This window comes from Canis aureus, chromosome 3 (assembly GCF_053574225.1).
Source record: "Canis aureus isolate CA01 chromosome 3, VMU_Caureus_v.1.0, whole genome shotgun sequence".
Lineage (NCBI taxonomy): Eukaryota > Metazoa > Chordata > Mammalia > Carnivora > Canidae > Canis > Canis aureus.
In genome coordinates this window covers 48104843-48379487 of record NC_135613.1, presented here as the reverse complement: position 1 = coordinate 48379487, position 274645 = coordinate 48104843, and the positions used below count along the sequence as shown (strand labels likewise).

Genomic DNA, 274645 nt, shown 5'->3' with positions numbered 1-274645 from the left:
TTTCTTTTATGAGGACATCAGCCAGTGGATTTATGGCCCACTTTAAATCTAGGATAATCTTGGGATGCCTGGGTGGCTCAGTGGTTGAGCATCTACCTTCAGCTCAGGGCATGATCCCAGAGTTCCAGGATTGAGTTCTATATCAGGCTGTCTGCATGGAGCCTGCTTCTCCTCCCTCTGCCTATGTCTCTGTCTCTCTCTCTATGTCTCTCGTGAATAAATAAAATCCTTTTAAAAAAACAAATAAATCTAGGATAATCTCATGTTAAGATCCTTAACTTGATTACATTTGCAAAGATCCTATTATTTCCAAATAAGGTCACATCTGAGATTCCTGGTCGCCATAACTTTTTGGATGACACTGTTCAACCCAATACAGACCTATCTTTTGCTTGCCAAAGTGCTGGCTCACTGATTGCCATTGTGTGCAGACTAAGATTTTGACTTTGGGCATATCCCATAGCCTTCCTTATCTTTAGTTTCCTCACTCATTAAGGGAGGTATAATCTTTGGTCTGCTTTTATTCAGTATGTGTGTGGTTTTTCTTTATTTAATGATTTATTTTTTAAAAGATTTATTTATTTATGAGAGAGAGAAAGAGAGGCAGAGACATGGGCAGAGGGAGAAGCAGGCTTCTCACAGGGAGCCTGATGTGGGACTCGATCCCAGTCACGACCTGAGCCAAAGGCAGGCACCCAACCACTAAGCCACCCAGGCATCCCTTTTTTTAATGATTTAAAAGAAGATGTTATTTATTTGACAGAGAGGAGCACAAGCAGGGGGACCAGCAGAGGGAGAGGGAGAAGTAGACCCTCTTCTCAGCAGGGAGCCCTACATGGGTCTCGATCCCAGGCCCATGGGATCATGACCTGAGCCGAAGGCAGATGCTCAACCGACCAAGCTACCTGGGCACCCTATTCAGTAGGTTTATGTTTAGCATATTCAGTTTTATACAGTTGGGAACCTCATGTGATCTCTTAAGGTAAATAATGGAGGAGTCGGGGTGATGCCAGATGGAATAGGAAGTCCCAGTCCTCATTCCCCAACAGAGATACCAGTTAACAACATGGTATGGACCAAAATACCTTTGGGGGAACTCCAGAAACTGGTAAAGAAGTTAAAGTACCCCAGGCAAATGTAAAGCAAAGTGCATCCAAAAGCTTAGAAAAGCCATTTACTTAATCCATGATCACCACTCCCCTACACTGGCACAGCTTCCTGCTGGGGTGGAGTGGTGAGGAAAGTAGAGAAGCATGGAATGTGCATCCATCATTTCAGCTTTCAGAGAGCCACCCAAGAGACTGGTTTCTGTTTCTCCTGACTTAGAGGGCTAACAACATAGTTTGGATGACTGGGGGCTACCCAAAGAAAGGAAGAGTGGGAATATCTTTTTGGAATGCCAGAGGGCCTGTAGTGCTGCAGTCAGAGGCTAGGGCAACTCAGTGTAATCAAGAGAAGGCACACAATTGAGTAATTTCTCCTTTGGAAGGAAGATGAGAGTAGAACATGAGACGAGTCTGGTGTTCTGACTGCAGGGATAGTCTGCTTGACCGATTGGCATCTGCCTCAGTTGATTTGGGGAGCCAACAGTGAGTTGGCATAATTTGGGTGCCTGGGGACTGGAGAGAGCAGAGAACAGAGAACAGAGGAGAGCTGAGGTGGCTTGCTGCTATAGCACCAAAGAAACTGCGACACTACAGACAGACCCCAGAGGAAACAAGAGATTATGAGCTCCTGAAAAAGAAACCAGCAAACCTCTCCAATTGGGAAATTACATGTACAAGACCAAAAACGTTGCATCCCCAAAAAAGGTTTCAGAGGCCCCCAGAATCTCTAGTCAGGCTAATTGGTGAAGGTCTTCCCCTGTATGAAGTCAATCCATAAAGACTGGAAGAGGTGGCAGGTTTTTTCAAATGCATAAAATTCAGCAAATAATCACAAGTCATAGAACAAACAGGGAAACATGTCTCAAAGGAACAAAATAAATCTTGAGAGGCCAAACCAAAAGAAATGAAGATCTATGAACTACCAAATACTTCAAAATAGTTGTGTTAAAGAAACACAGTGACCTACAAGTGAACTCCAGCAACTAAACAAAATCAGAGAAATGATGCATAAACAAAATGAAGGTATCAACAAAGAGATGGGAACTATAAAAAAGAACCAAACAGAAAAAGGAATCCTCTTACACTGTTGATGGGAATGCAAACTGTGTGGCCACTGTGGAAAACAGTATGGAGGTTCTTCAGAAAGTTAAAAGTATAACTACCCTATGATCCAACAATCCTACTCCTGTGTATTTACCCAAAGGATACAAAAATACAACTTGAAAGATACATGCACCCTCATGTTTATTAGCAGCATTAGTAATAATAGCCAAATTATGGAAAGGACCCATACATTCATTGACTGATGAATGGATAAAGAAGATGTGGGACTCCTGGGTGGCTCAGCAGTTAAGCGTCTGTCTTCCTCTCAAGGCGTGATCCCCGGATCCAGATTGAGTCCCACATCAGGCTCCTTGCAGGGAGCCTGCTTCTCCCTCTGCCTGTGTCTCTGCTTTCTCTCTCTTTGTCTGTCATGAATAAATAAATAAAATCTTAAAAAAAAAAGAGATGTGGTATGTATGTGTACACAATGGAATATTACTCGACCATAAAAAATGAAATCTTGCCATTTGCAATGGCATGGATTAAGCTAGAGGGTATTATGCTGAGTGAAGTAAATCGGTCAGAGAAAGACAAGTATCATATGATTTCACTCATATATGTGGAATTTAAGAAACAAAACAAATGATCATAGTGGGAAAAAAAGAGGCAAACCAAGAAACAGACTCTTAACTATAGAGAATAAACTGATGGTTACCAGAGGGGAGCCCAGTGGGGGGGCGATGGGTTAAACGGGTGATGGGGATTAAGGAGGAACTTGTTGTGACAAGCACCAGGTGTTGTATGTAAGTATTGAATCACTAAATTGTACACCTGAAACTAATATTACACTGTATGTTAACTAATTGGAATTGAAATAAAATTTTTTTAAAAAGTAAAGGCACCCAAATTAATAAGGAAGAAGTAAGACTGCTAAAATAAACTGCTAAAACTGATAAATGAATTCAGTAAAGTTGCAGACACACACACAAAAATCAAGGTACAGAAATCCATTGCATTTCTACATTATACACCAATAATGAAGCAGCAGAAAAAGAAATTAAGAAAACAATCTCATTTACAATTGCATCCAAAATAATAGGATATCTAAGAATAAAACTAACCAGAGGTGAAATGCCTGTACTCTGAAAATTATAAAACACTGATAAAAGAAATTGCATGTGACCCAAAGAAAAGGGAAGACATTCCATGCTCATGGATTGGAAGAACAAATATTGTTAAAATGTTGATACTTTCCAAAGCAATCTACACATTTAATGCAATCCCTGTCAAAATACCGACAGCATTTTTCACAAAACTAGAACAGGGGATCCCTGGGTGGCTCAGCGGTTTAGCACCTGCCTTTGGCCCAGGGCATGATCCTGGAGTCCCAGGATTGAGTCCCACGTTGGGCTCCCTGCATGGAGTCTGCTTCTCCCTCTGCCTGCCTCTCTCTCTCTCTGTGTCTCTCATGAATAAATAAATAAAATCTTAAAAAAAAAAACCTAGAAAAAAACAATTCTAAAACATGTATGGAACCACAAAAGACCCCGAATAGCCAAAGCAATCTCGAAAAGAAAAGAAAGGCTGGAGGCATCACAATTCTGGACTTCAAGCTATATTACAAAGCTGTAGTGATTAAAACAGTATGGTGTTGGCACAAAAATAGACACATAGATGAATAGAGCAGAAGAGATGACCCATAAATAAGCCCACAATTAAATGTTTAATGAATCTTTGACAAAGGGTAAAAGGATTATCCAGTAGGAAAAAGACAGTCCCTTCAACAAATGGTATTAGAAAAACTAGACAGCAACATGCAAAAGAATGAAACTAGGCCACTTTCTTATAACATTCACAAAAATAAAGTCAAAATGGATTAAATGCCTAAGTGTGAGACCCGAAACCATAAAAATCCTAGAAGAGAAAACAGGCAGTAATCTCTTTGACATCAGCTGCCACAACTTTTTTCTAGATATGTTTCCTGAGTCAAGGAAAACAAAAGCAAAAACAAAACAAAACAAAACTTGGAAACCATCAATAACATTAAAAAGTAACCTATAGGACGGGAGAAGATATTTGCAAATGACATATCCACTAAAGGGTTAGTGTGCAAAACATAGAAAGAACTTATAAAACTCAACGCACGAAACCCAAATAATCCAACTGAACTCCATGCCTTTTAAAGAAGCTGAGAGAAGAAAGGAGAGCAAAAATATATTTATCACTTTTGTCATAATGAACTTCTATTTATCTTTTCTGCTTATCTTCATTTGTTCTTGTAAATTCAAGTTACCATCTGTAGTCATTTCCTTTTGCCACTCACATCTGTTAGAATCAAAAACAAATGGTGACCAGCCTTGAAAATCCCCTGAGCAGACAAAACCACTTCAGTCATACAAACAAAGCTTAATTTAGCTTATTATGCAAGACTAACTTGACCAGGGTCACTTCTTGCTAATGCCTCTGGAAATCATAAGCAAAACGTCAACAGTTTCCCAAGATTGATATGAGGTAACCACACTGACCAATTCCCTATCATTTAAGAAAATTCTAATTTTAAGGGCACCTAGGTTGGCTCAATGGTTGAGCGTCTATGTTTGGCTGAGGTCATGATCCCAGAGTCCTGGGATCGAGTCCCACATCGGTCTCCCTGCAGGGAGCCTGCTTCTCCCTCTGCCTGTGTCTCTGCCTCTCTCTGTGTCTCCCACGAACAAATAAATAAAATCTTTTTTTAAAAATTCTAATTTTATAACCAATCATTCATTGGAAGAACAAAGCACTCCTTTCTCACTATATAAGCTGCTTTATCACCTGAGCCTCATTCCATCTTTTGGTCTGTGTGCACCTGGCTTACAAACTGTCTTTTGGTGTGTGCACAATAAACATTTGCTCATTACTACTCCGGTGATTCATGGTTTTACTTCTGATGTTTCTGAACTTTTGACGCATTTTGCCAATAACTGATGGCAAACATATCACATTTTTATATGTTATATGCCCAAGAGTATATTATATACATATATACAACTGCTTTATACAGTTGCTCTCTAAATAAGCTAAGACGTGAAAGGAGAAAAATGTGCGTTTATACTAATATAACTACATAATCACCTTTACTTTTGCTCTTTGCTTTTTCATGTGGATCTGAATTTACTATTTGGGATCACTTGCTTTCAACCTAAAGAATTTCCTTTAGAATTTCTTGTAAGTTTAGTCTGCTAATAACAAATTCTTAGTTTTTGTTTATATAGTAATGTCTTATTTCAGTCTCACTTTTGTAAGAAGCTTTTATATATATAGGGTTCATGGTTGACAGTTGTTTTCTTACACACTTTGAATGTTATCCCACTGCTTTCTAGTATTGTTTCCCCGGAAGAAGTTAGCTGCTAATCTTCTTGAGGTTCTCCTATATGTGATGTGTCTTTTTTCTCTTGCTGCTTTCAAGATTTTCTCTGTCTTTTGCTTTCAACATTTTTACAATAATATGTCTGTTTGCAGACCTCTTTTCATTTATCCTACTTTGAGTTTGTTGAGTCTACTGAATGTGGTTCCCTCCCCTCTCCCAAGAAATTTGGGGAGTTTTAGCCATTATTTCTCAAACAAGTTTTTAAAAATCCTCTTTCTCTTTCTCCTCTCTTCTGGTATTCCCATTATGTGTATGCTGATGTACTTAACAGTGTCCCACAGTTTTCTGAGGGTCTGTTTATTTTTCTTCTTTCTCTTCTCTTCTTCCTCCTCCTTCTTCTTTAAGATTTATTTATTTTATTAGGGGTGGTAGTGGAAGGGGAAGGGCAGAGAGAGAGGGAGAAACTCAGACTCTGCTGAGTGTGGAGCCTTGGCGCAGGGTCTATCCTAAAACCCTGAGATCATGACCCTGAGATCAGCTGAAACCAAGAGTTGGCACTGAATTGACTCAGCCACCCAGGCACCCCTCTTCTTTCTTTTTTCCCCTCTCTGTTCTTTGGAATGCACAATCTCTATGGACCTACATTCAAGTTCACAAATCTGCCAGTTCAAATATACTGTTGAGCAACCCTAGTGAATTTTTAATTTCAGTTATCGTCCTTTAAATGCTAGGGTATCCGTTTGATCCCTTTTTTAAAAACAATTTCTATCTCTTTGTTTATGTTCTCTATTTGATAAAGTACTGTTATTGTGCCTTCCTTTACTTCTTGAACATATGTATAATGACTTACTTGAAGGCTTTATCTGTTAAAACCAACATCTGGTCTTATCCACTGGCAGTTTCTGTGCCTGCTTTTTTTATTCTCCTGGTATATGGGTCACACTTTCCAGTTTCTTTGCATGTCTCATATTTTTTTTTACCCTGAACATTTTGGATAATATATTGTAGCAACTCTGGGTGCTGGTCCTTTTGCTGGGCATGTTATTGTTATTTGCTTGTTTTTTCGTTTAGTGGCTGGCTGGATCATTTTTGTAGACTCTATTTCCATCCCTGCAGTGTTAAGCTTGTGATGTTGCTTCTCAAGGGGCACAGTCTTGGACATTCTTGCTCCCAGACACCTTGGAATGACACTGGTTTGGGCAGGGCTCTCTTTGTCTCTTTTCCTAACTACATCCAGCTGTTAAAGTGCACTAATTGAGTGCTGATTCTTCTATTGTTTCAATAATAACCTGAGGTCATAAATTGCTCCACAGACCAAACCCATCAAATTCCCACTCCTTCAATGCATATTTGTGGAAGTCAGTGTTGGAGATCTGTCTGACCCCAGGTGGACTCCTCCCAGCTCTCTCATTCCTTGGTTCTCTTGGACAAACCTTCCAGCTTACAGTTTAGCTTATATATCCAGTGATTTTACCCATCTCCTTCCAATTGCCTTTCACCACTTCATCCACTGCTGGGAGCCCCCTCAGCCTTGCACTTCACATTCTATTGCAGTGAAGTCAATTATTCTGGGAAGAGCTTAGAATTTTTCTGCTTTATGGCCTGATTCTCCCCGTAGGCAAAAATCTCTGAGCCCGGGTCTGGAGCTTAGAGTGAAGGCAATAACTCACATATGTCTAAGTGACATCCCCACAGGATGCACTGAGCATTCAGTGAAAGGCCAGGGGCAGGATGAGGGTTAGGGTAGGGAGTAGACTTGGGTCTTCTTGGCTTGCCTCTCCAAATGTGGAAGCACCACCTTACAAACTCAGATAATGATAATCAGGACCTGATATTCTTGGTGGCACTGAGCCCAAGGTAGAGCTTCTGTCCCATCAGTGGGGCGGAAGGAAGAAACGAGCCCCCATCTCTTGGCCACACTTGCATAGAATGCAGTTTCAAAGCAGGTAGCTGGGGATAAGAGGAGAAAGTCTGGGTCTTGCCTTTTGGAAACATAGCCTTCTGATTGGAAGCTGGGGTTAGAAGGAGCCCTGTGTTGTTGGCTGACCCAATCTAGAGTGGGTTTTCCATTTTACTGAGCTGGGACAGCATAGGAAGTGAGGGAGTCCTGATTCAAACACCACTAACACTTAGCATTCTTACTGAACTCTAGCAGATTTTCTTGAACCATTTTTTTTTCATTATCTCTATATCCCTAGACCATTTCTAAAGACTTCAAATGGCTGTGCTTTTACAATTTTCACTAGCTTCACTAGAAAGTGGGTTCACAGAGTTCCTCACACTATCATGTCTGTTACTTCACTCTTCACATACCTTTTCTCCTTTTTGTTCTGAGAAATGCTTTATGCTGCTTTCTTATGGAACCAAACCACACACCTCTTGCTCTCATACCCCTTCAACTGGTGGGTTATCTGTGACTGTCACCCATACACTAGCCAGTGTGTCCTGGCCCGAGTTCATCAAATGACTGTTCCCTACAGTGGGGACAACCCAAACCCTATGATCCTGGAAAATACACAGGGATCCATATGAATTTTACAGTCTGCCTTTCCATTTTTGCAAAGAAGACCAATGAAATTTTGAAAGAAATTGCATTGGATCAACATCCTATTAGGGAGTAAGGTCATCTTAACATTAAGTGTTCCACTCCATGATTCCACTCCATTTATTAGGTCTTCTTTAATTTCTTTCAGAAACATTTAATACTTTTTAGTGTATGAGTTTTGCACCTCCCTGGTTAAATTTATTCCTTTTTAAAAATTTATTCCTATATATTTCATTCTTTCTAATATTATTGCAAGTGCAGTTGTTTTCTTAACTAATTTCTTTTGAGGATTATTTCTTGTTAGCGTATAGAAATACAACTGACTTTTCTTTGTTGACCTTGTACTTGTATTATACATCTTTGTTATATTTATTAGATTTAATAGTCTTTCTGTGAATTCACTAAGTTTTTCTATAAATAAGTTCATGTTATCTGCAAGTAGCAATAATTTTACCTATTACTTTCCTATATGGATAGTTATAATTTATTGAACTTACCTGATTGCTCTGTCTAGAACCTCCCAATAGAACATTGAAAGGAGTGGCAAAAATAAGTATACTTGTCTTGTTCCTGATCTTAGAGGAAAAGCTTTCTTTCTTTCAGCTTGATTATGTTAGTTCTGGGTTTTTCATTAATGCCTGTATCAGGTTGAGGGTATTCCTTTCTATTATAGTTTGTGGCATGTTTTTATCATGAAAGTGTGTTGGAGTTTATCAAATGTGTTTTTGCATCAATTGAAATGACCATATTTTTAAAACCTTCATTCTATTAATATGGTGTATTACATGGATTAATTTTCATATGTGAACCACCCTTGCATTTCTGGGATAAATATCACTGGTCACAATATATAGTTCTATTAATGTGCTGCTGGATTTGGTTTGCTAGTTTTTTTGGTGAGTACTTTTTGCATCTATATTCATAAGGGATATTTGCTTGCAGTTTTATTTTCTTATGATGCCTTTGTATCAGATTATCATAAAATGAGGATGTGTTTCCTAATACCCTATGTTATTCAAAGAATTTGAGAAAAATTGGTGTCAATTCCCCTATAATTTTTTGGTTTTATTCAACAAAGCAGCCACTGGATCTTGGACTCCTCTGTCCATTAACATAGATTTATTTTTTTAAAGATTTTATTTATTTATTCATGAGAGACACACACACACAGAGAGAGAGAGAGAGAGAGAGAAGAGAGAGAGGCAGTGACACAGGCAGAGGGAGAAGCAAGCTCCCCGTGGAGAGCCTTATGTGGGACTCGATCCCAGATCCCGAGATCATGCCCTGGGCCAAAGGCAGATGCTCAACCGCTGAGCCACCCAGGCGTCCCAACATAGATTTCTTAAAAAAAAAAAAAAAATTAAATTAAATTTGCCAACATGCAGTATATCACATTAATATAAATTTCTAACTGTTGTTTTATACATCTGTCTCTTAAATCATCCAGGAAAAAAAAAGATAAACCAAAATACAATCATTGCTTTTTATTTTACCCCTTTTTTTTAACCTTCCCCAGTGTTATTTTTTTCTTCAAATGACTTTGAGTTAGTCTAATTTCCTTTTTTTTCTTCAGACTGAAGGACTCATAGCATTTCTTGTGGGGCATGTCTACTAGTGACAAACTCCTTCACGTTCTGTTTATCTGAGAATGCCTTAATTTCTCCTTTTTGAAGGATATTTTTTACCAGATGTGGAATTCTTGGTTGACACATTTTACTTTCAGCACTTTAAATGTCTTTCCACTGCCCTTTGGTTTCTGTGGTCTCTGATGAGAAATTAAACGTCAATATTATTGAGGATCTTTCTCACGTGATGGATGAGTCACTTTCTCTTGCTGCTCTACAGATTTACTCTTTGGCTTTGGCTTTTGACAGTTTGATTATAATATATCTTAGTGTGGATTTCTTTGAGTTTATCCTTCTCAGAATTTGTTAAGATTCTAAGATGTGTAGATTTATGGGGTTTACTAAATTTGTGAGTTTGGCCACTGTTTCTTCACATATTTTCTCTGCTCCTTTCTCCCTTTCTTCTTCTGGGAATCCCATTGTTTGTACATTGGTGCTTGCGAGTCTCTTAGGGCTCTGTTCATTTCTCTTCATTCTTTTTCTTTCTGCACCTCAAACTGGATAATTTCAATTGAACTATCAAGTTCACTGATTCTTTCTCCTGCCTGAAAGGAGAAACTTGATATTGAAATTATATCAATAATTGATAATTGAAATATTAAACTTGATATTGAAATACTATACTAAATTTTTAAAAAATATTTTATCTATTTATTTAGTTATTTGAGAGAGAGAGAGAGATAGCAAGAGAGAGCACAAGCAGTGGGGAGAGGGAGAAGCAGGCTCCCCACTGAGCAGGGAACCTGACTCAGGGCTCAATTCCAGGACCCTGAAATCATGACCTGGGACCCAGGTGTCCCAGTAAATCTTTTTTAAAGTAGGCTCCACACCCCTCATGAAGCCCAGTGCAGGACTTGAAGTCATGACATTGAAATCAAGATCTGAGATGGGATCAAGAGTCAGATACTTAACCAGCTGACCCAACCAGCTGCCCCTGTATTGAATTTTTAGATTTAAATTATTGTACTTTCATGTCCAAAATTTCTAGTCCTTTTTAAAATGTTTATTCATTTATTGATATTCTCTATTTATTATTTCTTTTATATTTTTTGTCCTTGATTTCATTTAGCCCTTTGAACATATTTAAGACAATCTAAAATCTTTGTCTAGTAAGTCCAATGTTTGTGCTTCCTCAAAGACAATTTCTGTTAAAAAAAAATTTCTTGGGGAATCCCTGGGTGGCTCAGTGATTTGGTGCCTGCCTTTGGCCCAGGGCGTGATCCTGGAGTCCCGGGGTCGAGTCCTGCGTTGGGCTCCTGGCATGGAGCCTGCTTCTCCTTCTGCTTGTGTCTCTGAGGCAGAAAGAGAAGCAGGCTTCCTGTGGGGAGCCCGATGTAGGACTCAATCCCAGGATCCTGGGATCACACCCTGAGCCCAAGGTGGGCGCCCAGCCACTGAGCCACCCAGGCATCCTTGTTATATGCAGTTTTTGACATGTCTATTCCTTTAGCTTTGTGGTCAGTTAGTTGGTTGACAGGGATTTCCTTAAACATATGGAGAGAAATGAGGAGAAAGAAAACACTTTCCCTGTGTTTAACAGATTGGCTCTGTGTTGAGGCACTCTTTCAAAGCTTAGCCAGGCTGTCTACAATTCTGACTTAGTCTTTACTTCTTAACGGTAAGCCTAAAGATCAACTAGAAGTGATATGGTTTTCTCAGATCTTTCCTGAGTCACTCAAAGCCATCATTACCCCAAATATCTGACTGCCCATCTTTTCCTCCCACCCTTCTGGTATTAAGTATTATCCTGTGCTGTAGGCAGCAGCAATTTGTTCACTTGTATTTCAATGTTTTTGAGGGATACCCTTCTGTATAATCACTTGCATACCTTTAGAGAGTTCTAAGTTAGGGATATAAAGGCAAGCCTCTTCAGACATGTCAAAATTTATTTAGAAGACAAGCACAATTTATTTAGAAGATTTTTGTGGACTGAATTTCAGGCCCCTAAAATACATATATTAAATTCTTAGACACATGATGTGATGAGCACTGGATGTTATACACAACTGATAAATTATTGAAAATTACACCTGAAGTTAATGATGTTATATGTTAGCAAATTGAATTTAAATTTAAAAATAATAAATAAATAAACAAATAAATAAATACATTCTTAGCCCCTAGTGCCTCAGAATATGACTGTAATTGGAGATAGAGTCTTTAAAGGATAAGACTAAATGAGGTGTGGAGGCAGAGGCAGCTAACCCAATATGATTGGTATCCATATAGTAAGAGGAGATTAGGAAGGTAAAATACCATAAAACTGTCTTACCATATTTCAGGAAACTTCTCCTATTTAAGCCATTGTTTTGTTGTGCTAGGCCTTTGACTATTTTCCACAGTCCAGCAAAGTTGGTTTTGACTACTTCTGCCCACTTGTTGTTTGTTGGTAGGTTGGGTTGGTATGTCTATAGAGGGATCAGCCCCTGGAGGCTCTTAAACTGTCATTTTCTTTCCTGGTTCTGCTAATTTTCCTCATTGTTTTTCTTTTCTCTTCATCAGAGTGGATAATTTCAAGTGACCGGTCTTCAAGTCTGCTGGTTCTTTTATACTCAAACTGGAGTTGAATTCACTCTGGTGAATTTTTAATTTCAGTTATTGTACTATTTAGCTCCAAAATTTCTATGTGAATCTTGTGTGTGTGTGTGAATCTTTTTTTAAAGAAAAAATTTTAGGGATCCCTGGGTGGCGCAGCGGTTTGGCGCCTGCCTTTGGCCCAGGGCGCGATCCTGGAGACCCGGGATCGAATCCCACATCGGGCTCCCGGTGCATGGAGCCTGCTTCTCCCTCTGCCTGTGTCTCTGCCTCTCTCTCTCTCTCTGTGACTATCATAAATAAATTTTAAAAAAATTAAAAAAATAAAAAAATAAAAAAATAAATAAAAAATTTTATTTAAATTCCAGTTAGTTAACATACAGTGTAATATTAGTTTCATATGTACGATATGGTGATTCAACACTTCCATACATCACCCCAAATCATCACCACAAATGCCCTCCTTAATCCTCATCACCTATTTATCCCTTCCCACCACCCACCTCCCCTCTGGTAACCACCAGTTGATTGTCCATAGTTAAGAGCCTGTTTCTTGATTTGCCTCTCTCCTTCTCCCCTCTGCTCATTTGTTTCTTAAATTACATGTATGAGTGAAATCATATAGTATTTGTCTTTTTCTCTATTTTGCTGAACATAATACTAACTCCATCCACATCATTATAAATGGCAAGATTTCATTCTTTTTTATGACTGAGTAATATTACATTACATATATATACATCTTCTTCATCCATTCATCAGTAGGTGGATACTTGGGATGTTTCCATAATTTGGCTATTGTAAATAATGCTGCTATAAACATCTGAGTGCATGTATCTCTTTGAATTAATATTTTTGTATTCTTTAAGTAGATACCCAGTTGTTTAATTGCTGACTTGTAAGGTAATCTTTGAGAAAGCAGGACAAAATATCCAATGGGAAAAGGAATGTCTCTTCAATAAATAGTGTTGGGGAAACTGGACAGCTACAAGTAAAAGAATGAAACCAGACCACTTTCTTACTCTAAAATAAATTCAAGGGGATCCCTGGGTGGCTCAGCGGTTTAGCGCCTTTAATAATTTCTACCTCTTTATTGATATTTTCTACTTCTTGAGACATTACTTTCCTGGTTTCCTTTTATTCTTTTTCAATGGTTTCTTTTAGCTCTTTGAGCATATTTAAGACAATTTATTTGAAGGCTTTTTATAGTTAGGTCCAATATCTGTGTTTCTTCAATAATAATTTATTTTTTCCTATAAAACCATCATACTTTCTTAGATCTTTGTAATTTTTTGCTGATCATTAGACATTTGACTATTACAGTAGGTAACTCTGGAAATCAGATTTTCCCCATCCTCAGGATTTGTTCTTGCTGTTGTTACATGTTATAGTTGATTGTTTTGTTTAATAACTTTTCAAATTATTTTTGTAAACATTGTATTTTTTTGTCACATGTGGTCAATGAAATCTCTTTCCTTTAGCTCAGTTAATTGTCAGCTAGTGATTTGACAGATATTTCCTCTAATCTCTGCATCCAACACAAGCCTTAACACTGTGTTTGTTATCACTGTGTGATGTATTTATTCCCTGCCTTGTGACGTGCAGTTGGGACCATATAGAAGAGCAAGCTGAAGGGAAGTCACCTATGGGGAAGTCACTGTGAACACTGCTCAGCGTCGTGTGGTGTAAGACTGTTGTTTGTGACATATGTTGAAACACTTTACAGAAACCAGGGGCATGATTGACTCAGTAGTGATGACTTTGTGAAAACTTTTCTTTGGCAGTGTATGCTGTGTGTACACCATTTTTAGTGATGTATGTTGAAGCTGCATTCGACAAGAAGCGAGTGCTCTTTTTCTGTGCAGTGACATCTTTTTGAAACACTTTACTTAGCACTGTATCATGCATGTATACTTTCTTTAGTGACATATGTTGAAACATTATGTTTTATGGAGCATACTATGCCTCATGTGAAAACGTTTAGCCTTGTGTGTTGTATGTTATCTTGTCTATAGTGACATATGTTTAAAATCTAAGTTTAGCAGACCTAGAGATGTATGGTTTGATGAGTATTAGGATGTCTGTGTTTAGCACTGTGTGATGCACCAATTTTTTCTTTTTGACACCTGTTGAAACCTTGTGTTTAACAGGCCTACTTATGTAATTAATTGAATAACACGTTAAGTGTGTGACCAAATGAATATAATGATATCACTTTTTAACACTGTGCCTAGTGCTGTGTTATGCATGTACTAGTTTCTTTATTGATGTATATTGGAATATCTAACAGAGCTAGGTGAACAACTGATTTAATGTAGAGACCTCTCTGTGAAAACTTTGTTAGCACTGTGTAAAGAATGTACTCATTTCTTTTGTGTCATATATTGAGCCTCTGTGTTACCAGAAGTAGGTGTATGTGTGATTCAGTTTAGTGACATCTCTGACAACCTCTGTGTTTAGGTTTGTATGTGTAACACACTCCTGTTTTGTGACATGCATTAAGAATTTGTGATTAACAGAGTTAGGTGCATGACTGATTCACCATAATGATTTGTCTATGAAGTATTGTCTAGCCCTTGTGGTATATGCATGCATTTCTTCATTGACAAACTTCATTTAAACAAAATAGGTGGGGGTGATTGATTTAGTGTCGTGAGACCTCTGGATGATTTTTGTCTAGCACTTGTGTCATGCACATATTTTTTATTTGGTAACCTATTTCTAAACTCTGGGTTTTACAGGACTAATTTCATGGTTGATCCAGTAATGTGATGTCTGTGAAAAATCATGTTTGGCAATATGTGGCACATGCATTTCTTTCTTTTATGACATATTTCTGACCTCTGGTTTCAAAGCTCTGTGTGCATGATTGAGCGATGTCTGAAGCACTGTGGTTAGCAATCAATGGTGTATCTGTTTCTTTAGTGACATGTTGAAATGAGGTTTATTAGTTGTAGGTGCATGATAGATTATGTTCAGCAATGCCTTTGTTTCACACAGAATTTCAACATATGTCACTAAAGAAAGGGGTGCTTGCACATTACAGTACTATACACACTCTTTCAAAGAGACCTCACTCTACTGACTCAATCATGCTCTTGGTAGAGTTAAATCAGAGTTTAAAAATATGTGATGGGGCACCCGGGGTTGGGGGTGGGGTGGTTCAGTTGGTGAAGTGTCTGCCTTCGGCTCAAGTCATAATCTCAGGGTCCTGGGATAAAGCCCTGCGTTTGGCTCCCTGCTCAGTGGGGAGTCTGCTTCTTCCTCTGCTCCTCCCCCCCACCCACCCCTGGCTCATGTTCTTTCTTTCTCAAATAAATAAATAAAATGGTTTAAAAAAATAAAACATTTGTCACTAAAATCAGGGTATGTGGACCACAAAATGCTAAAGAGTATTACAAACACACATTTCTATACGGACTCAAGCAACCTCAGTTAAATTGCTGCTTCAAGGGGTACCTGGGTGGCTCAGTCAGTTAAGCATCTGCCTTCAACTCAGGTCATGATTCCAGAGACCTGAGATCGAGCCCTGCATAGACCCCCACATCAATCCCCACATTGGGCTCCCTGCTTGGCAGGGAGTTTGCTTCTCCTTCTACCCCTCCCCCGGTCATGTTCTCACTTGCTCTCTGAAATAAATAAATAAATAAAATCTTTTTTTAAAATGCACCTTCAGGGGATCCCTGGGTGGATCGGTGGTTTGGCGCCTGCCTTTGGCCCAGGACATGGTCCTGGGGTCCCGGGATCAGGTCCCACATCGGGCTCCCTGCATGGAGCCTGATTCTCCCTCTCCTCTCTCTCTCTCTCTCTCATGAATAAATAAATGAAATCTTAAAAAAAAAATGCACCTTCAGGGATTCCTGGGTGGCTTAGCAGTTGAGAGTTTACCTTTGGCTCAGGGAGTGATCCCGGGTCCTGTATTGGACTCCTTGCAGGAGCCTGCTTTTCCCTCTGCCTATGTCTCTGCCTTCTCTCTGTGTGTCTGTCATGAATAAATAAAATCTTTTTTAAAAAATGCACCTTTAACATAGGTCATTAAAAAGTAGTACTTGCGTCACCTATTCCTAAACAGTGTTTCATACAGACACAGATCATCCATGGAGAGCTGTGAAATGTGAGTTTCAATATATGACACTAAAGAAAGAATTCTTTGCAACCACTCAGTACTAAACACTATGTGTCACAGAGCACCATACTGAATCAATCATGTATCAAGGTAGACTAAACACAGTGTTTCAACTTATGTCACTAAAGATAAAATTATATGCACCACATAGTGTCGGCACCATATGGACTCAATATGGTGATTCCATATTGATTCTATATCAGTATCAGTGCTAATATATGCACTGAGCTCTTTTAACACAGAGTTTCATTATGTCGCCCTAAAGAAAGAAGCCCACATACCACAAAAGGCTAAACTCAGAGATATCATATGTTAAGTAAATAATAACACAGAGCTATGTTAATACAACACACAACAACTGTTTATAAAGAAAGGACTTCAAGCCCCACAGTCTTAAGCATAAAGTTATTCACAAAGATGCTGCTGTACGGTGGAAAACATGTACTTGATGTGTAAAAGCAGAGTTTTATTATATGTTATCAAAGAAAGGAACACATGCACCATATAATCCTACACACAGTGTGACATAAGTATATCACTGTACTGAACCAATCACATTCCCAGTTCTAATAACACAGAATTTCAACATTTTTCAATAAAGAATGAGCACAGTTCTACACAGCAAAGGAAATCATCAGTGAAATGAAGAAGCAACCTGACAAATAGGAGAAAGTATTTGCAAACCACTCTTATCTGATAAGGGGTTAAAATCCAATATATGTAAGGAATTTGTACAACTCAACAGAAAAAAAAAATCAAATCAATTTTTAAAAAATGGGCAAAGGATCAGAATAGACATTTTCCCAAAGAAGATATACAGATGGCCAATAGGTACATGAAAACGTGCTCAACATCACTAATCATCAGGGAAATGCAAATCAAACCCCAATGAGATACCACTTCATACCTGTTAGAATGGCTAGAATCAAAAAGACAAGATATAAGTGTTGATGAAGATGTAGAGAAAAGGGAAACCTTGTACACTGTTGGTAGGAATGTTGATTGGTGCAGCTGCTATGGAAAACAGTATGGAGGCTCCTCAAAAAATTAAAAATAGAAAATACCATATGATCCAGCAATTCTACTTCTGGATATTTATTTGAAGGAAACAAACCACTAACTCAAAAAGATATCTGTGTACTCATGTTCATTGAGACATTATTTATAATAGCCAAGATATGGAAACAACCTAAGTGTCCACTGATGGATGAATGGATAAAGAAAATGTCACACACACACACACACACACACACACACACACACACACACTGGAGTATTATTAAGCAATAACAAAGGAAATCTTGCCATTTCCAACAACATAGATGGACCTTGAGGGCATTATTATTCTTTTGCTTTTTAAAACTTTATTTCAACATAACTATGCTTACAGAAATATACTCATATTGGTTAATAGAATGCAATTTAAGTTTAACTTATCCTACAAAATTTGGCCCAGAAACTTGGTACTTGGTTTAAGCTTAAAAAAAAAAAAAAAAAAGGATTTGCAATCTGGTTTCTTTTTCATATATTACAAATATATATATAAAATATTCTCCCATCAAATACTGCTAAAGCAGGCAGCAAGAAGCTTGAGAAGTTAACCATTGGTTTCTCTGAAAAATAACATGATTGCACTGTAAAAGTTTATAAAATTGAGGGCATTATTCTAAGTGGTGTAGATCAGAGAAAGCCAAATACTGTGTGATCTCACTTATATGCGGAATCCTAAAATACACATACAAACACACACAACAAAAAAACAAAACCTGAGCCTGTAGACACAGAGAACAGATTGATAATTGCCATGGTAGGAAATGGGTGGTAGGAAATGGACAAAATGGGGGAAGGTGGTCATCTGTACAGTTCCCTATTAAAAACAAATAAGCCTTGGAGATGTCATGTGCAGCATGGTAACTATAGTTAATGTACTGTGCTGTATATTTGGAAGTTGCTAAGAGAATAGATCTTAAAAGTTCTCATCACAAGAAAAACATCGTAACTGTGAGGTATTGGATGTTAACTAGATTCATTGTGGTGGTAATTTCACAATATATATAAATATAGAATCATTATGTTTCAGGTATAATGTCACATGTTAATTATATCTCAATTTTTATTTTTTTAAAAAAGATTTTATTTATTTGAGAGAGAGAGAGAGAGAGAGAGCAAAAGAGAGAGCATGGGGCGGGGGGTAGGGGGGCAGAGGGAGAAGTAAACTTCTTGCTGAGCAGGGAGCCTGATGTGGGGCTTGATCCTGAGACTCCGGATCATGACCTGAACGAATTGGAGGCAGGTGCTTAACCGACTGAGCCACCCAGGCACCCCTATATCTCAATTTTTAAAAAGACTTTATTTATTCATTCATGAGAGACACATAGAGAGAGACAGAGATGCAGGCAGAGGGAGAAGCAGGGTCCCCGCAGGGAGCCCGATGCGGAACTCGATCCCAAGACCCTGGGAAGACAACGTGAGCTGAAGGCAGACGCTCAACCACTGAGCCACCTAGGGGCCCCTATATTTCAATTTTTAAAAAAGAACCAAAAACAAGAGAATAAGCAGAGGCAGCACACAGTGCTAAATACAGTGCTTTACCAAAACTGTACTGATTCAATCATGCACCCTGTTCTGTTAGATGCAGAGTTGTTTTTTTTTAAAGATTTTATTTATTTATGAGAGACACAAAGAGAGAGAGAGAGAGAGAGAGAGAGAAGCAGGCTCCATGCAGGGAGCCCGATGTGGGACTCGATCCCGGGACTCCAGGGGAGTCCTGGGCTGAAGGCAGGCGCTAAACCACTGAGCCACCCAGGCTGCCCTAGGTGCAGAGTTTTATTGCTTATGTAGTCTCATACTACATACTAAGTAAGAGTATTTAGTTAGATGTTACTAAAAACAGAGTAACCCACCACTCTCTGCAAAATACAGTGTTTTACACATCTACCTCTCCTGAAACAATCATGGGAATAGGTAAACAGTGTGTCAACATACATCACTAAAGAAAGTTGGACCTGCATGATACAGTATCAAACAGGGTTTGTAAGAGACATCATTAGGCTGAATTTATTACAAAGGTAGCTTGTTGAACACAGGTTTCAACACATGGCCTGAAGCAAAAGAGTACATATGCTAAACGTTTTGCGTGACATCACTGTTCTGAGTCGACCATGCACCTAGCTCCCATGAGTATAGTTTCCACACACATTGGTAAGAGAGGAAGGAGCACCCGCACCACCCAGGGCTAACCAGAACCTCACAGAGATATCACGACCCTAAGTCAATCTCTCACAAAGCTCTTTCAAACACTGAGGGCCAACATGTATCACAAGTGACAAAATACATGAATCACACCATGTTAAACACCGTGGATATCACTATATTTTAATCATTTATGCACATAGTCCTTCAAACACAGGGCATCGGAATTTATTACAAAAAATGGAGTGCATGCACAACTACATGCTAATGTCACTAAAGAGGAGTAAATGATGCAGAAATTCTTTTTTAAAAAATATTTTGTTTGTTTCTTTATTTGAGAGAGAGAGCAAGAGAGTGCAAGCAGAGGGAGGACCAGAGGAGGAAGGAGAGGGAGGGGGAGAGAGGGGGAAAGAATCTCAGGCAGATTCTGTGCTCAGGGTAGAGCCCCATGTGGGCTCAGTCTCATGACGCTGAGATCATGACCCCAGCCAAAACCAAGAGTTGGACTCTCAACCAACTGAACCACCCAGGCAGCCCTGATGCATAAATTCTTAATCACAATGGTTCAAAGAGATGTCACCATGACAAAGAAAACATGCACCTCATTCTGGCAAGGCAGAGTTTCTACAGATGGCACCCAATAAAGAGGGCATGTATGGCAGAGAACTGTGTCATAGTCTTCTCTGTACTGAATCAAGTCACACATAGAGCTCTGATACAGAGTTTCGATAAATGGCAATAAAGATGTGAGTACACACACTAGGTCACACACATTGTTTTCCACAGACATCTATGTACGGAATCAGTCACCACCTACCATAGTTATATGAAGAGTTTCAACACATGTCACTAGATCGAGCAAATCAATCTACACAGGGCTCAACAGAATGCACCACTGGAGGGGCAGCTGGGTGGTTCAATGGTTGAGTATCTGCCTTTGGCTTAGGGCGTGATCCTGGGGTCCTGGGATCGAGTCCTATATCAGACTCCCCAGAGGGAGCCTGCTTCTCCCTCTGCCTTTGTCTCTGCCTCTCTCTGTGTCTCTCTGTCTCTCATATCATGAATAAATAAATAAATAAAAATCTAAAATAATGCAGCATGCAGACATTATACACGGAATCATTCAGGCACCCAGCTCTGTTATAAAAAGTTTCCACTTAGGTCACTAAAGAAAGGAGTATTTGCACCATACAGTGCAAAACACACTTTCCACAGAGATGTCACTCTAAGGTATAAATCACATACTTTGGGCTGTTATTCCAGTGTCAACATCTGTCACTTGGTGACATGCCCCACCTACTGCTGAGCAGTTTCTCACAGAGACTTCACTTTCCAGAATCAATCATGTATCAAAGCTATTTTTAAAACACTTTAAGCACATGCTGCAAAGGTACACATCCAACATACAATGCTAAACACAGCAGGTGTGTCCATGATTCAGTACAGAGCCATCTCTGTGACACACTGTGATTAGTGCTATGTGGCACGTGAGCTTTTCTTTAGTGACATATGTTGAAACTCTGTATGTACAAGACAGAGGCATGAATCATTCAGTTTGGTGATGCCTCTGTGAAATACTGCATTTAGAACAGCATGGTGCATCTGCTCCTTTCCCGTGACTTGCTGAAACTCTCTTTTTAGCAAAAATAGGTGTGTGATGAATTTAGCATACTGAGGTCACTATAAAACTGTGTGTTTAGCACTGCGTGGTGCATATATTCCTATTTTAGTGACCTATGGTGAAAGTCTGTGTTCAGTAAAACTTGGTACATGATTGAATCCTTATCAAAATGTCTCTGAAATTGTGTCATTAGTACAGTGTGGTGTGTGTTCTGTTTTCTTTAGTGATATATGTTGAAAAATTGTACTTATCCAAGCTAGGTGTGTGACAGATTGAGTGGAGTGATTTCTCTCTGAAACAGTGTTTGGCACTGAGTGCTGCTTGTACATCTTTGAGATGTTTTAAAACTCTGAATTTAAATGGTAGTCGCATAATGGATTCGTTTCATGGTTTCTCCATGAAATACGTTTTAATCAATGTTTGGTGAATGTATTCTTTTCTTTAATAACATATGTGAAAACTGTGCTTATTATAACTAGGTTTTTTTTATTTTTTTATTTTTTTATATAACTAGGTTTTTTATTCACTATCATGATATGTCTCTGAAACTGTTTAGCAATGTGTAGTGCATGATATTTGTATGAACTGTGTTTGACAGAGTAAGGGGCATGATTGATTCATTGTAACGATGATATCTCTGTGAAGCAATGCCATTATCACTGTATAGTGCATATACTTTTTTTAGTGATATATGTTGAAACTATTTTACTGAGCTATTTGCATAAGTGAATAATCATAATGCTATATCTGTGAAACACCGTATTTAGAAGTACAGGGATCGTGAAATTCATTCTTCTGTGATACATCTATAAACACGGAGTTAAGGGCCACCTGGGTGGCTCAGTCGGTTGAGTGTCTGCTTTTAGCTCAGGTCATGATCCTGAAGTCCTGGGATCGAGCCCTATGTTGAGCTCCCTGTTTAGGCAGAGTCTGCTTCTCCCTCTCCCTCTGACCCCCCCCCATTCATGTTCTTGGGTGTTCTCTCTCTCAAATGAAAAAATGTAAAAATCTTTTTAAAAAAACCCCAAATACTGCATTGAGCAGAGTTAAGTGCAAAAAAGAAGCTCAGTGTTATCTCGGAGAAATATTGTCTTCAGAAGTGCACAGTTCAGGGGATTTCTGGGTGGTACAGTTGGTTAAATATCCAACTCATGGTTTTGGCTCAGGGTCGTGATCTCAGGGTCATGAGATTGAGCCCTGCGTGGGGCTCTGCACTCAGCTTAGAATCTGCTTGGATTTCTCCCTCCCTGTCCCTCTGCCTCTCCCCACCTGAGTACTTTCTCTCTCTCTCTCTCTCTCAAGTAAATGAGTACAGGGACGCCTGGGTGGCTCAGCGGTTGAGCACCTGCCCCTGGCTCAGGGTATGCTCTGCGGTCTCAGGATCAAGTCCCACATTGGGCTCCCTGCCTGGAGCCTGCTTCTCCCTCTGCCTACGTCTCTGCCTTTCTCTCTCTGTGTCTTTCATGAATAAATAAACAAAATCTTAAAAAAAATGAGTACTTTTTTTTACAGTATAGAATTACTGTAATTCATTCATTGGTTACCCATGTTTTAAAACTTTGTAAAGTCGAGCTAGGTGTGTGAGTGAATAAGTTTCTTGCTATCTCTGTGAAGCACTGTGTATAAAAGGGTGCAGTCCATGTATTTCACCCTCTAGTGTTAAATGTTTGAACTCTGTGTTTAACTGATCTAGGTGTGTGTGTGAACGAGCATAGTGTTATCTATGTGAAACACATCATTTAGAAATATGTGAATATGTACCTTATCCTTCTGTGACATGATTAAAGTCTGTTTACAGGATTAATTTGTGAGTAACTTGGGGTTGAGATGTGTGTGGTGATTACAATATGTTCTTTGGCTATAGTTTCACACTGTGTCTAACAGTGCTGAGCATGTGTGTGAAGGCACATAGTATCATCTCTGTGAAAAACTGTGTTTAAAAGCATGTGGTATGGTAACTCATTCTTCTATGGAAATGTTTAAACACAGTGTCTAGATTGTCAAATGCAAATCTGTTTAACTGAGCTGGTTGCATGAGTTCATGAGTATTGTTTTCTATATTAAAAACTAGGTTCGGGGATCCCTGGGTGGCTCAGTGGTTTAGCACCTGCCTTTGGCCCAGGGCGCAATCCTGGAGTCCCGGGATTGAGTCCCGCGTCAGGCTCCTGGCATGGAGCCTGCTTCTCCCTCCTCCTGTGTCTCTGCCTCTCTCTCTCTCTATGTCTATCATAAATAATAAATATTAAAAAAAAAACTAGGTTCAAAAGGACACAATTCATGTATTTTATGGTTCAGTTTCACCTGTCTAGGTGCATGAATGAATGAACACAGTGTTATGTCTGTGAAATGGTAGGTTTAGAACATTGTGATTCATGGAATTCCATTCTTCTGTGATCTATCACTCCACTCTGTGTTTTACAAAACTAAGTATGAGGGTGAATGTGTTCAGTGTAATCTCCCTGAGACACTGTGTTTGGAAGCTTATAGATCATGTACTTCATTCTCTAATACATGATTAAACACTACTTAAGGGAACTATGGGAATATGTGAATATGCATAGTATTATCTCAGTGAAAAGCTGTATGGAGAAGTGTGCAGTTCAGGTAATCTGTTATTTTATGATATGTACTTGAACACAGGGTTTAACGAAGTAATTGGCAAGTATATGACAACACTTGTATGGTTCCAGTACTTTATTTTTATGGGACACAAGTTTCAACTATAAATTTAACTGAGACAAGTGGATGAGTAGATGAGTATGGTGTTATATGTGAAACACTGTCTTGAGAGTATAGTGCATGTACTCCATTCTTCAGTGATACATATTAATCACTGTTTTTAACAGAGATAGACACATGATGAATGAATATAGTGATACATCTTTGAAAAATCTATGTTTAGGAGTATGTGATTTATGTACTTCATTCATCCACAATACATGCTTAGATGCCTTTTAAACTGAACTAAGTACATTAGCAAACAAGCATAGCATCTCGTGAAACACCATAAAAGGGTGTTGTTCATTATGTCATTTAAAAAAAGATTTTAATTATTTATTTTAGAGAAAGAGAACACATAAGCAGGGGAGGGGAAGAGGGGGAAAGAGAGGGACAAACAGACTTGGCACTGAGCACAGAGCCTGACCCAAGGCTTGATCTCACAACCCTGAGATCATGACCTCAGCCAAAACCAAGAGTCTGATGTTCAACCAACTGAGCCACCCAGGGATCTCTTACTTCATTTTAAGAAATACATGTTAAAATATTGTGTTTAAAAAGTCTATGTAGGTGAGAAAAATAGCAAATTAGGAAGCTGTAAGCTCTAGTGATCCTAAGTATGATTATCAGTCAATTTCTCACTGTAATCATGGGAGTCAGGACAGTTGGTGTATTTTAGGTACTAGAGGGGAAATTTTGTCATCTGAGAATTCTGTGCCCAGCAAAATCATCCTTCAAAAATAGAGGAGAGTGATTAGGACTAGCTAGTTGTACACTTAAAATGGTCAAGATGGTAGGGCTGCCTGGGTAGCTCAGTCAGTTGAGTGACTGACTCTTGGTTTTGGCTCAGGTCATGAACTCATGCCCCATACAAGGCTCCACACTCAGCAGGGAGTCTGCTGGAGATTCTCTCCATCTCCCCTTCTCCCCACTCATGCTCTCTCTCTCTCTAAAAATAAATAAAATCTTTAAAAATGGTTAAGATGGTAAATTTTGTTACATGTATTTTATTGCAGTTTAAATTTTTTTAATTAAAAATTTTTAAATGAAGGAGAAATTATAACATTCCCAGATAAACAAAAGCTGAGGAACTTCATTAGAATGAGCCCTTCACTGCAAGAAATGTTAAAAGGAGTCCTTCTAGCTGAAATGAAAAAACACTAGACAGTAACTTGAAATTATATAAAGATATAAAGATCTCTGGTAAAGGCAAATACCTGGGCAAATATAAAAACCAATATTATAGGATGTCTGGGTGGCTCAGTCAGTTAGTCATCTGCCTTTGGCTCAGGTCATGATCTCAGGGTCTTGGAATTGGGCCCTGTGTCAGGCTCCCTAATTAGTGAGGAGTCTGCTTCTCCCTCTGCCTCTGCCCGTCCTGACCACTAGTGCTGTCTCTCTCAAATGAGTAAATCATTTTTAAGTATTATTTTTAAAACTCCATATTATAATAACTTTTTTCTTTTCTATGCAATTGAAAGACAAATACATAAAAATAGTTATAAATCTCTGTTAATGAGTACACAGTATATAAGTTGTAAGATGTGTAAGTATATTAGATGTAAGTTGTGATATCAATAACATAAAGAGCAGGGGTGGAGATTTCCTTATAATATCCTTAATGAAATTTTTGTATGCAATTGAATTTAAGTTGGTGTCACATTAAAATAGATTGTTATAACTTTATAAGTAATCCCCTTGGCAAAAACAAAGAAAATAGCTATAGAATATACACCAAAAAATGAAAAGGAAATTTAAATGTGTCACTAAAAAAAACTAAACACAAAATAAGGCAGAAATATAAGAAATGAGGAACAAAACATACTATAACACATTGAGAGAAAAAAATAACAAAATGAAAAAAGTAAATCTTTCCCTATCAGTAATTACTTTAAACGTAAATGGACTAAACTCACCAATAAAAAAGTAGAGATTGGCAGAATGGATTTTTTAAAAGATCCAATTATATACTGTTCCTAAAATACTCATTTTATTTTCAAGTTTTAAGTTCCAGTTAGTTAACATATACACAGTGTAGTATTAGTTTCAGGTGTAGTATTAAATAATTTGTCACTTACACACTTTATATCCCAAGTCAAAAACTGGAAATATGAGGACAGAAAAGATATTCCATGTAAATACTGACCAAAAGAAACTGAGTTGGCTATGCTAATATCAGACAAAACAGGCTTTAAATAAAAAAACTGTTCCTAGAGACAAATAAGGACATAATATGTTGATATATGAATCAATTTATCAAGAAGATATAACAATAATAAACATAAGTGCACCAAACATCAGAAAACCAAAACATATGAAGCAAATATTGACAGAATCAAAGGGAGAAACAAACAGTTCTATAATAGTTTGAGATCTTAATATACTACTTTCAACAATGGATATAACAACCATTAAAGAGATCAAGTAGGAAATATGGATTTGAAAAGCAATTATAAACCAATAAGACCTAACAGACATATCCAGAACACTCTACCCAACAATAGCAGAGCACACATTTTTCTCAAGTGCACAGGAAACATTTTTCAAGAAAGATCATATGTTAAGCTACAAAACAAGTCATAATAAATTTTAAAAGATTGAAATTATACAATGTATATTTTTGATTACATGGAATGAAAATATAAACAAACAATAGAAGGAAAATGAAGTTTTACAAACATAGAAATTAAACAACATGCTCTTAAGAGATTATTTTTAAGAAAAAAAGATTTTACTTATCCATTCATGAAAGACACACAGATTGAGGCAGATACACAAGACAGAGAAGCAGTCTCCATGCAGGGAGCCCGATGCGGGACTTGATCCCAGGACTCCAGGATCTCACCCAGGACCAAAGACAAGCCCTCAACCACTGAGCCACTCAGGTGTCCCAAACAACATGCTCTTAAACAATCAATGAATCAAAGAGGAAACCATAAAAGAATTTAGAAATATCTTGAAACAAATGAACATGAAAACAGTACATACCAGAACTTATAAAATGCAGCAAAAGCACTGGAAATAGGGAAATTTATAGATGTAAATGCTTACATTAAAAAAGAAAACAATTTTCAAATAAGTAATCTAAATTCTTACTTTAAGGAGTAAGGAAAAAAGAACAAATTAAGCCAAATGCTAGCAAAAGGAAGGAAATAGTAAAAATTAAACACAAATACAATAAAGGATTAAAAAAAAGAAACAGCGGATCCCTGGGTGGTGCAGCGGTTTGGCGCCTGCCTTTGGCCCAGGGCGCAATCCTGGAGACCCGGGATCGAGTCCCACGTCGGGCTCCCGGTGCATGGAGCCTGCTTCTCCCTCTGCCTATGTCTCTACCTCTCTCTCTCTCTCTGTGACTATCATAAATAAATAAAAATTAAAAAAAAAACAGATAACATCAATGGGACCAAAGTTGGCTCTTTGAGAAGATCAACAAAATTAACAAATATTTAACTATGTTCAGGAAAAAATACAAATATTAAAAACATTTCCTTCAGGAAATGAAAGTGGGAACACCACTACCAATTTTGCATAAATTAAAAGGATCATAAGAAAGTACTATGGACAATTCTACAACAACAAATTAGACAATCTCTAAGAAATGAACATATCCATAGAAATGCATAACCTTTATATTTCATAAAGAAATAGAAAATCTGAAGAGATCTATAACTAGTAAAAAGACTGATTCAATAATCAAAAGCCTCCCAAAAACAACAACAACAAAAAAAAAGCCCAGGACCAGATAGTTCACTGGTGAATTCTGCCAAACATTTAAACAAGAATTAATACCAATCATCGAACTCTTCCAAAAACTGAAGAGGTGGGAATACTCCCTAACTCATTTATGAGGCAAATATTATTCTGATACTGATGACAGTGGAAAAAACTACAAGAAAATGAAACTACACACCAATATCTTTGATGAATATTGATGTAAAAATCCTCAACAAAATACCAGTGAATGGACCAACAGCATATTACAAGGATGGTATATCACGACCAAATGGGATTTATTTCTGGAATGCAAGATAGGTTCAACATATAAAAATCAATCAATGTGACACATCACAGTAATAGAATGGAGGAAAAAACACATGTCCATCACAATTAAGGCAGAAAATGTATTTGACAAGATTCAGCACCCATTCATGATAAAAATACTCAACATACTAGGAATAGAAGCATAATTTCTCAAATAATAAAAATCATATGCCAATGGTGAAAAATTGAAAGCTTTTTACCTAAGGTCAGGAAAAAGACAAGGATGCCTAATTTTATCACTTCTATTTGACATAGTATCAGAAGTGCTAGTCAGAGTTATTAGGTAATAAATAAATGAAAAGCATCTAAATTGGAAAGGAAGAAATATAATGATTTCTGTTCTCAGATGACATGGTCTTATATGTTAAAAACCTCTCTAATTTAAAAAAAGATACTGTTAGAATTAATATGGCAAAGTCAACAAAATCAAGGACACAAAATAACACATAAAATCAGTAGCATTTCTGCACACTAACAACGAACAATCTGAAATGGTAATTAAGAAAGCAATTCCATTTACAATAGTATCAAGAAGAATAAAATACTTAGAAATAAACTTAACAAAAGTAGTAAAAGAGTTGTACACTGAAAACTACAAAAAACTGTTAAAGATATAAAAAAAGACAATAATAAATGGAAAGACATTCTATGTTCATGGATTGGAAGAGTTACTATAAAGATGTGAATACCATCCAAAGCAATCCAAAGATTCAATGCAATCCCTATCAAAATCTGAATGACATTTTTTTGTGAAAATATAAAAAGCCATCCTAAAGTTTATATCAGAATCTCAAGGAACCCCAAATAAACTAATACTGAAAGAAAAGAACAAAGTCGGAAGTTCACACTTCTTGATTTCCAAACTCGCTTCAAAGCTACAGGAACTAAATAGCATGGCACTGGTATAAAGACATATGGACAAATAGAATAGAAAGACCAGAAACAAAGTTTCATAGGTACAGTCAAACTGATTTTAAACAAGGGTGCCAGGATGATTCAATGGGAAATGGACAATCTTTTCAACAAATGGTGCTGGGACAACTGCATATCCACATGCAAAAAAAGGTGGTTGAATTTTTAAACTATATACAAAAATTAGCTCAAAATGGGTAAAAACCTAGATATAATAACAAAACTATAAAACTCTTAGAAGAAAACAGAAAGAAAAAGCTTCACAACATTGGATTTGGCAATAATTTATTGGCTTTAATACCCAAAGTACAAGCAATAAAAGAAAAAACATAAGTTTGACTTCATAAAAATGTAAAGCTTTTGTGCATCAAAGGATATCATCAACAGTGTGAAAAAGCAACCTACAGAAGCTCTCTCTCAAATGAATAAATAAAAATTCTTCAAAAAATAAAAAGGAACAAAATTCTCCTACATGCTATAATATAAATGAATATTGAAAACATTATGCTAGGTGAAATAACCCAGGTGCAAAGGATCAATTTCGTGTGATTCGACAAATTCACACAAACTGAAAACGCAATTATTTTTACCAGGGACCAGGGAAGGGGGGGACAGGAAGTTATTATCTACAGAATACAGAGTTTTAGTTTGGGATGATGAAACATTCTGGAGATGGGTGGTGATGATGGTTGTACAACAATGTGAATGTACTTAATGCCATTGCAATGTATACTAAACAATAATTAAAAGGACAAATTTGATGTTATGTATATACAATAAAAAAAAATCCGGGGGGTCCTTGGGTGGCTCAGTGGTTTGGCGCCTGCCTTTGGCCCAGGGCAAGATCCTGGAGTCCCGAGATTGAGTCCCGCATGGGGCTCCAGGCATGGAGCCTGTTTCTCCCTCTGCCTGTGTCTCTGCCTCTCTCTCTCTCTATCATAAATAAATAAATAAATAAATAAAATAAATCTTAAAGAAAAAAGGGAGAGAAAAGAAAATCCCCTAGAATTCAGAAAGAACAGCATTTGAGCCACAGATGGTTTCTTCTCCTTCCCCTTTCATATCTCACCTTGATAAAAATTCCACTCCAGGTATGTAGCCAAGAATACAGGGTTTCCTCTCTCCTCAGCTCCCAATCAAGGGTTACCTTATCTCATAAGGAGGGTTGGGTCACAAGCATTGCTCCTCTCTCTAACTTCAAGTTGAAGTGGCTAAATTCCTAATGAGTATGAATGAAAAGTCAGGACCTCTTTTCTTCCACGCAGTCCTCACCAACAGGATAAAGGCTCTAACCTTGGCTCTAACCTAGACATGCAAGCCAAGAGAGCAAGGGTCCTGATCACCTCTGTCCAGCTTGCTTGTAAGGCAAAGGCTCCATAATGAGAGAGGCATGCAGAGAACACCCTCATCTACCACCTACCCAAAACCCAGTAGTACTTCGGAGACCTTGCCCAAGGGAAAAAGCAGATCATAAGAAAAGAGTTCCAAAGCTATCCATAAAGTAATTGACTTTATTTGAAATAGTGGGAAAGATCAATCATAAAACACTCTCAAAAACAATAGCTCCTCTTAATTTAGGGCAACAAACTAAACCATAGGCCAGCCAGCTTATTAGCCAGAGAGAACTATGCAAAGAAACAACTAGGAAGAGCCCTCCTGGGGTCAGAACAAGCCACAGAGACCAACCTCAGAAATTAACCCACCAAAATTTTATTAGATTAGACTGCTGAGTGATTTGTGCCCCAGGACATTGTCAAAAACAATACAGCAATCACCTGATAATTAGTAGAGCCCTAAGGGCTGGGTATAATACAATATGAGTCACAGAGCTAAACAGAGAGATCAAGGGCATAGATAATGAACATGAGCACTGCCACTCCAGGGTGACTGCACACCCCCTCAATACTGAGCCCTCAGAGGAGTGACACCAAATGCTATGCACTGCAGCAGGCAGGATGGAGGGAATAGACTTCACTAAAATAGACTAGCCAAGTCACAAAACAAATAAACAAGCAAAAAAATTAAAATAAGCCACAGAGAAGAGGGAGAGAATCCTCATGCAGAATTAATGCAATGTATTACCTTAAATGTGCAAATTTCATTAAATTTCTTTATTAACAAGATATACAAGCAAGTAAGAAAGTGACCTCCTTACACAGAAAAAAAGACAGGCAACAGAAATTGTCTGTGAAAGACACCAGATATCATATTTAGCAAACAAGACCTCAAAGTAGCCATTACAAATATTTTTAATAGAAACCATGCTTAAAGAAGTTAAAGTATCAACTTCTAGCATGACAGAATGAGAAGCCCTACTGACCCACTCCCCAGTGAAATTGGTGAACATTACTTAACAATAAAAAAATCAACAATTCAAAGCCTATGAAAATGATTCTAAGGGCAAACAGCAAATGAAGAAATATATATTCAAGAAAACCTATGAACATATGGCAAGAAATGCGAGTCTACGGTGTTTGAACCAAGACCACACTCTCTTTCCCTCCCAACTCAGAGACTCTATTCCAGATGCAGCCAAGAATACAGGGCTTTCTTGCCATGGACCAAGAACAGAGTCCTTCTACCCCTAAATCCCAGCTAGAGGGCTCTCTTCCCAAGAGGTGTAAGACCAGTTTTTCTCATCCTGCCTCCAGCTAGCTACCTATTCCTGAGGTTAAGTTGCATATGAATGTAGTCAAGAGTTGGGGGCTGCCTTCTTCTGTCCAGATTCTACCCATGGAATGAGGGTTCTACCTTGGGCATAGTATACTGAAAATAATGGAGCACCAAACACCCTTTTCTCAGCTCATGAAGCAGTGGTTCCATGTCGAGGGAGGGAAACTGAAAAGGACAAGTCTCTTGTCCTCCCAAACAGCTCCTTGAGTGGAAGTGTCACTCAGAGATTAAAGGACCATTGTGCCTACCCTTAACTTCCAGACCTCTGGTCAATAGATTTGGGAGGGCAGATCATAAAACTGGCAGCTCCTGTTCTCCTCTCAAATAAACTTGAGGCAGAGAAGTTAAAGGGATCTCATGAAAGATTACTCCCCACCCCCACCCCCCGGCCACGCCACTTTTCCTGCTTCTATTCTTGCTAGGACCTACACCCCTGCCTTATAGAACAGATAGTGTATGTTCTCCTTGCAAAAGTCAAGGAGTTAATTATTTTTTTGAAGTTTTCCACGATAAGTGGGTTCATCATGAATGTTTTCTAAGACCACTGATTCACCAAGACCCCTGGTTCCAGGATATGAGTGACTGATGAAGGATACCTAAACACTTGTCTTTGTTCCTAAATGCCTGAGAAGACATGTGCACTGGACCACAATCCTCAAAAACAACAAAACAAAACAAAGAAACAAAACCCATACCCCAAGCAAAGACAAGACTCATCCTTTTTTCCTTTCCAAGTCTCCTAGACATTCTGTCTGTATCTCACTCTATGTCTTCAATAAACTCTGCTCTCAGGGATCCCTGGGTGGTGCAGCAGTTTGGCGCCTGCCTTTGGCCCAGGGCGTGATCCTGGAGACCCGGGATCGAATCCCACATCGGGCTCCCGGTGCATGGAGCCTGCTTCTCCCTCTGCCTGTGTCTCTGCCTCTGCCTCTCTCTCTCTCTCTCTCTCTGTGACTATCATAAATAAATTAAAAAAAATTTTAAAAAAAACCTCTGCTCTCACTTCTCAGCTCACATTTGATTTCTATCCTGTGTGAAGCCAAGGATCCTCTTGACTAGTCCTGTGGGACCCCCTTTGGGTCCTTGAGTCAAACTGACTTGCAACAAAGCATGGAGAAGTTCAAACCTCACCATGCTCTCAGGAACAGTGGAAATTGTGTGGGAAGACAATTAGGTGGAGGTTAATGAATTTAATGGAGATTTAGGCTAAACTATAGGCTGGCTAGTTTGGAAGCAAGAACTGGGGAACATGTAGGAGGAGCCCTCCCAAGGTCAGAATAAATGTCAAACACTGGAAACTATTCTTTCAGTGGAGCCCAAATTTGATTGGATCAGTTTGTAGAACAATGTATGCCCTAAAGATATTGTTGAAAACAATAGAGCAATCAGCCAAAATTTAGTAAATTTAACAGCTAGATGGGGTTAGGAAAAAGGGGAAGAAATTCCTACCTACACAACTGTCATGCCAGGGTGATTGTGGGTCTATCCAAAGCTGCATATTTCTGAGGAGCAAGAGAAGAGGCTTAATGCTGTGTGTGTGGTGAGGAGGACACAATACACTATAAAAAAAAAAATCCAGCTAGTAACTAAAAAATAAACAAGCAAATGATGATAAAAAGCCTCAGAGGAGGGAAGAGTAGTACCTGGTATTGTTCCAATAGATTATCTAAAATTTTTAGCTTCCAACAAAAATATCATGAGCCAAGAAAACAAGAAAGTATGACCCATACAGCAAAAAAAGGAGGCAAGAAAAACTGCCTGTGAGAGTGACAAGATGTTGGATTTAATAGAAAAGGACTTCAAAGTAATAATTATAAATATGTTCATTGTGCTGTGGTGGCCACAGTTCAGTCACCAAAAGGCAGCTCTTGGCCTGTGCCACACCCTCAAGGTGACCAGCCAGGAGACAGTGGCCCAGATCAAGGCTCATGTAGCCTCACTGAAGGGCATCACTCCAGAAGATCAAATTGTGCTCCTGGCAGTCACAGCCCTAGAGACAAGGCTACACTAGGTGGGTGTGGAGTGGAGGCTCTGACCACCCTGGAATTAGCCAGCTGTGTGCTTGGTGCTATGGTTCCCTGGCTTATGCTGGGAAGGTAAGAGGGCAGATTCCCAAGATAGCCAAACAGGAAAAAATGAAGAAGACAGGCTGAGCCATGTGGTCGATGCAGTACAAGTGGTGCTTTGTCAATGTTGTGTCTACCTTTGGCAAGAGGAAGGGCTCCGATGCCAACTCTTAAGTCCATTGTAATTCTGGCTTTCCCCAATAAGGCCACTTAGTTCAGTTAAAAGAAAAAGTTCTTGTAGCTAAAAAGTTAATGATTAAAGAAGTAAAGGAAGTATGATGACAATGTTGCATCAAATAAAAAATATCAGTGAAGTGAGAATTTTTTTAAAGATTTATTTATTTATTTTTATTTATGATAGACACAGAGAGAGAGAGAAAGAGGCAGAGACACAGGAGGAGGAGAAGCAGGCTCCATGCCGGGAGCCTGACGCGGGACTCAATCCCAGGACTCCAGGATCGTGCCCTGGGCCAAGGGCAGGCGCCAAACCGATGAGCCACCCAGGGATCCCCGAAGTGAGAAATTTTTTAAAAATCTTGCTGTCAATAATTTATTTTTTTGTGATTTTTCCAGGGTTTTTTTTTTTAGTTATAATTGATACAATTGATACACAGCACCATATAAGTTTAGTGTGTATAGCAGAATGACTTGCCTTAACATATATTGTGAAACAATTAAGATAGAAATTATTTTCAAAAAAACTGAAGAGAGGGACACCTGGGTGGCTCAGGGGTTGAGCAACTGCCTTCGGCTCAGGTCATGATCCCAGGATCCAGGATCAAGTCCCAAATCAGGCTCTCCACAGGGAGTCTGCTTCTCCTTCTGCCTATGTCTCTGCCTCTCTCTCTGTGTCTTTCATGAATAAATAAATAAAATCTAAAACAAACAAACAAAAAACCCCAAAAAAACTGAAGAAAGATTCTAAGGTTGGAAATCCAACAAGTGAGATTAAGGGTCACCTGGGTGGCTTGGTCAGTTAAGCATCTGACTCTTGATTTCAGCTCAGATCATGATCTCAGGGTTGTGAGATAGAGCCCAGTGTTGTCTCCACACTGGGCATGGAACCTGCTTAAATTCTCTCTCCCTCCTCTTCTGTCCCTCCCCACTGCTCATATTCACTCTCTTTCTCTAAGGAAAAAAAATTTCATTACATGGACTCAATAGTATATTTGAACTGGTAGGAGAGTTAATGATCTGAAAGATAGATTGAGAGAAATTTTTTTTTAAAGATTTATTTATTTATTCATTCAGAGACAGCGAGAGAGAGGCAGAGACACAGGCAGGGGGAGAAGCAGGCTCCATGCAGGAAGCCCGATGTGGGACTCGATCCTGGGTCTCCAGGATCACACCCTGGGCTGCAGTCGGTGCTAAACTGCTGCACCACTGGGGCTGCCCAGATTGAGAGAAATTATGGAAGCTGAAGAAAAGGGAGAAAACAAGAATGAAAAAAATGAACAAAATCTCAAAGAACTTTGGAACAACATGAAATGCAGAGTTGAGAAAGGAGCAAAAAGATATTTGAAAAAATATAGGCTGAAAACTTCCAAAATTTATTTTCAATAAACTAACTTCCAGGAAGCTCAAAGAAGTAAAGAAAGGTTTGGAGAAACGGCTCACCAAATAGGGAATAAGAGCAAAGAAACAGAAAAAAAAAAAAAATATATATATATATATGAATCAAATGGGAAATTATGGAGTTAAAAATACAATGAGCAGGGGGCCTGGGCGGTCCAATCAGGTGAGCAGCTGATTCTTGGTTTTGGCTCAGGTCATAATCTTGAGGTCTTGAGATTGATCCCTGCATCCAGCTCTGTGCTCATTGTGGAGTCTGCTTCAGGATTTTCTCTCTCCCTCTGCCCCTCCCTCCATGAGCTTATGTGCATGCACGCATGCATGCATGTTCTCTCTCTCTCTCTCTCTCTCAAATAAATAAATCTTAAAAAAAAAAGTACAATGAACAAAATGAAAATTTGATTAGAGGGGCTCAACAGCTAATATGATATGAACTAGCAGAATAAAGAACCAGCAAACTTGAAGATAGAGCAATAGAGATTATGCAACTGAAGAACAAAGAGGAAGATAGAACGGATAGAAATAAACAATAGAAATAAACAGACCCTTCAAGAAGTATGGGATATGCTTAAGTACACCAACATACATATAATGGGAGTGCCTGAAGAAAGGAGAAAGGAACAAAAAAATAATGACTTAAAAAAAAAAAAGTCCCTAATTTGCCAGAAAGCATTAATCTTCATATCCAAGAAGCTCAATGAACTCCAAATAAGATAAATACAAAGAGATCCACAGTCAGACAAACCAGTAAAAATGCTTAAGGACCAAGGGGAAACCTTGAGAACAGTCAGAGAATGACTCATCACATACAAGGAACTCTGATATAACTTCTCATCAGAAATAATGGAGGCCAGAAGGCAGTGAGATAACATACTCGAAGTGCTGAAAGAAAAAAAAAAATTGTCAACCAAGATTCTTATATCCAGCAAAACTAAAAACTACCTTTTTTTTTAGTTTACTTATTTATTTTAGAGAGAAGAGAGAGTGCACATTAGTCAGGGGAGGGGTAGAGGGAGAGAGAGAACCTTAAGCAGGCTCCATGGCTAGCTCAGAGCCCAATGCAAGGCTCAATCTCATGACCCTGAGATCATGAGCTGAACTGAAATCACCAGTTGGACACTAAACCAACTGAGCCACCCAGGTATCCCTAAAAACTATCTTTCAAGAAGGAAGACAAAGTAAAGATACTCCCAGAAAATTTAAAAAATGAAAGAATCATTGCTAACAGATCCATCTCAAAGACATACAAAGAGTGTTCTTCAGGCTGAAAGCAACTAAACTCAGATGAAAATTTGTACACACAGGGAGAAAGAGAGAGAACTGATAAAGGAATTTGTAATCATAAAAAATTACATAAATGCATATTTAATCTTCTCTTTTCCCTTAACTGATTCACAAATTAAGATTTAAGTTGATGATCAAAATTTAAGAGCTAAAACTATAAAATGTTTAGGAGAAAACAGACGTAAATTTTCATGAATTTGGATTTAGCAATGGATTCCCATATGTAATGCCAAAAGCACAAGCAACAAAAGAAAAACGGATAAATTGGACTCCATTAAAATTACAAATGTCTGTGCATCAAAGGACACCATTTCGAAAGTGAAATGGACAGGGGTGCCTGGGGGGCCCAGTAGGTTAGGCGTCTAACTCTTGATTTTGGATCAGGTCATGATCACTTTTATTTTTTTTTAAGATTTTATTTATTTTTTCAAGAGAGACAGAAAGAGAGGGGCAGAGACACACACAGAGGGAGAAACAGGTTCCCTGCAGGGAGCCCAATGCGGGACTCCATTCTGGAACTCCAGGATCACACCCTGAGCCAAAGGCAGATGCTCAACTACTGAGCCACCCAGGCATCCCTCAGGTCATGATCTTAAGGTTGTCAGATCAAGCCCCGCCTTGAGCTCTGTGCTGAGCATGAAGCCTCCTTGGGATTCTCCCTCTCCCTCTCCCTTTGCCCCTTCCCATGGCTCTCTCTCCCTCTCTTTAAAAAAAAAGTGAAAGAACAACCTATAGTATAAGAAAAAATATTTGAAAATCATGTATTTGATAAAAGTCTAGTATCCATAATATACAAAGAACTCCTAAAATTCAACAAAAAATGCAAATGATCTGATTAAAAAAAAAAAACAAAGAATTTGAATAGAGACTTCTCCAAAGAAGATATGGAAATGGCTAATAAACCTATGTAAAGATTCTCAACATCATTAATCATTAGGGGAATGCAAATCAAGACCACAATGAGGGGCACCTGGGTGGCTCACAGTTTAAGCATCTGCCTTTGGCTCAGGTCATGATCGCATAGTCTCGGAATTGAGCCTCGTATCAGGCTCCCTGCTCAGCCAGGAGTCTGCTTCTCCCTCTGCACCCTCAACCTGCATGTGCTCTCTCTGTCTCACTCTCTCAAATAAATAAATAACGTCTTAAAAAAAGAAAAGACCACAATGAAACATCATTTCACATCCATTAGAATGACCATTATTAAACAAAACAACAGTGTTGCCAAGGATGTGGAATGTGGCACTGTAACCCTTGTGCCCTGCTGGTGGGAATGGAGAGTACTGTAGCTACTATGGAAGACAGTATGGTGGTTCAGAATATTAAATATAAAATTGAGGTATGATCCAGAAACTCTGCTTTTGATTATATAACCAAAAGAAATGAAGGCAGGCACTTAAAGACGTAACTATACACCATGTTCATAGCAGCATTATGCCAGCAGCCAAAAGGTGGAGAAACAAATAGGGTATATACATACAATGGAATATTATTAGGCCATAACAGGATTTAAATTTTGATACATGCTACAACATGGATGAACCTTGAGAAAAGTATACTAAATAAAATAAGCCAGACACAAAAGAGCCAATACTGTTTGATTCCCCTTATATGAGTCACTAGAATAGTCAAATTCATAAAGACAGACAGTAAGATAGTGGTTACCAGGGGCAGTGAGGAGAGAGAGATGAGAAGATGATTTAATGGGTCTGAAGTTTCAGTTTGAGATAGTGAAGAAAGTTCTGGGGACAGATGGTGGTGAGGGCTGCACAACAATATGAACGTACCTCATGCCACAGAATCTGTACACTGAAAAATAATTAAAATGGTAAATTTTTTTAATTTATTTTTTATTGGTGTTCAATTTACTAACATACAGAATAACCCCCAGTGCCCGTCACCCATTCACTCCCACCCCCCGCCCTCCTCCTCTTCTACCACCCCTAGTTCGTTTCCCAGAGTTAGCAGTCTTTACGTTCTGTCTCCCTTTCTGATATTTCCCACACATTTCTTCTCCCTTCCCTTATATTCCCTTTCACTATTATTTATATTCCCCAAATGAATGAGAACATAATGTTTGTCCTTCTCCGACTGACTTACTTCACTCAGCTAAAATGGTAAATTTTATGTATATCTTACCACAGGAAAAATAAATAAAAAAATTTTTAACTGAAAAAAGTGTTAAAGGGTGCTGGGTGAATTGTGACTTGCATTTCATCACTGGGTCACAAGTAAAGGATAACGGGGCTGGGAAAGGAGGAAGCCTCTGGTGTGACTCTCTCTCTTCTGCTGAGGGAAGATGGGTTACAGACAGGGTTTAGCCCCTGGAAGAAGGTGGGGTCTGCCCACCTGTTCCTTTAAAAAAAAAAAAAGTTGCGTCCTTGTGTAATTAGTGGATAATCTGTAGATTCCAGAAGGAGTTGATCATATAGACATTAAAGCTAATGGCAATACTTTCATCCACAGTAGGTGTGAGAGGAAGGGTGGGGAGGCTGGCTGAGTTCCACAAGAGATGGAAGGGGAACAGGTCTGTGAGCTCCTCTCCCACATCTGGCGGCTGAGTCTGTCCTGGGCTAGCCTGGCCCATTTAGGTGGCCAAAGGAGCCACGGTGGTGGCTGTGGCACATGGGGCCCGGCCTGGCAAGTAGCCGTTGGTAAACCCTTAAGACTTGTGGCCAGCACAGCCTGCCCTACCTCCACTGCCTGGAACGAGCTGCCAGCTGACCCACTCTACCCAGCTCACGCCAAGGAAGAAGTAGCAGGGACCAGGGGCAGTGGGCAGGGCTGAGGGCAGACAGTGGGGCTCCTGGCCCACCACAGTCCTCTTACAGGGCCTGAATTAATTTGGTCCCCTGGGAAGATTCGCATTTCTGAAGCCCAAATCTTGAGTTGTGGTTGGAATCATTTATGAGAGTAAGGAGTAAAAATGGTAACATTTGTTATCTTTTGTTAGGTTTTGGCCTCTTTTTATGATTCCTCACACCAGCCCCCTTTGAAATAGAATGCTTCTATTTGAATATGGGGAAACTGAGTCTGGGGAGAAATAGTGTGCAGAACAAGGGTACACAGCAGGTAAGGAGCACAGCCAGAACCCTGGCCAAGCCCACTCCACAGCGCTTGTGCTCTTGGCTATATTCAATTTCTCAATGTCCTTCAGCCCTTCAGGAACATGGAACATACATGTAGTTGACCAAGTTGGGTTTTTTACTGGCTGGTAGGAAGGAGAATGTACACCATGGCAACCTATTACAGGATTTGGGCAGTAGGTGGATGATTTGAAGGGTCCAAGGAAGCCAGGGATTTGTTCCAGATCAAATGCTATTAGAAAGCAAGGACCAGTCTTACCACTGGGCACTTTGTGGATGGCACAGTGACCTTATTTGCATCTGTTCTTAGACCAAATTATGAAGCGCCTTTGTTTTGTTTCATTTTACCCTGGTCTCAGAGTAACCTCTGAGGCTGATAGTCTTTGAAGTTTCATATGTCCAACAGAACAAAATGGCCTGGCTGTGAGCCTCAGACATGCTCATGATCACATTGAGATGTAGCTATGAATATTAGATCAATTCCAGATGTCAGGCACTGCTTTTTTCCCTCTCAGTTTCTCTTTTGGCCAAGGACAGATGACGTCAGGCTGCAGGACATTAATTCATGATGTCTAGATTCTTACTTTTGTCAAGATGTTGATTAAGAACAGAAGCATGTGCATTACACATACTCTGTAGCTGACCCAAGGTTAATCTCTGTTTTTCTTTCTGTTGTAGGATGAGTTGTCGGATCACCTGAGGTGACAATGACTGCTCAGTAGTCCATTTAAAACTCTGGATGGGATATATACATCAACTGTAAAATAGGCAAGGAACACAAAATGACTATCAATGCTTGAAAGGGGTCTCAAATTGAATAGGTCCCACAATTTGATGGATCTGTTTCAGAGTCGGGTCCATTTTTTTTTTTTTTAGCTTTAATCACAGACCATTCCATATGCCCCATAACACTTATGTATGTGTGACAAGATGTGCTATAGCATTAGCACCCCCCTGGCTGGCTAAGAGTGAGTCAAAGGCTATATGATTGCCATGACTACTTCAGCTAATGCATTTAGATTCATTTGTTAAGTATTTAGAACAGAAGTGTCATCTTTGATGACTTCTGTGAAGGTTAGAGAAGTTTGCACACCTTTTCTAGTTATTTGATTCCCTTTGTGGGAGTTGTATTTTGTGGACTATCCAGGGAAAGGGCACCAATAATCCCTTCTGGAAGTTTTTAAGAATAATCTGTGTTTCTTTTGTTTTACGAGCTTCTGGATGACCTTTTTTTTTTTTTGAAAAAAAAAAAGGATTTTATTTATTTTTAAAGAGAGAATGTGCGCAAAAGAAGGAGCAGAGCAGGAAGGAGAGGGAGAAGAAAGAATCTCAAGCTCTTGTGCAGAGCTCCACATGCAGCTTGATCTCATGACCCTGAGATCATGACCTGAGCTGAAACCAAGAGTTGAATGCTTAACTAACTGAGCCACCCAGCCACCCCTGGATGTCCTTTTGAGGACACATGATTGACTGGAGTGGTGGTAGTTTTAAATATTTGGATAAATCTAACAATTACTCAGGTTGTACAGGATGTTAGAATACTGTAGAATAAAACCTGATGTCTATATGAGGAATAAATATCTTAGTAGAGTCTACATTATGTTGGGAGCATAAATATAATTTATTATAATAGAAATGAGTGAATTAGACTGTGTTTCTAGATTCATGGTCCCTTGAGTCTTCACTGATACCAATACAGTATTTTGAATTGGCCTTTTACTTAGTGCACCTAAGCAGGTTTTGTGGAGGTTTTTTTTTTTTTCCCCAGAAATCTGATTTGGAATTTGTAGACTGAATAATTACTGGCACTCATGCAGGGCTGGGAAGAGATCCAGCATGGAAAGGGCTTGTAATACATGGGACTAGATATTGTCTTCCTTGAAAGGCTGTTGTACTTTGTTCTGGAACACAGCTAAGCTACTAGGGATCCATTTGGTCCTTTCAAGCTGTTTGTTAGCAGAAAATCCCACAGTTTATGAAGGAATTCAATGACATTTGGGACCTGACAATGTAAAAGTCACAATGTCCAGTATTCAATTAAAAATCAGTAGGCCATGGATGCCTGGGTGGCTCAGTTGGTTAAACACCTAACTTCAGCTTTTGGGCTGTGATCTCAGGGTCCTAGGATCAGGATCAGGCTCCATGCTCAACAGGGAGTCTATTTGTCCCTCTCTGTTTGCCCCTCCCCCCATGCTCTCATAAATAAATAAATAAATAAATAGATAGATGATAGATAGATAGATAGATAGATAGATAGATAGATAGATAAATATCTTTAAAAATAAATTAGTAGTCCTTACTCAAAAAGGGGAAAAATCCTGTCATGGGCTATAACTTGGATGAACCTTAAGGATGTTATGCTAAATAGAATAAGCATGTCAGAAGAGGACAAATATATGATTCCCCTCATATGAGGTCCCCAGAGTAGTCAAATTCATAGAGACAGAAAAGTAGAGTGGTGGTTTCATGGGCTGGGGAGAGTTATTTTTTAAGGGGGACAGAGTTTCAGCTTTAGAGTTTGAATGGTGGTGATAGTGACACAATAATGTGAATGTACACAATGCCACTGAACTGCACACTTAGAAAATGGTTACAATGGTAAATTTTGTGTTAACTATATAGGCATGGAGAGAAGCAGGAAGCAGAAAGACATTACCCATAATCAAGGGAAAATCTATCAGTAGAATCAGATCTCTAAGTGACAGAGATGATGGAATTAATAGAAAAAGACATAGAAAAAAGTTATCATAAATATGCTCTGTGTGCTCAAGAATGCAGAGGATCAGGAGTTAAACAGAAGACATTTTAAAAACAAAGACTAGATGTAATTTCCAGCAGAGTAGATATTATAAAGATCAGAGAGGAAAATATCGAGGCAGAATGAAAAGAGGGGGTAGAAAAGAACATCAGGGGCTTGTGGGACAATATCAAATGGTCTACTGTATATGTCACTGAGGTCTTAGAATGAGAAGAGGCAGAAAAAAACTTTAAATAATAACGTCCTGAAATTTTCCAAACTTGACGGAAACCAACAGATTCAGACTCAATAAACCCTAAGCAAAGGAAACAAAGACAACCACACAAAAGTACATCCTATTAATTGTTAAGTCTTTTTAGTAACTAGATGGAAATGAGACCACCAAGGCAAGCGAGGGTCCAAGAACAGATTTTATTGCAGGCACCCTCGGGCGAGGTTCCACGACTCACGGGGGAAAGAGAGCGAGTCGAGGAAGTCGCGCCAAGACAAGGTGGTAGGGGTTTACATAACGTTGTAAGGCAGAACGGTTTCCTATTGGTTGGCAAAGGAAGGATTGCAATTCGACCAGTCAAAGGTGACTTCCTCCTCTGGGGTTTGAAGGGCATTGGGTTCGGTTGGGGAAGTCCAAAGGAGAGGTGTAAGGGTCTGCTCAAGCTGTCGTCCCAAGTGGAGGTGGTGACAGGAACCTCAGCCATTTTGGCGTATCCGCCATCTTGAGGAGTTTCCCTTCCCGCCTGGCCCCAACATTAATAATTATTTTATTTTTTTAAGAGTTTATTTATTTCAGAAAGAGAGTGTGTGTGTGTGCGAGCAGGGGGAGGGGCAGGGGCAAAGCAACTCAAGTGGACTGTGCTGAGCATGGAGGCTGGCTTCAGGCTCAGACTCTCCACCCTTGATCATGATCTGAGCCAAAACCAAGAGCTGGAAGCCCAACCAAGTAAGCCACCCAGATGCCCCATGGTAATAATTACTTTAAATGTAAATGGCTTAAATAATGCAAACAAAAGGCAGATATTATCAGACTGGGTAGAAAAGCAAGACCCAAAATATCCTCTCTATAAGAAACACAGTTTAAATATAAAGACACAGCTGGTTGAAAGTGAAAGAATGAAAAAGACATACCAGGCAAGCACTAAATAAAACACACCTGGAGTAGCTGTATCAGTATCAGACAAAGCAGATCACAAAAGGACTTTAGCCAGGATGCTAGAGAAACATTCATAATCCTGCATTCAAAGAAGATATGACATTCCTGAATATGCATACACCTAAATAACAGGACTTCAAAATACATGCAGCAAAAATTGATAGAATTGCCTGGAGAAATAGACCACCATTTATATATAGTATATTGATATTTATAAATAATCCACCATTATAGTTAAAGACTTTAACATTCTTCTCTCAGTAGTTGATAACTGAGTAGATAAAATCAGTATGACATAGAAGGTTTAGTAATGCTGTAAACCATGTTGACCTAATTACCATTTTTTAAAAGACTCCACCCAATAACAAAAGAGTTCTTTTCCACTGTTCCTCTTTTTCTGTGGTCCCTCCCTGACTGAGGAACAGGCGTTCTTACTTTTTTTTCCCAATTCCCCTGTAAACCCACAGGGGAAATGCCCGCTGTGCATGTGGAAGCCTACCATATTCTGTGCTCCGATGCAGTGTTTGTGGAGCTCCCCAGACAAAAGGCTGACTCGGTTACCCTGTGCCTTTTAAAAGAGAAGGTGAGTGACAAAGTGGCACTCTCACACCATGCAGGAAAAGCACCTGGGCTGAAACAGATCCATGCACTACTTTGGGGCCTTGGGAATTAGGATACTGGTCTAATTGGAGATGTATAACTGATAAAAATAGCTTACCAAAAGGATGTGCCTTGGCCATGTGTAAAACAATATCCTTTTTCAAGGGCTCAATCAGACGAAATCAAACCAGATATTTAAAAAATTAGAAAATAAGCCATCATTTTTAAAAGGGACACTCACCCTGTCATATGCCCACACTTCCAGCAGGCAAGGAAGGTGAACTTGAGATAAAGGGTTGACCCCTGTAGGGATTTGTACCAGATCTTAGAGAGGTGAATGAGTTTGTCCTTTCATTAAGCCCTGTGGTCCCTGACCCTGCAACTTTTCTGACTTTGATTCTGTCGCCTGCAAAGGTTTTCTCTACATTCTGCTCTTTTCTTTCTTTTTTTCCCATGTCCCTCTAACTAATGAGCTCAAATTCCCATTTGCTTTTACCTTTGAAGGAGTCCAATGTGTTTATAGCAAAGGATTCCTCAGGAGTTTCAGGACTCCTACTTGTCTAGCCGTGTTAGGGAAATCTGTCTCGCTGAGTGATCTATAATTATCTATATGTGGATGATCTGCTGGTAGCTTCAGAAACTAAAGGGTAATGCAAAACTGATACTTTGGCCTCTTACAATTCCTCACCTCACAGGAACATAAGGCCTCACTAGGCGAACTGCAATATTGCCAGACTGGGGTCAAATATTTACAGCATTTGTCCACAAAGTGTTACAATGTAGGAGCTGGCCAATTTTGCAGATGAAATAGCCTACAACAACAACAATAACAACAACAACTTAGACAATCTGGAGGAGTAGTAGGATATTTTCCACAGTGGATTCCAGCTTTTGCAGAGTGGGCAAATCCTCTGATAGACCAACTGATTGATAATACTCTGGACCTTGGTGTTTGATCCTTAGAATCTGGAGGACACTTTTGAGCAACTGAAATTGGCTGTGGTCCCCCTGTAAGCGGTGAGGATTCCAAATTTTGAAAAACCCTTCCACATGACTTACCATGGAAAAAAAGGCACTGGCTGCTAGCAGAATTTAACTAAAAAACTGGCATTTGACTCTAGACCAATAGCATTATTTCTCAGTTCTTCTGGATGCCTCCAAGCTGTGGTGGAAGCAGCCACCCTTATTGAAAGGGCTCAAGCCTTTCTCTGGGTCATCTGACTTTTTAGCATGTCTCATGCCATCTTTCAAATGTGGAAGACTCAGCATTGCAGGTGTGTCATCAGATTAGCTCTGAGCAAGTGACACAACCCAACTCCCATGTTGTGCTTGCGGGACATGACTTCGGAAACCCTGCTACTCTCTTACCTGATCAAACAGACAGCCTGTACTGTACAATGGCAAGAGTTGGACATTAGGCCCTGATATAATTTATCGGTCGTTCCATTTCAAAATTCAGATTTGATCATGTTTCCTGTTGGGTCACTTTCAGAGACAAAAATGGCCAAGACAAGACTTCCTGTACTGTGATGGCTGCTCGTCAAACCTCAGAAGTTTAGGCTTTGCCTGAAATTAAATCTACATGAGTTGAGTTAGCTGCTAGCAGTTACTAGGACCATGATTCTCAGTTGAGCACTTAAGCAAACCTACATGCTAATAGTAGATATCTGTTTAGGGTCTGTCAAGCAACAGAGAAAACTTGGAAAAATAGGGGATCCTTGAGTAAGCTGGGAACTAAAATATCTCATGGAAAATTAGAGTGGAGTTGTCAGAGACTTTGCAACTCATATATCAGCAATCAGTTGTCAGCTTCTAAAGGAGATGATTTTGCTCAGAGAGCTGCTGAAGCCCCTGTTAAAATGTCGACCCCAACCTTAGATGTCCCATTTTTTAAAAGATTTTATTTATTTATTCATGGGAGAGAAAGAGAGAGAGAGAGAGGCAGAGAGAGAAGAAGGCTCCATGCAGGGAGCCCAACGTGGGACTCGATCCTGGGTCTCCAGGATCAGGCCCTGGACTGAAGGTGGCACTAAACCACTGAGCCACCCAGGCTGCCCAGATATCCCATTTTTAATGCAAATAATTTCTACTCATTTTCAAAGACATGCTTCATGAAAGGAAATGGACAGGTATGTTGAGAAAAGGGCTAAAAATCATTCAATTGGTCTCTGGGATTCCACTAAAAAATAATCCCTGTACCATACTTCCCTTCTGCTTGGTTAGTAATGTGCCATCAACAAAATCATCCAAGTCAATCATCTGAGAGGGATTTTAAAGGCACTAGACTCTTACCATGACTACGAAACAGATGACATTATCCAAAATATATCGGAGATGCTCTGGGCTGTCAGGAGAATTCTTTCTGGGCCACTGCCAACATAAGCATAGGAGGCACTGGGGACAGCTCAATCCCATAGAATTGACTCCTGTGGAAAGTAAGAGATTTTTGTCTCATTATGGTGTATGGGGATGTGCGGGTGGCCTGATGCCCACTGTCATTCAGGAGTTATGCAAATCATGCTAGAATACATCCTGTTCCCTCCGCACTTTGGACAATTAGAGTGGATGGTGAATCCAATTCTGAAAACTTCATTCAGGAGTCTACCAGGTGGAAATGGCTAGGGTTTACCACCACCCTTGTTAAAAAAGAGAGTGACCCTTCCGGAAAGCACAGTGTCTCTCCCTTTGAACTTAGGAACTTAGGTCTGACAGGCCTATGCATTGGGGTCTGAGACCATATTCTGTGCCCAGTTTAGTTGAATCGTCTCATAAACATGTTCAATACTTAAAAGGGCTTCTCTCCCTAGAAAGTGTGAGACATCACAGGACCTGGAAGGACCCATTGGAGGAGGTCTACCACCCCTCTCTGCTGGAGGATTTCATGTACATAAAGGTGTTCCAGAGGACAGATGCCTCTCGCCACACTGGGAGGAACCCTTTCAAGAGTTTAGATGTGGCTATCAAAGTGAAAGAAAAATCCAGTTTGATTTATGCTTCTAATGTTAAGTCAGCATTTCAGAAAGAAAGGACTGAGGTTCCCACAAGGACTTGAAACAAGTTTTCTAAAATCACTGATATTGGTACTGAGCTCCATAAAAAAGAGCTTTTTTTTTTTTAAAGAAAAGAGCTTTTCTAGTGAAATTATTATTATGATCATAAACAGCCCTGCTGTCTTATTCACAGTAGTGATTATCTCAATTACTTTAATACTCACAATTTATTAGAAACAGGGACACCTGGGTACTCAGTGGTTAACTCTCTGTCTTCGGCTCAGGTTGTGATCCTGAGATCCGGGATCGAGTCCCACACCGGGCTCCATGTGGGGAGCCTACTTCTCCCTCTGTCTGTGTCTCTGCCTCTCCCTCTGTCTCTCATGAATAAGTAAATAAATCTTAAAAAAAAAATTTACTAGAAACAAACATGTTATTTGGAACATGGCTATTTCTTTTGAAATGGTTTCCACGATTACATGTTTCTGATCAGCTCCATATTGTATTCCCAGGAGAGACACGGTCTGGACATACAAGTCCAACAACCTATTATCAGCAAAATGAGGTTGGGACCATTGTCATGAATAATTGTTGATAATGCTAAAGTAAAAGGAACTAATAATATTAATCTTGATACTATTCAAGAAAAAAATTGTTCATGACACTTAGAGAACCATAAGGGACCATAAGGAACCATAAGACTTTATTCAAGATCATGCTGATAGGTGTTAGAGACCTCTTCAAAGGCGGTCTTGCAGTGGGGGAAGAGATTGGGCTCAGCTCCAAACACAACAAGGAATGATGGAAATTGGTAACCAAGGAGTGGGGTGGGGTGGGGGAGGTCATGGGATGGAAAATTGCCAAGAGGAAGCATCAGGGGTCAGGGCAGGGTGGGGGGGTTCTGACTATACTGACCTAATAGGAGTCTTGCTGAAGGCAAGCCAGGGTGATCAAACATTGCCTGGAAGTGATGGTGAGGAACACCATCAGATATCCAAGCCAATCAGATACCAAGGGTGGGGAGTTCTGGCTAAACTGACTTAGCAGGCTGCTTGCTAAAAGTGGGCAACACAGAGAAACATGGAAGCCAGAGAGTCAGGGCCTAGGTGATAAGTGAGTCCAGAAGATCTGGTGTAGAGTTTGGTCAAGTTGGTCCTTAAGACTTAGAACAACTATCTCCATGGACACTGCAAATGATCTGTACTATTCCAAGGGTCCCTCACAAGAAGCTTTTGCTACTAGATTATGGCCATGTCTTGGATCTGGGAAATATTGTTTAGGATGATAGAAAAATGACTAAAGGACCTAAATTATCATGTAAGTGTAAGTTTACTCATGCAATTGATGGTAACTCAGGACAAATGTATTGGCCTTATGAGAAAAACTCTTAAAATGTTAGATTATCAGTCTCTGGAGTTATGCTGTTCCTTACACTAAGAGGGATTAAGACTTTATGAGCAGCTACAAAATAATACTCAAATAGTTAATTCTGTGAGAGGGTAAACAATAAAATCAACACATAGTTTGTAAAATCAATGTATGCTGGAGGAGAATTTTTACACAATGCTTATCAACAGGATTTGAGACACAAAACCCACTCCCACAAATGGCATCTTGGCATATAGAGCATTTGAATCTGAAGGAATTTGAGAAATGAGAGGTTCAGGAAGGGCTTTCTGACCTTCTCCCTGAAATAGGTCATGAAACTCTCATGTGAGAGGTGCCCTCCTTATACCCAGAGGAAAGGAACAACCTTATCTCTGAAGATGAAAGGGGGGGAGGAATCAGAATGAACAGGCCTTGCTTAGTTTCCCCTTCTATCACACTTTTCCACAACTTTCCACTCGTCATCAAACCTGGCATAAAAACACTCAGGCATAACCACTTCCTCAGGTCTTCATTTCCTTGTGAAGACTCTCATGCTACACAAAACTTATATTAAATAAATTTTTATGCCTTTTCTTATTAATCTGTTTTTTTGCTATAAGTGCCCTAGCCAAGAATTTAAAAGGGTATGTTTAAAAAAGAATTCAACTGAGTAAATTTTTAAGATCTTATTGGGTTTATTCAATGATTCATAAATTGAGCAGCATCCAATCTAGCAGATAAAAAGGAGTCCAAGGAGCTGTATGCAACACATGACATTTATAGGCAGAAGGGAGCAGGAACAAGGGTGTTATACAGGCAGAAAAGCAGGTTGCTTATTGCAAGGTCCTTTTCTTCTAGGGGATTGCCAAGGGTCTATCAGCCAGATGGCCTAACTAGTACTGATCAAGTAATTCCTGATCCGCTTGAAGTTCAATTTCTGGAAAAGCTGAAACTCTAATTAAGTCTCAGCTTGGACATGGACTTAGCATAAGCAACTCCATTTTGCACCTGTTGTCTTGTTTTTAATGCTTTTTTATTTTATTTTGTTTTTAGAGAGATGAAGAGAGAGAGCATGTATGAGCAGGGGGCAGGGCGCAGACAGAAGGAGAGAGAGAATCTTAAGCAGACTTCAAGTTCACAGTGGAGCCCAATGCAGGGCTCAATCTCATGACCCTGAGATCATGACCTAAGCCAATATCAAGAGTCAGAAGCTTAATCAACTGAGCCACCCAGGTGACCCTGCTGTCTTGTTTTTAACAAGTAAAAGGAAAGGATATTTTTTCCTCCTTTACATAATCAAGAATTTGCTTTAAATAAATGTCTATTGTTGGTATACATATTTGAAGATTTTTCCTCAAGTCCATATTGTACTGAACTTTCTAACTCATCCCAAGGTGACTCTGATAGTTACTTTGCCTTTGCATTTTACCATAGAAGTGCTGAATATTTCAATGGCTGCAAAATGCTGACAGAAAGGTAGAAAGAGCAACAGAAATTGTTAGAAATTATAGTGTTATGTTAAAATAGTGACAAGAGGGAAAAATTGCAAGGGTAAATAGAAATAAGATTGAATTTCCTTTCTAAAAGGAAAAAGGTCTTTTCTCCCCCTCCTTTTCTTAGAACATTCCTAGAGAAAACTTGCATTTGTAAAGAATCCCTCTGTCTTTTTGATATGCATGCAAACTTATTAAAGGCTAAATAAGCTTCTTGGCAGAATTAAAACCCAGGAAAATTTTTTAGCAGCGCGTGGGAGCCATGTATTTTCAATGTCAACATCAAGATAGTGCCCTATCTCCCTGTCACTGTGGGAATCCAGACGAGGCACCTCAAGTCCCTTCTCATCATGGAGGTATGAGAATTCTCCTTTTTCCTTCAGAAAGAGGCCGTTAATGAGCACAGATGGCCACCCCAGTGATCAGGTCAATGCAGAGTAAACTTTGAAAGTACATACAGCGAATGGGACGGTTAGGTCCTTGCACCTGAAAAGTGCTCATACCTGAGAACAGCGTTGTATCTGCTTGGCTACATGAAAGTGGTGGGATTTCTTTTCTGTCTTAATAATTTTATTTAATAATTTTACTTAAAGTAGCAGATAACTTGTGACACAGCCCAGTAGGGGTTAATACTCGGTAATACAACTATTCCTTTTTCGGCATTCATAGGGAGAGTTTCCTAGGTGGGCAGATTTTTATTTTTATTTTTAAGATTTTATTTATTTATTCATGAGAGACATAGACAGAGAGTCAGAGACATAGGCAGGGGGAGAAGCAGGCTCCTCACTGGGAGCCCAATACGGGACTCGATCGCAGGACCAGGATTACAACCTGGGCCACAGGCAGACGCTCAACCACTGAGCCATCCAGGCATCCTCAGATTTTTATTTTTAAAAATGTTTTCCTCAACAGGGCAAGAATCTGCCTTCCATGTTACTGTGGGGGACTGTTTTACCAAATGTTTTTTTGTGACATAAAATGGATCCAGCAGTATGTTTCCATACTGCCCACCACCTAGCCAGTGATGTTTCCAGTTTTCACGTCCATCTCAAGGAGCAAATTTTTGTGTTAGAGTAGGATAGATTATGATGTAGTGATAAGTAAACCTAAATATCTCATTGACTTAATGCAATTTTAAAAAAGATTTTATTTATTTGAGAGTGAGCAATTGAACAAGCAGGAGTGGGGGAGGGGCAGAGAGAGAGGGAGAAGCAAACTCCCTGCTGAGCAGGGAGCCCAATGCAAGGGCTCTATCCCAGGACCCCGGGATCATGATCTGAGCTGAAAGCAAATGTTTGGCTGACTGAGCCACCTGGGGGGGCCCTGCAAGTTAAGTTTCTTCCTTGCTCAGGGTATTGGTTTAGTGCAGGTCAGGGGAGTTAAGGGGGCTCTGCTCCATGCAGTCAAGAGGCTGTTGTTACAACAGACTTAGGTAGCTTACAAACAACAAATATTTATTTCTCACTGTTCTGGAGATTCAGAAGTTCAACATCATGATGGCGGCAGATTTGATGTGGTGCCTGGTGAGAGTCTCCTTCCTGCTTCATAGATGGCTGTATACTCACATGGTGCCAAGGGACCAGCGATCTCTCTGGGACTCTTTTATAAGAGCACTGATCCCCTTCCTGAGGACTCCACCCTTATGACTGATCATCTCCCAAATGTCCCACCTCCTAGCACCATCACATGGTGGATTAGGATTGTAACATATGAATAAGGTGGGGGGTGGGGTGCAGGCTACAACAGGAGGTAGGAATGCAGGTTCTTTCACATGGTACTCTCCAACAGGACCACTGGTCTCAGAAGCAAGAACTGCAAGCCGAATTGCCAGATCTCTAACCCAGAAACTTGTCACCTGAGAATCTTGGAGTCTGTGACCTTCGACAAGTCATAGAAGAGAAATCAGCCACAGGCTTCAGCCCCTGCTAGAACCTTGAGGACAGAGTCATGTGGGCTCTTGTGAATTCCAGAACTGATGTTGGAAGCCCAGGAAGATCCTTAATTGGGTTTGGGACCCAGCAGCCCAGTCATGGAGTCTGGAGAGACTTGTGGGATGAGGGCTCACCTAAGCAAGGAATCTGACATCAGAAACCTTAGGTTCAAGGCTTGGCTTACATCTGACTAGTCATGTCCCTGAGTGTCCATAGAAATGGGTACCCTACAGGAACACCTGGGTGGCTCAGTTGGTTAAGCGGCTGCCTTCAGCTCATGTCATGGTCCCAGAGTCCTGGGATCGAGTCCCGCATCGGGCTCCCTGCTCAGCAAGGAGTCCACCTCTCTCTCTCCCTCTGCCCTTCCCCCGATCATGTTCTCTTGTGCTCGCTCTCTCTCAAGTAAATAAATAAAATCTTAAAAGAAAAAAAAAAGGAAATGGGTACCCTACAGGCTGCATGAGATGGTTTCAAGACTTTAAGGAAGGTGATACTTGGGAAGATGCTTTGAAAGTACAAAGCACAAGACAAATACTACTTAATATGACTCATCCTGCTTCTGCAGAGCACATCCTCCACTTGGCCAACAGCTCAATTCCATTCAAAGATCAGGGTGGAGTAGCTCACTGCAGTTCCTTCCAGCACTGTAAGGTGGGATTCTAGCTAGACAAAATCCTCCCTCAGGGACTCCTTGGAGGCCCCCTCCAAGGTTCTAAGGCTGCCAGTCCCAAAATCTGGGAGGTTTTGTAGCTCATGGATCCACCACGTGATGATGGAAGGACCCAAAAAATGCTTCCAGGAAGCTTTTCTCGGCAAACACGGGACAAAGTCTGGACCCTATGCCCCACCTCTGGCCCAGCTCCAAAAGTTAGAATCCTCCTTAGCCCTCTGTCTTCACCCCACCTGTCCTCAGCCCTGACTTTGGGATTTCTCTGCATCATTATTTTATCCCTTACTTGCTAACTGAAGCTCCTACTGTGGGGCCATGTGTCCCAGACTATGGCCTTCAGCCTCAGTACCCCAACACTGGACGAGAGGGGGAGAAACCACCAAAGAGAAGCATCTTGGTTTCAGCACATCTGACCTTAAAAAAAAAAATTGTCTTCTAATGTCTGTGGGGGAACACCAGCTGGGGTAATCAGGAGTCTGGAGCGTCCCTGCTTCTGCCATAGGCCAGCTGGGGAGCATTAGCTGAGATTTCCCCTCTCTGGATTTGCATCTATAAAAGGCAGGTCTGGACACAGTGGCCACTGCTGTAATTCTGAGATAGGGAGCTGAGGGGCAGGAGAAGCAGCAGGTGAATGTCCAGCTGGCTGACTCCCATGGGGATGGGCCTGGGCTCCTCCTTCCTCCGAGGCTTTAGCAAGGACTCCCCATCTATGCCTCCACTCTCTCCTTCTGCCAGGACAGACACCTGGTGACAATCTGTTCGCAGGGTCATCCATCTGAGGCAGGAGAGACTAGGGGAGCAGGACCCCAAGCCCTAGTGGAAGGTGGCTGTGCCTTTGGCCATTAGCCTGAGCCCTCCTGCAACCCCTACGTGGGGCTTGGACTCTCAGCTCCCAGATCCCTTGAATATCAGCCTCCCTCTTCTTGTCCACAGGTCACCACGATGGAGTGCCTTGGTTCACCTCCCCCACCCCTCTGCTCCAAAGCCCTCTGGGAGTTGAATTCAAGTACTATTTGAATAATTTACTGGGAAGCTGACACTCAAGCACACATATTTTATTTTCATAGAATGCACCCATGAATACTTTACAGTGTAATAGCCTAGAAGTCTTCCAGCAGGACTTTCCTGTCCCATGGAAGGGCGCTGGGCCCTCTGGGCTCCTTGGGGTCGGGAGGGGCGCTGCACCCAGGTCTCAGGCAGACACATGTTCAGGAAAGAGGGCGTGTTCGTGTTCGGGATGGAAGGTGTCCCTTGTGGGACTTTCACCAACTTACAAGCGCCATCTGGTTTAGCTCAGAGTGCAATTACTGGTGATTTCTTTGGCATCTAACCCATTGCTGGGACAGCATTCCAGAAACAACGTGGGCACTCTGCTGTCTGAGCAGGCTCGACAAAGAACACAACTGTGAGGGAACATCTACAGAGGCCCCATCCAAAGTGTACACATGGAGTCCTGGGGCTGCAGAGGGTGGGGGAGGCCACCATTATCCTCCTGGGGCAGCTTCGGGGAGAGTCATTAGAGCAGGCGGCTCCCCTCTGGGGTTCAGGCCACTGTCCACCATACCTGGACTCTTTGGTTTTGCCTGGCGGCTCCTCCTTCCCTCTCTCCCCCCAGCCCCTCATTTGTGCTCCCTGACTCTGAGCACCGAGGTCACTCAACCTGGGACTTCTCCCATCTGTGAAGGGACAGATCCTCTCTACCCACGGGAGACTTCCAGAATGGTGCCTGCTCAGCCTTCCTACAATCCAGGGTCATCAGGGGAAATAAGCCAGGGTGGGGAGGGTGGAGACTCGCTGTTGGTGGGAGACTCCGGGGTCAGGCTGATCTGGGGACCATGGCAGGTTAGCAGTGGTGTGCAACCAGAAACAGGCCCTACACTCTATCCACTGCCCCCAGACGCTGCCTCCTGGACCGGGCGGCCCCCCTCCATCCAGGAGCCACCTGGATAGTCCAGCCCAGCCAGCCACCCAGACACCGGCGTTCAACCAGGGCAGTGGGGCGCTCCACACCACCCCCAAGCCCTCCCCTCCCACACCTCCTTCCCTCCCACCTGGCATCTCTCCTCCCTTCGGTCTGGTCTCCTGGGCGCCGTTACTCCTCCTGCAGCAGGGGCTCCCGGTCCCCCTCCTGCACCCTGTCGTCCTCCTCCTTCTCCATGCAGCCCACGGTGGCCGCCAGCCCAGCGCCCACGCCGCCCCCGACCACGGCGGCCCCCGTGGCCCCCACCGCGGCCCCCGCCGCCACCATCCCGGCCTCGGCGGCCAGCGCGGCCGCTGCCATGCCCGCGCCCACCACGCCGCCCGCCAGGCCCATGAGCCCCGCGCCCACGGCGCCGCCCACGGCAGCCAGGTGGCCGCAGAAGCGCATGGTGTAGGAGTCCATGAAGACCTTGGCCTCGGCCTGCAGCTCGGCCTCCAGCGCCTCCAGGGTCTGCTCCCTGCCCTGGCACAGCAGGGCCGCCCCGTGGCGGGCCAGGATGGCGTCCTTCTGCGTGGACAGCAGGTTGCGCATGGTGTCGGGCAGCACCCGGAGCGCAGAGAAGATGCGCTTGGTGGCCACGTCCTGCGGCGGGAGAACGCGCGGCGCTCAGCGCCCGCCCAGCCCGCAGCCCCCGCCCTACCCCGCCGGCGCCCTCACCTGCTGCCGCACGTACTCCTCGAACTCCTTCTTGGCGGCCTCCACCGTCCTCAGGTCGTGCAGCTGGGCGGCCATCTGTCCACGGCAAAGCCAGGCTGCCTCCCTCCGCCCGCCCCCGCCCTCGTGGGCCACCCAGGGCCCACGCACCCGGCCCCCCAGGCCCTCCACGGGCGCCCCCTGTACCTCATCCGCGGAGGCGAACCCAGGCCCCGTCCTCCCCATCCAGCCCGACAGGTTCTGCGGAGACAGCAGGGGAGGGGTCAGGGTGGGGGGCGCCGGGGGTGGGGAGGGATGGGGGTGCAGGTGGGGGGCGCACCTTGATTTCCTGAGCTAACTGCTGCCCCGTGAGCAGGCGTCTGTCCCCCCTGGCCACGGGGCGGCCCTCGCTCCAGTACCCCTGGCAGCGGCTCTTGGCGTGCTGGGGGGCGGCGCTCAGCACATCGGCCACGTAGGCGGAGAGGTGCCCCAAATCGTCATCTGTGTCTGAGGAAGAGATTCCTCATGCTGAGGAGACCGGGGGCTGAGCAGGATCGGGCTTTGGGAGGAGAAAGGGTGTCAGAGGCAGGGCGCAGCTCGCTAGGGCAGGGGGGGCCGAGGAGGGCAAGCTGTGGAGGCCTTGCTCCGGGGGACACTCACCGCCTGGGCTGCCCTGGCCTCTGGTGGCCCACTGCCGCGCCGGGGTGGGCAGGAGGTAACAGCGGGCTCGCCTCCCTTGGAGCAGCTCCTGAACCTTGGGGTACTTGCCAGAGGATTTCTGGGTGATGGAAGGGGGGACCTCTGAGTTAGGGACCAGACTCCTGTTCCTGGCTCGCCTGCAGGCCCCCTCCCGCCCCCTCTCACCTTCTGCCCAGTTCCCCCCACCTGTCCCTTCTGCCCCTCTGTCTGTACCCCTCACCTGGATCATGTCACCCACGCGGCCCAGCCCTGCCTTGCTGGAGTAGGATGAGTCCCGAACTAAGAGATCCAGGTGCTGGAAGAGAAGGGGTCCTGACACCAGCAGCCGTGGGGGTGTGAAGGTCTGGAGTGACAGGTCCAGAAACGGGTGTCTCACCTGGATTGGCACCATCCCATAATGCCTGCCCATCACCTCGGCCACATGGACGAACATCTGGGGATGAGGCACCAAGGGTCATGGCTGGGTCACTCCAAGGACTCTGGCTCTCTCCCTTCTGGGCTGGCTAGGGGGCCCCCCTTCCTGCCCCTCCCTACCCTCCCCACCCTCCCCATCCCCCACACTCCCAGCTCTAGGACTCCCCTGCCTCCCCCAACCAGGCCCTCAAACCCACCAGCCCAGCTCCAGGTCATGAACTCCTAGGCCAGAACCAGAAGGCACCCAATTAGGGCTGGTCCAGTCCCTTGGCCTTATGGTCACGGCAGGGATAAGGTGGCACCCCAAGACCAAATTTTCTCCTCACCTCCAGATATTCCAGGTCTGTATCCTTCAGCTCCGGGGAGGTATTGAGGATCTGGAACCAAGGAGAACAAGATGGAAGAGGGTCTGCAAAGGCAAAGAGATACTGGGAAGACCCCGGTGAGGAAGGAGCTCACAGGCTGACTGTGGAGCTGGGACCTGGGAGACACCTGCCTGGGGGCCTCCGCAGCCTGCAGGGCCTGGGCTGCCCATGAGGGACAGCAGGCAGCCCGGGAGTGGGCCTGCTGACCTTCAGCTGCTCCTGGGGACCTTAGACTTCCCTTTGGAACAAACTGTGTTCCCACCTTCACTGACTGGGGGCATCCCTCCCCTGCAGGGGCAACCCCAGAACCTGTGGGGACCCCAGACACACAAGTCTGTGAGATCAGGGTCACCGTCCCAAGCACTCCCAGGGCCAGCCCAGGCTGACATGTGCCCTTCTGGAGAAAGCTAAGCTGGAGCGGGGCCCATGGGGTGGGGCACCAGGTCACAGCGCCCTCACCTGGTAGGAGCTCAGCATGGTGGTGAGGGCACAGAGCTTAGTCCGCGTTTCTCTGCTCAGCTCAGGGCTCATGGCATCCCCTGTGTCCACCAGGAACACGGCCACCTGTATGGGGGGAGGGGCAGGAGGGAGATGAACCACGGGGTCAGGCCTGCCTCACTCCTCCACGTGCTCCCCCCAGCCCTGCCTTTGCCCACCCCCGTCTTCCAGTCCTGCCCCCAAAGCTTTCTTTCTCCATTCCCTTCCCCTTCATCTCTGCTCTCTGCATGTCCCAGCCTCTCCACCCCCCACCCCTGCCGCAATCTTCACCTCCTCTGCCTTTTATGTCCCTCACCTTCCTCCCCTCCTTCCCCAGCAGGAAAGGGTGGCTCCACATCCATATGCCCCTGGTAAGGCTATTGGCACCCCACCTGAACCCCTGCAGGGACCCTCCTCTCGGCCAGCCGCCCTCCCCTGACTCCTGCAAGGCAGAAAAGAGAGCATCAGTTGGTCCATCCGGCCCCCATTCCCCTCCCAAAGCCAGGCTGAGGCCCCTGACCTGCCCCTCCCCAGCCCCCTGCCCCAGCCCTGCCCTCACCAGGCTTGGCAGGCCCCGGAGCAAGTGGTTGAGAAGGAAGGTCTTCCCTGAGTGCTGCTCCCCCAGGACAGCAAGGAGGCAGACAGGGGTGTCCCTGGCCAGGGGGTGCTTCAGGCAGCGGTTGATGGCTCCCATCCTCAAGATGAGGCCTCCAGAGGCATTGATTCGCACCAGCAGCAGTGGCTCTGCTCTCACAGCACAGGTCTCCTGCGTCAGGAGAAAGAAGGTTCCCTGAGCATCCAGGTCATGCAAGTGGGTCCCCAAGTGTGGTGTGCATCTGACACCATCCCATAATAAGACTGTGTTCCCCCAAACTGTGTGCCCCACCCTGACATCCTAGAATAGAGCCAAAGCCACCGGTCCCATCTTGGATCAGACCTGGGTTGCTCCACGCCCCACACCCCACACCGAGGCCTGGTCCCTGGACCTGCAGCACGGCGGGCAGAGGCCTCTGCGGCAGGAGCTTCATCTTCTCCCCCAGACTCCGGAGGCCCCTCTTCTGCTTGCATATCTTCCGGCACTCTGGACAGCAGGGCGGCTCACAGCCCGGGACGCGGTGTGTGCTGAAGCACCGCGTACAGAAGTCATGGCCACAGTCCAGCGAGATGGGTTCCCGCAGCCTTTCCAGGCAGATGGAGCAGGCGGGGAGCTCCCGGGGCACCGCGGGCCGGGACCCCAGGCCCAGCTCCAGCTTGGGGAATGGCGTGTGGGACCTGGGAGGCAGAGCGGGCTGTTGGGAGCAGCATGTGGGGTGCAGGAATACGGGCTAGGAGTGTGGGGGGCAGGGTGCTCCCGGAGAGGGCATGCTCTGCCCATCCCTCACTTGCACCCCAGAGCCTGGGGCCCGGGGGTGGGGGCAGCAGAGCAGTGGTGACAGGGCTCCCGACAGGCAGAAGCTGCCACACAGCCGCCGTGCATCCGTGGGCAAGCTCCTGCACTGACTGATCTGGGCCCCCGTTTCCGAACGGCCCAGAGGAGAGGCAGCAGCCGTGCTCCCGGGCCGTGTGGGGCGCTCCCTGCCCGGTGCCAGGCGCGAATGCTCATGAAAGCCCTCTCCCACAGCCTTCCACTGCCAGGGCTCCCACAGGGGGCCGGAGCCCCAGGGGTGGTACCTGCACACACACCGTGGGGCCGGGAGGAGAGGGCGGGAGCCTGCCCGTGTGGGGCAGTGGGCTCTGCTTCTCCCAAGATGCCTTCCGCTCTCCCTCCTGGAGCTGGATTTGGTCTCAGGCAGTGCCCACCGGATTCTCCCCGGCCCCCCCCAGCCCGGCACCCAGCTTCGGGCCTCCCCTGGGGCAGCCTGCGGGAGGCTGGTGGCCGCGGCGCCTTGGAGCAGTCCTGCGGGCAGGCCCTGCCACTTACCAACTGTTGCGACTGCTTCCCATGAAGCTCCGTTTTCTCTCCTTGGAGACAAAATTGAGGGGGGGGATAAAACATTATCTAGAAGAGAATCCAGATTTCTGTCTTCCTCCTGGGTTTCAGTGGCCCCCATCCCCTCTCCGCAGACCCATCCCTCGTCCCCAGATGGCCCCTTCCCCTCCCCGCCCTCCCCCCAAATCTCAGGACCCAAGACTTGCCTGCTTGCCAAGCCGGTGACAAAAGGAGATGATTGACAAGGCGGACCTCGGCATGGGGGGCTGGGAGTGAGGAGAGGTCTGCAGGCAGAGACAGGAGGAGGCCCGAGCAGGGACACTGGGCTGCAGCAAGGATGGCTTTCCTCCTGGAAGGGCTGGCTGAGCTGTGGCAGGTGGAGGGGGTGGGGGATGGTCTCCCCAGAGGAGCCGACCCAGACTCGTCAGCGCTGGAAAATAGATGTGACAGTCGGGAAAGAGGAGGCTGCCTCTGGACTCACCCCAGGGGGAGGAGACAGGACTGCGGGAACCAGGGCTCCGGAGGAGGGAGGGACCGAGCCAGGCCCAGAATCCCTGGCAGAGGCTGGGATGCAGGCAGCCGAGATGGTGAGTCGCCATGGAGACGGAAGGGAAAGATAAGGACAGGGAGGGGGAGGAGGGATGGAGAGAGAGGAGCCGTATGGGTGCCGGGCAGAGACGGAACCATGGGCAGGCACTGTCCCTACTGGCCCAGCCAGGGTCCTCCCAGGGCCACCGGCACGGTGTGCAGGAGAGGTGTGGGAGACGGAGGACGGCACCGCCGGAGCTGACCTGGAGAGGGGCGGGGAGCCTCCCTCCCTTCCCTGGAGGAACATTCTGCTGCACGCCCGCCGCGAGTGGGGCTCCAGGATGCCAGCATATCGCACGTGGCCCTGCGCATCCCCTCCACCCAGCTTTTCCCAGCCCCCCTGACTTCTCTGACATTGGCTGTGTGTCCCTGGGTCTCTTCCCCTTCCACTGGCTTTCACCCTGCTTCGAGCTTGTGACTGTCACCTCTGGACCTTCTAACCGCTTCTTAACTGGGCTCCTCCCATCTGCTCCCCAGTGCACAGTCAGCATAATCCCCCACCCCACCCCACCCCCCACACCGGCCATGGCTCCCTCCTATCATCAGATCAAAATTCCAAGCCACCTGGCCTGCGTCTGTGGGCCTGAAACTTCCTCTCCAGGCTTGGCCCTCCTTCACCCTTCTCTGCTTTCTGCACCTTGACTCCATGTTCCCCCTGCCTGCAGCGGGGCGCCCCCTCCTTCCTCCTGAGAGACCCTTGCAGGCCCAGCTCAGATGCCATCCCCTTCCGGAGCCTCCTTGCCTCCCCTTCCCTTCCCGACTGGAGGTGATCTTGCCCTCAGGTGGCTCATGGTCAGAACACCTGATTCTGATTGGTTCCGAGAGGCCGAGGCTCTGGAGCCAGACTGCTCCGGGCTTGATTCCCAGCTGCCCTATATGAGCCAGGGCCCCTGGGTGCTTCCCTTTGCTCTTTTGAGCTCTGAGGGGTCAAGTACATTCAGAAAGCCACTTGCCCAAGGGAAGTTCTTCTTAAGCCTTAGGTGCTAGGATGCAGAGGAGTGGGGGGGGGGGGATGGATTCACCTGGAGGGGTCCAGTAGAGGCCTCCGCCCGCAGCAGGCAGGGCTGGATATCACTCACTGCTCAATCTGGTCTTTCCCACCTGGAAACATGAGAACACTGGCCAGCTCTGGTCACTCTGGCTTGCAGTGTGGATGACGGATTAGAAGGACAGGGCTGGAGGTGGGTGGGGAAGGCCGGCTACAAAGCCTGGGGCCCCCACCCAGCACTGTGAGCTACCCGCCCCGCAGAGGGCAAGGCTGAGGGAAAACCATTGCATCCTCAGCTTGAGAGCCTCCTGCTCCTGGAGAAAGGCCCGGAGCCCGTCCCTTTGCTCTTACAATCCCTCACTGTTATCTGGGGCTTGGAGGGGAGCCCCCTGCCCAGGGAGGCCGGCTGTGGGGGTGAGGTGTGGATGGCCCCATTCTATCCACGAGGCTCGTAGGCCTGTGAATGTGTCTACAGTCTCTGAGAAGGATTGAAACCTGATGGGAGCCTGAGAATCTCTGAACTACAAGAAGAAAAACATCAAATCAAACGTAATACCTTCTGAGTTTGCACCTGCTCCCCTCTACATGGTGTTGACTGGTAAACTCAGGTTGAAGTTCATCATCTGGGAAGCCAGATTCAAATCATGAGTGCCACTGGTCAACAAGTGTTTACTGACCATCCGCTACGTGCTGAGCACCAAGCTGGAGCCTGGGATAGTCTCTATGTGTTTCTGAACAATAACAAGTGATTTGTTCTTACCAAATTCAACATTGGAAAGATTATACAAATCCTCTTTAAAAAATTCAGGGCAGGGGGACCTGGGTGGCTCAGCGGTTGAGCATCTGCCTGTGGCTCAGGTCATGACCCTGGGGTCCTGGGATCGAGTCCCACCTCAGGCTCCTACTTCAGGGAGCCTACTTCTCTTTCCCCTTCTGCCTGCCACTTCCCCTGCTTGTGCTCTCTCTCTCTCTCTCTGTCAAATAAATAAATAAAACCTAAAAAGAAAATTTTCTTTTCAGGGCAAAAAATTTCAATTCCATGTGGGTTATGGGCAACATTTGTTTTGGCCTATCTGCTCTGACTGGGAGGGAGATTTCCCCAAGGTCAAAGTTCCAGAGCCTGACAGGTAAGCCCAGGAGGGGATACTAACAGGTGGGCCCAGTGCCCCTGCCACGGACCACTGTGTCTGGAAAGGAAAGGAGGAAACTCTGCTCTGCTCAGCTCCTTGTTTCCTAGCGGGTGAGGATACCATGTGGGTCCCCCACAGTACCCTCAACCCACCCTAGGGACTTATAGGGTCAGGAGAGGTCACACTGAGCCAGGCCTGGCCCCACAAGGTAGACAGGCCTCTGGGGAGGGCTCCTGGGAGCTGAGCCCACAGGAAGGGGCTGGGGCAGGAGGGTGGTTCTGGGTTTCAGGAGCTGGAGATGTAGAGAGGGAGTGAGTTTGTTCCTTCATTCACCCAACAAACATTGTGGTTCCTCCCTCTCTGCGGGGCCTGCTCCCGGTGGCCCTGCTTAGGCTGCTGACCTCCTGACTTCTGGCTCCAGCTTCTGGCCTCAGAAGAGGTGAGAGGTAGAGAGTCACTTCCAGAAAAACCAGGAGTCAACAATACAGTCTCCCAGACTACGATGCTATTTGGGAAGGCTTCTGGGTCCCCTGATGTAGGCAGTAGCTTCTTCACACACACACACACACACACACACACACACACACACACACACACACATATATATAAACACACACACACTTGCTTGCCTGTGCGCCAGGGCCTCGCACTGGTGCACACTTACATATGAGCTCAGACTTACTTGTATGTACACACAGGCAAGCCACACGATCCTACCCACACGCATTGTTCACTCACCCCACGTGCATAAACTTCCCCTCAATAACACAACCTGTGTGAGAGGTACTATATTACTCTCATTTTACAGATGAGGAAACGGGCCAGGGAGGCTAAGTCACTTACACAAGGTCACACAGCCATTGGTGGCAGAGCTGGAATCCAAACTCAGTCAGGCTCCTGCATTCAAGCTCTTAACCACTATGTTCTATGGTTTTCTGAGGCAGAAATCATGCAATTATAATAAGCCTGGAAAGCACTTTGTGGTCTTGCTGCGTCTTGGTGTGCAGTCATTTACTTCAAAGAAGGAAAGAAAATTGGCCTAGGCCTGGTCTAGGTGGAGATTGGAATTAGGAATGTGGCAACTGGTTCTGACCCCAGCTTGCTAATTGTCTCTGGGCCTCAGTTTCTTGATGTGTAAGTGGAAGAGGGCTCAATGAGACCAGAGGTCCCTTCTTTTGGAGAGTTCTGCTTCCTCTCCTGCCTCCCTGGCCTGAAACTTCCAGAAGGCGTGGGGCAGGCTGGCACTCACCAGGAAGCCTGGCACAATAGGCAGCAGTGAGCACTGGATCTCTCCCCTTCTGGACTCCCTCCTCTGTGCTCCTAGGAACCACCTGGATTCCCCGAGCACTGTCAGCGAGGTGCAGGCCACGTGGGGGATCACCACACTACCCTCCCCATTGCTGTGGTGCTGGTGGAGGGGCTGGGGATGGGCCTTTTCTGGGAAGATCCAGCCCTTTCTACCCCCTGGCCTCTGCCCAGCTGCCCCACAGCACTTCCTACTGGGTGACTGGCTGAGAGAAAGTGAAGAAAACAAGCCCACGACTGGGGCTGAGGTGACATCCTTCCATCTGTCTCCACTCTGAACCCAGGTACACTGTTCTCCACCCCCACCCCCAAGCCGCTCCTGGCCCCCTTCCCTCTCCACCCACCCACAGCCTGAGCCTCAGCTTACCTCACCAGCCCCACATCCCTGCCCTCTGTCTCCATGCAAAGAGCTCTCTCTGGTTGCCAAGGCAAGAATCTGTCACTCCTTGTCTTCCACTTCTCCTACAGCTTCTTCCTCCTCCACAGTCTCTCCAGCAGACTTGTGTGCCACTCCTGGACTGGGAAGTCCATGAAGGTCTCTACTGCAGGTGTTCCCAGGAGAGCCCAGAGACCCTGATCATTGAGTACTATGTGTGTACTGACTCCACCCAATGTGTCCCAGAGGCCTGCCAGGTGAGTGAGGAGTCCAGTCACCCATCCATCCATCCATCCATCCATCCATCCATCCATCCATCCTCCATTCCTCCAACCTTCCATTAGGCATGCACTGATTATCTACCCATTCATTATCCACTTATTTACTCATCTACCCAGTCAGCCACACACTCATGCATTATCCATCATTAATTCTTTCACATATGCACAATTCATTTCCTATATTCTTTCACCCACCCATTCCCCAGATACTCATCCATACATCTTCCCATTCATGCACATATGCATGATTTCCTCCATTTACCCACTCATCCACTCCTGTACCCACCTGCCCCTCCATCTATCTATCCCCCCACCCATTTGCCCCATCCATCCACCCACCTGCTCCCCAACCACCCACCTACCCACTCATCCATCTTTTGGCCAACACTCAACCTTGTGTCTATCCATCCAATCATCCATTCTTCATCCAGTCTATCCATCCATATTGCAAAAATATATTAAGCACTCTATGCCAGGCATCATGCTGGCCCTGAGAGTACACTGATGGACCTCATGGTGCATCTAGTATAGTGGGTGAGGCAGAGAAATCATTAGACAAGTCCTGGGTGATAAGCTCTTTGACAAGGGTGAGCAAGAGGTGAGCCAGGAGGACCAAACAAAAGCAGATCACGTAGATCTGTACATCTAGGAAGGCATCTTCCATGAGGCAATGCCCAAGCTAAGTCTGAAGGATGAACACAAGTTGGCCTGCAAAGCTATGAGAGTGAGATGACAACATTTCTGGCAGGGACGCCAGCACCTGCAAGGATCCAGAAGTGCAACATAAAGAGCCTAGCTTATGTAGCTTGTGAAGCAAGGAGAGGCAAGGGGAACAGGGGCCAAGGCACACAGGGGCATGCTACACGCCACCCCCCCATCTTTTGGCATCATTCCTCATGCCCTGCCCCACAGGGCTCTCTTGCAGGACTCAGGAACCCATTATCCTGTCAAGCCAATAGCCCCTGGGTGCTGTTGGGTATGATGAGCCAGGGAGGGCAGGTGCTACAGAATCCCCAACTGCTCTGGTGCACATGCCAGCACGGCTGCCTCCATGCCCTTGCTCTCACCCTGTGTGAGCCTGGCCCCCTGTGTGAGCATCACAGACCTGGCCCATGCAGCTGGGCTCAGGGGTCAGGCCTCCTTTAGCTGAAGGACAGCAGTGGGACAAGAGCCAGACCAGAGACAGTGGGGTTGAAAGGACGTGCCAGCTCCCCCAGCACCTGTCATACTTGGCTGGCATCTGCTAGTTTTGAATAAGGATCAAGATAAGGCCAAGCATGGTGGAGAGAAAACAAGGTATCCGCTACATGGACAGCCCCTCCCAGGATCCGTCAGTCCCCTTTTGGCACAGGTGGCCCCAGCCCTGCCCTGAGACACACCCTTGGATTGCAAGGTCCATTGCAGGCCACAGCCCAGATGCCCAAAACCCTGATGACATGGGGGAGGCTGCCGCCAGCTCAGGCAGGAGGCCACATGTTCCCCATCCAACTGATGGCCATGCTTACAAGTGGCTTCTGGCTTCGACCTCTGTGTTCAGAGCTGGAAGGAGCAACAGTCAGCAGGAAAGGACACCAAGGCCAGTCCCTGAACTCTACAGCTGGGCAGGAGACCGTCCTGATGCTTGAGAGGCCAGGCCCACGTGTAGCTGTTCATGATCCTGACCCTTAAGTCTGGCCGCACCCCTCTTCTGCTTGCCAGCTTCTGGAACCTCATGTCAGCAGCTAGAGGAAAGTCTGGGCTCCCCAACCTCCTCAAAGCTCCCATCATCAATTTGATCCTAGGCTTCCTGAAATAATTTTCAGATTTAAAAAAAAATCCAACATTTGCTTAAGCAGTTTAGGATCTACAACATGTTGCCACATGAGATGCCTCAATTGACTCCCCACCGCAACACAGTGATTATTAGCCCCATTTTTGGGATGGAAAACAGGTTCAGAAGGCTGAGGAGACCTTCAGTGCCAGCCCTGGCAGGAGGAAGCAGGCTCCCCAATCCCCAGGCCTGTGGTACCCCTTCAACTGGCCCACCAGGTCCTGTGTCCTGTACTGTGTCCAGAGGGTCTCTCCACGTCCCACCTCCACACCTTTGCCTCTGCCTCTCCCCAGCCTGGGACACCCTCGCCATTCTCACCCAGGTTCTCACTGGCTCAGGCTTCCTGCAGGGAACCTTCCCTACCCTTTTCTCTCCTTCCCTTTGTTCCTCAAAGTTAGAAAATGCCTCCTATGTGCCAAACAAGCATGAAGCTGGACACAGGAGCTACAAGTGGCCAATAGGGTCCCTGCCCCCAAGGAGCTCAGAGGCCAGGCTCAAACAAGCAGACAGGCAGCTGCCCGTCACTGTGGTCAGTGCTGATACAGAAGCCCTGGGAACGGTGTGAGACTGTTCTCTCCCAGACGTGGGGGCCACTGAGACTCATTGTTGCAGGATGGGTGGGAGGTAACCCCTGAAAGATACTGGGGAAGGAAGGGGATTCAGGCCATGTGCAAAGGCCAGGATGGGTGGCATAGCATGGGCTCTGGAGTCCGAGCAGATGCAGGGTGAGGGCATCCAGAGTGCAGTCAGCAGAGCTCAGGTTGTAGAGCACCGTGTAGACCCTCCACTTCCGTGGCCATGGGAAGCATATATGACTTTAAGCAGGTGGCATGTGATCAGATCTGCGTCCCTGACCCATTACTTTGCCTGAATGGACTGGAGGAGACTGCTTACGGTTCTGGATAGCGACTTCTCTAAAGCACAGTATGTAACTAGTCCTCCAGCCAGCCCTCTAGTGACAGACCTCAGGGGCATATCACGAACGTCTTGCTGTCACATGCAGTGCTGTAATGATTGTTCCTGTTCTGACACCACTTCCCGCCTGGAAGATCTGATCTGAGGATGTCCTTACCAACGCAGCGCTTCATCACACATTCTGGTCTTTGCCAACTGCAGCTGCACATGTTGAAAGACGCTTCTTGTAGTCCACTCGGCATTTCTAGTTTGCTTCAGAGTTTTGAGGCTAGCCATCTGTCTTGTTGACACAAACAGGCGTTTTTTTTTTCTTTTAAAGGGGAAGATTTAAAGCATCCTAAATATCCAGTTAAAAATAAATAGTTGATGATTATATAACTAAACTTAACCCAGGGTTACTTAAGTGAAGCTATTGTTGATTGCTGGGCACCCAAAGGCCTGTCCCTTGGACTGAGTTCATTCCTAATTAGAATCCAAGCTGTAACTGGGGTGCTGGGGTGGCTCAGTGGATTAAGCGTCTGAATTCTGATTTCGGCTCAGGTCACGATCTTAGGGTGCTGAGATTGAACCCCATGTCCGTCTCTGGGCTGGGCATGGAGCCTGCTTGAGTTCCTCTCTGGTTCTCTCTCTCCCCCTCAGCCCCTCACACCACCCCCCTGCACGTTTGCACTTTATCTCTCTCAAAAAAAAAAAAAAGAAAAAAGATAAGAAAAGAAAAAAGAAAGAAAAGAAGAAAAGAAAAGAAAAGAAAAGAAAAGAAAAGAAAAGAAAAGAAAAGAAAAGAAAAGAAAAGAAAGAAAAAGAGGGGCACCTGAGTGGCTCAGTGGTTGAGCATCTGCCTTTGGCTCAGGTTGTGATCCCGGGGTCCTGGGGTTGAGTTCGTCATTGGGCTCCCCACAAGGAGCCTGCTTCTCCCTCTGCCTGTGTCTCTGCCTGTCTCATGAATAAATAAAATCTTTAAAAATAAATAAAAAGAAACAACAAAATACAAAGAAGTAAAAAGAACTGAAGCTGTTACTGACTTTCTTGTAGGAGACATAGGAGGGTATGTGGCACCTGCTGGATGCCAGCCATGGGCCCTTGCTTGCAGCAGACTGAGCCTGGCCTCAGGGGCTCACCCTGAGGCCCACCTGGCATAGCTGGCAGCAACACCCGAGGCCTCTGCTGTGTGGGCGATGGGCAGAGAAGGTCCCACAAGGAGCAACGCACTTCAAGCGGACCTTTGGAAAAGAGAAAACGAAGTGAGAAGGGACAACGGGGACTGTAGGCAGAGGAATCCTTGCAGGATTCCTGTCACTCTCTAGTTTGAGAGGTTAGTAACATATTAACTAATGAAGTGATGCCAAAACAGGAAGTTGATGCATATTTTTAAAATTTAGAGTGGATGCTTTGAGCAACAAAAAATTTATTCGGTCTAAATGTGAGGCTCTCAGGAACTGGCCTGTGATAGGTCCTGTATGACTCTCTTGGGGCAGCCATAAAGCACCACAGAAAAGTGGTGGAGAGTAAGACACAGAAATTAATTTTCTGACAACTCTGCAGGCTGGAAGGCCAAGATCAAGGTATCAGCAGGGTTGTTTTTTTCTGAGGCCTCTCTCCTTGACCTGTAGACGGCCGCCTTCTCCTTGGGTCCTCATATGGCTTCTCCTTGTGAGTGTCTGTGTCTCAATTTCCTTTTCTTGTAAGGACACCAGTCATTGGATGATGGGTTACCCCAGTGACTTCATTTTACCTTAATTATCTATTTAAAGGCTCCATCTCTGGGGCACCTGGGTGGCTCAGTCAGAAAAGCATGCAACTCTTAGTCTCAGGGTGGTGAGTTCAAACCCCATGTTGGGTGTAGAGATAATTTAAATAAATAAACTTTAAAAAAATAAATAATGAAAAAAAAATAAAAAAATAAAAAAATAAAAAAATAAATAAAAAGGTCTATCGCCATTCAAAAAAGATAGAAAATTACATATATTTTTTAAACCCAGAAAAAATGAAAAAAAACCTCCACCTCCAAATGTCACATTCTGAGACACTGGAGATTAATACCCAACATATAAATTTTGAGGGAACACAGTTCAGCTCATAACAGGCCTCCAAGTGGATAACTAGCATGTGAAGGTGGAGAGGGTGAGGAAAGAAGCCTGGAGGGGCTGGCAAGAGCCAGAAAGGCCCTGGCTGCTATCAGGCTAAGGAAACTAGACTCTGTCCCCTAAAAATAAAACTGGGAACCAGAAGAGCGGAGTTTTCAGTAGAGCATTTGGAGCCTCATTCTGGCAGCTGGTGTGGAAAATCAGAAGGAGAGAGAAGCAGGGAGCCAGTCTGTGGGGGTTGGCAGGAGGGGCAGGAGGCACCTAGAGACTAGAGCCACCTCTTGTTACTCCTCACAACCCCCTGACCATGAGGATTAACCCTTCCCCCATTTTACAGATGAAGAAACTGAGGCTTGGAGGGGTTAAATAACTTCCTCAACATTCATGTCAGTTCCTTCACTGAAGTTTCAGCAGCTGAAACAGACAGGACTGGGGTGGCCCAACAGACATTTACTGAGTGTAATGAAAAAGTAGAGAAGCCAAAATTAAAATAGTAAGAAATAGAAAGGTGTGCTGCAAAGGCGGGGTCAAGCGGGATATAGTTGGGGAGCACTAATTGATGTGGGGGACAGCGGGAGAGGAAGAGGGAGGTGACAGTGGTGATGCCAGGAGCCCCACAAGCGCCTTTCTGGAGGTTTGCACTGGCTGGCAGGAGTCCTTGGTTGCTGGCAGCCAACCCACCCTCCTGCATCATCCCCCCAAAATCAGATTCTAGACTTGGCTCCAGACCCCTCCGCTCCCCTGCACCACCCCCTTTCCGACTCCCATGCCGCCTACCCAGGTCTGGAGCATCCAGGCGGTCAGCCAAGAAGCCGAGAGTTGTAGCCAGCTGGCCCCTGAGAAGCAAACTTCCCATCACAGACTCTGCCCAGCTGGCCCCAGATCCCCCAGCGCCTTGCAGCTGGACTTAGGCAGACAGCCAGGCTGGATAGAGCCGGGGGCCAGCTGTGGTCCAGACCTCTGTGTATAGACCTCACTGGCCAGCTGGCCTAAACCTTTCTTCAGCTGGACCAGACCAGCAGAGTTGTGGGGGACTCTGGGTAGCACCCAGGTTTTGGCATCAAACAGGCCTCAGTTCAGATCACGGTTCCACCCAGCATCCTGGGCCAAATCACTCCCCTCACTCAAGCTCAGTTTCCCAGCAGTAAAACTGAAGATAATAACTGCTCCTGTGCAGGGTTATTGCAGAGAGTGCAACATGCAGTTGGTGCTCAGTAAATGCTAGCTATTAATTAGCCTTGGAAGCAAGCCTGTTGGCTGACCTCACTGTGCCCACATCTCCCCCCACTAACTTGCTTTCTGACAATGAGTCTGGGGGCAAACGAGCAGGAGTTCCGCCTCTGCCTGCCTTCAAACCCTGATCAGACAACCTGGGCTTCTCCACCCGACCCGAGGTCCCAGTGCTAGAGAGGAGAAATGCTGTCAGTTGAGAGGCCTGAACAGACTTGGGAGTGATCCACAGAGCCCAGGCCACAGGCCACCCCCCAACCCATCCACTCACAGTGGCCACGGGGAGCAGAGGACTGTCCTGAGAAGCCCACTCCCTCCCTACCTCTCACCAATCCACCCTCCGCCCCAGTCAGCCCAGGGTTTTTAAGGAATGTAAGTAAAAATGAGCCCTTCCAGAGACCAGGGAGCCTGCGGAGCTGCTAGAAATGTTTCATCTAGGTGGTGGTGAGCGGGTGTACATGTCTGTGAAGATAGGTCTGCTGCACTGCATGGAAGTCACACCTCATTGTAATTTGTTTAAGGGACTTCTACTTGCAGGAAGATGGGTTAGATACCTGTCTTCTTATTCCTGTGCAAAATACAAGAAACTGTGGACATTAGCTACTGTTCAAGAACAAAAATTCAACTATGTAGATTGAAATATCTAAATGGCTCTATTCAACAATTTGCCCATAACCAATAGAAGGGTACTCCAAGTTGTTGCACAAAATGGAAGGCGGTAATGGATGGGACAGGCTGTTACTAGCAAAGGAAAAGATTGTTTCAGGCAAAATCACCTTCTCTTAAGGGAAGGCAGGGGGTCTTCTCAGGCAGATTACCTCCCTAGTGCTGACCAGAAAGTTCCAAACTGATTGGTTTAAAATTCTACTCCTGGGAGAGGCTGCAACTGCAATTAGGTTAGGTATTCTTGGTGGGGCTTAACATAGTGACTCCATTTTGGCTCTGTGGTTTCTTTTTAACAATACACAAAAGAGACTCTGAAAGGTAGAGAAAAGAAAGTAGACAGGCTGGGCACCTGAAAACCCAAGGAACAACACAAAGGTGCATGCCCTGGGTTTTCTTTTTGTCTTACTGTCACAGACTGGGAGTTGAGGAACAAGCAATCTGGAAATGGCAGTGGGTGCAAACAAACAAAAAAAGCCTCCCCAAACCCTGTCTCTCTAGCCAAAGCCCCAGGAAAGGGACAACTTGGCGAGACAGGAAACTTTTAGACAATAAATACTCCAGCCAGACAACACAGAAAAGATGGAGCCCCACCCCCACTCACACCAGCAACAGTTGGGTGGAGGGCCCAGACATCCTACCTCACCTGGTTAGTGTCAGAGAAGGCCAAGTAGGGAGGCTTGACTTTCCTCTCAGCCAGTAACAAGTGCGCTCCCCCACCACCACGAAGTGTTAGTAGAGACCACATGGGGAGCCGAAGCTCTGAACCACCCAGCAGTCACAGGGAGCCCCTGCTGGGGTATCAACGAGGCAGAAAGAGAAACCTGGACTTCTCCCTTTATGTGGCATACTGAGGCAGTGTCCCTCTTTCCCTGCCAGAGGGGTGTCTGAGAAAGCCAGCTGAGATAGGTTTAAATAGGACCCAGTGTTTCATAGCATAATCAGAAAATTTCCAGCTTTCATTTGAAAATCACTCCTCATACTGATGCAGGCTGGCTGGGTCCAAGGACCCAGAGGGGGTCTGCAGGACCAGCCAAGAGGGTCCTTGGCTTTGCACAGGCTAGAAATCAAACATGAACCAAGAGAAAATGAGAACAGAGTCTATTAAAGTTGTAAAGAGAGTGCAGATACAGACATAGCGTCTGGGAGACTCAGAAAGGAAAAAAGAGTGAGTCTTTTTATTGAGGATGGTGGTCTGGGGCACATGTCCTCTCAGTAATCCAGGAACAAAGATAAATGTTTAGGTGTTCTCCATAAGTCACTTCTAGATGAGTCAGTTGTCTTGGAAAACCATCATGACAACTTTGCCCGTCACTCCGTTGATGTTGTTTATTGTGTTGGAAGACTCCAAAGAAATCACTAACTCCTTGACCTTTACAAGGAGGATATACATTTTCTATTCTGTAAGGCCTGTATAAGGCAGGGGTGCAGATCCTAGTAAGAATAGGAGCTGGAAAAGGAGCAAAATAAAAATAAGCTTTTTTTTTTTTTTTTTTTTTAATGAGGTCCTTTCAATTTCTCTGTCTCAATACCAAACACCAGGAAAACCTCACAGTGAATGAAAAGACCAATCAATCGAGGCCAGAGGCCAACAGCAAGTTGATAGAGATGTTAGAACAACCCAACAAAGATTTTAAAGCAGGCATGACAAAATGCTTCAACAAGCAATTACAAACACACTTGAAACAATGAAAACATAGAAAACCTCACCAGAGTAAATAAATAAGTAAGTAAGTAAATAAATGCTATAAAGAAGAATCAGGGGGACCTGGGTGGCTCAGTCAGTTAAGTGGTTGCCTTTGGCTCAAGTCATGATATCAGGGGATTCAGTTCTGCATCTGGCTTCATGCTCAGTGGGGAGCCTGCTTCTGCCTCTCCCTCTGCCCCTCCTCCACCCACCACTTACGTTCCCTGTCAAATAAATAAATAAAAATCTTAAGAAAAAAAAAGAATCAGATGGAAATCTTAGAACTGAAAAGTGCAGGATGCCTGGGTGGCTCAGCAATTGAGCATCTGCCTTCAGCTCAGGACGTGATCCCGGGATCCAGAATCTGGGATGGAGTCCCAAATCAGGTTCCCGGCAGGGAGCCTGCTTCTCCCTCTGCCTGTGTCTCTGCCTCTCTCTCTCTCTCTCTGTGTTTGTGTGTGTCTCTCTCATGAATAAATAAATAACTCTTTTTTAAAAACTGAAAAATACAACTGAAATATAAAGCTCAGTAGATGGTCTCCACAGCAGAATGGAGTGGACAGAGAGGAGAGAACCAGTGAACTGGAAGATAAAACAACAGAAATTACCCAAACTGACAACTTAAAGAAAAGAAGATGGGAAAAAAATGAACAGAGTCAGGGATCTGTGTAACTATAACCAAAGATCTAACATTTGTGTCACAAGAGTCCTAGGAGAGGAGAAGGAAGGAGTGGCAGCAGATACTCAAAGAAATAATGGCTAAAATCTTCCCAAATTGGGAAGACATAAGACAAGAGACATAAACCTACAGATTAAAGAAGAGGAGTGGGATCCCTGGGTGGTGCAGCGGTTTAGCACCTGCCTTTGGCCCAGGGCGCGGTCCTGGAGATCTGGGATCGAATCCCACGTCAGGATCCCGGTGCATGGAGCCTGCTTCTCCCTCTGCCTATGTCTCTGCCTCTCTCTCTCTCTCTCTCTGTGTGACTATCATAAGTAAGTAAAAATTAAAAAAAAAAAAAAAAGAAGAAGAGGAGCAAACCCCAAACAAGGTAAACCCCCAAAATTCAGGGCAAGACACTTCATCATTAAACCTCTGAAAACTGAAGACAGAAAAATATTTAAAGCAGAGAAAAGCAACACACATACCTATAAGGGAAAAGAATTAATAGGACAGCAAATTTCTCTTCAAAACCCATGCAGACAGAAGGAAGTGGTACAATATTTTTTTCAGGAAGGAAAAGATCTCTAGGACCATGTGGTCTTACTAGAGAATTCTACCAAACTTTTAAAGGAGGATTAACATGAATTTTATACATCTCTCAGAAAAGTGGAAGGAGGAGGAACCATTTCTCAGTTTGTTTATAAAGCTAGTATTGCCCCATACCAAAACCAAAGACAGTTCTAAGAAAACAAATATCCAGGCCCATATACCTCATGAACAGATGCAAAGTTGTTAACAAAATATTAGCAAATAGAATTCAACAATATATAAAAAGAATTATTGACCATAACAAAGTAGAATTTATTCTAGGGATGAAAGATCAGTTCAATATTTGAAAATCAATCAGTACAATCCATCATACAAACAGACTAAAAATCATATTAATTGGTGCAGAAAAAGCATCTGACAAAATTCAACACCTGGTGAAACTCTGAGTTAAAAAGAAAAAAAAAGCTCATGGTCCCTGGGTGGCAACCAAAGTAGTTGCTTTTGGTTCAGGTCGTGACCCTGGGGTCCTGGCATCAAGTCGCCCAGCTGGCTCCCAGCAGAGAGCCTGCTTCTCCCTCTGCCTATGTTTCTGCCTCTCTCTGTGTGTCTCTTGAATAAATAAATAAAATATTTAAAAAAGAAGAAAAAAGGTCTCAGAAAAATAGGCATGCAGGGAAAAAAATCCCTCCACTTCATAAAGAGTATCTATGAAAACCATACAGATAAAATTAAACATAATGGTGAAAGACTGAATGATTCCTTCCTAAGATCAAGAACTAGGCAAGAATGTCTGCTCTTACTACTCTCACTCAACATAGTGCTGGAAGTTCTAGCCAGTGCAATAAGGCAAGAAAAGGAAATTTAAAGGTGTATAGGTAGGAAAGGACAAAATGACAAAATAAACCTGTCCCTATTTGCAGATGATAGATGATATGACTGTATATGTAGAAAATCCCAAGGGGTCTATCAAAAAGAAAAAAAAAAAAAGCCAAAAACCTAGAAGGAATAAATGAGTTCAGCAAGGTCAAAGGATATAAGAAAAACATACAAAAATCAATTATATTTCTGTATATTAGCAATGAACATGTGGAAATTAAAAGTACAATATTTTTTAGAATATTAGAGTACTTACAATCACTTTAAAAAGTACTTAAGCGTGACTTCAACAAACCCCTGCAGGATTTGTATGCTGAAACCTATATAACTCCAGTAAAAGAAATCAAAGGTCTAAATAAATGGAGAGACACATCATGTTTGCTGATTGGAAGACTCACCATAGTAAAGCTGTTGATCAGTTCTCCCCAGATTAACATCTAATTTTAGTGCAATTGCTATAAAAATCCCAGCAAGACATTTTTGTACACACAAATAAGGTTATTTGAAAACGTATATGGAAAGGCAGAGGGATTAGAATAGTGAAAAGAATTTTTGAAAATATAAAAATAAAGTTAGTTTATCCAATTTCAAGACTTACTGTATGGCCCCAGTAATCAAGACTGTGTGGCAGAGGAACAGACATATAGATAAATAGGACACAAAAGATAGGACACTAGAAAGTCCAGAAAAAGACTCATACAAATATACCCAACTGATTTTTCATAAAGGTATAAAAACAATACAATGGAGGAAAGATAGACTTTTCAATAAATGATGCTGGTGTGACTGGATATCTATAGACAAAAAAGAAAAAAAAAAGGGCAACAAAACCCCTTTAACTTAAACATCACATCTTATACAAAAAGTAGCTCAAAATGTATCATCAACCTAAATGTAAAATTATAAAACTTCTAGGAAAAAAATAGGAAAAATCTTCAGGACCCAGAAGTAGGCAAAAGGTTACGAAACATGAAGACACCAAAAGCATTATCCATAAAAGGAAAATTTGATAAATTCAATTTAATCACAATGTAAAGTGTTCGTTCTATGAAAGACTGACTCTGTTAAGAGGATGAAAAGACCAATGACTGAGTGGGAGAAGATATTTGCAAGTCATTTATCTGACAAAGGAATATTATCTAGAATAGATGAGGATTTCTCCAAACTTGGCAGTGAAAAGGAGAACCACCCAATTATAACAAGGGCAAAAGGCATGAACAGACATTTCACTGGAAAGGACAGACAGGTGGCAAATAAGCACATGAAAAGATAAACATTACTAACCATCAGGGAAATTCAAATTCAAATCCCAATGAGATATTGTTACAGGGACACCGGGGTGGCTCAGTGGTTGAGCACTCTGGCTCGGGTTGTGATCCCGGGGTCCTGGGATCAAGTCCCACATCGGGCTCTCTACAGGGAGCCTGCTTCTCCCTCTGCCTGTGTCTCTGCCTCTCTCTGTGTCTCTCATGAATAAATAAATAAAATCTTTTATTTTTTTTTAAGATTTATTTATTTATTTATTCAGAGAGAGTGAGAGAGAGGCAGAGACACAGGCAGAGGGACAAGCAGGCTCCACGCAGGAAGCCTGAAGTGGGACTTGATCCTGAATCTCCAGGATCACACCCTGGGCTTCAGGTGGCATTAAACCACTGCGCCACCAGGGCTGTCCAATGAAATCTTTTTTAAAAGAGAGAGAGATCGTTACATATCTATCAGAATGGTTAAAATAAAAGATAATAGCGATACAAAATGCCGGCAAGGATGTGGAGAAACTGGATCACTCACATGTTGCTGTGCTATAGGAATGTAAACTGATACAGCCCTTCTGGAAACCAGTTTGGGTTTCTTAAAAAACTAAACATGTAACTCCCATATGACCCCAGCAACTGTGCTCCTGAGCATTTCTCCCAAAGAGATAAAGAATTATGTTCTGGGTGCTTGGCTGGCTCAGTCAGTTAGGCCTCCGACTCTTGATTTTGGTTCAAGTCATGATCTTGGGGTCGTGAGATTGAGCCCCGTGGTGGGCTCCACGCTCCTTGGGTGGGGAGGGGGGTCTTCTGGAGATTCTCTCTCTCCCTCTTCTCTCACTCTCCTCCTGCTTGTGCTGTCATTCTCTCTCTCTCAAATAAATAAATCTTAAAAAATAAAAAAGAATTATCTTCACACAAATACCTGTACACATATAGCAACTCTATTCATAATAGTCCCAAACTGGAAACAATTAAAATGGCCTTCAACAGGTAAATGATGACACAAAGTGGTGGACCCATGTCACAGAATACTACTAATCACTAAAAAAGAATGAAATATGGATACGGGGACGCCTGGGTGGCTTAGCAGTTGAGCGTCTGCCTTTGGCTCAGAGCTTGATCCTGGAGTCCCGGGATCAAGTCCCTCATCGGGCTTCCTACATGGAACCTGCTTCTCCCTCTGCCTGTGTCTCTGCCTCTCTCTGTGTCTCTCATGAATAAATAAATAAAATCTTAAAAAAAAAAAAAAAAAAAGAGGGATCCCTGGGTGGCGCAGCGGTTTGGCGCCTGCCTTTGGCCCAGGGCGCGATCCTGGAGACCCAGGATCGAATCCCACATCAGGCTCCCGGTGCATGGAGCCTGCTTCTCCCTCTGCCTATGCCTCTGCCTCTCTCTCTCTCTGTGACTATCATAAATAAATAAAAATTAAAAAAAAAAAAAAAAAGAAATATTGTTACATGAAATGACCTGGATGAGTCTCTGAAGAATTACGTTGGATGAAAAAAGTCAATTCCAACAGGTGATATGATTCCATTTGATTGGAATTATTCCATTTATATGACATCCTTGAAGTGACAAAATTACAGAAACAGAACAATTGGTGGTTGCCCTGGGGGGTTAAGGAGGTAGTGGGGTTCTGAGGAAGGAAGTCAGTGTCATTTTCAGAAGGCAGTGGGAGAGATCCTGCAGTGGTGGATATGCTGTACATCTTGACTGCATCGCTCTCAATATCCTGGTTGTGATATTGAACTATAATTTTACAAGACGTTACCATGGTGGGGTGGGGGGAACTGGGTTCAAGATGCACAGGATTTCTCTGTAGTATTTCATATAACTGCATGTGAATCTACAATTATCTCAAAATAAAAAATCTAACTTAAAAATAAAAGTAAGTAAAGATTTTTAAAAATATTATATTTATTTATTCATGATAGACATAGAAAGAGAGAGAGAGAGAGAGAGAGAGAGAGAGACACAGGCAGAGGGAGAAGCAGGCTCCATGTGGGGAGCCAGACAGGGGACTCCATCCCGGGTCTCCAGGATTGGGCCCTGGGCCAAAGGCAGGCGCCAAACCGCTGAGCCACCCAGGAATCCCAGTAAAAAAATTTTTTTTTAAAGATGTGCCTTCCTGCTTAAAATTCTCCAACAGCTTTATGCTGCCCTGGATGGTCTGAACTTCTTGCTGTCTGTGGCCGCCGCAGCCCTGCGGGGCCTGCCACCACCTCCTCCTCTCGCTCACTCTGTCCCAGGCCCCCAGGTATCCTCCGCGCTTCTCACTCGAGAGGCTCCCTGGCCTGGAACAGGCTCCCCTCCTCGGTCTTGGCCACCTTTACTCATTCTTCAAGTCTCTGCACAGATTTCCCTTTACCCTCCCCAACTCTCCAGAAGGAGCAGGTCCCCCGTTTCTGTCCCAGCATGCAGTCCCTCTGAGGCCACAGGCCGGACTTCACCCCCTCCCCTCATGTCACTTGTGATGACTCGGAGCCCGCGTGTAAGGCCGGCCACGGCACGCGTGTTGGGGGGACACCAGGACAACGGCTCGGAGACAACCACTGCGAGTTGCGGTGCCATCATTCCGGCCAGAACACCTGCCGAGTTAGCAGCAGCGCTCAAGACTGCCATCGGCTGCCTCTCCTGCGTCACCACGGGGGTGTGAGCTGTGCGACCATCGTGTGGCAGCCCCTCCCAAAGCTAAACACCCACCCCCCGTGGTCTAGCTTCCACACCTGGGCAAATACCCGAGGAGCAGGAGGGCTTATGTCCACGGAAGGCAGAAGCACAAAAATTCACAGCAGCATTATTCGTGGTAACCCTAACTGCAAACAACCCAAATGCCCACCGACGGGTAAATGGGTGAATCATGACATATTCATGCAGTGAAATACCGTAAAGCAGCAGATTCTCAAACATGTTGACCCCATGGCACTCAGTAATTATGGAGGACCACACAGAGCTTTCATATCTGTGGGCTATAGCCACTGACATTCACCAGGTTAGGAATTAACTCTAAAGTTTAAGAAATAGATGTTTCCACTGGTTGAAAATAACAATTACATATACATTATGTATTTATGTCAATAACCTATTTTTATAAAAATAACCGTATTTACCAACACACACATACATATACACACACTAATTAGTGACAAGAATGGCATTGGTTTTACATTTTTGCAAATCTGTTTGTTATCTGGCATAATCAAGAGCAGCTCGTTCTCTTGTCCACTTCTTCATTCAGTCCACTGAGATATATTGAGCAGCCTCTGGAAAACTCTAGCGTACACTCGTGAGAAAACCAGAGTGGAAAGGCAAATGGCATTTTAAGACTTATTTATTTGAGAGAGAGAGAGAAACAGAGAGAGAGAGAGAAAGACAGGCAGGAGGGGCAGGAGGATGGAGGGGGCGATCCACACTGAGTGTGGAGACTGACGCAGGGCCCCATCTCAAGACCCTGAGGTCACCACCTGAGCTGAAACCAAGAGTTGCACACTTAACCAATTGAGCCACCCAGGTGCCCCACAAATGACATTTTAGTATTATTGTGAAAATCCTTTTGATCTCTCAGACACCCTTAAAGGGTGTTGGAGTCCCTCAGGGGCCCCCAGATGACACTTTGAGAACCACTACACAGAGCTGCAACAACAAATAGCTCCTGTGTTGGGGGCACTTGGGGGGGCTCAGTTGGCGAAGCTTCTGCCCTCGGCTCGGGTCATCGCGGGGTCCTGGGATAGAGCTCCGAGTCGGGCTCCCTGCCCAGCGGGGAGCCTGCTTTCCCCTCTCCCTGTCCCCCCTCCATCTGCCGCTTGTGCTCTCTCTCTTTCAAATAAATAAGTGAATAAAATCTTTTTTAAAAAAGCTTCTGTATTTAGCAAAAGAACCTAGACATCAAAAAATATATGCTGAATAATTCCCTCCAGAGGAAGTTGAAGAATGAGCAAATTAGTGTAAGATGAGAGCAGGTAGGACAGTGGCTACCTAGGTGGGCGTGTAGACTTGGAGGCAAGTGGGAACTTCCGGGGGGCCGGGAATATTCTCTCTCCGGACCTTGGGGTGCTGATCCAGCTGTTTTCCCGTGTAAGGCTTCCTCAAGCTGCACGCTTAAATTGGCACGTGCTGCCCCCTTTCCTGTACGATTGTTACACGTCAATAAGAAAGAAAAATGATGATCAGACTCTTACTCCCTGAACTTGGCTTCAGCTGTATTAGAAATGTCAGCGTGTGATGCCCTTGAGCCTGTAAGAGCCCAGATCACCCTCATCCAGCCAGGGCAAACCTGGGAGGTCTCAAGACCCCCACCTGGCAATGACACCACTGGATCAAGGAGACCCAGTCCCTGGGGGACGCACAGGTGGCCTGGATGACACACACCCCTTTGCCCAATGCCTGGCCCCAGGCAGGGGTGCCTGCGTGTCTGGAGGGCCGGAGAGGGCATTTGGTTTTATTCACCCTCGTGAGTCTCTTGGGGCCTAGGCCATGACCAAGTCTCTGCTGGAAAGAGAAGAACGTCTTCTTAGTCCTAACTCAGGCAGGAACTAGACATTTAGTCTTGGTGTATTCAGATGAAGACAGTTATGCACCGGCCCTGGAATCCTCTACAGCCCCTCCTTCCCACAGTTTGTAATTACATGGGCCAAAGTTCCTTCGTGGACGAGGCCCTGGAGAATCTGCCCATCCTCTCTTGAATCTTTCTACTACGTTCCCACTTTTGTCCTCCCTGCTCCAGCCAGTCCAGCAGACTCAGTGTCCCTCAAACATGCTGGTGCACTCCCACCTCAGGGCCTTTGCACATGCTGCTGCCTTTGCTCTGACCTTTACTCAAATATCCTCATGGCTCCCTCCCTCGCCTCCTTTCTGTCATTATTCCAGGGCTTGGCACACTTTGGCCCAAATCAGCCCAATGCCATTGTTTGTCAATGAAGCTCTACTGGAACATGGTCTTACTCCTGAGTTTGTGGATTGTCTTTGGCTGCTTTTGTGCCACAATGGCAAAATTAAAGAGTTGTGACAGAGGCTGTATGGCTCACAAAGCTCAAAATATTTAGTATCTGACGCTTTACAAAAAAAGTTTGCTGAGCCTGGCTTTAATCCCATCTTACCTTCTCAATGAGCCCTCCCCAGTCCCACTTAAATCTAAAATTTTAGTCCCTTCGATCAATTCCACATTGATCAAAAACTGTTTGTTTCCTCTCTCTTATACTCCCCAGCACCTGTATATATAAGCCACCTATGTGTCATATTTGTTGTCTGTTCCCCCACTGGAGGTCAGGTGAGTCATCTGTTTTGTTCCTTGGTGTACCCCCATTGCTACAAGAGTGGCATTTTGGTCAGGGCTCCATCGAGTGAATGAAGGAAATTGTTGATGTGCAGAACCGTTTATTTCATTTCTGTCTCCCTAAACTTTCAGCATTGTAAGCACCAGGGTGGGGCCCACATCTTTCACTGCTATAAGGGCTGTCCAGCATGGTGACTGCCACTCAACCCATGCTCCATAAAGACCCAAGCATGGAAGGATCGAAGGGATGATCGTGCAAGAGGTTGTGTGTGTATGACAGGATGCTAACGAGAAAACTTGTTAGAAATAGAATTCAGTGGGGTACTTTTTAGATTTTATGTATTTTTTTTTTAATTTTTATTTATTTATGATAGTCACAGAGAGAGAGAGAGAGGCGCAGAGACACAGGCAGAGGGAGAAGCAGGCTCCATGCACCGGGAGCCCGACGTGGGATTCGATCCCGGGTCTCCAGGATCGCGCCCTGGGCCAAAGGCAGGCGCCAAACCGCTGCGCCACCCAGGGATCCCCAGATTTTATGTATTTATTCATGAGAGACACAGAAAGAGAGGCAGAGACACAGGCAGACGGAGAAGCAGGCTCCCGTGGGCAACCCTGTGTGGGACTCGATCCCAGGACCTCAGGATCATGACCTGAGCCAAAGGCAGACGCTCAACCGCTGAGCCACCCAGGTGTCCCATAGAATTCAGTGTTTGTCAGTCCTTTACATCAGTAGGAATGACACTTGGGACTTGAGTCCAGGATTCTCAAACCCATGCTCTTCCATTCTATTGTTTTTACAAAGAGATTTCCAGGAAGAGGCTCTCCAATGTGTAGGGCACTTCGGTTTACAAAGCAACATCACTTTGTCCCAGCCTTACAGCCTTCCTGTGCTATGAGCTGACCCCCAGCATCGACTCTCCTTCTTTCACCCTCCCTCTTCCAGGCCCCTAGACTCCCCATCCCCTCCCTGTTACCCCCTCCATGGCTCTGCTCCTTCCTTCTCCTGGGGAATCCCGGAACCTAGGCTTCTTTCCTTCATCAGATGCTGGCATCTGAACAGAGAGCAGCTTGCACCCCAGCCATCAGCACCTCAAGGTAGCTCACTGGTGTTTGCCAGGTACCAAGTGTCAGGGGATAGGCTTGGGCCAGCTCCTGTCTTTGAGGAGCTGACGGGCAGGCAGGTACAGGAAGCAAGGCAATAGAAGCCAGGTATCAGGGAGGGGCACCATAGGGCAGGACCTCAGAAAAATGATGTGTTGTGCCAGCCACTTGTACCCTAAAAAGCCTCCCTGATCCTCCATGGGCTGAGACCTTGTCCTCTCCCTACCTGGATCTTCCTCTGACCATGTCGCATGTGGCCTGCCCTGCTCCCACATGTGCCCCAAGAACCTGATGTTCTCCTGTCCTGTGGGGCCACAAGTCCCTTGGAGCTCCCAGGAACATGGGAAAATAATGAGCTTCAGGTTCTAACCCTGGTCCTGCCATCTCTCTGAGCCTCAATTTCTTCATTTATAAAAGGTAGAAAATTGGGCCTACAATAAGAAATTAAAATAAGATGAAGTGTGTAAGTAATCCAGGATGAAGTGTGTAAGTAATCCAGGAGGTTAAATCTTGTGGATTTATGTCTCACATTTGTGGAGGCCGAGAAAAATTAAGGCCATCCCACCTAAAGTTTAGCATTAGCACAAGTACAGCCATCTTAGGCCCCTGTGAATAAGAGCTGAACTTTACGGGAAAAACTGCAGAATGTCCCCAATGTCCTTGGCAGAGAATCCCATATCAGAAAGACAACAGAGCCCAGCTCGTAGTAGAAAGTCCCATATTAGAATGAGAACAGAGCTCAATGCCCTTAAGCCCCATATCAGAATGTAAACAGAACTTGAGAAATTCCTCCACCCCTTCTGAAAATCTCCTAGACCAGCCTATAAAAAACCCAGCTGTAACCCACTTCGGGGCCCAAGTCCCTGCTCCGCTGTTTCGGGTACACTTGGACCCAAGCTCGAGCTTGCTAATAAACCCTCGTGCGCTTGCCTCGGTGTCAGCTCCTTGGTGGTTTCTTGGATTCACAATCTTGGGCACAACAACATTTATTTTCTCTTCCTTCAAAACCTGCTGAAAATACAGTAAGGAAATGAAAAAATTTACAATACTCAAGTAGCCCTGCTCTGCCCATTTTTGTATCTTGTTTGTTTGTTGTGTTAAAACAAACACAAATTATCTCCAACAAGTTGTGCCACTATAGTCGGGTTTTCTGTTCTGTGGAGCAGAGCACACTTCTGACCCATTGGCCACAGGCCCACCTGGTCCACAAAGCTCCGAAACAAGTTTCAGAGCCTTCTTCCAAATTGGAATAAATTAGTAGCAGGTGTTTGAAGAAAGCCTCAAACTCATGAGACAGTAACAAAAACAAATAAACAAACAAATGGAGAAAATAGAGATAATGCAGGAAACAGAAGAAAACATCACAATTCTAATCTGAGGCCTCAAAGAACTAAGAGAAGATATGCATTCACAAAGCAAAACAAAATGAAAACAGAAATACTGCGTGCTAGGGCGCCTGGGTCACTCAGTTGGTTAAGCATCTGCCTTTAGCTCAGGTCATGATCCCAGGGTCTTGGGATCAAGTCCTGTATTGGGCTCCCTGATCAGTGGGAAGTCTGCTTCTCCCTCTGCTTCTCCCTCTCCTTCTATCCCCCAAACCACAGCTCATGTTCTCTCTCTCGCTCAAATAAATAAATAAATCTTAAAAAAATACTGCATGCTATTAAAAAGGAACAATTGACTCAACAATAAGAAAACAATAAGAAATAAGAAACAATAAGAAAACAACCTGATTTAAAAATGGGCAAAAGATCTGAACAGACACTTCACCAAAGAAGGCGTGCAGACAGCAAATAAGCATATGAATATTCTTATTGAATATGCTCCTTGTCATATGTCATTTGGGAATTGCAAAAAATTTTTTGGGGGGGATTGTAAATTAAAACAACAAAAGCTACACACCTATTAAAGAGCAAAAATCCAAAACAGTGACACTACCAAATGCTGGCAAGGATGTGAAGCAACAGGAATTCTCATTCATTGCTGGTGGGAGTGCAAGATGATACAACTACTTGGGAGGACAGCTCAGCAATTTCTTACATAACTAAACATACTCTTATCACGTGACCCAGCAATCACACTCCTTGGTATTTGCCCAAATATAGCAGCTTCATTCACAATTGCCCAAACCTGGAAGCCGCCAAGATGTCCTTCCAGAAGTGAATGGATAAACTGTGGTATATCCAGACAATGGGATCTTACCAATGCTAAAAAGCAATGAGCGACCAAGCCATGAAAGACACGGAGGAACACTTAAATGCATATCGCTTAGTGGAAGAAGTTCCTCTGAGAAGATTACATCCTATATGATATCATGGAGAGGAAAAATTATGGAGACAATAGAAAGATCTGAGGTTGCCGGGGGTGGGGGGATGAATCAGTGGAGTGCAGAGGATTCTTAGGGCAGTAAACTATTCTATATGATATTTTAATGGTGGGATGCCATTATACATCCATCCAAACCCACAGAATGCACAACACCAATAGGGTGCCTGGGTGGCTCAGGAGGTTGGGCGGCCAACTCTTGGTTTCAGCTGATCTCAGGGTCCTGTGATCAAGCCTGGTGTTGGGCTCCATGCTCAGCGGGCAGTCTGCTTGACGGTTCTCTCTCCCTCTGCCCCTCCCTCCACTTCTCTAATTTTTCTATCGCTCTGTTGAGTGCTCTTTCTCAAATAAATAAAGTTTATTTATTTTATTTTTTAAAATACTTTTATGTATTTATTCATGAGAGATACAGCGAGAGAGAGAGGCAGAGACCTAGGCTGAAGGAGAAGCAGGCTCCCCACAAGAAGCCTGATGTGGACTCCATCCCAGATCCTGGGATCATGCCTTGGGCCAAAGGTAGATCCAGGCGTCCCACAAATAAACAAATTTTAAACGAAAAAAATGTGCAACACCGAGAATGAACCCTAATATAAACTATGGACTTTTGGTGATGATGATAAGTCAATGTAGGCCCATCCATTGTCATAAATGTCCCACTCTGCTAGGGGATGATTGTGAGGGCAGGGGGTATAGGGGAAACCTCTGTACCTTCCTCTCAGTTTTGCTGTGAACTTAAAAGTCCTCTAAAAAATACGGACTATTTTTTTTAAAGGAGCAATTTTTGAACTGTACACTTATGATGGGTAGATTTTACTATATGTAAATTATGCTTCCCAATAAACCCTTAAAACAAGAAGGAACTGGAAAATAAAAATAACGTGAAAGCTAATTCTTTAGTCAATAAGAATGGTGGACCGGAAGGGTGTGTTCCAGAAATCAGAATTAAAAACACAGAGATAGAAAATGTCAGGCAAAAGATAAGAACAAACAAGGATCAATCTGGGAGGTCCAGGGATACCTGGGTGGGTCAGCGGTTGAGTATCTGCCTTCAGCTCAGGGTGTGATCCCACGGTCCTGGGATTGAGTACCACATCAGGCTCCCTGCAAGGAGCCTGCTTCTCCCTCTGCCTGTGTCTCTGCCTGCCTCTCTCCCTGTGTCTCTCATGAATAAATAAATAAAATCCTAAAAAAAAAATTGGGGAGGTCCAGCATCCAACTAATAAAATTCTCAAAAAGAGAACAGAGGGTCACCTGGCTAGCTCAGTTGGTGGAGCATGAGACTCTTGATCTTGAGGCCGTAAGTTTGCGTCCCATGTTGGATGCAGAGATTACTTAAAAATAAGTAACCAGGCGCCCTAGCACGCAGTATTTCTGTTTTTTAAAGATTAAAAAAGGGAGAGCAAGAACAAAGAACATGGAGAAGAAGAAAGCAGTTAAAGAAGAGGTAATAGAGCAACACATTCTCAGAATGAGGACACAGCCTCCAGTGTGGAAGGGCCCCCAAGTGGCCACATAATGAAATGGAAAAGACCCACCCCCAGGACTCAAACACCAGGGTGGGGACTGCTGTTTTGCAATAAAGGGCTTTTCAGCCTTTTTTCCCCCCAACTATGTGCATGCATTCATTTATTTAAAAAAACAAAAACCAACCTTTTATCTGTGTGCTTCTTGCCTGGGATCCTGCATGCACGCCTCTCACACATCAAAATAAAATCAAGCACCCAAAGTTACACAAATCCCAGGCGGTAAACAAAAAATGGAAGAGAAGATTGTATCTGAACATATCCTGACTCCAAAGACCTCAGGGTCTCAAGGTCAGCTTCAAATGTCTTAGCCTGGCATTCAATACCCTCCTTTCATCTCCAACCTGCTGTTTCTCTTGGCCATGCTCTGAGCTCCATCCACTGAACTTGCCCTAAACTACCAAAAAAAGTGGGGACAGGCACAAATCCCTCTTAATTTTGCCCTTTACAAGGAAGGAAAATATGGGGAGGGAAGTGAGAGCTCATGATGGACCGTGGACCCCAAGCCAGCCATCACCCCTTCTCACTATGGCCTCCTTGCCCACCCCAGCCCCTGCCCCCACCCTTGCTTTCTTTCTTACTACTTGTCATCATTTCACTTATTGTCTTCCCTCTCTAGCTCCAAGAGGGCTGCGTCTGCTCCCTGCTGCCCATATAGGGATTAAACGGTGCCCGACGTATCCTACTAGGTGCTCAAGGGACACATCGTCCCTGGGCCAATGGCCCCACACACCCTGCCCTCTTCCCAACAGCCTCTCCCCCAGCACCTGCAGAGACTGTATGGGGGCCTTGTCTTTAGCTGTTGCCTCAGATACCCCACTGGCTGCTGGGCTTATAGAGCAAAACCAGATGAGTCCTTGGAGAAACCAGGGTCCTGGCAAGAAACAAAGGCAGACTCGGCTGTTTTGTCTCATTTTTAAGGGAATTTAATGAAGGGACTACTTACGTGGGTGTGGGCATTTAGGAAGCCAGCATGGGGTGCTGGAGCACCCTGGGACTAGTGATGGGTGGGTGGGGGGCTTACCATCCCAGGCTGCAGGGGTAAGGGGAGGAAACGGAGGTATTGGGCCAGTGAAGTGGGTTATGGCAGGAGCTGTCATTGTTGGTGGGGACAGCCTTTGCTGAAACTGTGGTCCTGGGAATGACAGGAGCGAGGGAGAAACACCCCAACCTCTCTCTTCTTCCACCTCCTCTTGATTCCGCCTGTTGGCCAAATCCAGCCAGAGGCCAGGGGCCATGGGAACACAGTGATGCCCGGGGCATCACCACTAGAGCAGGACAGAGAAAGGTGGGGTAGCAAGGCAAATGCCAAGTGGGTAGGCAAGTGACCCAAGCAAGGCCAGGGGGTCGGATGCTCCCCCTCCTGGAATCTGGCTCTCAAGCAAAGACACGGCCTGTCCAGTGAGTAACATCATCCTGACACACTGTCGCCATGACGAGACCACCACTGAGGACCACCTGCCTCCCAGAGCCTTGGCGCAGCCTCAGCTCCCACCCGCCCCCAGTCAAGCTAGTTCTCCTCAACTCACAGGCCCTGAAAGTCTCGACAAAGTTGGTCAGTTGGTGTCTGCTGGGGGGTCTTTTTCAAAGAGATCATGGGCAGAAAAAGGCCAAGAGTGAAGAACCAAGCTGAGGGCTTTGCAGCCCAAGCCAGAGCCACTATGACTCAGCACTGTGCTTGCTAAGTCACCACCAACCAGTCAGAGAACCTAGAAGCCAGAGGCCTCCGGGGTCACTACCATCCCAGGAGTGAATTCTTCATCCTCCTGCCTCTTAAATCAGTATCTCCCCAAATGAAGCCCAAGGTAATGCATTTGATTGGCTACTCCAAGGTCACGTGCCTACAACAGACCTGTAAGCAGGCCTGGAAGAGCGAGCACCTGCATTCCAGTTAGGGGGGACGCCCAAACATGGGAAGATTCCCACCACGGGCAGCCAACAAACATGCCTGCTAACTAAATATATGTTTGTTTGCTTTTTACTATATCAGAGTATCTCCTTCAGACAGCATCTTCACAGAGGTGTTGCTGACTCTTAGGCTGTGGCACCAAACCTTTTTCTCTGAAGAGTTAAACTAAGAGAAAACATTCAGCAAACAGAGTGCCTACTTTGCCACACCTACATACCTGCTTGTGGGGTCGGGAAAGAAGAAGAGGAAAAAAAAGTGCAACTAAGAGGCAAAATATGATTGAAACCTCATTGCTTATTTTTTTGTCCCTGCATTTGCTTATTAGTTGTATTTTACACATTTTATTATTTGTTTTGATGACTGATTTTTCATCATTTTCTTATTTGTAGCCAGTGCTAAAATTAGCTGGCATTTGCTGAAAGGAGAGATGTATTAGGATTAGATTCAGCTGTGCATAGCCGGGAACAAACAACAGAGGCTTAAGCTAGATGAAAGTTTCTCTTCTAAGTAAGTGGGGCCTAGGGAAGGGCTGTTCAGAGCTTGGCCTTGGACCTGCTCCACGAAGTCCCGAGGCACCCAGCTCCTCCCTGATTACCCTCCACCACCTTTGTCTTTTTCTGAGTGACCTCTACTCCCAACATGGAGCTCGAACTCACAACCCTGAGCTTAAGACTCAGATGCTCTACCAACCGAGCCAGCCAGGGGCGTTCACCTTCTACTGTCTCTTGGTGGGGCCCTAACCCTCACTTTTCATGATGGCAGCTGGAACTCCAGCCATCGTGCCCGGCGACAGGACAAACAGCAGGAAGATGGAATAGCTCCCTGCCTTTACAAAACTTCTGTTTGCAGCTTCATGGCCAAAAATCGGACCTGTGGTCCCACCAATGGAGGCTGGACAATCAGCCTTATTACCACTTAGGACTGAGAGAGATTGGATATTGAGAGGCAGGCAACTAACTCTTCCACAGACAAGGATAAGAATCACATCGAAGACAATCCATTCATGTAAGGACGATCACGAGGCTCCTGACGATGAGATAGCTCCTATTTATTAGTTACTGATTGTAGGCATAGCTGTGTGTTGTTGCTTATGTAGGCACTCGTTAGGCAGTCCTGCATCCTCATCACAGCCTTTTGGAGGAGATGCTATTACCATCCTCATTTTACAGAGGAGGAAACTGAGGCACAGAGTGATAACTTGTCCGAGGCCCCTAGCTAACAGGTGGCACCGCCTGGACAGGGATGCTGGCAACCCAGCTCCAGCATCCTCAGGACGTGATGCGACGATGGAGGCAAACTCTTACCAGCGATTATAGAATCAAGCCAAGGAAGCTGCCTGGACTCATCCAAGGGGCTTGCTGACTTAGGACTGAGGAGAGGGAACCTAAGCCAGGGCCACTATTTGCTGGGCTCTGCAGTGGTGCATCCATTCCACAGAGGAGCTTGCACAATACACGTCACATTTGCAATCCAGTAACACCTGCGTCTGCCGCTCCTTAGGGGCTGTATCCCCAGCAGCCAGCACAGAGTTGGTGCTCAGAAGACATCTGATCTGGGTATCAGTGCCCGTGACGGGCTCTGGGATGTGTGCGAAGCGTGCAGAAATGACACTGACCCTGCCCATCTGCACTCATGGCCAAGCAGAGTAGACCCGCAGGTGGGCCCTCAAGGAACAATTGAGCCAAGGGCAGTGGGGTGGGTGGGGGTGGGGGTAGTGGGGGCTCCACGGCAAGGAATTTGGTGTTTAGATTGTACTTCAAGTCACAAGCAGTCTGGGATCAGGTCCTTAAGGTAGGCCTAAGCCAGACCTAAAATTCCTCTCACATCCCAGGGTGAGAACCGGAGCCTCAGCCCTGAGGCCGAAGGGAGCCACCAGAGGCTGCGAGCAGGTGGTGACAGACGGCCTTCTAGAAAGACTGTCCTGGCAGCCTGTGCAGAGGATGGGGGGTAGAGGGGAGAGAACAGAAGCAAAGACATCCATGAAGGGGCTGGGGGCAGCGAGCACCCCGAGAAGGCTCGGAGGAGGCCTGGAACCCAGGTGGAGATAGGGACAGTGGGGCCTCAGGGCAGGCTGGGAGGCACCCCTGGCTCAATGGGGGCAGGAGGCAAGGGAGAGCTTTCTGGGCTAAGACAGGACACTACTTATGTGGATCTAGAAGGGAGTCTGAGGTGGGATGGAGGCCAAAGTGCAGAGGTTGAGGGAAGGAAGGGGGAGGGGAAGGTGGAGAGAAAGGAGAGGCCCCAAGCTCCGTGTGTGAGGCAGACACATCACCGGGGAACTCTGTGGGAGGGGGAAGGGGGCCTCGGCAGCCAGAGCCAGGGGGGCTGGAAGGGGGCTGGAGAAGGCCCTGGCTCGAGCTGGGGCAGACAGCACTTGGACGCCTGCAGGCTGCGCTCATGGCTCAGAAATGTCCCAGTCTTGCCAGGAGACTGCCTGGCCCCCGCTGCCCCTAACCCCCTCCAGCCCCAGACAGGCTCCCACATCAGGAGCTCTGAAGCTGCCTCCCCAGCCTTCTGAGCCCCCAGAACAGGCCTCCCCTCCCAAGAACCCTCCCCACCACTCCTTAGCCTTCCCCCAAAGACTGATGAAACACAGGCCAGGGAAGGAGAAAATAAACAGACATCTGTAGGGCGGGGGGTTGGGGGGTGGATCAGGAAGCAGGGGCTGGGTTGGGGGTGCCAGGGGTTCCACAGGTCCAGGTGGTGGGTGTAGAGGCACCCCAGGGAGCAGTGTGACTCAGCGGGGAGTGAGATCCCCACTGCCCTGCCCCCGACAAACCTAATGAGACGCAGGTGGCCCCCGGGCCCGGCCCCACCTCCCCCACCTCCCCGGGCCCCCTTGGCTCTCCTGACCCTGGAAGCAGATGCTGGTGCGGTGCCGGGAAGGGGAGAGGGGGGCTCTGCAGCTCCAGGGGGTGGGGCCGGGGCGCCTGGCCAGGGCCCAGCACATAACTGTGGGCGGGTGCAGTCTGGGGCGCAGTCTGGGGCAGCAGACACCCAGCCGCTCCGAGCTGAACTGGCAGCATGAAGGTACTGGGGCCGGGGACTCTGGGCACCGTGGGCCTGAGCCGCTGCGGGAAGAGGACCCGCACCAGATACGGCGCTGGGAAGCGATCCACTTGAAACTCTGAAGCCAGGAGGGCTCCAGCCTGTCCCAGAGACCGGTTTCTCAGGCGTGGGAAGAGGGGGGGAAAGAGGGGCCAAAGGACAGGCAAGGGGTTCCCGGCAGGGGGCGGTTCACATGAGGGCCAAGTGCAGAGTACGCCAGGGGCTCTGGGGCTGGAGGAGGCACGAGGGGGGCTGCAGTAGGTGACCCTGACGTCCTGTCCCAGGTTCTCCTGGCCCTGCCGCTGCTGCTTCTCTGCACGCCCCCCTGCGCCCCCCAGATCTCCGGGATCCGGGGAGACGGTAAGCGGCCCAGCCAGCAGGTTGGGGGAGGAGAGGTTCCTGGGAACCATCATTTCTGGGAGTCCGGCCTCAGGGCTGAGCCCTGCAGGAGGCCATCTCCTCTCCTCCACCCTGGGGCAGGTGGAGATGATCTAAGAGCATCCTCCCCCACACCCCAAAGGAGATCTTGATTTCTGGTGACCCTAGAGATGGAGGCAAACTGCAGGGTGCTGAGGGGCCGGCTGCACCTTGGTCCCCCTCCCCTCACCCTCCCTGCCCCTGCCCCCAGCTCTGGAGAAGCCTTGCCTTCCGCAGCCCCTGGACTGTGATGACGTCTACGCGCAGGGGTACCAGGTGGACGGTGTGTACCTCATCTACCCCTCGGGCCCCAGCGTGCCCGTGCCGGTCTTCTGTGACATGACCACTGCGGGCGGAAAGTGGACGGTGAGTGGGTCGGGGGAACAGAGGCCTGGTTCTGGTCCTCGCCGTGCACCTAGGCTTAACCTCCGTGCACTTCAGTTTTTCCATCTCTAAAATGGAGCTCATAATAGCCACAGCATAGCGTGTGAGCTGCTGCCAACACTGAATTCTAGGTGCCTGAGGCAGGTTAGTGCCTATATCCTTGCAATGGTTCTGGGAGACAGGGACCCTGTACAGAGGAACTGAAACCCAGAGAGGTGAATAACTTGCCCAAGGTCACACAGCCCCCGCCAGGACTGACTACCAGGAGCCTGACTCTAGAACAACTCCTCCCTTCACCTTTGCGCCTGGCGCCCAGGAGCTGCTCACTGAGGGGCGTGTGCCTTGTTTCGGGGCCCAGCTCAGTCTTTTACCAAAACGCCCTCAGCATCACCAGCCTGGGTGAGGCTCCCGCCCCTGGGACTCTTGATGGTCCAGGCCTGTCCTCTGCTCCAGGTTTTCCAGAAGAGATTCAATGGCTCAGTGAGTTTCTTCCGGGGCTGGAACGACTACAAGCTGGGCTTCGGCCGTGCCGACGGGGAGTACTGGCTGGGTAAGGAGGGGGCAGGGGACACCCATGGGCCGGGAGCTGCCCCGAGCCAGGAGCCAAGGCTCTGCTAACCAGGAGCCCCCTACCCACCCCCTCACCCCCCCAGGGCTGCAGAACCTGCACCTCCTGACGCTGAAGCAGAAGTACGAGCTGCGAGTGGACCTGGAGGACTTTGAGAACAACACGGCCTCCGCCAAGTATGCCGAATTCTCTATCTCGCCCAACGCGGTCAGTGCCGAGGAGGATGGCTACACCCTTTACGTGGCAGGCTTCGAGGACGGCGGGGCAGGTATCCCCTGCTGCCTGCCTCACCAGCGGCCATCGGGAGAGAAGGCAGGGCTGGCACTGCCCGCTGGGCCCCCGACCCCTTCCTTCCCTGTCGAGTCCCCGAAGGATCGTGCTGGCTCCCACCCAGGTTGGACCTGGGCCCTGGGAGAAGCCGTGTCCACTTACTCCAGGGAGCCCTATGAGGAGCAGCTGCTTCTCTTCATGCAAAAGCCAGCTTGGGGAGGGCGCCCCATCCTGCCAGGCTGCCACGTGATGCCTCTCACAGCATCACTCTTGTCACACTCCACCCGCCCCCCCACCTGACGCCAGCTTGGGGCTGGCTCCCTGACTCAGCAGCCCCATCCCTCCACCCCTCTGCCAGGCGACTCCCTGTCCTACCACAGCGGCCAGAAGTTCTCCACCTTCGACCGGGACCAGGACCTCTTTGTGCAGAACTGCGCGGCCCTCTCCTCAGGAGCCTTCTGGTTCCGCAGCTGCCACTTTGCCAACCTCAACGGCTTCTACCTGGGTGGCTCCCACCTCTCCTATGCTAATGGCATCAACTGGGCCCAGTGGAAGGGCTTCTACTACTCCCTCAAGCGCACCGAGATGAAAATCCGCCGGGCCTGAGGGGCTGGCCCCCATCAGGCCCTGAGCCTCCCCTGGCTGCTCCTGGTCTCCACAAGGGCCCCCTCTGCACCCCACCCCACCCCTGCCCGCTGCTCTCTTAGCACCTGCTTCCCATGGTGGGGGCCTTGTGGTTCTAGCCCCAGCGGGTCCTGTCACACCCAGGGTGTCCATCTCAAAGCCAGGCCTTCCGCACCTCACCTATAGCTATGGGGCCAGCAGCTCTCCTGGGGCCCCTCGGAAAGGTACGGCCATTCCCCCCTGGACCTGACCGGGCTCCACGAGACTCTAGCTTGCCTCTGCCCTCCCCCAAAGGTGGAAAGCCGGGAGCTACACTCCAAGGCTGTGGCTTTTGTGTACCACCTTGGTGAGCTTCCTTGCTGTGGACTCCTCCAACTGGGGACCCCCCAGTATGCTAGACTGAGCTGGCGTCGTGGATGCCAGGCCACCCGTGCGTGGCCATCGCTGCCACACCCCAGCATGCCCCCCCACTGTCCTCAGAGCATCTCCCCATCCTTGGCCTCCCTCCCACAACTCATTCCCTAGTGGGGAGCACCATGGACCCCCACCCCCACCTCATGGCCCTACTCTGCTGCTCCCACCCGCCTGTCCCAGCCCCCCAAAGCTCAATGCTAAATCCGTATGTCACCACAGCTACTGCACGCCACTCTAAAAACAGCTACAGTCAAGGTAGGCATAGATACCAGGTCCCCCCACCGGCCCTAGAGTTGAGGTCTGAACATGGTGGGGGGGTAGGGGGTGGGCAGAGGACAACCTCTGAGGGGCTGTAAGCAGGTGGGGAGTGAAGATCTCAATAAAGCTCAGGATCTGAATGAACTGGCTTTGGCTGTCTGTCGTGCATGCAATCGTGTTTGCTTGGGTCTCAAATACAAGAACCTGGCTCCTCCTTGCTCCCCTACTGACAACACCCTGACCTCAACTCTAAAAAGACACCTAGAGTTAGGCCCTAAAGGGAATCTTATATTTCACAGGGCTCATTTTGATGGCAAAGAAATGGCGTCACAATATTAATATAATAATAATAATTATAATAAAAATACAATACTGAAAAGGATCGCTCAGGGAATAGAGGTTTCCTGATCCTGCCGTGGCTTGGCGGTGGCTCAGGTGGCTGCTTAAGGCTGCAGTGTGTCTGAGATGAACCTGCAGAATAATCGAAGCTGAGTTTCCACTGCTGGGCCCAAGGCTCCAGCTCTTGGAAATGTTCCTGTGAGTCTTGTAGCTGGGTCCGCCCCGGGCAGCAAGGCACAGGCTGTGGACCTCAGGGCTCCTGGAGGTCCGGCAGGTCAGCCAGCAGCATCGGGGAATCCATCTGGATCTCACGCTGCAGGGACTCAATGTCGGCAGGGTTCATGCCGTGGCCCTCCAGCCAGTCAGCAAGCAGGGAAGCTGAGAGTGAGGCTGAGTCTGCCTGGCTGCAGGAAAAAGGGAAGCAGGGAGAGCGGAGGGGAGAGGCCCTGTTAGCCTAGGCTGGCTCCTTGCCCATCCCACAGGCAAGCTCCTCCTGCACCAGGAAACCCTACCCACAGGCCCATTCCAGAAGCTTGGTCCAGCCATCTTACCCATCCTGTGGCCCGTCAGCCACTCCCATGTCAAAAGACTGGTTTAGGAATTCCTCCAGGTCAAAGCCAACACCATAGCCGGCCCCACTGCCCTTTGGAGTGCCCGAGAAGACTGGGGGCAAGGGGTCCTCCACCTGCAACAGGCGACAGCAGGTTACAACACAGGCAGTATCAAGAGCAGACAGAGGTTATCCCGCAACTCTGTCCCGACCCTGTCAGTGACTCTGCCTGGACAGCCGTTGGGGACAGCACCAGCCTGGACAATTGCTGAGTGCCAGTCAAGGGCCTGTCTGCAGACCAGGCATAACTTAGGAAGCATCTTAGTCATCTCCCAACCGATTCGTTGGCATTGAGCTCCTTCTAAGAGCAAGATGACAAGTTCAGAGATAAAACCCCATTTGCCACTCAGTTTTCATGGAATAAAGGTACACTGAAGCCTCTCCTGTCCCCCCGCCCCCACCAAACAGCAAGGACTTCTCAAACCCATTTTCCCTGGGCCCAGATCCAGGTTTCTCCACAGCCTCTCACCTGTGACTTGGACAGCTGCTGAGTGACCAGGTTGACGTCGGGGGATTCTGAGGTGGAGGGCTGAGGGGCCCCTCCGGGCTCTGGAGGGGGCGGGCCAGATGGGAAGTAAGGCAGCACAGCTACGGCACCGGGGCCAGGCAGCCCAGAGGGTGGCACAAGTGCAGGGGGAGCCAGGAGGCTAGGGGTGGCAGTCTGGAGTGGAGCTGGGCCAGGGACAGGCCCCGGAGGGCTGGCGGGGTGAGGAGCAGGCCCAGGGGCTGGGCAAGCAGGCTGCGGTACAGGACCAGTGGGGGAGCCTGCTGGTTTTGGTGGGGGGGCAGCAGGAGGACTGCTGGGCTGAGCTGGGGCGGGTGCTGGGACTGGGGCATGGGCTGGGGCTGGGGCTGGGGTTGGGGCTGCTGTGGGGGCTGCGGGCCGGGCCATGCGAGTCCAGCGCTCCAGCAGGCTGCGGTCATTGTCACTGAGCACCAGCCCAGCCAGGGGATCGGTGGACGGACCCCCAGAGGTCCCGGCCCCCCGCTCCTTGCGTTCCCGCTCCTGCCGCCGCTTCTCCCGCTCCTTGGCTCGCTCTTGCCGCCTCCGCCGCTTCTCCTCCCGCTCCCGCTGACGCTCCTGGGCAGTCACCGGCTTTCGAGGCTCAGGAGCTTCCAGAGGAGCACTGGGGCCATCTGCAGAGAAGTTGGCAGGGAGAAGATAAGAGTCTGCGGCCTGTCCAAACTGGGAGTACCCCTCTGCAACCCCGCTCCCTGGCCAGCTGCTGCCTCCGCAAGGCACCTCGGAGCCGGCTCCGCAAGGACTTGAGCAGGGCGGCTTTGAGGGCTGCCTTGGTGTTGTCTGAGATGGCACCCTCCTTCTTCGGAGGGGCTGGTTCACTAGCTGGCAGGGGTGGTTGCAGGGTCAGATCAATGGTGTCAGGTGCAGGGCCAGGACACGGCGGTGGAGCTGGTGGAGGTGACTCCATGGCACAGTCCCCGCTGGGAGCCCAGGGACTGGGCATCTCAACATCAGGGCAGCCAGGTTCACTGGCCACAGGCTGCAGGGAAGGCTGGAAGCGGATCTGTTGGCGGATGCCCTCACGTCGTGCATGGAAGTCCTCGATCTCCGCCACTATAGCCTCTTTAATGCGCTCCCGAGTGAGGGCTTCACGGTCAAAAGCAAAATCAAAAGGTGGGGCACAGTCAGGCTCATCATCAGGGTCATGGTACTTGGCCAGGAAGGGGTGGCGAAGGGCAGCAGCTGCAGAGATGCGGGCGCTAGGCTCGAAACGCAACATGCGTCCCAGCAGTGACAGGGCCTGGCGGTCGGCGCCTGGATACACTGTCTCCCAGGGCACAGCCTGACGTGGTGGCAGGCTCTGGATGTAGGCCCGCACTCTCTCAGCCCCCACAGCCTGGATTACAGCTGGCGACGGGGTACCCAGCACCATCATGATCAGCTGCAGCTGGTGTACATAATTTTTGCCTGGGAAGAGCTGGCGCCGGGCTAGCATCTCACCAAAGATGCAGCCCACAGACCACAGGTCGATAGCCTGTGTGTACTCGTGCAGTGAGAGCATGAGCTCAGGAGCACGGTACCAGCGTGTGGCCACATACTCAGTCATGAAGTACTGGTGTTCAGCAGGCGAGGTGCACAGGCCACGGGCCATGCCAAAGTCGCCAATCTTGAGCTCACAATTCTCATTCACCAACAGGTTGGAGGGCTTGAGGTCGCGGTGGATGACCTGAGCCGAGTGCATGTACTTGAGGCCCCGAAGCAGCTGATACAGGAAGTAGCGCACGTGCTCCAGAGTGAGTGGCTGGGAGGAGTGGATGATCTGGTGCAGGTCACTCTCCATCAGGTCCAGGACCACATAGCTAGAGGGGACAAGAAAGATAAGCATGGCTACCTCGCCCACACTCCAGCCTCACTCCAGCCTCCCGGCTCGACAGGTAATAGCCTCATCTTCACGTGCCGCAGGGGCCAATGGGATGGTATGAAGATTCTAGATTTTCTCTAATGTTTCCATGAAGTTAGGTCACTCTTCTCTCTAGATCTAGTTTCCCCATCAAAGAAAAGATGGGGTTGGACTAAACCAGGGCTGGCCAATAAGTTTAGTTTGGAGGCCATCTCCATTGTTTGGTATAGCTGCCTGAAAGACTCTGAAAACTGTGAAGGCTTACCCATTTTTTTGAAGAAAATGCTCTATGATTGACTAGCAATATCTGCTATGAGAGTAGAAGAGTGCAGTTACTATATGAACATCTTATATTGGTTCTACCTACCAAGATTCTATAAAACAGTAACCACCGGTAACCACCTGCACTCTTCTTGAGCAACTGCAGCTGTCCCCAGCAAAGCCCTAAGGGACACTGGTCCTGGAATAATGGGAACTTTCCCAGCCTGCCTTACATTAGGTTCAGTTGCCCTTTGAAAACTTCAGATCCCACCTCTGCCTTCCTCTTCCATCCCTGCTCCTTACACAGATTTGAACTCCCCATAGGGCACAGTGGGCCTCAAGATGTCCTTGATGGCGATGATGTTGTCGTGCTTGAAGTGTTTGAGAATCTTCAGCTCCCTGAGGGTCCGCTTGGCATTGGTGACCACGTCAAAAGCATTAGGGATCTTCTTAATGGCCACCTGCTGGCCTGGGGAGCAGGGAAAAGGCAGATACCATGAGGTACCTTAGAGTAGCTGCAGATTGGCAAAAGGCCCCTTTCAACATCTTCCTTCTAGAAGGCTGTTACCATATACTGAATAGCAAGAACCTACTACATGCCAAGGCCTGCACTAAGCACCTTACGGATGTTATCAGATTTTCCCTTCACATCTATCCTGAGATGGATACCAACGGCTCAAAGCTGAAAATAATGAAAACCTGGCTCAGCAACTTGTTGGAGTTAGTGGTAGGCTCGATTCTAATGCCTGTGCTCAACTACCTCCCTACACTCTGTCCATCTCAGACCTTACCCATCCCACCACCAATTCCTTACACCAGTCTCTGGCTCCAAAGACTTTTAGAAACCAAAGACAGGATCTGCATTCTGGTCTGAGATTGCCACTCTTCTAAAGAAATAGGCAAAACCACCATAGCAGTTTCAGAGAACCGAGCCCAACACAGACCCCGGCATCCAGGAGGCACCTAACCGGTATCTGCTGACTTGATCCAGAATTTGGATCCCAGCTTTCCTTCCGGGCTGAGACGGGGCAGGTTTCTCACTCTCTGGGGCCCGCTTCCACATCTGTAAGCGGTGCACAACGGGGAAGCTCACCGGTGAGACGGCGGCGCGCGGAGGACACCACCCCATAGGCCCCGTTGCCTATGGTCTCGATGATCTCGTACTCGTCCCCCACGTCGAAGGTCACATCGAAGGAGCGGGCTTTGAGCAGGGCCAGGTTCTTGGCCGCTACACAGGCAGCGTTGTTGGTGGGTTCCGCCTTCACCGGCCCGGGGGGCTCCCCAGAACCGTCGTCGCCCTCTTCCTCCTTCAGGGGTTCAGCCATGGCGTCTGTGTGGAGACGCTGGTGAGGAGGGGCCCGCCGCCCGCTCCCTGGCCTCAGTTTCCCATCTGGGAGGCTGGGGAGCAGGACCAGGGAATTTCCAAGTTTCCTCAGCCAGCGGGGGCCAGGTAGGGAGCGAAAGAGAGCGGCTGGCACGTAGTAGTCGTCCCACACCCGGACTTGGAACCCAGAGCTCAGGTCCAGGGTGGAATGCAGGGTGGGAGGTGGGGGAGGCGCCGCCAGGCGCGGTCCAGGAAGAAAGGGAGGGGCGGGGCACTTCGCTTTTCTCGGTCAACACTCACCGAATGGCACCTCACTCCGACGCGTCCTCCCGGCCTTCGGAGGTCGCCGGCGCTCCCTGCGTCCCCGGGCTCCCGTTCCCCGTGGAGGGATACTCCGAGAGTCGCTCGCTCACTTGTTCAAGGCCGCCGCCACCACCTCAGCGCCGCGCTCTGCCCCGCCGGTCCCCCCGCCCCGCCTCCCAAGATCACGCTCCCTCCAGCCCCTGGCCAATCGCTGGGCGCTCTCTGCGGAGGTTCCCACCCCTCCGACTTGCTGCGTCCAATCCGAGGCCACCTGCAGAGGAAACCACGCCCCCGCGCGCGCCCGCGCGCGCGCGCGCCCGCCGCTGTCCAGCTTGCCCGCAGGAGCCGCCCAAAGGGCGCTCGGCGCTTCGCAGGCTCCCCGCCCGGCTCAGTCTTCTGACGCATGCGCGCTAGCAGCCCCGGGCGCCGCGCTAATGGAAGGCAACGCCCCCGTGCGTGCGTGCGCACCGCCATCCGCGGGGTTGACTGCGGCAGGTCCCGGGGCTGCGGCGGCGCTCCGGCGCGTGGGTCTGTTACCTCGTCGGCCGGCTCAAGAAATCCCCCTCGTTGAGGCCCCTGCTCCCCTGTCAGTCCTCATCGCCCGAGGAATTATGCACCACCTCCTCATTTTCCCCATCGGTCCCGGGAGCTCCGGGAAGGCGCCACCCAGAGTAGAGAGTGATCGGACGCATCCAACCACAGAGACCCTGGGCCTCCGGGATTCTAGAGCGCCCGGCCTGAAGCCGCCACTGACTTCCGGCGGCTGAGCTTCCGGCGGCCGGGGCCTCTGCTCGGGGTTTCCCGGCCTCCGCCGTGGTCCCTCCGCTGGGTGGCTCCGTCGCAGGGCTCCCGCGCCGCGGGCTGCTGCCGAGCTCAGGGGGACAGCGGGCGGGGCGTCCGGCCTCTACCCCTGCGCGGGGTCCAGGTGCCCGCCCCGCTCCACGGCCCGGTGGCTGATTGGTAGAGCCTTCCCTGAGAAGGCAGCGGCGACTTCGGGGCGGGGCCGTCCGAACCTTTGCGCGGAGGCAAGGTTTGCAGAGGGGAGCTCCAGGTGGTGCAGTGAGGAGCAGCCTTTTGGAGCAAAGGGGGTGGTGCCGCCACGTGAGAAGAAAGCTGGGGAATCGAGGCGAAGGTACGGAGACTGCGAAGCAGAGGAACGGGGGCTCGGGGCTCTTCCTTGGCCCCGAGTAGTGCTCGGTGGGTAGAGACTCTGAGTGCCAGGTCCAGGGTCTGTTCCTTAACATCACGGACTAGAGGCTGAAAAGTGGGTCCAGACCAGAAATGAATTTTGGCAAGCCTAGAGACTTTTAAAAAATCTTTGTTTTGGGGACGCCTGGATGGCTCAGTGGTTGAGCGTCTGCCTTCCGCTCAGGTCGTGACCCTGAGGTCCTGGGATCGAGTCCCGCATCGTGCTCCCTGCATGGAGCCTGCTTCACCCTCTGCCTGTGTCTCTGCCTCTCTCTTTTCTATGTCTCTCACGAATAAATAAATAAAATCCTTAAAAAAACAAACAAGAAACAAATGTTCCATCGGCTCTGGTCGTGATCCCGGGTCTTAGGATCGAGCCCCGCATGGGGCTCTCTGCTTGGAGGGAAGCCTGCTTTCCCCTCTCCTCTGCTGGTCCCGCTGCTTTTGCTTTCTGTCAAATAAATAAAATCTTTAAAAAAATTTTTTTTTATTATTCCGCACTGTTGTGTTTTCCTTTACACATGCTAAGTTTATAGTTCAATCAGTTTCCCAAATTTAACACCAGTTGTATTGAATTGAGATAAGTTAACTGCTCAGAAGTTCCTCCTCTTCTAATGGTGACAGTTTCTTTTTGGTAACCCTTTGCTGTACATTTTTGGGGTGGGATACTGAATTTTCAGAAGTTTATTGGGATTATACATTAAAATACATTAAGTATTAGGTCAGCCTCTGGAAAACCAGCTAATATTTAGACTTTAAAGGATCATCTGGGTCTCCTCAGTTAAGGCCGAATTATGAATTTGTGTCTGATTTTTCTCGCAACAGAGCAAAAAGCCAAAGTATCTTGTTATGTGGTTTGCATTGGATATTAATCAAGAAAGCATACTTGGGGAAAGAACATTTTCTGTCACTGAGGTCTGAAAATATTTCTTTGATGGCCTTTGTTTAGGGGACACAGTAGACAGACTTCCCTAACTCTGAAATCCGTGCAGTTTAAGGCCTGCGGTGACCCTCAGTGTAAGTAGAGGGCCTACAGAAGCAAGACACACAAACACATCTTTTCAGGGGACCGAGTGGGCAGCTGCGTGATGATCCCGTCCCATCCGGGAATAAAACAAAATCTCACAAGAGACTAAAAAACTATGTTTAATTACTTCTCTATGAATATTTCAGCGAGGCTGAGTATACAAGCTATAGGCCATTCAACATTTTCTGGCAAAAACTGATTCTCATCTACTTTTCAATCCACTGTGAGCTGCCTTGTCTCTACTGCCACTTGGCCTTGACTCTGTCCCGGAAAAGTCCTTAATCGACTATAGTCAAATCCAACAGACGTTCCTCAGTCCTTACCTTACAGAGCTCTGCTGCAGCTAACACAACTGACCATTTCTTTAAAAAAAAAAATCATTTTTGCATGGCTCAAAATTTATAAGGTTTAAGTGGAGTGCCTGGGTGGCTGCCTTCAGCTGTAGTCGTGGTCCCAGGGTCCTGGGATTGAGCCCTGCATTAGGCTCCCTGCTCAGGGAGGAATCTGCTTCTCCCTCTCCCTCTGCCTCTTCCCCTGCTTGTGTTCATTTCTCTCTCTCTCTCAAATAAGTACATCTTGAAAAAAAAAAAAAAGCTTAAGTGAAAAATCTTGGTCCTAACTCCAGGTGGTTGCTTTTATTGTCTCTACAAAGTCAACACAAGCAAACACAAATACACATTCTTATCCAATGCCTCCTTAATATATACAAGGTAGCAAACTAAATAATTTTCTTAAAGATCATTAAGTATCAGTAAGCAGAGAGGTGCCTCTTTTCTTATAACAGCCTTTTTGAGGTAAAATTCATGTGCTAAAGGGGCGCCTGGGTGGCTCAGATGGTTAAGCGTCTGCCTTCAGCTCAGGTCATGATCCTGGGATGAGCCCCACATCGGGCTTCCAGCTCAACAGGGAGTCTGCTTCTCCCTCTGCCTCTCCCCTTGTTTGTTCTCTCTCAAATGAATAAATAAAAAATCTTTTAAAAAATACATGTGTTATAAAACTTCAAAGTGTACAATTTAGTGGTTTTTAGTATGCCCGTAAAAGTTGTGCAAGCACAGCCTAGTTTTGTAATGTTTTCCTCACCCCCCAGAAAAGGCCACATTAGTAGTCACTCCTCATTTCCCCTCCCCAGCCCCTGGCAACTGCTAATCAACTTTCTGACTCTGGACTTGCCATTCTGGACCTTCCTTACAAATGGAATCTTACGGTATGTGATCTTTTGTGGCTGATTTCTTTCACGTAGCACGTTTTCTAGGTTCATCCTTTTGCATGTATCAGAACTTCATTCCTTTCCTTTTTTTTTTCTTTTTTTTTTTTTTACTTCATTCCTTTCTAACACTGAAAATATTCCATTTTATGGATAGACTGCATCTGGTTCATTCATCAGTTGATGGACATTTGGTTTGTTTCCACTTTTTGGTAGTTGTCAACAATGATGCTGTGAAATTCATCTACAGGTTTTTTTGTGGATATGTTTTCATTTCTCTTGGGTATAGAGCTAGTCTGACCAGCAATATTTGAGGGTTCCAATTTTCCACATCCTCACCCTCACCACCACTTGTTACTTTCCTTTTCTTTTCTTTTTTTTTTTTTTTAGAGTCATCCTAGGGGTCCTGAAGTAATATGTCACTATGGTTGTGATTTGCATTTCCCTAATGATAAATGATGTTGAGCATTTTTCATATGCTTATTGGCCATTTGTCTTTTAGGAGAGAAATATCTATTCAAATCCTTCATTTTTATTTTATTTTTAAAGATTAAAATTTTTTTTTATTTATTCATGAGAGACAGAGAGAGAGGCAGAAACGTGGACAGAGGGAGAAGCAGGCTTCCCTGCAGGGAGCGTGATGTAGGACTTGATCCCAGGACCCCAGGATCATGACCTGAGCCAAAGGCAGATGCTCAACCACTGAACCACCCAGGCGTCCCATGTTATTTCCCCTTTTATTGTTGAGTTACAGGAGTTCTTTATATATTCTGGATATAAGTCCTTTATCAGAGATATAATTTACAAATATTCTCATTCTGTGGGTTGCCTTTTCACTTTCTTTCTTTTTTTTTTTTTTTTGCCTTTTCACTTTCTTGATGGTATCATATGAAGCACAAAAGTTTTCAAAATTTGGAAATTTTTAAAGGCAATGAATTCCAATTTACCTATTTTGGTCTTTTGTCAACTTGTGCTTTTGAAGTCTCTCTCTCTCTCTCTCTCTCTTTAAGATTTCATGTTTTGGGATCCCTGGGATGGCTCAGTGGTTTAGCGCCTGCCTTCAGCCCAGGACTCCCCTGGAGTCCCGGGATCGAGTCCCACATCGGGCTCCCTGCATGGAGCCTGCTTCTCCCTCTGCCTGTGTCTCTGCCTCTTTCTCTCTCTTTCTCTTTCTCTTTCTCTGTCTCTCATGAATAAATAAATAAAATCTTTAAAAAATGTTTTTCATTTATTTCAGAGAGTGGTTGCATAAGCATGAGCAGAGTGAGGGGTGGGGGGAGAAGCAGACTCCTCGTTGATCAGGAAGCCCGATGTGGAGCTCAATCCCAGGACCCTGTGATCATGACCCAAGCCTCATCATGACTGAGCCTCCTAGGTGCCCTCATTTGACTCCTTTTGTCATGATGTTTGCTCTATGGTAGTGGTCTGGAGTGGAACCCACAATCTCTCTGAGGTGTGCCTGCATGCTGCTTGGCCAGACTATTGTCTCCTCCTCCCCCTCTGGAAGGGGAGGGGACTGCAGCCCCAGCCAAAAGCCTCAGACTGTGAGCGGCAGAGGCCCATTTTCCCAAAGTAAACCTGTGACTTCAGGAAGATGGGATGGACACTGGGCCAGCAGAAATCGCAGATGTTCCCATGCACACCCCTCTGCCACCAGAAGTGTAGGGAGCCAGTTTAATGGATGAGCCTGCAAAGGACACTGCCTGGTCTCAACAGGGGGGGATTTCAGGCACCCAGGAGACAGGTGGGTGGGGAGCAGTCGGGGACAATCAATCCCTCTGTGAGCCCATGGAACTCATCAGAAGTAAGGACCGAGTTGTGATGCCCTCAGCTGGTTACTTTAGGCCAACCCCAGCCCTCTCTGAAGCTGTCTCCCCTTCTTTGTAATGAGGGTAGCAGTCTATTTTCCCATCATGCAAGGAGGAGTCTCTCCAAAACCAAAAATGTGGAGTTGGTCTAAATTATAACTGATCCCAGGCCTGATTTGAGCATGGGCCCTGGTGTTAGTGGCAGCAGCTGGAGGTGGGAAGGATTCTGAGCTAGGGCGTGGGGAGGACAGGCGGGCCCATTCTCCCAGAGCTGGAACCGTCAGTTAAGATTGCACCAGGCTGCAGGTAACAGAAAAGCACCAACCATGGCATAAACATGTGAAGATGTATTTCTCTTTCATCATGAGAAACTCAAAGTACTTTGCATCTTTTTATAAAAAGATTTATTTATTTGAGAGTGTGAGAGAGTGTGTGCACCCACACACATGCCCCCACAGGAGTAGGGGGAGGGACAGAGGGAGTGAGTCTTCAAGCAGACTCCTCACTGAACACGGAGCCTGACGTAGGGCTCAATCCCATGACCATGAGATCATGACCTGAGCCAAAAGCAAAAGTTGGACCCTGAACCAACTGAGCCACCAGGGGCCCTGAAATCCAAAGAATGTTGTTGACCTTGGTTTAGCTTGTCAGGGACGAAGGCTCTATCCACTTTGCCATCGTCCTTATGATGTTTTCCCTCTTAACTCATGACTACAAGACAGCTGCTGCAATCCAGCCATCACATTTATGTTCCGGACAGAATGAAGGAGGGAGAAGGACGTGGTGCTACACCTGTCCCCCATCATCAGAGAGCAAACACCTTCCTGGTAGCCCACAGCAGATGTGCACCACTTATGTCTTAGAACCACGTCATAGGCCATCCCCAGGTGCAAGGGAGGCTCAGAAATCCAGTGCTTCCATAGGCACATTGCTGCCCCACAGATGGGGGTTTGTCAGAAAGGAAGAAGTGGAGAGCAGATACTGAGTGGGTAGCTCGTAGGTAAAAGGGGAAAAGCCAGATCTACTGGTCATGAGGGCAGGTGGGAGGTGCCCTCGTGCCCAAGACCAAGATGGGCCTCTACTAGGGACCCCTGAAGGCTGGCAGCCCCGGCAGGGAACTAGATCCCCCTACTTGGGGTCCACAGTCTCCCCAGTGCAACCGCCCTCCTCATCCCTCCCAGCCTTTGGGACCCCCAGGCTCTTTCCCAGAGGCAGCAGGTGCCAAGGCGGCACAAGGCCCGGAGCCTGTGTCTCCCGGGTGACGAGCAGGGCCGGGTGTGAGGCAGGTGCTGGCTGGCAGCTTCGGCCTGAGCCTCGGATCTCCACTCAGCATCGCCAAGCCCCACGGCCAGGCTCAGTCACACCGTGACACATGCCTGTCTACTTAGGCTCACGGAAACACAGACATGCTCGTACCCACACAGGGAGGGACACGCCCTGGCAGGCACACTGCCAGTCACATGCACAGGGGTTGCAGAGACACACGCAGAGACACAGGAGCAATACGCACGCAGGGATATGCAAGCTGTTGGGACAGACGCTCTGGGAACACACGTGGGGGCTTGCACACACATGCAGACAGACAGACACACACACACACCCCTTCCTTCTGCCAGTGCTTGTATTGGTCTATTTTTTGCCTCAGCACATGGTGGCCAGGACACACTGTCTCCACTCCATAGGTCAGGAGGAAAATAGGAAGGGATGATTTCTTCTTTTTTAAAATTTAATTTAATCTTATTTAAATTCAATTAATTAAGATGTAGTATATTATTAGTTTCGGAGGTAGAGTGCAGTGATGCATCAGTTGTGTGTAACACCCAGTGCTGATTAGAAGAGGTGCCCTCCTTCATACCCGTCACTCAGTTACCCCATACCCCCCATCCCGCCTGCCGCCCTCAGTGACCCTCAGTTCATTTCCTATAGTTAAGAGTCTCTTATGGTTTGTCTCTCTCTCTCTCTGATTTCATCTTGATTTATTTTTCCTTCCAGAAGGGACGATCTCTGCCTGGAAGTGCCTTACACACAGGAGACCGGAGTGGCCAATGCTTAATCCATGTGGCACAGGCTTGTCAACTCCCAGACTTGGGGATGGGGGATCAGGAGGGGGTATGAGGGGGCTGCTGCCAGGGGCCCAGCACCAGGCCACAGGATGTGACAGAGTTGAGCTCAGTGTGGCCGTGGGCACTCCCGCAGGGGAGGGACGACCCCCAGGCCGGCCTGCACGCCAACTGTGGTTTTGGTGGAGGGGAGAGCGGGAGGCCTGCGGGAAGAGGCTGTCCCTGGCCTCAAAGGCCTGGGTGGGTGGGCTGACCTCACAGCCAGAGGGCTCCATTGCGGTTTCTTGGCACCCCTCCTCACCCCTGCTTTCACCACTCAACCCACCCAGGCTGCCCGGGGACCTAGGTGGGGACAGTGGGGTGAGGGGAGATGTCATCAGCACTGTCACAGGCTCTGGGGTCCAACCGTGGGGGCTGCGATCCTCTGTGGCCTCCGGGGAACCCAGCAGCTGGGCAAACACACTGGGGCTGACCTTGCCTATTCTGGAACATTCCCAAGGCCTGCCTGTGATCACCCTGGGTGTGGGATAGAGAATTGTACCCGCCCTGTCCTCAGAAAGATCCCAGGCCTGGGAGGGAGACTGACCCAGGGACCAACCTCATGGGAACTCGCCCCTCCTGACTCCCCCTCCCGCTGCTCTTCTGTTCTTCTCCAGAATGTTGGCATCTCAGGGTTCGGCACCTGTCCCCTCCTCACTCTGCTCCTCCCGATCTCTGCGCTGACCGCTTTCAACCCTGCTCCAGCCAGGGTCTGTCTCCGAGCTCCAGATCTAACAGCCAGTGCTCTGCAGATGTCCCCCTGCCGACGCCCCGCAAACCCTCCAATTCCTGGGACTCATACCATGCTCACCAGCTCCCTATCCTGATGCTCCTCAGCTCACAGCCACCTCCATCCAGGGCAGGCACCTGGGTGTCATGTGACCCCCGCCCTCTCCCTCACACTTCTCCCCTCTCACCTATTCCCCCACCAATCACCTCATCCAACAGGTTACCCAAATCCAAACTTTACTCATTGATGCCATGACACGGAGCACCTACTGTGTGCCAGATACCATTCCCAGTTCTGGGGCTTTGGCCATGAGACAGACATAAATCTCTTCCTTTGAGGAGAGAGGAACTCTGAGGAACTCAGATTTTAGCAGGATAAATTGACTCAATTATACAGTGTCTTAGAAGGGCAGCCCGGGTGACTCAGGGGTTTAGCGCCACCTTCCGCTCAGGGCCTGATCCTGGAGACCCGGGACAGAGTCCCATGTCAGGCTCCCTGCATGGAGCCTGCTTCTCCCTCTGCCTGTCTCTGTCTCTGTCTCTCTCTGTGTCTCAAATAAATAAATAAATAAATAAATAAATAAATAAATAAATAAATAAAATCTTTAAAAAAAAAATTTGAGGGCCAGACAGAGATGGTGACAGTTGAGCAAGGATTTGAAGGAGGAGAGGAAATGAGCCCTGTGGAGATTGGATGGAAGAGCAGTCCTGGCAGAGGGAACAGCAAGTGCAAAGGCCCTGAGGCAGGAGCATCACTAGTGTGGTGGAGAAAGAGTGAGGGAGCTGCAGCTGGAGCTGAGTGAGTAGGGGAGCTGGAGGAGCAGACACACAGCCTTCCCTGCTCACAGCCTAGTGCCAGCGACCCTGGTCTGTCACCAGGGCTACTGCAGTGTCCACCCATGATCCTCTCGGCTTCCCTCGCCTGCTCAGCTGTCTGTGCACTGCAGCCAGAGAGATCTTTTGGAGAACACAGATCAGATCATGTCCCTGCAGAAGCTTCCTCCTCCCAGACGACAAGCCCATCACCCAGCCCTGGCTGCCCCACTGGTAAGAAGGGAAGAGAGGTAGAGGGACCAGCTTCCCTGAGGTCTGAGGCCAAGTCCAGTGTGTGGACGACAGCTCACCTGGTTTCCTGTTGGATCAGCCCCGCCCCCCATCTGGGATCTGCTTCCTGCCTTGTCAGGTCTGCTGGGAAAAGCTGGAGGAAATGGGCACGGGGTGGGTGTGGGCTGGGACAGGGGGAGCTTGGTGGGATCCTGCTCTGCACACCCTGGGAGGGGGGAATGGCCACAGCGACGCTCCCGCCCAGGGACTAAGCAGCAAGCCTTCCAGAACCTTCTCTTGCCTGGCACCTACAGGTAGGGCTGCCAGATAAAACACAGGATGCTCAGTTATGCTGGACTTTCAGATAAGCAATGAATCGTTGTTTGGTTAATGGATTTCCGAAATACTGCACACATTGTGTGCTTTAGTTGGCTGAATCTGGCAACCCTACCTTGATGGCCACACCTGCCTCCTCCCTGGTGACCCAGGTCCCCCCACATCCCACATGCCCATGGTCTCTCCCCTGCATGGTGGCCGGAGACTCTGTTAAAACCCAAGTCACCTCACATCCTTCCTTGCCTCAAAACCATCCACCACTCTGAGGCCCTAGTGAGTTCTCTAAACCCATCTCCTACCCCCCCCCCCCCATGCTGGTAAAGTGGCTCTTGGAGAAAATACAATGAAAATGAAATACAAAAGATTAAAAGCCCTAGGGGGCTTCGTCAGTCAAGCGTACTACTTCTGATCTCAGCTCAGGCCTTTTTTTTTTTTTTAATTTTATTTATTTATTCATGAGAGACACAGAGAGAGGCAGAGACACAGGCAGAGGGAGAAGCAGGCTCCCTGCGGGGAGCCCGATGTAGGACTCGATCCCCAGGACCCCAGGATCACGATCTGAGCCACCCAGGTGTCCCTCAGGTCAGGCCTTGATCTCAGGGTTGTGAGTTCAAGCCCTATGTTGGGCTCCCTAATGGTTGTAGAGCCTTAAAAAAAATTTTTTTTTTAATCTAAAGCCCTGATTTTACCATTTAGCAATTTACATTGTGGTGTAAACACTCCGCCTATGGCTGATTTCAAGCTACCCACATGACATCCCTTAAGGCAGAGTTGTGCACAGTTGTCTCTTGTGATTCAATGCAAGTCAGTGTGAGCAGCCTCCAGGCTGCCTCTCTGTTCCTCAAACGTATTCCACCTCAGGGCCTTTGCACAGACTGTGCTTTGTCTGGAAGCGCTCATTCCCAGGTCCTTGCATGACTCACCCCTTCCCTTCTCTGGGGGGCTTTGCTCCAACTTTCCTCCTCTGAGAGGCCTTCCCTATGCACCTGTCTACAATAACCCTCTCACTCTCCAGCCCTTTACACTGTTTGATTTTTTCCCTCCTTGCACTGTTCCTGTCTGGTGAATAGCTGTTTTGTTGTCTCCCCTCCCCGCCCCCACCAGGAAGTCCATCCATGAGGGCAGCAGATGTGTCTGTCTTGTCTTCACCTTCATCCCCAGCACCCAGCACAGTGCCTGGCACACAGGAACTGCTCAGTAAATACCTACTGAGTGAGACATAACTCTTGGCTCTCATGACCTTGGCATTTGGTTTTTTGTATTTTGGTTTTATTTATTCATTTGATAGAGAGAGAGAGAAAAAAAAAAAGAGAGAACGAGAGAGAGCACCTGAGCACAGGCAGAGGGAGGGGCAGAGGGAGAGAGAGAAATAGACCCCCCCCTCCCTTCGATGAGCAGGAAGCCCGATGTGGAGCTTGATCCCAGGACCCTGAGGTCATGACCTGAGCCAAAAAGACGCCCAACCGACAGAGCCACCCAGGTTCCCCTACCAGCATTTTTAAAAATCCCAAATTTTCATCAAGTAGAGGAAGGCTCTGCTTAGATTCTTCTCAGGCACTGGATGGAGACACTTGCATGGCTTTGTCATCTGGGACACTTTAATTAAAAAACAAAAAAATCATCCATCTGTTGTCCCCTTTCCCAGCCTTGGTGACTTTGGTTTATTTAAAAGTGATGTCATCCTAGAGTCTCTTCATTCTCAGCAGTCTCTCTTGCCAGGGAGCCTCTCCCACATTTCCTGGCTCCTCTCCCTCTCCTTCCTCCCCCTCCCTCCTGGGCTGATGCTGGGGGGTGAGGGCGCAGGGAAAGAGTGGTGCCCGGGACCACAAAGGGCAACCAGCACCTGCTGCCCCTCCCACAAGCTAGTGGGGGAACATATGCCACAGCACCACCCAAAGACGAGGCACTAAATGTCAACAGCCACAAATGGGCTTTCTTTGACCTACATAGTGTCACCTGAAAAGTCACCTGAGGTGACAAAGTTGTCCAGCTGTCTTTAAAGCAGCAGAAAGGGGCGCCTGGGTGGCTCAGTGGTTGAGCAGCTGCCTTTGGCTCAGGTTGTGATCCTGGGGTCCAGGGATCAAGTCCCGCATCAGGCTCCCTGCAGGGGACTGCTTCTCCCACTGCCTATGTCTCTGCCTCTCTGTGTGTCTCTCATGAATAAATAAATAAAATCTTTTTTTTAATTAAAAAAAAAAACAAAGCAGTAGAAAATCAGATAACTATGGATCCAGACACCTACAACCCAGGCTGGCATTCTGCTGGCACGAAGCAGTCCGGCCCATCAGCAGGTGTCCAGGCAGGTTGGCTGAGTATGTTTTGATCAACTGAGCATCAGATTGCATGGGGTGGTGCACCCACGAGAGTTTCAGTATTCTAAATGCCACCCTCATCCTCAACAATTGCCTGAGGCAAAGCAGGCTCCATTATTTCCTTATTTCCATGCTTGTTGTGTTTTCCTAAAGCCGTTCTGGCTAATGGGGTGTGTATGAGAGCCATCATCCAATCAGTGGTTTGTAGAAGGTATCCCGTCCTACATAAAATCTTTCTGGGGCCCCCTTGTCTTTCCCCGCTTCTTTGGCCCAGAACACAGCACTGTCCTGGGAGCCGAGTCAGCCATCTGTGGTTATGAGAACAAAAGCCATATATTGAGAAGGTACAGCAGGAGGACAGAAGGAACCTGGGTTCCTGATGACATAGCCGAGCCATGCTGTCGATTTTGGACTGTCTGGATTACAGAGAGTCTAGTAGAGGCTGGATTAGAACCCAGGACTGCCTGACTCACTTCTCTCCAGCTCCTCCTACTGGTTAACTCCTGAAAGAAGCTATTCCAGATGCTTCCAACCTTGAACTTGAGAGGTTAGGAGAGCATGCCCGGTCCCTGAGCCAGGTTTGGAGAGGCCAGGGATTCCCCACTGCCACCCACAATCCCAGCCTTCAGATGACTCAACAGGAGAATGAGATAGTCCAGGCATTGCCCTGCTCTTACTAATGCAGACACTGAGGTCCAGAGTAGGGCAATGACTTGCCTAGGGTCACACTGAAAATTGGAGATAGGCTGGAGAAGGAAACTGAGGCCCCATACTCTATGTTGGGCTCTGGCCCAGACCCAGACCCGATTATTCTGTCGTGAGTCTTCTCCCTACACCCCCGCTCCCCTGGACTTGAACCTACATCCTCTCTCTGGCTGGAACCTGAAAGTTCAGCTCTGGCCCTTAAGGCTCCAGCTCCCCACAAAGGGTCCCCCAAAGACCTGCACTCATTCACTCGCTCATGCAGTCATTCAAAAATCAGTGAGTGTTCCAATGTGCCCTCTGTCCATGGGTGCTCACGCAGTTCTCAGTGTGGTCCAGCAGACCCAGCTGGACCACAGCCTCTTCATGGCAGGGCTGTGGCTGAGGGGCTGAGGGCTCCAGAGAAAGCCCCTGGAGCAGCATGGGGCAGAGCACAGAAGAAAGGCAGGCTGAAGGAGGGGACCTATATCTGGACCTTGAAGTTATTCAGTAAGATGCTTTCAGGCAGCAAAGGTGGGAGGGATACTCCAGGCATGAAGGTATAGCGTGGCAGCCCGGGTGGCTCAGAGGTTTAGCACCGCCTTCAGCCCAGGGCGTGATCTGGGGGACCCCAGATCAAGTCCCACGTCGGGCTCCCTGAAGGGAGCCTGCTTCTCCCTCTGCCTGTGTCTCTGCCTCTCTCTCTCTCTGTGTCTCTCATGAATAAATAAATAAAATCTTTTAAAAAAAATGAAGGAACAGCATGTGGAAAGAAAACTGGGATGCACTGAGTTATAGCTTAAAACTGGTTACTTTAGGGGCACCTGGGGGGCTTAGCCTGTTATGTGTCTGAACTTGATTTCGGCTCCAGTCATGATCTGAGTTTTGGCATCGAGCCCTTCATCGGGCTCAGCATGGAGTCTGCGTGTCTCTCCCGCTGCTCTTCCCCACCTGTCGTTTGCATGTGCGTGCACACTCTCTCCCTCAAATAAATAAAAAATTTTAAGATGGTTACTTTATGTGAATTTCACCTCAATGAAACATAAATACATACAATTTGTAAGGCGGTGTGTGGGGACGCCCGGGTGGCTCAGTGGTTGAGCGGCTGCCTTGGGCTCAGGGCGTGATCCTGGTCCAGGGATCAAGTCCCGCATGGGGCTCCCTGCATGGAGCCTGCTTCTCCCTCTGCCTGTGTCTCTGCCTTCCTCTCTCTCTGTCTCTCATGAATAAATAAATACAATCTTAAAAAAAAAAAAAAAAGATGAAGAAGAAGAAAAAGAGGCGGTGTGTGCGGGGGTGCGTTCCCGCGAGGCTGGGGGGCAGGGGATGGCGCCGGTCTGGCCTCTGCCCCACGTGGCGGGGAGCCCACAGCGTTCCCGGGGTGGCCGCCCACTGAGGAGCCAGAGCTGGGCCCAGGAAGGAGCACCTGTCAGGGCGAGGAGAGGAAGGACGTGGCGCTCGGAGTCATGGGGACCGTAGTTTGAATTCAGCTTGTCTTCCGATACATCCCTCTCATCAAGTCACTTCACTCCTCTGAACCTCAACTGTTCGAAATGGGGTTCCAGTGCCCCGCTCCTGCGGAGTGGCCGTGGAGGCCCTCAGTGTGGGTGCCTCAGAGCTCCATGGGGTGTCAAGAGAGGGAGGGAGTATCACTGCTGCTGTGAAGTCTGGCCAGCTGCCTTCTGGGTCACCAGAGACTGGAGGTGGGGTAGGGTCTGAGTCCCTGGGTCACCTGGCCGGGCCTAGGTCTGTAAGAGGACATCTGCCCCCTGCCAGCCCTGCCATGGCAGCTCCCTCTTCCCCAGGCCAGTTCCCCTTTGCCAGGTGATGTGGGCCCTGTTTGGGTGGTGAGGTAGGGGCGCTGGAGAGGCTAAATGGCCTGGGGTGACAGGAAGGAGGTCAGACCAGGAGTAGGGATGCGGGGATGAGATCCAGGGCCCCCTGGACAAACGCTGCCTCTGCTGGGGCTGCTTCCCGCTGGTAAGGGGCTGCGGGCAGGGGCTGGGAACAGAAAGGGAGGGAAAGAGCTGGGGCCACCGATCCCTTGAAGGCTGAGAGTCTAAGTTCTTAAAACTGGCAACCCAGACTTCGAGTCACAGGAATGTGGGTGCAGGATACAGATGGTGATGGGCACTGGGGTGTCTGGCCTGCAGGGAGGAGCTCCCTGTGGATGGAGCCTTACCCCTAAAGATCCTGAAGGTGGAGCCAGATTGACAGGGTGGGGCACCTAACAGAGACCCAGCTGCCTTAGTAAAGAGTGAGTTCCCTGTCTTGAAAGAAAGGAAGCAAAGCTGGATACCCTGACTACAATGGGCTTCTGGGCAGGAAGGTGAGGATATCTCCCCGAGGGGGAACATGGTAAGGCGATGGGGAGAGGAGTTCAGAGAAGACTTCACACAGGTGGGCTTTGAAGGTTGAATAGGAGTTCTCTAGGCGGGCAGGGAGATGGTGTGCTGGACAGAGGAAAAAGCATGAAAACACGTAAGTATTCAAAGAACTGCTTTTTTTTTTTTTAACTGATTTTATTTATTTATTTGAAAGAGTGAGAGAGAGAGAGAACACACAAGCAGGCAGAGCTGCAGACAGAGTGAGAGGGAGAAGCAGGCTCCCTGTAGGGAACCTGACAGGACTCAATCCCAGGACCTCAAGATCACAACCTGAGCCAAAGGCAGATGCTTAACCACTGAGCCACCCAGGTGCCCCCAGAGAGGGAAATTCTGCAGCATGCCAACAACTGGCAGGGCAGGAAATGGTGCCAACCTGCTGGATGTTGGTCCTGGCTGAGGGTCTGCCCATCCGTGACCCCCCTCCCCAACCTCCCCGAGCAGATCTCTACATTCCCGCTGAGCCACCGCACACCCACACCTGCAAAGACACCTTTCACCTCCACCCTGACTGTCCTGACCTGAAGGTCAGCCTGCCTGAGGGCTCCCAGTGCACCAAGCCCCCCCAGCAGGCCCACCTGAACTGGTGGTAAGGATTCCAGCTGGGTCCTGACCAAGCCCCACTGAGGCGCCCCCTCCCCTGCAGTCCTTCCTGAGGCCACCAGACTCTGTAGAGCTAGGCCTGTCCATCCTCCCATCCTACCCGGGGTCTCCCATTCCACATTGTCTGGCTGGATGGCTAATGTGCATGCCTGATTAGGAGCTTCCCACCCCTTGGGGAGACTCCCCCTTTAGGTCCTGCTTGAATGTAGGGTAGGCTTTGACATAGCTGGTTTTTCTTAAAAATTATTTATTTATTAGAGAAAGAAAAAGAGCATGAGTGGGTAAGGGGGAGGGAGCACTGAGCAGGGAGACCGACACCAGGCTCGGTCCCATGACCCCATGACCTGAGCTGAAGGCAGATGCTTAACTGACTGAGCCACCCAGGCGCCCCTGACATAGCTGGGTTTTAAACCACTAGGAGCCCCTGGTTACTTGATAACCACAAGCATTCTGCTGAAAAGTGACTTTTGTATAATACTGAGCTTCAAAAGTGACAAGGAGTAAAGACAGGTAGAATTTGTGGGAGAAAGCATTTTAAGTGGAAAGAGGGTGTGAGGAGTGGGGGAAGGGAGTATGACCAAGTCCCTGGAGAGCAGACCTACACTCTGAGCTGTGTGTGTTGTTGCGGTGGGGACCCCACCCATCTGGCCTCCTCAGCCGCAGCATCTCCCATCAGACTACCCACAGCCCCCTCCCCTAATCAGTTATCCTTGCTCAGCATTCCGGAAGAGGTCAGTGGTCCAGGCTGGCCTTGACTCTTCCCTCCCTCTCCTGCACAGGTGTCTGAAGGGAGCCCCCCTGGTCTGCTTCCAAGCTAGCAGCTGGCTACGGTGGGACCACCCCCTGGGGTCCCTGCTGGGGGCATGGCCTCCTGGAAGTCTACACACCTGTGCATCCCTTCCTGGATCAGAGAGAAGGTCTCTAATGCCACTTTGACAACCTGGCCTGGGACCAGACAGAGGAGGCAGTGAGGCTCTTTAGCCTGTTTAGTCCTGGATGTGAATGCTGATTCGGCGACTTACCTGCTGCTGTGACTGTGGCCCAGCCACCTCCCCTGGGAATCTGCTTCCTCTCTGAGTAGTGGCCATGTATTCAATTATTCATTCATGCAGCACTGTTACCAGGGCTTCTATGTGCCAGGGAACTAGAACTCAAGATCCGCGTGGCCGCTGGGCTCATGGAACAGCGGGCTGCCTAGAGAGGGGAGTCAGGATAGTGATCAACGTGCAAATACAAACCACAGTGTGTGCTAAGACGAACCGGATCGATGTGTTAACCGAAGCTATGACCACTCGGGGCGGCCAGGGGGTTAACCGGGCAGTGCCGTGGGTTCTGGCTCAGTCTTCCTCCGACGGCTGGAAGACTGGGATGCCAGGTGCTGCTCCTCCGTGGGCCTCCGTTTCCCCCTTTCACACCGAGGAGCCGTAACTCGGTTGTTTGAGGCCCTCCCCAGTTTGTTTAATAAACTTTTGGTGGGGGGCAGGGGCCTCAAAGCCCCAGGGGGGCATCCCCCTGACCCGCCGCAGTCCCCAACCGGGGACTCCGCAGAACCCGGGCGGCCCGGCCCCGGCCCGACTCGCGGCCTTCGCGCGCGTCACCTCCACTCGCGGCGGCGACCCAGCTGCACCGCGCAGGCTCCCCTCCGCGCGTCCCCGCCGCCGTCCCCCCGGTAGCGCCACAGCGTCACCTCGCGGCGGAGGGCCTCGGCCCCACTTGGCTTCCGGCCGGCGGGAGGCAGGGCGCGCCTCCGCCCTGCGGGTGTGACCCGAGCGGCGGCGCGGCCAGCTTCTACACCGCGGGCGGACCGTTCCAGCTCCGCCCCCCGCCCCGCCCCGCCCCGCCCCCAACCGCCGGCTGCGCTTGCGCACTGCCGCACCCGTGCTTTCTTTCGCGAAGGTGCCTTCCCACGAAATGTGTCCCACGCGCCACGCCGTCGGTTTCCAGGGCAACCCGGCACCTCTTAGCAGCCCCGCGCGCCGCGGGGGTCGTTTCCTGCGCCCCCAGCCCTGCCATGGCGGCCGCGGGCCCCAGCGTCTTCCTACTCATGGTCAACGGGCAGGTGGAGAGCGCCCAGGTGAGCGGCCGGGGACCCCCGCCCGCCCTCCCCCCAGCCACCCGCGGGGGCCCGTCCCGCCACCTCCCGGGCTGCTGCGTGGCCCCGGAGAGGCGCGTCTGTCGGGTCAGGCGGGGGACGGGAACCAGCGTCTGAGAGACCAGGCCTGTGAGCCCTGGTTCTGCTCGTGTCCGCTCCGTGGAGTCCCGGGCAGGAGCCTAACGCGGGTGTAAGGGGAGGAGCGGAGACTCGCCCGGGTTGCTGGGCCCCGGCCCCCCAGCGCTCTGCACTCTGAACCCTGAGGTCCTTGCATTTGGGTTAGGATGGAGGCGACCTGGTGAATGTGCGCCAACGACGGGGGTGGTGGAGAGGTCCGGGGAGGGTCTGTCGGGTCTGACCGACGCGGACGCTGCTCCCCATCGCCTACACTTGGGGAGACCCATTTGTCGTATTCACATGCATATAAGTGCACCACGAATTCGCCACGTGCCGGACTCGGTGCCCAGCACTGCGCATTCGGCCCTCACCACAACCCTGGGAAGTGGGTGTTACTAGCATCCCCATTCTACAGATGGGGACACTTGCCCAAAGGGAGTGGCAAAGCTGAAATTTGAACCCAGGTTGCCTGACACCAAAACTTTGGTTCGTTACCCTTCCAGGCTGTTGGAAGATGGTATTTATTGTATTGTGGGGATTAAGTGAGATGGTTTGGGCAGAGCTCTGCCAGGACCTCTTACTAGGTCTCTCTTGCCTCCCTGTTTCATCGGGATAATGCTCCCGTGTTCCCACCCTGTCCACCTGCCCCTGGCCTAGCGTCCAAGACTGCCTTCCCTTCTGTTCTGTCCCATTAGGGGCCCTTGGCTGGGCTGGATCATGCCTCTCTGCTCTGTCAGCACCCATGCCACTCCCACTGTGCCTCCTGCTCAGTTCTGGGTTCCTCCCTCTCTCCAGGCCTTGAGCTCCAGCCCTGTGTATACTTCATGTCCTGATAGCATCCTTTCACTTCGGCAATGTTCCCTAGATCTCTTCTGTGCCCCCTTGTGCCAGGCTCTGGGGGACACAGAAAGGTCATTGCACTTGTTCCCTCTTCACAGTCAAACAGGGTTGACAGAAATAAAGGAGGTATCAAAGCTTTGGTGGAGGGAAGGACCAGGGGCTGACAGAGCTGGGGGTGGGGTGGACCTTAGAACGTTTTGAAGGATGAAAGGGAGTTTGCCAGATGGAGGAATGGGACGCGCAGGGCAGCCCCGGTGGCTCAGCGGTTTAGCGCTGCCTTCGGCCCAGGGCATGATCCTGGAGACCTGGGATTGAGTCCCACGTTGGGCTCCCTGCGTGGAGCCTGCCTCTCCCTCTGCCTGTGTCTTTGCCTCTCTCTCTCTCTGTGTCTGTCATGAATAAATAAGTAAAATCTTAAAAAAAAAAAAAAAAAAAGGAATGGGAAGGGCATGTCAGACAAGGTGGAGCCTGGGCAAAGGCTCAAGGTGGTTGCAGCCTGGGACTGTCCCTTGGACTCCCACATCTCAGGCCCCAACCCTTCCACTGAACTCCGTGTCCCCATCCCCGGCTGTCTCTTAGACTCTACCCCAGGCACCCAGTGTCAGCATCCCTATTGGCTGCCCTTAGCTAGCCACCGCGGTGCCTCCCCCTCCACAATCCCTGTAAACAGAACCTGTGTGTGCTTCTTCCTACAGTTTCCTGAGTATGATGATCTCTACTGCAAGTACTGCTTTGTGTACGGCCAGGACTGGGCCCCCACGGCGGTAAGCTGGGCTCTTGGGCCTCCCTCCCTCACAGCCTCCATGCTTAATGGGGTTTCTGAAGGTGTCGATGTCCACCATACCCCTTCGTCTTCCAGTTCAGAAACTGTTGAGAGGTAGACACCGAGCTCAGGGGGTTCCAAACATGACTTTGTTCCTGGTAAAGCTGGAGCAGAGAAGGTGGAGCAGCCACCTTCAGGCTCCTGATCAAAGCTGCGGTCGCTCACACACCCTGTCCTGGGAACTTGCACTTGGCAGCAAAGAGGAATGTGTGGGCGGCACAGACCCCTGAGGGCCAGCCTGGAAGTATCTGGGCGGTAGGTCCTCTGTCCCTCTCCTAGCCCATGAGGAGGACTCTGGGAAGTCAAGAGGCCGAATAGAAGCTCTGCTTGCAAGACCGGCCTCAGAGCAATCTGTCTCCACAGACAGCCAGGCCAGAGTCCCAGTTTCGTGGGGCGAGGTAGACAATAAGTACTGATGTTCTAATATGTTCTAGGAAAAAGTGCCGGGGACAGAGTAAAGTCAGGAAGGGAGGAATGGAGGGTAGAGAGAAGCTGGAGTCTAGGTAAGGTGGCCAGGGAAGGCCTCCCTGAGATGGTAACTTTGGGTAAAGGGTGAAGGCAGGAAGAGAACAAGCCACACGGAGGTCCGTAGGGAGAACTGTGCAGGCAGAAAGGGCAGAGGTAAAAAACAACAACAACAACAACAACAAGAAAGGGCAGAGGTGCACAGGCCCTGAGGTGGGAACGTGCCTGGGGTGCCCAGCATGCCCAAGGCACAGGGAGGAGGCCTGTGTAGCCAGTGAAGAGCATGAGCAGGGATGAGAGTGGCTGGAGATGGAGCAGGGGGGTTGAGGATGGGACAGGCCTTGTAGGACACAGTGAGTCAGTAAAAGAACCACGGCCTCACTCAGACATGGGACCCCCTCAGAGAGTCTGGGACAGAGACAAAGTGACCCCCCTTGTGTGTTCCATAGCATCCTGGCTTCTGTGTTCAGAGTAGATGGGAAGCAAGGGCCAAAGCAGAGAGACCAAGGATTGATACCAGAAACAGAGGAGTGAAGACAGTGCGCAGACAAGGCGCAGCCATGGGTGGGGTGGGGGTGACAGGCAGTTGAATTTCCAGTATATTTTGAAGATGGAAACAACAGGGTTCCCTCCTGGACAGATGTGGGGTGTGAGAGAAAAGAGTTCAGAATAACACCAAGCTTTTTAGCCTGGGCACTTGGGATCGGAGCTGCCATTCGGTGAGAAGACTGGGTAGAGCAGTTATGGGAGAACTTTCCAGAGCTCAGCCTGGCATGTGTTGAGGTTGAGGTTTCCCCCCAGATACCCGGGGGGAGGTGCAGGGTCAGCAGTGGAGGTGGGGCCATGCTGCCCTGGAGGCCCGAGATGGGGACCAGACTGGGGATGCAGGTTTGGGAATCAGCCCCACGACGCTTCCACATGAAGGAGGAAGTGGTGACAGCAACATTGAGAGCCCCCACCCTCACCGCTGTGAGGAGGTAAGACCCAAAGTCAGACATATGGTGTCCCAGAATCCACCCAGGGGGAGTGCGTCAGAAAGCCACCAGCTGTGTCCAGTGCTGCTGTAGAGTCAGGTAAACTGAGGACAGAGAACTGTCCACAGAGAGAGCAACGTTGGGGTCACTGGTGCTGCTGGAGCCAGTGAGTATGGACGGCTTGATCAAGGAGTTTGCTCAGCAGGGGAGCTCCAACTGGGTTGGCGGGTGGAGGAAGAAGCCAAGTTGGCACAGTTTCTTGATAGAATCATAGGCACACAGGCTCCGATGTGAAGGGCTGGGGCTGGAAGAGGGAACAACCTGCCGGGGCCAGTTCCTCAGCTGAGGGGACGCCCAATGAACTCGCGCCCAGGCAGCTCTCCAGGTTGTCTGGCTCCAAATAAAAGCTGGAGACACCTAGGAGCTGCTCCATTAGCTCTGAGTCCCCGTCATGCGGAAGACAGTGTGTTGCCAGAAGACAGGGAGAAAACCAGCCCTCCCACCTGGCCACCGAGGTAAGGGCAGGGGTGTGGCAGCTGGAGCGTCAGCAGCAGATGTCACAGTCACTGTCCTCACAGGGTCTGGAGGAGGGCATCTCACAGATCACATCCAAGAGCCAAGATGTGCGGCGAGCGCTGGTGTGGAACTTCCCCATCGATGTCACCTTTAAAAGCACCAACCCTTATGGCTGTGAGTCTGCAGGGCCTGCCCCCTCCTCCCCCACCACCCCAGCAGGGACCGGGTCGGGGAGGTGCCCCCAGGGCCAGCTGGGCCTTATCCTGCCGCCACTGTCCGCTCTCAGCTCTTCTCTGCCCAATTCCTGGGCCCTTGTGTACCAGCATCATCATGTGCTCTCTTGCCACCTGGCCATTTCCTTCCATGTGTCCCCCCCCACCCCAGCTCATGGACTGGTGGTGGAGCTGACCTTTAGGAAGCTCAGGGGGTGTCAGGTGAGGCTCCAGCCTCTGTGCCGGGGGAAGGCAGAGCCTGGGTTTGGGATGTTGTAGTCCAGCCGGCAGGCCTGACCCTGGTGGCCCTCAACCTGCCATTACGTGTTGTGCTCCAGCCAAACCAAAGCCACGTGCACCTCCTGTGCACACCCCTGAGCCGCCTCTCTGAGCTTTGGTTTGTGCTGTTCCCTCTGCCATCTCTGACCTCCTCCCCAGAACCCTCCTTGCTTGCAGTGTTTACTGTGTGTCTTGCCTGGTAGTTATTCACTCTTACTTAATAAGCGCCTACTGCATGTAAAGGCCTGGGTTAGCTCCAGAGGGGCTGTGAATACTCACCCCATGTGCTCTTATCCTAGCTTCCTAATCCTATGTGGTGGATAGATTGCTCTTGGTTTCTTTTTCCACATCAGGAAACTGATGCAAAAAAAGTGACATCACTTGCCTTTGGCCATCTATCTAGTAGCTGAGCATGGATTGGATTTCAGGTCCATCTGATTTCATAGTCTGGACCTTTCTGCGGCATGTAGTTTGGGGCCTAGGCTTACTGGGCGTGGGGGGTCTGGAACGGGCTGCCTGGAGGTCCTCCTGGGCTGAGACTGCCATCTTGTCATTATCCACAAGTCAGAATGCTTCCGTAGGTTTCCTGGAGCAGGACTAGATTATGGCCCAGTCTCCTGCTGCTGAGGAAGCCTAGGAGAGGCGAATATAGTATTAAAAAGTAAAAACACGGGCACCTGGATGGCTCAGTCAGTTAAGCATTTGCCTCCAGCTCAGGTCACGATCTCAGGATTCTGGGATTGAGCCCCACATTGGGCTCTCTGCTCAGCGGTGAGTCTGTTGCTTCCTCCTCCCCACCCTCTGTGATCTCTCTGGCTCTCACTCTTTCTCAAATAAATAAATAAAATATTCAAAAATAAAAAGTGAAAACAAACACAACTATTTGAAGGCATCAGAGAGCCAGCAAAGTATTGGAGATTTACCCAGCCAAGATCTAGGAGAAAACAGAAATCTAGAGATGTGATCTCACTCACATTGCCCCTTGGAGAATTAGCTGACTCCACCAGAGGTGATCCAGAGGTTGATCGAGGCTTTTGACAGCTGCTCTGGGCTCGAGGCACAAGAATCAGGAAAATGGTTCAAGACCTCGAAGTGCTTGCTGCACCCTGGGAGGAAGGGAGAAGTGGGAGCAGCCCAGCTCTGGATCATTCCAGACCTTGGAACATGGTTGCAAAACCCCCCAAACTAGGGATCCCTGGGTGGCGCAGCGGTTTGGAGCCTGCCTTTGGCCTAGGGCGCGATCCTGGAGACCCAGGATCAAATCCCACGTCGGGCTCCCGGTGCATGGAGCCTGCTTCTCCCTCTGCCTGTGTCTCTGCCTCTCTCTCTCTCTCTCTCTCTGTGACTATCATGAATAAATAAATAAAATCTTTAAAAAAAAAAAAAAAAAAAAAAACCCCAAACTAAATAATCATAAGCCACATCTAGCAGGGTGTAAAAGGGATGGAACAAGAATGGTTTATTCCAGAGGTACAAAGCTTATATAATATCTGAAATCAACCAACGTGATTCAGTGCTTTAAAAGAAGGCAAGTCATAATCATCCCCATAATGAAGCAACCATGATAAAACTCAACATCTATCCATGATAAACACTTAGAAAACTAGGAATAGAGGAAACTTTTTTATTTTTTAACTCAGGGCCTTATCTCATGACCCCAAGATCAAGACCTAAGCTGAGATTAAGAGTTGGACCCCAACCAACTGAGCCACCCAGGCACTCGTAGAAAGAGACTTTCTTAATTGGATAAAGACTGTCTACAAAAAACTTAGAGCAAACATCACCTTTTCTAAGTGAAATGGTGAAAGATTTCCTTGTTGCCACCACCACAAACAAAAGCATAGGAATTAGGAAGAATAAAACTGTTGCTTTTCATAGGTGGCATTATGTGTGTCGAATTTGCAGAATAACCTACAGATAAGTTACTAGAAATAATAAATTGGCATGAATGCCCGATATGAAATAGTAAAAAACCAGTGGCTTTTTGTATAAAAATGAATAGGATATGTATTCTCTTGTCCATAAAAAGTGATTCAAAATGGTATTTTATTTTTAAGATTTCATTTATTTGAGAGAGAGCACGAGTAGGGTGAGGGGCAGAGGGAGAAGCAGGCTCCCCGCTGAGCAGGGACTGCCCCCAGGTGCCCCTAAAAGTGATATTTTAAAAAGAAATTCTTCACAATAATATCAAAATGTAACATGTACTACATATTGAACTTCAGATGAGTTATAAAGCAGAATAACGAAGACAATGTAGTTTAGGCCCAAGGATAGGCAAATGATCCAAAGAGAGCTCTGAGCCAGACCTAAGCCTGTGTAGACAGGTGATTCCTGAGAAAGGGCACTGGGAGGCATGAAGGGAAAGCGGATCCTGTTGATAAACGGTGCTGGGACCACGGGATATGCACAGGACGTGAAACCCTGTGCCCTGCTTTGTACCATACATCCACCAAAGTCAGTTCCAGGTGGATGGCAGGAAAACTTTAGGAAGAGAGCATAGAACACTAGAGCCATGATATCAAGTAAGGGATGACTTTTTTTTTTTTTTTTTTTTTTTTTTTTTTTTGTTGTTGAGAGAGCAGAAGAGCAGAGGGAGAGGGACAAGCAGAGTCAGTGCTAAGTGCAGAGCCAGATATGGGGCTCAATCCCAGGACCCTGAGATCATGACCTGAGCCAAAGGCAGACACTTAACTGACTGAGCCCACCCAGGCGCCCCCTGAGCCCTTTGGGAGACAGCTCCATGTTCTGTTTTCAGACCGAATGTATGCATACCCTGTGTGGATAGGCATGCCCAGCAGAAACGTGCACACATGGGGCAAGAGCTTCAGCAGAGTGGCAGAGAGCTCATAGTCTCACCATCCGGGGGCCCCCCAAGGAGAAACTACCCACATGTCCATCGGCACAGGAGTGAACCATGTCCTCGTGGTCTGTCCATAGCTAGCATGTTCTCTAGCACTGAAAAAAAAGTGACATCTCATACACAACACAATTCGAATGAATCTCCCAAACATTGAACTAAAGAAGCTGGATACCAGTACACAGACTGTATGATTCCATCTGTATAAAGTTTTTTTTTTTTTTTTTTTCAATAGGTAAAACCAGAGCACCTAGGTGGCTCATTAGCTTAAGTGTCTGCTGTCATGATCTCAGGGTCCTGAGACCAAGCCCCGCATTGGGCTCCACAATCAGTGTGGAGTCTGCTTGGGATTCTCTCCCTCTGCCCTTCCCCCTGCTAGCTCACTTGCTCTTTCTCACTCTCAAAATTAAATACATAAAATCTTTCCTTTAAAAAGGATAAAACCAAATCTGTGTTTGGGATGCATTCTTTGGCAGGGAAGCGTTAAAAGCAGTGCTTTCATCAAGTCAAAACAGTGGCTGCCTCTGGGGGAGGGGGAGTGATGGGAAGGACACACACCTGTTGTCCCTGACACTTGCTGAGCACCCCCTCTGCAGCAGTCGCTAATCTCCAAGTCTTAGGGGGGAGGGAACCAGGAGGCTAGGAGGGGAGGGGATTGCCTGAGGCATGTCCTAGACCGCAGGGTCAGCCTGGCAGGATGGCTTCCTGGGCCTCCCCTGCCTCACCTGTCACCTGGGAAGTGGTTTCTCCCCTATGCTCAGAGGACTGACCCAGAGGAAAGGACCTGATGTACCTCAGTGTTTACAGGGAACGCGTGTGATTGGTGTGATAACTTAAGGGAAAGTGCATGGGAGGTCTGTTTTCCCCTCTGACCTCTCCCACAGAACCCCGAAGTCAGCCGCTCTGGCCCACAAGCCCATGCAGTAGGCGCTGGAAACTGACCCCCTCCCCACCCCATCAGAAAGGAGGCTCCCAAGAGGTGGCCCTTTGCTCACTTCCCAGCTGGGTCCCTGTGCCTTGAATAGAGGAGCAGAGTGCCCTCGGGGGTGGGTACTCCCTGCATTTGTCAAGGTACAGGATCAGCACAGCATCCTGGCCCTGTGACTCCCTGGGCATCCGGGCTGAGCAGGGGGCCTAGCTGGCAGGATGTGCCCCCAACTGCTATCCCCACCCACCTCCCCAGATTCTGGATCAGCAGAAGCCCTCCAGGGAGAAGGGGGGTGTCCCACGTCCACCCCTGCCCCTTGTGCAGCCCACCGCCCCTAGGCCATCCCTGTTCTGTACCCTGCCTTCCCCCCGAGTTTCCCTACCTGCTGACCCCCTGTCTTGTTTTTCCCAAGGGCCACAGATCGTGCTCAGTGTGTATGGACCAGATGTGTTTGGGAATGATGTGGTCCGAGGCTACGGGGCAGTGCACGTGCCTTTCTCACCTGGCAGGTAGGTGGTGGCTCTGACCTGGCCCCTGAGCCACAGTCCAGCCCTTGCTGGGCCATCTGGCTTAGGACCAGGGCACCCCCAGCGGGGCTGGGAGTGCACTGTGGTCCCCAGGGGCCTGGGCAGCTCAGCTTGGGGGGCAGGCTGGGTGGGGGGGTGTCAGAGGCCCCAGGAGGGAGCACTGGGTCCAGCTGCAGAGTGCATAGGTGGTCTGCGATTATGGTTCAGATGCTCAGTCTGCTCCTCTTGTGTCTCCCCGGCTCTGTTCCACGAACGAGCCCCCCGCCCCCCAAGTGCCCCTGTGTGCCCGGCCCTGCTGGCATCCTGTGTGACCACCTGGGCCCTTCCTTGGGAGCCCCCACAGATGGAGAGATGCGGCTGTTTTGTGCGAAGCACAGTGACCAGTGTAGACACAGGGTATCTGGGGCACAGAGGTCAGGAGTTTGTCTGGAGAAGGTGGAGGGAGATGGAGGAACAGCCAGATGCCCTGAGTATTGTTGCTGAGATGGAAAGTGCAAGATGTGAGGGAAGGTGAGTGTAGAGGAGGGCTCGGGCGGAGAGGGGCGGGACTCCAGGCTCTGAGGGCAGATGGGAGGGATCCCTAGGTGGCGCAGCAATTTAGCTTAGCGCCTGCCTTTGGCCCAGGGCGCGATCCTGGAGACCTGGGATCGAATCCCACGTCGGGCTCCCGGTGCATGGAGCCTGCTTCTCCCTCTGCCTGTGTCTCTGCCTCTCTCTCTCTCTGTGTGACTATCATAAATAAATAAATAAGTTTTAAAAAAAATGAGGGCAGATGGGGGCAGGTGGCCGCACTTGGGGGAGGAGGGGAAGTAGTCCAGGGAATGGTCAGGGACTTTGCCCACATCACAGATGGTAGAGGATTTGGACACCTCAGCATCCTCCAGACCCTTTAAAAGCCACTAGACTCCCCCGAACTCTGGGCTGTGCGAGGTGGGCCCGGTTTCCTCCACCTCACCCCCTGCACACAGCACTCCTGCCTGGGAGGCTGTCCTTGGCTCGGACTTGGCCCTGCCTGATTGAGTGCTCCTGCTAGCTGGAGTCTCGGGAAGTTCCATCTCTCTCCTGCTACTCAGCACATCTGTCCATGAGAACATTTGTTTCAGGCACAAAAGGACCATCCCCATGTTTGTCCCAGAATCCACATCTAAGCTGCAAAAGTTTACGAGGTGAGTTTTCTGCACGTCACCATTGCAGAGCAATGGCATATTCGCCAGGTCACCCTATGGGATCTTCCAGCCACTGTCTTTGGGGACACGTGGACACGGGTGCTATGGGGCTTCTCAGGGCCACAGGGCTCCCTTCAGCCGCTGTTGGAGCTGCCTGAGGCTGCACACCTTTACCCTAGGTCCTGTTACCAACCTTGGTGTCAGAGCCAATAGTCTTGTCAGATGGGGATAAGCCTGTCACATAATAGGATATTAAAGAGGTGGGACACAGGAGGATACGGCAATAAGAGCCAAACAGAACTGTAATAATAATCCTGACGGGCAATTTCCATCTGTTTGAAAATGCTTCACATCTGAGCAGAAAGTCGAGCAGAAGTGAGGGCCAGTGTGGGCAATCTGGGGAAGGAACATTCCAGGCTTTGCAAGCATCACAAGCAAGGCCCAGGGGTGGCAAGCAAGGCGAAGGTGGGGAGACCCCAGGGAGGCAGGGAGCCTCTTGCCCCTTACTACATCCGAGTCTGAGCTTAAAGGGCCCGCCAGCCCGGCCCTGGCTGGCTGGCTGTCCCAAGATTGGGTACAGAAGCTCCTGTCAGCTTGGCTCGGCTACAAGCCACCACTGCTCCTCATGTGGTCAGCCAGGAATGGGCCCTCTGCTCACAGCTGGATGTGGGCAAGTGGAGGACCACCCAAGGTGTTGGAGTGAGGCTCAGCCAGGGGTCTGCTGGGCACAGGGACTGCATTGGGCCTAGGCCCAGGAAGCCTGAGTTCTGAGGCCTGGAAGGGGGGGAATCCCACCACCCCCAAAAGCCCCTCCAGAGGCCAGCGTAATGGGAAGGTGCCTTGAGCCAGTGTCAGCTTGAGGGGACAACACCCACCCCGCTGGGCTGTTAGGAAAACAGGGCTGTGCCCATCAGTGGGTATGGGAGGGTTTGGGGCTTTAGCCCACCCCGCTGTGCTGGCCGGGGCACCACTGTGGGGTGCCTGGCTCACAGTGACTGCTTCCTATGCCCGTGACTTGGAGAGCTCCACTCCTTGGATGGAGAAACTGAGGCAGACAGGTGGTGGCCCGCCACCCCGACCTGGCTGGAACCCTAACTTCCAATCCCCCTCTGTCTCTGGAGGTGAGCCTCCTTAGTGGCTGTCCATGCAGCCTGCAGACAGCAGGGGACAGTCACTGCTTTGTCCAGTACAGACCGGGGCCAGAACCCCACCCCTGGGCAGCACCAGTGGGCACTGGTACCCTCGTTGGAGGGCTCAGCTAGGGACCAGGGGCGGCTCAGGGTGGCCTGAGCCAAGGGGAGATTGCAGCGTGGAGCCAAGGACCTCCTGGTTGGGGAGGGTGCCAGGCACTCATTGGGAGGGTGGCCTTGCCCTGCCAGCTCTCCCAGGTCAGCCACTTTAGAAGAAGACAGGGCAGAGCCTGCTCTTGGACTGCGGGGACCTCCACAGACCACAGAGGGGCCTCTGTGCCCGCGGGGAGCCCCCTGCCCGCAGCTGCCTTCCCGGCCTCCCCTGGACGGGTGCACACCCGAGTCTGCCCAGGAATGTGCACCTAGATTGTTTCCGGCTCGAGTGGGTGCGCTGGAGGCGAGGCTGCTGCTCCAGAAGGAGCTGCCCTGGCTCTGGCTGCCTGTGGCCTCAGGCAAGTGCCTGCACTGCCCTTAGCCTCTGAAAGGGGGGTGGTTACAGAGTGGGGCCCCTGGGAGGGGCAGGTTGACAGCGGCCTGTTGGGGGCCCCCAGTGCCACAGCCCTCCCCTGTGACTGTGGGTCAGAGGATCGTGAATCTCAGAGTGAGAACTGTAAATGGTAGGATTGATGTTTCACCTGGTAGTTGACCAAGTGCCTTCACCGGGAGCCCCGTGAGCTCAGTACCGTTGGGTACACATGAGAGGAACTGGGGTTCAGGGATTCGGAGGTGGCAAGTGACTTGTCCTGGATTCCACACTATGGAGAGGGAAGTGGAGAGCACAGAGCTGACCTCTCTACCCACCCCAAGGATGCCAATGCTGAACTCCGGGACAGGGCCCTCCTTCCCTGGGAGGACGGAGGGGGTCACGCTGCCCGCACCCAGCCGCTGTCCCCTCTGTGCCCCCAGCCCCACATCTCCCTCAAAGCTGTGGGTGATTGTGATGGGGGGGCCGAGAACAGCACAGGCCTAGTAGAAGCCTGCCGGGCCTCCGTGATGCCACACACGGCAGGGGGAGCTGGCGTGGGAAGGTTCGGCCCAGGACCCAGCCCTGGGGCAGGGGTGGAGGAGGGCTGCTGGTTTCTAAAGCCAGGAGGGAGCCTAGGTCTCGGGTGTGAGGGACAGCCAGGTCGAGGATCTGCTCACCCAGGTTCTCCTGTCTAACCAGCTGGTTCATGGGACGGCGGCCCGAGTACACAGACCCCAAGGTGGTGGCTCAGGGGGAAGGCCGGGAAGGTAAGGCTTGGTCTCCTCACCATCACCCTCCCCAACCCCCGTCCCTGCCATGGGAGGGACAGGATGCAAGCCAAGGAACAGCCAGGCACTTGGGCGGACTGTGGGAGCAGCCCCAGGCCTCTCGGTGGAACAGCACTCACCCTCCTACCCCCCACACCCCTCACCCCACTGTCTGTCCAGGTGCGGCCCCCGTACCTCCTGGTGGGGGGTGTGGGCCAGGCAGGAGAGACCATGGAGGCTGAGCCATCCCCATAGCAACCTGGCTGATGGCTGGCGTCCTCTCCCTAGTGACCCGCGTCCACTCCCAGGGCTTTGTCACTCTCCTCTTCAACGTGGTGACCAAGGACATGAGGAAGCTGGGCTACGACACTGGGCCTCCCGACACGCAGGGCACCCCAGGGCCCAGCCAAGCACAGGGCCTCCCCCGGTGAAGTCACACACCGGCCACGGCCACCACCACCACCACTGCATCCGGCCCCGTGGCTCTCAGGTGACACAGGGCTGTCCTTCCGGAGAGCCGGCCACAGATCCATGTGCTTGACGTGCAGCCTCGGGGGGTGCTGGGGCGGATTTTGATAATAAAGCATCACCTTTTCACAGAACCCAGGCCTGGAGCCGCCGCCTCTCCATCTGGCACTGCCCCCATCCTTGCATTGCTCAGGGGACACGGCTGCCCCGAGATCCACACGATGGCCCAACTGGGATGTGAGTCTGGTTCAGGCCTGGCTCCACCACTGTCGGCCATGTGGCCTTTCTTCCAGCCACACACGCTCCTCCTTGGCGACAGGAGCTGCAGGGGGGCCCAGCCTGTCCCCTGCTGGCCCCCAGGCCTGCAGCCCCGAGGACGGCAGAAGTCCTCCCAGAGGCCCGAAGCTGCCGGCACCCAAGCCTTCTGGCCTCACAGCAGGAGTCCTGCTGAGCTGAGTCCTCCCCACGCAGATCCCCACGGCCCTGGGACTCTGTGCTGCTCGGGCCCTCCGTCGCGGCCCCCCCACGCCCTGTGTGCTCTGAGACCCGTGGTCTGGTCCTGTGATTCTAACTCCCTCCTCGGAGTGGTTGGTGCCCTCCGCCTCTGCTGTGCTGAGAGCCGCACTGGCCCTCGCAGCCCTCCTCAGCAGGGGCTCTGCTGGCCCAGCCGTGTCCCTGCGGCCCCGGGGTGACGCATGCAGCCCCCCGCCCCTCACCAGCGTTCCTCGCTCCTGGGACACCTGGGCTGGCTGCCCTTGGGCTTTGTCTCCAGCCCTCCTGACACCCTGTCCTCGTCCATGCAGAGGAGCCCGCCCTCAACTACCCTCTTCCTCGCCACCTCCCTAGTGCCCTTGGCCTGACCCCTCAGCAGCCACCCATCCCAGCGCCTACCTCTCGTCCCCGGTGATGGCCCGGTCTCCAAGATCCGCACCCAAGCAGCATCACCCTCCCCGCACTGTGGGTCTTCCTGTGGTCCAGAGCCAGGAGTCTTTCGTGGCCTGGTCCTGCAAGCTCCCCCCCACCACCCTGTGGGCTGCCCATCATCCCTCCAACCCTTTCCTCCCGGCCCAATTTAGAGTTCACAAGGGTCATCACAGGTACCTTCATCGCACACCCTCCACTGCTGGGCCTTGTGTCCCTCCATCTCCTTCACCCTATGACAGGGAGCAGTTGACTGGGGCACTGTCACTGCAGCCAGCCCCAGGCCTGCCTTGCTCAGTCTGCAGCCAGGGCTCCCTCACAGCCACACGCAGACCCATCGCTCCTCCGCCAGCTCCGCTGGCATCTTAGAGAAGCTCCACTCCCTGTATCTTTCCTCTTCATGTGTCCAGTAGCCATCACCCTCAGCAGAAGGGCAGAAGGGGAAACGGAAGCCATCCTAGAGGGGTGCCTGGCTGGCTCAGTGGGTGGGGTGTGCAACTTTTCATCTGGGGGTTGTGAGTTTGAGCCCCATGCTGGGGCTTGGGATTACTTTTAAAAAATAAAATTTGGGATCCCTGGGTGGCGCAGCGGTTTGGCACCTGCCTTTGGCCCAGGGCGTGATCCTGGAGACCCGGGATCGGGTCCCACGTCGGGCTCCCTGCATGGAGCCTGCTTCTCCCTCTGCCTGTGTCTCTGCCTCTCTCTCTCTCTGTGTGACTATCATGAATAAATAAAATCTTTTAAAAAAATAAAAATAAAAAATAAAAAAATAAAATTTCTTGGGGCACCTAGGGCTCAGTGGTTGAGCCTCTGCCTTTGGCTCAGGTCATGATCCCAGGGTCCTGGGATCGAGTCCTGAATCAGGGAGCCCGTTTCTCCCTTTGCCCCTCTGTCCCTCGTGAAAAAATATATAAAATCTTTAAAACAATAAAAAAAATAAAATTTCTTTAAAAAAGCAAGGGCTTCCTCTGTTCCACTGTCATGTCCAGCCCCAAGAGACACTGTGGTCCCACCTAAGGTCCTAGGAGACGCTGGGCCCTCAAGGTACTCTCAGGTTTCCTTGCCCAGAAACGCATCCTGACAGGCCTGGTGCCAGGCTGCAGGGCCCGGGCTGCCAGCACCTTGACAGAGCGCTTCACCCTCTTCCCGTTCTGTTCCACGGTGCAGTTTGATCATTTTCTTCTGAAAATGTTTAAACACAGAAAAGTTGCAATGAGGTCACTGTGACCAGCTGGACGCCAGCCGCCCCAATTCCACACCTGCCATCTGCCCGGACTTGTGTTCTTGTCCCTGCTTCCACCTGGCCTGTTTTTAGTGTATTTCAAAATAAACGCCAGCCGTCACTACACCTCCTCCTGCACAGGTCCGCACGCCTGCCCGCGGCTAGAGTTCCGTATTTGTAGGTGTCAACACTGACACGGACAGAACTGCGTACATCTCCAGTGTGCCACGAGCAGAGTTTCGACCAACAGGTGCCCGACACCCAGTCTGGAAAGCTACCGTCACTTCAGAAAGCTGCCCCATGCCTCTCCCAGTCAAGGCAGGAGACGGCTAGAAACTTGGGAGGCTGAGGGCATTCGGTGCCCGGGAAGCGGGGAGCTTCCAGGGCAGAGATCTGGGACCGTCCGCCAAGGACGGTTCTCCCCTCACTGTCCATTCTGTCCTCCACGGAGACGGCGCTGTGTGCTCAGCACATCATCTCCTTTTCTCCTGGGCTCACGAGAAGACTCCATTCCCCAGGCCCCTTGCATACACCTGGGTCCCTGGGATTGGTTCTGGCCAAAGAAGGGGGGTTGAAAGGATCCTCAGCACTTATAGGCCTGGTCCACGCAAAACCTCCCTTGGGTGATCCTTCCATCCTTCCCCTTGGCTCCCTGGAGGCCACGGTGTGAAGACGGAACATGGCAGGGAGGAGCCTGGGTCACTGAGCTGCCAGGAGCGTCCCCACTGGGCATTTTGTGAGCAACTTTTATTGCATTCTCCCACAGAGAGTTTGGGGGTTGTTTCTGCAGAGCCTATTTGAGTCTTGACAGGGGAACTGCAATCAGGAGTGGGTTTCCAGTATAACCAAAACCCAAACCAAGTGTATGTGGCGTACAGTTGGGTGACAGGCAGGAAGAGTACAGATAAAAGGCTGGACAGCAGGACAGCTCCATTAGGTGAGCGCAAAACTGGATAAGACGCCCGTGCTGACGTGGGAAGCAGGTTCTGTGCCTGCTGAACCAGCTCCAGGGGCAGGCAGGGGTAGGTAATAGGATGCGTGGGGTGGGAGGCACTGTCGGCTGCATTTGAGAAGCCATCACAGTAAAGCTGTGAGCTCAGGAAGGAAAAGGCCTGTTTGCACGCAGAAAGGACAGAAATAGAAAGGTTGGAAAAAGGAAACGTCTTCTTGAAGTCAAATGGGAAGAGGTAAGAAGGAAACATGCTGTGAGCACTGAAGTCCCAGGAAAACTTATCACGGGGCCAAGCAACTCAACCACCTGGTTAAAGATCAGGCTCCCACCATTATCCCAAATAGGCCCCAGCAGCAGCTGCCAGTGGGCTGAAAGCACGGGGGTGAGGCGGCAAGGAACTAAGGCGGGCTTGCCTCTGGGGAAGAATCTTATGTGTGTGCCTGTTACCTAACACCATGTAACAAACACCCCAAACGCTGTCACCTAAAACCACCACCATCTGTGACCTCTTGTGATTCTGTAAGCGACCCTAGGGTGCCTCCCCTTGGGGAAGGGATATGCTCTGTGTGGAACGAAATCAGTGTTTGGTGACCAGAAGGCCAGCAGTGACAGAGCCCAGCCATGTGGTAACCTGACCCACTTCCTGTCCCCCAGGGCACAAAGGAAGCCTGCATTTCCCAAACCCCTGCTCCTCCACAGGGAGGAGCCACTGCCAGGTCCCTACAAACTGCCCCCCTCCTCACTCTGCTCGCTCTTTCCCTTCCGTGGCCACCCGATGGCCCCGTAGGTCACAGGTGGAGTCGTCGCAGGGTGGAGAGCAGCCCAAGGAGATACCAGACTTTGTGAGACGTAAACGGGTATCGTTAAGCCATGGACACGTGGTTTGTTAAGGCAGCGTAACAGCACGTGTCTGGAAACCGGCGCTGCCCGCTGCCCCGACTCTGGCAAACCCTCCCCGGGCCCCGGGCCAAGTCCTGCTCCCTGAGCTGACACCGGGCCTCCAGGCCTTCGGCAGAGAGATGGGTGTGTGGGGCTGCCCCGGAGCAGATCTCCGCCGGGCCCTAGCCTGGGCCAGACATCCACCTGCAATGGGAACGCCTCTTCCATCCCTGCCCTCAGCCACTGTGTCCTCTGATGGCAGGATCCCAAGGACACCCACCAACGCCCTCGCAGACTGCCTGTCGCGGTGTCCTGAGGGCTGCCTCCTGGCCTGTCTCCTTCCCCAACATACGGGGGCTCACGCGGGCACCAGGAGCAGCTCCCGCTCGCCCGTCTCCTGTGCATGCAGGTGGGGGCAAGGAAAGGACACAGCCAGAAACCGCATGATGATACAAATGATAAATTATATTTGTACAGTAAATAAGTATCAATAGTCAACACAAGTTCAAAAACAGCCACCGGCCCCTGAGACTGAGAAAACGGCTGGGTGACACCCCCTCACACAGCGCCCATCAGGAGGGAGTGTGATGGCATGTGTACTACACACGTGGCAGCGGCCGGTGGCTTCATGATCAGTGCAGCAGGCAACAGGGACAAGGCGCCGGGGACGGGCCTGTGCTGGGGGACTGGGTGGGGCGGGGAGGGGTCTTCTGGGGCCTGGGTGGCCCCGTGGCTAGAATGTTGGGGCCTCAAAGTCAAATCAGGAAGGGTTCTTGGCTGTTACAGAAGAATCCCTGACCAAGTCATCAGGTGTGGTCTACTGGCCTGGGAAGGGGTCCAGGTCGCACCATGAGTGTAAGTGCCTCCCAGGGGAGCAACCTGTGGGCCCTTCCCTGTCTCCACCCTCCCCGGGTGGGAAGAGGCTGGAGTGGGCTGGAGCCCACAGCCCAGCACCAGCTCCCCGGCTCTGGCAGGGGGTGGCTGGCCAGGAGCTCTGGGGTGGCTCCTGGGGCCGCAGCTTGGGGGAGCTTTTAGAGATGGGGGACAGGAGTGGCTGGGGAAGGCCGTTCTGACTCGGCCTGCTCACCTCCTGGTCTCTTGGTGCTCCTACGCCCTGCTCAGGGTCAGATCCCCTCCCGGAACCGGGGAGAGTGGAGGCACACCCAGGGGTCGGCTGCCCTTGGAGTCGGGGTAGAGAAGTCCACAGTGGAAAGCAAGACTGGAACACAGGCCAGCAAACTCACCGGAGGAGGATGGGGGCGCTGGGGTAGGCGGTGAGGGGAGGGGTCCCTTCCCTGGGGAGAAGCACATCTTTTCTGGTATTTCATGACTTCATACTTTTTCTCCTAGTGATGAGTGGGGCAAGGAAAGCAGGAAATTGGGAAGGAGGTAATATTAGTGCATGTTTGTTAAAAATCTATTGTGTGAGAATGACTTTTTTTTTTCCTCTCCAAAATAAGAGCTGATTATTTTTAAGTCTGCAGTGTGTGTCTGGAGTTAGCAGGTGGGTGGGTCAGGGCCAGCCCTGGTCGTTCACCATCGCGGCCTGGAGGCCGGCCCCAGGGAGCCGGTGCCCCCCACGACGCCTGCCGTCACACCATGCCATCCCCATCCTTACCCTGAGTGCGGATTAAGACAGAGGAGATCACAGACACACAAGGGTCAAGATGCCTCTTCCGTTTCAAATTTCCACTGTCAACGGAAGTCCTTGTTGATCTGTGCATGCCTTCAGTTACAAAAGGGAAATTAGCTGATAAAAACTGGTGAGTCACATTCATACATTAGGGTTTTTTTCCTTTAACTTGATGTTGGTGTAGCAGTAAGAAAAATAGCCTCTTTCAGGATCTAGCCCAAAAGATTGCAGGTCAATCAGTTTGGTAAGTCACCAAAAAAGAGAATAAAAGAAAGGAAAAGGCAACTGGAGGCTGAGACTTTTTGTTGCTGTTGTAGGTTTTGTTGTTGTTGTTTTAAATATACATCATATTTTCTGTGTAATCAAATTCCCGTATTTTTCCCTATAAAGAATTTGCTTTAGTTTTTTCCATAAGGCATTTTTTTTGTCTCTTCCTATTTAAATTTTCTTAGAGTTAAAAACCATAAATAAGAGGGTTTAAACCACTAACATGACATGTGCCAATATCTTAATTCAGCCAGACCTGGTAAATTCTATCAAAACTAGACAGTTAAATAAGAACCACGTTATAAAAATATTAGCCAAAAAAAGACTATTAGATAATTCTGCAAACTCAAATATGAAACTGTACTAAACAAAATATGTGCAAACGTATACAAGCATAGAGCCACGTGGCAGGGTTATGCTCAGATTAGTTTAAAGCTTGCTCTAGTGGATTTAATTCAAGAGTTGTTTCACGGTGGTGTTTACTTTGAACTCACACACGAGTCAAAGAAAAATAAAATATGCACAACCACTTCCCCTAAAGGTCAGTGTCTCGTGGTGCCGGTGCTTCATTCTGTCCACACCCGGGACTGCCTGGGGTGCTGCTAGCGCTGGGGCGGGAGGGGGGGCGGGGGGGGGGTTGGGAGCGCAGAGACAGGGCGGCCGTCCTGAGGCCTGGGCCAGGCGGTGTCCCAGAGGCCCTCAGGCTGAGAGGCCCGGGTGAAGGCGACACTGGTGACGCTGACAACTCCTGCCTCCACCCGCCTCCTCGTCTAAGGCCCCAGAGAGCTAGCCCATCTCCAGGACCAGGACCCCGCGCCTGGGAGGCAGCAGGGAGGCAGCCGGGTCGGGCTGTGGGCTGGGGATGGGCAGGCGGGCAGCCTCAGAAGGTGCGGAACCCCACGTGCCATGTCTGATGTCCAGCAGGCTTGCCGCCGTTTGAGTCTGAGGGTCGGGGCTGTGAAGACAACCCTTTGATCAGGAAGCCGGAACTGGAAAGCTCTAACACCCCCCCACACACACGCTCTCGGACACCATTCCACAATCGAGTCCCTGCTCGGCATCCTCAGGCACAGATGCTCTGGGCATTCACTCTGCGGTGAGTCCCAGTCCTGGGCACTAGAGAAGGAAGGGGTTGGTCGCGCCGGTGGCCTGAGATGCCGAGGGAGGAATGGCCACGCTGCCCACCATGTTCATCGAGGGGGCGCCCAGCGGCGTCAGGGAGGAAGCGCCGGCCCCCAGAGCCGGGTGTGGGGCTGAGGAGGTCATGGAGGCCACCACCATGGGCTCCACACCTGGGCTAGGCCCAAAGGACGCACTGGTCCCCAGGATTGGGCTCCCTCGCAGCTGGTTCAGCGTCAACGGCTGGGGCTGGTTCACCTGGAAGGGGTTGACAGGGGCCGAGGGCGCAGCTGCACCTGGGGAGAGACCAGGAGGGGTGATGGCTACAGTCAGAAAGATACCCTGCCCACCCCCACCCCCAAGTCCAAGGGCTGGAGAAGCTCAGGGCAGTGCCAACCAACACATGGCACATACACCCACTCCCTGAATCTCCAATGTCTGGATGAGGAGACTAAGGCTGTGAAAAGCCAAGTGACTCGTGTGGAGTCACAGAGCCTGAATACGGCAGTGCCAGGAACATGCCTGCTCAGAGCCAATGCCCCAGGACTCCCTCAGCAACAAACAGCTGCCACCGCTCCCTTACTGTGTTTGCCAAGCTCTGTGACCACAGGTGTCTGGGAAAGAGAAGTGCAAAGGGGCAGGTGGAAACCTCAGTGAGAGGCTTGGGAGTGGCAGTCTCCACACTGGACCCTGGGACCCAAGGGGTGGCGTAATAAAGGCTCTGAGAAGCCCTGCAGTCAAGAAGCAGATGCAGCTTGATCTTATTCAGTGCTTCCAGAATTTATCACACATCATAAAGCCTCTCCCCAGCTTTTAGAGAAAACGTCTGCTGGTACTCTGCCAAAACACCCGAGAGCTGCCAGCACTGCGTCTCCTAAGCAGCCCGGCCCTTGAGCACAACGGCTGCCTGCTGAGGAGCCCCCCATGGCCAGGGCCAAGAGGTGCTCCCTGTTACCACCACACCCCGGGGTGGGGGGGGGGCAGGCCCTGCTGGGGCACAGCCGGCCTTCCCGCACCAGCCCCTCTCATTACCCTGCCAGAGCCCAGCGCGCTCAGAGGTAGCAGGAGCCCAGGGCCCCCACCCTCAGCTCTTCTCAGTCCTGGGGTCCTTCTCTGCAGGGTCCTCTGAGGGGCTGTGGTGCCGGGCCTCAGATCCCGCTTTCTGGGGGAGGGTCTCAAACTGAACACCCTGAATAGGACAGAGGCTGGCCCTTGAGGCCCTGCTGGCCTACCGGGGTGGGGGAAGCTCCCTAGAGGGAGAGGCTTGTCTGGGCTGGGTGCTGAGCATGACCATGACCGCCCACTAGAAGAGTGGATGGTGGGCACTCCAGGCAGGGGGAGCAGCATGTGCAGGGTGAGGAGCTCGGCGCCTCTGAGGGTGTGAGCACCCTGGGAGGGCACACAAGGGAGGGCAGGGCCTTGGACACGGAAGCAGGGCTGGGGGCTGTCCTGAAGCCCCCACGGAGACTTTGAGGGTGGAGAGCAGGCCCGAAGGCGGAGAGCAGGCCTGTAGACAGAGCCCACAGCAGGGAGCAGGGATATGGGGGTAAGAGGGCGGGGCCCCCCAGAAAGGCAGAATCCAGCACCTCAGATGGCCTAAATGAGGGTCCATGGGTCCCTGGGAAATGGTCCCCCAACAGGGGAACGTTGGGCAGCAAAGTCTGGTTCTCCCTCACCCGTCACCGCCCTCTGCAGCTGACAGAGAAGTGGCGCTCGCTGGAGGGTCTCCCCGGCCATGGGACCAAGTCAGGGGCAGCTTCTGCTCCGTGCTCTCAACTGAGAGGAGGGCTATTCCGCCCAACCCCCTAACTACACACTGGCATGCACGCTCCACCCCCTGAGGCCCCAGAGAGGCCTAGGAATTCTGGGCATGGCTCCGAGGGTGGTGGCTCTGTGTCCCACAGGCAGAGCTCCCCCAGAGGTGGAGGAGAGGTCAGGGCCTGGGGCCCACCCCCCAGACCCATTCTCAGGAAGGGGGCAGACAAGCAGAGGGAACCCCCAGCGAGAGCATACCTGGTGCTAGAAAAGGGTTGAGAGACTGGGCCGGTGGGGCTGGCCTGGTCACCAGCGAGTCCAGGTTCACCAGGGCTGCGTTGGGGCCCAGGAAGGACTCGGGTGTTTTCCGGGCGCTGCTGGGCTTGCTTGAGGCAGTGGGCAGGGGCTGGCACTCAAAGGGGTCCGGGCTCATAGTTCCATTGTTTTGGGATGGTGGAGAGGCCACTGCCTCAGCTATAATACAAGGACACAGGGGAGCATGGTGAGTATTGGGGGGGGTGGTGCACCAAGACTGCCACATCCAATGCCACCAACCCCAGGAGCATCCCAAGCAAGACACAGACATTGTGGGGGGAGCCAGGTGGCCACGTGGAAGATGGAGATGTTCATTGCAGTGCTGTCTCTGACAGACCCGACCAGGGACAGTCAGACACAGGGGCAGCTTACAGAACCCCCGTTCATGTAACCAAACTCAGAGTGCAGGGACATAAGGCCTCATGATGAAAGACGGCCATTATCACAACGTCAGGTGAACAGCGACCAACAAAACTGTGCATACTGCACAATCCTCCAAAAACATTAGGACATTATTTGTGGTTGGAAGCCAGGCATGGGCATTTCATGTTTTGCATGGGTTTTCACCGTCAATTTTCTACAATGAACATGAATTTCTTGATAGAGAAGAAAGCAAATTATTTTTAAAAATTCAGCCAACAGAGGATGTACTGAGACAGGCTGGGGGGAGGGGTTGCTTTGCGACATGGCAGCGGGGTTATGGGTTCTTAAAAATGGTCATACTCTCCACCGGATAATGCCATTTCTAGGAATCCAGTCTCAGGAAAGGATGTGAAATGTGAACGGGAACTCAAACACAAAAGGATGTTCACCACAGCGTTATGTACTTCAGCAAAACCCGCAATCAACCTAAAATGTCCTCCCCGAGAGTAAAGAGCAAAATGGTGATTGCTGAGCAATACGAGTAACTATTGCTACGGAATAGGTTCTAAAGCATTTTTAACATCACGAGAAAATGTTTTCAACCCGTTATTCCATAAAGGGGAGGGAGGGAGGCAGGATCCAATGCTAGTACCAGCTGGACCCCGCCCCCCCCCCAAAAAAGAAGAAGGCTGTGTAAACAGAGCTCAGAAAAAATGCTGGAAGGAAACACAGCAGAGGGCAGAGGGGGTAGGTAGGATTATAGAGGGGTTCTGTTTTCTTCCATAAGCTTTTCTGCATTTTCTACAATGGAACAGCTTTAGGATTGGAGGCAACGATTTTGCAAGTGCACAACAAGATGTCCATGTAACAAGGCCACACTGCCTTCTCGCTGAGGTACACGCGGGCAGGCAAGGACAAGTAGGCTGCACTTTGGTCTGCCAAGGAGATGCATGGAATTTTGTCTTTTCAATGCAGCAAAAGAAAGACACTCCCCCCTTCCCCCCAACGAAGCAGCATGTTCTAGGCTGCCTCTGGTCCCCTGAGCAGAGAGGGGGCCAAGGGGCGGTCAGGGGTGCCAGGCTGCTCGTACCTTAGACAGAGGCCAGCCAGGCCTGTAGCTGCCGCTGGGGGACACGGTGGGAGGAGGCGGGAGGGCGGATGGAGAATGGGGGGCACAAGGAGAAGCAGAGAGAGGAAAGAGAAAGGAGAGAAGTTGCTCTATGTGGCTGGGAGGTGTGGCTCTGGCCTCGGCCCCCTCCCCACCCGATCACTCTGCACCCCACCCTGATGCCCTGCCAGCCTGGGGACAATGGGCCAGGGCTCTGATAAGGGCTGGGTGGGAGCCACAACCTGGGGTGATCAAGTAGGGCAGAGATGCCCTATCCGGGCCCAGAGCTGGGACTGTCTCTGAAAACCGGCACCATGGGAAGTTGGCAGGAGGACAGTGGGCCCCACGCCGGGGTGTTGCAGGGGGTGGGGTGGGGGGCTTGTGCAGAGGACGTGGGGCCTAGGGGCGGGACTGAGACATAGGTGAATGAGACCGGAAGCACAGGCCCAACACTAGGAGAGGATGAAAGAAAAACTCAACCCCCTGACATTTCACTGCTGATGTGTGAATTACCGCCATCGGCCACTTACAGCTCCCAAGATCAAAACACAAAGAAAATGCATGAAGTTGATAGGTTTTGAAAGCAGGTTATTTCTACAATAACTGGACTGCAGTAACAAATGAACAAAACATCATGGAAACTACAACCACCTTCACCTACCTGGTTTTTTTGAAGTTCGGAGGTTGTCAAATTCAGAAAAGTCATCTTTAATTGTACCATTCAAATTACTGAACAGATCAAAGGCCCCTGGGTGAACATAAGAGGCTGGTGAGTGTGCATGCACCATGACGTACCCGTGATTCTGACTCCCAGGCTAAATCCTAGGGGTGTGCTGGCAACAGGCAGGGGAGAGATCTCTACACCTGCTCATGGGGGAGAACGGACAGCCAGAGGGCAACATGGGGTCACCTGGTGGTCTGGGAGCGTTTGTGTGCCGCTGCTCCCATCAGCTCCCCCCCAAACTGAAGGAGGGGCTGATGGTGGAGAGACTTCTGAGCCAGGTTTGGGGGCTTAGACAGAGCCTGTAGGAAGCTACTGGAAGTACCACCAAGAAGGCTGCCTGCCCAGGCCCCCTCAGGAAGCTCTCTGTGGACAAAAGTGCAGGGGCCGAGAACGTCCATGAGCTCGCCCTTTACGGTGGGCTTATGGCATCTGGGTGGGATGGGGTGGGGTTGGATAGAGGGGGGTTTGCAGACAAAGGCTGCAGGTGACAAGGGTAGCAAGTGCAGACAAACCCACAGGTCCCATGCCAAGGAGCCAGAAAAGGGGAAAGCAGTGCACCCCAAGTGGCTCCCAGAGCCTGCACAGAGCAAAGTCTCACCAGAGGCTGAGACGGGCTTGGCAGCTGAGGCTGCAGCCCAAGCATCCGCTGTTTTCCCGGCACTGGGTGCAGGCTGCTGCGGGGCCGCCCAGGGGTCTGAGCCCTTGGGGACGGAGTGTGTGCTGGTGCCAGTGGGCACGCCCCAAGGGTCGACAGAGGCAGCTGGCTTGGCACCTGTAGGAAGGCAGGGTAGGCTCAGCTATGTCCTCAGAAAGGTCTGGTCAGCTGGGGTGAGAAAGGAAAGGACACTAGGCCACGTGAGCCACATCAGGGTCTGCCCCACATCAGGACAGGCAGCCACCCTAAGGGTGCAGTCCCAGGCCAGCAAAGCTGGACAGAGCTGAGGTCCAGGGCCGACAGCCACCGAAGGTTCCCACCCTGGGGAGTGTGCTGGGCCCAGCCTGCTGGGAAGATACCAACAGCAAACAGTGAAGATGTTTATGCAGCTGAAACCCTTCCCCGAGTGCCTGCCACTCAGTCTTCCACGGAGCTCCCAGAGCTAAGTTCAAAAGTCCACCTTCCCCAGAGTCCACAGGGCTCCGCCGAGTGAGCCCTGCCCAGGCATCTGATGCTCTAGCCTCAGGCCCCGGCCACGCCCTGTCCCCACCTGCTTTGAGTGGTTTTTGCTTTAGAAAGAAGGTGAATAAAACAGATGAGGACAATGTGAAGAGGAATGGTAAACAAATGCCTATGTGCCTAGCCAATGTTTTCAAACGGGGAGTGACAAATCCATTTAGAGGCTCACAACTGGCACATTTTAAAAGGAAAATAACTGAGCGCACCTAATGTAAGGCGTCAATCCTACCGTGGAGACCTTCTATTCTCCATCACCTAGATGTGGGTGCAAGCATGCACACACATGTACCATGTCTCACCTTTGAGTGGAGTGACACGGCCAATGTTTAAAAGCCACCACTGCCTTTCAGGGAGGAGTGCCTCCCCCGTGGCAACCCTCACCCCAATCTTTGTGACTTTTGTGTTAGCCCTTCCTTGGATCTTCTAGTTCTACCCTGCAGAGGTGCCTTTACTTAACCTATCCATCAGCTATGCCTACTTTCTAACTTTATACAAATGGAAACATTGTACACAGTCTTTGTGACTGCCTTTGTTCAGCCACTTCTGGGAGATTTCGCCCATGTTGATATGCAGCTGAAACTTGTTCCGTTTTACTGCCACAGAACATTCCACTCTGGCGAGGGGTAGGAACCACAACTGATTAATTAGTCTGCTGAAGGCACTGGCTTAGTTGCACTGCTTTCTTGTTCTCATGTCCGAGTGTACTCGTACCCGTGAGGACCTCAAGTCCTAGCCCCTGCCTCTGAACCCAGTGACACTAGGAGAGGCTCCTTGTAGCTGTGCCTTGTGCTGGGTGGATGCAAGTCCTGGCGCTCCGGCAACTGGCCCCTAACCTCACTACTGCCTCTCGCTCACTTTTTCACGTGTGCCAACTTGGTGGGCGTGCCAGGTCATCTGACTGTGCTTTGCTTTGCATCTTGTTGTTCCTTAATGAGGTGGCCACCTCCTATGGTTTGTTTGCAGGTCTTCCATGATTCCTTTCAAGTGCCTGGTCCAGTCTTTGTCCACTTTCCTTTGGGAATGTTTATCTTTCCCTTCTTGATTTGAGTTCTTACCACACTCTAAATAATGTTTTACTTAGGTTACAAAAACAAAGAAATTACCTCCCAATTTGTGGCTTTTCTTTTCAGTCCTTAAAGTATCTTTTGATGACCACAGACGTTCTTAAATTTAATGGGGTGCAACCTATCAGTAATGTCCTTTGTAATTTGTGCTTTTCCTGATGTTTAGGAAAGCCTTCCCTACACCTCAACAGTCTTCTACAGTAACATCTACCAGATTTACAGTTTGTCTTGCACGCTCATGTATTTGCTCCATTGGCAACTGATTTTGGCATATGGTATAAAAGACAGATCCGATTTCATGCTTTTCTTTTTTTTTTTTTTTTTAATTTTATTTATTTATGATAGTCACACAGAGAGAGAGAGAGAGGCAGAGACACAGGCAGAGGGAGAAGCAGGCTCCATGCACCGGGAGCCTGACGTGGGATTCGATCCCGGGTCTCCAGGATCGCGCCCTGGGCCAAAGGCAGGCGCCAAACCGCTGCGCCACCCAGGGATCCCGATTTCATGCTTTTCTACACAAACAAATCATCTCGCCCCACTCTTTTCCCACTGATCTGCACACAGTGCCACCTCCACCAGAAGTCAAGGCTACACAGATTCATTCCTGGGCTCTCCCTTTTGATCCACTGACCCGTTTCTGGCCCTTGGCTTTCTGGATTATCCTCACAGATAATAATAAAATATAATAATAAAAACTGCTTTCTGGTACCTGATACCTTGGTCTTGTTCCTCGAGAATACTGTGGCTATTTACAGCCTTTTGCTTTTCCATATTCATCTTAAAATCATCTTGTCAAGTAAAAAAAAAAAAAGAAAGAAATTAAAACCTTGCTGGAGTTTTGGTCAGAATTGCACTAAATCTCAGATCAATTTGAAGAAAGAGCTGTTATCACTATTAACAGCAAAGTCTCCAAAAAACAAAAAACAAAAAACAAAAAACAAAATCAGAGGACATTCACTTAGGTCCTTCTTTAAGTGAATGATTTGAAATGAAAGATTTCAGTGAAAATTTAAGTCAAAGATTTAAGTGAAAGATTAAAGTGAAAGAAAAAGAAATTAGAGAAAATTTAAGTGAGGATTTAAGTGGAAGACTTCAGTGAAAATATTTTTTATTTTCCCCTTTATTTCCACAAGGGATTCTTTCATACACCTCCTATAAAATCTATTCCTAGGGACTGGTATATTTTTAAAATTTCATTTTTATTAATTTATTATATGCAGAAAAAATGTAATTTTGTACACTGATTCTTGCAACCTGCAATCTTATTAAACTGTCAATTCTAATCATTAAAATTCATGCAAGAAAAAAAAATAAAAAAAATAAAATTCATGCAAGTTATTTATTCTTAGAATTCTTTTTTTTAAAGATTTATTTATTTATTTACTTATGATAGACAGATTAAGAGAGAGAGAGAGAAAGAGAGGCAGGCAGAGACACAAGAGGAGAGAGAAGCAGGCTCCATGCCAGGAGCCCGACGTGGGACTCGATCCCTGGACTCTAGGATCGCGCCCTGGGCCAAAGGCAGGCGCCAAACCGCTGAGCCACCCAGGGATCCCCTATTCTTAGAATTCTAATACCTCTTAATTCTAAGAGAGTTATCTGAGGAGAGTTTTTGGATATTCTACATATCTGACCTTATCATTTGCAAATGATGATGGCCTAATTTTTCCCAGTTCTTTCTTATATTTTTTCTCTCCTTCTTCCTATCTCATCATCCTGGCTGGGACCACCAGTCCCAACATAAAGCATGAGTGTGCACAGTCAGTGAGTCTTGTCTTGCTCTTCAGTATCCATTTTCTTTTTTTTTTATCCTTTCATTATTTATTTTTTAATAATAAATTTATTTTTATTGGTGTTCAATTTGTCAGCATACAGAATAACACCCAGTGCTCATCCTGTCAAGTGCCCCCCCCAGTGCCCGTCACCCAGTCACCCCCACCCCCCGCCCTCCTCCCCTTCCACCACCCCTAGTTCATTTCCCAGAGTTAGGAGTCTTCATGTTCTGTCTCCCTTTCTGATATTTCCTACCCATTTCTTCTCCCTTCCCTTCTATTCCCTTTCACTATTATTTATATTCCCCAAATGAAGCTTTTGCACAGCAAAGGATACAGTCAACAAAACTAAAAGACAACCTACAGAATGGGAGAAGATATTTGCAAATGACCTATCAGATAAAGGGCTAGTTTCCAAGATCTATAAAGAACTTATTAAACTCAACACCAAAGAAACAATCCAATCATGAAATGGGCAAAAGACATGAACAGAAATCTCACAGAGGAAGACATAGACATGGCCAACATGCACATGAGAAAATGCTCTGCATCACTTGCCATCAGGGAAATACAAATCAAAACCACAATGAGATACCACCTCACACCAGTGAGAACGAGGAATATTAACAAGGCAGGAAACCACAAATGTTGGAGAGGATGCGGAGAAAAGGGAACCCTCATACACTGTTGGTGGGAATGTGAAATGGTGCAGCCACTCTGGAAAACTGTGTGGAGGTTCCTCAAAGAGTTAAAAATAGACCTGCCCTACGACCCAGCAATTGCACTGTTGGGGATTTACCCCAAAGATACAGATGCAATGAAATGCCGGGACACCTGCACCCCGATGTTGATAGCAGCAATGTCCACAATAGCCAAACTGTGGAAGGAGCCTTGGTGTCCATCAAAAGATGAATGGATAAAGATGTGGTTTATGTATACAATGGAATATTCCTCAGCCATTAGAAATGACAAATACCCACCATTTGCTTCAACGTGGATGGAACTGGAGGGTATTATGCTCAGTATCTATTTTCAATGCTTTACATTAAAATGGTAGCACTGAGGGAGGAAGGGAGGGGCATCTGGATGGCTCAGTGGTTGAGCGTCTGCCTTTGGCTCAGGGTGTGATCCTGGGGTTCTGGGATCGAGTCCCACATAGGGCTCCCTGCAGGGCACCTCCTTCTCCCTCTGCCTGTGTCTCTGCCTCTCTCTGGGTCTCTCATGAATAAATAAAATCTTAAAAAAACAAAACAAAACAGTACCATTTACCACTTACAGGCGTTCTTCCTTTATTAGATCATGGAAACTCATCATTCCAAGAGTGCTAAGACGTTTGCAGTGAACAGCTGATGAATTTTATCAACTAGTTTCTGTCTCTATGATGATGACAGCATGATTTTGTTCTTTTGGTCTGTCACATGGTACATGAATACATCTTCTGAGGATTTGTTCCTTGCAAACAAGGTTTCTCATGATGTACTATTATCATTTTCATATTTTTTTATTATGGATTTCTACTTGTTTCTTTGCTTTCTGTGTCTATATTCGTAATGGGGTGTCCTGACAGGTCTGTTCTCACACTGCACGTCCTGTCTGGTTTTGGTGTTAAGGTTATGCTGGTCTCATAAAACGGGCAGGGACACTCCTCATTTTCCTACCCTCTTAAGGAGTTTGTATAAAGGTGGAATTGTTTCTTGAGTGGTGTAAGAATTTGCTGGTAAAGCCCTCTGGGTGGGTCGTGGGGGTGGGAAGGATTTTTAAGCCCAGACTCAATGGCTTTAATGATTACAGCACTATCCCTATTTTGGGGTTTCTATTGTTCTTTGGTCGGCCTTGCTGAGTTTTAACAAATTTTTAAAAAATATTTTATTTACATGAGAGAGAGAGAAAACAAGTGGTGGGGGAGCAAAGAAGAAGCAGGTCCCTCAATGAGGAGGGAGCCTAATGTGGGGGGCTCAAGCCCAAGACCCTGAGGTGATGACCCGACCCGAAAACAGACACTTAACTAAGCCACCCAGGCATCCTCTCTTTTTTAAAATTAATCATGCCAGGGATTTCTCTGTTGTATTTATTATTCTTTTCAATTACCAATATCTTTCTTTGCAGATATTACAGCGGGTCTGTGTTCCAAGGCATGAATTTCTGTTCCTATCCATATTTCATTTCTTCCACCTTACTTGGGTGGCACACGTTTTAGAATGCTGCTAATGTAAACGCTGAAAGCGGTCAATTCCCCTCACACTGTTGTTTCAGTTGCCCCACGAATTCTGAAATAAAAATATTTACCTTATTGTTTTTGGTTCTCAATGTTTCTGGGTCTCAATGTTTCTGGGTCGTGTTATAATTTCTTCTCTGACCCAAAATTTCAGCAGTGTCTTTCAAGTGTTAAATGTATGGAGTTTTTCTAGTTTTCTTTTTGTTGTTGAGGATACTGTGGTCAGAAAATGTGTTCTGGGCATTGCCAACTTCCAGAAATGTGTTGAGGCTGGCCTTTATGCCCAGCACGCGATCAAGGTTTTGTCAGTACTGGAAACATGTGTGCTCCCATCACTGGAAACAACAAATCCACTACCTCATGAACCATGCTGCTCAAATTGTTATATTCTCACTACTCTTGGTAAAATAATATATATACATACTAGTCTCCACATCTTTGTTCCTGGCACAGAATTCCTGAAACCCTTGTCATTTTTTTTTAAAGATTTTATTTATTTATTCACGATAGACATAGAGAGAGAGAGGCAGAGACACAGGCAGAGGGAGAAACAGGCTCCATGCGGGAGCCTGACGTGGGACTCAATCCCCGGACTCCAGGATTGCGCCCTGGGCCAAAGGCAGGCACCAAACCGCCAGGCCACCCAGGGACTCCCCTCTTGTCATTTTTTAAGGGACCAGGCACTACAAGCATCTCTTGCTCTACTGAGGTGACCATGAGTGCATTCCTGGCTGGCTCCTGGCTGAAGCTAGAATAACCAGAACCCCCAAGCCTCGATTAGAAGCTGGGAATGTTCTGTTACCTGGAAATGTCATGTTTTACCTTCCTTCTTAAGGAAAAGTTTCAATGAATATAGAATTCTGGAGGGTCATGGTTGTTTCGTTGGTGTTTCAAGACTTAAAATGCATTTTACCATCATTCAAGGTGGATGGTTTTTCTTCCAGTGCCCCAAAGACCTTATCCTATGGTCCTCCAGCACTGGCCATCCTTGCAGAGACGTCAGGTGCCAATGTGCCTGCCACCCCTTTTCCACAGACCACCTGGCCCCTGTGGGTTTAAGATGTTCTCTACAGTTGCCAGGTGGGGATTTCTCTTATACCCGGCTTACGATTCACCAGGCATCCTGGATCTGGGAAATAGCACCTTGCCACGAACCTAAAAACCCTCATTCTCTTTTCAAGCATAAACTCTTCTGGAACTCTAAAGAGTTGGCTGTTAGAACATCCTCATTCTGACCTCTGTGCTTCCCATCCACGATGACCTGCCCACTGCTCCCCAGACAAACACCAAAAGGCACGTCCACTGCCCGCCATCTCTGGGTCTCCAAGTCCCTCCATCTTTCCCACTCTTCTTGCCTTCACTAACTCCTCTGGAATCCCTCAGCTTTCTTAGAGGACTCATTTGCCTCTGAGTCTCCCTGGGCTGGGACCTCGGGCAGGGTGTAGGTGTGAGGGTAGCACCAGGGACAATCTGGCTGAGCTCCAAAGCTCAGAGAAGGCAGCAGGAAGGGTGGTGGCTGCCAGTCTCAGAGTAGGCCATGGGGTGCTCCCCAGGCCTCTGGGAAGGCTCACGTCCCGGAGCCCCATTCCCAGGCATGTCCCTCTTAGCAGCCCCAGCAGCTGTGTGCAGGGATGGACATGCAGGTAGGCCGTTCCCTGACTTCCAGAACCTGAACCCTCTGCCAGGCATTCTACAGTGCTGTCTTTATTTCTTCTGGTCCCTGAGATGCTGAGTGGCTCTAGGCCTGTCAAGCTTGTATTAGCTGCCACCTTGACTGTCTTTTCATTTTTGGCTGACAGCGAATGGGAGTGGCACAGGATAGGGGAGGACAGTGCTGCTTCTGCTACTTCCCAGACTTGTCGCTGCAACCACAGTAATGCTGTGAGCTTAACAAGGGCCAAGGCAGACTTTGACTTGCAAGGTTCATTCCCACCATCCCTTGGATACGTAAGCCTGTCAACTTCTGTGAGGACTTGGGACTTCTGCAGCTGCTGCCACAAACCTACAGCCCTCTAGAGGCCTCCAGAAGCTGCTGTGGCCTTTCCCTCCTGGTCCTCTCAGAATTGCACACAGAGACACCTCTGCACCGCTCTCCTCAGGCCCATCACTGTCAGATGCAACAAGAGGCCTAGTAGGACACTGGTCCCAGCTGGAATGACACAGTGGGACAGGCCCTGGCTTTGCCCCCGACATAGCACCTCAGGGAGCCTTAGTTCTGCATCTGGACTAGAGTGAATGACCTGGTAGAAACTATGTCCACGAGAGAGCAGGATGGCAAGGCTGAAGAGATGAGTCAAGTGCTCAGAGCTGCCTGGGATGTAGTAGAGGAGACGTGGGTTCAAGGAAGACCTGGGCCCTAGTGCCAGGCTGCTTCCGGCTCCATGTGAGCACAGGAGTGCTGACACACCCGCAGCCTTCCCTTGTTCACAGCAACCATGAGCACTGAACGAGCTCATGTCCCAAGAAGCCTGCCACCCAGCCAACATCCTCCTTGCCCACCTGTGCTAGAACATGGACTGTGGGTCTCACATGCATTCCCTGTGCAGATCTGACCACCCCGGAGGACACTATGTGAGAGCGACTGTCCTTCCCTCTTCTCGCCCCCATCAGGGGATGCCCTGGTCGCTCTCTAGCACCCTCCCTGCTTCTCCTGAAAGACACCCACTTCCTTGGGAGAATTACCCCTAGCTACTCCCAGCCCCAGTGGATCTGACCTTGCTCTGGCAACAAGAGAGGATTTCCACCAGCTAGCAGCAACCTGCAAAGTCCCCCCACTCCCAAATCCCCGGATGGTAGAGGGCTACAGAGAAATCGTCCCCATCCCTTGGGCTGTGGACTGGGAACACGAGGTAGCTCCCAAGGCAGAACCTGGGGCTTCTGAGGCCAGAGAGGAGAGGGGAAGGGTCCAGCAGGTGGGGCAGCACAGAAGGTCTGGGTCCTGGTGACAACCCCTGAGCCATGGCATTAAGCCAGCCTGAAGACAGAGCTGCTGTCTCTACTGAAGCTGCCTGCAAGGTAGTTTCCTGAATAGACTGCCTCCCCAAGTGGTTGTGTGTGTGGAAGGGTGGGGGGTGTGTGCTGAGAAGGGCATGATCCCCGCCCTGCAGTCTCTCCGTATCATTTCATCCCACAGCCGCCCAGCCCAAACCCCTCACAAAGCACTTACCCCTTGCTCTCACTCCTGTGAGAATCTGTCTCCCCAGCCAGAGTAAATGTGCACAGAATGGGAGCCGGGTCTGCTTGGCCCATGCTGCTCCAGTTCCCTGAGCTCAGAACTGAGCCTCACATGCAAAAGACACTCAACAACTAAGCGGGCGCTGAAAGGAAACCAATGAAGGAACCACAGAACCCTGGGCTGGAAGAGACTTTGCGGTTTCTGTGCTCTAACTCCCACCAGTGAGGCATTTTTGAACACTGCTGTTCAGCAACCACTTCTGGATGACTCTGGGTAAAAGTCTAATTCAGGTGTTAGAACCATGAACAGCCAAGAGCTGCTCCCAATCTCTGACACTCCACACAGGGTTTTCAAACACCTTAGATTTGACAGGGCTTCATTCACCATGCAGTTCAGGGGCCACCGGAGAAGTGGTTTTCAACTGTGCTTGTCCTTATGAATCTCTGGAAGGATGTTAGTAAAATACAGTATCTCCTCCCTTCACATACACAAACTCTGGGGAGGGCCTGGGCATTTGTATTCTTAGAAGCTCCCCAAGTGAATTAGAATGGGCAGCCAGGATGTGCAAGAGCCACTGAGCTCCTGGAGCACTCAGGTGCCTGGCCAAGCCTTCTCAGAAGTGGGAGTCCACCATCAGAGGGCCAGCTCGGACATATAGGTGGGGACAAGCCCTGTCTCCCAGAGAGGTGGTCCTTAGAGTCACCTCGCTCTATCTGAGCAACAATTGGTTAGCACTCACCAGGCCCAGGTCCAGGTTCTGCCTCTGAGAGAGAAACAAGAATACATCTAACGCAATCAGCATGGGGGTCAGAGGCAGCTGGTGACCCTGCGATGGGGTGAGACAGTCCTGTGGACAGGGGGACTGTGTCTATCCAAGTACAACATCTGAACCATGTGTTCAGAATACACAAGAATTTACCATGCGGACCACAGGACACAATGCAAAAAAGAAGGATCGGGCATTCACAGGAACCCCAGCGAGCTCCTCAGCACCCCAGACCTGCTATGCATGTACAAAAACAGGCTTTGCTCCTCCATCCAGACCCTATCTCAGACAACAAGGGTCTAAACATACTAGCTGTCCCCCCAAACTGATAAATGTGTATCAGTAAGAGCCAAAACAAAGGACTACCATCTTTCTGGAAGAGCTCTTTCTACACGAACACTGTGACATAATGAAGCTGTAACACTGCACATAATTTAGTGTGTTCTCCATGAGCTGGCACCATGCAGAGCCCCTGTCATGCTGGGCTCTTAGGTAAGGCTTCCACCTTAATTCTGTTCGAGAGCCTCTTCTGACACCTCCAGTTATTTCCCACTTGCCTTGCTTCCCTTTTAGAATATGCTGAAGGGATCCCTGGGTGGCGCAGCGGTTTGGCGCCTGCCTTTGGCCTAGGGCGCGATCCTGGAGACCCGGGATCGAATCCCACATCGGGCTCCCGGTGCATGGAGCCTGCTTCTCCCTCTGCCTGTGTCTCTGCCTCTCTCTCTCTCTCTCTCTGTGACTATCATAAATAAATAAAAATTTTAAAAAAATTTAGAATATGCTGAAATAACAAAACCCATGCATGCCCAAGACCTGTAAAAACCAGCATGCCTAACACTGACATCAACACCCTCTGGCCCGGAAAGAATGCCCTGCCCCAGTGCTGCCATGCTTACACACACAGCACAGTCACAGCTCAGAGAGTTTTGGATGTGGAATGAAAGATGTCCCTGGTTCAAATCCTGGCCAATCATCCAGACAGCCACGAATAAGCAGCTTAGCCTCAGTGAGCTCCATTGGGTTTCCAGTCCACAAGTAGCAGCTAGGGACCTATGTGCATTCAGGACACCGTGTGGACACTTTTTGCTCCGCTGTGGGTCAGGAGTCACAGCAGGCCATGTACTGTGACACCTCACTCCCCTCAAACCTGCCTGGGGGACGGATGCATAATGCGCCCTCTGCTTTCCCATGGGTGCCGACTGCCCACAGAAGCTAGCCTGTGGGAAAGCGGGCAGCAGCAGAGCCGACACGACAGACTCCCCAGTAAACGCCCCCCAGTGACAGCACGGCCGCTGGGGCCCAGCACATCTTCCTCCTCCATGAATGGACAGTAGCTTTGCTGCAAGGCTCCTCTGTGCTCTGTCCTTCCACGTCCTCGACATGGCCCAGGCCACGATACAAACCAATAAATAAATGCTTGTTGAAAGCACAAGTGAATGAGAGCAAAGGATAGAACCCAGGGCAGAAAGATCAAGCAGCTTCCGGCCTCCTCCTCTGTGGGCCCATTCATGGGGAGCACGTGTCCCTGGGCCCCTCACCCGCCAGCCTGGCTCCTCTGAAGGCTCACATATGAATATTCATGTGCACAGGGGGGCAGTCACATTGTGGGGTCACAGAACTGAGTGGCGAGGGTCACCCAGAAACCAGTAGTACCACCTGCTGCCACTGGGCCAGAAGACGGCCTCTGTCCTGGTCCGGGCAGCGAGCGAGCCTGAGTCAGCCAAGGCCTTCTGAATCACCAGGCTGTGGGCCCTTCTCGTACCAGGTGGCTGCTTTGTGTGCCTGGAACAGAGGAGGAAGTGCCCTGCTGACCCGGCAGGCTCCGACTGCCCTCCTCTCAGCCATCGGCAACTTCCTCCCAAGGCCCCCTTGGCCAAGCGGTCCCTGGCACTGCTTGGAAAGAACTGGAGATGGCAGGGCTTGCTACAAATGGTGACTTTCAAAACAGTGTTCCTTTCATCCGGAGGGCACAACTATCAGTGCTTGGGCAGAGACTCTCTAAATCCTTCAAATTTATGAACGTGTTTCCAGGCAATGGGGTGGCTCAGAAAACACACACTAGTGGGTTTTACTAGAAACTAGCTGGTAAGTCTGACACCACATCTTGCTCTGGAGCAGTCTCAGAAGATGAAAGCAAAGGGGCTGCTGCCATTCTCCAGCATGCTCAGGAGCGTGCGAGGCCATCTCCTGCAGTTATTGAAAAGCGGAGCGCTAGGACTGCAGACCTACCTCCAGGGACAGCCCTGTGCTGTCCCACTGGAGCCACACTGTTCAGAGTTTCTAATGATGCCTGCAAATGCTCATCACATACTGCAAACAGAAATACCTCTACATATTTATAAGACTGCATAAGATGACCTCAACTGTGTAAAAACATAAAAGCCCAGAAAAAACAGGAAGCAAATAAGCTAACATGTTAACACTGGTTCCCTCTCAATGCTACAACTGAAGGTGACTTTTCCAGGACATGCCCACAGAAGCCTTCCACAGCAGTCCACGATGGCCTGACAATTCCAGGATTAGGTGCAGTAGTAAGTACTGAACTGACCCCTATTTTGCTGTGTGATCCCAGAGGAGTGAATGGCCTCTCTGGGCTTTGGTGGCCCATTTTCTCCCCAGGCTACTGGTTAAAATGCCAATTGCATCAGACAGGGGCCTGGGTTGCACCAAAGCAAGAGATGGCAAATTAGCGATCCACGAACCACACTGGCTACCTGTAGATATATTCAATCAGCCCCAACCGTGTTCTCAATTTTTAAAACCCACTGACTTAAAAACAGATTTCAAAAATTTAGGTTTCAATCTTCTTTAAAAAACTAGATTCACAGCAGCCAAAAAGTGAAAACAACCCAAAAGGCCCATCAACTGCTAAACAAACTGTGGTATATCTATAAAATGAAGTATTATTCAGCCAAAAAAAAAGGGGGGGGACAAAGTAGGGGCACATGCTACTACATGGATGAACTTTGAAAACATTATGCTAAGTGAAGGAAAGCAGTCACAAAGGCCACATAATGTCTGATTTCATTCCACAGGTGAAATATCCAGAATAGGCAGATCCAGAAACAGAATGTAGTAGCAGGCTGGTGGTGGCCAGGGCTGGAGGCAGAGGTAACAGGTTTGACTGCTTAATGGGAACAGGGTTTCTTTCTGGGGTGATGGAAATGTCCTGGAATTAGTAGTGATGCTTGCACGACACTGTGAATGGCTAAGAACTACTGAACTGTCCACTTTAAAATGGTTAAGGTGGTGAATTATCTTGGTTCAACAATACTAGAAGAGCAGACCCATGGAGGCAGCATTCCCACGTGATGGTCAGCTGCCACTGGGCCCCAGATGCCTCTCCTCGGCTATGTCCCCAGCCTCTGACTGGCTCCCGGTTCCTGCTCTGTGCAGGTGTGGGAGAACCCTAAGTGCTGGAGGTGGTCCTGCTTCATCCACCAGGAGACTCCCTAGCATCCTATGAGGTCAAGTCTCTGGCTTAATCAAGACCCCCAGCTCAGAGGGACACCTGGGGGGCTCAGTCAGTGAAGTATCTGCCTTCAGCTCAGGTCATGATCCCAGGGTCCTGGGATCCAGCCCACGTAGGGTTCCCTGCTCAACTGAGTTCCCTGCTCAGCGGAGAGTCTGCTTTTCTGTGTGTGTGTGTGTGTGTGTGTGTGTGTGTGGTGTGTGTCCCACCCCCCACCTGTGCACTCTCTCTTTCTCAAATGAATAAATAAAATCTTCAACAAAAAAAAAAAAAAAAAAAAAAAAGAAGACAAAAGACACTCAACTCTGAAGCACACTACTGTCTACCAGCCAAAGGCAGGCAGGAGCAACCTGGTTCACTGAAAAGTCATAAATTCTCTCTCCTGACCAGGTAATACACACCCGTAGTACATTAAGTCAAACAATGAAAATCTGTCTCTCTTCCACCCCCAGACCCCACCCTAACCACCTCCCATCAGCCACTGATTCAGCATAATTCAATCTTCTTAAACTCACCTGGCTCCTAGGGTGACTGCTTTCTTTCCTGGGTACTAGAAAAATGTCCTGTCTGCTTAACGACCCATTGCACAACTTTTAAAAGGGTGTTCCTGAAGAACATCCTACCCACAACTCAAGGTGGCCATCATGTTACAGAGGAACTATTTTTCAGACTTAAAACTAAAGTTAAAGGAGCACCTGGGTGGCTCAGTAGTTGAGTGTTTGCTTTGGCTCAGGTTGTGATCCTGGGGTCTTGGAATTGAGTCCCTCATCGGGCTCCCCACAGGGAGCCTACTTCTCCCTCTGCCTGTGTCTCTGTTTCTGTCTCTCATGAATAAATAAATAAAATCTTTAAAAGCAATTAACAACAAAACAATTGAAATCAAAGCCACTGTCTGGAAGGAGCCTGGGTAGAGCATTTCCCGAAGAATTGCCTTTGCTACCCTCATGTATGCTCAGCATGACTTTAGCCTACAAGCTCCCTGGGGCCACAGCACACAGGCACGGACTATGTGAACCGCCAAGCCCCTGGCCACTGTTCTACTACTGTCATTTAGTGAGCGAGACCTGTAGGCCATTTGGCCTGCAGTTTGCCACAAGGTCCAGAGGACTCCTGCCAAAGGGAGTTTGGGGATCCGCCGAGGTCCCTGAAGCCAACAGCATCACCAAAGTGTATCTGGGACTGACACGGCCTCTGGACATGGCTGCCAAGCCCTGATCCCATGACCCTGCTCCCCATGGCCTGTCTCTGCACCCATCAAACAACTGCATGCCCTCAGGCTCCCAAGCCAAGCCTTCTGCTGGGAACACCCTTTCCTCTTCTTGGCCTGGTCACCTGCTCTTCCTTATTACAGATTCCTCCAAGATGCCTGCCTCATGCCCACCAGCCACCTGAACTAAACCCCATCCCAGGATGCTGGTATTCCCATCTTGCCCACACCTGCCCAAGACCTTGAAGGCAGGACCATTACCTGTTTGTGTCTGGGTCCCTGGATAGCAGGACAGAGCCTGGCATTTGGTACGCTTCGGCAAACATCCAGGGAACCGAACTGAATACAAAAGATGGTTCCAGTTTGGGGAAACAGACTCCCCCCCCCCGCCCCCCCCAAAGAGATTCAGGCAAGTTGCCACAGTATATACAATTGCAAGTTCCTAGACAGATCAAAGTGGCTGACAGGGCTCAAAGCACCCAGAGGGGGCAGGCTGGGTTGGAAGCCATCACCGAGCCTGCAGGCCAAGCCCTGTGTCCAGCGATCAGGAAACCTCCTATGCCCAAGATTTCTACCCAGAGTAAGCAGATTGTGCCACACTCATGTTTCAAATCTCCTGCACAGATCCTCTTATATTGGCATTAAACAGAACTTTAAAACATTGACTTAACCTAGTAAATAGACTATTGCTTTAAGTCACAAGTAAGAAAAATTACAGCAAATGTATCCTCCTTTCATTAGCAAATCGTAGTAAGCACATCCTAATTTCCTGCTAATTATAGCAACCTGGATTTAGAGGTTTCAAATTTTTTTTTTTAATTTTTATTTATTTATGATAGTCACAGAATGAGAGAGAGAGAGGCAGAGACACAGGCAGAGGGAGAAGCAGGCTCCATGCACTGGGAGCCCGATGTGGGATTCAATCCCGGGTCTCCAGGATCGCGCCCTGGGCCAAAGGCAGGCGCTAAACCGCTGTGCCACCCAGGGATCCGGATTTAGAGGTTTCATGCTGTGTATTACAGTTTCTTAACCTGGGGTGCCGGGGGCAATTCTGAGGCCCAGAGACTTGACACATGTCCCCATGTGGGAAGCAGAGAGGAAGTCAGCTTTCCCTCTACCAAAGCAGAAAACCATTCAAAACAGAACGAGAGCCCTGTACCCCAGTTCTCCAGAGGACCTGACTGGACAGGACAGCTGGGGATGGGAGAAGCCTGGACACCCACCACCAAGGACCTGCCCCACTCCCACATCCACCAGGTGAGAGAGAGCAGGAAGTTGGGCCCTATGGCCCTTCACACATCTACCAGGCAGGCACAGGAGAAAAATGAGGTGGGTATTTACCAAATGGTGGCCACGGATCTGAAGTGCTGGCTGGGGCCGCTGGCCCGCCCCAAGGGTTTGTCTGGTTAGCTGAGGCTGATCGGCCCCAGGGCTCTGCTTTCTGGGCAGCAGGGCCGGAGCTGGGGAGGGCGTCCATTAAGTCCAACAGAGTAGTCTGCTGTGGGTGGGAACCATGCTTTTGAGACAAAGAGAAGAGAACAGGTTTTACTTTGCTACAGTTACAGCAAATATCCATGCATTAGCTAAATACTGTACATGCCTCTTAGGAAAAGAAGCCCTGAGGGTGGGGTGGGGAGGAAACGGAGCTGCCCCATCTCCTGCCCCACCCGGCCTACCACCCCAAACAAACACTTCCCACTTCAGCCCAGGTTCCACCCACACTGAACTATGTGGGCCTGGTGCCCCACCCGCTTTCAAACAGCCCTCAGGGCTTTCCAGGATAACACAGGCTTTGGTGAGGCTGAAGCTTCCCTCCAGAATGCTGTCCCCACCCACCCAAGTTGGCAGCCATCAAGGCCCCCTCTCTGGGGACCTGCCCTGCCCTCCTGCTCCCGTGGCCACCAGAGTTGCTGGACACCAGAACACAGGAGACCACCGGAACCCCCAGCCCTGTGACAAGAGGGGGGCCTGTCTTCCGACTGCATGAGCCTGCTGGGAGCGGAACCATGTCCTGGTCACCTCAGGCCCCACGCAGGCAGCCTAGCACATAGGAATGATGATGACAGCAGTGAAGACCAGCACTACTGAGCCTCACCCCGTGCCAGGAACCTGTTCCCAGGCACCAGCCATCTGGCTTATGTAACAGTTACCTAGCTGCATGGCTACCACTGTGCTCCCTCACAGGAGAGGAAACTGAGGCCCCATCAACAGAGCCCCCTCGCTAGTGCCCATCTTCTCCCAGGCTGGTCTCAGGAGAGCCTTGGGAATAAGAGCACAGGCACTGTTTTCACTCGTTCTCCCCTCACTCATGCTCATCACGGGCCCAGGAGTACATGAGAAGGCGCCATCCTCTGCGGGTGAGGCAACGACTGTGGGGCTGGCTTAGGCACAGACCTTCCCGGTGAGGTGCTTACCTCTTTCTTTTTTGGAACCTTAACCGTGTCTCTTCGGCTTTCTTCTAGGGCCATCTGTAGTCGGAGGTCATCCCCCCGCCTGAGGCGTTCTTCCTGCAGAGAACAACGGGACTGTAATAGCATCACTGTGCAGAACAGAGCAACACTGGCCAGGAACAGGACACTCAAAATCGAAGTATGTGTAATTACAAGGGAAGATCAGACAACAACTGGTAAAATTCTTCTATCCTGATTCAAGGGAGCCAAGAGGGCTCCTCCCCACCACCTACCTTGTATGGCTTCCCTGGTTTGGGGGTCCCAATAGGGAGATGAGGGCAGGTTGGGGAAAGGGAACACTTATTCTAAAATGCTTTTTTCGGGCAGCCTGGGTGGCTCAGCGGTTTAGCACCGCCTTCAGCCCAGGGTGTGGTCCTGGAGACCCGGGATAGAGTCTCACGTCCGGCTCCCTGCGAGCCACCTTCTCCCTCTGCCTGTGTCTCTGCCTCTGTGTGGGTGTGTTTCATGAACAAATAAATAAATAATCTTAAAAAAAATTTTTTTAATGTTTTTTTCTTCAGATGCCTGGGTGGCTCAGTGGTTGAGCACCTGCCATTGGCTCAGGTTGTGATCCCAAGGTCCTAGGATGGAGTTCTGCACTGGGCTCCCCATAGGGAGCCTGCTTCTCCCTCTGCCTGTGTCTCTGCCTCTGTGTCTCATGAATAAATAAGATCTTTAAAAATAAAATAAAATGCTTTTTTCTCAAAATGAAAATGGCTTTAGGAGCACCTAGGTGGCTCACTCAGTTAATCGTCTGCCTGTGGCTCAAGTCATGATCCCGGGGTCCTGGGATCGAGCCCCAAGTCTCAGGCTCCCTGCTCAGCAAGGGGTCAGCTTCTCTCTCTACCTCTGTGTGCTCTTGCTCACTCTCTTTCATATAAATAAAATCTTTATTAAAAAATGAAAATAGCTTTATAATTCTAATTATAGAAGCAACATCTCTCCTTATAAAATACAAAAGCCCGACAGACCAGAGAGGTATTAGGAAGAGGGTGAAAAACACCTATCATTGTATGTTTATTTCTAGGACTTCAAACAGAAAGGATTCATTATACAGTTGATCCTCCAACACAGGCCTTAAGGGCACTAACCACCCCCCACCCCCATGGTCAAAAATCCACATATAAATTTGGCTCCTCAAAAATCTAACTACTAAGAGCCAACTGTTAACTGGAACATAAATATATTGCTTACTGCATATTCTGTTTATTATTATGCCGTGTTCTTATAATAAAGCCAGAGAAAAAAATGTTAAGAAAATTAGAAAAAGGCAGTATATTTACAGCACTCTATTTATTGAAACGAATCCACACATAAGTGGAGCCTAACAGCCCCAAAATTTGTGTTGTTCAAGGGTCACCTGTATTTGATTTATATTTATTTAAGGCAAAGTCACCACATGCAGAATACGGGGTTGTCCTAGCTTTTACATAATAATGAAATAGAAATAAGTGCACTGTATTTATTATAAAATATGATAAATCATAGAAATAAGTTATTAACTAAAATGGACTCCAAGTGTCCATCTGTCCCTGTATTCCTGCACCATCTTTCCAGGCTGTCGGGACAGAGCTAGGCATCCAGAGGGAGGCATTTAATGTCTGGGCTTTTCCAACTGTGAACAGAGGGGCTATAGCTGAAGCCGTCCACTACAATTGAGCTTTAGGAGGTTTCCAGTTATTAGTGAACAAATCATGCTGGCACAGCCACCTTTGCCCTTCGGTCAGACTATCCCTATATCTGTCTCTGCACATCACTTGTAGGCGACAGAGAGCCTCATGCTCCCTGACTCTGTCTACCCTCCCTAACCCAAGGTCAGCAGGGACAGACCTGATCACTGGGACCAGAGGGATGACAGCTTTCCTCCTTCTCCATATTAAAGTAATGCATGATTAGAGAAAAACAGGAACTGAAAGAAAATTAAAACTATACACATTTCCATCATCAAAACATAATAAGCACTCTTATTACCTGCCACTTTTCCTCCTAGCCTTGTTTTCAGGCATTCAGATTCTCTCGATCCATCTTACCAAACCGCCTTCCCTAGGGGCTAAGCCCAACCTTGGGCCCTCATGCCTTTCACTGAGGGGGGTTGTGGACACCCGGGCTAATTCATGGAGACCAAGACACTTGGCTGTGTCTACAGAAGTGTTTCTGGGGGGCATTTCTGACTAGTTCATCTTCTGGCAACAAAAGGCTTTCCCAAATGGAACTGTGTAGGACCCCCTCCCTGACTGGGGGCAGTGGGTGGCACAAACACAGTTGCAGCAATGCAGAGTCACATCTTGAAACAGAGGATAGGGCCTGCGTCTGTCACCGTCCTCCCTGTGACCCATGCCCCACCTGGCCCCACCTGGCCCCAGCCACCCAGCAAGCAGTCAGACCTGCCTGGCACCAACCTGCTCAGCTACTTCTCTGCTCATGGCAAGTGCCAGCTGCAGCTGTAGCTCCTCTTCGCCACTAGTCTGGGGCCGGGCCTGCTCCAGCTCAGAGGACACCCTCGGGGAGGTGGCTGTGGGGGAAAGGCAAAGTCACCAAAATGCAAAGCACAGGCTCATGCTCATGGTGACCTGGTCAAACCACACCCAGTCCCCATCTCACACCCATGAGGTATGGCAACAGCCCAACAACATAGGACTGCACAGAAAAGGTCTGCAAATGTTTCTAGGTTAAAATCCAGTAACAGAAAACATGGATTCATGGTGACGTAAGCCATACGGCCGGCCACAGCCAAGGAAAAAGGCCTTCAGGAGCAAGCTGAAGGTCTGGCCTCATGAGAATTAGAACCTCAGTCTTCGCTTCAGAGCTGCACTCCTTCAAAGAGAGAAACTAAAATAAATAAATAAACAAACAAATACACACACATATTTATTTTACAAGATGAAAAGTATTGCTCTTGAAAAACTCGATCAAAGAATATCATTCGAACAAGCACAAGGGCATCTGTGGACCAAAGAACTTCACTCAAGACTCCCACAACATTTAAGAATCTTACTTTATATCCTATGGTGGTAAAGACCATGGAAAATGAAGCCCAAATGTTTCTGCAGCAACCCTGAGAATTTTTGTTTTCTACGTAAAACTGTGCGTTGACTTGGAAAAAACATGTTTTTGGGTTTTTGTTGTTGTTGTTGTTTTGCTGTAAAAGCTTAGCTAGTGTAAACACCTGTAAGCAGCTCCTGGAAAGACAGTTTCACTGAAGGGATGAGATACGAACTCCTAACTGATGTAACAAACCTCCAGGAAAGGCGGCTGTCTTTCTGCATTCATACTTACACCACGCTGGCCCTCCCTATTCAAAAAACTCGGGGGCTTACATGGCCATCAGGATGTTCTGTGTATTAGGGAGTGTAGGTGTCTCCAGAAACCAAACATAAAGCTTTGGGAGCATGTGGCCACCTCAGCCTCCACCCCAGGAGAGGGTCCACGGCTTCTTTGAAATTCTCAGAGCTGGGCCCCACTGCCTCAGATGGTTCCACATTCCATCTTCACCCTGGGCCTTGTGCAAGCCATCCCCTCAGCTCACCCAGCAACTCCTTGGTTCTGAGCTCAGCTCCTCTGCCCTGGTCCTCTGGGACTGCCCTCTCCACCCAGGCTGGGTCAGCACCACCACCACCGCCACTGCCCCCCCCCAACCCCCTGCCAGTAGATCATGCCAGGCGCCTTGAGGAGAGTCCAAGTCTGTCTTCTCACCATTACATCCATCCTCAAAGTTTGGCAGAGCAGCTGGCAAACACCCACCAGAGAGAGAGAAGCATGGAAGCAGCGCAGATGGGGAGGGACAGACGGACAGACAGATGGAGAATTCAATTTCGTGGCGGATGGGTAGTTGTTTAAGATGCTCTAATTGTGTATCAGTTGTCTTCCTTCTTTCATTATGTCCATTCCAGCAAACCCAACCACCAAGACTCGCCCACCCAAAAGCTGCTTCTGCCTAAAACTCCAATCTCCACTTGCTTCTTAGGATTGCTTCTTTGGGAGAAAATAAAAGGTCAGGAATGATTCCTAAAAAGACAAGGTTTCTAGTTGGCTGGGCTCTGGCCACCATGAACAAAAAACAGGAAAAGAGGACTAGATATCGTCAGAGTCACAGAATGACCAGACAAGGCTGCGAGGGTCAGAGCGCAGGGCAGGGCAGGAGACTGTAAAAGGCAATGCTCTCTTACACAATTTTTTTTTTTTTAAGGAAACCACAAAACATACAGCTATAAGAGTTCATTTGGAACAGTCCTCGGTCCTGAAGCACTGTGTATGTGCTATGATTTACTGTCAACTTAAAGAACCAGACAAAAAAACAAACAAACAAAAAAAACCAACAATCAGTTGCCTCACATCTATTCTAAGCTACATGAACAAGTCGAAGATCAAAAAAAAAAAAAAAAAAAAGAAAGAAAGAAGAAAAAATCACATTGAACCTCAGCCTAGTTATATCCCATTTACATTTCCCAAAGTATTTGTTTTACAAATAAAGCTAGGTGGTGGTGGTGGTGCGCGGGGAACTCGTGCAGTGGCTGCGGTGGCTGCAGGGCTGACGAGAAACTACTAAAGTTTCTGTCGAAGTAAAGTAGAATTCCAGAAGAACATAATGGATGGAGAAGAGAAAACCTATGGTGGCTGTGAAGGCCCTGATGCCTTGTATGTCAAATTGATGTCTTCGGATGGTCATGAATTTATTGTAAAAAGAGAACATGCACTAACATCCAGAACAATAAAAACCATGTTGAGTGGCCCAGGTCAGTTTGCTGAGAACGAAACTAATGAAGTCAATTTTAGAGAGATCCCTTCACATGTGCTATCAAAAGTATGCGTGTACTTTACCTACAAGGTTCGCTACACTAACAGCTCCAAAGAGATTCCTGAATTCCCAACTGCACCTGAAATTGCACTGAAACTGCTGACGGCTGCGAACTTCCAAGATTGTTAAATAAAATAAATTATAATAAACTGTTAACTTTTTTCAGTATTTAATACCTGTAGTTCAGTAATTTTTTCATATATAGCATGTTGCCTGTGTGCAGTTGAACTTTAAAGTTCATTGCAAAGCTGATTATCTTCTGTTTTTTTGCATAGCAATCAGAGTTGAAATTTGTTTGCTACATCAACAAATTAAGGACATTTTCACAAATTGAGAAATAAACAAATATGCCAAAAAAAAAAAAAAGCTAGGTGGTAAGAGTATCAAGTACACCTTAATAATCTGATTTATTAACAATATAGCAAGAAAAAAGTACATTTTTTTAAGTGTAAGCCTCACCTACGCCAATAGCAGTGCTTAGGTTTGGGCTTTCTCGTACTATAGAAGCAAAGATGTCAGTACCCAGATTGTTGGAAACAAAAGAAGCCGCACAGTTTTGGGGGACAATTCTGGAGGACTCTTCTCAGGTGACTTTGGCTCCCCCATAACAGGTCCTTATCTACACGGGCTACCTGTTCCCAGCGTCTTTCCTGATAATCTCTGAAGCTTGCTTCATAGAACCCTCTATAACACTGCACATTCGATGTCCTTCATTCGCTACCAAAGGGAAATGGGGAGTACATAAAGAAGACCTATAGCCCATCCCACACCCCGAAAAGAGTGCTCTAAAAAGTGAGCCCCATCTTGGCAGGAAAAGCTGGGACTTGGCGGCACTGCCACAGGGCCAATTCAGCCCGGCCAGGGATGAATGGGACAGGGCTCTGAACAGGGACCTTCTAGAGAAATGAGCCTCCCTTGTCCTGTGTGAGCCTTTCAGCACATCTGCAAGGCCAGACTGGCTTCAAATGCAAATGTACATGTTACTGTCTGCCATAACAGACGCTTGTAGAATAATGCATAGCCAGCACATACAGAAATAGCTTACCACATCAATGTGGAAATTAAAGACAAAGGGTATTCCCCTAAATGCTGTGGTTTTTATAAACGGATGTAAAGCTCAGTTCCACAGATGCAAAATTCACAGCCACCAGCCCTGAATATCAGCTGAGCTGTGCACAGCGGTCTCCACTGAGGGATGACTCCAACAGAGATATTCTTGCCCTAGTGACAGCATCTCGGACCCACAAAGGGCCTCTTGTAGCTGTCTGTGTACATGACAGTGAACACAGATATGCTTGTGAGACGGGCCTGAACAGACCCTCGTGACCACCTGAGCTTGGCCCTGCTCGAAGGGTCTGCAGGTTCACACTTCAAAGACCCCCAGAAAAAGCAAGTGCCCGAGAGACTACTTTCTCACCTGCAACCTTCTGGAGTAAAGAGTAGGAACTGTTAGCGTAGGCTAATCACTAGTGGAGCATCAAATGCACCCTCACCCTTCTACCACTAAGACATCTTTGTGTACAGCTCCCACCTGGAAGTATTCAAAGTCCTCAATTGCTGTGGGCGAGAATTAGAAACCTCAGCTCGGCCTCAATTGGATCCCTTCTAGCCTATTATCCTGGCTGAGAAAGTCAAGAGGAATAATTGAAGAGGAAGCCTATAGGAGCCAACTTTTCCCTCCACATACAGGCTAAGAGGAAGCCCAAGAAACACCTCCCACTTCAGGGAGATGAGAGCCTCTGGAGTTCCCTCCACTCCACTGCTCCAGGGAGTGCCAGGTCAAGTGTGGGTGCCCATACCCCAGGCTTTAAAGACGGTGTTTCCCACACGTGCTTCCAAAGCAAAGGCTGAAAGATTTTTCTAACAAAGATGCTTCAGTTGACCAATCTCGGGCAATTGTGAAAGAAGAAATTGAAGCAGTCAAGGGAATAGCAAAATAGGAAATCACTTTTTCTCAGGCCGTTTTGCTATTTTCCTAGAAAGTACTCACGCAGCGTCTGTTATCACATCAATTAAAGAGAACAGACACCTGGGACACCAGCTGACCAGCAAATGGCTCTGCATGGTAATCAGTGTGACTTCTGATAAAGCTCACTGGTCTGTGAGCCCCACACAAGGTGAGCTCCTGGTCTCCACATGTTCCCTGGCTGATGCCGGGCACACATGGCACAGCTGACAACTCGGGAAGAATGGAAGGTCACAGGCCTTGGAAGCCCAAGAAGATTCCATCTGGATCTTTTTTTTTTTTTTTTTTCCTTTTTCTTTCTTTCTTTCTTTTTTTTTTTTCTTTCCATCTGGATCTTAAACACTGCTGCCACCATCTATAATCCTGGGCCTGTTAGCTGACAGGGGTGCTTGAGTTTCAAATCTTGTCCCTGCCACTTACTGGCAGTAAATGCACTCCTAGTACAAATGGCCTGATCTACCCAGGCTTTTGTAACATCTGTGAAATGGCATCTGTGGGAGGCATCAGGAGCACCCAACACTCAGCAGGCTCCCCCGCAGAAATACACCTTGCCCCAGGTCACTGCTCCCTGTTGCACCCCATGACCACCAGACTACCCAGGGGCTGGAGCTGTCTGGCACTCCCACTCTTCCCCTCACACAGCAGAAGCCGTAAATAGGTATCCTCCTTGTACCTTGGCCCTCCCCAGGCCTCTGTGAGAACAGGACTGGGGCTATGGTCCTTTGAGGGAGGAGCCAGGGAGCGGATACCAAGCTCAGGGCCAGCTTCCGCCCTCCAGTGACCAGCTCCCGGCCAGCTAAGTTCCTTCCTCATTACTGAAATGCAATGAAGTGCTTACTGGATCTTTCTCAATGTGGTGACATCTTCCTGTGGCTCCACAGGCCACTTCCTGAGTCAGCAATAAAACCTCGGCCACCCCCACCCAGTAGCCTGGCCCAAGCTGAGGCTTCTAACCCTGCTCCCACAGACCATCCTCCACCTCCTCACAGGGAGGAGCAGGAAAGATTGCTTTTAGTCAAACAAGGCAAATTATGAGAAAGTAAGTTCAGATCATTTCAGGTTAACAGGTTAACATTAAAAGAGAAAAAAATACAAACAGTTGGGAAAGCCAAAAAGGTACAAGATGAGAAGTGCACCACAGTCAAATCACTCTCAGACCAAAGAGGGGTGTGTGTGTGTGTGTGTATCCCTCATAACAGAGGGATAAACCATAGCCCCCCATGCTGTGGCCACCCTCTACCTCTCACATGACATGTGACACATGACCCACCTCCCAAGAGAGTTTTGGGCAAAATTCTCTGATTTGATTCTAATCTGGACTCTGAATTAATTCCTGGTTCACAGAACTATAGGGTGAGGACTGAGCCAAACACCACACAATGCAGTGGACAAACCCAGACCAAGAGACACTCTATGGGACAACTGGCCCAGTCTCTTAGTATATTAAGGTCATGAGAAAAAGATAATCTACTATAGACAGACCAAAGGGACAGGATGGTCAGAGCAACATGTGGTCCTCGGGTGGTCTCAGTTTAGACACATCAGCTGCAACACTTTGGGGACAACTGACAAGACTTGACTACGGACTGGGTATTGGATGATATTAGTACTGTGGGTTTTGCTAGGCGTGCTAAAGGCATTGTCACTCACCCTTCAGGAAGAGACACATACTATTTACAGGCAGAACGTGATGATGCCCGTAACTTATTTTTAAACACTTTAGCCTAAAAGGAAGTGGGAGCCACACCTCTCATCCTGCCCCTATTCCTCTCCCCAAAGGAAACAGCTGTTGACATTTTCTTGTGATTCTATGCAGAAAAACGTTTACTGCCTACTCCGTGTGGATCTGCGTGGGCGCACTTTTCTGACATACACCCATGGGGAAGCACGTCTGTCCCCGCCATGTGTGTGCTGCGTTTCCTTGCTGCGGCCTGTCCTGGGCTGAGCTTTTTCCACAGGAGACAGAGTCCAGCGTGGAGAGTGGGGCTGAATGCCTGCACTAGAATCTGGACTGCCACTTCTCAACACGTGACCTTGGCCTAGGCAGGCAATCCTCCGAGCTTCAGTTTTCTCATTTGCAAAATGCAGACAGAGTATCTGCCTCCTAGGGTTGGTGAGAGTTCAATGAGCTAATCTTTGAAAAGCACTTGAGACCAGCACCTGGCATAGGATACTTTTACAACTCTCATCAGTGGCTCAATGAACCCTCAGCCTAACTTACAGACCAAGGGCTCAGAGGTGAAATGATTTGCCCAAGGTCACTCAGCCAGTGAGAGACAAAGTCTGACTCTTAAGGACTAGTTCTTTATTATCACCCTTTTCACAGAGGAGGTAAACTAGGGCCCAGAGAGGCCTAATGACTTGTTCACGGATAGCAGAATGCAAAAGCCAAGTCTTAGGGCCAAAGGAATCAAAGGTACTCTGAGACTTGAAGTCCTAACACTCAACATACACCATGCCCTGTTCTCTTGGAGCTTGTGTACTGGTAAGGAGAGAAAATACGAGAATAAAGCAAGCAGGGGGAGGGAGAGTCCCAAAGCAGGGGAGTGCTTGCTCTCTGTGTTCAGAGGTCAGGGCAGGCTGTTCTGAGCTACTGGAGCAAAGGCCTGGGTCGGGGAAGGAGGCCAGGCAGAAAGTAGGGGGGAGGTTCACTTGGGGTTAAGGGCAGAGGATATGAGGCTGGTAAAGGCCAAGGGTGCCCAAAGTGCCATGATGAAGAGCCATGGTGGCTCTCGGAGCCTGTGGAGGGGCTTTGGCGGGTGTGGGTCTAACCAGAGCAGTGATACAATCTGGTCCCAGGGAGCAAGAGAGGGAGCATGGGCCAGGATGGGAGCTTTGCAGGATGTGAGCAGCAGCTGGATTCAGGACACCTATAACTGAGATTCTATTATACTTGAAAAGGCTCCCAGACCATCCAGCCTGATGCCACAGGAGAGTATCTGTGGCCTTGCCTAGCCTGGCCGACACCTCACAACCAAAGCTGAGCTTGGTGTAGGATGTGGCCGCAAGGTGCAGACTCAGCACTCAGACTGCCACCTTCTCCCAGGGTGCTCTGGGCAGAGCTGGGTCCCTCAAGAATCCCAGTGAAGTCCTAACCACTGGTACCTCAGAACATGACCTTATTTGGAAATAGGGTCACTGCAGAGGTAATTAACTAAGATGAGGTCATACAGAAGCAGGGTGGGCCCTAAACCCAATATGGCTGGTGCCCTTACCAGGAGAAGAGCCACAGGTACTGACACAAGAGCGGAGGCCCATATGATGCGGTGGGAGTTAGGGACTGGATTGCTGCACCTGCTAGGCCAAGGAACTCCAAGGATGGCCAGCCACCAACAGAAGCGAGGAGAAGGCAAGTAAGAATTCTCCCATACAGGTTTCAAAGGGAGTGTGGGCCTGGCGACACTTTGATCTCGGACCTTTGGCCTCTAGGTGGGTAAGACGATCTGTTTCTGCTATTCTAAGCTGCCTGGTCAAAGCCTCTCTGAGTACAATCTCAGGGTCTTCCCCCTACCTCCCTGCACACTCTGACATGGGCATCTTTGACACAAGGAAAGGAACCGCCAACCCCCAGCTCCAGGACTGACTCTACTCTCCAAGGCTGCTCACGAATCCATCCTCTTCCCAGGCACCCCAGCTTGCCAGCCTCCGCTCAGTTCCTAGAATCCTCTAGCTCCTTCCTGCCTGTCCCCCTCCTGCTGTTCCTCGAATGGGAAAGAGAAATTCCTCATCCAAAGTGTCCACTCCAATCTCACCTTCTCAAGCACATCTTCCCAGATCGAGCCATTAGGATGCTCCACAAGGCAGGGGTTCTTGCTGGCTCAATTCCTGCCACCTAGAGCAGGGCACCCTGTGGGCTTCATCTGCCCCTCTGGAATCAATACTCGGGCATTCTATACTGCTGACCTGTTTGCAGTCCGCTATCTCCCTGGCCTGACAAGGCTCAACATAGGCAGAGGCCACGTCGGGTTCGTTACAGGCACAGAGCAAGAGTTCAAACACCTGTTGGCTCATTTTCAAGTTTAGTTTCCAATAACAATTATCAATGGCTGTAACCTGCACGGGTGCACTTCATATACCCCTTACCACCACACTGAGATGGTGGTGCTGCCAACCTCAGTTCAGAGGAGGAAGCAGAAATCCAGGGAGGAAGGAGGCAGACCCAGAACAATGGCCACGTTCCTCCCAGGCCCAGGCTGGGCTGGAGACTAAGATGGGGAAGGGTGGAACAGAGACAAAAGGTAGCTCTTTTATTTGTCTGCATGATTCAAAGCCCATCCTGTCTGAAATAAAAGAGCAAGTTTGTGCTGTTCTCCTTGGGCTACAGGTTAAATGCTCTCCGTTAGCAGATCACCAGCTTGTGAGGTGGGGGAGTAGTGAGGGTTTGTCCACCGCATGAAGCAACCCTTCCTCATTACTGTTTTCCCAGGGGTCCCCCGTCGTCCCCTTCTTTTCCAGGAAGAGCACTGTGTGTGTGGGGGGGGGGGGAGGGCTCAGAAGCCCATCTAGTCCCAGTGGACATGAATGAACACTGGCACCCAAACTTGTAAGCAGGTGTGAACATCAACAAAGATGGAATTCCTCTCTTTTAATAGGAGTACTTGGAATAGTAACTTCCATCTATGAAATTAGTGATGATCTGGGGTGCGTGGGTGGCACAGTTGGTTAAGCGTCCGACTCTTGATTTCAGATCAGGTTGTGATCTCAGGATTGTGAGATGGACCCCAATGTCCGGCTCTGCGCTCAGGAGGGAGCCTGCTTGAGATCCTCTCTGCCCCTCCCTTCACATGTAGGCGTGTGCATACTCTCTAAAATACATAAATTTTAAAAAAATAGTGATGATCTTAAAAAAAATTATAGTACTCATCTTGGGTTCCGTGGCTATCAACTGAGCCCCGTCATCCACAGCTGGGGGCACTGCAAATGATACCAGGGGTGGCACAAAATTTACCACCACATTATTTACACTGGTGAGAATCTGAAAACATCTCTAATCATTAACGATGATAATAAATGGTCGTCCATTTGTGGAGCATTTCCTTTGTGCAAAGCAGTATGTGCACAGCCTGCACACACTGGAATGTGGCACATGGAATTTACACAATACTCCAGGAGTACCCTTATCCCTAGTTTACCAATTAAAAGATGGAACCTTGCCAAAGTTAAGTCATCTACCTGAGGCTTAACATGTAAAACTAAGGCTGTGTAGCGACACAGAATGTGCACACAGAAAGATAGGTGCAAAGATCAGACTGCATCACTGTATTATTTCTCGCAGGAATCCCAAGTAAGGAGTCAGCTAAAGGGCAACCTCTGCTGTCACCACCATACAGGGATCTCTATGACTTGGGGCAATTGCCCAGGCCCTTGGCTAGCTTGTTCCTGTCACACTATGTGCAGAGTTAGAACAGCTAGATGGCCAGAAGCTCTGAATCACCTGCCACCCTTCCTCCACCTCCCCCTTCCCCCGCCACCACACCTGGTGCACTGTCGATGTCTCTGCCTTTCCTAAACTGGAAGCCCACCAAGGGTAAGACCTTGGCAGCTACTATGAGACCCTGGCTACTCAGTGCTGCCTCTGCCCACACAGATTTATGACATGAGCAAGTGAGAAAACTTAATGTTTTGAAAGATGTGCTTTGCAAATATCATGTAGTTATAAATGACACTTGTATCTTGTTCTATTATCTACATTATACAAAATATTAAATTTGTTGTTTTCATGGAACACTATTCAGACCTGTGATCCACATCTGTCATATAGCTGCCCTTTGAGATGTCCGTCTTGGGGATCCCTGGGTGGCGCAGTGGTTTGGCGCCTGCCTTTGGCCCAGGGCGTGATCCTGGAGACCCAGGATCGAATCCCACGTCGGGCTCCCGGTGCATGGAGCCTGCTTCTCCCTCTGCCTGTGTCTCTGCCTCTCTCTGTCTCTCTCTCTCTCTGTGACTATCATAAATTAAAAAAAAAATAAAAAAAAGAGAGAGATGTCCGTCTTGATCTGGCCTTCAATTCCTTTCCAGATTACCATGCTTTGCTCACAGAAAGATGGCCATAGCAAAACCACACAACCAGAACTCTAAACCTCCCATGCTCACAGTTCAGGTACCAGGACCCTGGCATTGAAATTGGATGAGCTGTTTGGTGTGAGCAAGAGAAGAAAATGCTAGGGATCCCTGGGTGGCACAGCGGTTTAGCGCCTGCCTTTGGCCCAGGGCGCGATCCTGGAGACCCGGGATCGAGTCCCACGTCGGTTTCCCGGTGCATGGAGCCTGCTTCTCCCTCTGCCTGTGTCTCTGCCTCTCTCTCTCTGTGGTGACTATCATAAATAAATAAATTTTAAAAAAGTAACTTTAAAAAAAAAAAAAAAAAAGAGGAGAAAATGCTGGTCCAGCACCAGGCCAGGATGAACTAGGAAGCTCCACCCAGTGGAATGCTGGGTGCAGCTGTTACAATGTTTACAGAGTGGTGGAGGAAGAGAGACAATGCTTCTGTTACAGTGTTATGAGACAAAAAGCAGGGATGCGGAGTTGCATTAATGAGTATGCAATCCTGTAAAAAAAAAAAAAAAAAAGGGGTAGAAAAAAGTCCAAAAGGAAATACACCCACATGTGAAGGGCAGTTGTCATTGCATGGTAAGATTATAGAATATGTGTCTTCTTTTTGCACTTGGTACACTAACATGAATGGACATAGTACTTTTCTAATGCAAAACCCAGAGGTTTCTTTTCACGTCCACACCGTGCTTATCAGTTAGCAGTGGAGAAGCGGGCCACCGAGTGAGCTGGTCAGAAGGACACTGGTTATTCCCCACAGCTGGACTAAGCTTTCTGCTGGCAGTCAGCAGGAGGAGACTAATTCAATTGACAACATCAATTTCAAGCTGCTGAAAGTATTGCCTGCTGACTGCAACTTTCTGAAAGGGCACTGCTACTGCCCAACAGTTGGAGAGAGGGGAGAAACAGAATGCCTTTGCTCAACGAAAGCTGACACAGAATAGACCGCTGGAAAAGCAGTGCCTACCGCAGGCACACACCACAATCACCAGAAACTTCTGCCCACTGTGAAGCCTGGGCCCATCCCAGGGGCTCTGACTTCACTGGTCAGGTGTGTGGTTTGGGCTTTGGGACATTTTGGGACATTTCAAAGCTCCTAGGCAGGCAGCTCAAGGGCAAGTGGCTCTGGGAAAAGAGAAGAGGCAGCTGGCAAAATGAGGAATAGCATTTTATTACTGAACAAAAATTGGTGTCTATGAATTATACTGTTGCTGAACTCAAAGCATCAAGAAACTGCACAAATAGGTAAAGTGTTTATTTCTGGAAAAGCCCACTTAAAAGAAGAAAGAAAAGAAAGAAAAGAAAGAAAAGAAAGAAAAGAAAGAAAAGAAAAGAAAAGAAAAGAAAAGAAAGAGAGAGAGAAAGAGAGAGAGAGGGAGGGAGGGAGGGAGGAAGAGAATATAGGAGAAGGTGTGTTGTTAGGGTTTATTTAGTGTTTAGTAAGTACCGTTAGTAAGTACTGTTCATTCAGTAAACGTTTACTGAACATGTCTCCTGGGTCAGGCCCTGTGTGCACTGAGCACAGACAAGGCTCCCGCTCTTGGGAGTGTGATCTAGAATGTGCAGGGATGCAGAAAATAAAGTGAATGATAATTTTGGATAGTAAAAAATACTGTGAAGACAAAAGAGAGCAACATGATCTATAGAGATTACAAGTTAGATTTCTCTTTATATGGGAAAATAAACCTATCTGAGACCTTCCTTCTTATTTTTATTTAGATAATTTTTAAATTCCCCCTTGAAGTTGAATATTTGAAACTAGTCACTGGGCAGCCATGACCTCAGACACTGTCACAGCTATGTGAATGTCGTCCATTCTGACTTAAACCTTCTTTTCCCTGTTTCATACTCCACTGAGAGCTTAAAAACAACATTCTGTTTACCTATACTACAAAGGTTGCTCTAATGACAAATGGACAGATACAAATATCATATTCATAATTCAACTTTCTATGGCATAAGTCAACATTGACTCTTCACTACTAATTCCCAATCAACAATTTGGATAACTGTTTCCATCTTATACTCTTGGACAATCACAGGAGCTCCTTAAAATCTGGCTCCCAGGGAGCCTGGGAAGCTCAGCAGTTTAGTGCTGCCTTCAGCCCAGGGCATGATCCTGGAGACCTAGGATCAAGTCCTACATCAGGCTCCCTGGATGGAGCCTGCTCCTCCCTCTGCCTCTGTCTCTGTCTCTACCTCTCTGTCTCTCTGTTTCTCATGAATAAATAAATAAAATCTTTACAAAAAATCTGGCTCCCCATTACATAACACTTTAAATAGGTTTCCCTGGTTTTAAAAACCATAAAAGAAAAAAGCTTTCCATGAGATGGGCCATACAATCTTAAAATTGCAATAGGTGTACATTGTATATTCATCTATTTTGTAGAACAATTTAAATACCACTTTTTTGGTTGGAAAGTAGGCATACCAGAGTTCTGGAAAATCTGGGTTCAAATTCCAGCTTTATTACTTCTGACAGAGTGGATTTGGGTAAGTTCATCTCCATGTCCTTAAGAATGTGCCTCCCCTGCCTCCACAGGCAACTGGGAGCAGTAGATGGACCAGTCACAGGGGAAGACAGAAGAGGGATGAGGAGTATGCCTTCTGGCTACCACTAGCAACTGCGAGCTGAGTGGCAGCCTCACCTGGCCCTTCAGACCCCACTCAGGACTCAGCCCTTGTGGTGAGAATAAGCATCTTTAGTGTCTGATGCTCATACAGAGGTGTCAGTAACACTGCCGCCTCCGTGGGTCTACTGGCATTACCGAGCAGCTTCCTCTGTGATTCTATCTTCACTTGAAGAGATTAACTCCAGAGTAAGCTAATGCTGATAGCCTGGCACCCGCCTCTGCCTGGGGCTGCCAGCCTGGCTGCCTGTCTGCAATGCAGGGGTCCCCTGAGGCAAAAAAAGAAGTCAAATGAATCCCATCTCCCATCAGAGTCCTACTCCATCTCCATCTCACTTGAAGAACAATCTGCCACCAGGTGAAAAGTCCCTGAGGGCTGGGAACCTTCTTCACCAGGCAGCTGTCCCTGGCCTTTCCTGAAACTGGGGAATTACCTGGCTGTCAGCCACCAACCACCTCTCAGCCCTGGGAGTGTCCCCCCCACTCCATTCCTGGGCAGTGTCACTTAGCCCTGCACCTCCCACACTCTCAGGAGGCCTCAGTTGACCCAGGCTCCCCACAAGGCCACACCTCAGGAAGGCTTCCGATGGACATGCTGGCTGTGTTTGATTCTTTTTTTTTTTTTTTAACAGTAATATATTGTTCTTATATATTCCCACATCCTCAAGTTCTCCAAAAAAGACCTATGTAGCATTCCCTTTCTCTGACGCCTAATCCATATTAAGATGTCCTCTTGTGCGTGTACATGTGTTTACATGCTCCAGCTCCACTCCCATAGACTGCCTGGCAGGGCTGGGGCCACGGTGACTCCGGCTTACTCCCGAAATCCCCTGCTGTGGAGAACCAGCTTCCCTGGAGAGTTCTGGGAAGGCCTTCTCAAACACACATGTTCAACAGTGCACATGGCAGCTTTCAGACCCTCCCTAATGGGCTTAAGAATGGCTGAGCACCTGCAGAGGGAGTAAGCTATACCGTCCCCCCACAATCCCACCCCACCCCACCCCCGCCTCCCTGAGAAACCATGAGCTCCCCTGGACTCATGCCAGGCCAGCAGAGTGGGGCTCAGGGCTGGCTCAGCCAGCCCTGCTGTGGGGATACAATCAAGACCCGGGGCTCCCCTTGAAGGCTTGCAAGCTGCTCTCAGGCCCTGCGGCCCACTCCCCCGGACAGGGAGTGCCTGGCCTTCCTGGATCTCATCTGGATCTTAGACTCTTGCTCAGCAACTCAAGAAGAATTATTCTTTGGTGCTGGTGGCTGAGAAAGTCAAAGCAAAGTCTGGATCCATCTCTGGCACTCATATGGGACTCTGGCCTTAGCTTATTTTCTCACCTTTATTTTCCTTTTGCCCCAATTCCTTGTATATATTTAATCCTCTGGTATTGCTTACGTTTTGTAAGCCAACTCCAATCCTTTTTGGAGTGAAGGAGGGCAAATAAACAAAATGCCTGTAATCTCTAGTAACCATTTGGTGAATCACTGTCCACAGTGTGAGGGGGTGCAGCCCTGTGTGAGGAGCTCCCAGCCCAAAAGGGCTGGTCTGAGGAAGCACTGACACTCTCCTGGGAGCAGAGCTGAGCTACACCACAGGTGGCTGCTCCCCATCAACCAAAGGGCCAAGGGTGTCACCAAGACAGCGGATCCGCCAGGACAGCACCATGCCTGGCCGCAGGTGGCAGCAGTGCTTACACAAAGTGCACCACTGCCCACTTTGGTGCTGGGATTTCAGGTTGGTTCTGATTTATCTGAGGAAATCAGAGGGCAAAGAGCATTTCTATTCTCTGTCTTCCTGGTTCCTTTTTCTTTTCTTTTTCTAAGAACAGGAATACTGGCAGTTGGCCTCCCACCCAGAAATCCAAGGCACCAAACAACACAGGATATGCTCATGCTGCAGCAAGGCAAGCGTGGCTCTGGCTCTGGAGGCTGACGGACTGGGTGCTCCTTCCTTCCCTCACCAGCCTCCATCCAGGGAGGCCAACCCAGGAGAGAGATGAGGGGCATGGGAGATCCATTCCCGACTTTGGAGCGTGCATGTCAGAGGACAGTGGCAATCTCATATTCAGGTCTCCACCTGGACTCATAGGTGGATTTTCGCAACCCCCTGTGCCACTTTGAGGTGGGTTCCCACAACCCCAAGACCTGCAATCTCTCCACAGCCTGCTGGATGTCATGACCAGCCCTGTAGAATGTAAGAGGGTGGACAGAGTTGAGGGCAGGATGATGGACTGGGTAACAGGCAGGGGGCTCACATCCTGCTCCACTCTGGAGAGCTGCCCTATCTGTGTGATCGCTGGTAAACCCCAACCTCTCACCCTGAAAGGCCTTAGCTTTCCATGCACATAGCAATCCTGAGCACCAGCTAATGTCAAAATGTCAGCAGCCAACAGAGGCAAGCCCAGGGCCCAGCCTTGGGTGGGAAGGGCAGCCGGGGCACCAGGGATTACAAAAATGTTAAGGAAACATGAATGCCAGGTGAATAAGGCCAAAGAGCTGAAGGCCTCTCCAGCCCAGAATTCTCCAAGTCCTAGACTTCTCAGACCTTCTCCATCCCTCCACCTGCGTGTCTAGCAGACATCCTGACATGTCCAGAACATAACCCCACCTCTGCACCAAACTACTCCACTCACAACCACCCATCTCCCAGTTGCTTAGTGGGCAGTACTTAACTCCTCCCTCACCCCTGTCCAGTCCTGCAGCAAGCTTGCTGGCTCCCCTTAATGATATCCCCAGACCTCCACAGCCCCGTCAGGTCCACCTCGTGCCATCCCCCTTCCTCTGCCCTGGATCGGAGTAGTGGCTTCCCCACCCAGTACAGAGCCAGAGGAAAAAGCACAGTGAGGAGAGAAAGCAGTTAGAAACCTTTAGAGCAATCTGACATTGCTAACAAGTCTAAACACTGATACAAAAGTATCAGTTTGAGACCATCAAAAATGGAAACAACTGCTCCCTGCCAGAGACAGTTTAAGAAGCTGCCTTCCACCTTTCCCCTGCCCTGACCTCATCTGCCATTCTGCTTTTCTCAGCTTTAGCCACACCAGCTGCCCTCCTGGTCTGCAAATGCACCTAAACACCCTCCACCTCAGGGACTTTGTCCTGCTGCTCCCACCCTCTGCCTTGAATGCTCTTGTAAACCTTCACACAGCATACTCCTCATTCCCCTATGACCCTTGCTCCAACATCACTTTCTCAATAAGGCTTATCCTGATACCCTCCTTCACACCATAGACCACCCTCCCTACTCCTCATGCTGGGCTGGGTCGTTTGGTTTTTGTCTCTTTTCCAGAGCACTCATGCTGTAACATGCAGATCATGCCTGTCTCTTCCTGTGAGCAGGGGCAGATGGCTCTGTGCTTTGGCACACAACATGAGCTCTATACACCCTGGCTGAGTGAACAAGGGAACACGGGTGCCAGAGTGCAACCAGGGCAGGCTTCACAGAGAGGGCCTGGGAGCCATCCTCCAGGCACACACCAGCACAGCTAAGCTAACAAGGCAGCCCAGGGCCATCAGGGGAGTTGTCTCCCATGTCAAAGGCTCCGGACTGGACACTAGGAGATCCCTGCAATTTAGAAGAGTTCTCCAAGACCCAGAGTCAGCGTATCATTTGTCAAAGTGGAAGGTGGACACGAATGGGGGAGGCTAACAGCAAGAAACCAACCAGAAAGCGGACACTGAATTGAGGCCATGGAACTAGAGATGAAAGACAGAATTTGAGAGGTTTCCAAGGTCAGATCTACAGATGCACGTGGGAGGTGAAAGGGCGGGAGGAGGTGCAGGGAGGATCAATGGACATGGTATATGAAAAGAAGGTGCCCTCAAACATCAACATGATTACTGTGGGTCAGAGCAGCAGCCCAGGCATAAGGAGCCTACCCACAGTGCCTGCTAGGCCATGAAGCCTCTAGGCAGTCTGCCTCCCCTCCTCCGCGCCCACGAGGCCACCCCCACAGGGCCTGGGGTCCTAAGTGTGCTCCTGCATCTCCCCTGCCCCAGGCCTGCATTTCACAAGACCAGTCCCTAAACAGCCAGTGTCAGTGTGACTCCTCCACTGCTGCATCCTGGGCCGGTATGTCCAAACTAAATCAGCTGACAATAGTATATCATGCACTTACCTTACGCTGAACATCTTTTAGGTGCCAAGGAAGACCAAAAAGCCATCACAGGCCAGGGTCCTGCCCCCTGCTCCCCACTGCCTCCAGGATGGGCAGGGTATGAGTTATGGAGAGCGATGCACATGCTAAACAGTGCAAGGATGAAATGTGACACCGTGTTAATATTTTGTCCCAAAATTCTTCTGGGACAGGAGAAATTGTCAGAAAAGACCTACTTGTTTTGCTCCTTAATTCCTACCAGAGCTGAAGAAGAGAAATCCCTGAGAGCTGTATACCTGGAGCAACTTGCCAGATGTATGAGTGCAAGGGAGGCACCCAAGTGGAAAGAACCAGACAGGACCAAGACTGACCTGGTGGCACAGGGTGTGTTCTGGCCAGGGTGGGAGGGAAAGCAGTTCAGCTCAGGCAGGTTAATATGCAAATGTCCCAGGAAAGCCAATTTGCCACCAGAAGAGCCAGGTGAACACAAGATTCAAAACTGACCCTCCCAGTTACTGAATGGAAGCTGGGAAAAACAAAGGGGGATCTGAGAGTCCTGGGGGACAAGGGAAACCTGCCCAGAACAGCCCCCAAAGATCTGGTGGAAGAAACAGCATGTGACTCAAGGGCCTCTAGATGATCCTTCAAAACATGCTTTCGGCCTTTTGCATTCTTTGCAGTGCAAAAGCTGGCCCTCCTCACAAAATCCAGTATAAATTGTTAGGGGAAGACAGGAGCACAAAGGAAAATATCCCAGAGCTAAATATAGTGATCACACAAATACCCAAGTCAAACAAGCTGTAATATTAATGAGGCATGAATGAACAGTAACTGTTTCCAGGGCTGAATAAAGGCTGACCACCTTGTCAGGGAAGTCACACAAAGGCTCCTAGCTGGTGCCCCTTTTAGTAAGAGCAGAAGAGAACAGACAGTTCCCCCACCTCTATAGAGGGAGCCCCATTTGGGGGTTAGATCAGACTAAGAACATTTTCTTGTAGGCCACAGGGGAAAAAAATCTGTTTCCAGTTTAACCTGCAACAGTTGTAGACTCTGACCAGGATACATTATTAATTAGTCAAAAGAGAAGCCCCACTTTTAGTTGCCCATTGAATTAGGTATCTTTCAAACAGTGTGACCTAGAATTGACAGTACAGCTAACTCTCTGTTTACCACGGTAATGGGGATTTCTGGAAGGACGGCAGTTAATTGATAAGCAAGAACAGTCCCATTTTGTTCTCGTCAAGGCACATATCATCACTGCATCAAGGACGAAGGCTTCCAACGATTGTCCCCTGAGGCCCTCGGCTCTGCCTGGCATTATCAGATTTAAACTGTACCTTTCTGGCTCTTCAAGCCAAGTAGCGGACCCCACCACACCCTCCAATTTTTCAGGGCATGGGGACATAGGGAAAGCATGGACAATCACCTTACCCATACCTTACCCATAAGGCAGAAGAACTTCTAACAAATGACATATGATGGTTGGAGGGGAGCTCCTGGGTAGAAAGGAAGAAAGGGACCCTGGGTCCGCAGGAGGCTGGGGGGTCCACCTCTCGGGTCCACCGAGAGGCCCAGGAGGAGACAGGGAGAGAGTTGGCTGTACTGCCACAACAAGCACACCCCCAGCAAGCTGCCCAGCATTTCTAGGAAGGAGAAAAGCAAACCGCCGTCCCACCTCGGGCTGCGCGGTCACAAGTGAGGCAGGGCTGGGACCAGTCACCATTTGGGCGGGAGGCCAGCCCCAGGTGCGGCAGGAAGGGGTGGCGCTGGCTCAGCGGCTGCAGCTCCTCGCTCTGACCCAGCGGAGCCCCTGCACGGTGCTGGGGACACAGCGAGGCCTCGGGTGCTGTCAGGCAGGGACACACACACACATACACACAGAGAGAGACACGCCATTAGAGGGAGTGGGAGTGGCAGACTGCGGGCCGAGACCGAAGCCCGACACGCTCAGAGGCAGTGTTGACCAATTCCGACCCTGAACATGTATCCCAAGCTCAAGGTCTGAGGGAACCAGAAACGTCAGAGCTGGGACTGTGGCAGCAGCAGCCAGCCCAGCAGAAGGCCCAGAGGACCTGTGACTGGGGCCCGATCCAGACCCCCAGGCTCCTGCACCTGCACCATCCCACAAGCTACCGATGAATGGGATGCTGTTTCAGCCCTTGCTTTGTATCCTCTGGCTTCTTGAGAAAAATGATGGTAAAAGGCACATGGAGCGCAGAGCTGCTTCCCGTGACTAAACAGCACAGACAGCCGCTTCCCAAAGAGACAGCCGTGGCAGTGTGAGACCAACTCGACCCACAACGGGCCTTTTCTGGGGATGGAGAGGCGGCATGAGATAAACAACTTCGCTTGTCACAGGGCAATCTTCAATTTTTGGTGCAACCTGACCCAGAAGGAGATGCAGGTCACATTTTGTTTCAGGTAGTTTCGTGAAGATTGCAACCTTCCCTTAAACAGTTCAAACTAAGAGGGAAACAACTAACTAGAAACAGGGTCAAGAAAAATGCTAACTTGTCCAAGCCTGATAATAATTTGGAATTCCTAGAGACAGTCTGACTTGGGTATGCAAATCTCCCAATCGACACATTTCTCAAAATGCTGCTGGTGGCAGTACGATGTCAAACTGAAGCCTGCGAGCAGGAAACATCAGGAGGTGGCCTAGTAACAGAGCCACTGACTAATAAATAAGGATCAACAGGAGTTTGCTGGGCGACAACTTCCTTTAAAAAGAAAAAAATGTTCTGTTCTGCTGACACAGCGTTACTGATTCCAAAAAGAAAGAGTGTATGGGGGCCTGCACTTTTGTTTTTACAGCCAGAAGATACAATTTGCACCTCCCCCACCCCAACAGGCACCCAGGGCGACCTATCTTGACACTGCACTGGGAAAGCTGAGAGGCACCGGTTCCCGGGCCCACTTTTAGTGAATGGCCAGGACGCCAACATGGCTCACAGAGACCAGCTGGCATCAGGCCCCGAACTCCACTTCCCTTCCCTGAAATCTCGTCCGAATGTGGGGCTAAGACCCAGCTTCCGCTGTGTGTGTCCCTGCCCACATGCACAAATGAGAAAAAGAGAGTAGCCCCACCCAGTGCAGACCCAGCCATGCAAGCAAATCACTAGGAGCTGTCGTCCACATGTTGAAAGAGGAGGCCCCGCTCATGCTACCACCTGCAGAGGTCTCTGCCTTCTCCCTCTCTCACTGAGACAGAAACATCCTTTCTCACTGCCCTGTGATTGCTGAAGGAGAATAACACTGAGCCAGTCAGGAGACCCACAGCCCAGTCACTGGGACATTTAATAGGAGATTAAAGAAACAAAATTATCAAAAAGGAGCGTTCATTTCCTCCACCTACCAAACACCATCAACTCCCCACAGTTTGTGCAACAGGCCAATTGCTTGGCTCCAAACCTTCTCTGAGCAGGAAGAGGGGCAGAGCAGACCCACTCCAGGATGGCTGGCCCTGCCCAGATGTACTGAATCAGATCACAGAGTGGCAGAGGGTCTTGAGATCTCTAAGCCAGAGCAGCCAAGGGACCAAACAACCCCCAGTCCCATAACTGTAACTGGGTGCAGATCACTGGCATTGTTGTCTGGGCTGCCAAAAGCTGAGAACAGAGGAAAGATGCGAGCTCTGGCTTAGCCCGAGGGCACCCACCCTGCCTGTCGCCCAGTACTTCTGGGCCTGTAACCGACAATACTCTGGCAAGGGGTGGGGAGTACTTCCCCTACTCACAGCCATGGTAGGAGGCCGGCGACCCCCCGGCCTTGCCATATTCCTGCTCTGAGTAGCTGGTGGAGAGGTTGGGCTGGCTGGAGCCTCGGCCGAAGGTGATCTGGTTGCTGCTCATGCCGGTGGCCACCTGGGCCATGCGCTCTTTGGTTTTGAGAGCCTGGGCCCTCTCGGCCTTCAGCCGCTCCTCATCCTTGAGGAGGGCTACCAGCTGCTTTGACTTCTCGCGTACATTGATGCCCTGGTCCTTGCCGTCACGGTCAATGTACTGGAAGTCCTTCAGGGTCTGGATGGCAAAGATGTTCTCCCGACACTGCTGGGCCACCCGCTCGGAGCCTGTCTTGATGAGGTAGTCCAGCAGCGTCAGCGCCTTGTACACATGCCGCCAGTTCTTGCCGTGGTCGTTGAGCCGCTTCCACACCATGCTCATGATCTCTGAGAAAGCCACCACGTTGTAGGTCAGGTCAGCGATCTCCGTCATCAGAGAGCTGGACGGGCCCCACGGATCATTGGACGTGGCTTCTCGCACTTTTATTTCAGCCTCTGAATAATTGTTCACAATGTTTTTCATTTGCCGTCTGATAGAGGAAGTCGCCATTTTTATGGTCTTTGTGACAAAGGTAAAAGCCCTTCAAAGAGAGAGACTTTCCTATGCCAGGGAAGTTCGTGCCCTGTGAAGGTTCAGTCTCTGTAACAGGTATGGAACAAGATCTCGGACGGTCATTTCCTCCGCTGGAGCCTCAGGTCCGAGAAGCCAGAAGCCATGACCTAGAGAAAGAAAGAATAAAAGAAACACACTCCCTGTAGCATGAGCTCCTTCAAGACAACAGATTCTGGCTCAGTCTTTTTTGTAAAAAAAAAGGCAGGTACCAAGGTCTGGTGGGGTTGCGGGGGGAGGGTGAGTACACACACTCCAGCCTCTCAAGGAGGAAAGAGATCCATCTTCTTTTCAAAATTATGACAAGATCAGTATTACAAGTTAATAGTGAATAAAATCTAAACTCAAGGTTAAGCGTTTGGCAGACAAGAAATAAACATTATAACTGTTGTTCTATTTTCAAAACACTTCCACTGGCATGGCTCTTCTGTGGGTTGTATTTTCACTACGTGGCAAAAGCCAGAGACAGAAGAATCCTAACACTGGGGGAAGCTGGTTCTGATAAATTTTAAATTATGTGTGGGAGCAAGAAAGCCTCTCATTTCAGGTATATCTTACCCCAAAAATGCCTATCTATGCCCCCCTTTTAAAGTAATCACTACAGGGGATCCCTGGATGGCTCAGAGGTATAGTGCCTGTCTTTGGCCCAGGGCGTGGTCCTGGAGTCCCACATCAGGCTCCCTGCATGGAGCCTGCTTCTCTCTGCCCCTCTCCCCCCACCCCCTCTCTCTGTCTCTCATGATTAAATAAATAAAAAAATTTTTTTAAAGATTTTATTTATTTATTTATGAGAGAGACAGAGAGAGAGAGAGAGGCAGAGACATAGGCAGAGGGAGAAGCAGGCTCCATGCAGGGAGCCCGACGTGGGACTCGATCCCGGGTCTCCAGGATCACACCCCGGGCTGCAGGCGGCGCTAAACCGCTGCGCCACCGGGGCTGCCCTAAATAAATAAAATTTTTAAAAATAAATAATCGCTACACCTAACGTGTAGCTTGAACTCACAACCCTCAGATCAAGAGTCACATGCTCTTCCAACTGAGCCTGCCAGGTGCCCCTAAAATGCCTGTCTATGCCTTTAAAATCGTTCAACGCCTGGCTTTGGTCCACTGTGCTTCTACCTGCCCCGGGCATTTTCTGTGACCACTTTTCTCCTGACTTTTTATAAAGGTTTCCAACTACTCTTAGAGAGCACAGCCAAGGCCCTCCACCAGCTTTCAAAGTCTCCAGCACCTGGCCTGAGCTAATACAACCGTAGAAATTCTCTCTTCCCCTCACTTCAGAGAGGGGAAAAACTGAGGCCCAGGATTTCACATTAACAGACCCTCCCAGCCCTATGCCACAAACACAAATTCCTAATCCATAGAAGAAACATTTACTGAGCTCGAGCAGGGTCTGCATTTCTGACAGTTGACTCTGGCCCATGAGTTTGGTCTTTCTTGTTCACCAGTGAGCACCCAACAATATGCCCGACACGGATGTAAATGCTGGTGAATGAATTTACAAAACAGATGAACAACAGCATCCGTGTCCTCAGAAAGGCCACAGTCTGGCAGGGGATAGAAGTGAGCACAGGGCACCTGAGGGTGCAGCTGGCTGTTGGGGGCTGCGAAGGCAGGTGAGGGAAGGAGCTTCGGCCAGAAATAACTCTGAGTATGTCTTCAAAGCTGAAAAGACCTGACGGGTGGGAGGAAGTGGTAATGCAGACTATTCTTCATCCATAAAATGAGGAAACTGAGGTCCAGAAGACTCGGGGATTGCCCAAGATAGAGCAGCATAGCTGGGGTCTGGACGCAAGCCAGAACCCTCCCCTTGCCTATCCCCCACTACCACCTGTGGGGCTCATTCTGGGCTCTTCTGGCTGTCAAGGAGCCTTGGACCTGGCTCTACTTCACTTACTGCTCAGGAAAACCCTCCAAGTAAGGTAGAGATGGGGAGCTCGGGGACCTCAAGTCACGAGGTCTGCTGACTAAGGTCACCTCCTCCAAAGCAGCCCATGCAGCCAGGGGCCTGCTACTTCCTCCCTCCTCGTGCAGGACCCTTACTCTCCATCGAGCTGTGAGCTGTGGTGCTGCTTCTGCCAGAGAAACAATGGATGGCCTCCTCCGTCCTCATCTAAAGCCTCTGACAGGCAGTGGGAACATCCACAGAAATAAATAAGTAAACAAAAAAGTTAGAGGTGAGGGGAGCCACAGGAAACACAAAGATCACTTATCACATATGACCATACAAATAAGAGACAGCTCATAAAATTTCATCCTGGTGACAATCAATAATACATCTGCTATGGCTAACAAGGCCTCCTATCCAGCCTCAAATATGCCAAGAATTCTGTCTCCACCTGAAGCCACAGAATGGGGCTTCGGCAGAAGGCCGGCATGCTCTGCCTCTCCACTGATCTGGCCAGCTCTCATAAATCCTCTAAAGCCTGTCAAAGGACCAGGGATAAAAATTTTCCCGGTGAACTGCACATTTGATTTAGTTTGGTTTTTCATTCACAGCAACATTCACTGCTGGCAGAGATGGGATGGGCCTTAAAAAGCCAAAAAGAACACTTTGATTTTTTAATGAGCATCTCCCAGCTTAAAGTGCAAACACTCATCAAAAACAGCGGTAACATTCAGATGTACTTAATGTCCAGGGGCTCTAGGATGTGCCAGGGATCACCAAGCACTTCCATTTGTCACTCCATCTGGTGCACGGCAGGTATGACCATCCCACCCTCTGAGAAGCAGGAGGAACTGAGATCCACTGCTGAAGAGATCCTCAGCCACCTTCCTACAGGTCAGGAAGCAGCTTTGACTAAGCATCACAGCAAATGGTCTTCCTGGTAAAAAGGCCTCAAACAGTTGGCAATATATTGAAAAAAATAATAATAATAATAATTTCCTGAGGGAGAAACGATGCCCCAGGCTGTGTTGCCCTTCTTCTGGTCCAGCCATCTGAGACCCAGTGTCCTCCTAGGGAGAGGTCAGGGAGAGGCCATGAGGCCCAACCAGCCAGGGCACCCACTGAGCCTCCTAGGCCTTCGGTGGCAAAGAAAAGACATCAATTCTTCTGATCAAGGGCCAGAGCTCCTCTGGGAAAGGAGTTCCGAACTGAGAAATCAGGGCTAGGAACCAAGGCAGGGGTTTTCTCTAACAGGCTCAGCTTGCAAAGACATCTGTTAGCAGACTCTTTCAACTATTTAGGGCTTAAGAAAAAGAAAAAAGCTAATAAAACATTTCTTACAGTCAGAAAAATATATAAAGACTTTATCATTTGAATGGCTACCTGCTATTTTCTTAAAGCTATAGACAAGAGCGGCTTTCAGGACAGGTACATGGTGAGGAGATCAGGGGATAGGAAATTCCTGATAGGAGAAAAGGACACCAAAGGCGCCTCCATAAAACCATATTCAAGGCCATCTGGGTGACGCACCTTGCCGGAGACTTTGGAGACTTGACACCTCCAATTCCAGCCATGAGAGAAGCCAGCTACACATGAGTGGGCTGCAGGACCATAGCCCTGGCTGTGTGCACATGAGGCTCTCCCAGGCAGCTCCAAGACAGGGACCTGGGTGGCTCCATCATACTTGTCCATGTGGACCTCAGACCGCACTCTTCCCATTTTAAAACTTCTCCCCCTCAACCTCAGGACCAGACTGTCAACACCTAAATATCTCTTCTCCCAGCAAACATCTGTCAGGCACTCCCTCCCAAAAGCCAGGCCTGAACACTCTCCATTCTCAAGGATACACCCTGTGCTATTTCCAGAACCTAAGTTTTGTTTTGTTATTGCTTTTTTGAACGGTGTGCATGCTCCGCCTCCCAAACTTTCCCTCTCAATCTGCCAGTTTTCTTCCGTTTCCAGCTTGCTGAGCCTTGAACTAACTAGCAGAGGATCGTGTGTTACCGCCTGAGCTCTTCACTCAAGCTTGGGAAGCTGTGGTCAGCTCACAAACACCCCATCATTTATTAGAAGCTTCCACTCAGGGCACCGCCTTCAGTCCAGGGCATGATCCTGGAGACCCAGGATCGAGTCCCATGTCAGGCTCCCTGCATGGAGCCTGCTTCTCCCTCTGCCTCTCTGTGTGTCTCTCATGAATAAATAAATAAAATCTTAAAAAAAAAAAAAAAGAAAAAGAAAAAGAAAGAAGCTTCCACTCAGATATGGAGAAGGCGGGAGGATGGGGGGTGGTGCTGGGGACTGCCAAAACAAGAGGGAAAAATAAACTTTGTTAAAGTTTAAGCTAAGATGGCAAAAAAAAAAAAAGGGGGGGGGGTTGTTTTCATGAATTAAAGACTGACAACCCAGGGGACAAATGCCATAAAAACATCAGTATCTAGAAATGCCTTCAGAAATGGGAGTTCTATCGGGGCGCCTGGGTGGTTCAGTTGGCTAAGTGTCCAACTCTTGATTTCAGCCCAGGTCATGATTTCAGGGTCATGAGATCAAGCCCCATGTCTGGCTCTGCACTGGGCGTGGAGTCGGCTTGAGAGTCTCTCTCCCCCCCCACAACTCGCTGCTCACATGTGCTCTCCCTAAAAAGAAACTTTAAAAACTGTAAAAATTAAAAAATAAAACAAATTGAGGTCTATCATCAGGAATTACTTAGAACTATTTCATTACATAAGAGATAAAATCTGTACAATTCTGTTACAACTTTAAATATTTTCTGGATAGAGACAAGTTGGAATTTCTATTCAAAGCAAATGCATTTTTCTGCACAGTAGCCAGAGGACGTCCATTTACTTTCCTGGATGGGATGACCAGGGGCCCCTACCTTACCTCCAGCCCCACTCTAGCCCCAGCCCTGAACAGCCTGTTTTGAAACTGTATTAACCATTCATTTTATTAAGAATCAAGGCTTCTGATTCACGTGATAACCACCAGTAACCTCACTGAGTTGATAAAACCCAAAAAAAGGCAAAGAAGCTGAGTATTTCAGCTGGCCTAGGGAAGTCTCACCATGTGCAATGCACATCTCTGTCAGGTCTTCCAAAAGGCCCTCGGGAGCTCTGAAGACTTTGCATCAAAAGCCTGTCTATTCGGTATGGAAGGGAACACTCATTTTTGTACAGTCAGGTTCCAGTACTAGAAAAGGTTCTTTAAGCCAAAGGAATATTTCGTTTCTGTCCTGGAAACGGAACCTGCTGTTTCTGCCTATGCAACATCTATATCCTCCTGAGAAAGATCCCTGGTCTTCTATAGGGGACATGGCCAGGCACAGGCCCAGTCCAGGCTCCACCAATCCTAGTACCACAGGCCCCCACCACGGTGGCTCGACCAGGAGCAGGTGGACGATCCAGGCTGGGCTGTCTGAGCTGTTAGAAGCTACCACAGGGCCTGGGTTTCCCTAAGTTTAAAAGTGATGCTGGAGAAAACAGAGCAAAGGGCAGGAGAAGGAGTGACAGAGAACACGGCTGGAACCTCTACGTCCACTTGTGCCTGAAGCCATTCATTCCCTGCATAATCAGCAGCCGGAGCCCACATGGTCATCTATAACCTACAGCACTGTGCGCTATGCAACAAGCGTCCTGAGAGCAGAAAAGCCGGCCACAGCTGAAAACCAGATGTACAGCGAGGGCCCCCTTCACCAGAGCCTCCAACAGGGCCTCACAGAGAAGTGCAGGGATACCAACCAGACTCTGCTCAGTCACACCTGACCTGTGAGCTCAGGCTGACCGAGAAGCTGCGTCCTTCCCAGGGAGGCCTGTCACCTGGGCCAAGGTCTGGCCAACACTCTTTTCAGAGTGGCCTATGATGGTGACCCATAAAGTGAGAGCTGGATCATCACATTTACAGGGGGCAAGCCGGGGAAGAAAAATTCTGGCATGTTTGAAAATACAACCAGAATTCAAAAGACACTGGAGACTGGAATTAGACTGAATGAAACAGGCCAACAGGACAAAACTAAACAAACAAAAACTTCCAAGGCTAGAGTGTGGTCCCTGGAGGCAAGAAGAATTCCATCAAAACCCACTCCAAGGGTTTGTGGAACTGGGTGGGGAAATTCTTTCCGAATCCACAGTTCCATCAGGACAGAAATAAGAGGCCCTCTCGGGCATTCAGAGCAGCCCAGGTGGGTCCCAGCTCAGAGCCTGCAGGACTCTCGGCCGCTGTGCTTCTGGGACACAGAGGCAGGATACTCCCCCCATCCATTGTGGTCTCCCCACATCCTTAAGGAAGTTTTGGCAGTGGCTTTTCAGGGATCAGGGACCATTATCAGGGTCAAGACCAGCTATGAGAGAAGAGCAACAACTGTTTCTCCCTACTCCCCAAAACCAGTCATGGGTCAACTGATACTGGCTGTGACAGTCCAGTCAAGATCAGTAAATGTCATTGAGTGAAATGATCAGAAAGTCACCTCCGCAGATGACAGCTCAAACTATCTGTGCCTGGCGGCCTCCTATGACATCACATGTACCTCACATGTCTTAAGGCAAATGACAGGGAGGGCTGCGGGAAGGAGGAACTGCCACCTTTCCTGCAGCGTTGCACCAGTGGGGCTCACTCTCAGCCATATATCGAAAGCTCCTGGGGAGATGATTCAAAATTCCATACACACAGCAACTGGAGGCAGCACTGAGAGGATCTGACCAAGCTCCCATGGTGACTTAAGTATCTTGAAGGAAGTGCCACAGTGTCACCATATGACACACACAAGCACTAAGTTTGTGAAACACTGTGCAAGCCTTGATTAGTTGACTTTAATTTTCCTTTGCATGCAATCCATGCATGAGGAAGCATCTCCACCTTCTCAGTGGGGAGAAGAGTACCACGACCATTACAAGGAGGCTCAGTCAGGGGGTAGCTGAGACCACAGCTCACATGACCAAATGGAGCCAGCTTCCCAGAAGACAACGGTCCAGTTAGGACAATATGGACAGTGCCACATTCTTCTCCACAGTCATCATTTCAGCCGAAAAGAGAAAGGACTATTATGACTCTGCATCAACCAAGCTAGCAATAACTCAGAGCCTCATAACCAATGCTCACACAGAGGGGAGAAATGAAAAGGAGAAAACAAAACAAAAAAACATCCTCTACATTCACCAGAAAAAAAAAAATGTTCTCTTCGTTTAACTGAACAGAGCAATCAAATTTTATATCACCATCCAAAAAATGGGACTAAAAAAGACAAAACAAAACAAAACAAAAATCCACTGCATTCGTATACTCAAAGGGTTTTGAGGGAAAACAAACATTTTAGACATGACTTCCAGATGATAAAGCGGGTCAGGCTAAATAGCTTATGCACCTCCCCTTGCTCCCTTCTAGGGGAGGAAGAGCCCAGGGCAGGTGTCCAAGCCTGTGTCTGTTAATCTGCCACCAGGGGGAATTGAAGGGCCCCCGTCCCCCATGCTGGGCAGTGCCAGCCCTCCCCCAAGGCAGAAGGGAGGGCCTCCCACAGAGAGCCTCCTGGGCAGCCTCTGCCAGGATCTGACAGTCACTGGAAAAAGTCAGACAGTCTCCTATAACTTTATGTGTTCTTAATTTTTCCAAAAGCAGAAGTACTGAAAACACACACAAGGAATTTCATTTTTCCTTAAAAACAGGCCCCAAGCACACAGTCTCAGAGAAGAGCAACACCCTGTGGGTGCAGATTACATAGGTATTGAGATGCGGTCATTTTTAAAGATCATGTGAACCAGGGGGCCCCCTGGGTGGCTCAGTCAGTTGAGCATCTGACTCAGTTTTGGCTCACGTTGTGATCTCAGGGTCTTGGGATCAAGCCCCGCGTTCTGGGCTCCGTGCTCAGCATGGAGTCGGCTTGTCCCTCTCCCTCCCCACACTTGTGCACTCCCGTACACACACTTTCTCTCTCTCAAATAAAGAAATAAAATATTTTAATAAATATAAATATGTATATGTACATACACACACACATATATATACACATATATACATATATATATCATGTGAACCAGGGTCAGGAGACCTGCTCTGGTCATTCTGGCTGCACGATGGCCATCTGACACAGCCACTTAGTTTCACTCCCTGATTCAGGAGACAGGGTGTATGGAGCTGTGCCTCCTCTCTCGCACAGGGTCAAGGATCAAACACATTGACAGGTGGACCAAGTCGATGCATAAACATGCCATAAAGGAAAAAAGAATTCTTTACTGCTCCTTATCTCTCTCTTCTGTTCTTTAGAGTAGTTTTGCAAATGACCAATCACAGACAGCATTCTTTAAATCATGCCAAAAGCAAACAATGTGGTGTTGTAGATGCACAGATTCAGGAGACAGGAAACTGGGGATCTAGGTCCGGAGCTGTGACCATTCTGAGGCACCAAGCGAACCAGTGACCAGGCTCCTCACTTCTAAAATGATAGGGTAGAACAGATGCTCTTCTTAAACCCTTCAGTTCCCAAGACCCTCTTTCTGACAAATAGCTCAGTCCCCTGCCATCTCCATGGTGTCACAGGGAGCCCAACCTTCTGACCAGCCCCAACAACAGGTCACGGACTGCAGGGCTAGAATTCTGGCCACAAGCCTAGTGGCAGATGTTTCTCTTGGTCTATGGGGCTCACTGGTGAGCAAAACAGTAGGGCTTCCCTTGGGCCTTTAGAAGTGTGAAGGGTAGCCCACAGAACCCTTCCCTCCTCCCAGCAAGGCAGCTTGTATGTGACCCCTAGGCTAGAGAATCTCTATTTCTAACACTCTGTGACTCTGCCACTAGAAATACCCACTAATAACAGACAGCAATGCCACCCAGAGACTGAGAACCACAGAATGGGGGCATCTGATGGCTCTACACAACCCATCCCACACCATAGGGCAGGCCCAGCTATGGATTACACTTTGATCAGTACAATTTTCCAACTTGAGACATTTGAAAAAAAAATGCAGAGCTGCATGGGAAAATTTAGAATTCCCATGATTTCAGGCTTAATTTAGCCCTGGCTGGTCACTGTGATGGCACTAAGTCCTGGGCTGTCGCCATCCCCTGAGGAGCCAGCAAGAGAGAGAGCTGAAGCAAAGTGAGGGTAAGCTAGGGGTTCCTTTAGCCAGGACCCCACAGACTTGGTTTCAGGCACAGTGGTGACCTAACATTTTTCTCAAAAGGAGCTCAAGATGCTTGGCAAGAGGAGCCTTGCAGGAAAGGTACAGGTATTTCCACCCTTCTAAGTATAAAAGCAAAGCCAGGAGGAAAATGACTGGTTTGCTCATCTCTGCCCTTCAACCTCCTGTTCCAGGAGGGCATATTGGACTCTCCTCGCCACAGCTGTGAAAGAACGAAGCAGATTTCTGTGGGAAGCTGAGGAGTTACTTCCACAGATGTCAGATAGTGACGGCTGGTGTGGATGGACCCTCAAGGCTGGGCCCATTCCCCATCCCCCAGCAGCCAGGGCTGCTGGTGGGGGTGGGGGTCAGGCCAGCGCCCCAGAGACCAGAGGACAGTCTTACCTCAGCAAAAGGAACAAAAGGATAAGCCAAATTATCCTCAACTTGGGCCCTGGGCTACCCTGGGGAAGGTAGAAGACCTGAAGGCTAACTCACTCTGTGCCACAGTGTGCTGTACCCTCTTCTCCGAACACTTTCCTCATTACTGCGATAATCTGCTCACTGTCGCTTCAGAGAAACCTATGTGCCACAAACCAGCTCCTGCCATGCACTCTGCCCACCAGCTGCCTCTTCTGCCTGCATTCTTCCCATGACCATCACCAGACGAGCTTTCTCATTACAGCCCTCTTTAAATATCGCCTCCCCAGAACCACCAGTCACCCTGTCCAATCACCAGCTTCAATTCCCGGCAGAGCCCTGCTCTCTGCTGTGCATTTTGTCACTTGTTTCTCTCCTGTGCCCCCCTGACCTCTGTGAAAGCAGGGTCCTGTTCTGCTCTCCTCTGTGCCTGGAACAGAGCCTGACACACAGTGAGCGCTGGGTAAACCCAGGGGCAACCAGTAAGCAAATTTTACAAGTTATCTCTGATTGTGTCTATTCAGAGACCACCAGAGTGAACACCCGAGGGGCCATTCTCCCAGTTCCTGTTTCCCTTTTTGCTCACTATCACAGGAGGCCAAAACAGCTGCCCTGTTCCACTTGCTGACTACCCACTGATAAACTGCAGATGGGCAGGAACTGCCATGCCTGGAGCTTTGTGGATGCTCACATAAGAGCAGAATCACCAGAGCCCAGGACTCATGGGCAGCATAAGTGCCACAGAGCAGAGACCACTCAATGCCCCTGACAGCCTGGGCTCAAGAGCAAAGCCGGCCAGCCCTGGCCAGCATGCGAGGATCCCCCCTACAACGAGAATTTCTTATCCTGACCACATGAATCTACATCCTTGCCTTTCCAGCTGGGAGATCGGAGACAGATAAATGAGCTCCCCTTCACCTCTACTTCTACACTTGTCAGCTGCAGCGAGGGGGTGCCTAGGGAGACAATGGCAAAGATAACTGGTGTCCAAATATCTGCTTCCTCTCCCCGGCAGGACCAAGGTGAGTACAGCTGTAGGCTGTTACCTGGCACATCTCTCAGGACAACTCAAGAAGAACGTCCAGAGCAGGAGAGGAAGGCCCATGGAAGCCTCTCGGTGAAAAATGTGCTGGGTGGCTAATGGTCTACCAGGGTGGTAGGTCCACTAGCACCTCTTTCCTGACCACAAAGACAACCTGTTAAACATGGTCACCCATTCCAGCTCTGCCCCTTTGTGGCTGGCCTTTCCAAGAAAAGTCTCAGATGTGCTAATTCTCTGATACTAGTAGTTGTGATAGAATAGCCACAGAATAGCAACAGAAAAGAGAAGAGGCTCCTTAAGAGAAGCTAGCAAATACTGAGGTCTGACTGTATGCTGTGCATGATCTAATAACACAAGTATCTTCTCATCAAATCTTCCTAAGGGTCCTAGAGGGAGCAATTATTATTATCCTCATCTTACAGAGAAGGAAACTGAGGCTCTGGGAGGCTCAGAAAGTGGCCCAAGCTGCACTGCCAGCAGGGGTTAGGACCAGGATCTGATCCCAGACCTCTGGCTTCTGGTTCCAGTCTGTGATTCTATTCCTTCTGGTTTCAGACCAATTCAGTGACCAAAGTCATGAGAGCAATGAATTTGTCCCTGCTGAATCTGCAAGTCTAGGAAGGTGCCTCTTGTCTGCATGTTTAAAAGGAAAAAACACCCCTGTTCACCCAGAGGTCCTCTCTCCAGCCAGCTCACCAAGCCAAGTGAGCAGCGGCAAAGATGCTAGAGCTGGAAGGGCTTCAGGACTCACCTGAGCAGATGTCAAGGCCCAGAGCAGTTCAATGCTGTACCAGGATCAGGCCCTGGCATTCCCAGCTCCTATCAGTGTGGCCAACCAAGGAAAGGGGTCTTAATGCTCTTAAAGAAAGCTTCCCCTGGAAATGTGTAAGTTCTAACAAGCTGGTGATACAATGAAATTTGTCAGGGCAGAAGTCTGGAATATCAGAGAGACTCCAAAACTATTTTTTAAATTGTGTTTTAGGGGTGCTTGGGTGGCTCAGTTAAGTGGCTGCCTTCAGCTCAGGTCATGGTCCTGGAATCCTGGGATGGAGCCCTAAATCTGGGCTCCCTGCTCAGTAGGGAGTCTTGCTTCTCCCTCTGCTCCTCCACCTGTTCATTTCCTTTCTCTCAAATACATAAATAAAACTTTTAAAAACAAATACATATATTTTTTTAAATAATTTTTTAAAGTGTTTTAGGGGTGCCTGGGTGACTCAGTCAATTGAGTGTGACTCCTGATCTCAGCTCAGATCTTGATCTCAGGGTCGTGAGTTCGAGCCCCATGTTGCAGCCTACTAAATAAATAAATAAATAAATAAATAAATAAATAAATAAAATTCAAATTTAAAACTGTATTCTTTAGAACCCACATCCTTAAGAAATGATGTTTTTTTTGGCTCTAACCATGTCTCCTACTAAATCAGTTACATCAACTTAACCTAAGAAGTGTGCATTATTCCTTTGAAATTGCTGTTGTCATCTGAAACACCACTCAGAAAAGACCGGGTCTCAATACTGAAAGGTAAACTTCCTTTTTTGGTACAGAACAAAAATATTATTTCCCTCTTTCCTCCTCTGCTGGAGACATTCCCAGTGTTTTATTTACTCTGCAATACTGACTGGATATATTAGGAGGAAATGTTCCTTCTAACTCTTAAATGTCAGAGGCTGCCCCAGAAAAGGCATGAGCAAGCCCTAATGTCTTCTAGCTGTTCCTCTGTTTGCTTAATTTTTTATTATGTACTATTGGATGCATATAAAAGAATTAAGTGCAAACCACATGTGAGGCACAAACAAAAGGAGCCCCGGTGACCCCCACATTCTCAAGGCCTAGAGCATGACCACAATGCCCACCCAGAGGGGTCCTTCCCCTCCCTACTTCCTCTAGCCCAGGCCAACTGCCAGGGTTCTGGGTTCTTCAGTACCTTGCTTTTTAAAAAAGATGATAATTTTACCACAAGTGCTTAAAAACCAAATAATATACGGCCTTCCACAACTTGCTTTTGTCATTCAACACTATGTAGGGTTTGTTTTTCTTTTTTAAGATTTAATTTATTTATTCATGAGAGACACAGAGAAAGAGAGGCAGAGACATAGCAGAGGAAGAAGCAGGCTCCCCTTAGGGGAGCCTGCTGTAGGACTTGATCCCAAGACCCTGGGATCACGACCTAAGCCAAAGGCAGATGCTCAACCACTGAGCCACCCTGGTGCCCTAATACTGTGTTTCTTAGACTCATCCACATTGCTCCATATGGCAAGTTGCGGTCCATCCATTACATTTTCGTATTTAACAATTTACCCACTCACTCTCCTGCCAAGGGACATCTAAACTATTTCCAAATTTTTGTCATCATGAATATGTCTGAAGTCTGGACTGTGCAGGGTATCTCCTGGGACACACGTGCAGAGTTCTTCCAGAGTATGTTTCTAATAGTAGAACTGCTCAGCTCATTTACAGGGTGTGCAAAAGTTCTCTGTGTATTTTAAAAATATCTTTGCTTCCTTCATTTAGAACATCATTTTATCATTAGAGAGCAGACATATAAATGGTTTAGTTGATACCAGGTTCAACAAGTATTCTTCACACTCAGTCTATAAAGAACAATGCCAACAGGCCTGGGGGTGGGGGGTGGTTGCTAGGAGGGCACAAGACATGATTTCTGGCCAGGCGGGGGGTATAACAGATGGGTTTACAAACAAGATCAGGACATGCTGTGGGATATGTCAAGTGCATCTGCATCGATGCTGCTGAAGAATGAGACACGAACAAGTGTATGAGGGGTGAAGGCCATTCAGGCAGAGCAGAGACAGCAAGGTGTATCGGAGTGCAGAGTCCACAGGGAGCTGGCTGGCTGGCTGAGGCTGCAGGAACTCATTCAGCACACTGTAAAATTTGGACCGGCCAACTGTGGTTATTCACTTTCAAGATTCTGCCATATCCTCCCAATAATAATAACAACAACAACAGCTCTGTGGCTAACACAGAGCACTGTGTCATTTAATTCTCACTATATACGGCACTATTGTCCATTTACCATTTTTCTGTAAATCTACTTACTTTTAAACTCAAATACCCACTTTAAGTAATAACATATAAGAGGTATCACTGGTATCACTGCTATGGCATTTTGGAAGGGGGGATTGTTTTGTTCATTTTGTTTTTGAGATATAATTCATAGAGCACAAGATTCACCATCCTCAAGTGTACAGTTCACACTTACAATTTAGCATATTCACAGGGATGAACTGCCATCACTGCTAATTCCAGAATACGGTTATCACCCCAAGAAGGAACTGTATACATGTTATCAATCACTACCCATTTCCCCTCCCCCTGACCTCTGTCTAAGTTCTTTCTCTATGGATTTGCCCATTCCAGACATTTCATATGAATGGAATTCATCCAACCTTTGGCCTTTTGTATCTTTTTCTTTTGCCTAACATGTATGAAAGGTTCATCCATGTTGCATTACATTATCAGTAATACATCCCTTTTTGTGGCTGAATAATTTTCCACTGTGTGGATATACATTTTATTTACCTGCTTTGTTGGAGGATATCTGGGTTGTTTTCCCCGTCTTTGGCTATTACGAATAGTGCTGCTATGAACATTTGCGTCCAAGTGTTTGCACAGACATATGTTTTTAACTCTCCTGGGCATACACTGAAGAGTGGAATTGCTGGTTCGCATGGTAACTCAATATTGAACTTTTTCAACTGCCATAGTACTACAGCATTTTTAAGATAACTTTTAAAATGAGTAACATTCAACTGTGTACCACTTAAAATTATTTTAGGAAATACTGCTAGAGCAGAGCTACGGAAGTTGGCTTTTGTTTTGTTTGGGAGCAGAGGAATGACGCTGTCAGTAGAGTATTTCTGGAATCCTGATCAAGCCACACAGGGTGAGAGGGCCAGGGTGGGGACATGGGAGGATGATATAGACAGGAAGACCACTTAGAACCCACAAGGGAGGCAATGAGGGGAACTGGGGCCTGAATGTGGGTGTGGCAGCAGAACGAAAGGGCAGGAGAGCTCAGACATAAACACAAAGCAGGAGAATCAACACCTGACAGCCAAACATCAGTCTGGGGTGCGAGAGACGGGATGATGTTGCCAGGAGGACAGAGGCAGCCTTAATAGAACACAAAGGTGGGAAGGGTATACAAGTTTCAAGAGAATGAAAGAAGCACGTAGAGGTGCTGGCCAAATAGGAACAAAGCATGAGGAAGGCACAGTGGCAGCTGGCACCTAAGGCTGGGGAGGGATACTGAGGTCTGCACGTTCCCCTGGGAGGGGCAGGTGAGAGGACCGGGGAGAACAGGGACAGGGATGCAACCCAGGAAGCTAGCAGCCACTGGGTGAAGCCCAACAAGTGCCAGGAGGGGATGAGAGACCCGGGAGAATCCCTCAGTACAGGAGAGGGTAATGCTAATCAGCAAGCACAGAGAAGAGATCAGAGGCTGTGGCAAGGAGCATGCTTCTGGGTCCTGTGAGTAGCAGTGGGTGCCTAGGAGGGCAGTGCTTTCTCCTAATGACACCAGTGAGTGGCCTAGACACCCTCAAGGGGAGGCAACACGGAATGTCTCAGACCTGCTGCATCACAGCCTGTACCACTGTGGCAGGCTACCACCCCCCCAACCCCCCCCCACCCTCATCTCAGGACAAAACTGAATCCATCACCCTCAATTCCGCTTCCCACCAGGGATCCTCTGCTGGAGGATCTGCCACCTGCTGCCTGCCTGGGCTTCCGGCTCTCCCTCCACTTCTCTCTCTTTCCTCCCACGACCTCTGGACTGTAGCTCTCGGGGACAGAGGCCTCGACTGTCTCCACACTGCTGCCTGCCTCACAGGGCCTGGCACAGCGCCTGGTACACATCTGCCACAGGGATGAATGACTCCACGGGCCCCGAGTCCAGCCCCACCTGCTCACACACTGCCCCCCCCCCCCACCTCTGTGTTCCTCTCCATACCCCAACCAAGCCTCCAAATACTCATACAGAATATAAAACACGACCTGTCAATACTGTGGTTTAGAAATAATGGCTCGGCAGACTGGAAAGATGGCTGCTCTCCCCACCACTTTTCGGTCACCTCACAGAATGTCCATTTTCTCTGGAAATAGGAATGGCAGCCCTCAAGACACCACAAGACAGTGGACAGGAACAGGCTGTGAGAATGGAGGTGAAAGCTTTTCCTTCTGGTAGTTTCCATGCTTGCCCACATGCTTAGCGGGCCCGTGGCCCCTTGCCACCATACCCCCCAACCCAGAAGAAGAGTAAAACAGGACTAGGCAGAGGGGGGCATGGGGTGGGGGAGGATTTGGGAGTCAATTTCACACTAAATTGAACAGGCAAAAACAAACAGCAATCTGCAAACCATGTCATTTTTTTTTAAATTCTTAATGATTAAAGTATGCTACCAAATGTCAAAACACACAAGCCAAAAAGAAATTAGAGTTGCTATTTTCCTTTTGGTTTTATCTCCATTAGCCAAACGCTTTTGTTCAAACAATGTTTACATTGCCATTGTCCTACTTTGTTTAGAAAAATAATAAAAAGGGAGTGTTTCCAGCATGGAGGGCTGAGGGTGGACACAAATCTGCCCAGTTTCTCCTGGGCCCAGAAAACACCCCAGTTGAGAAATTTGTTGCGCCAGAGGCTGAGGAAGAACTGTTTACTTGCCTTGGAGTATTCACTGGCCACGTCAATACCAACCTCCTCCTCCTTCGGCCACCCTGGGGATAACCAGGCCATGAGAACAGGGCAGTCCTTCAGCACATTTATGCCTCACAAGGAAACCGTGAACCAGAGCCCTGGGGACGGCCTGGGGATGGCCAGGGGATAGCCACTGGGTGACAGCAGGCTCAGCTGCAACTCAACTTACTCAGTGCCTCCTAGGTCCCAGAATTCTGCAGGGGAGGCATTTTACAGGTGAGAAATGAGAGGGTGAGTGACATGGAGCATGAGCTGGGGTGAGGTCTGCATCCCCTCCATGAAGCCACACCACTTCCTGTGAAAACTCAGATGAGCCCAGCCCTAAACCAGGTGAGGCTCTCTCTCTCCTCTCTCATACTATCACACCATCACCAGGTGCTCACTCCTAAGCTGCTCCTGGGACGATCTGAGGCCTTCTCACCAACCAGCTTTCAAGGCCAACCCATTTCATTCGGGTAATTTTTTTTTTTTTTAAGATTTTATTTATTTATTCATGAGAGACACAGAGAGAGGCAGAGACACAGGCAGAGGGAGAAGTAGGCTCCCTGTAGGGAGCCTGACATGGGACTCGATCCCAGGACCCCGGGGATCATGACCTGAGCCAAAGGCAGACACTCAACCACTGAGCCATCCAGGCGTCCCTCATTCCAGGTAATTTCTACCCCAGAGCTCCTACCTAATGAACACTTCCTGGCCTGACCTATCCACACAGAACCGCTGTCCTGGGTCCCACGAATACCCACTGCTCTTCTCCGTAGTAATGAGTTCTACTCGCCAAGTATTTCCAGTTCAAGTCCTTCTGCATTTCCCCACCCCAAAGTCAGTCATGGCAGGGGCCATAAAATGTGCTAGAAGTAACGGGTGGCATTTTTCTGTCAAAGTTTGAAAGCCAGTGTGCGATTCTCCAAACTCCCTTCCCAAGGTGGTGGTGACAGTGGAGGCCTGAGGCCAAGATGGAGCCTCCTATTTACCCAAAAGGAGAACATGTCCATGCACAGACCTGTGCACTGATGTTCACAGCAGCATTGCTTCTAACAGCCAAAAAATGGAAACAGCTTTGCCCATCAACACATGAACGGGTAAACAAAATGTGGTATAGCCATAAAATGGAATATTACTCAGCCTTAAAAAGGAATGGAGCACAGATCCGTGCTACAACACAACGAACTTTGAAAATACACTGAATGAAAGGAGCCAGCCACAAAAGGCTGCATACCGCATAATTCCATTTATAGGAAATGTCCAGAACAGGCAAACCCACAGATTCAGAAAGTAGACTGACAGTTGCCAGAGGCTGATGGGGGCAGTGAGGGGGTGGGGGGGGTGACTGCTTAATGGGTATGAGGTGTTTGAAGAGTGATGAAATGTTGTAAAATAAGAGTATGCTGACGGTTGCATAACTCTGAATATACTAAAAACTACTGAGCAGTATATTTCAAACGAGTGAACTTTATTGCATGGTGTATAAATTATGTATCAATAAAGCCATTAACAACAACCAAAAAAACCCAAACAAGGTGCCTCCATCAGCCAGGACCCATGAATAACTACCATGACCACACACACTGGACATGTAGCATGACGAGAAATAAAGTTTGCTGTGTCAAGCCACAGAAACGTGAGGGGCTGGTTGTTTTCACAGCATCACGTGGCCCATCCCCATATAGACTCAAAAAGCATCCGCACTATTGTATGTTCATGTTGAAAGCATGTCTGTGGTCAATTCACTTAAAATCCTGGAAGGAAGCCACGGTTGTAGTTCATCCCAATAGAGATCAGACTCTGTCCCAAGGCCACAGTCTGAATCTTTAAACATAGGAGATGGGGGTGGGAGGGAAGTACTTAAAGAATCTGGCCAGATAGATATAATTCCCGGCCTAAGAAATTTTTCCAACTCGTAATGCAACGAAGTAATCTTCCAAAAATATAAAGAGCTCACAGAAATTGAGAAACAACCAATAACCCAAGAAAAAAAAAACGGGAAAAAAACTGTCCACACAAAAATATAAATGGTCCTTAAACATGACATGATTGGCTCACACTTCAGAAAAATGCAAATTAAAACTACACTGAGGACTAGGCAGGCTGAAGCAGTTGGGTTCTTTTATATCAAAATAGCACAACACCAAAAAGGAAGTTGAGAGAACCCCACTCTTTACTACCCAAGCCACACATGAGCCTTCCTGACACCTTGTAACTGTGTGCCTGGCACCAAGTGGAAAATAAACTCCAAGCAGCCAGTAAAACAAAACAAAAACAATTACATTGAGATACTTTTTTACACCTGTCAGGTTGGCAAAAATCCAAACATCTGACTCCACCTTCCCTTGGTGAAGCTGTGGGGAAACAGGTGCTCATACTTGCTGATGGAAGTACAAAGTATAACAAGCACCGAAGAGGGCAATTTGGCAAAATCTATCAAAGTCACAAATGTGTTTACCTCTGACCCGGCAGTGTCCCCGGGGGATGTGACCCTTAAGTCCATCTGCACGTGTGGGAAAGGACACATGGGTAAGACTACTGGATGCAGGCACATTCTGCTGGAAACCCGAATGCCTTTGGATAGGGGATGGAAGTCAAAACAAAACAAGAGACACAACTTTTGTTCCTCCAAAGAAAGGAGTAACTTCACAATACTACATGGCTGAAAGAGAATGACAATTCTCCAAGCCCTGACACAGAAAAGTCTCGAGGCAACAGTGGTAGGTAAACGAGCAAGGTGTAGGATATATGCAGTGTGTTCTTTTCTCCAACAACAAAAAAGAGAAATAAGGGTATAAATGTGTTTATTTGTATAAAGAAAGACCAGAAGGTAGATATCCAAACTACTATATCTCAAAGTATACTTTAAATCTCTTCATTTCAGGCCTATATCAATGTGTTGCTTATTCCAAAAAAAGGGGGGGGGTGGTATCCCTGGTGGCACAGCAGTTTGGCGCCGCCTGCAGCCTGGGGTGTGATCCTGGAGACCTGGGATCAAGTCCCACATAGGGCTCCCTGCATGGAGCCTGTTTCTCCCTCTCCCTGTGTCTCTGCCTCTCTGTGTGTGTGTGTCTATGAATAAATAAATAAAATCTTAAAAAAAAAAAAAAAAAAAAGGAAGCCCTTTCTTCACTGAAAAAACAAAAACAAATCAAAGCTCTTGGACAACAGGTCCCAGATGCTGGTGCCAAGAGCAGCACAGGGCTAAGTGTCAACCAGGTCCTCTGTCCTTTGGCCTGTCAATCTGTTAGAGCCCCACCCCCAGCCCCCTGCCTGCCCCACCACAGTTGGAAAGCAGCAGGAGAGGCACCAGCAAATAGCCCTGCATTGATCTCCAGCAGGCTCCTCACATCTGGAAGACTGTGAAAGCCCTGGCCCTAACCCTTGGTGGCCTTTTGCAGCCGTCCATCCCCCTTTCCAAACTGCACTTTCCCCTGCACGGCCCACAGATCCATGTACCCCCAAACTCGAGCAGGCCTCTCTTAGATCACTAGAGGCAAGGCGAAGGAAGTGAAGAACAAGAAGTTATGAACCCGGGGATCCCTGGATGGCTCAGTGGTTTGGTGCCTGCCTTCAGCCCAGGCGTGGTCCTGGAGTCCCAGGATCAAGTCCCACGTCAGGGTCCTTGCATGGAGCCCGCTTCTCCCTCTGCCTGTGTCTCTGCCCCCCGCCCTCTGTGTGTGTGTATGTGTGTGTCTCATGAATAAATGAATAAAATCTTTAAAAAAACAAAAGAAGAAAAAGAAGAAGCTATGAGCCCCAACTCGTGCAGCAAGTGTGTCCTTAGCACCTGATACCAGCCGGGCAGCAGCAGAGCACTGGGGGATGCATATCCATCAGACTCCACCCCCATCTGCAAAGAGCTCACAAGACAGCCCTTAGGGAGCAGGGAAACACAGAGAGCGGATACCCTACAATAGAAGCCCAAAGGGTACAGGCCAAGCATGGCCTGGAGTGGTCAAGGGGGTGGTCAAGGTGGGCAAGTGGCAGGCAGAGCACATTCCAACCAAAATGAATGGCTCTGCACACAGCTTGGCAAGTGGAGAGAAGAGAGCAGTAAGAGGTGAGGCTAGAAAACAGCATGCAGGCCAAATGGGGATGTGCCCGGGTTGACAGAGATAAGGAAAGTAGACTTCTTCTGCAGGCCCTCCAGGGTGAGGGGAGTCTGGACCTCAGGACCCATCAGAGAACACAAGCTCTCCCACAGGCAGCCTGGGCCTTTCACCTAGAGCACGGCCCTCCTCCCAACCCTCCTCCCCACCTGCGGCCCAGCCAGCTCTGTCCACTAACAGGGAAAGCAGAAAGAGGAAAACCAAAGCTGCAAGCAAGGGACAGGCTTTGGCCCTCAGGGATGATATTCATTTGTCTGGAAATTTCCCTCTGAAGTGACTCAGCACTCAAAAGATGCCAAATCAACGAGAGTAGTGCACTCTCTGGTCTTCAACAAAACAGCAGCAAAGTCGGTATTTCCACACCGCCTACCAGAAGGAGAGCAACCTTAGGCTGACCAATTTAAATTATATTTCCATGAGCCTCACAGGGCAGTGTTTTTAGAAGTCTCATTTCTGAGAGCTCAATTCAGAAGCCAGGTTACAGAATGAGTTTTTTCTCTTAAAAAACACAGTATGTTTCCTTTTTCCAAGGTTTAAATGGATTTCCTCCTTCTTCCAAATTGAAAAAAAAAAAAAGCCAAAACCCTCTGTAATAGCTTTTAAATTTCTATCAAAAAGATTTCTTACGTACCCACCAGTTGGTAGTGTGATGTAGCACACAAATTCAAACCTCAAAGTGACAAGTCTGTACTAAGCCATCCACCGCCACCACCAGGCCCTGGGCTGGACGTGACATGCAGCAGAGCCTGCTCTCCTCCAGGGATATGCAGTCTTGAGGGGAAGCTGACATCTATTCACTAGAGGTGGCTCAGTAACCAGCCAGGGGTGCGTCAAGGACCTTCCACCAACTTGGGAGATCTGTTCACAGGGACTCACAAATAACCCCTTTGCCTGTCCCCATGTGGTGCCAAGGCCAAGGGCCCCAGGAGGAAATGACCCGACATCGACATGTCATGGGTCTCCCTGAAGTGAGTCAGTTGACCCACGACCTAGACCAGCTCTCTGGGTTGGATCAGAGGGAGCTGGTGAGCCTCAGACAAACACATTTCCTAAGGAATTGGCCTGTTTCCTCTTCTGGGGACTTCTGAAAAGAGAGGCAATCAATTGTGTGGAAAGAACAGGCCAACACTCACATCACCATCTCATTATCAGTTCAGCATCACCAAAGGGGAAAGATACATTCAGAGAACAAAATACCTGCCAGCCTGACTGTTGCTCTCATCTAAGGATGGAAGACAGCATCTGAGAGTCAAGGAAGTCTTAGGAATCACTTAGTCCTACCCTCTCATTTATATCACAAATGGGGAAACTGTGGCCCAGAGACCATTAAGTGACTTTGTCATGGGGCGAGTCTGTCCCTCTCTGGAAGTCTCTGAAGTGCATGCAGTGCTACTGGTGTCTGGTTCCACCATCCAGCTCTGAAGTCATCCTCCCCACTGACCGCTTCCCCCTCCACACTTCCCCAGCTCAGCACCAGCACCAACTGCCTCCCCCTCCCTTACCCACATTTAACTGGTTAATAAACCTTATAAATCCAGCAGAGTTCCCTAGTGGCCTCCCGGAGCCTCTGGGGACTGCACACCCTGCCACCCTCAGCAAGAGAGGAGGGGACAAATCACAGGAAGTGCTTCCCACTGTGGCCATTCAAGGGTGAGCTCTGCACCATCCTGGTGATGGCCACACAAACCATAAAGACCCCCGGGGTACTAAACAAACAAACAACTTGGGGAAAACCAAACTACTAACAGTGACTACAGTGACAAGGCTAGAGGTCAAGTTCGAGTTTGGTCCTTCCTACTTCCAAATTTTCTTTGATGACCATTAAAACAGTCACCCTAAACATTCTTCGAGACTTAGGACAAAAAGAAAATCAGCCTGGAAATACTACATTGCAGACAGTCTATTCTGGTAAAGGAGATGGAAACACAATCAGAATTAGGCATAACCTAAGTCCCAGGCATGGGGCATGGGTCTAGAGTGGCCCAAAAGACCTGGTTACGAAGCCATCCTCCCACTAGGCAGGCCTGAGATCTGCAAAGCAAAATCCCAGTCGCTCCTCCCCAACCCTAGTACAGGAGTTAAGACTTCTGTGGTTCTGGCCACAGAGAAGAGTGCCTCAGAGTTTTCCCACTGGTTCCATTGGCAGGAAAACCATTGGAAGCTACATAATCCTTTTTTACTCAGCTTCTAGGTGCTTACACCACCATACTTTGGGGTAGGCTGTCCTCCCAGACTCCACCCTTTCTATTTATCCTTGCCTTGTTTGCTAAACAAATATGAAATGGCCTAAAGCAGCGGGTTCCCAACCCTAGCCATACATGTGAAATCTCTGGGGAGCTTTGGAAACATACCCAGGCTCAAGCCCCTCCCAGAATAATTAAAACAGAAGGTAGTGGGGCATAAGCATTGGCATTTTATTTATTTTTATTTTTAAAGATTTTATTTATTTATGCATGAGAGACACAGAGAAAGGGAGACAGAGACCCAGGCAGAGGGAGAAGCAGGCCCCATGCTGGGAGCCCAATGCGGGACTCGATCCCGGGACTCCAGGACTACGCCTGGGCCAAAGGCAGGCACCAAACCGCTGAGCCATCCAGGGATCCCAGCATTGGCATTTAAAAAAAAGAAACTCCCTGGGTGATTCTGATAAAGTCAAGTGAGCCAAGCAGAGAATCACTGGCTTAGAGAAACCCAGATCACAATGAAAAACAAGTAAACAAAGAAATCCAGGCAATAGAGAAAGAGAAGGGGGAGGGGCAGGTGAGAACCCCAAGTGCAGGCCACCCCAGAGCTAGCATGAGCTGAGCTTCTTGATGGCCAAAGCAAAGAGGATTCACACTGTCCACGAGATAGAAATGAAGCAGATTCACAGAATTTCTCCTTGTCCTGGGACCTGAGATGAATGCCTCCCTCCCACACTCGGAAAGAGGACACACAGCATGATGCAATGAGAGCATCTGCCACATCTCACCCCACAGGGCAGCTCCTGCGAAGGGTACCCCCACCCCCAGTCAGCAACGGACTGACCCACAGGGCTGTCCACTAACTCCTTGCTAGAAACAAAAGCCTCATAGGAATCAATGTCTCATATAAAACATGCTACCAGATCTACTTCGTTTTCCTGATAACAAGGTACCTAAACTGCCACCCTGAACTCCAGCACCTTGTCATGACAATGCAAGGGCACAGGCTCCATTTACTGAGGTACAGAAATAAAGGAAGTGACTCATGAAAACACTGAGAGCTCTGAGTCTGTCCCCATAACTCAGGAGGGGGCAAAGTCAAGCATTGCCCTCAATGTCAATGCTGAGAAAGGCCACCGCCCACCCTCATACCCACAGCTGTGATCTCTCAGGTCTAAGAAGAGCAGGTCCCCCCCATTTTACAGCCTGGTAACCAGGCCTCACAGCCACCAAAACCAAACAGTAACAGAAGAGGCCCTTGAGTCCCTTACGTCTAATGTACTTTTCTGTTACATATGATGTGCTTCAGTAAAAAGTTCTTTTTAAATGTGTTAAAAATCAACAGAGTCAGGAAGTAACCACCTTCTATCCCCTTATTTATGACATTTTCTTTTTGATTCATGCATATCACATCACCACATCTCAAAGTAAGCGCTGACAAGTTACAGTGGTATCTCACAATCACCAAGGTGGAAACAATCCAAATGTCCATTAACAGATGAACAGATCTACATATTCTGGTCTATTCACACAATGAAATGTTATTTAGCCATAAAAAGGAATGACACATGTGATCCCATGGTTGAACAGGGAAAACATGATGCTAAGTGAAAGAAGCCAGACACAGAGGGTCACATTCGTATGATACCAAGCACATGAAATGCCCAGCGTAGGCAAAACCCAAGGACAGAGAGCAGAGCAGTCCTTTTGGGAGGCTGGGGGGCAGGAGGAATAGGGAGCAACTACTTAATGGGCAAAGGCTGCCTTCTAGGGTGATGAAGAAAGTGCAACTATGCTGTAGTGATGATTGTGCAACAGTGTAAATATACTTAATGCCACTGAATTCTTAATACTTTGAAATGGTTACCACGATAAACTTTGTATTACATGTATTTTATAATAAAAAATTAATATAGCAAAATTCTCATTGTTTTGGGGTGCCTGGGTGGCTCAATCAGTCAAGCATCCAACCCTTGATTTTGGCTTAGGTCATGTTCTCAGGGTCATGGGATCAAACCCACCTTGTGCTCCATGCTCAGCACTGAGTCTGGCTTGGGATTCTCGCACTCCCTCTCTCTGCCCACTACCCTTACACTGTGCATGCCCGTTGGCTCACTCACTCAAAATAATTAATCAGGCAATTAATTAATATTTTTTAAAAATCTGTTTTGCCCTAATAAAAGTGCTAATAAAATTCAACTCGTTAAGATTTTATATAAAGATGATCATTATTCCACACAGGCAGAAAGTCAGTTTCAATCCCAGAGCATTCAAAAACCAAAATTAGGATAGCTGATCAATCTTGTCTTAAAAACAAGTTTCCAAAGAGTCCATATCTGCTAGTGATGCATATTGAAGCACTTGTCCATGAAGTAAGTCTGGAATTTGCTTTGAAATAATCAAAGAGGAAGGAGGGGGAGATTCCTAGATTAAAAAACTGCTGAAGCTCAGTGATGGGAATTCGCTGAACTATTCCATATTTATATGATTGAAATTCTCCATAATAAAAAGTTTTGCTTTGTTTTCAAGCAATTCCCGAATCTTTAATATTCTGAATAAAACTCTGCATAGGTAAAAGAACTAGATGCCCTTAAGCTGTCAATTTCTGGTGGCTCTACCTCGTGCCCCACAGTTTAGGGTCACCAGGCAGGCCTGTCCACAAAAGGCCACACAGGGATCCCTGGGTGGCGCAGCGGTTTGGCGCCTGCCTTTGGCCCAGGGCGCGATCCTGGAGACCCAGGATCGAATCCCACGTCGGGCTCCCGGTGCATGGAGTCTGCTTCTCCCTCTGCCTGTGTCTCTGCCTCTCTCTCTCTCTCTCTCTCTCTCTTTGTGTGCCTATCATAAATTAAAAAAAAAAAAAAAAAAAAAAGGCCACACAAAGGGCTCCCCAGAAAAGAACCAGAGCCCCAGTTCAGACTGCCAGGCAGCAGCACATGGAGTCATCCGACCTAGTCCTTCACATTGCAAACCAATACATTATCTAGGCCTCCAAGATGCCTGCTCAAAATTCAGCTATCAGCTAGGGCCTGGAAACAAGGAAATCTTTCACTGAAATGCCTTTAACAGAGCTACGGAACCCCGACCACTGGAGACAGAGCTTCCCTCCCAGCCTCAAGGAAGCAGAATGCTGCCAGGCTCTCCCTAAATGCAGCAGGAGGTTAAAATTATAAGCCTACCCACTTGTTTTTCCTCCTTCCTCTTCGAGAACTAGATGAGGGGTGGGAGGCAAGGCAGGTATTGTTCCCTCCCCCCGTTGCATTCCCAGTATCTAGGAAAGTGCATGGCCCGTAGTGGATGCTCTGCTAAATGTGTGTTGTGTGATCCTTACTTGTGCTCTAAAGGTACATTATCAAGACTTGCTTCTCACAAATGCCAATGCAAGACACCCAATGGAAGGCACCAGAATGTACTGGTGTTGGGTGCCAGAAAAAGAGAAGACAGGAGACAAGGAGTTACGGTACAAACATTACCACCTAAAATAGCATCAGAGATGCTCTGGAGTATAGAGCCCTGGGTCAGAGAGAGGGGGGCATGGAGTGGAGGTGTGGGTGTGTGCCAGGCAGAGGAGAGTGCAAGATGAGCATCTAAAGCAGGGAGGGTGAGCACAAGGGCAAGGAGGAGGGCACGGAACAGGAAGGCCGGCAAGCGCCACCACTCTGAACCCGATGCTGCCGCAACTAACTCCATATAGGACCCTGGTCTCCAGAGCAGGGCCTGGGCAATGGAAGGGAAACGAGGCATCACGGGAGGGGTGGGAGCTGTAGAGAACTGGCATACGAAACCCCATCCAGAGATGGCGCCAACGTTGGCGCTGGCCCACTGTTGCCAGGCAACAGTGCAGTCCCCTGGCTGCCAAGTGTTCTGATTTGTCAATGAAGCTCCAAGTCTGGATTGCTATGTAAGATCTCCTGATTTTCATGTTGGCAACTGTGGGACACAGAATAATGCCTTCCAAGGATGTCCACATCCTAATCCCAGTTACATGGCAAAGGGGAATTAAAATGGCAGATGGGAACATGGTTTCTGACCAGCTGACCTCAAAATAGGGAGAGGTGCCTGGATTATCCAGTGGGCCCAACGTAATGGCAAGAATCCTTAACGTGGAATTGGGAGGCAGAAAAGTCAGTCAGAGTGAGCCAGTATGAGGACATGACTAGCTATGACTGGCTTTGAAGACAAAAGGGGCCACAATTCAAGGAACATGGATAGCCTCCAGAAGCTGGAAAAGGCATGGAAACAGATCTTCTCCTAAGGCCTCTGAGAAGGAACACAGTCCTTGCTACACCATGACTTTATCCCCCTGAGATCTGTGTTAGAATTCTAACCTATAGGACTATTATTTTAAGCCACCGCATTTGTGGTAATTCGTTACAGCAGCCACAGGAAACTAATACAGCAATCAACTTTAATTTTTTAAAAAAGGACAGTACAGCCCAAACAAAACATGTCTGTGGGCTGAATGGGGCCCGTGGACCACTTTAGTCTTCTCCATGGAGCACTGAGGGTTGGGCCATCTCCTGGCTACTCAACACAGAGGCTGGCACACAAACTCTGATATGCATCCCAGGGTTTACTAGGTCCCTTACCTTCACAACCCAGTCAGAAAGTTCTCCAGGGATTTCTGGAAAAACAGCTGCTTGGGCCATCTAGCTGACTCAGTGGGTAGAGCATACAACTCTTGCTCTCGGGATCATGAGTTCAAGCCCCACTTAAGGGTAAAGCTTACTGGGATCCCTGGGTGGCGCAGCGGTTTGGCGCCTGCCTTTGGCCCAGGGCACGATCCTGGAGACTCAGGATCGAATCCCACGTCAGGCTCCCGGTGCATGGAGCCTGCTTCTCCCTCTGCCTGTGTCTCTGCCTCTCTCTCTCTGTGTCTATCATGAATAAATAAATAAAATCTTTAAAAAAAAAAAAAAAAAAGGGTAAAGCTTACTTAACAAAACAAAACAAAACAAAACGAAACAAAAAAAAAAAAAAAGCTGTTTGAGTGTAAGTAGCTCCACTCCCAAAGGACCTGTTAGCCACAGCACCACAGACCTCGCCCTAGGATCTGAGAAACTGGCCTACAGTAGAGGGTAGAAGTAGTGAGAACCCTTCTCAGGGCCGCCCTCTCCTGCAAAAGCAAAGAAGGGAGGGCTTTTTAGCTCCCTGGGGAAACCTCCAGGCCCTCCCTCCCAGCCACCTACAGGGCACTCTCTTGCTCACAGTGACTCCCCAGCAATGAGATCACTTTGGGTACTTTTTTTTTTTTTTCAAACAGCAGAGGAAACACTTTTCAAAGGAACTCTTTTTAGTTTCCCACGTTCAGAGCAGAACGGAGCTGCTCTGATCAGAAGCAAAGTGGAGGACCCAGAGCACTGCCCACTCACCACCAAAAGATTGTGTGAAAGCCGCATCCCAACTCAGAGTGAGCTAAGCACTCTGCCTGTTCTACAGCATATCCAGCCCTCCCTCTTCCACACCCTCCTTGCTTAGCTGGAGCTTGACCCTGACCCTGTTCTCTGGCCTGAAGGCCTCTCATCTGTGTCCCCCAGAACTCCCACTTTTCCTTTAGGACTCTACTTACCTATCATCTCCTCTGAAGTCTTCTCTGACCCCCAGATTCATTCTCAGTATCTGATACCACTTTTTAAACTTCTCCCTCCCAAGGCTGCCATACATTTTCCTCTGTCAGGAGCCACTCTCTGCAGACCATGAGCTACTTGAAGGCAGGAACTTACATTGCATCATTCATGCATTCACAAACTATAGGGCATAATAGCTCTGTGCTCAATAAACACTAAGGTTTGAATGAATTGGACTATAAACTAATTTTTTTCTGAAAATATCATAAATTATGATATTGTGATATGCATTAAACGCACCGGGTAAAACCTCCCTTCTGATCTTCGACTAATAAAGTGAATTTGCCTCAATTAGGTACTCTAAGTCACAACTATCTTTTTTTTTTTTTTTTCCCACAACTATCTTTAATATAATTACTTTGGGGTGCCTGGGTGGCTCAGTCGCTTGTATCAAGCATCTGCCTTCAGCTCAGGTCATGATCCCAGGGTCCTGAGATACAGCCCTGCATCAGGTTCCCTGATCAATGGGGAGCCTGCTTCTCCCTCTCCCTGCTGCTTCTTCTGCTTGTGTGCTCTGTCAAATAAATAAAATCTTTGAAAAAAAAGTACTTTGAAGAAATGCAGTTTTAAGTTTTATAAGTAGTGTTTGCTGCAGTCTTTACGATTAGAGGGGGAAGGAGGACTCTGGCTCACAGGCTTTAAGGACTAGATAAGAACCCACTGTGCCTGCTCCATAGACCTGGCTGAAAATCAGGCAGAAGGAGGGTTACCAAACAGGTGGGTCACAATCTTTTCTCCTGCCCTCTCCTGGTCTACACTTTTGGCTAAACCAGGCCCCTCTGACCAAGGAGCTCAAAGACAAACTCCAGCAGCCCAGGTGGCCATCTCTCCCTGGCACGATGCCACTTTATCGGCGCCCCTTCCATCTTTCCTCGAGCTGGTCCTCAGTTACTCTACAGTAGCTTGGGGCCCAACGCCCTGCATCTCATTTCTGCAAAGGCTTCTGGCTCTCTTCTTGCTCCAATTTTCTCCCACCTTCTACTCCCTGACACTCCCAGAGGCTCCCCTGAGCACACAGTTCATCTTGTCAGCCCACACAAACCATGAAAATCATCTGGAGCACTTCTAAAAAACCTACTGGGTCTCCCTCCATGGTCTCGGGTGGGGCCCTATCATAGGCATTTTAAAAAAGCTTTCCAGGTCATGTGACCTGCAGGTGCAGCCAAGGATAAAAACTGCAGGCTCTCAGGCTGTCACATCCACACTTTCCAGCCAGCACCCAGGCCCCCAGGGCACCTGCCCCTCCCCAAACAGAACCAGACTCCAGGACCTCCCTTTGTACTGACAAAGGGAGTACCCTTGTGCTGTCTCTGGAACTGTGACCTAGCCAGTCTCATCAACCAGCCTGGTCAGGCCCTGCCACAGAGCCTCTCCCCAAACACTTGAGTTCCCTACTGCCAACACCACCAAATCTCAAGGCCGCTGCCTCCCTCTTCAGAGCCAGTGGCTACCCTGTCACCTTAGTTCTCACTGTTCCCAGCAGGCATCCATCGAGCAGAACTGCTTCTGTGTAGGTGGGGTACACACTCCCCTACATACATGCAGGCACCTGCCCAAACCCACCCTAAGCTTTGCTCCCTGCTGTTCCCTCAATCTGAAATGCCTTCCCATCTGTCTCCTGTATCACACTGTTCCCTGTCCTTTGAGGTCCACCTCAAATCCTACCTTCTCCCTGACATCTTTGACTCTTTCAGATTTTCCTCCATTCTTGACATCCTGACAAAGAATCAAAAGCACAGCTCAGCAAACCATCAGCTTCTAATTGTCTCACAAATGTTAATTTTGTCTTCTTGACCGGTGGCAAGAAACATAGCATTTTATTTACACCCATCATTTTGACTAGAGACCACATGTTGCATATTTTCCAGGCCCACATCGACCTCAAATATTCTGCTCTAATATCATGAAATTGTCCTTGATTTGATGCCCATACTTCTACATGAACTGGACTGCCTCTCATAAAGTGGCATAAAAATTATTCCTGTCATGTATTTCCTAACTTTTTTGGGCCCAAAGTACAGTCACCATACTCCAGGACAGCAACAGATATCAAACAGGCACTCATGGAGAGGCTGCTTTCAAGTAAAAATGTGACTTTTCAGGCTGTCAGGATTCCTCTCCAGCTATGACTTTTTTTGTGGGGGAGGGAGGAGAGAAGGAAAGGGGGCGGACTTTGAATAGCCAACTTCTAAGTCTCATGATTTATTCACCACAGCCTTAAAGAGTTTACAAAACAACAAATTTGAGTCCAAACCTCCAGGGCCTCCCAAGAGTGCAGGGCAGGTACTGACACATAGCTGTTTACCATTCCTTGGCTTGGGAGCTGCAGGCAATTTTCAAACCTTGGGAAAGTGATCACACCCCAACCTCCACATACACTGTTAAGACCAGAAAAATCATCCATTTACTGTAAGTCATATGTTAATTGCCTGCTAAGGAAGGAGACACTTTATATTTTTATTTATACAACTTTTTAAGACTATCAAGTTCTTCTGTATGAATTTGATCACATTTTAACAACATTAACCAGATTTTTTTTATAGTCCTTAATTCCCATGTGTCATGTTTACAGAGCCAATGCACAGAGCCTCAGGATTACAGAGTTAAAAAGAAATGAGCCCTTTCCTCAGAGCAATTTGGTCAATTATTTTAACACAGTTTTGCAAACACAAAAACCTTTACCAGCCCACACAGACTTCCTCCCAGCCAGCTGGGGTCTTCCCGGGTCCCTGTTGTACGCAACCAGGCAGATTGAGGTCTCTGAATGTACTTCCATGGCCCTGGACTGGGAGGTGAGGCACTGTCACAGAAATAGCTTCATGAGGTTCCCAAACCAGATAGGTATGGGACTGGGTGGGTGCCTGTGAACAAGCCTAGCCCCTCTGAGCTAGTCTGTTCATCTGTGAAATGCGTACCTCCCAGAGTTCCTCTGAGGGTACGCAAGGCAATGAATGGGAGCACCTGGCACAGCTGCAGAGTGAGGTAGTGGAAATAATGCGGTTTTGAATCTGACACAGGTGGCAGCAAATGCCAGCTGGGGTACTTACTGGCTACATGGCCTGAGGCAGGTTGCTAAACCCCTCAGAGCCTTAGTTTTTGCATATGCAAATAGGGAAATAATGACTTTGTGGGATTATAATGAAAATTAAATATTGTGCGTAAAAGGAGCAGCATAGGGCCTGGCACACAGAAGACATTCAAAAACTGTCAGGGCTCACACACAGAGTTTAATTTTGATAGACAAGCTAATAATTACTATTAGTGGAAAATCATTTCCCCCCACAAACTCTAAACATCAAAGAATATTAAATCAATCTGAACCATTGGAGGGAGGAGGAATGACTTCCATTAACACCAGTGGCCAACCCTAATGGCCCCGTGGGAGTCTGCCTGGTGCCCTGCCCTTTCTCAGCTGCATTTCTGAAAAGCCTTGACAGTGAACATCTTGTTTGATGTGTGGGAATGATGAACCAGCTTGTCAAACAGAATCCTAGATGCACTGCCTCTTCGAAGGGCACTGACGTCTTACGTTCCCTTCATCAAGGAAAACGTCCTAACTCACATAGTGATGAAGCCTGTGACAACAGTCCAAGTTCTAATCACTTAAGAACAGAGCAAAAACATCTCTGACAAACTAAACTCCCTTCCCAAGTGTCATACCATCATCTTCTGAGCAATTTTGGAGCATTTCAGAGGCAGAGAAGCACTGCTGTTTTTGCATGTCCCAGCACAGTCAGGTATTGCTGACACCTGACACCCCCTACTTACTCACTCCGCTGGGGCAGGGTCCCCGAATCTGATTCCTGGGCAAGGAGCATCAGTAGCACCCAGAAGCTGCACACTCTCAGACCTCCTGGCTGAAGCTGCACACTCTCAGGCCTCCTCCCAGATCTACCAAAACACTCTGGGGTGGAGCCCCTCAATGTGTCTTGTCTAACAGGACTTCTGGTGATTCCAACACATGCTTGGAGTCTGAGAAACACCAGTCTATTCTGCAAGATGGTTATTATCAGCCCCATTTCAGAGGAGGAAAACAGAGCTCAGTGATTAGAGTGCTCAAATCCGCCCGGCCAGGAAACCAATTTGTACTCGCACCTGATTCCAAAGCTATTTCTCCCATGGCTTTTGTAGCCAAATTGTCTGGACCATTTGGAGCCCTCAGCTACTGAGCCACCGGGATGCGACGATGACATTAGCTTAAGAGGGGTGGGAGTGAGAGGAAGGATGAAGCCTGCACTCAGAAGTGATTAATTATAGATGCTTTTAAATCCACATCATGCATCAGGCCTAGATGGTCAGCCATCCCTCAGGACGGACCTGCTTTTCCCTGCTCCATTTATCAGTGGGGTTGCCGTGAGGGGGTGCAGGGAGAGTCCCTTCATTTACAGCCCTCTGTGCACCCACTGCCTAGCATTGCTTTGAATAGGAAGAGAATTAAGTTACCTGTTCTGTCTCCAGAGCGCTTGCTTGAAAGTACAGCCTTGACAGGGACAGGAAAGCTCTTCTGTGCCCAGGCACAAAGCCGGTTCCAGTACCTGGGGATGCTGGGAATGAGTCACCAGAAAGAATCCAATGCATGGACACAGAGCATTTTAACAATGTTGCAGATCTGGTTCAAAGAAGGCAGGCCCTTTTTTTTTTTTTTTCTTTTTAATCTAACCCTAAATCTGGTGTCTATCAGTTCAAGTGGTTCATTAAACTCTTGACTTTCAACCCAGTGCTTTCACAGATCCTAGGTTAGGAAAAAGAAATCTCATTCACAATTCCCAATCTTCTACATAGACTTGGTGGTGATTTTAAAGATTGCAAGTTTATCCTGTAATTTAAATTAGTTCACTTAAATGAATTCACACTGTGGGGCTTTATACAGAAGCTGGTGGAGTAGGAAGCCAGGTTTGGGAATCACACAGACCTTGGTTTGACTTCTGGCTGTGCCAGTTCCTCACAGATTACTTATCCTCTTTGGGCCTCCATTTTTCCACTCACACACAGATGGGAGGTAATCCCATGTTATAGGTTTGTTTGTTGTTCCCTTTGGTTCTGTTTTTTTTTTTTTTTCCTAAGTAGGCTTCAGGCCCAGTGTGGGGGCCCAACGCAGGGATCAAACACAACCCTGAGATCAAGATCTAAGCTGAGATCAAAAGGAGAGGACCCCTTAACAGACTGAGCTACCCAGGAACCCCTGTTTTTGTTTTTGTTTTGTTTTCCTGTTATATGTTGATGTGGAGACAAAATGAAATTACATTAAAAAAAAATAATAATAATAAAGACCCTGTCATAACTTTGCATTTCAAGACATAAAAAACTTAACCACATGACAGGAAAGTAGATCTAATCAAGTCCACAGATGGGTTACATTGAATGCATGTACTCACTTAAGGGCCCCTACACTTATTTCACTCTTTTGTTTTTCTAAGTTTCTATTTTTAGGCACCTCAAACAAGCTAAATCAGACCAAAGAAAATTCCATTGACAAAGTTATCAGAAGGTCTGTCAATTTTCAAAAACTCAACAGATGCACATAAACAGTCATTTCATAATGCAGCCGACAAAAACAAAATGTGCTCTCTCCCACCCTCGGCAATCTTAGTTACATCACCCCATGGAACTCGGTCCATGTCAACCTGTGGTAGGGCTTTCAACAAGTCTCCATTTCTGTGAGACTCGCTTTCTCAAATGAAGCAGCAGGCACAATAATATTTTGGAATCCAACAGACCTGTTGGAATCCCAGCCCCATCACTCACTGGCTGAGTGATCTTGAGTACATGACTTAAGCCCCTGGGCCTCAGTTTCCCCAACTGCAGAAAGGGGGTAATATGCATGTGGCTGATGACACACCCATGTGTCATGTAACATGACGTCCCATACGACATAGGACTGCTGGACCAACAGTGGTGGTCTTTGCAAGAGCAAAACATAACAGTGGAGCATGTAGTAGAAGATCAATAAAAGTTTGTTCCTCTGCCCCCAGGACTGCTTATTCACATCCCAGACCCCATGTCAGAGACTGAGGTGGGTGCTGGAGAAGTAAACAAAGACTAGCCTCAAAGATGTCACTGTGCCACAAAAGCCCCAGATACAGAGACAAGGTGATTAAGCACTCTAAAAGATTGCTTGGGGGGTGGCAAGGCTTGGAGAGAAGAGTTAGAGAGGGACTCTGCTGAAATTGGCTGCCAAAGGCTTGACAGAATAGGTCTGTTTAAACGGAACACACGAACAGAAAGTCTGGCAGACAAATGGGGGGGCTGGGGAGTAGATCTACAAAATTCCTTCTCTCCCCAACCTCAAGTTCCCCCAATGCAAGCCCTTTTATTTCTGCAAGGCTCGGGGTCACCAGGTACTCCTGCCATCAAGTGACAACCACCACAGTCATCCATGGCCCATCAATCCAACAGGAAGGTTCTGGGGAATAGGAAGAACAAATGCCCGAAAGCTTTACTGCACTTCCCAAGAGTATGAAAAGAGAGCTCCATGCATGAAAATTTCTTGGCACTTTAGCCCACCAAAGACTGAAGTTTACCCTCAACCTAATGAAATCTTTATTTAAAAAAAAAAAAAAAAAGCCCACTCTTTTAAGTTCAGGAAGAGGCAAGCCACTGAAACAAATCAAAGTCCTAAAAACTCTTCATCTACTTTTTGCAGGACTCTTATCAGAATCCCAACACTTAGGAAAGCCACGCCTTACCATGGAAGACCAGTTACCTAAGAGGCATCAACTGTGTTTTTCCAAGGGCTTTTTTATGGGTTGGGTTATTTTCTTTCCTTTTTAAGATTTTATTTATTTATTTGACAGAGACAGCACAAGCAGGCAGAGGGAGAGGGAGAAGCAGGCTTCCTGAGGAGCAACGAAAAACAGGACCCTGGGAGCCCAGGACCCTGAGATCATGACCTGAGCCAAAGGCAGACGCTTAACCTGACCGGGCCACTGAGGCACCCCCGGGATGGGTCATTTTCAAGGCTGCATATACCATGCTAAGTATCATCACTTGAAAGTTTTACATTTCCAAACATGTGCCACCGTGTTTGACAAAACGCACCTTGCTGGGAGACAGTTCTCCACCAAACTCCTCATCTGTCAAACTGGAGGTTCAAGGAGGCAAAAAGCCTCCTTGAGAGATCAATATATCCCACAGGACAATCCAAACTTGCTCCTGCTCCAGGGTCTTGTGGGATACAATTCTGAATCACGTCTGACAATAATTTGCACTTTACCCAACTCTTTACTAGCCAGTATTTCATTCAATGCTTACAAAAGAAAAGTCTAGTGGTAACATGACCAACCCAATGTTAAAACTAAAGAAACTACTAAGCTTTAAAAATACAAAAGTAAAAATACAGACAGATAAAAGTTCAGATCTTGGTAGCTTCCCCAACACCATCACTTATCCCAAATACAATCAACTGGAACAAGAACAAGTCAGAAAAAAAAAAAAAACAGAGTCCCTTCTGATGTTCATTTAAATACAGATGAAAACTTAATTATCAGTGCAAACTCAATCACTGTTGTGCAGGATTCAGTATATGATTTTGCCAGCACCTATCATCTGCTATCTAGAGCTACAAGATGTACATGTTTTCTGCCAAATCTTCATTATCTTACGTAATTGGGAGAGTGGTAATTAAAATTCACCTTTTTCAATCGTTTTAACCTCCTGTTCCAACCTCTCCTTTCACAGGGCTTTTTTGGGAGGAGGCAGAAAAGAAGAACTCATACTTCACATCTTTTCCTGCCCATTATCTTGTGTGAATGTTAAAAATAAGAGGGGGGGAAGGGGTGTTATCCTGAACATCGCTTTTAAAATTCTAAAATGTGCGAAGAGAGCACCCGGGAGACCAAGCTTCTAGTTCTGGCAGTGACACAGTAGCACTGCATGACCTTGGGCAAATCATTGCATCTCTGGACCCCAATGATGGTCAAGCCCGGTCCTCTCTTAAAGCACAGATTTCAGACGCGTCCCCAGGACAAAACAGTGAAGGGACCCCAGGCTGTCGTGCCCCTGGGAGGAGGAATGGGCTTTTCACAGGCCCCTGCAGGGGTTTCTGGGGAGGGCAAGGTGCCCCCACTCCCCACCCCAACCCCTCCCCGCGAAGCCACTGGGCCAACTTCAGGTCGCAAACAAAAACCTGTTGGCACGGACTCCTCTAGGAAGGGCCAGCCTCTGCCAACGCGCTCCGCTCTGGGGGAGCCGCCCCACGGGCAGAGAGAGGAAGGGTCTCCTTGAAGAGGCCGGCCCCCACGCACCCATTCACCCACCCGGATCAGCCGAACGGGACCGCCGGGCGGGGTCTCTGGCATCCCACGCGGAACAAAAGGCAGCTGGAGCCAGGCTCTGCCGCCCCCGTCCCCGCTGTGCCGTGGGGGTCAGGGGTGGGGAGGGAGAACCTGGTCCCCGGGGAGGGAAAGGGGCCCCCAGCTCCAGCCCGAAGGAGAGCGGCGACCGGACGCAATCCTGGACAGCGAGGACCCCTCCCCCGATTCCTGGAGGAAACAGGGGCTGGGCTGTGCACGGGGGCGGCCGGGAGGGAGATCGGGCTCGGCTCGGGAGGAAGGGGGCGCCCGGCCCGACCCGGGGAGGAAAGTGCTCTGGGGAGGAGGGGCGGGGTCGTTCCCGCAGAAAGGTGGAGGATGAGGGCCTGGAGAGGCTCCTGGAGCTGAGCCCCTGACTCCGAGGACGTAAGAGGGAGAGTTCCCCGACAGGGAGATTGGGGGGGGGCTCCCTTGAGGCTGAAAGCGGGATCCAGATGGGGAGGGGGCCATGCTCCAACCCGTGGGGCGGAGCCTGGCTGGAAAGGAAAGGGTCCCACCTGAGCTGGGGACCCAGCCCGGGCAGGCTCTGGGGGGTTGGCCGGAGGGCAGCCGCGCAGGGAGGGCGTCCGCGCCCCGGGGAGGGGAGGGTCCGCGCCCGGGGGCCCCGCTCCCGCCCGCCCGCCCACCCCCCCGCCCCCGAGGCTCGCGGGCCCCGGCTCACCTCCGCTCCTCCGAGCCTGCCCCGGTACGCGCTGCGGCCGCGGGTGGCACTGGGGAGGCGGGAGCGACCGAAGCCCGCGGAGCCGCCGCAGCCGCCGCTGCCGCCGCCGCCGCCGCCGCGTCTAGCTCCGTTTGACACCCACACACCAGCCAACATGGCGGCCGGGAGGGGGCGCGCCGGCTGCGTGCGCGCGCCCGCCGGCCCCGCCCCCAGCCCGCCGAGGCCCCGCCCCTCCCCAGGCCCCGCCCCCGCGACCTCCCCCCACAGACCCACGACCCCACTCAGAGCGCCCCGCATCCCCGCGGTGCCTCGCGACTTGCGCCCGAGTCCTTCGAGCGTCCCCCCAAGCCCCACACACGCCTCTTGACGACCACCCTCCAACCGCCCACAAACCCTACCAAATACACACCCGAACCCACGCACTCGGCAACTTTCACTCAGACACCCCGTTCCCCGACAAATCCCCCCCCCCGTACCCCATACTCCATCTCGCCAGCCTCAGGCGCGCACGCAGAGCCCTCCATCAGCGCTGAAACCCCGTTCTTACCCTCGCCTTGCAATATGCACTTGGAAACATTATTCCAATAGGGGCTCTTCTCCAGAGCTGGGGCCTGGCAGGGGCCAGGGGCTCCTGGGGTGCTGGTCACTTTCGGTGTCTTGAGTTGAGTGCCAGGGTCACGAGTAGTGTTCACTTGCTGAAAATTCACTGATGTACACTATAGATGTGTGCACTTTTGTGTAGATGTGTTCGTACTTCAAAAAAACTCAAAAATGGTTCTGAGAAGGGATGCATCGGCTTTGCTAGACTGCCAAAGGGATCCATATAGGAAAAATGTAAAGCCCTCGGCTCACCGTTATCCTCATAAGAGGAATTTATGGACTCACCCCTTCGCAGGGCCTGACACTCACAAGAGCAACAGGATCCACCCCTTGCATTGGGTTCAACAGGTGCCCATGAGGCTCCTGCAATGTGCCAAGCTCTGTGTGAGGCTCAGAGGGAGACAGAAGACAAAGCTGAAGAGACAGACTTTGGAGAGGTTCCTACCCCAGAAAGGGTGGGATCAGCAGAAACCCCTCACAGCAGAGTCTGGAGTATGGGTCCCAGCTTGCTGGGTTGGCAGTCAGCACCATCCCTGTTGCCTGGATCCAAGGAAGCCCCGGTGACATGGGCATTATGCTTAGCTCTGGTTTCAGGGAAGCTGTGTCCATGAGTCCCATTCTGCCCTCACTTATAAGAGACCTTGGGCAAGTCACGGCACTTCTCTGAGCTTTGTATTTCTCCTCCCTAGGAAGAAGCCCAATGGATGAAGAAAACTCATCTTTGCTGGGCCTTCCTGGGCTTTCTGGGAGAGCAGAGCTTTACATGAAATCATGGCCCATGCCCTCAGTTTGTAACTCTAGATGGATTATGCCAACATGCTGTGGGTGCCCAGTGCAGGCTGGAGTGCTTCCCATAGATTCAATGCTGCCCAATATAACTTCCAATGATGGAAGTATTCTCTAGCTGTGCCATCCACATGTGAGCGCTTGAGATGTGGCTTAGTGTGACCCAAGGAGCTGAATTTTTAAGACCATATTTAGCTTTTTTTTTTTTTTTTGGTAAGATTTTATTTATTCATGAAAGACACAGAGAGAAAGGCAGAGACATAGGCAGAGGGAGAAGCAGGATCCCTGTGGGGACCCTGACATGGGACTCCATCCTAGGACCCCAGGATCACGATCTGAACCAACGGCAGATGCTCAACCACTGAGCCACCCAGGCGTCCTGACTGTATTTAACTTTAATTAATGAATTGAAATAGCCATATGTGGCTGAACAGTGGCTGGCCTAAAACCCACAGCCCCAAAAGGTGAGCAGTCTTACTGTCCACATACTACAGACAAGAATGTGAGGTTTGGAGAGATGCCAGGGCTTGGTCATCCGGGCCAGTTTTTCTGTGATGTAGAGCCCATGGCCTTCCCAACCCAGCTAGCAAGTCTGTGTAGCCACAGAGATAAAGTGCAAACTTTGGAAGGAGACCTGAATATACAGATAAAGAGACTATGAAGGCCACCTGGCTGGCTCAGTCGGAGGAGCCAGGCAACTCGTGGTGTTGGGGTTGTGAGTTCCAGCCCCAAGTTGGGTGGAGATGACATAAATAAACAAACAAACTTTAAAAAGAGAGAGAGAGAGATGATGATGAGCTTAAAAGTACAGCCCAGGGAGTAAGTTGAGAAAGCAGGAGATTGAGCCAGGCTGGGGAGTGGGGGAGGGCCTCCTGAGGCCAGAAGACCACCCACCATGTACAAGGTCTGAGGGGACATTCCTACATTCCTCCAAGTCATTTCTCACTCTCACTGCTTTGAAGCATATAGAACATCTTTCATGGTCTCCTCTCTCAATGCATCCTCAGGATGAGTGCTTATGGTCAGCAGTCCTACTCCACATTTACAGATGATGAAACAGAGGCCCCACACAGTGGTGCTGGGATTCAAACCTAGAGCGTGGAAGCAGTCTTGCAGAGGAAGCTGCAGGATAAGCCAGGCACCTTGCCCTGCCCCAAGCAGTCCTAGGGCACAGGGCTGGAGCATGCACTTTCATCCGCCTTTCCCAGGGTAGTGTAGCAGGAGCATAGGGGTGCAAGAGCCTGGTTCCAAGGGTCCCAAACAGACCAGGTTCAACCACTTGCTGCTGACAAAATCCAAGGCAAAGAGATGAATGGTGGTAAAACAAGAAAGGAATTTATTTCAGTAAGGCCAATACCAGAAGATAGTGGACTAGCTTCTCAAAGACTGTCTCCGAAGCACTAAAAATACTTCCAGGTATATGTGAGGAGAATGTGGGACAAAGGTCAGTGGGTGGCTGCAGGTGGGCAATAAAGATCAGGTCCATCATTGTCTTGGAGTGGATCACCTGCGGCAGGGGTCTTGCCAGCTCAGGGTGATCTTTATTGCTTGAGGGGGTAGTTTCAGTTCCCCCAGGGGATGCTTTGCCTGCAGGGTCTTTTGTCTGAGTTAAGAGAGAAGCTAAAAAGAACTTAATCAATTAGAATGTTTGAGGTTGGGACTCCTGGGTAGCTCAGTCCGTTAAGCGCATGCCTTTGGCTCAGGTCTTGATCCTAGGGTTCTGTGATAGAGCCCCACGTGGGGAGACTACTCCCTTTCTCTCTCCCTCTACTGCTCCCCCTGCTCGCTCGCTCACTCTCTCCCTCCCTCCCTCCCTCTCTTTCTCTCTGTCAAAGAAATAAAATCCGTAAAAGAAAGAATGTTTGAGGTCAAAATGGAAGTCAAGTCCTCTTTCAGTTCCAGATGCATTGTGAGGCAGTGACCAGGGCGGGCTGGTTTGAGTAGTATTTCAGAAGCATTGGGATGGCTGTGCAGGCCAGGGATGTCTTGGACTAGGGAAGGAGAGCATGCTGAGTGAAAAGAATTAATCCAGTATAGTTGGAAGACAGGCAGGGACAACGGCTCCCCTCCTCTCCCTACCCAAGGAGGAAACCACCCTTCCCAAGTGATAGGTAGATGACAAAAACCTGATTGGGTGACAGGTACATGGAGGGGTAATTAGGGTAAAACAGCCCGCCAACCAGCCCATAGAAACCACTAGACTTAGAAACTTCAGTGGCAACCCTCTCGGGTCCCCTCCCCCTTTGGGAGCTTTGTACTATCGCTCAATTAACTTTGCTTTGCTGCCCACCACTCTTTGGTCCAAGCAGTGTGACCAAGAACCGTGAGCGCTAAAGGGAAAGGAATCCTGTGACAGAATCACCTAGTAAAGGCGCAGAAGGAGGTCCCAAGGATCTTCACCCCAGGTTTGAACTCTAGGCTCAAAAAGAACGAGCCCTGCGCTGGGAATCCAGAAATACCTAACTTCTTATCTACTGATTCGCTGCTTGACCTTGGTCATGTCATTGCTCCCTCGAGGCCTCAGTTTCCTGATCTGTGAAGTGAGAATAATCCTTCCCACCTTTTGGGATTGCATTTGGTTCAGAGTGAAAAAGCAGAGGAGGAAATGCTTTAGAAACTGTAAAGCCTGTTAAAATGAAAAGCCACAGCCCCAAATGGAATTACTTGGGCAAAGCCATATCACCAAGCAAGGGCTTAATATCTATCCTAATTGTAGTATCACCCTCCCTCCAGAGATGTCTTTATATATACTTATTTTTAATATATATATTATACTATATATATATGTATGTATATATATTTAAAATAATCTCTATGCCCAACATGGGGTTCAAACTCACAACCCCAACCTAACTAGCCAGGTGGCTCTGAAATGTGCCTTAACCTGTCTTTTTTTCTTTTTTTTTTTTTTTTTAGGATTTTATTTATTTATTCATGAGAGACAGAGAGAAAGAGAGAATGAGGCAGAGACATAGGGAGAAGCAGGCTTCATGCAAGGAGCCTAAAGTGGGACTCAATCAGATCCCAGGATCACACCCTGAGCCAAAGGCAGACGCTAAATTGCTGAGCCACCCAGGCATCCCTGTCTTAACCTATCAATCAGGATTTTCTGATAAGCACCAATGAGGTAACCTGTCACGTGGGCCTCTCCACTCCGCCCCCCCCAAAGGAAGATGAGGTAATCTGTATAATGAGAACCCCCCCCCCCCAGTCTTTCCCTCTAAGGAAAAGTGGTCTTGCCTGAAACAATCCTTTTCTTTTGTTTATGACTTTCTTGCCCCACCCTCCTTCCTAGAAAAACCTTCCATTTCCCACACCTTCTCTGGAGTGCCCCTCTACTTGCCAGATGGGGTGCTGCTCAATTCATGAACCATTTAATAAAGTCCATTAGATCTTCAAATTTTACTTGGTTGAATTTTGTCTTTTAATCAGCCCTGGATGGGCATTAACAGTGTTTTTTATTAAGACACGGAAAAGAAGCTACTGCCCTTCTAGGGGCTGGAAGCCTAAAAGGGCAGAGAAGAGTCATGAACAGGAGCAGAAACTGAAATACCACATAGAAAATCACAGGAGAGGGCACCCTGGGTGGCTAAGCGGTTTAGCGCCAGGGTGTGATTCTAGAGACCCAGGATCAGATATCATGTTGGGCTCCCTGTGTGGAGCCTGCTTCTCCCTCTGTCTGTGTCTCTCATGAAGAAATAAATAAAATCTTTTAAAAGGAAGAAAGAAAGAGAGAAAGAGAGAAAGAGAGAAAGAAAGAAAGAAAGAAAGAGAGAAAGAAAGAAAGAAAATCACAAGAGAAAGGGCTGTGAGAGCTCACAGGGAGAAAATTTCCTTATAGCTCCTGGGGAGGGAGAAATCAGGGCAGACTTCCTAGAAGTGGAGGTACTGGAGTTAGGTAACAGTAATAATAACAACGACAAGAAAGCAGTGAGCACTGTGCAAATGCTTTGTATGGATTATCTCATTTCCTCTTAACAACAACCTTGAGTTCGAGACCATCTTTATCCCCATTTTATAGATGAGATTCAATTTGTCTATAATCACAATGCTAAAAGGCAATGATACTGGAAAACCCGGGCTCTCCTGATTCCAAAGCTAACCTCTTGAGAGGAATTTGAATAGGTTGAGAGGGGAGATTGCCCTTCCGGCTCCAGGGTTGGGTGTAGAAAAAGTCTGAGCCAAGCAGAGCTTCCCTCCTTGGTCATAGTGGTTGGTTTAGGACTGAGCACATGACTCAAAACCAGGCAATAAGATTCATGCCCAGGATTTTTGCAGAAACCGTTGAAAGACAAGAAGCTTCTCTTCCTATTAGGTTGCTGAACTAGTGGGATGTAAGGCTGGAACAGCTCCACACTAGGAGACTCAGCCTGAGAATGAAAGTAGCACAGAGGTGAGAGAAAAGATAGAGTTCTACTGACATTATTTGAGCATCTTTAACCAGCCATCCTGCAACTTTCACCCTGGATTTTTTTGGCACACAAGCCAATATATATCAGTTGGAACTATTTTGCTAGAAAACCTAACTCAGGGCAGCCCGGGTGGCTCAGCGGTTTAGCGCCGCCTTCAGCCCAGGGCCTGATCCTGGAGACCCAGGATTGGGTCCCACATCAGGCCCCCTGCATAGAGCCTGCTTCTCCCTCTGCCTCTCTCTCTCTCTCTCTCTCTCTGTCTCTCATGAATAAATAAATAAAATCTTTAAAAAAATAATAAAATTATTTTTTTAAAAAAGGAAACCTAACTCAACGTAGCTTAAATAATCATTGGAATCAATTAGCTCATTTAACTGAAATTTCCAGGGGCAGGGCTTCAGGTACAGTGTGATCAAGGTTCTGGCTCCATTTCTTTCACATATGCCATGTGCCTCCTAGGCATATTATTTTCCTTGGTTGATGTCTTGACTGGCTGTAAATTGGCCTCGCATCTGTAGCCACACCACCCAGAAGCAAACAATATCTCTTTCTCCCAACTAGCAAACCAATACTCAAGGCTTGCTAGGATCAGATCGGAAGAACTTGGATTGCCTGCTCTTCTCCAAACCAACTGTGAGGAGCTTGAGGTGAGGGGGTGAAGTTATGGGAAAGGAACAGAAGCTGAGGAGGTATGCAGCAATGCCCACCACTCTAATGAACTCCCTTTCCTCCTTCCAAGCGACAGGCTTGGGTTTTCACCACTCAGTACTCAGATTCCCGAAAATAATGGTCATCAACCTCATTTTCAGTTTATGTTTTAATTTTTGAGAATTTCATGCTTTTATACTTGTACCATTCACTAAATCAATCAATAAACTGGTCATTCTGCTCGGGATTATACAATGCCTTTCTTCCAAAGCTCTCATCACACCTCATAAACAAGTTTCAATGGCCTTCATCAGTTTTCCTCCCTTGGGCCTTATGTGCAACTATAAAAGCATAACATCCATTTAAATATAGTTTCTGATCTTATGACACAACATTTCTGTTTCTTTTTTTTTTTTTTTCTGTTTCTTATTGACGAATAATTGTCAGGGTTTTCCTTCTGTGTTGGTGAAGATTCCAAATGGAACACTACAATTTTTTTTCTTTACTTTTGGTGGTGGGGAGGGCGTGACACAGAGAAGGGATGAAGGCATGAAGGGTGAGTGGAGGCCGGGACTTTCCTGTGGTGGATGGAGCGTGGTGAGTCTGATTCTGACGCCCGCAGGCACACAGGTCAGCCAACCCATAACAGTAGACACGTGCGGTCCCTTGTAGAAGGTAGTAGCCTTTACATCCTCATGCCAAGAATGCTGAGCCTGGCTACTTGGCTTCCCGGTGGTGTTCGGACTCCTGCTCTTGCCTGAGAAAGCAATAAAAGATGGTGCATTTTATTTTAAAGATTTTATTTATTTATTCATGAGAGACACAGAGAGAGAGAGAGGCAGAGACACAGGCAGAGGGAGAAGCAGGCTCCCTGCAGGGAGCCCGATGTGGGACATGGGACTCGATCCTGGGTCTCCAGGATCACGCCCTGGGCCAAAGGCAAACACTCAACCGTTGAGCCACCCAGGCATCCCTTATTTTATTTTTCTGAAGATTTTATTAATTTATTCGTGAGAGACACAGAGAAAGACAGAGACACAGGCAGAGGGAGAGGGCTCCCTGAGAGGAGCCCAGTGCTGAACTGGATCCCAGGACCCTGGGATCATACCAGGGTATGATGCTCTAGGGCACCCAGATGCCCCAGAAAACTCTTGAAAAAATAGAAATATTTTTGCGCCTGGATGGCTGAGTTGGTTGAGCATCTGAGTCTTGGTTTTAGGTCAAGTTTTGATCTCAGGGTGGTGAGATCGAGTCCCACATCAAGCCCCCGTATCAGGCTCTGTGCTCAGCGTGGAGCCTGCTGGAGATTCTCTCTCTCTCTCTCCCTCTGTCCCTCCACACCCCCTAAAAATAAATAAATAAATATTTTAAAATAAACACATAAAAATAGACATAGAATTGATGTACGATATGATATTCATTTCAGGTGTACAAGATCATGATTCAATGTTTTTATACATTACAAACTGATCACCAGGATAGGTCTAGTTACTGTCATCCTACAAAGTTTTACAACATTATTGACTATAGTCCCTATGCTGTACATTACATGCCTGTGACTTATTTTTATTACAGTTCTATAAAAAACAACAACATTGGTACTTTGATAGGGGTTTCATTGAATCTGTAGATTCCTTTGGGTAGTGTGAACATCTTAACAATATGAGTTCTTCCAATCCATGAATATGGTGTATCTTTCCATTTGTTTCATATTCAATTTCTTACATCAGTGTCTTTTTTTAAAGTTTTTTTAAAGATTTTATTTATTTATTCATGAGAGACACACAGAGAGAGGCAGAGACACAGGCAGAGGGAGAAGCAGACTCCCTGCAGGGAGTCCAGGACCCCGGGATCATGACCTGAGCTGAAGGGAGATGCTCAACCCCTGAGCCACCCGGGCAACCCCACATCAGTGTCTTACAGTTTTTCTTTCTTTCTTTTTTTTTAAGATTTTATTTTATTATTTATTCATGAGAGACACACACACAGAGAGAGAGAGAGGCAGAGACACAGGCAGAGGGAGAAGCAGGCTTCATGCAGGGAGCCTGAGGCGGGACTCAATCCCGGAACTCCAGGATCACGCCCTGGGCAGAAGACAGGCGGTAAACCACTGAGTCACCCAGGGATCCCCGAGACTTTGTTTATTTTAGAGAGAGAGAAACTCAAGCAGACTCTATGCTGAGCAGTGACCCCAACATGGGGCTTGATCTCATGACCTGAGATCATGACCTGAGCTGAAACCAAGAGTTAGACACTACACCAACTGAGCCACCCAGGTGCCTCAGTGTCTTACAGTTTTCAAAATACAGGTCTTTTCACCTCCTTGGTTAAAGTTATTCTCATGTATTTTATTCTTTTTGATGCAATTGTAAATGGAATTATTTTAATTTATCTTTCTGATAATTCATTATTAATGTATAGAAAATAACAGATTTCTTCATATTCATTTTGTATCCTGCAACTTTACTGAATTCATTTATTAGTTCTAATAGCTTTTCTGGTGGAGTCTTTAGGGTTTTCTATATATAATAGCATGTTATCTGTTAATCGTGACATTTTTAGTTCCCTACACATTTAACTTCTTTTCCTTGCCTAATTGCTGTAGCTAGGACTTTCAGTACTATGGGGAATAAATATGATGAGGGTGGACATCCTTGTCCTATTGCTTATCTTAGAGGAAAAGCTTTCAGCTTTTCACCATTGAGTACGATGTTATTTGTGGGTTTGTCATATACGGCCTTCATTTCTTTTTTTTTTAAGATTTTATTTATTTATTCATGAGAGACACAGAGAGAGGCAGAGACATAGGCAGAGGGAGAAGTAGGCTCCTTGCAGGGAGCCCAATGCGGGACTCGATTCCGGATCCTGGGATCACGACCAGAGCCAAAGGTAGACACTTAACCACTGAGCCACCCAGACGCCCCCTATAAAGCCTTTATTATGTTGAAACATATTCCCTCTATACTCACTTGTTGAGAGATTTTATCATAAATGGTTGTTGAATTTTGCCAAATGCTTTTTCTTCTTTTTTCATTTTTTAAGATTTTATTTACGGGGGATGCCTGGGTGGCTCAGTGGTTGAGTGTCTGCCTTCAGCTCAGGGCGTGATCCTGGGGTCCTGGGATCGAGTCCCATGTCAGGCTCCCTGCATGGAGCCTGCTTCTCCCTCTGCCTGTGTCTCTGCCTCTCTCTCTCTCCCTCTGTGTCTGTCTCTCATGAATAAATAAATCTTAAAAAAAAAAAAAAGATTTTATTTATTGGTGCCGAAGTGGCTCTGTCAGTTAAGTGCCTGCTTTCAGCTTGGGTCATGGTCCCGGGGTCCTGGGATCGAGCTCCACATTGGTCTCCCTGCTCAGTGGGGAGCCTGCTTCTCCCTCTCCTCCCTGCTTGTGATCTCTGTCTCTCTCTCTCTCTCTCTCTCTCTCTCTTCTCTCTCTCTTTCTCTCCAAATCAATCAATCTTTAAGTTATAAAAAAATATTTTACTTATTTATTTTGATAGGGAGAGAGAAAATGAGCATGAGCAGGAGGGAGCAATGGCAGACGGAGAGAGAGAAATAGACTCCCTGCTGAGCAGGAGCCCAATGGGGGACTCAATCCCAGGACCCCAAGATCATGACCTGAGCCAAAGACAGATACTTAACTGACTGAGCTGCCCAGGCCCCCCTCGAATGCTTCTAATGCATCTATTGAGATGATCACATAATTTTTATCCTTTGTTTTGTTAATGTGATGTACCATGGTGATTGATTTGTGGATGCATCCCTTGTGTCACGAAAATGATGTATCTCACTTGGTCAGGATGTGTGATCCTCTGAATGTGTTGGTGAATTTGATCTACTAATATTTTGCTGAGGATTATTGCATCTATGATAAGGGTCAGTATCACAGAGACAGTTCTTAACACCTCAGTTTAGACCAGCCCAGGAACTAGCTGACTAGAGCTGTTGGCATCATTGTGACTTTCTTTTCTTAAAAGATTTTATTTATTTATTCATGAGAGACAGAGAGAGGCAGAGACACAGGCAGAGGGAGAAGCAGGCTCCATGAAGGGAGCCTGATGTGGGACTTGATCCTGGGTCTCCAGGATCAGGCCCTGGGCTGAAGGCGGCGCTGAACCGCTGAGCCACCCAGGCTGCCCTCATTGTAGCTTTCTTGAAGGCCACAGCCACTGTTGCCTCAAGCAAAATTCTCTCTTGAGAGAAAGTCTGAAGTTTTCTCTTCCTTTTCTCTTCTTACTTCCATTTATTCATTCTTTCTTTTTCCTTTCTTTCCATATCTTTTTTCTATGTTTCTCTCTTTCTTCTTCCTTATTTATTTTAAAAAAATATTTTATTCATTTATTTATTTGAGAGAGAGTGAGAGCGAGAGAGCACAAGCAGGAGGAAAGGCAGGCAGCGGGAGATGGAGAAGCAGACATTCCCCCTCCACCCCCAGCAGGGAGCCTAATGTGGGGCTCCATCCCAGGACCTGGGATCATAACCTGAGCCACCCAGGTGCCCTGATTTTCTTTTGTAGTAAATATATTTTAAGATAATCCTAGTAGCAGGCACCTGGGTGTCTCAGTCAGTGAGGCATCCAAATCTTGATTTTGGCTCAGGTGATCCTAGGTCCTGGGATGGAGCCTCACATTGGGCTCCCTGCTCAGCAGGGAGTCAGCTTCTCCTTCTCCCTCTGCCTGCCACTCCCCCTGCTTGTGCTCTCTCTGTCAGGTAAGTAAGTAAGTAAATAAATGAATCTTAAAACAATTTTTTGATCCTAAAAATATATGTTCACAAATCCTATATATATCTAACCAGTACTCTTTGAAAGTACTGTGGAGATCATGAAACACAAGAGAGAGTAGTAAATTGTCACCAACTAAAGGAGACTACAATCACAAGACAACTCAATGCAATGTGGTATCCCAGTTGGAATCCCAGTACAGAAAAGGGAGATGGGAAGAAAACTGGTGAAATCCAAATAATTTCTGTGACTTAGTTCATGGTATTGTACCAATGTTAATTTCTGAGTTTTGACAAACGGACAATGGTAATGTATGGTAACTAGGGAAAATGGAATGATGGGTGTAGAGGACCCCTCTGTGCTAAATTTGCAAATTTCCTGTAAATCTAAAACCAGTCCAAGTAAAAGGGGTTATTTATTTGTTTATTATTTTTAAAAGTTTTTTTTAAGATTTTATTTATTCACCACACACACACACACACACACAGAGGCAGAGACACAGGCAGAGGGAGAAGCAGGCTCCATGCAGGGAGCCCAACATGGGACTCGATGCTGGGACCCAGGATCACGCCCTGGGCCAGCGCTAAACTGCTGAGCCATCCAAGCTGCTCTATTTTTTAAAAGTTTTATTTATTCAAGTGATCTCTACACCCAAAGTGGGGCTCCAACTCAGGACCCCAAGACCAAGAGTTACATGCTGTACTGACTGAGCCAGCCAGGTGCCCCCTAAAAGGTGTTTTTGGTTTAACATGCACAGAAAATTTTCAAGCTGTATGTCAGGGTATAGTGGAAAACAAGTCCCCCCTCCTTGGGGCAACAACTGTATGGGGCAACATATATGTATGGATTCTCTCGGTGCTTGAAGGCTCATATGTATCTGCACCACCCCTCAACCTCTACACATATGGCAACCTCCTCTATGCACTGCAGTGTACTCTTTTTACTTAACAGTGTGCCTCTTGGTGATTCTTCCCTATAAACATAAAAAGAACTGCCTCATTCATAATACTTGTGTATTTAACCAGTCCCCAGTGAATGGAGCACATTAACCCCTGCATTCTGTTTCTAGAAACAATGCCAATGTGTGTCCTTTATCTGCAGGTTCCTTGTAGAGGCTCTCAAAGAGCATTCCACTCTTGTCTTTAGGTTATTGTAATGCCAGATATCCTCATCTATTTTTTTTAAAGATATCCTCATCTATATTGGGTTCTCTCACACCAAAGGTAGGATTTGAAGTTAACCTTTGCTAAATTATTTCTGGTTTAGTCAGGTTCCACCTGCCAGCTGCAGGCAATATCTTTAGGAATTTGAATGATATTAGCCAACATCTTAGCCACCTGGAGGGGTCCTCCATTGGATTAACTGCCCAGCATTTTCATGGGCCACCCCACAGAATTGTCCATCAATTCTCCCTTCTAAGATTCTGGAACTACCTTGGGTGGTAGCCTTTCCAAGCTTTGTCTTGGATTCTCTGAGCTACTCCATCTCCTACCACTAAATTTCCTTCTGCTTTTTTTCTTTAGTTAACCAGAATCCATTTCTTTCTTTCTTTCTTTTTTTTTTTAAGATTTATTTATTCATGAGAGAGACACACAAAGAGAGGCAGAGACATAGGCAGAGGGAGAAACAGGCTCTTTGCAGGGAGCTCGATGCGGGACTCAATCCCAGGACCTCAGGATCATGACCTGAGCCAAAGGCAGACACTCAACCACTGAACCACCCAGGGGCCCCAACGAGAACCCATTTCTTTTCCTCATGACCAAAGACCCCCCTATGTGATGTCTTGTCTATCCCAGATCAATAAATAGCCGTCCCCACCCTGTGCCTCCATTCAAGGTCATTAGTAAGGGAATGTAGCAAACCTCTTATTTATAAGTGTGGCAATACTTACTCGAGTATTCAGAGTGGTTCTCCATTGGTTCTTTTTTTTCTTTTTTTAAGATTTTATTTATTTATTCATGACAGAGAGAGAGAGAGAGAGAGAGACAGAGACACAGGCAGAGGGAGGAGCAGGCTCCATGCAGGGAGTCTGACATGGGACTCGATCCTGGGACTCCAGGATCACACCCTGGGCCGAAGGCAGGCGCTTAAACCGCTGAGCCACCCAGACTGCCCCTCTCCATTAGTTCTTGATATAATTTCAGATATGAATAAATATTTGTTAAAGTCATGCTTAAATCTTAGTTTTATTTATCTATGCCCTCCCAACCATATTTTATGTGTAATAGCAAATCACTTGCTGCTTCTATTCTTAAAAAGCTCCTGTCTTTGAAACAAAGAGGCAGAAAGAAATGACATCATTGTGCTGGGGACCATGCCCTGCCCTTGATCACTCCTGGTCTGCATCACACCCTTCTGTCAGCATCAGCTAAGCATTTCAGGCAAAAGTCCAAATCAAGACTGAGATGACAGTCAACCCACTGGGTATGGCCCCCTCTAATGCAAAGGCATGACATTGGAAGTCAGAAAGTAAGGGTTCAAATCCTAGATCCCTCACTCATTAAAACCATTCCACCTTTTTGCAGACCTAAGTTTTCCTGTCATATGGGTTTTGTCACCACAACTGTGGCCCCATCATGAGACCTCTGCCATAGCCACGTGAGGATAGTGAAGCAGGTGCTTAGACTGTCCTGTTGCTCTGCTCCTTGCTTTCCACTCCATTTTTAGAGTCCTAATCCCCTTCCTTATTCCCCAGAGGAAAAATGAATGGGCTTGAGTGGAGAGCCTGCAGCCTGAAGGATTCCAGGAGAGGCCATAGCAACCTGAGCTGGCTGAGAATCCTGCAGAAGAGCTCACAGGACAGTGTTGTGTGCAAAGCCACAGGGATTTGGAATGCCTAAGACAGAGGTGCAAGGGGCGTGGCAGCTGTGTGACCTCAGGCACCTCCCTCAGCCTTTCTAAGCTGCAGCTTTCTTGACTATAAAGTGGACAGGACAGTGATAGCTCCTGCCTTGTCCGCAAAAGATTACATAAGATATGAAAGTGCTGTGCTGGAGTGTCTGGATGGCTTCATTGGTTGAGTGCCCAACTCTTGATTTCAGCTCAGGTCTTGATCTCAGAGTTGTAAGATCAAGCCTTGCATCAGGCTCCTTGCTCAGCAGGGAATCTGCTTGAGATTTTCTCTCTCTCTGACCCTCCTCCTGCTCTCTCGCTCTCTCTCCCTCCCTCTCCAAAATGAATAAATACATCTAAAAAAAAAAAAAAGAAGAAAGAAAGAAAGAAAGAAAGAAAGAAAGAAAGAAAGAAAGAAAGAAAGTGCTGAGCTGCAAGGAAGTTTGTGTGCATGTGTTGGGCTACACAGAGCTGTGCAGAGCTGCTCCCAGAACCCACAAACCTGCTGATTCCCAGAGAATCAGGAGCAACCATCATGCTCCCAAGGCTGGGCCCTGTCTGCACTATTCTCATGTTAGATGAAGAGGTAGCCAGGCAAGCTTACTGGCCCATTTCACAGATGAAAATATTGAAGCCCTAAAAGAATCCAGAACCTTTTAAAATTTTTTAAAGATTTTATTTATTTATTCACGAGAGACAGAGAGGCAGAGACATAAGCAGAGGAAGAAGCAGGTTCCATTCAGGGAGCCCAGTGCTGGACTTGATCCTGGAACTCCAGGATCACGCCCTGGGCCAAAGGCAGACACTCAACCACTGAACCACCCTGGCATCCTGAATCCAGAACTTTTTAGAAGCAGAGAGGACTAACCTTTTGTGATATGTTGGGGAAATTGCTTAAGTCCTCCAGCTTTTCCATCTGGATGCTCCTCTCTTTGGAAAGACATGCCCCTAATCTGGTTATAATGCGCCATATCCATGGTTGAAAATATAGGTCCTGGGGACAGAGAGGACTGGATTTGAATCCAGAGTGGTCACTTCCCAGCTAGGTGATCTTGGACAAGTCACTGTTCCTCTCTGAGCCTCGAGCTTCCTTACCTGTAAAGTGGGGCCTATAATGCCTGCTGCTTGGTACTCAGATAACAGATGGGAAGCATGTGGTCTAAGGCCTGGCACAGAATGGGCACTCATAAACTCATAACCCAGTGTTGTTGGAAGAATGCCAAGAGGTCAGCTCTCAATGCTGGAAGGGGCCCTCGGCCAAGTGAAATCAGGATCTACCGGTCTATCCTGAGACCGTGGATATCTCCAGACTGGTTCTCCCTGCTGCCTTCTCCCCTGCTCACTTTGGCTCACCCGGGCAACCTTCCTTTTCTGAGCCCCTACTCCCTGATGCTGGGGACTAGGGCTGGAACAGGATGGTTCCAGGGACTACCAAATCTCTCCTTTCTTCTCTCTACTTCTTTCTTTAATCCAAAGGAAATGCAATTTAAGAACATAAAACAATAGCTTTATCAATTTTTGTAAATGTGCTTAGCTGAGAGGCCCCAAGTAGAAGGATGAGAACAAAACTCCATTCCCTTGGTCTGGGCTGTTGGCTCAGGGTCTCCCACATACTCAGATGAAGGCGGGAGGAAGAAGTGGGCCAGCCCGGACCTGCCCAGCCAGCCTGAGGCCCTCCCAGTGCCCCTTCCCATCCCTGGTCTCATACTTCCTTCTGATCACCCACTGAATAGATTAGGAAACAGCTCCAGAGTGGGGAAGGGATTGCCCTTTCTTGGCTCATCTATTAGCACTGCTCCCCCACCATCCCACATTATAGGCCCACCAATCATCCCCTTAGACGACCTGCACATGCTTGCCTCTGAGCTTCCCTGTGTGCTGTTCCTTCTGCCTGGAGCTTCCTCTCCACCCCTCAGGCCCCTTCTAGCAGTTGACCTGGCTGAGTGCTGATGGGGCTTTTAGGATTCAGTCGGCATCCTGCCTTCGGTGTGGCCTTCTCCGGCTGCAGACCCTCCGAGCACCTGCTTCCCAGATGGTGACACAATTTAGTTTCTGTCGCTCTGTGGTTTGGCGGTTTCTTGAGGGAGGACTTGTTGGTACCGGCCCATGCAAGGTTCTGGCCCCAGGCGTAATGTCTAAGTATGTGTGTGAGTGGCAGAAGCCAGTCTGTAAGCGCTGGGTTAATGGAATGTGGTCCCCTGGGGAGGGCCTTGTAGCTTGCCCCCAGCACCACACAAACAGTAGGTTTGGGAGTCTCGGACAAAGGCCTCAGACTTGCTCAGAGATGCTCTCAGAGCTCAGCTTCCTGACTGCAATTCAGGGGCACTAATCCTTGCTGGCAGGGTGGGTAGCTGGGAAGACCAAATAAGATCGAGTCACCTCCTTCAAACCCTCCAAGGACTTTGTATGATCCTTAGAATCAAATCCCCAGGCCCTCTCGCGGCTAGAAGGCCCTGCCCATCTTGCCCCACCCAACCCTCCCCCTGCACCTGGAGCCTCCCCAACATTGTCCCTCCCATTCCCTTGGCCTGGAATGCCCTCCCCCAGATGTCCACCCAGATGCCCTGTCCTCTGTACCCTTCAGCCCAGTGCTCCATCAGTCTTCCTGGACCACTAAGATGGTGCCCCCCCCCCCGCCCCTACATCTCTCTTCACCCCCTCCCTGCTTTGTGTGGACTTCATAGCATTGATCACCACTTGACTTATGTTATGCACTGATTTCTTTGTTTATTGTGTCTTTCCCTTCTGAGAGGGTGGGCTTTTCATTTGTCTTTATGGTGGCATCCCCAAGATCCTAGATCAGAGCCTGGCACCCCGCGGGTGCTCAACAAAGATCTAGCCAATCAATGGAGAGATGAAAGGCCTGGAGAAATGCTCTCTGACCTCCCTCCCTCCCGACCAGCCTGCATACCTAGGCATCCAGGTTCTTACTGATGGGTGGAGTCCAGGGCCCAGGGCTAGAAACTATGACCTCCAAGAAAGCTGTCCCAGCCGCTCAGGGCATGCAGGCTCTGGGAGAGGGATGAGAGCTCTATCATGGGGTGTGTGCCTTGTCTGGCCTGGTTTATTGCCCAAGGGTGCCCTGTTCACCAGACATGAGCCCAGGGAGCCCAGGCCCTCCCTAACCCCTACTCTGGCTTCACCTTGGGGTCCTCCAAATTCTGAGTCCACTGATTCACAGCCCTCTAGGCAGGGTGGCCAGCAGAGGTTCACTTATCCTCACAGCTCACCTCCCCTGGTACTCAAGGAGCCTAAGAGGTCCTGCCTGGGTCTGACATCATACCTCAGGTACAGGCAGGGCAACAGAGGACTGGGGACTCCAGTGCAAGCCTGGACGTCCCCCACAGTGCTAGAGACTGAGCCCAGGATGTGCTCGTGACCAGGCCAAGGCCTCAGAGGCCCAGGTTGAAATCCAGCTGCCCCTTCACAGACCACACATTTTCCCACAGCCTTGTCAAGCTGGCTGTGCCAAGGGACTAGGCCCCTTACTGGCTACTTCTTGCCTCAACCATACCGTGTGCAGACGTCACCAAGTGCACTTCTATTTCTGAGAAAATAGGCCTTGGATTCCCCTCGGCATCCACTTACCCCTCCCACCTCCCCCTCTTCCTGCAAACTTGAGTCACAGCCGCCCTGTTGGCAGAGGGCCTCGAGGATGTCTGAGTCAGCCTGGCCTGGGTTTCCGTCCTGACACCGCGTCTCACCAGCTGTGAGACTCTGGGCAACCTTCAACTCCCGTCGAATCTCCATCTCCCATCTGTGAAGCGGAGGTGAGGAAGCATTTGCCTCATCGTGACTGTACGGATCGAGCCGGTCTGTGCGGGGCCAGAGCACGCAGTAGGTGCCTAATAATAACAGCAAAGCCCACATAGAGACACCATGGCAGCCCTTCCCCTAAACACTTCCCTATATTATCTCATTTAACTTTCATGCCAATACAGTGGGGAAGGCACCATCGTGACCCCATTTCACCAATGAGAGAACTGCAGCATAGGGCAAGTGGCTTCGGAGTAGGTGGTGGAGGCCGCATGAGCCCAGAGTCTGCGCCCTTATCCGCTCCCTCCACAAATGGAGGCCAGAGGTACCACTCTTAGGGCCTGTCCTATGTTTGACAATGGGTGGAATGTCTTCATTGGGCACTCCTGGAAGCCCATGGAGAACAGGATTCAAGGGCAAGTAGTTTGTCAGGATGAGATCCCAGGACTCATCTTTAGGAGAGTGGGAAGATGAGCTGGGGGGAGGGGAGGAGCTGACCACTGGGGGTGCTCCTGGAGCAGCTCTTGTGCTGTGTGACCTTGGCCCAGCCGCTGTCCCTCTCTGAAGCCAAGGTTCCTTCTCTACAAAACAGGGAGGCCAATCCCAGCCTCCCGGGATTGAAAGTGAGGGAGGTCTCCCACGATTGAGGAGGGGCCCATCTGGACTCCCAGCCCAAGCTCTGGGAAACAGAACAGGCCCCGATGAGGACTGTGTGGGTGAAGAAGCCACAGGAGGCAGGCACGGGGCCCAGGCTGTGACCACAGGGGCCCTGCAAAAACCACATCACGGCCACCACAACCTCCAACATCCCACGGCGATTTCCGCTCCTGCCTGTCCCAGGGCAGCATCTCCTACCACCAGTGGGCTGTCCCCTCCATCAGCACCTGCCACCCTGCGGCCCTGCCTGGCAACAGCTGCCGCAGGAGAGGCTGGCCCTGGCTCCCGGAGGGGTGTGCGAAGGGGTGTGCAGCAGTGGGTTGGCGTCAAGGAGCCATGGAGCCCCCTGTGGTTAGCAGCTCCTGTCTCTGCTCAGATCCTGGCTCTACTGCTCGTGACCCTGGGCAGGTCACTTCGCTGCCTGGATCCACTGGCCTTGTTGATCGAATGGAGCTACTAGTCTGTGGTGCCGCCTGGCAGTCTCGGCTCCAGGAGCCGGTCCCCTGCGTCCTCCCAACCTCCAACTTGCACTTGCTGTTCCTCCCATCTGGAACCTCCCCACCCTCCCTCTTGCTGATGTAAGCCTTGCTCATGCCTCCACAGTCATTTGGGAAGGGAAGCCCTGCTGACCATCTAACTCAGGCTAGCACAAGGCCCCTTAACCCCCCCCCCCCGCCCCCGATTTCCTTTCCCTCAGTAGCTCTGCGCCCAGTTTGTCAGTTTACCTCCTCCTCAGACTCCCCTAGTGAAAGCCCACGAGAGCGCAAACCGATCTTGCCTCCTGCCCAAACCCTACTGGTCCTCCCACTGCGACTGGCACAAAGTAGCTGCTCAATAAATGCTTGTTGAATAAACGAATTCTTGTTTGAAACACTTGTCCTTGCTCATTACCATGCTCTTCCAGTCCAGACATGAACGTCACCTTCCCCAGGCAGCCCTCCCCGACCGCTTCCCTGATTCCTCTTCTGGGTTTCCGGAATGTCCCCAACGTTGCCCCCCATCACAGCAGTCACCTCTCCATGGGGTAGCAGCCCAGTTCCTGAGACCCCAGCCCGCCCCAGCCCTGCTCTCCACCTGCCTTCTCCCAGCCTGAGAGTAAAGAGTTGGGGTGGGGGGAGGGGGGAGGAGGCGCCGACCATCCAGAAGGCTCTGGTGGCCAGCGGGTGAGTGTCGAGGGCCAGGCAAGAGAGCGGGCACTGCCCTGGGCCGGAGATGTGAGCAAAGGCCAGCGCCGGGAAGGGAAGGGCGGGGAGGAGCGGCGGGCGAGGAGCTGGCCAGCGGCTGCGGGCGGTGATCGCCCCTGCGAGGACCGAGGACCGAGGACCGCGTTGGGGGGAGGGCTGGCATTTCCTGAGGCCGCCCCGAAATGCTGGGGGCGGAACCGGGCGGACCGAGTGAGTGCGGCTGGGAGGGACCCGCGGTCGGTGGGTCGGTGGGTCGGTGGGTCGCAGCCCGCACACTGGTCCCCACCCTGCGCCTTTGCCCCCCACCTCACCTGTCCCTCCCCCCTGCACTTGCCATCATCCCTCAGAACCCTCTCAACAGGTGGCAGAGGGGCTGTTCAAGCCCCAATTTACAGAAGAGGAAGCTGAGCCCCAGAGAGGGCCAGCGGGGTGGGCACAGAGCCTCCGGCACTTCAGCTGACCCTGGATCCAGGACCCGGCTGCTCCCTCCGGATCGCCTGCCCCCAGCAGCCATGTCCCCAGACTCCTTCCGCCCCAGAGGGTGGCTGCCGCTCCTGGCAGGGTTCCTGGCTGGGCAGCGGGACCCCAAGATGGACCTGCAAGAGGAGGTGCCGGCTGGCTGACCCCAAGCCCCAGACAGCAGTGCCTGCCTCCCCTGGGCCTGCTGGGCCAGCGGAGGCCGGTTCACCCTGCTGGCACATCTCAGCACCCACCCCATGCCCCAGTGCCACCCACCCGTCTTGCCTCAGCCCTCACAAGGGCCACTCACAGAATGGCAGGTTCCTATTGCCCCAGTGCTGAGTGAGACGACCAGCCCCATTTCACACAGTGGGAGACTGAGCCCTAAGAGGGGCGTGTGCTTAGTCATCTGCTCCATTCACTAAGGAATCGAAGATTCCATTTTTGGCTGGACTCCATCTACTTGAATGCAGATCTGCCTCTGCTGCCTCATAGCTCTGAGACCTTTGGCCAAGTTGCTTTGCTTCTCTGGGCCAAGGTTCCCTCAGGGTGGTGGGGGCTAGAGCCAGTCCTGGCTCAGAATGTTGTGGTGAGAAATAAGTTGATCTCCGTAAATCCCTGTGCCCCACCCATCGTGTGTGCCCAATAAATATTAGTTATTATAAGAAAAACACATTCATCCCTCCCCTACCTTCAAACAAAGTCTCTGCCCTTGTTCTTGGTCCTCCATTGACTCCTATCCAACCTCTCCTTTTCCCTCCTCTGTAAAGTTAAGGATGTGTTTAGCTACAATAAAAAAAAAAAAAAAGGCAAAGCAGATCACAATGACTTAGACAAATACGAGTTAATTTCACCCCCATCGTGATGAGTTTGAGATGAACTCTGGCTGTCATTGTGTTACCAGGTCAATGATGTCAAGGCTGGTGTCTCTGTGATTCACTTGGCTTTTCCCTCTTGTTTACAAGATAGCTGCTAGGGCTCCTGGCATTTCATCGGCATCCACTTTTAACACGGGAAGGAAGGGGCATGGTTACATTTAGGATTAAGTGAAAGCATTTGTCCTTTTTATCCTGAAGAACTCACACCCATCCCAACAAGACTCCTTAGATCTAATTGGCCAGACCTGGGTCCCATGACCACTCCTGCAACAGAGAGCGAAACTTGAGTCATTTGTCTTTCCATCCTATAAAGCGGGAGGTAGCAGTGGAGAGGAGGATTGGGAAGGCAGACAGGTCAGTCAGCTGGTGCGTCTAGTTCCCCCTCCTTAGATCCCACTCAGGCCACATCCTCCACAGTCACCTTGACCTCCTCCCTCACCCACCAGTCATCACATTCCCATTTCTCTCCTTGGAAAGCTGGAGCTGGGAGCTCAGACAACCTGGGCTGGCACCTCCATAAGGCAGCAAGCTGTTGATCCTGAGTAGGGCTTCCCCTTTAGGGAGAACAGGACTCTGCCTCGGCCCCTTACCACTTCCTAAAGTTGACTGTTTCACTCATTCACATTTGTCTGGCCCCCGGTGGCATTGGGAGTTCAGACCCCTGTTGTTAACATATTTGTTTCCCCCTCCCTGCCCTTGGTCAGGGAGATAACACACAAAATGTCCCTTTTAGATATTTTATTTTATTTAAGATTATTTATTTTTTTTATTCATGAGAGACACAGGGAGAGAGGCAGAGACACAGGCAGAGGGAGAAGCAGGCTCCTCACAGGGAGCCGGATGCGGGACTTGATCCCAGAACCTCAGGATCATGCCCTGAGCTGAAGGCAGACGCTCAACCACTGAGCCATGCAGGCAGCCCCATTTTAAATACTTTACAGGTGTGCTGCAAAATATTTCCTTTTGATCGCAGACTCCAGGGACCTAGTTCTTCTCCCTAGGGATAAATAACATAATCCCTTGTTAGAAACTTTAGAGCTATTTTATACATGTACAGGTCAATCTCCCTATAATTTCTATCCTCCTGTCCCCCCTCCTTTGTTTTAAGTAAACTCTAGTGTAGGGCTTGAACCCGTGACCTCAAGATCAGGAGTCACAGGCTTCACCAACTGAGCCACCCAGGCACTCCTGCACAACAATCTTCTAAAGGAGGTGCTCTTATTATCTTCATTCTACAGAAGGGGAAACTGAGCCACAGAGCTGCTAAGTGATTTGCCTGGAATCACACAGCAGAGAGCAGTCATTTGGGCTTTTAACCCACGCTGTCACTCCAGGGCCAGTACCAGCCAGTACCAGCCAGCCAGGCCCCATCCCCCAACCCAGGGCAGGCTGACAGGGAGGCCCTCCCTGGGAGGAGACCTCCAGAGCCACATATGTCTCTGTGCTCAGAGCAGGGCTAAGGTTTGGGGTCTCTTTACCCCTGCTTTAGGGGGCTGGGGCACTCAAATGACCTTAGGGACCCAGAGGCTGGAACCAGATACAGATCATTCACAGCTGTGAGGCTTTGGCCAAGTCACCTCCCTCTCTGAGTCTGTTTCTTCATGTGTAGAAGAGAATTGGTAATTGTTCCTTACGGTACTGTTGGGGGGATTAACCGATCAAAGAAACATACACATCACTTAGAAAGTTCTTGGACTATAGAAACACCAAACAAAGCCATTATTGTTATATAATAATTATTATTACTAACAACATTTTCCCTGAAAACTCTTGCAGTAGGAAGCAGGAGGGACAGTTTGCTGGGAGTGGGCCTCCAGGAGCCAAGCCTTCCTGCTGACCTCAGACCCAGGGCCCGGAAGGCACCTCAGACCATTCCCTGGAGCCCCATCCTACAGGTGATGAGACTGAGGCCTGCGGAGAGGCAGTCCCTGGGTCTGGCCACTCAGTGAAGCAGTCTGGGGTGTCTGCCCCCTGCCAGGCCCTCAGGCCCCCTCCTGCTGGGCCCCCTGCCCTACCCCCAAATCTCTCCAGTCTCTCAGGATGAGATGGCTTCAGCCCCTCCGACACTGTGGAGACCACAGACCTTCCAGAAGTTCAGGCAGTCCCCTGCCAGCCTTGATCTCTGAGCGGCAGGGACTTCAGGTTCTGACCCCAGTGTGGCAAAGCACCAGGGGGGACGCTCTATGTGCGCCCTGAGACAGCTCCCTGGCAGAGGATGGCCTCGTGGTCCAGACCCTCTGCTCAGATGGCCTCAGAGCAGGGTGGGAGGAGCTGGGACAGGTGGGGTTGCATGCTGAGAGGCAGGCTCCCCTGTGGGAGGCACCACTGTCCCCAGGCTCAGGGCAGGCGTGAGCCCCGGGGGAGCCTAAATGCTGATGCTGCCAGGGGGCCTGGGCCTGGACAGGGTGGGGGAGCCTGCCCAGCTCCTGCTGTGTGCCGCTCATGCTGACCAGATCATGGCCCCTGACTGAGCTGTACTTAACGGGTCCTAGACACCTGCTGGGGTCTTTACTGTCCGCCCCCACCCCCACCCCCAGGACCCCAAGCTCCACTCAAACCCCACCTCCCACTTATTTTTCAGGACAGAGTTAAAAACTCATCACCTGGGAAGCCTGTCCTCATCCTGCTTCCATTCCGGGCTGGTGGAGGTCTCCCAGAGCCCCTCCGGCCTCCGCGTCCCCATCGCGCCCCACGCGCACCCCCATCGCGGACGGTCCGCTCCCTCCTCCCCTGCCGCTTGAGCCCGACGCGCGGCGGCAGCGCCCTCTAGCGGCGGCTCCCACGTCGCGCCGCGTGTCCGCCGACTTGGAACCCAGACCGGAATGGGACCAAACGAGGCCACAAGCGGGGGAAGAGGGTCCGTGGGATCTCGGTCTTGGAGCCTTGGGGCCCCAGGCCTTGCCCAAATACCTGCCCTGCCTTCCCCACGGGACCTCTGGAAAATCAACTTGCTTCCCCCTTCTGCAAAATGTGTTTCCCGCCTATGTCCTGTCCAGTGTGAGACTCTAGATACTGACCTGGGCCCTGGGGATACAGCAGTGACAGGGAGGAGTGAAGTCACTGCCTCAGGAAGCAGACACAGAGGGGACAGGCAATAAACAGAGCATGATGGCAGTTATACTGCACAGGGCGAGTGCTCTACACAAGTAGAGAGGGGGACCGATCATGCTGGAGGTGATACTCTGGGGGGACGTTGGGGGTGGCCTTGCACAGAGGGGAAGACATCAGTGGCCAGCCAATGGGTGGCGGTGGGATGGCATGGCTGTGCAACATGCTGGCCCTCCTGTCTGGTTCCTCCTTCTCTCTTGGTTAATATTAGGGTACCCCTGGGCACATCCTGGGCCTTTTCTCTGGCTACACTAACTCCGAAAGTGGCCTCAATCTAGAGACTCTAAACGCCAGCCAAGCAAGCCCTGATGATTCCTGAAATATCATCCTCAGACCCTCCCTCACCTCTCAACACCAGGCTTGTGAATCCAACATCTGAAAACAAGCTCTGCATCTTTTCCCCAGACCCGTTCCACCTTCTGTCTTCTCCCTCTCTATAAAACTCCATCCTGCCAACTGCTCAGGGCAAGAAATCCCTCTTTCTTTTAATCCCTGAGTCTGATCCACCAGCAAATCCTGTTGAGTCCCTCTGGAATGTACCGAGTTTCTTACCCACCTTCCTCCAGGGCTCCAACACTTCACCTGGACTAGTTCAGTGTCCCTCACTTGCCTCCCTCCCTCCACTCAATCTTTTTTTGTTTTTTTCAATCTTTTTTTTAAAAGAGATTTTATTTATTTATTTGACAGAGAGAGAGAGAGAGAGAGAACAAGCAGAGATAGTGGGAGAGAAAGCAGGCTCTCCGCTGAGCAGGGAGCCCAATGCAGGACTCAATCCCAGGACCCTAGGATCATGACCTGAGCTGAAGGCAGATGCTTAACTGACTGAGCCACCCAGGCGCCCCCTTCTCCACCCAATCTGATCCACACACCTAACTCAGACCTCATCTCCCCCCCCCCCCCCCCCCCCCGGGCTCAGGACCCTTTATCGGCTCCCAGCAGTATTGCTCCTTGTCTTGTAGGAGCACTTTGGAAAACAGCTCGGCAGCGCCTAGCGAAGTAGAACACATGGCCACCCCTTAGAGCCAGCAGTTCCACTGTGTCAGCACCAACAGAAATGTGCAAGTGTGTGCACCAAGAGACGTGTTCTAGAATGTTCATGACACTATTTATCACAGCTCCACGCTGGAAACAGCCTAAATAAATGCCCGTCAGCAGAGGACAGGAGGTGAATGGTGGCCTTTTCATACCACAGACAACGATGTAACCACAGGAAGCAGTGATATCTACTCGTGTGAAGTTCAGAACCAGATAAATTAATCTGTGTGGTGAGAAGGCAGGATACGTGGTCACCCCTGTGGGGTGTCAGGGAGCTGGTCACATTCTGTTTTTTGATCTGGCGTTGGCCCCTCTGTGAAAATTCATCGAGCTGTACACTTATAACGCATGGCCTCTTCTGTACGCATATTATATTTCAACAGAAACATTTCCTAAGAGGATAAAATGAATTAAATACAGTAAATTAACTGAACATGGTGAAATGGAGTGACACACAATACATCGCAAAAACTGACCTGTGGTTCTTGGAAAATGTTTAAATTGGCTTTTTTAACACATAGAGTTTGAGAAAAGGCATTTAACTTTGGCAGATTTTACAAAAGCTTGTGACCGGCGCACCTCGCTGGCTCAGAGGAAGCCCACGACTCTCCATCTCAGGGTCGTGAGTTCAAGCCCCATGTGGGGTGTAGAGATCACTCAAGTAGAGAAAACTAAAAGAAAAAAAAAAAGCATGAACCCATTTCGAGACCCCTGCCACTGCAGTGGATGGCCCGGCAGATGACAGGACTGCAGCTTCAGCTTTATTAACTTCTCAGTGACTATGCCCCTGTCCCGCCTCCCTGTTACCTCCCACCCTTTCTTCCTCACCCTGTCCCAGCCACAATGGCCTCCTCACTGCTCCTCAAACCCCCAGGTATACTCTGACCTCAGGGCCTTTGCACCTGCTGTTTCCTTTGCGTGGAATGCTCTTCCCCCCAGATCTTCTTGTGGCTTCCTCATTCCTTCAGGTTTCTGTTCAAATCAGCTTTAAGGTAGAAGATAGAAGGCAGATGAGGACAGAGAAGAAGAGAGGAAGGCTCAGTGAGACCGTCCCTCCCTGACCTCCTTATGTTCTCTCCCTGCTCCGCCTTGTTCTCCAGCACTTACTGGTGCTTACAGTCCTCATGTCTGATTTATCCATTGTCCATCTGCCCCATGAGAAGGTGGCCCTATGAGTGCAGGAGTCTGTTGGTCTCCTTCATTAGAGCAGTGCTGTGTAGACAGTAGGGGCCCAATGATGGCTGGTTTATAGATTTCTGTGTTGGCCATGGGCTAGTCCCATGCCTGGGCAGGACGGTACCTCTCACTCAGCTGTCTGCTCCTCCACCCACATGTCCGAGTGTTGGCTGTGTCCCTCGTGTGTGCCCACCCTCATGCCAGCCCTAGGCTGGGCAGTGCTGGGATTCAGCAGGTGGGGACCCCGCCCTCAGACAGAAGCAGCCTGTGTGATCAAATGGGAGTGACTGGGAGCCCACGGAGCCCAGAGGAGCCTGACCAAGCCTAGGGTGGATGCAGATAAAGCTTTCTGGAGGTGGTGGTGCATACAGAAGGGAGACTCGAAAGTGGCAGCTACAAGGAGGAAGGGTGTTCAAGGTAGAAAGAACAGAGGTGAAAAGGCACGGCTTCTTCCAAGGGTTTGAGTTGGCTGGAGAAGAGAGTGCAAGCGGCAGGGATGAGGCCTGGTAGGGACCAGGTCAGGAAAGGCTTGGATTTCATCCTGGGGCTCGGAGAGGCATTGTGGCTCAGTGTGGTTAGCACGGGGGCACTGAGCCCCACCTCCTGGGTGGGAATCCTGCTTCTGTTGCATCCTAGCAGGGAGACATGGAGTCAATCACTTGACTGCTCCATGCCTCAGTTTCTCCATCTGTAAAATCAACTTAATGACACCTCAGAGGGGTGTTGGTGAGAAAAATACACCTGGAGCGTGTATCCAGTAAGTGTCCAATAAATGTTGGCTGAGACCATTACATTCCCCCACTGTGAGAGAAAGGAAGTCTGGTAACCCCAACTATTATTAGTATTATAGTTAACCTTTATTGAGTTCTTACTGTCCCAGCTTGGGTTCGCCTAAAACCCACCCGGAGACAAGAATTTGGCTGAGGGACAGTGACCCTCAGGAGCACCAGCAGGCATAGGGGGAAGTGAAGAGGGCAGGAGGAGAGCATAGAAGGAGCAGATCCCTGCTGCAGGCAGCGACTTCTCAGTCTCACCAGGGCCTCAAGAAATGGGTGGAGCACATCTCTGAGTTGTCCCATCAAGGGCCTGGAGGGATAGCATCTGTCCTCAGTGGTTGACATTTGTCCCTTTGCCTTTCACCTGAGCTAAGGGAGGGAGTTCTCAGGTTCTGGAGGTGTGAGGTTGTGCCTGTACCAAATAAAATACAGGACTCCCACTTCCATTTGACCCACAGGTTAATAATGGATAATTTTTAAAAAAGACTTTATCTATTTATTCATGAGAGACACACAGAAAGAGGCAGAAACACAGGCAGAGGCAGAAGCAGGCTCCATGAAGGGAGCTTGATGTGGGACTTGATCCCAGGACCTCAGGACAAAGGCAGACACTCAACCACTGAGCCACCCAGGGACCCCAATAATGAATAATTTTTAAAAAAATATTTTATTTTGGTATAATCTCTCCACCCAACATGAGGCTCAAACTTACAACCCCGAGATCAAGAGTAACATATTCCATTGACTGAGCCAGCAAGAATCCCAATAATGAATACTTTTTAGTATAAGTATATCCCACGCAATATTTGAGATATACTTGTACTACAGAATGACTCATTGTCTATTTGAAAATCAAACTTACATGTGTGTCCTCTGATTTATCTGGCGACCTGTTCAGGTGGGAAGCATGTATGGGAAATAAGGAGGGGGCAGTTGGTGCTAGCAGCATAGTTTTCCTCCACATGCATCCTTCTTGGCTTTCCCCACAACCTAGTGGCTCATCCCAAGAAGGGGCATTCCAAGAGGAAGGAATCAGAAGCTTCCAGTTCTCTTGAGGTCTTGACTCAGAAGTCCCAGAACATTGGGGCACCTGGCTGGCTTAGTTGGTGGAGCACACAATTCTCAGGGTTGTGAGTTTCAGCGCCATGCTGGGATAGAGATTACTTCAAAATAAAATCTTAAAAAAAAAAAAAAAAAGACCTGGAACATTACTTAAAAAAAAGGATTTTAGTTATTTTTTCATGAGAGACACACAGAGAGAAGCAGAGACATGGGCAGAGGGAGAAGCAGGCTCCCCACAGGGACCCCGATACAGGACTCAATCCCAGGACCCTGGGCTCACACCCTGAGTTGAAGGTAGATGCTCAACCACTGAGCAACCCAGGCGCGCTGGAACATTACGTCCAGTGCATTCCATTGGTCTGGCCCAGATTCAAGGGGAGAGGAAATAGGCTTTCCCTTCTTGATGTGGGAATGGCACATGTGTATGGGGAAGTTATCTTGGGAGATAATCTACTACAGTGAGAAGATATTTCCTTGTTTTTTGTTTTTGTTTTTTTATTTTATTTATTTAATTGAGAGAGAGAGAGAGAGACAGGGAGGCAGAAGGAGAGAGAGAGAATCTCAAGCAGGCTCTGCACTGAGCAGAGATCCTGATGCAAGGATTGATTCCCCCGACTCAAAGTTCATGATCTGAGCTGAAACCCAGTCTGATGCTTGACGGAGTCACCCAGCAGCCCCACGGCATTTCCTTCTTAATTCTCTTTGATTCTGTCTAGGTGAAACATTTGCACGGTGTTAGGGTGATTTTAAATCTTCCAAAGGGATTTTCAGTTATAGGTTATGACCTGTTAGTGAGTTGTAAAATCAGTGTACTAAATACAAACCAGTAGTTCTTAAATTTTTAATCTTTTTGAGACGCCTGGGTGGCTCAGTGATTGAGCGCCTGCCTTCTGCCCAGGGCGTGATCCCGGGGTTCCGGGATCGAGTCCCACATCAAGCTCCCTGCATGAAGCCTGCTTCTCCCTTTGCCTGTGTCTCTGCCTCTCTCTGTGTGTCTCTCATGAATAAATACAATCTTTAAAAAAAATAAAATAAAAATAAATTTTAAATCTTTTTGACTTGCAATTTTGAGCATGCCCCGAAACAGAAAGCGTGAGCCCCTCATTCAGTTTCAGTGTTCACCAGTGTTTTTTTCTTACCAGTGTTTTTTGTATTTCTGTATCTACCTGCCTTTGAGCATTAAAAAAATAAAATAAAATGAAATAGATTGAATAAAAGAGAAGATATCAGAAAACTAAGGGTATTGTTTTGTGAAATTTTTGTTTCATCTTTACATTCGTCTTCAGGGTTGGAATGTAAAATGCGCTTGAAAATCCCTTCTCTGCACTTCACTAATCTTCCTTTTGAACAAAGAACAGGCCACTGCACAGCTTTTGTGAGAAACAGTATCCGGTAGCATTTAATAACATTGTCTTGTTTTTATCAGAGCTTCATCGTTATTATGTATAAAGTGACACTCATTTTCCACTTAAGAGTAGCGACATGTAAATTCTCCCCCTTTGCATACATTTATGGACATTTTCAAAGACGGGTCCTGGTAAAACTATTTTAAGTTTTATTACAGTGGTGGTTCAGGAGGCGAGATGAAAGCCGGAGGAGTGGCAGGAGAACAAAGGGAGGGGTGGGCTGCAGGCCTGGCGTGGGAGACCCCGGTCTGGGAGACCCCCGATCCAGACTGTGTGTGGGGGGTGGTCAGGCTGGTTTCTGGAGACCGGGTTCCAGGCCTGGCTCTGCTTGCAGCGGCCCCCAGGGACATCCTTTCTTCCCTCTGTGCCTCGCTGCCTGCAGCTGTGGGAGGCAGAGTAGGTGGGCTCCGTCCTTCTCAGGGGCTCTGGGTCTGCGTGGCCTGGGCACGGAGGAGCCCCTCTTCCTGGCTCGGCCCAGGCCACTGACCCCTCGTTTATCAGATGGGAAGGCGACCTGTAGTTCCGAGACGTGCCGCAAGGGGGCAGCGGCGGCCACCGACTGAGGCGCAGCCTGGGGGCTCAGGCCTCGGGATGCGATGACTGTGCGATCCCACCCCCACCCCGAACCCCAGCTCCGACGACCCAAGTTCGAACCCGCATCGAGATCCCGAGGCTGTCTCTTCATCCGGTCCCCGGGAAAATGGGTCACTGTAAGGATTAAATAATGGACCGACTATAGGAGTCTGCTTTCCCCTAACTTCATCTCGGATGGGAACAGTGGACCTCCCACAAGGGCTGGGAGCCGTTTAATAGGCTGGAAGAACTTAAGGTAGTTTCACTTAGCTGCGCGTGGTGTGGAAAGCTTGTGCGCAGAGGAATGGCGTGATTAAAAGTGGCAGGGGAGGGAGGGAGAAAAAAGAAAGAAAAGGAAAAATGCACTTTAAAAAAAGCCACCTATTATCCTATCATCTTGGCCTAAAGCTTGGCCAGTCTTTTATTTCACTGCCAACACATACATACGGATATAAATATATACTTGCCCAGAACTCAGGGGTACAAGAAATGTCACATTACTTCATTAACATTTTTTGGACATTTTTAAGGGAGTATTTATTTATTTATTTAAGGGAGTATTTATTTATTTATTTATTTATTTATTTATTTATTTATTTATTTATTTATTTATTTAAAGTAGGCTCCACACCCAGCTTGGAGCTCTACCAAGGACCAGAGATCAAGAGTTGGATGCTTGTGCTCGCTTCAGCAGCACATATCCTAAAAAAAAAAGAGTTGGATGTTCTAGGAACTGAGCCAGCCAGGCACCCCCTAAATGATGATAGTTGGTTTTAGTAAAATATGTAAGTATATATAAAAATAAAACCATATATAAATATAAAATTAAAATATATTCAAAGAATATATGCTAACAGAAAAAAATCCAAGCAATTTACAAAGTACAAAGAAAATAAGCAATATACATCATCATAAGTGGGATTTTCTTTTTTTCTTTTAGAGAGAACAAGTGCCCAGGCATAAGCAGGGGGTGGGAGGGGCAGAGGGAGAGAGAGAAAATCTTAAGCAGGCTCCATGCTCAGTGTGGACTCTGAGATCATGACCTGAGCCAAAATCAAGAGTCTGATGCTTAATAGACTGAGCCACCTAGGTGCCCCATAGTGGGATTTTCTACTTTATGAATATCATTATAGAATTCTCTCTACACAGCCTCATCATATCTCTACAGGATGAAAGGATAGACGGACAGATATGATTATGAGATCATAATCCATGCTATTTTTTTTTCTATGCATAGCCTATGACTTGCTTGCTTGCATGTGTTTTTAAAATTAATTGACAGATGCCGGGGAACCAGTTTTAGTTTTACAAAAAAAGTTGAGCAGAAAGTACAGAGAATTCTTATATACCACCTCATGCATACCTGCACACCCCCATTTTCCTATTACTAATATCTTGCATTATAATGTGGCACATTTTTATAATTGATGAGACGATATTGATATGTAATTTTTAAAAAGATTTTATTTTATTTTATTATTTTTTAAAGGATTTTACTTATTTATTCATGGTACACAGAGAGAGAGGCAGAGACACAGGCAGAGGGAGAAGCAGGCTCCATGCAGGGAGCCCGATGTGGGCTCGATCCCGGGTCTTCAGTATCACTCCCTGGGCTGAAGGCGGCGCTAAACTGCTGAGCCACCCAGGGATCCCAAAAGATTTTATTTTTAAGTAATTTCTACACCCAATGTGAGGCTCCAGCTCACAACCCCAAGATCAAGAGTCACATGCTCCACTGACTGAGCCCGCCAAGTGCCCCTCACGGTCTTGTTTCATGTAACTTTATAGTAACTCTTGAAGTTGGGTAATGTCAGTTTTCTGACTTTATTATTCTCTTCCAGTATTGGCATGGCTACTCTGGGTCTTTTGCCTTTCCATATAAACTTTAGTATCAGTTTTTTTTTTGTCCTAACAAGAGAACTTGCTGGGATTTTGATTGCGATTGCTTTGAATCTATAGATCAAGCTGGGAAGAACTGACATTTTGATATTACGGAGTCTTCTTATTCATGAACAGGGAATCTCTCCATTTATTTAGATCTTCTATAATTTCTTGCATTAGAGTCTTATAAACTTCCTCATATAAATTTCATACATATTTTGTTAGATTTATCCCTAAGTATTTATCTTTTTTGATGCCAATGTAAAAATTATTGTTTGTTTGTTTTTTTAAAGATTTTATTTATTCATGAGAGACACAGAAAAAGAGAGGCAGAGACACAGGCAGAGGGAGAAGCAGGCTTCATGCAGGAAGCCCGACACGGGACTCGATCCTGGGACTCCAGGATCAGGCCCTGGGCTGAAGGTGACACTAAACCGCCGAGCCACCCGGGCTGCCCAAGTATTATGTTTCTCATTTCAAATTTCAATTGATTATCGCTGGTATATAAAAGGACAATTGATTTTTATTAAACTTGTATCTTGCATCTTTGCTTTAATTGCTTGCTAGTTCCAGGAGTTTTTGTTGTTGATTCTTTGGGATTTTCTTGTGTTTTTTCCCCCTCTTTTAAAAAAAGATTTTAGGGACCCCTGGGTGGCGCAGCAGTTTGGCACCTGCCTTTGGCCCAGGGCGCGATCCTGGAGACCTGGGATCGAGTCCCACGTCGGGCTCCCGGTGCATGGAGCCTGCTTCTCCCTCTGCCTATGTCTCTGCCTCTCTCTCTCTCTCTGTGTGACTATTATAAATAAATAAAAAATAAATAAATAAATGTTTAAAAAATTTTTTTTAATTTATTTATTTATTTGAGAGAGTGAGAGAAAGAGAAAGAGCTTGAGCAGGGGGAGAGGAAGAGGGAGGAGAGAATCTCAAGCATAATCCTTGCCAAGCATGGAGCCTGACTTGGGGCTCAATCCCATGACCCTGAGATCATCACCTGAGCCAAAATCAAGAGTCAGTCACTCAACTGACTTAAGCCACCCAGATGCCCCATTCTTTAGGATTTTCTATGTAGGCAATCATGCCATCTGTGAACAATGACAGTTTTATTTCTTCTTTCACAAGCTATATATCTTTTATTTCCTTTTTTGTTCTTATTGCATTATCTAGAACTTCCAATATAATGCTGAGTAAGAGTAGTCAAAGAGGATATCCTTTTTTTTTAAAATATTTTATTTATTTATTTATTCATGAGAGACACAGAGAGAGGGAGAGAGAGGCAGAGACACAGGCAGAGGGAGAAGCAGGCTCCATGCAGGGAGCCTGGTGTGGAACTTGATCCCAGGACTCCAGGATCTTGTCCTGGGCCGAAGGCAGATGCTCAACCACTGAGCCACTCAGGGATCCCCCAAAGAGGACATCCTTGTATTGTTCCTGATCTTAGAAGGAAAGCATCTAGTTTCTTATCCTTAAGAATGATGTTAGTTATAGATTTTTTGCAAATGTTCTTTATCAAGTTGAGGAATTTCTCCTCTGTTCCTCGTTTGCTAAGGTTTTTTGTTATGAATAGGTGTTGGATTTTGTTGGATTTTATGCTTTTTCTACATCTATTGATATGATTATATGATTTTTCTGCTTTAGCCTATTGATATGTTACACTAATTAATTTTCAAATGTTGAACCACCCTTGCATACCTGAGATAAATCCCACTTGATCATGGTGTATCTCTTTTTATACATTGTTGAATTTGACTTGTTAATATTTTGCCAAGGATTTTTGCATCTATGTTCACAAGAGATATTGGTAAGTTTTCTTTTCTTGTAATGCCTTTGTCTGGTTTTGGTATGAAGATAATGATGACTTTGTAGAATTAGTTGGGAAGTATTACCGCAACTTCTTTTTTTAATTTTTTAATTTATTTTTATTTTTTTTAAAAAATATTTTATTTATTTATTTGAGAGAGAGAGAGTGATAGAGCATGAGCTGGGGGGCAGGGAGGTGCAGAGAGAGAGGGAGAAGCAGGGAACCTGAATGGGGCTTGATTCCAGGACCCCGGGACCATGACTTTAGCTGAAGGCAGACACTTAACTGTCTAAGCCACCCAGGTGTCCCTCTCAACTTCTATCTTTTAGAAAACATTGTAGAGAATTGGTATAATTTCTTCCTTAAACGTTGTCAGAGTTCACCAGTGAACCCGTCTGGGCTGGTATTTTCTGTTTTGGAAGGTTATTAATTATTGATGCAATTTCTTTAATAGATATAGACCTATTCAGATTGTCCGTGTCTTCTTGTGTGTGTTTTGGTAGGTTGTATCTTTCACAGAATTGATCCATTTCACCTAAACTATCAAATTTGTGGACATAGAGTTGTTCATAGTATTCCTTTCTTATCCTTTTAATGTCCATAGGATCAGTAGTGATAGCCCCTCTTTTATTTCTAATATTAAGAGTTTGTATCTTCTCTCTTTTTTTCTTAATTAACCTGAATAAAGATTTATCAATTTAATCCCTCTTTCAAAGCTTTTAGTTTCGTCAATTGTCTCTATTGATTCCATTTTAAACTTTATTGGTTTCTACTCTAATTTCCTTTCTTCTGTTTGATTATTTAAATTGTTCTTTTTCTCATTTTGCTTAGATTATTGATTTTAGATCTTTTCTAGTATATACTTTCAATGCTGTGAATTTCCCTCTAAGTACAATTTTCACTGCCTCCCACAAGGTTTGATGAGTTGTATTCTCATTTTCATTTAGTTCAAAGTATTTAAAATTTTCTCTTGAGACATCTTTGACCCATATGCTATTTAGAAGTGTATTGTTCAATTTCCAAGTATTTGGGGGGGTATTTCCCAGTCATTTTTTTCTGTTATTGATTTCTAGATTAATTCTACTGTGGTACAAGAGCAAAGTTGGTGTGATTTCTATTCTTTTATTTATTTATTTATTTTTTTGATTTCTATTCTTTTAAAGTTGTCAAGGTATGACCCAGAATGTTATCTATCTTGATGAGTGCTCCATGTGAACTTGAGAGGTGGGCATATTCTGCTGTTGTTGAATGAAGTATTATATAGATGTTAATTAGATCAGTTGATTGATGATGTTATTCAGTTCAACCATGTTCTAACTGGTTTTCTGTCTGTTGGATCCATGAATTACTTATACTGGGGTGTCAAAGTCTCCCATGTAATAGTGGATTTATCTATTTCTGCCTGAAGTTTTGTCAGTATTTGCCTCACGTATTTTGATGCTTTGTTGTTAGATGCATATATGTTAAGGAGTGTTATGTCTTCTTGGTTAATTATGTAATATTCTTCTTTATACCCAATAATTTTCCTTGCTCTGGAATCTGATCTGTCTGACATTAATATAGCTACTCCAAGGGTGGATAGTAGGCTCAAGTGGTAGAGCATGTGACTCTTTATCTCAGGGTTGTGAGTTTGAGCCCCACATTGGATGTAGAGATTGCTTAAAATGCACATATATATATATATATGTGTGTGCATTTTAATATATATACATATATATGTTTAAAATATCTATCATCTATATATCTATATCTACTCTAGCATTCTTATGATAGTGTATGGTGTATCTTTCTCTATTCCTTACTTTTAATCTCTCTGTATCTTTATATTTAAAATTAGTTTTTGTAAACACCATATAGTTTGGGTCTGGTTTTTTACTCACCCTGAAAGCTTTTGTCTTTTAATTGGTGTATTTTGACCATTGATTTTTTAAAAGATTTTTAAAATTTATTTATTTATTTATTTATTTTATAAAGAGAGAGCACAAGTGCTGAGAGGAACAGAGGGTGAAAGACATCTATCCACATAGTTGCAAGTGTCAAGATTTCATTCTTTTTGATGGCTGAGTAATATTCCATTGTATATATACACACCATATCTTTATTTATTTTTTAAAAACGATTTTTATTTTCTCATGAGAGACACAGAGAGAAGGCAGAGATATAGGCAGAGGGAGAAGCAAGCTCTCCACCAGGAGCCCAATGCAGGACTCGATCTCGGAACTTGGGGATCACACCCTGAGCTGAAGACAGACACCCAACTACTGAGTCACCCAGGCATCCCTATACCACATCTTCTTTGCCCATTCATTTGTCAATGGATATCAGGGGCTCTTTCTATAGTTTGGCTATTGTGGACATTGCTGCTATAAACACCAGGGTGCATGGTGCCCCTTTGAATCATTATGTTTGTATCCTTTGGATAAATACTTGGCAGTGAAATTGCTGGGTTGTAGAATAGCTTTACTTTTAACTTTTTGAGGAACCTCCATACTGTTTTCCAGAGTGGCTGCACCAGTTTGCATTCCCACCAACAGTGTAAAAGGGTTCCTCTTTCTCCACATCCTCACTGTATCTGTTGTTTTCTGACTTACTTTAGCCATTCTGACTAATGTGAGGTGGTATCTCATTGTGGTTTTGATTTGTGTTTCCCTGATACTGAGTGCTGTTGAGCATTTTTTTCATGTGTCTGTTGGCCATTTGTATGTCTTCTTTGAAGAAATGTCAGTTCATGTCTTCTGCCCATTTCTTGACTGGATTTTTTTTTTAGTTTTTTGGGTGTTGAGTTTTATAAGTTCTTTATAGATTTTGGATACTAGCCCTTTATCTGATGAGTCATTTGCAAATATCTTCTCTCATTCCATAGGCTGTGTTTTAGTTTTGTTGACTGTTTCCTTTGCTGTGCAAAAGCTTTTGATCTTGATGAGGTCTCCATAGTTCATCTTTTTATTTTGTTTCTCTTGCCTTTGGAGACATGTCTAGCAAGAACTGAAGAATTTCTTTTAATATTTATTTCTTTTTTTAAAAAATATTTATTTTTCATGAGAGACACACAGAGAGAGGCAAAGACATAGGCAGAAGGAGAAACGGGCTACTTGCAGGGAATATGATGTGGGACTCGATCCCGGGACCCCGGGATCACAACCTGAGCCAAAGGCAGACACTCAACCACTAAGCCACCCAGGTGCCCCTCTTTTAATATTTCTTGCAGGGATGATTTATTGGTTACAAGTTTCCTCTGTTTTGCTTCTCTGAGAAAGTCTTTATCTTCTGCACTCTTGAAGGATAATTGTGCTGGATAGAGAATTCTAGGTTGGTGGGGGTTTTTTCAACACTTTAAATATTTCTCTCCACTCTCTTATTGCTTGCATGGTTCCTGAAGAGAAATCTGAAGCAATTCTCCTTGCTTCTCTATAGGCAGGATGGGTTTCCCTTCATCACCTGACTTCTCTTGGGATTTTTTTTCATTGTCTTTGATTTTTCTACCATTTTAAAAAAAGATGTATTTATTTATTCATGGTAGACATAGAGAGAGAGAGAGAGAGGCAGAGACACAGGAGGAGGGAGAAGTAGGCTCCATGCTGGGAGCCCAACGTGGGACTTGATCCCAGGACTCCAGGATCAGGCCCTGGGCCAAAGGCAGGCACTAAACTGCTGAGCTACCCAGGGATCCCCAGATTTTTCTACCATTTAAATATTATATGGTTAGATATAGATTCTTGTTTATCCCGCTTTGTGTATCTGAGTTCTCTGGATCTCTAGTTTCATATTTGACATTAATTTTTGGAAATTCTTAGTCATTATTGCTTCAAATATTTCTTTTCTTTGTTTCTCTTCTTTTTATTCTTCTGGTGCTCCTATTGTGTGTATGTTACACCTTTTATACTTTTCTTACAGTCCTTGGATATTCTGCTCTGCCTTTTACTTTTTAAATTTTTTTTAAGATTTTATTTATTTATTCATAGAGACAGAGAGAGAGAGAGAGAGAGAGAGAGGCAGAAACACAGGCAGAGGGAGAAGCAGGCTTCATGCAGAGAGCCTAACCTGGGACTCGATCCAGGGTCTCCAGGATCACGCTCTGGGCTGCAGGCAGCACTAAACCGCTGCACCACCGGGGCTGCCCTGTTCTGTCTTTTAAAAACATTTTTTGGGGATCCCTGGGTGGCGCAGTGGTTAAGTGCCTGCCTTTGGCCCAGGGCATGATCCTGGAGACCCAGGATCGAGTCCCGTGTCGGGCTCCCGGTACATGGAGCCTGCTTCTCCCTCTGCCTGTGTCTCTGCCTCTCTCTCTCTCTCTGTGACTATCATAAAAAAATAAAAATATTTTTTCTTTGCATTTCAGTTTTGGAAGTTTCTATCAATATTTCTTCAAGTGCACTGATTTTTTTTTACCTCAGCTATGACCAGTCTATTCATGAGTTCATTCTTCCTTTCCATTCATGGTTTTTTATTATTTTTCTAAATATTTATTTATTCATGAGAAACACACACACACACAGAGGCAGAGACACAAGCAGAGGGAGAAGCTTGATGCGGGACTTGATCCCAGGATCCCGAGATCATGACCTGAGCTCAACCACTGAGCCACCCAGGTGCCTCGTGTTTTTTATTCCTTAGAATATCCATCTTTGGTTGCATTACTTGGCTGCTCTTGCATGTTGTCCACTTTTTTCATTACAGCCCTTAGCATATTAATAATCATAGTTGTTTTAAATTTCCAATCTGATAATTCCAACATCTCTGCCATATCTGAGTGTGGTTCTTATGCCTGCTTGGTCTTTTCAAACTGTCTTTTTGTTGTTAGTATACTTTGTAATTTTTAAAATTCTTTCCTTTAAGATCGTATTTATTTATTTGAGAGAGACAGCGTGTATGTGAGAGAGAGAGAGAGAGTGAGAGAGAGAGAACGAGCATGAGCAGGGGGAGGGGCAGAGGAAGAAGCAGACTTCTCACTGAGCAGAAAGCCTCCATCCCAGGACCTTGGGATCATGACCTGAGCCAAAGGCAGACACTTAACCAACTGAGCCACCCAGGTGCCCCTAGTTTGTAATTTTTTGTTGAAAGCCAAACGTAATATGCTGGGTAAAAGGAACTGAGGTGAATAGGCTTTCAGTGTAAGATTCTATGTTTATCTGGCTAGAAATTAGGCTATAATTACTATTTGTTGTAGTTGTAGGTGTCAGAGGCTAAAATGTCCACTAGGGTCCTTGATTTTGTCTTCTTCATGGTATTTGGGGTTCTCTAGAGACTTATTAATTATTATTATATTTAAAATTTTATTAAAGTATAGACTTCTTTTTTTTTAACATTTTTTTAAAATTTATTTATTCAGAGAGAGAGACAGAGACACAGGCAGAGGGAGAAGCGGGCTCCATGCAGGGAGCCTGACGCGGAACTCGATCCTGAGTCTCCAGAATCAGACCCTGGGCTGCAGGCGGCGCTAAACCGCTGCGCCACCAGGGGTGCCCTAAAGTATAGACTTCTTAAATAAAGTCTGAGATGTGTGTTCTGTCAGTTGGGTTCCTCTGTTATTACACAAGAGCCCTATTTATAAATAATAGGCCTTGTTAAGATAACTAGTTATAAGCCCTTGCTAAGAAAAGCAGAACATTCTGGCATATTTCAAAATAGCTACTTTTGTTCTCCTCCTGCCAGAAACATGAACAGATTTTCTCTAATATTCACTGTGAGAACCTATTCAAGATCTTGGAGGGGCGCCTGGGTGGCTTATTTGGTTGAGTGTCTGCATTTGGCTCAGGTCATGATCCCAGGGTCCTGAGATCAAGCCCCATGTTGGGCTCTCTGCTCAGTGGAGAGTCTGCTTCTCTCTCTCCCTTTGCCCCCCCCCTCATACGCTCCTGCTCTCTCTCTCTCTTTCTCTCTCTCATAAATAAATAAATAGGCAGAGGGAGCAGCAGGCTCCCTGCGGGGAGCCCAGTGCAGGACTCAATCCCAGGACCCCAGGATCACAACCTGAGCTAAAGGCAGATGGTCAACCTTTGAGCCACTGAGGTGCCCCAATAAATAAATCTTAAAACAAAACAAAAAAGATCCTAAAGATAAACTTGAGGATGAGGCCCCCTGGAGATTGTAATTCTCAAACTTGCCCAATGGGCTTCCAGCAATTCATTAAGTACAGTTTCAGTTTCCTAACTTTAGTACTGAGTCCACTGTTCCTGAGCCTCTGCTCTGGTCAGCTGTGGCTCTCTGTATCTGTCTTTCTCTCCGGTTTTGGGGGTCGTGGCTTGTCCTGTGCTCTCAGTCCTCCAGTAGATCTAAGGAGAGTTGTGATTTTCAGTTTGTCTATCTTTCTTCTTGCTGTGAGATCGGAGGTGTCAGTGACTACCTCTGAGCTCCAGGGATGCCCAACCGCAAACCACAACTCAGCCCATGTTGTTCTTAAAATAAAGGCCTTAAAATTAATTTCGTTGGAATTTGGAAGATGAAGAAGAAAAATGAAATTGAATAAATCCTGACTTGAAATAATTTTTTAAACCACAAGAAATATGAGTTCCTTAAAAAGAATCGTCTAAAAAAAAAAAAAAAGAATCGTCTGTGGTTAAGATAGAGTTCATGAAAGTCATTAACAAATTGGTGTCTTTTTTTTTAATCGTATGTTTAAAATTTAGATGATATGAATAGCTCCCTGCAATGATAGATAAGGTGACTGGGTTTTTTTTTTTAATGCTGAGCACTCACAACTTTGGTTGCTTTTAACTTTGTGAACATTCTGTTCTGTAATCACACGTCTCCCAGTTGAGTTTTATTTCTGTGTTGAAATAGATTCAATACACACCTCCACTCTTTTTTTTTTTTAGAGATTTTATTTATTTATTCATGAGAGACACAGAGAGAGAGGCAGAGACATAGGCAGAGGGAGAAGCAGGTTCCCTGTGGGGAGTCCGATGTGGGACTTGATAACAGGACCCCAGGTTCACGACCTGAGCCAAAGGCAGATGCTCAACCACTGAGCCACCTAGGTGCCCCGCCTCCACTCCTTTTAACATGACTTTTTTGTTTCTGAGTTCTTTCTTTTGATTTATCCATGGGTTTGCCAGATATTATTATTGAGTAGTTTTTAAAGAAGGTCTGAAAGGTGCAGTATTTACTGCATGAAACAGGTAGGGTCTAATCAAGAGAGTGGACACCATATACTAAGCAGGGAAAGCTTGCCACAGTGAATCACTATGATAAAAGAGTGACTATAAGGGAACTCTGTATAGTACCCTAGTGCTGAGGGAGAGTACCCAAGGATGGACAAATTTGGAAGAGGTGCAGATCTCACTGAGGAAGGTGTGGTTCAACCAGTGGATAATAGAAGAATTCTCTGGCTTAGTCAGAATGAAGCTGCTGGGCTGAAAAGAGGGCACTCTCCAGTACAGGAGGGAGACCAGGTAATCAGCAACTGCAAGTGGAGGGCAGGACAGTTTTCCAGCATGTGGCTTTCCTGAGGCCTACAGGATGAGAAACTGCTTGGGGCATGACCCTTCAGGCCACAGGCAGCTGTGTGCAGACTGCGAGGTCTTTGGTTTCCTTTTTTTTTTTGGTTTCCATTTTTCAAGAGGCCCACAGGGGGCGCCTGGATGGCTGAGTCAGTTAAGCGTCTGCCTTTGGCTCAGGTCATGATTCCAGCGTGCTGGGATGGAGCCCCAAACTGGTTCCCTGCTCAGTGGGGAGCTTGCTTTTCCGTCTCCTCCCCACCCCTGCTCTCTCTAGCTATCTCTCTCTCAAATAAATAAATAAAATTTTAATATATATATATATAAAAGAGGGCCATAAAAAGGTTATCACCAGACTGAGGCTGAAATATGATCAAGCGGGCATCATTTTCTGGGTCCAAGGCTGGGGCAGGCTCCATCGAATGTCCTCGCGCCCACACTGCTGACCCTTTCCCTTCCCTATGCCAGAAATTGCAAGGAGCCTCTTCCTCCTGCAATGTCCCTCCAGCCTAACACTGTGTCGCTTTACAGAAGTGCCTAAAGAAGTCCCTTCATTTGTCATAGAGCATATTTAAGGGTGCCTTTGCAGCTGTGAGTCAATAAACTGATAACTCACACACTGAGATCATGTTTAGGAACCTCTGCCTACCACTTCCATGCTGGCTTGACATGTTGGCTGGTTATGATCGAGGAGGCCAGCCCCTGGTTAAAAACCTTTGTGTGACTTTCCAGGCCTGAGCACAGGAGATGACAAAAGCTTTCCCAGGCAGGCCTCACGGGAGAAGCTCCCCCTCCACACGAGGCTTGGAGCATGGAGTCTCTGAGGGGAGTTGCAATCAGGGGCTCAGGCCCCCTGGCTAGCCATGCTCTTTGCATATTTCCATTTCCAGCACCCTACCTTCATTTGTAGGTCTCTTCATCAAGACCTCAGGCAGTGGTCTTCTCCAAGCACCTCTGTGAGGCCTCTTTATGGATGAGGGGAAACCCCCAAGGCACTGCTCTAGCTGACCCTCCACAGATGCACCATTCCATGGGGGAAATTAGAACAGGAGGAGTGAGAGCTTCTCTGGTTTGAGATTCTTGCTTATATCACAATGCATGATTAAAACTCAACACTTTCACTTTTGGCTTGTTGCCTTAATCAGCTACTCTAACACCTTACAGCTCAGCTCTCCCTCCCAGCTCAGCTGAGCTCCTGACAGTGATATTCTTGGGGCACCCTTGCCCTCCAAATCTTGATGCTTTGTTGCAGTGTTTTCTGGTGTGAAGTGTTGCTTTGTAGAAGGCTGAGAACAGACTATTTTTTCCCTTTGCATGACTTCAATTTTAAGGCAAATATTTTTTTTTTAATTCTTGCATTTTTACTGAGATATGTTCCTATTGCTATGCACAAACTTTATTGATTTTTTTTGATATGTGGTATGCCCTTACTATCAGTAATACAGTTCTTTTTTTATTTATTTTTGTAAATTTTTCCTGCTATGTATGTCAAAATAGATTTTTATATCCATGGTGCCTTTTCTTCAGGGGCATTGATTATCCTTATTTTAGATCATTCCCCCTCTGATACTTATCACTTCATGCTTATTGCATTAATCTCTTTGTCTTTTGCCTCTGCATTCACTGTGACTTCCTCAACCCTTCCTCCATGTCCCTGATCTTGTTTTTATTCCATGATTGCTCCTTTTTATTTTCTGTTTGTAATTCGTTTAAGTCTGTGGTGGAGTCCTCTGGACCGATTTTCTTATCTTCTACCTCTTTTTGTCACTACAGTCATGTGATCACCTAGTCCATATTCTTTTTTTTTTTTTTTAAGATTTTATTTATTTATTTATTTGAGAGAAAGAGAGAGCATGTGAGCATGAATGTGGGGAGAGGCAGAGGGAGAGGGAGTGGGTATACTCCCCACTGAGCAGAGAGCCCGACATGGAGTTTGATCCCAGGACCCCGGATCATGACCTGAGCTGAAGGCAGACGCTTAACTGACTGAGCCGGCCAGGTGCCCCTCTGGTCTTGTTAAGTCAAGGCACCTTTCCTAGTCAAGGTACTCATGTAGAATCTGCTTTTCATCATGTAATGTTTTCTTTCAGACCAAGTAAGTTTTGTATTTGTTTCTTTTGTTTAATTTGTGGATTGAACTCTAAGTATGCCCAGGTTCCCTGAGTATATGGCTACATCATCTCACCTCCTCTTGCTTGTGGGCCCTTTGGGCATCTCTGTCCAAAGTTTCCACTTGATTTGCCCTGAAGCTTCCTGCCACATCCCCTTTCCCTCCACTGTGAGGTGGGGAGAGGTCCTTCTTAGGCCCTGAGATGGGCAGTGGTAAATCCCACTCCTAGCTGAGCCTCAGACCTCTGCCCCTCCCCCTTGGATAGGAAGACTTCCTCTTTCCCATCCTTGCTTCTCCTGCTTATACCCCAAAAGGTGCTCACTCCTTCCTCCCCCCTCCAAATCCTCTATCATAATTCCTTATATGGACCCAAATGTCAGGGAGAGGGTTCACCACCTAACTTTGAGCCTCAAAACGTGTCCTGAGGGACCTGAAGGTCCTGGCTTTCTTCCTCGAAAGAAGAAGGGTGGAGGCTCTGAGAGCAAAACAAAACCCAAATAATGTGAAGTTAGTAAAGTGTCAATCTAGTGAGCACTTGATGTGTAAATAGGAGAGCCCATGGGTGGTCCAGGACCCTACAAGAACAACTGGGTGGGTGAAGGGCCTTCATGGCTGGAGAACCTGAGAGAGAGAGAGCAAGAGGATGAGGAAGTGATGTGTTCTGGCTGTCCATGGTACATCTGAGGGATGTTCATATACCATTGTGTATACCACATCTTCTCTGTCCATTTATTTATCGATGGACACTTGGACAGCTTCCATAATTATTAATAAGGCCACTATAAACATAAGGGTGCATGTATCCTTTCAAAATAGCATTCTCATATTCTCTAGGTAAATACCCAGCCTCCCTGCTGGGACTGCAGTCTGACTGGTGTGTGTGCTTATCTTCCTCTCTTCCCTGGGCAAGAGTCACTTTGGTGCAGTGCTGGCCTCCTTTGGGGCTGCTTGCACACTGCGAAGCTTGTGGCACCACTTTGGATGAGCTCTGGCCAAGAGCATCTTGGGGGTGCGTGGGCAGATCTGCAACCTGCATGGGTCTAGAGATGTGGTGTTAGCAAGGTTTGCGTACTGGTTTTCCAAGAGAGGGGACCTGCCAGCACTGTTGGAACCACAGGCAGCCAGGCCAGAAGCGGGCAGCCCCACCAAGTGCCCCGGTCAGGAGATGTGGTTCCAGCAAGGTTTGTGCCAGTCCTGTGTTGGCAGGGACCTGCAGCCCTGGGACCGAGACAGGCCTGGCCGGAGGAGACAGAATCACTGAAGTGTGTGTGTGTGTGTGTGTGTGTGTGTGTGTGTGTGGCAGGGGGAGGGCAGGGCATGGTGTTAGCTTGTTAGATAGGAATATTGGCCCCACGCTTGTTCCCACAGGTGTCCATGTGTTTACGCTGGAGCATGGGGGAGAGAAATGGCTCCTGCCAGCTCCTTTACTCCTCGAGGAGTCTCCCAAGGATCTCTGTCCCTCAACACAGCTCTGAGATTAGTAACTCTCCCTCCCGTATGTCGCCGGTACTTTTCAAACTGTTGTTTCCATGCTCTATCTGCATGGCCTATTTGTTGCGCTGTCTCTTTAAGGGCAAGACTCAGTTTCCTCTTACTCTCCATACTCTGGGCTCTCCCAGAGCTGAGCCCACTGAATTTTTATTTTATTTATTTACTTATTTTTTAAAGGATTTTTTTTTAAGATTTATTTATTTATTTATGATAGACACACACACAGAGAGAGAGAGAGAGAGAGAGGCAGAGACACAGACAGAGGGAGAAGCAGGCTCCATGCCGGGAGCCTGACGCGGGACTCGATCCCGGGACCCCAGGATCACGCCCTGGGCCAAAGGCAGACGCGAAACCACTGAGCCACCCAGGGATCCCCCACTGAATTTTTAAATATCAGGTTTTTTTTTTTTTCTCTCTCTCTCTCAAAAGTAAATAAATTAAAGGGAGTGGAGTTCCTGGGTGGTTCACTCAATTAAATGCCAGGCTCTTGATTTTGGCTCAGATCATGATCTCAGGGTTGTGAGATCAAGCCCCATATTGGGCTCTGTGCTGAGAGTGGAGTCTGCTTCAGATTCTCTCTCCCTCTCCTTCTGTACCCCCCTTGCTCAAGTGTATGCTCTTTCTCTCAAAAATAATAAAATAAAATAAAATAAAATAAAAATTAAATTAAATTCCAGGTTTTAAGTCCTGCTGGTTATAAGAACTCATAAAATCTGGCCTCTCTGGTTTTCAAAATCAAATGTTATGGGAACTTATCTTCCCAGTGTGATAGTCTGTTTCTTTCTTTCCTCTCCACCCTGTGGATGGTTCCAGAGGTCCATCTAGCTCTGCACTACATCTCCATCCTTCCTACCCTCTTTGATGTGGCCTCTTTTCTACCTTTAGTTGGGTTTTTTTTTCTTCTGCCAGTCTTTGGGTCATTTTCTGGATTAGTTTCTGGATTAATTACACTTAATTACGCTTAGTGTTATCTATTTGTATCTGTGGGATGAGGTGAGCTTAGGGTTCTCCTACTCCACCATCTTCCCCTATATTTCTTCTAAACTATTCTTATTTTTCTAGGTTGTTTTGACTATTCTGGGCCACTTACAATTCCATATGAATTTTATTTTATTTTCCATATGAATTTTATTTTATTTTAAAGATTTTGTTTTATTTATTTATATATTCATGAGAGACACACAGAGAGAGGCAGACACACAGGCAGAAGGAGAAGAAGGATCCTTGCAGGGAGCCTGATATGGGACTGGATCCCGGGACTGAGATTACACCCTGAGCCAAAAGCAGATGCTCAACTGCTGAGCCACCCAGGCACCCTCCATATGAATTTTATTTTATTTTATTTTTTTTAATTTTTTTTTTTTTTTCCATATGAATTTTAGAATAAGCCTGACTTCTGTAAGAAGTCAGCTGGTACTATGGTCATCCTAACAATGTTAAATCCTCTAGGGGCACCTGGGTAGTTCAGTTGGTTAAGCATCTGCCTTCAGCTCTGGTCATAATCCCAGAATCCTGGGATTGAGCCCCACATCTGGCTCCCTGCTCAGTGGACAGCCTGCTTCTCCTTCTCCCTCTGCCACTTTTCCTGCTTGCGCTCTCTTGCTTTCTCTCAAATAAATAAATAAAATCTTAAAAAAAAAAACCTTCCAGTCCATGATTCCATGGGATGTTTTTCTAATTATTTTGATCTACTTTAATTTTTTTCAGCAATATTTGTAGTTTTTTAAAAATTTGCACTTTATTTGGTAAATTTATTCATAAGTATTTAATTCTTGCTACTGTAAGTTGAATTGTTTTCTTAATATCACTTTCAAGTTGTTTGATGTGTTATAGAAATAAAATTGCTTTTTATATATTTATCTTTTATCCTGCAACTTTGATGAACTCATTTATTATTTTTAATATTTTTTAGTGAATTCCTTAGTATTTTCTTTATACAAGGTCATGCTCTCTGTAAATAGTTTTACTCTTTCCTTTCCAATGTTGGTGCCTTTTATTTCTTTTTCTTCCAATTGCAATGTCTAGACCCTCCACTACAAGGTTGAGCAGAAGTAGTGAGTATGAACACTCTTGTTTCTGATCCTAGGGGTAAAGCATTCAGTATTTCACTGAGTATGATGAGTATTTAAGTATGATGTTAGCTGTGGGTTTTTCATAGATAATTTTTATCATGTTGAGGAAGTTCTCTTCTATTCTTGGTTTGTTTAATGTTTTAATCATAAGAAGCATTGGATTTTTGTCAAAAATTTTTTCTGAGTCTATTGAAATGACTTGTGGTATTTGTTTTTTGTTCTATTTATATGATATACTGCATTAATTGATTTTAGATGTTGAACCAACCTTATATCCTATGCTAAATCTCACTTAGTCTTGGCATATAATTCTTTTTACATATTGCCAGATTCAGTTTGCTAGTATTTTGTTCAGGATTTTTGCATCCATATTCATAAGAGATATTGGTCTATAGTTTTCTTTGGTGTCTTTGGTTTTGATATCAGGTAATATTGGCCTCATAGGAAGTATTGTGTTGCTTCCTCTTCTGTGGTTTTTTTTTTTTTTTTTTTTTTTTGGAAGAGTTTGTGAGAAATTGGTACTACTTATTCTTTAAATATTTAGTAGAGTTTAGTAATGAAGCCATCTAGGCCTGGACATTTCTTTGTGGATAGTTTTTGTCTTTTTTTTTTTTTTAACTATTACTACTTCAAACACTTCATTTATTATAGGTCTCTCAGATGTTTATTTCTCATTGATTCAGTTTGGTAGTTCATGCCTTTCCAGGAATTTTCCCATTTCTTTTTTTTTTTTTAAAGATTTATTTATTTATTTATGATAGACATAGAGAGAGAGGCAGAGACACAGGAGGAGGGAGAAGCAGGCTCCATGCCTGGAGCCCAACGTGGGACTCGATCCAGGGACTCCAGGATCGCACCCTAGGCCAAAGGCAGGCACTAAACCGCTGAGCCACCCAGGGATCCCCAATTTTCCCATTTCAACTAAGTTATCTAATTTGTTGGTGGACAATTGTTCATAGTATTTCTTCATATTCCTTTTTATTACTGTAGGGTAAGTAGTAATGCCCCCCCCCTTTTATTTCTGATTTTAGTAATTTGAGTATTCTCTTTTTTTCTTGGTTGATCTGGCTAAAGGTTTGCCAATTTTGTTGATATTTTCAAAGAACTAGCTTTTTGTTTCAATTATTTCTCTATTTTTTCTATTCCCTACTTCTTTAATTTCATTTCTAAACTTTACTATTTCCTTGCTTCTGCTTACTTTAGGTAGTTTGCTCTTCTTCCAATATCTCAGGTGGAAGGCTAAGTTATTGGTTTGATATCTTTCTTTTTTAGTATAAGCATTTATAGCTATAAGTTTTCCTTTAAGTACTGATTTTATTGCAAAGTTTGGCAACATATATCTTCATTTTCTTTTTTTAAGAATTTCTTTTTAAAAATATTTATTTATTTGGAAGAGAAAGCATGCATGCAGAATGAGAGAGAGAGAGAGAGAGAGAGAGGGAGAGAGAGCAGGGGATAGGGCAGAGGGGAGAAGCAGACTCCCCAGTGAGTGGGAAGCCTGATGAAGGACTCAATCCCAGGACTCTGGGGTCATGACCTGAGCTGAAGGCAGACACTTAACTGACTGAGCCACCTAGGTGCCCCATATATCTTTATTTTCATTCACCTCAAAGTATTTTATGATTTCTCTTTTGATTTCTTCTATGATCCATTGGTTCTTTATGGTGTGTTGTTAAATTTCCTCATATCTGTGAGTTTCCCAAATTTTTCTGTTATTGATTTCTTATTTAATTCCACTTTGTATTGTTTCTATCCCTTTATCCTTTTAAGGTTTGTTTTATGGCCTAGCATATGGTTTATCCCGGAGAAAGCTCCATGTGTACTTAAGAAGAATATATATTCTGCTGATGTTGGGTGGAGGGTTTCATAGATGCTTGTTAAATTTAGTTGGTTTATAGTGTTATTCAAGTCTTCTAATTCCTACTTGATCTCTGACCTAATTTTCCTTTTTATTTTGAAAGTGGGTTTTTTTAGTAGTATTTATAGTCTCCAAATTTTTTTTCATTTTCTGTTTTCCCTTTCACTTTGATCATTATGAAGATGTCCCTTTTTGCAGTGCCTTGCTAGCTCAGTCGTGGAGCATATGACTCAGTCTTGGGGTCATGAGTTCAAACCCCACATGGGGCATACAGCTTACTTTTTATTTTTTATTTTTATTTTTTAAGAGATTTTATTTATTTATTCATGGGAGACACAGAGACAGAGGCAGAGGGAGAAGCAGGTTCCCTGTGGAGAGCCCAGTGTGGGTCTCGAACCCAGGACCCAGGTTCACAACCTGAGCCAAAGGCAGATGCTCAGATGCTGAACCATCTAGGTGCCCCTAGAGCTTACTTTTTTAAAAAGTCTCTCTTTGGGAAAACCTTGATAGTACAGTCAATTGAATGTCTGACTCTTGGTTTTAGCTCATGTCATGGTCTTGAGGTCAAGGAATTGAGCCCTGCATAGGGCTCTGCACTCAGTGTGAAGATTGCTTAAGATTTTCTCTTCCTTTGCCCCTTCCCCCTCTCAAATGAATAATTAAATCTTCAAAAAAAAATTTAAGTCCCTCTTTGTCTAGTAACATTTTTTGTTTTAAAGTCTATTTTGTCTAAAGAGGGGAAGGTGCAGAAAAAAAATATTCAAAGAGATAATGGCAGAAATATTCCCAAGTTTATTGAAAAACATTAGCCTATACATTCAAGAAGCTCAACAAACTCCAAGTAAGATAAATGCAAAGAGAACCACAAACAGACAGTACATAGCAAAAGCTAGAGTACCACTCTAGCTTTCTAATAGTTGTTGTTTGCATGATATACCTTTAAAACATTTTTTTACTTTTAATGTATTTGTATCTTTGAAAGTGTCTCCCATAGAGAGTGTATAGTTTGATTTTGTTAGTTATTCCAATATGACAGTCTCTGCCTCTTAAATGCATTACTTAATCCATTTACACTTAATGTTATTGCTGATGTAGTTGGGTTTATGTTTGCTATTTAATTTGTTGTTTTCTATATTTCATGTCTTTTTGTTTCTGTATTCCTCCTTTATGGCTTTCTTTTGCATTAAGAGAATATTTTCTAATGTGGAACTTTAATTCCTTTAATTATTTTTTAATAATTTTTCACTTTTTTTCAAGTATTTTAGTAGTTGCTCTAGGATTTGCCACATACATCATAAATTATCTGAATCAGCTTCTGATTTATATCAGCTTAATTCTAGTGACATATAGAAATGATACTCCTATATAGCTCTATACTCCTCCTCCTTATGGTATTATTGTGTATATTGTTATATTACATCTATTAATGTTACAAACCTAACAATACATTGTTATAATTATTACTTTATATATTTATATATTATACATTTATATATATTTTAAAATTTTTATATATAAATTTATATAAATATATATTTATATATATATGGAAATATATAGTTATTTCCGTAGCCCAACACAGCTTTGCTCCAACCCACTTACTTTGTGCTGTCATTGACAAATACATTGTAAATGTATACAATGTATTTAAATGTTTATAATGTATTTAAAAATACATTTACAATGTATTTACATTTTACATTTTTTTGCACATATTACATTTTTACCTGTTACAGTCCCAACAAGACATTGTATACATATTACTTTATACAATTGCTTTATAGAAAAGAGAAAATGTGCACTTCTACTATCTTTTATAATGACATAGTTGCCTTTACCAGTGTGTTTTGTTCATTTTGTTGATTGAAATTATCATTTGTTCTCAGCCTGAAGAGCTTCCTTTAGTATTTCTTATAGGGGGGGGTCTGCCAGCAAAAAAATTCTCTCATTTTTTGTTTATCTGGGAACACCTATACTTCACCTTCATTTTTGAAAGATAACTTTGCTAGATACGGGGTTTGGGGTTGACAGCTTTTCCTTTGTGGGCTTTGACGGTATTGTCCCTCTACTTTCTGTACTCTGTGGTTTTTCCTGAGAAGTCAGCTGTTAGTCTTTTCAGGTTCTTTTGTAAGTAAGAATTTGGGATTTTTTGTTGTTGTTGTTACTTTCAAGATTTTTTCCTTGTCTTTGCTTGTAGCATTTTTGCTATGTACTATCTGTTTGTGGTTCTCTTTGTGTTTATCTTACTTGGAGTTTGTTGAGCTTCTTGAATGTATAGGCTAATGTTTTTCAATAAACTTGGGAATATTTCTGCCATTATCTCTTTGAATATTTTTTTTCTGCACCTTTCCCTCTTTCACCTCCTTTTGGTAATCCCTTTATGTAAATGGTGTCCCAAATTTCTCTGGATGCTCTCTTAATTTTTGTTCCTTCTTTTTTATTTCTATTCCTCAGTCTGTATAATCTCTATCAATCTACCTTCAAGTTCACTTATTTTTTCTTCTGCCAGTTCAAATCTACTGTCAAGACCTTCTAGTGAATTTTTCATTTTAGTTATTGTACTTTCCAACTCTATAACTTCCCTTTGGTTCTTTTCATAATTTCTGTCTTTTTATTGATATTTCCTATTTGATGAGACATGTCATCTTGCCTTCTTTTACTTCTTAAATCATGGTTTCCTTTATTCTGTAAACATGTTTAAAATGACTACTTTAGGGACACCTGTGTGGCTCAGTGGTTGAATATATGCCTTCTTCGGCTCAGATTGTGATCCTGGGGTCCTGGGTTGGAGTCCTGCATCGGGATGCCCACAGAGAGCCTGCTTCTCCCTCTGCCTGTGTCTCTGCTCTCTCTCTGTGTGTCTGTCATGAATAAACAAATAAAATCTTTTTTTAAAATGACTATTTTAAAGTCTTTTTCTGGTAAATCTGACAGCTGGTCTCTCTCACAAGCAGTTTATATTACCTGGGTTTTTTCCTGTGTATGATTGTGCTTTCTTGTTTTTTGGTTTGTTTTGCTGCTGCTGTTGTTGTTGTTTTGCCATATATATATATATTGGACATTTTGGATAATATATTGTGGCAACTCTGGGTATGAGTTTCCCTACTCTGGGGCTTGTTATTGTTATTTTCTTATTGTTTAGGAACAACTGGATAATTTGGGGGAAGTATCTCCTTCCCACAGTGTTAAGCCTCTATTTTTCTTTTTTTTTTTTTCTTTTTTCTTTTTTTTTCAGGGAAGCATAGCTTTGGAATGCTTGGTAGTCATCCTGGGATGACAGTGGTTTTGGCAGGTCTCCCATTCTTTCTTTCCCTGACCACACCCAGCTGTTAAGCTCCACTAATTTCCAACTGATTTTTCTATTGTTCTCAACAATACCCTAGGGCATACAGTGTTCTACAAAGAATCCAATCAACTCTGGCTCTTTTGAAGAATTTGTGTATGGTCCATAATTGATTATTTGTTCTGACTCCAGAAGGGCTCCTCCTACCTGTATTATTCTCTTGTTCTCTCCTGCAAACCAGCCAGCCTACAGTTCAGCCTGTCTTGAAGATCCTCCTAATTGTCTTCACCCAGTACTTCCACTATTCTTGAGAGCACCTTTATTTTTATTTATTTTTTTATTGGAGTTCAATTTGCCAACATATAGCATAACACCCAGTGCTCATCCCACCACAAGTGCCTCCCTCAGTGCCCATCACCCAGTCACCCCAACCTCCACCTTTAGGCTTGAGGTTCTTCTTCATTCTCTGGTGTAGATAAAGTCAGTTCCCTCGGGAAGAGAGTAGGAGCTGTTTTATGGCCAGTTTCTATCCCCAGGCAAACCTCTGAGCCAGGGTTCTGGAACCAGGGGTGAGGACAAAGGCAAGCTTCTCTCTAAATAATACCCCTACTTTAGATGGGGAGACAGGGGAGGGAGAAGCTTGAGGTCCTCTCAGCTTGCCTTTCCTGTTGTGGAACACCACCTCCTGAACCAGGGCAGGGCTAAGAGGGCCCCAGTATTCTCAGCACACAGCACTCAAGGTGCAGTAATAAGGTTGCCTTATTATTGTTCCATGAAAGGAGGGAGGCTGGGCAGAGGGGAGTTGCCACCTCTCAGACACAGTCACCCACTTAGCTTCAGCATTAGGTAGCTGGAACAGCTTGAGAAATGCTGACATCCTGCTCCTCCCAGGAAGAATGGCCTCCTACTGGGGCTAGGGGGAGAAGGGCCCTGTGTTGTCGGTCTGGGAGAAAAGGGGACCAGTGTTTTTGGTCTGAGGTGAAGGGGGGCTCTTTTGGTCTGAGGTGAAGGGGGGCCCTGTGTTGTTGGTCTGAGGTGAAGGGGGGCCTGTGTTGTTGGTCTGGGGAAAGGGGGGCCCTATATCATTGGTCTGGGGGGCAGGAGCCCCATGTTGTTGGCCGCAGTGGTCTGGACAGGAGTCTTCACCTCATTGAACCAAAACTAGGGTAAAGGGAAGGAGTGGTCTTGGTTCAAATACCACAGACTCTCATCTTTTTTACCAAATTTTCATGAATGGTCTTAAATGTTTTGTTTTGTTTTGTTTTCATTTTCTGTTTACCTTCTGGACCATTTTCAGAAGCTTTAAATATTCTGTGGGCCTCCTGCACTAGTTTTTGCAGGTTTCATGGGGTAGCAGGTCTGAGGAGCCCCTTGTGCCAACCTGCGGGTGTCTGTGTCTGAAGGCGGACGTTTGTTTTGTGTTGGGTTTTTTTCTCAATCTCTCTTGTTACATGCACAAAACCTTATGTAGAGCTCGGGTCAGAATAGAGGCTCAGGAAAGAAGTCCTCCAATCTGCCTCCTTGGAGTGTCAAGGATGTAGTCCAATCAAATGATGACAGAACTCTAGCTTTCACAGAATTTGAGATTCGGGGACCTCCCCACCCCAGCTCCGGACCCAGAGATGGAGGCCATGATCCATTTCTCTGTCCTGGTCTCAAGCTGCCATTTCCGACTCTCTTCCCCATAGGATCAACCCTGAGGGAGACGGGGTGTATTTGTCTCCTGTAGCTTCCATAACAAGTCTCCACAAGCTTTGGAGGCTTCAACAAGGCAAGATTAGGGACGCCTGGGTGGCTCAGTGGTTGAGTGTCTGCCTTTGGCTCAGGTCATGATCCCGGGGTCCTGGGATTGAGTCCCATGTCGGGCTCCCTGCATGGAGCCTGCTTCTCCCTCTGCCTGTGTCTCTGCCTCTCTCTGTGTGTTTCTCATGAATAAATAAATAAAATCTTCTAAAAAACAAAAACAATGCAAGAGTTTTCTCTGTAGTTGTAGAGGCCAGAAGTCCAAAATCAGTGTCACCGGACTACTGTCAGGGCATGGGCAGGCTGGCTCTTTCTGGAGCTTCCAGGAGAGAATCCGGGCGGGGCCTCCTCGCTTCCAGAGCTGCGTGCCTCACACCCCTTGGCTCAGGGCCCCTTCCTCTGTCTTCGAAGTGGGGGTCGGGCCTCGGGCTTGGGGCACAGACCTGCTTCTCCCTGGTCCGATTTGCCCCGCTGGCTTGGATAATCGGGATCCTCTTCCCATCTCAAGATCCATACCTGAGCCACATCTGCAAAGTCCCTTCTTCAGATGAGGGAACATTCACAGGGCTCTGGGTGTCTTGGGGCCATTAATCAGCCTGCCACAGGGAATTAGAGCCTAAAGACCGAGAGAGCCTTGTGTGGCTGGCTCTGCTGTGCATGGCTTGGCTAGTGACCAATGTTGATTTCTTTCCTCCTGTGGGCAGCTTTTGAGGGACTTCCATTCCCAGCTATGATTCCCATGGTGGGCTTGATGCTCTCCCAGCTGCCAGATCTGATGCCCCCACATACTAGGCCTCCCGTCTACCCTCTGTTGGGGTGCCCGAAGTCCCCAACAGTCCCCCCAGTCAAGTCCCATCTGGTGGGGGTCCTGCTTTGTCTCTGGGAATCTGGTACATTTGTATCCCTACGATTTGCTGCTCACCCCAGCATGGCTCTCTTGACTGTGTACAGCCCAGGCTCCAGGCTGAGGTCATGTGACACAAGGATTCCGGCCTGGCCTGGCTCAGATCGGCCCAGGCTTAAACCCCAGCCCTGCCATGTACTAGCCATAGGCCCTTTGGAGAGCTACCTACCTTTTTGCGTGTGACCTGACACAGAATAAATACTCTGAAAAAGACAAAATAAACCAGCCAGCTGGCTCACAGGCCCCAGGGGACACATGCTTGGCTTCATCAAGAGAACCTTCCCCATGCCTGCATCTAGGCCCCTCAGATTTGGGCTGGGGGTGGATCCCAATCCCCTGGTTGCACCATTCTGAGGCTTTGAAACTTCAGCTAAAACTGAGCCGGAAAGAAGTGCCTTATAACATCCTGTCACGCTGGGGTCTGGGGCAGGAGGAAGACAGGGAGGGGCCCACGGAGAGACGAGGAAGGGGCCTTGGGGTGCTAGCCCAGGCCTGGCTGTCTGGGGCTCCGGGGCGGGTGATGGCTTCTCTATGTTCCTCTTCTTGCCCGACGACTTTTGTCTGTTTTTAAACTGAATCTTTTATTTTGAGATAGCTGTCGATTCACATGTAGCTTATCAACTTTTTACATAGCAAAATTTCAAGCCTTACAGAAAAGCTGTGAGAAAGGCACAAGGATGTGCTCATCTGCTTTCACCAATTCATATCTGATTGAGTTCATGGTTGTTGTTATTGTTGTTTTTGAAAGATTTTATATTTATTCATGAGAGACACAGAGAGAGGCAGAGACACAGGCAGAGGGAGAAGAAGCAGGCTCCCTGTGGGGAACCCGATGCGGGACTCGATCCCAAGATCCCGGGATCATGACTTGAGCCAAAGGCAGATACTCAACCGCTGAGCCACCCAGATGTCCTGAGTTCACGGTTTTTTTTTTTTTTTTTAATTTTTATTTATTTATGATAGTCACAGAGAGAGAGAGAGAGGCAGAGACATAGGCAGAGGGAGAAGCAGGCTCCATGCACCGGGAGCCTGATGTGGGATTCGATCCCGGGTCTCCAGGATCGCGCCCTGGGCCAAAGGCAGGCGCCAAACCGCTGCGCCACCCAGGGATCCCGAGTTCACGGTTTTTAATCTATAGTCTATAACTATACAGACATGCATAGAAATAAATGTGGAAGTCTGGACATACTCTGTCCACCAGGAACTACATTTTTAAAGTCTCGTAGAGGATGAGTCTATCACATATATGTATATAACGAGTTTCTATATGAGTGTGTTTATACATGATAAGTGTGTGTGTTTGTGTCCCCCCAGCTCTGCCTGTGTAGTGGGTCTAGAAACACTGTTAGCCCCAGAGTGCTAAATGCAGCTAATATCAGCTCAATCCTGGTTAAACACTATTTTCCACCTCTTCAGAGGTGGCTGATTCCAGGGCTGGCACAGGAGAAGTCTCGGATGAGCCTAGAACATACTGGCAGAAGGGAAGTGCTCAGAGAATGACAAACGCTTGGCAGAAGGACAAGGAGGCAGCCTGAAAGGGGCCCCACTGGCCAACTCTGGGACAGTTTGAGCATCCCATTTCAATCACTGTAGTCAAGGATTCTAACCCATTGACGAAAACAAGAAAACGTGATGCAACCATATTGATAGAAATGAAGGAGGAAAAACTCTCTTACAGAAAAAAAACAGTGTGACTTCACACTGATCCATCCAGTTCTTGTCCAAC

At 47.9% G+C, this 274645-nt stretch overlaps 5 protein-coding genes, 3 long non-coding RNA genes and 2 pseudogenes across 22 annotated transcripts; 6 read left to right on the top strand and 4 right to left on the bottom strand.

Annotated features, from left to right (window-relative positions):
* The first annotated feature begins 23547 nt into the window (after positions 1-23547).
* LOC144310836 (uncharacterized) lies at positions 23548-49691 on the top strand. Its single transcript, XR_013376479.1, has 3 exons — positions 23548-23744; positions 43862-43977; positions 49406-49691. It is a non-coding gene; the product is annotated as an uncharacterized LOC144310836 (long non-coding RNA).
* Positions 33259-33724, top strand: LOC144311591 (ubiquitin-like FUBI-ribosomal protein eS30 fusion protein pseudogene; annotated as a pseudogene).
* Positions 49692-53485: 3794 nt separating the features above from the next.
* RNF112 (ring finger protein 112) lies at positions 53486-59931 on the bottom strand. 3 transcript variants are annotated; one of them, XM_077892445.1, is made up of 15 exons: positions 59737-59931; positions 59152-59375; positions 58937-58977; positions 58002-58287; positions 57575-57781; positions 57332-57457; positions 56998-57102; positions 56500-56550; positions 56136-56192; positions 55980-56054; positions 55721-55838; positions 55401-55567; positions 55268-55321; positions 55085-55159; positions 53486-55009 (listed from the first exon to the last, which is right to left on the bottom strand). In XM_077892445.1, the coding sequence occupies exons 1-15, from the start codon at positions 59843-59845 to the stop codon at positions 54539-54541; spliced, it is 2166 nt and encodes a 721-aa protein (XP_077748571.1). In that variant the 5' UTR covers positions 59846-59931; the 3' UTR covers positions 53486-54538. The 3 variants fall into 3 exon arrangements, with proteins under 3 accessions (XP_077748571.1, XP_077748570.1, XP_077748568.1); XM_077892444.1 differs by lacking the exon at positions 59737-59931 and having other exon boundaries at positions 55401-55561; positions 59152-59667; XM_077892442.1 differs by lacking the exon at positions 59737-59931 and having other exon boundaries at positions 59152-59660.
* Positions 59932-90352: 30421 nt separating this feature from the next.
* Positions 90353-93598, top strand: MFAP4 (microfibril associated protein 4). Of its 2 annotated transcripts, none has more exons than XM_077892440.1 (6): positions 90353-90501; positions 90804-90879; positions 91148-91302; positions 91774-91870; positions 91974-92200; positions 92517-93598. In XM_077892440.1, the coding sequence occupies exons 1-6, from the start codon at positions 90496-90498 to the stop codon at positions 92745-92747; spliced, it is 792 nt and encodes a 263-aa protein (XP_077748566.1). In that variant the 5' UTR covers positions 90353-90495; the 3' UTR covers positions 92748-93598. The 2 variants fall into 2 exon arrangements, with proteins under 2 accessions (XP_077748566.1, XP_077748567.1); XM_077892441.1 differs by having other exon boundaries at positions 90355-90501; positions 91974-92156.
* Positions 93599-93789: 191 nt separating this feature from the next.
* Positions 93790-98851, bottom strand: MAPK7 (mitogen-activated protein kinase 7). Of its 3 annotated transcripts, XM_077892437.1 has the most exons (7): positions 98652-98849; positions 98121-98357; positions 97331-97496; positions 95647-96725; positions 94873-95540; positions 94345-94478; positions 93790-94197 (listed from the first exon to the last, which is right to left on the bottom strand). In XM_077892437.1, the coding sequence occupies exons 2-7, from the start codon at positions 98350-98352 to the stop codon at positions 94044-94046; spliced, it is 2433 nt and encodes an 810-aa protein (XP_077748563.1). In that variant the 5' UTR covers positions 98353-98357; positions 98652-98849; the 3' UTR covers positions 93790-94043. The 3 variants fall into 3 exon arrangements, with proteins under 3 accessions (XP_077748563.1, XP_077748565.1, XP_077748564.1); XM_077892439.1 differs by lacking the exons at positions 97331-97496; positions 98121-98357 and having other exon boundaries at positions 98652-98851; XM_077892438.1 differs by lacking the exons at positions 97331-97496; positions 98652-98849 and having other exon boundaries at positions 98121-98253.
* Positions 98852-99102: 251 nt separating this feature from the next.
* LOC144310833 (uncharacterized) lies at positions 99103-112088 on the top strand. Its single transcript, XR_013376477.1, has 2 exons — positions 99103-99786; positions 105874-112088. It is a non-coding gene; the product is annotated as an uncharacterized LOC144310833 (long non-coding RNA).
* Positions 112089-115948: 3860 nt separating this feature from the next.
* B9D1 (B9 domain containing 1) lies at positions 115949-128890 on the top strand. The gene is made up of 7 exons (XM_077892435.1): positions 115949-116143; positions 117814-117882; positions 119959-120070; positions 124585-124681; positions 125803-125865; positions 128221-128288; positions 128577-128890. The coding sequence occupies exons 1-7, from the start codon at positions 116081-116083 to the stop codon at positions 128717-128719; spliced, it is 615 nt and encodes a 204-aa protein (XP_077748561.1). The 5' UTR covers positions 115949-116080; the 3' UTR covers positions 128720-128890.
* A 4284-nt stretch (positions 128891-133174) lies between these two features.
* EPN2 (epsin 2) lies at positions 133175-218430 on the bottom strand. Of its 10 annotated transcripts, none has more exons than XM_077892425.1 (12): positions 218272-218409; positions 213745-213836; positions 180576-181340; positions 178515-178685; positions 159709-159821; positions 157274-157384; positions 156201-156375; positions 155121-155198; positions 140613-140786; positions 139952-140038; positions 137763-137978; positions 133175-136045 (listed from the first exon to the last, which is right to left on the bottom strand). In XM_077892425.1, the coding sequence occupies exons 3-12, from the start codon at positions 181168-181170 to the stop codon at positions 135747-135749; spliced, it is 2019 nt and encodes a 672-aa protein (XP_077748551.1). In that variant the 5' UTR covers positions 181171-181340; positions 213745-213836; positions 218272-218409; the 3' UTR covers positions 133175-135746. The 10 variants fall into 10 exon arrangements, with proteins under 10 accessions (XP_077748551.1, XP_077748553.1, XP_077748550.1 ...); XM_077892427.1 differs by having other exon boundaries at positions 213745-213845; positions 218272-218387; XM_077892424.1 differs by lacking the exon at positions 213745-213836 and having other exon boundaries at positions 218272-218430.
* LOC144310830 (elongin-C pseudogene) lies at positions 161793-162470 on the top strand (annotated as a pseudogene).
* A 21500-nt stretch (positions 218431-239930) lies between the features above and the next one.
* On the bottom strand, positions 239931-241938 carry LOC144305290 (uncharacterized). The gene is made up of 2 exons (XR_013372340.1): positions 241811-241938; positions 239931-240204 (listed from the first exon to the last, which is right to left on the bottom strand). It is a non-coding gene; the product is annotated as an uncharacterized LOC144305290 (long non-coding RNA).
* Between the last annotated feature and the right edge of the window lie 32707 nt (positions 241939-274645).

Excerpts from the sequence above, each read along its gene's own strand:
- MFAP4 (XM_077892440.1), top strand. Across the intron at positions 90,880-91,147 it reads CTCCGGGATCCGGGGAGACG|CTCTGGAGAAGCCTTGCCTT; the intron begins GTAAGCGGCCCA and ends CCCTGCCCCCAG. Across the intron at positions 91,303-91,773 it reads CTGCGGGCGGAAAGTGGACG|GTTTTCCAGAAGAGATTCAA; the intron begins GTGAGTGGGTCG and ends CCTCTGCTCCAG.
- B9D1 (XM_077892435.1), top strand. The coding sequence starts at position 116,081 with ATGGCGGCCGCGGGCCCCAGCGTCTTCCTACTCATGGTCAACGGGCAG. Across the intron at positions 116,144-117,813 it reads GGCAGGTGGAGAGCGCCCAG|TTTCCTGAGTATGATGATCT; the intron begins GTGAGCGGCCGG and ends TTCTTCCTACAG. Across the intron at positions 128,289-128,576 it reads TCAGGGGGAAGGCCGGGAAG|TGACCCGCGTCCACTCCCAG; the intron begins GTAAGGCTTGGT and ends TCCTCTCCCTAG.
- EPN2 (XM_077892424.1), bottom strand. The coding sequence starts at position 181,170 with ATGGCGACTTCCTCTATCAGACGGCAAATGAAAAACATTGTGAACAAT. Across the intron at positions 140,039-140,612 it reads CAAGCCCGTCTCAGCCTCTG|GGGCCTTTGATCTGTTCAGT; the intron begins GTGAGACTTTGC and ends ATGTTCACCCAG. Across the intron at positions 136,046-137,762 it reads CAACCCTTTTCTAGCACCAG|GTGCAGCTGCGCCCTCGGCC; the intron begins GTATGCTCTCGC and ends GTCTCTCCCCAG.
- RNF112 (XM_077892442.1), bottom strand. The coding sequence starts at position 59,544 with ATGGCGACTCACCATCTCGGCTGCCTGCATCCCAGCCTCTGCCAGGGA. Across the intron at positions 57,782-58,001 it reads CTCTGCCCGCCGTGCTGCAG|GAGACCTGTGCTGTGAGAGC; the intron begins GTCCAGGGACCA and ends CTCCTGACGCAG. Across the intron at positions 56,193-56,499 it reads CAGACCTGGAATATCTGGAG|ATGTTCGTCCATGTGGCCGA; the intron begins GTGAGGAGAAAA and ends CCTCATCCCCAG.
- MAPK7 (XM_077892437.1), bottom strand. The coding sequence starts at position 98,352 with ATGGCTGAACCCCTGAAGGAGGAAGAGGGCGACGACGGTTCTGGGGAG. Across the intron at positions 97,497-98,120 it reads CGCGCGCCGCCGTCTCACCG|GCCAGCAGGTGGCCATTAAG; the intron begins GTGAGCTTCCCC and ends CCTGCTCCCCAG. Across the intron at positions 94,479-94,872 it reads AGCAGCTGTCCAAGTCACAG|GTGGAGGACCCCTTGCCCCC; the intron begins GTGAGAGGCTGT and ends CGCCTGTTGCAG.